The sequence below is a fragment of the Phocoena sinus genome, chromosome 1 (assembly GCF_008692025.1).
Source record: "Phocoena sinus isolate mPhoSin1 chromosome 1, mPhoSin1.pri, whole genome shotgun sequence".
In the NCBI taxonomy this organism is placed as follows: domain Eukaryota; kingdom Metazoa; phylum Chordata; class Mammalia; order Artiodactyla; family Phocoenidae; genus Phocoena; species Phocoena sinus.
In genome coordinates this window covers 14,220,140-14,504,031 of record NC_045763.1, presented here as the reverse complement: position 1 = coordinate 14,504,031, position 283,892 = coordinate 14,220,140, and the positions used below count along the sequence as shown (strand labels likewise).

At 52.3% G+C, this 283,892-nt stretch overlaps 4 protein-coding genes across 6 annotated transcripts in view; 3 read left to right on the top strand and 1 right to left on the bottom strand.

Annotated features, from left to right (window-relative positions):
* IFFO2 (intermediate filament family orphan 2) overlaps positions 1-11,886 on the top strand; it is a 49,243-nt gene extending 37,357 nt beyond the window's left edge. The window contains 5 exon segments of the mRNA XM_032624552.1: positions 595-734; positions 4,818-4,938; positions 5,075-5,167; positions 6,099-6,229; positions 7,478-11,886. Of these exon segments, the coding sequence (XP_032480443.1) occupies positions 595-734; positions 4,818-4,938; positions 5,075-5,167; positions 6,099-6,229; positions 7,478-7,583 (591 nt within the window). The 3' untranslated portion in view covers positions 7,584-11,886.
* A 1,873-nt stretch (positions 11,887-13,759) lies between these two features.
* Positions 13,760-46,588, top strand: ALDH4A1 (aldehyde dehydrogenase 4 family member A1). The gene is made up of 15 exons (XM_032624535.1): positions 13,760-13,918; positions 24,052-24,145; positions 24,874-24,966; positions 31,637-31,684; positions 32,522-32,677; positions 34,244-34,393; positions 34,472-34,546; positions 35,666-35,853; positions 38,294-38,367; positions 40,814-41,010; positions 41,141-41,188; positions 41,977-42,129; positions 42,892-43,013; positions 44,200-44,318; positions 45,087-46,588. Exons 1-15 carry the CDS (start codon positions 13,851-13,853, stop codon positions 45,197-45,199), a joined length of 1,698 nt encoding a protein of 565 aa, XP_032480426.1. The 5' UTR covers positions 13,760-13,850; the 3' UTR covers positions 45,200-46,588.
* Positions 46,589-46,712: 124 nt separating this feature from the next.
* TAS1R2 (taste 1 receptor member 2) lies at positions 46,713-74,401 on the top strand. The gene is given in 8 exon segments (XM_032624546.1): positions 46,713-47,205; positions 47,484-47,647; positions 57,287-57,605; positions 60,111-60,599; positions 60,602-60,877; positions 72,315-72,440; positions 72,886-73,110; positions 73,112-74,401. Coding segments are annotated over 6 exon segments (2,124 nt in total). The 5' UTR covers positions 46,713-47,205; positions 47,484-47,647; positions 57,287-57,302; the 3' UTR covers positions 73,817-74,401.
* Positions 74,402-170,183: 95,782 nt separating this feature from the next.
* Positions 170,184-269,286, bottom strand: PAX7 (paired box 7). Of its 3 annotated transcripts, XM_032646601.1 has the most exons (12): positions 269,202-269,286; positions 266,459-266,694; positions 265,759-265,888; positions 264,613-264,741; positions 215,701-215,900; positions 208,226-208,391; positions 206,871-207,073; positions 206,620-206,624; positions 205,901-205,932; positions 182,002-182,030; positions 177,425-177,671; positions 170,184-170,299 (listed from the first exon to the last, which is right to left on the bottom strand). In XM_032646601.1, exons 1-12 carry the CDS (start codon positions 269,284-269,286, stop codon positions 170,184-170,186), a joined length of 1,578 nt encoding a protein of 525 aa, XP_032502492.1. The 3 variants fall into 3 exon arrangements, with proteins under 3 accessions (XP_032502492.1, XP_032502499.1, XP_032502507.1); XM_032646608.1 differs by lacking the exons at positions 182,002-182,030; positions 205,901-205,932; positions 206,620-206,624 and having other exon boundaries at positions 264,613-264,747; XM_032646616.1 differs by lacking the exons at positions 182,002-182,030; positions 205,901-205,932; positions 206,620-206,624.
* Positions 269,287-283,892: the final 14,606 nt, after the last annotated feature.

The window sequence follows — 283,892 nt, the reverse complement described above, 5'->3', positions numbered from 1 at the left end:
TTGGATGTAGTGGGGTGAGGTCTGGGCTTCCCTGGGGCCCATTGTCCACCTCGTGCCTTCTTGCTGCCCCTTTGCGGGGAAGCAAGGGACCATTTCAGCCTTCGTCTGGTTTGTCGTGTCTTGTCTGCTTGGAGTGGAGGGAGCTTGTTGAACCTGGGGCTGCCTGCCTGTCAACTCTGCATGTGAACAGGAGGGCTCTGGGAAGCGTGGAGCCATCTGCGCCTCTGTAAGGGGTTCTCCGTCTCTCTGGCTGCCTCTGACACATACCAGGCGACTCAGTGCCCCAGTCTGGCCTGCTCTTCACCCCAAATGATGGTGCTGCCTCTCTGGTGAAGGGGTGAGCTGAGCTAGCCCAACCACCAGGCCTCCCAGGGCAGGGAAGGGTCCAGGCCATCTGCCTCTCCATCCTGCATGTCTCCCCACCTCACGCTTCCTGCGAACGCTGCCTGCTTCTTAGAGGACCCGGCATCAAGCAGTGGCTGCACCAGCCATGCTCCATCCATCCTATGGGACGCCGGCTCCCTTCCCAGTCCACCCCGCCCTCCATCCCCGCAGAGCCTCCCAGTGACCTTGGTCTTTTCCTTTCCGGGTCAGGTGGTCCCCAAAAAGAAGGAGCGTAAGGTGGCTTCGGATGATGACATCTCTGAGCAGGACGGGGAGGTGAACCGGTTCTCGGATGACGAGGTCGGCTCCATGAACATCACAGACGAGATGAAACGCATGTTTAACCAGCTGTGAGTATCCCTGCTGCCTGGGGCCTCCTCTCCGTTTCCCCAGGTTGGGCAGGGCAGGGGTGGCAAACCGGTGACCTGGGCCGGAAGTAGCCGGCAGATGTTTTCTTTGGCCAGCACGGTGCTCTGACAGAATTCGGATTCGGAGTCTCACGTTTTCAGAAAGGGTCAAATTGGTAACGGTGGTCACATTTGTGGGCAGTTCTTTTTTTTTTTTTAACTGAGATAATAGGACCGACGTGTAACATTCTGTTAGTTTCATATATGCAACATCATGTTTTGGTACTTCTGTATGTTGTAAAATGCTCACCACAATAAGTCTAGTTAACATCCATCACCATACAGAATTACAATTTTTTTTTCCCTTGGGATGAGCTGCTGCCCGGGTTAGTGGCAGAGTTGGGCTGGGTGTGGTCAGTGGTGGGCTGGAGCTGGCTTGTACCAGCTTGTAAAAGCTGATTGTATGCATGTCTGCCCACTCCAGGTTTAGCGATGGCATGTTAGTAGCTTAACATTTGCCGCGATGGGAAATTGTCAGGGGCTACCAGTCTGGGCAGCCCTCTCCCACCCCTGTGGACAGCTGACTTACTAGAACCTGGCTGCGCACAGTCATCCGGGGCAGGGATGCATCGTAGCCTTGGCGTACGCAGTGCTATACTTGCAATCCTGATCCATCTTTGGCTCTAATCCGTAGAGTATCCCGGTGTGGGCTTGGGGAGGGTAGGGGTGCAGCTGTGGGCATTGGCTGACTCACCTAAGGGCCTTGAGTCAGAGAGCAGGCTGGGACTGGGTCTCTGACGTCCACCTTTCCCCCTGCCCCACTGGCCTGCTCTTGCCTGCTCTCTCCCCTGAGCCCTGGGAACTCAGCTTTTGCCCAGGACTGGAGTCCTCCCTCCCCACCCCTACCTCCCGCACCCCTTGCGTCTGAGTCTCAGGGCCCCAGCACACTTTCTGGCCTGATGTCCGTTCTCTGGAGTCCTGAGCTTCCAGCAGCGGGGCTGGCTGGATTCGAGTGCTTGCCTCTGATGAGCCATCACCGACCTTCCAGGCCCCTCCAGGAGGGCACCTCCTGTCAGCAGGCGCTCCTGCCATCATACTCATTTCCAAAGCCAGGGGCACAGGCCCCTCCTAACGCTTCCTGCAATGCTGGGGGCTGGCCTAGCACGGTAGAGTCCCGAGATCACTCTGCCCAGCCCCTTCATTGTACAGATGAGGCTCAGAGAGGGCTGGGCAAGTCGGGACAGAGCCGGGCCCTGACTCCCGGTCCAGCACTGTCTCCGTGCTCACAAGAGATTTCCTCTTCTGTTTCCTTGCCACACCGTCCCCACCCTGGTGACTTGTCAGGAAGACGGGAACCGGACCTGGGTGGGATGGGTTTGCCCAGCACTTACCTATGCTCGCTGTTCCCTTGAAACAACCTGGAGATGGGGCTGTGTTCGGGGCTTTGCTGTTTCGAGGGTGACAAGGAGAGTCCTAGACTCTCGGTTCATCTTCACCATCTCCCCCCACACCCAGTTCTCACAGTCTCATCTTTCGCTGATGAGAGGGGCTTTGGAAGAGAACCCTTGGTCGGGTGTAGGTTTTCTGAACGTTGCTGTGGGCATTTCTGAGTGTAGGGCAGGGTTGTATGCCCCAGAGACCCAGGCTGGGTTCACTTGGTTGAATTAAAGGGCTGCTTTGAAGAAAGTGTTGTCCCTGGTTTTCATAAAGTCACCAGGAATCCAGAGACTGCCCAGGAAGTGGCGTGAGCTAAAAAGCTGTGCTCCCAGGTGTATGGAAGAGCATTCTTTCCATTGCTGCTAAAATGGGCACCTGAGCGTTGACAGGTCTGAACTGGGTTCAGTATCCAATTAGGTTGATCTGGTTGTAAAGTTGCCTAGTTCAAAAAAAAAGGCCAACCTCTGATCACCCCTCCACCCTTGTAGTTCTAGCGAAGGCCACGCAGAAGGCACCAGGGCAGGGCCCTGGCCCCCTCCCGCTGACATCTCCACGGGCTGAGACCCAAGCTAGAGCCCCCACTGCCCCGGGCCAGCTCCTCTGAACTCCTTGAATAATGCACCCGTGTCAGGGCTGTTTTGTTTTGATCAAAATCAGTTGCTTGGGCTTCAGGCCCAGGAGAAGGGGAGAAATTTGCTACTTTCTCTGCACCAGCGGCCAGCCTTCCTGCTCAGCCCTGCCCTCCAGATCTGGGGGGAGGGGGGGCGCCTCTTCCCAGCCCTTTCTCTTGTGCAGGCAGCTTCCTATCCTTTCTAGTTCCCCATTACTCAGCTGGGGTTTCCTTCTTGTCCCAGCTGCTGGGAAGGAAGTGAGGTCAGCAGTCTAGTATGTGAGGTGGCCATGGGTCGACGACGACGCTTGACCCAGGGGCTCGCCCCGAGCTGTCTTGCTGTGGGGGGCGGGGTGTGGGCAGCGCCTCACCCTGCAGCCCTGCCCCAGCTCTGGTCCTTGGATGCAGGGAGCCACCTGCAGGCTCCCGCAGGAACTGCTTCTTGGTGGGGAACCTGGCTCCCAGGGGTGCTCTTGGGCTCTGCCCGGTGGCTCCAGCCTGGTCCATTGTCAGCAGGTTGGGAGCAGTGCCCTGTAGGATCCAGAAAGTAGTTGAAGGAGTGAGCGTAGGCAGTGGGGAGAGCCCTGGGATGGGAATCAGGACTTGGGACCCACATCTTCCTCTGCAGCTGATTCACCGGGTCAAGCAATTTAACTCCTGCAGGCCTCAGCCTTCCCATCTGGATAATGGGCATATTGGGCTGAATGATTTTTACAGTCCCCTCCAGTTGGGGTAACCAGTACACCTCCAGAACCCCTTCAGTCCCAGGCCCACCTGTATGGTCCATCACCCTACTTCCAGTTCTAGTGAATAGGGAAGGCCAGAAATCGCTCAGGCTTTGCATTCAAGTCTGATTTCCAGCATGTATTATTCTAGAAGTCCACCTAATCCCTCTGAGCCTCAATTTCCTTACCTGTAAAATGGGACTAACAGTCATGCTCACCTCAAAGGACTGTTGTGAGGATGGAACGAATTGCATTTTAATACATGCATGGTGGCCTGTCCCGTGCCCAGCACATAATAGGTGCTTGGTGATGTTTTGATGGGCAGGAAAAAGCCGTAGGAAACAGAAAGATCTGGCTTTCAGCCCTAGGTTCTTTTTTTTTTTTTTTTTTTAATTTTTATCAGAGTATAGTTGATTTACAATGTTGTGTTAGTTTCGGGTACACAGCAAAGTGAATCTGTTATACATATATCCACTCTTTTAGATTCTTTTCCCATGTAGGCCATTACGAAGTATTGAGTAGAGTTCCCTGTGCTATACAGTAGGTTCTTATTAATTATCTATTTTATATATAGTAGTGTGTATATGTCAGTCCCAATCTTCCAATTTATCTCTCCCTCCCTTACCCCCTGGTAACCATAGTTTGTTTTCTACATCTGTGACTCTATTTCTCTTTTGTAGATAAGTCCATTTGTACCCTTTTTTTAGATTCCACATATAAGCGATATCACAGGATATTTCTCTTTCTCTGACTTACTTCACTTGGTATGGCAATCTCTAGGTCCATCCATGTTGCTACAAATGGCATTATTTTGTTCTTTTTTATCAGCCCTAGTTTCTGGTACAGCCTAGCTTAGTGTGGCTTTGGACAAGTGAATTATTCTTTCTGAGCTGCAGTTTCCTCATCTGTAAAATGGGAATAATAATAATACCCACCTTTCCAAGTTGCAGAAAAGGTTATATGAATCACCTCAGGCATAGCAGGGGCTCCAGGAATGAGTTATTAAATGAAAGGAAAACAGTCAACAAAATTGGACTTGGGAGGAAAATATCTTTAGTCTCCATTAATGAAAGCCTGGCATCTTTAGGAATGTACATTTTAAATTGTATAAATAATATGTAAATACACTCTGCATTTGAAAAGAGTTAAACTCCAAGGAGAAGGCATGCGTCCCCTTTGGCCACCGCCCCTGCCTTTTTGGATGGCCACCTGGCAGGAGCCCAATCATCAGGGCAGTGTCCCTTGCTCTCCCCTGTCCAGGCCCCTGGAGCCTGGCTCTGTTCACTCATGCCCTCCTGTGTCCCCCCCCAACAGGCGGGAGACCTTTGATTTCGACGATGACTGTGACAGCCTGACGTGGGAGGAGAACGAAGACACACTTCTGCTCTGGGAGGACTTCACTAACTGCAATCCGAGCATTGACCTGCAGGGCGAGGTGAGCCGGGCATGGCTTCTTAGAGGCTGGGAGGTAGGCATTGGGAGCACTTCCTTTCCACGATCCCTCATCCCCCACTCTTACCCTGCAGCCCTTACCACCCAGCTGAGTTGTCCCCTCTTTTCTGTTTCCCCAGCAAGAGGAAAACCTGGGCAACTTGATCCATGAGACTGAATCCTTCTTCAAGACGAGAGACAAGGAGTACCAGGAGACCATAGGCCAGATCGAGGTGAGGCGTTAGCTTGTTCACATCACCCGGTTGTGACCCCCGAGACTCACGGTGATTAGGTGCCCGTGTGGACAGGGGCTGGGAGAGCGACGCAGATGCAGGATCGGAAGTCAGGACATGTGCTGATTCCCTGCCTAGTGTTGGGCAAGTCACACCCCTCTTAGGGCCTCAGTTTCCTAATCTGTGAAATGGGGGTGGTGATCCATGTTGGCCCCAGAGAGGTTTTTTTTTTAGGTTATTGACTGAGATGATGATCTCAAAATAATGAGAACTGACATTTGAGTGACATCAAGCGACACTGGGCACTCAGCCCTTTAAAAATACACCCTCCCTGGTATCTGCATACCTTATGTATGTACCTAGAGGGACCTGGGTGCCTCCACGCTATGCAGTAGGTACTGTGTGCCCCATTTTACAGAGGAGGAGTTGAGGTTAAAAGAGACCAAGTGACTTGCCCAAGGCCCCCCAGCCAGGAAGCAGCCTGTAAGCCCAGTTCTCCCAGCTCTGGAGCCTGTGTGCTGGGCGACATCTGTCAGTGAGAGTCACTGCTGTTGTCACGCTGGAGAAAGAGAAGGCCAGCTCCTTTCCTGGGGGATGTATCACTTGGTAGAGGAGAAGGGTCAGAAACACGAGAGACTTCAGGACTTTTCTAATCCAGTCCACAGAAAGGACTGCAGGGATGCTGGACAGGGTGGAGTTGCTAGGGCTGCCCCAGTGGTTGCCAAGCAACCATTCACCTTCCACCAGAAGTGGTTCTAGGGGCCCTGCGCCAGTATGTAGAGAGCAGAGAGCAGAGGGAGGGCCCTGAGGGCGTGGTGTCCTGGGGTGGCCCCGATGCTGCCACCACCACTGAGGACGGGAGGTTGCTGAGTGGTCTGCTATGAGGGAGGATGACTTGGCCTCCCCTTTATGCCATGTTGGTTCCTCTCAGCTGGAGCTGGCCACGGCCAAGAGCGACATGAACCGACACTTGCATGAGTACATGGAGATGTGCAGCATGAAGCGGGGCCTGGACGTGCAGATGGAGACCTGCCGCCGGCTCATCAAAGGCTCTGCAGACAGGTACCCGGCCTTGTCCTCCCTGGCAGTGCAGTGGTGGCATCCTTGGGGTGGGTGGCGGGATTTGTGGGGCTGCAACTTACAGCCTGGTGGTTTCACCTGCCCAGGCCGTTGGTCCATCCGTCCATCCACCTGTCCGTGCATCCGATGACTGTTAGCCTCCTACTATGTGTTAATGCCTCACACATCTAATCTCACGTGACCACTCACAACAACCCTGCCCCCATTGATTCAAAAGCTACTGTTGAAGGCTGGCTCTGTGCAAAGCCATGGGGATACAGTGATGAGCAGAACATTCGCAGCCCTGGCCCTCCTGGAGCCCACGCCCCACTTCCTGCTGAGCTGGGGGGTGGAGGTGGTGGCCGGGGCTCACATGTGTCCTTAGGAAGCCATTTTCCTTCCTTTCCCGTCTTCCAACCCGAGGCCATGTGGGTCTGTCCCCGGGAGACTGACATGCATCGGGCCTCTTTTATTTGCTGGGGGACACCAGAACCAAGACAGAGCCCCTGCCCTCAAGGAACACGCAGCCTTTCGGGGAAGACAGACGTGCTAATAATAAAATGAGATAATACACATAAAATGCTTGGCATCAAGCACAGATATATTAATTATAATTGTTCTCTTATCATGACGATATTCTTGCAGGCCGTTGTTTGGGCTGTAAGAGAGGGAGAGGCAGGGGGAGGTTGCGTGTGTGTGTGTGTGTGTGTGTGTGTGTGTGTGTGTGTGTGTGGCCCTGGGCTTATTAGCATGTCACCTTTAGCTCATTGATTCCCAGAAGCCACTGTTGTTATTTCCATTGTTGGGATGGAGGAGCGCCCCGTAGGCAGGGAAAATAGCTTGCGCCAGGCCCCCCAGCTCAGCAGTGATAGAGTGAGGATTCAAAACCAGTGCTATTAACCACTGTCCTGTGTGTTCTCCCTTTGGGCTCTGAGTTAATTGTCCAGACATGTGTTAGGTGATGGGAGTGTAAAAACTGAGCTTGACCCGTGGTTTCTGCTCCCAAGGAGCTCTCAGGACCAAGCAATTACAGAGGCGGGTGCAGGGCGTCCCAATAGGTCTCTATAGCCATGTTCAGCTCCTGGGCTTTGAAGATTCTAAGGCAAGTGGTGCAAGGGCGGGCCTCGGGGCAGGATCCCCCTCTGAGGCTAGGTTTTCTGGGAATGGCTGCTCCATCTTTCCAGCTCTTTGAATCCCTTCAGAGGTCCTCAGGCTGCCCTCTGATGTCCCCCATTCTCTTGTGCCTTCCAGGAATTCACCGTCGCCTAGCTCCGTGGCCAGCAGCGACTCAGGAAGTACAGACGAGATCCAGGATGAGTTTGAGCGGGAGGCGGATGTGGAGCCCATGGTCAGCTGATGACTGAGGTCCCCCAGCCCGTGCCTGGTGGTCTTGGTGATGGGGCCTCTGCCCGCCTCTCCCCACGGGGCCAGGAAGTGGGGCTCCGGCCCTCGCCACGCCAGACTTCCTATGCCCTCCCTTCTCTGGAGGCCCCAAGGGACCGCTGCTTCCTTCCTTCCTTCCGCCCACCACCAACCAGTGCCCCTTCTCCATCCACCCACCCAAGGAATGGTGCTGTCAATTTCTATTGTTCTCCACATTACAGATACAGACTTCTGTCCGGACGATGCAGTGTTAACTGTGCCTTTTCCCTTAAGCTGAGCCACTTTGAGCTCCAAAGAATTATTCCTAGCAGGTGTTTTTATACAAAACTCTAAGGTGAGGGCGGGTGGGGGGGGCCCTGGAGTGGTACAATGCCGTTTTCTACCCTCCCACCTGCTCCTCTGATTGGCCATAAGCTCTGCCCTCCCTCCTCTGCTGGAGTTGGACTTGGGATGGCCCACCTCCCCCCAAGAAGGAGCTGTTGGCCTTTGCGAGCTCTCCAGGCCTGGGAGCTGAAAGAGAGAAAAGATGGAAGGAGGGAGGGAAGACAAATTTTTCTTTTCTTTCTGGATCGAGTGGCAAAGCAGAGGGACAAGGCACTGTGGGGGAAGGCGGAACCTCACTGTGTTTAAACTACTATGCAAAAAACAAAACAAAACAAAAAAAGCAGCTTGCCTTATACCATTGTGGAAGGTAGGCCCTCTCCTAGATCCCTGGTTTTCCCCTGGAGCTGGGAGGGAGGAAGCTAGGGCGATCTCTCTCGCAACCTCTGGGGGTGAGCACTGACTCGGGAGGGAGTTTGGTCAAGGTCGTTAGCGAGGCCTGGGCCACGTAAGGCCCTCGGCCACCTGACTGCTTGCTTTCTTGGGACCTCTGTGGGTTGGGGTTGGGGAGCGGGTCTTTTATTGCCCTGATGACTTGATGTTTTTCCCAGCCAACAGTAAGGGGTTATCGACCTGTAATTTCTCTGTGAGAAAGTCTGGAGGGGGCCAGGCCTGGTATCTACCCCCTCCACCTCGGAGCTGGGTCGGTACCGTCCGCCGCCATCTTGCTTCTCCACGGTGCCGCAGTGGCCCACTCTTTGGCCACTGGCAGGCATTGGGAAGGGAAGGGGAGGGAGCTAGCGGGGCCTGCTGGCGGAGAGGAGGTGGTGAGAGGAGGAGCTCGAGTGAGAGCGGTCCTTGTTCTGCTCATGGACATAAGCTCACCTTTTTCCATAATTCACTGATTGACCAGCTGGGGAGTTCAGCTGAGCCATATCTCCCCAGACTTGAGAGGGCCTGAGTCACAGGGCACTGTGTGGCGGCCACCCCCAGATCTCAGCTTGGAGCCAGCAGAGCCAGCTTTGCTCGTTTTTTAAATTTCTCTTTGGACCCACTACTGTGGGTGTGATTGCTGATTTTTGTTTTTGTTGGCCCGGGAGCTCCCCCTGGAGGTCAGAGGAGCAAAATGTGCCCAAGGACCAGAGCTCCTTGCTACCCACTGCTTGTGTCTGCAGGCAGAGGGGGAAATCTGGCCTTGTGTAGATCAGGCCCCCTGTCTTTTCTCTCCCAGGGTACCAGTGGTCTGTAAGGACCTCCCCTCTCTTCCGTTTTCCCCCACCTGTTTTTCAGTCTTAAAATCATTGTACATAATATTCATATTATATAAATATATATCTATGGCGAGAGAGGAGATTGTTAGTGATTGTGTGCAATTTTATTTATCAGAACTTGGTGGCCTTTATTGTGAGTTTTTTCCTTTTTTGTTGTTGTTGTTGTGGAGGAACCTCCTGCTCTTTGCCTGTGAAAGTCTGGCTGAAAGTCTTCCATTCCCAGAATCTCTTATTAGCCAAATAGCCCCTTGTCGGGTACGTGGAGGGACGAGGTTTCGGAGGAGAGATCACCCCTTCTCCTCCTCCTCACTGACACTTGTTCTCAAGGTTACAGGGTTCAAACATATCACATTATTATTGTCATTATTGTTGTCTTAGTTTTAGTTTAACCAAAGGTTATCAGAGCCAGTTGGGCTTGGACCTCAGCTGCTGAAAAGATTTTCCGTTTCTGGGAGGCTGGGAAACTGGCTGCCTCTCAGGCCTCCTCTGCCCAGGTTGAGGGAGGCATTGAATTCCATGGACAGGTAGGCAGAGTGGAGGCCTGCCCCGGGTTTTTCCTCAAGGTGGTGGGAGGGTGACAGACCTATCTTTAGAGTTAAGACAGTTAGGCAACAATGTAAGCATTGGGGGGTAACTGAGGTTACCATGGTGATTGCTGTCCAATGGTATTATTTTTGCTTTCCCCCTTGGATACATAGATATTTGTCTTTGGGGACTAGCGTACTCTGAATTTATCTGGGGAGTATGGAAATGGCAGGAGCCAGAGTCAGATGCTGGCCAGAAAGGTCCATCTTGCTGGTTTTCAATAGCTGTTCTCGCTGGGGAGCAAGGACTTGGGGCTGGTGGATGGGGGGACAACAAGAGTGTTAGTGACCTGCCTTCAGGGTGCGATCCTGGTTTTGGCCTGGCTGCCTCCCTCCCCACCAAGTTCTTTTTTGAGTTAGTTGCCAGTGGGCCCCGCTTGTACCCTTGTCATGGGCCCACAGCTTGCCGAGAAAGACCCCAACGCTCACTGGGGCAGCACCAGGTCCAGTTGGGATGAACTGGTCCATCCTTTGTAAAGATGTAAATACGTAATTTTGGTTTTCTATTTCTCAGCCCAGTGTCATATTGACATTGGTATTTTAGAATTGGTCTCAGATGGGCTCTCCTGTGCTGCCCTCTCTCACTCTCCTATTTTGGGGGGTTTTATAAAAAGAGAGGATTGGGGAGGGACAGGGAGAGTAGCTTCCTTTGGGCTCCCTGGTTGTGGAGCACACACACACACACACACACACACACACACACTTCTCTGAGACTCTGAACAGGGAAAAAAATGATTGGCAAGTAAACACATTTTGTTTTCTTGTGGCAGTATGTCTAGAGGTGTCTGACGGGCCTGTCCATCATGGATTTAGCTCTGTGGATGTAGCTCATATGACCTGTGGAGAATCAGACCACTTTGGCTTGGGATGGGGGAGAGGGTGTGGGGCAGGGGATCATATAAGGTGTAACTTAAGCTAAATGTAATCTATTTATAAAGGAAGAGACTCATCTATTTTTATGAAAGTTTTTTTTTAAATCTAGGGTAGGCAGTTATGGTAGCCCAGCATTTTTCTGTGGACAAGATGCATGTTGCTGCTGGATTTAATATAATCAGTACCCCTCACCTGTCTCCGCATCATCACCACCTACTCATCCACACCCACGAGCGGCTTCAGCAGAGTGTAGGTCACCCCTCACCTCATTTCCTTGTCCCTTGATCCCCCAGCTCCTTGGTCCTTGCAAGTCCAGGGGGCTGGGCACTTGTGGGAGTGGGTGGGCAGTGGGGAATTCAGAACGGAGGTGGGTGGTGGGAGGGAAGGGGGGCACTAGGTAGGGGACAAGCTCTGCTTCAGAAGGTGGGCTCCGATTAGTTGCTCAAACTCTGGTCTGCCAAGATCCATTGCCAAGTCAGCTGTATTTGGAGAGAGCTGAGAAGCAGTAGGGTGTGGGTGGCAATGGGCTGTTGGTTCACGGAGCCCACAGCTTCCTTGGGGCCCGGGCCTCAGTGAGTCCAAGGTTGTCAGGCAGCCTGAGCAGGAGTGCAAATGCCATGAGATGCCTACAGCCCAGCCCTGGCTGTGCCAACCCCAGGCCAAGGCCTGGGATGTCGTCCTTGCTGTGCTCTTCCAGGGACCTGGATGAGGAACTAGGGTGCTGGGAGCTTCCTGGGTCCTCCACCTTGAGACACTAAGCTCTGGTTCTAGAGGGCACTCTCCTAGAGTGGGGAGTCTGGAAGCAGCCAGGTGGGTGTCGGTAAAGGCAGATTCTCTCTGGAAGGGAATTTTCCACGAGTGGAAGATTTCCAGGCTCAGGGTGGGCTGCTTGTTAGTCTCAGGCTAAATCCCTCACCATTCCCTCTGCCAAGCCTTCAAGGAGATGAGGCAAAGGCAAACCCACCCACAGACCCCTTCGTGGACATTTTAGCATCTACCTGATTTTTAGCCCCATCCAGGGAGACTTTCTATCCTGAGGTCCCATCCTACCCCACTGTTGCTGTTTGTCTGCCAGCTGGGTCTAGCATCAAGGGGAAGGGGGGGTTTATATTCATTGAAAGACTACTGATCCTACCGGAAACCAACCTGTTTACTGTACTGTTGTAAATATCATGCCCTTTATATCCTGTATATTGGCTTCTTTTAAATAAAGTGAAATGTCTTAGAATTGATGGTGCCTTTTTTTTTTTAAATTAAGGATAAAAAAAATTAAGGATAAAGAGGTGATGGGGAGGGGCAAGAGGATGGTGGGCCACATAACCACTAAAGTAATTAGCTGATTAGTGATCAAATAGGGAAGTTTCACATCACCTGTTATATTTGCATCTCACAATACAATCTTCGGAAGTAGTTAAAGCAGAAATTATTATACATATTTTACAGAAGGGGAAGAGAGCCAGAGAGATCACAGACTGAATAACTGGCATAGCCTGGTTTGGAGTTGAGGTCCTGTTAATCATCGACCCCATTTCATAAACCTCCTCACAGTGCCCTTGAAAGGCTACCTCCTAGGCTCTGGATTTGACACTGTCCAATATTCTAGTTTCTTTCTGTTCATGGCTGAATTCAGGGAGACATTGACCTGTGTGAACTGGGCCCATGACTAGGGTTTTCTTCAAGGATGAAGAAAAACAGCCACTGCCGATTCCAATTAACTTTTTACCATCTCTAAGACTTGTGCTTAACGTACAAATGGCTCTCCGAACCTGCAAGTTTCTCATCCTTGGATAGGGAAGGCTGACCGTACTGTGCCATCTTATGTAAGAGACTTGAGCATTGTGGATTTGGTATCTGCGGGGGCTCCTGGAACCAAGGCCCCACCAAGACCGAGAGACGACTGTAGTTTCCTTTCCCACTCCCCGTTCTGTTTAAATTCTCCAAAGTGCCTTGAAGAGTGTGCCCTCCTGGAGAAAGGAGTAGCGTGAAATAATGAGGGCGTTCTAAGGTGGGTATTATTATCCCCACTTTACAGACTTGGAAACTGAAGCCCAGAAAGAATTACGTATTTCGCCCTTGTCATAGGGAGAAACCACGATCAGCAACTGAACTCTGACTCCTAAGCAAGTTCTCGGTACACGCTGCTAGAGGAAATATAAACAGATATATTAGAAGCGAGCGTTAGAAAAGCTGTAACAGGACTTTAGGAATCGAATGGGTCCCTAAGATTCCATCCTCTGGAAGACTTCAGAAACCGAGTTTTAAATAACGTTCACGTGTTCATCAGGCAGAAAACTTCCCCGAAAATTCAAATTTTGGTGCGGGGCGCAAAAATAATGCACAGGAGCAACTGGTTCCGCGTCCATAGGCTTTGAAGGAAAGCCTGAGCATAGACTGGCTCCGGTTTTATCTTTTATCGATCGTAACCTGCAAAGAAGCAGGCTGATTTATCTAAGCGCTAGGCCTCAGGAAGCTGGGTGGCCCCGCGCCAGGCCGGGAGGTGGAGGGCGGCTGAGTCCCAACCAGGAGGCTAGAGCCAGGGGCAGCAGGCTCATTCCAGGGGCTGCAGCCCCCGAGTTGAGGTTGGGGGTTTGGCCGCTATGCAGCCCTGCACGGTCGAATACTCTAGCAGTCACTGGCCGAGGACAGCGACAGTGGTAGGGCTGGGACTCTAGCTGTCCCTGACTGGCAGACCCGCTGTCCTTCCGCGCCGCCTCACACGTGCCCCATTCCCGCTCTCTTATTGGCTGCTTCAGCCCCTCTATCCCGGCCTAAGGAGACTGCTACATGACAGCCCCTCTGATTGGTCCAGGAGCTTCCATGTATCATTCTGATTGGTCGATGGAGCTCACTCCCTTTTGCCCTCGGCCCCCTTTGGAGGGCGACTGGGTCATACCATAAAGAGAGGAGGGGGAAGTGTGTACATTTCAAGGCTTCTCTTTCGGGCAATTTTGCCCTATGTCACATAACGTCCTTTATCATGCCCTAAAAAGGGAATTATTTTATTAGCAGAAGGTAAATACAGAGGCGTTTCGGTTGAGCCTGGCTTGGAGGACGGATGGGGTGACACGTTCCCCCCGCCAGCCGAGGTGGTGCGCTCAGGGCGGGGCAGCGCTGTGGGGCAGCGCTGTGGAGCCGCTCCGGAGCCGCTCCGGGGGCGAACGGTCCAGCCAACAGCAGTGTCGAAAGCTCAAGATGCTGCTCCTGCAGTCGCCGCCCGCGCTCCGCCGCGCCCTGCTGGCTCGCCCGTGGAGGGCTGCCGGGTGAGTGAGTACCAGGCCTGGGGAGGCCCCTCGCGGCGCCTGCTGCCCCGGGGTCCCGGGAGTCGTTGGGCGCTCCCTCGCCCCCGAGCCGGACTCCCTCCCTGCCAGACCCTCGCCGGGTTTCCTAGGGGCTCCCCTCCGCCGGGAGTCACTTCCTCTGATGCCGCCCGACCCCCACGCAGGCCTTCCTCCCATTGCTATACCCTCGTCTCCCAAAGTTCTTCCTTCAGCTAGGGGGACTCCCTTCCCGAATCCTGCTGCGGGGTGGGGGTGCCTCAGTGCCCTGTTGGCTCCCACGCTTAGAAAGTAGCCGCTTAATCACTTCTCCTTCTTCTGGTGCTGGATCTTCGAAATTTGCCCACCGCCGGAGTGCAGTGCCTTCCTCCCAGGGCACCTCTATTTTTAGCACACCCCGCTTCTCACCTCCCCACCCTCGGTCTCACATTCAGGACCCTCCCTGGGTCTTCCCTCTCTTCTGTCTACCGGCATTTCTATTTCTCTCTTTTCTCCTTCCCCTTTTTAAAAGTTGTGTTGGGCAGAGAATAGGACCCCTTTCTTCTGATAGGTGGAATAATAATACTTATGGAGTGCGTAGAACGTGCCAAACCTGTGCTGCGCACTTGGGGTATGTGCCTTATTTGATGATTAATAAATAAGTTGCTACATGTAAAGTGCATTGAACAGCGCCTGGCACATAGGCAGTGCCCAGTTACTATTAATCATGACCATCATTATCACTCTTATTTAAACTTCTCCTGGGGGTAGCTGTTATTCCAAATTACAGATGAAGAAACCAAGGTGCAGTTTCAGAGCGGAGCTGCCCTGCAAACCCAGATTTGCAAACCCCCGCACTGTGGAGTTGGGTTCCTGGACCCTTGCCCACTCAGCGACAAATGTTCTCAGAGCCCCTTTCTGCCTCTGGGCTTGGTGGAGAAGGTAGGTAGCACACAGATCCTGCCCCAGAGGGGCTCACAGTCTGGTGAGGCTGCACCCCTATGGACCCGTGTTTCTGTCCATCTCCCTTTCAGAGCTGGGCAGCCCCTGCCCCCAGTGTTTGCCTGACCTCTAGGACTCACCAGTTACGTCTCGCCTGCTGAGCTATGCCCTTTCTGAGTTAATCAGTGTCCTAAGGGATGGTGCAGGGGTGCCCTGGGCACGGATGAGTCCCAGCGCCGCTGTGTATTCTCTGTGGGGGAGTGGGACAGGGAAGAGGACGTGGACAGGAAGGGCTCTTTTTCCAAACTGAGGACGGGGGCCATGCTCACTACACCCTCAGCGTGGTCCCATTTGCAGGCCTCTCCCTGCACTCTGAGACCATCCCTCTCAGACCCTAGATGGAAGCCACATAGATTCACCTGTTTACTGAGTACCTACCGTGTGCACGTGCTTTGCTAAACGCTACGGCGGGGACAGGGGGGTACCCAGGGGATTTACACGTGGATGGGAGCCTTCCAAGAATTTTCAGTGTAATGGGGAAGAAAGACTTAAACATTAAAAAACAAAAACAAACTCCCTCTAATATCTGGTAGAAAGAAATCCCTATTCTGAAAAAAAAGCTCATAACAGCAATAGTTGTCAGGCAATCAAGTACCGTAGGCCTGATTGTGCAGATAAGCTCTGTATTATTACCATTTTACAGATGGGAAACTTATCTGCCTGTTAAGACAAATGTGAGACTAAAATCGCAGTCAGTCTGACTCCAGACTCATGCTCTTAATTACAAAGCCTCCTGAGTGGAGAAAAAGCATTTTGCAATCAGAGAAAGCGTTTTGCAACCAGATCTGCCAGTTCAGGTTACTTCTTCAGATACAGCAGCTGGCCCGCTGCCCCAGACCGGGTTTCCAACCTCGGCAGTATTAACGTTTGAGTCTGATAATCCTTTGCTGTGGGAGCTGTCCTATGCTTTGCAGGATGTTTAGCAGCATCCCTGGCCTCCACCCACCAGATGCCAGAGCATCCCCCAGTCGTGACAACAAAATAATGTCTCCAGACATTGCCAGATGTCACCTGGGGGGCAAAGTCACTCCTAGTTGAGAGCCATGGTTCTAGAAGAACAGTCGTGGTGTTTGGTCACTTGTTCATTTAGTCGACAGATATTTAGAACACTCCTGTGGCATGCCGTGTCTGCATGTATGGAGAAACAGCTTTAGGACGTTTTTAGTGATATCTCTCAGTGTCCTGTACATGAAGCTGAGAAAAACCATCTCTTGGGGAACTGGGATGGGTGATGTTCTGTAGTGTTTCCCTTTCTGCCTGGAGTGCCAGGAATCTCAACCAATTTTTAAACATACTCTTGATTGTACATTTTCTTTTTATTGAATTAGTAGGTGTCCATTGTACAAAGTACAGATAAAGCAAAAAAGGGTTACAAAAAATCGCCCGGCAGCTCACCACACAGACGTAACCACTGCTGTCACTTTGATTACTAGCCTTTTAATATTCCAGGAATATATTTGCTTTAGAAAAACAACATAAGAATGGGCTCCCCTGCAAATCCATTTTTGTAGCTTGCTTTTTCACTTGGGACTTCTCTACCTTATTATATGTCCCCAGGGCCTAGAACTGTGACTGCCACCTGGTAACCCTCAGCAAACATTTGGTGAATGAAAGAACGATCACGTGATTCCTTACTTGCCAACAGAGATGTATCACAACCAGTCTGGGAGACAGTCATGACAAACACCTGGCCTTTACGGATGGCCCAGGGATGGTCACTACGGGCTACCATTTACCTTTTACGTGGATGATGTTACTTAGCTCCTCAGCAGCCTATGTTGTGGGTGTTACTATCCCCACTTCACGGATTAAACAGCTGAGGCCTGTGGAAGTTAAGGAAAACTTGTCCAAGGCCTTAAGCTGGTAAACACCAGACCTCTCAATTGATTGCCTTTTGTCTCCTTTGGCCCTGACCTGCCTGCCCTTTTCTCTATTTCGTTAACTTTGTCATGGGTGTCCTCTGCAAATTCTCTTTGGAAAGAGCCAAGATGCACATTTATATATAAATTTAAGAAATAAAAGAACTAACCCCGGGGGGCTTCCCTGGTGGCGCAGTGGTTGAGAGTCCGCCTGCCGATGCAGGGGACACGGGTTCGTGCCCCGGTCCGGGAAGATCCCACGTGCCGCGGAGCGGCTGGGCCCGTGAGCCATGGCCGCTGAGCCTGTGCGTCCGGAGCCTGTGCTCCGCAACGGGAGAGGCCACAACAGTGAGAGGCCCGCGTACTACAAAAAAAAAGAACTAACCGGGGCTCATAGGAAGCTTACAATAAATGTTAGTTTTTGTCCCTTACATACTCTTGTATCAGACCTCGCTGGGTGCCGGGGTCCAGAGGTGACTCCAGTTCAGCACCCCCCCAGTGTCAGGGGGCTTGCGGGCTGGAATTCCCCTGCAGAAATCCTGGTAACTTTGGACCCCTCTCAGCCCACCAGCCTGTCTAATTTTCCCCATTTCAAAACCCCCCAGTGCTTGTCCCAGCCTGCCCTCCCCTGGGATGGGCAGAAGCTGTGCAGGGCGGGGGCCTGGTACCTCCCACCATTCCCTGGACATACTCTGCCCTTTCACTCCTCCAAGCGGTGGCCAGGGCAGTGCCTCTTGCCTGGAATGTCCTCCCCTGGTGAACTCATGCTCACCCAGCACTTTGTGGCCTTGCCAAGGCAGCTGTCCTTTGGCCCTTCAGTGCCCTGTCTGTAAAATGGGAATAATGCTATTAACAGGCATGTAGCACAAGGGTTAGAGATGATGTGACAAGTGGCTTGGTGGGGGCCTGGGACTCAGTGTGCACTCTGTGAATAAGTTGAGTAAAAGAATAAGTAGAGGGCTTCCCTGGTGGCGCAGTGGTTGAGAGTCCGCCTGCCGATGCAGGGGACACGGGTTCGTGCCCCGGTCCGGGAAGATCCCACATGCCATGGTGCAGCTGGGCCCGTAAACCATGGCCGCTGAGCCTGCGCGTCCGGAGCCTGTGCTCCGCAACGGGAGAGGCCACAACAGTGAGAGGCCCGCGTACCGCAAAAAAAAAAAAAAAAAAAATTAAAAAAAAAAATAAAGAATAAGTAGAACCTACAATGATCATAATACTTGCTTCTAAAGGTGTCAGAATCCCCACTCAGGCAGCAGTCGGCACCAGCACACGGACCCTGGGGAACTTGGCTTCCGGTGCCCAGCACCTGGTTCGGCACGCAGCAGGTGCTGGACAGTTGCTGTCGGAATGGCCCACAGGACAGCCCGGGGTGGATCCTGGCTCTACCTCTTAGCAGCTGTGTGGCCCTGGGCAGGTTGCTTGACCTCTCTGGGCTGCCTCTTGTTCCCACATGAAAAAGAAAGATAATAGTGGAATTGTCTTAGAGAATAAACGAATTCATATGCGAAAACCACTCTGAAGAGTGGCCAGCACGTAGAAAAGTAATGTGTTGCATCAAGCATTATTTTGATCCCCTCCCCCACTAGCAGGCATTGTTATGCAGTGAAAGCCCTGAGCTTCCCTCCCCACCTCAGCGTGGCCTCTTTGCTCCGTTGGGAAGAGAGGAGGTGCCAGCTGGGCGGTTAGGAGGATGAACCTGTCCCATCAGCTGGCCAAAGGTGTCTGAGATGCTCCCCATGCTTCTGCCAAAGCGTGTCTCCTGAGTGAGGGAACCTGGCTTCAGATCCTGCACCATCACTCCAGCAGCTGTGACCATGAGCCCTTAATCTCTGAACCTCAGCTTCCTCCCTGTACAATAGAGGTAATAAGAGTCTGCAGGGTAATATATTTGTAGGGTGGATTCAATGCGGTCATCGCTTAGCACTATGCCAGAGGCATGCCGTAAATGCTTCAGAAAAGTTCTTTGAAGTTTTCCAGGGCAGCTCATCCTGGGCTTCAGGCCCCTCCCTTCTGGCCCTGCCCTGGGCTCTGTACTTTCTCTCAGCTCACCTCCATCACTGGTCCCTTATCTCAGTGATAAGGAGGATTGGTCTTATCAGGTCCCAGATAACAGCCTGGAAGCTCAATGAAGCAAAGGCAATTTCCTTTCTAGTCCTCTCCTTGGCCTTGGCTGCCCTGACCCCAGCCGCTGGGGACCTGCATCCAGCAAAAGAACATTGCCTGGGAGTCCCGTCCGTCCCGGGGGCCTGGTGTCCACTTGTGTGTTAATTGTTTTAAAGGTATTTCTCATATGCTTACTGTGGTCTGGGCAGTGCGGGAGCACAGACAATCAGAGCTCTGTAATGAGGGTTGTCACCTGTGAGATGATCTGATAGGGGTCCCATCCAGGCAGGGCAGGCTGGTATCCGCTGCAGAGGGAGATGGGGGTGGGGTGGAGTGGGGAGACCAGGGTGGCAGGATTGCAGCAGATGAGGTGGGAGGGGATGGGGGGTGATGGGAAATGAGTCTGGAGGCCTCAGTAAGGATTCTGATTCTTTTCTTTTTTTGGCCGCGCCACGTGGCATGCGGGATCTTAGTTCCCCGACCAGGGATTGAACCTGTGCCCCCTGCAGTGGAAGTGCGGGGTCCTAACCACGGGACCACCAGGGAAGTCCCAGGATTCTGATTCTTTATTGTAGAAGAAAATGGGAAGCCACTAAGTTACGAGCTGAGCACTTACCCTCTGTCTCTCTGTGTTGATCATGTTTTCATGTTAAGACTATGAAAACCAGTAGCTGCTACCTTTTGACCTTCTGCCCTGGGTGGGACGCAGGACTAAGTTTATTCCAGCAGTTTTGAGAGGAGCTTGGAGTCAGTGGAGCCGGAATGACTGTTGTAGTTGTCCAGGCAAAAGCTGATGGTGCCTTGGACCAGGGTGGAGGCCGAGGGGTGGCCTGGGAGCTCAACCCCTGGCAGCTCAGCCCCTCGCAGCAGCCCCCTCAGTTTTCCCCTTTGTAAATTTCAGAGCTTGCAGCCTCTGAATTTCACCGGTTGCAGGCTATGTTTTGGTGTTGCAGCCTTTTTAGCTCAGATCCTGGTACCTGCCGAGGGTGGGGAGGGGCAGCTGGGGTCTCAGGCCCAGGCCGTGAAGTCCCCAGGTGAGCAGAAGGGGCACCCCGGGTTGTTAGGGGAAACTGAGTCAAATTCAGACTCTGCCTCACGCTTCTTTCCTGAAGCGGGAGGGCTGAGAGCTGCCCTAAGAAGGTTGGGTTGGATTCACCTCTGTGTCCCAGAGCCAAGCACCTGCCAGGTGCGATGAACACATGGCTTGGGTGAGCCCTTTGACCTCACCTGAGCTATCTCTGCTCAGATGCCATGAGGGATAGATATGTGCTGACTGACTGAATGGGAATACAGTGCTGCCTAGAAGGGCCTCGCAGATCCTTGTAGAGGCCCCAAGTCCTGCGAGTGGTTCACGCTGCCTTTCCCTGAGCCAGTGGAAGGGTGCTCATGTTATCCCAAAGGGCACATGAGCCAAAAAAAAAAAAAAAAGAAAGTTAGTCAGGCATTCTTGGATTATTTTTGGCTCTAGTTGACCCAGGCTGATCTTTGAACTAGTCTCTTTCCCTAAGCTACGTTCGGACTGATGGACAGTGGGGCCGGGGCCTGGAGACTTTCCAGGCAGAGAGAAAGCCACGGGGGCATGTGATCCTGAGGTCACAGTGGACCTCTGCCCTGGGGAAGGTCGGGGGAGACCTGTAGGATTTCTGCTTCTGACGTTGCTTGGGAGGGAACAGGGAGAGGAGGGCTGGTAGCTGCTACCTTTTGAACTTCTGCCCTGGTGGGCCACGGGGCTACGTTTATTCCAGCAGTGTTTGCTGAGCCCCCAGGCCAGCCCCTGATCCTCGGGGGGTGTCTGGGAACCATTTTGCCTTTGAAAGCCTGGCCTGGTGGAGTAAACATTCTGGAAGACCTTTACAGTTCCTTAGGAAAACCTAAGAGCAGGAAGGGTGAGGAGAGGCAAGGCTCGTCATCCTTACAGTGACCCTGTGCGGAACATGGTGTCACCCATTCTTCAGGTGAGGAAACAGAGGCCTGCGGAGTTTGTAATAATGTGCTGAGGTCTCGAGCAGGTGTGGGGGTCCGTCCGGGCTCTGTCTGCTTCCAGAGCCTTTGCTTTTCACACCCGCCAGGACTTGGGGTCAAGAGAGGGCTTGGGTGGCCCCGCTTCTGGCTCCCAGCCCAGCACGCAGCGGCTCTCTCCTGGCTTGAAGAGGACCAGGTGATATCTGATTCACTGCTTTGTGGTGGTGCGCTGCTACTGAGGCCCTGAGAGAGGCATCTGGAACCTTCCAGGTGGTGGGGGGTGGAGGAGTAGACGCCACCCTCCCCTTTCCTGCCGGGCTGTTGAGACCTGTGGCCGCTGACATTTTCTGGCCTCTGCATTCTTCCCCACCGCACGCAGTAAGTGGAAGGGGGCCGTGTGGATTTTCAGGTTTTGGGCACACGTGTAGCTTTGCATTATTATTTCTTCAGATCTCCAGAATAACCCCAGGAGATGGGTGTCTCCGTGTTACACCGAGGAATCCAGCTGAAGGTCACACAGCTCCACAGAGGGTGAAGGAGCCCACATTTCTTCCTCTGTTTGGGGAAGGGTGGGGCCTGAGGCTTGCTGGCTTCCTTGGGTGTGGTGTGTGGGGCTGGGGTGGAGCTGGAGGGAGGGGCAGGAGAAAGCCCCCAGGCTCACTTTGCCTTCCTGGGCACCCGGCCCTGCCCCGCCCCCCCCACCGTCTGTTCCCTCCCCTTTCGCTGCACAGGCCCCTTTCTGCTCTCCTGACTCATGCTCCCTGCTCTGGGCCTTTCCCCTTGCTTGTCCCTCTGTCTGGAACGCTCCTTCCAGCTCTTTTCAGACCTTCTTCAGGTCTCTGGCGGAGGTGGTCTCCTCCGAGAGGCCCTCCCTGACCACCCCAGCTGAAGCAGCCCTGCCCTTCCCGTTCCTCATTTTCCTGTCCCCTTGGTCACCGCTGTGTTCCTTTCTTACCCGTGTCCCCCACTGGAGGTCAGCTGCAGGCAACCACAGGCCTTGCTGTCTTGGTCACCGCTGTTGTCTCCAGAGACGGAGCAGGTGCCCGTCTTGTAGAATCAATGAAGGACCCGCCCTCGTGGCCCCTGGTTTTGTGTCCTTCCTCCTGGCCTCCCAGGCTGGGTCTTTGAGCCCCCAGACCCAGTCTCAGTGAGAAAGAAAAAAAAGTGCCCAGTACTCGTAGCCATTGTGTTTGGATCTCTTGGGCATAAACAACCTCGCAGAAACCCAGCCTCAGACAAGGTCACCGGAGGCCATGATGAAGTGGACAGAACAGGCCCTCTATAGTTTTGTCTAAGCACAGAGGTCACCATGCCACCCCCGAAGCACCAGGCATCCCCCGCCTCGCCAAGTGAGGAACTGCTACTCTTTCACCCCACCGTAGAATTGCCGAGCTTCCTGATCCAGAGCCAGCCCCAGCTTCCTTAACCCTCCCCAAATTACCCCTCTATAACCCAAATCCTATGACAGGTTCTTTCCAACACCTTCATCTCTGGAGGTCCTATGGTCCCCCAGGTGTGTGTCCTCCCTACCTCAGCGACCAGTTATCTGACTCGTCCACCCACGGGTGCTGCCCGTGGGGTGTTGACACCAGGGGGAGATAGATCTGGGTTTTTCTGGATTCATATCCAGGTTTCTCTTGATCTTGATCTAGTCTTTTTACTTATAGTGTCAAAATTACCTGATTTCTATCACCGTGCCACTGGCGAGGCCCTTGGGATGCCACGATGGTGTTATCAAATCTGATGTGCCCCCTGTGCCCTAGGCGGGCTCTGTCCTCACTGTTGTCCTCATTTACAGATGGGGAAACTGAGGCCTGGAGGGGAAGTCCCACCACTGGGGTTCCTCCAGCTCTGGAATGACTGACTCTTTTGTTTTTGAAAAATTTTAAGGCTGTATTTACAACTCTTTTCATTTAAGTATATGTTATTTTGTTTATATACCATTTTCACCAGTATTAAGACAATAGAACACTGTGTGGCTTATTTGGGACCACTTGGGAACAATAATTCTTCATTACCAAAAAAATTTTTTAATTGAAGTATTGCTGATTTACAGTGTTGTGTTAATTTCTGCTGTACAGCAAAGTGATTCAGTTATACATATATATTCTTTCTTTTCTTAAATATTCTTTTCCATTATGGTTTATCACAGGATATTGAATATAGTTCCCTGTGCTCTACAGTAGGACCTTGCTATTGTTTATCCGTATATCCATACGGTAGCTCACATCTAATCCCAACCTCCCACTACATCCCTCCCTCAACCCCCTCCCCCTTGGCAACCACAAGTTTGTTCTCTACGTCCATGAGTGGAATGACTGACTCTTACCCACCTGTCCTCCCACCCTGGGACCTCCAGACACATTAGGGGTGGAGGCCGCTGGTGGGCACTAATCAGTGAGGTCATACAGGTTAAGATTGGATGGCGTCTGCAGAACAAGGAGCTCTTGGAGCTCAGTACCCAGGAATCAGAGCCCATACCCCAACAGCAGCTCTCCCTGTGTCTGTGAACCGAGCTCAGAGTACTCCTCCAAGTTCACGGCCCACCTCTCGGCCCCTCTTGCCCACCCGGAGCTCAGCTCTTTGTGCCAAGGGAGTCTCAGCTGTTTCACATTCTGATGAGACTGAGCTCTGGAATGCTCTGACTTTCCTGCTGAGAGAAAGAAGTAACTCGGGTCTGTTTGGAAGAAAGTCTGCATTGTGGGGAAATAGAGAGAGAATAAGACTTCTCTATGTGCAAAACACTAAGCCATGGTTTTGCACCTATGAATTTAAACTTCAGGCAACCAGGGACTTCTCTGGTGGTCCAGTGGTTAGGACTCTGCGCTTCCATTGCAGGGGGCACAGGTTCAACCCCTGGTCGCAGAACTAAGATCCCATGTGATGTGCAGTGCAGCTGGGAAACAAAACAAAACAAAAGAAAACAAAAAAACTTCAGGCAACCATGTGAGTTTCTAAGATGATTCTCACTTGACAGGTGGAGAAATAGGCTCAGGGGAGGCAGGTCACATGCCCGAGGACACAAAGTGACAGGGTCTGGACTTGAACTTGGGTTTTGGATCCCAAGGCTGGTTCTCGTCCCCCAGTTCTATAGTTGCCCTGGATTTCAAGATGCTGGGCCAACCTAGGACCCCCTGTTGGAGACAGAAGGGCTGGGGCTGGTGGTGGCCGCTGCTGACCTGTCCACCTCTGTTCCCCACCCTCGCTCCCCAGGCTGTGTTGGAAGCACGTCTCCTCCCTGAAGGTGGCCAATGAGCCCGTCTTGGCATTCACGCAGGGCAGCCCTGAGCGAGATGCACTGCAGAAGGTAATGGGAGGGTGGGGGGCACCCAGTGGTGTAGGGCCTGGGGCAGAGACGGCCTTCAGCAGCCCCCACGATACCTCTCCGTGCCGACAGCCACCCACGCCCTCCTGCCTCTACTCCCAGCCACGGGAGGAAACTGGGAATCTGGGGAGAGCTGTGCATCTGGAGGGGGGTGGGGGACCTGGGAGCAGCAGGGTGGCAACCTGGGTCTCTTTGGGGTGCCAGGTCAGGGGTCATAAGTCCACAGATATTTTATGCTTAAACACATTTTCCCGGGAATTCCCTGGCAGTCCAGTGGTTAGGACTCTGCGCCTTCACTGATGAGGGTGCGTGTTCAGTCCCTGGTCAGGGAACTAAGATCCCACAAGCCGCAAAGCCGCAAGGTGTGGCCGAAAAGAAAAAAAAAAAGAATTCTCCCGTTAATTGCCAGTGTTATAAAATTGTGAGATTTCACATAAATTTCAGACACGGGTTTTAAATCTTTTCTCTAATGGGAAGACCTGGCAACACTGGCCTTACCTTCCTGCAGGACAGGAAGTGACAGTGTGGGAGCCGAGTCTGCCCCCGCCCCTGGGGAGCAATCACAGCGTCTCTGACCACAGACCCCGCCCAGCACCCTCCTCATTTCTATTCCTTCCTGGGCATCCGCCTTGGCAGACTCTGCATCGGTGTTTTAGGCGGGAAGTAGAGGCGAAGGAAGTGCTCATCTGACCTCTCTCCTCCTCTCCCAGGCCTTGAAGGAGCTGAAGGGCCGGACGGAAGCCATCCCATGCGTGGTGGGGGACGAGGAGGTGTGGACTTCGGACGTGCGGTACCAGCTGTCTGTAAGTCCAGTGGGCGGGCAGGGCTCAGCCTCTCCCCTGAATCTGGGGTCTGTCTCTCGGGCAGCACATAAGCATGCAACATGGGGTCTCTGCCTCCAAAAGGACTTAGAGTCCCTGCAAGATTTTGAATTCCGTGCACCGGTATAAAACTTCCAAAGGCAGTCTTAGGGGACTCTCGTAAAAGGTGCCAACATCGCGCCTGCCAAGAAGTTAAAAACAGCAGCTGCCCCCAGCTTTGCCATCGCTTTGGAAAAGTTGACCCGCTCACCAGCCTAGGGAGTAGGAAGCAAGGATAGAAAGTCAGAATCAAAGAGAATCCTTCCGTTAACAGATACACACTACTATATATACAGTAGATAAGCAGCAAGGATTCACTCTCTAACACAGGGAACAATATTCGATACCTTGTAATAGCCTGTAATGGAAAATAACCTGAAAAAAAATATGTATAACTGAATCACTTTGCTGTACACCTGAAACTAACACAATATTGTAAATCAACTATACTTAAAAAAAAAAAAAAAGATAATCCTTCCAAAGAAAGACAGTCACCAAAGTCCTGGTCTGTATTTGGGAACCAGTGGTCTAGCTGACAATGAGCTCAGCAGAGGTAAGCACTCAGGGCGTGGCCAGGTGTCACCTCTTCCTAGAAGCCCTCCTGTTGGAGCCCAGACTCCATCCACAGACACATCTGTTGAGACCCTGTCCCCTCTGCACAAGCTCCTCCCTCAGTCCCTGCCAACCCCCTTGGAGGCTGGAAGAGCAGGAGGTTAGCTGCCCATTTTGCAGATCAGGGGAGAAGCTCAGAGACAATCAGTGACCCTCCTGGGGTGGCACAGTTAGATACGGAACAGGGATGATGGATGCAGTTTCCCCAGAACCACATCCCCTTGATTTTGATTCAGGTGAGTTCATTCACTCCCTGACTATGTCTAAAGGGGATTTCAAAGCAGAGTGTTAATTAGCGCATGGCAGCAAGATAATATTCTTGCTGTGACCTGCTGGTCACAAAATCCTGAGGCCCTAGGCCCTTGCTGGAGATGGCCACAGACTTGCCTTTAGGCCTCCTGGTCTCCAGTGGAGAGGAGAACACCTCACTTGCCCTAGTCAGAGTGTTCCTGAAATAAATCCCCCACTGTGTGGTAGGAGAAGCACAGCCATTTCTGATACTGGGCCCAGAGAGAAATTTCTCCTGAAAGTGTCAGAAGGACACAGTGACGTGACAGATCCCCGCAGGAGTCACACATCTCATGCACGGATGTTTCGTGGGGCTGCTTCTCACACATTGTCGTGTGGGCTGAGGGTGTCATCAAAGCCCAGTGCCTGAGGACGCCCAGAGGTCGCCGTGCAGGCCCCACGTCCACTGCTGGGGTGGGCTTTCCATCCAGAGCTCAGGCTGCAAATCGATAGCTGGTAGCTTTGTTTCCAAAACCTAAACATGGGGCGATTTCATGTACAAATTCAAATGTCTGGCTTCTCTTGAGAGAAGGAAGATGTGGCCGCACAAGTGGCCTTCCTGTGAGCCCGCATGTAGGGTGACCCTCTAGTGGCTCCAGTCCCCAGCCTAGCCCTCTCCACTCAGCCCTCTTGCCTCTCTGGCCCTGGCAGGCCTCTCAGAGCCCCGGCCAGAGCAGTAGCTGGTCTGCGTGTCCCTCCTGCATTCTCCTTAAGTCTTTCTCTCAGCGGGGATTTTGCTGGATGATGGGACAGCGATAAGACAGTGTGCCTTTCCTAGCAAGTCCCTGGGAGGCATCTAGTCTGGCTTGACAGTTAAGAAATGGCACCCATACCCGTGCCAGTCTGTTCAAGAGTGAGAGTGACATTCTTTGGTGACAGTTGGGGATCTTGACCAGGACTCACAGCTGAATGGAAGTCTGCGGTGCTTCCCTACAAGGTGGCCTGAGGGTGAACCCCTGGGTCTGCTCCAACCCCAGGCAGAGGCACCACCCCATCCCTTTTTATCCCTTGTTATGGTCATGACAGTTTTAGCCCAGAAAGGCTTAAAGCAAATATGCACCTTGGCTATGAACAAAAGGGAAGTGTGTGTTTGTCTTTGTGTACACATATATATACGTTTTTTTTTTAAATTTATTTATTTTATTTATTTATTTTTGGCTCTGTTGGGCCTTTGTTGCTGCACACAGGCTTCTTCTAGTTGCAGCGAGTGGGGGCTACTCTTCTTTGCGGTGCAGTCTTCTCACTGCGGTGGCTTCTCTTGTTGCGGAGCATGGGCTCTAGGCACATGGGCTTCAGTAGTTGTGACACGCGGGCTCAGTAGTTGTGTCTCACGGGCTCTAGAGCACAGGCTCAGTAGTTGTGGCTCATGGGCTTAGTTGCTCCGCGGCATGTGGGATCTTCCCAGACCAGGGATCGAACCCGTGTCCCCTGCATTGGCAGGCGGATTCTCAGCCACTGGGCCGCCAGAGAAGCCCTATATATACGTTTTGATGTTATGGATACATAGGGAGTTTCCAGCTTTGTGCAAATGGAACCAGTTGCAAAATAAATGCCACGGTATGTAAACGAAGTGGTTTACTCTATGGCATTATTAGCTAGAAACCTGTTTGAAGTTGGAAAACAGTTTCCAAAAGGCTGACTTTAGCTCTTTCTAGGAGGGGTACTTGTAAATCATGATAATAAAACCCACCCATCCATCCATTCATCCATCCAAGCCTCCTCAGCCCCAGACCTAGGGCTGGGTTCTGGGACACAGCAATGAACATGGCACATGGCTCTGCCCTCACGGTGCTGACCTAGGGGAGAGTGAGATTGGCGTACATGTCAGGAAAGAAACAAACGGAATTCCAGATGGTGAGAGGGGCTGTGGAAGGCACTGGTGATGGGCTGGAGATGCGAGGCCACGTAAGGCGAGGTGGTCCACAGGCCTCTCTGAGGAGGTGACATCTGAGTTGAACCCCAGGGATGAAGACGGGCTGGGGACTCATCGCCAGCAGAGGGATCTGCGGGTGCAGAGTCAGGAGGGGGCTTGGTGAGCTGCAGAACAGAGAGGAAGCCAGTGGGGCCAGGGGATTTGGGTGTGGTTCTTTTATTTATTTATTTATGTGTTTGTTTGTTTATTTTTGGCTGTGTTGGGTCTTCCTTGCTGCACGATGACGCACGCAGGCTTTCTCTGGTTGCAGCGAGCAGGGACTACTCTTTGTTGCAGTGCATGGGCTTCTCACTGTGGTGGCTTCTCTTGTTGCAGAGCACGGGCTCTAGGCTCGTGGGCTTCAGTAGTTGCAGTGCACAGGCTTCAGTAGTTGCAGCACGCAGGCTCAGTAGTTGTGGCTCGCGGGCTCCAGAGCACAGGCTCAGTAGTTGTGGCGCACGGGCTTAGTTGCTCCATGGCATGTGGGATCTTCCCGGACCAGGGCCCGAACCCATGTCCCCTGCATTGGCAGGCGGATTCTTAACCACTGTGCCACCAGGGACGTCCCACGTATGGTTCTTGTTGGCTGTGGTTAAGAGCCTCTTCCAAGAGCCCAGGGAGCCATTGGAGGGGGTTAAGGAGGGTGAGACTTTCCGAAAAAGCCCATTGCTCGCTGGAATGCTTTCTGATTTCAGGACAGAGGAGGGATTAGGAGTGTGGGCTTGGCAGAAGAAGTGAGTCCGGACATAGGTGTTTGGAGGGCCAGGTTCCCGTGGGCAGCCAGGGAGCTGGGATGGGAAGGAGGGTGGAGGGCCACGATGAGGAGCCCACAGCAGGTGGGTGGCCTGGGAGGCCGGGGAAGGCGTCGTGTACGAAGCCGTGGGAACAGCTTGGAACAAAGCACTGAGGGTTCCATGCGAGGTAGAGAGGCGCAGTGGGCGTCTGGGGGGGGGCTGTGTCTGCTGAAATTGATGAGCTCCTCACCTGCCCCCATGCGGTGAGCCAGGGCAGCCTTTGAAATCGTGTGGTGCTGCTACCTGAGGGATGCTGGGTCCAGGGATGGGCATCTGACCCCAGCTGGGCCAGTCGGAATTACCTGCCCTGGAAACTTGGAACCAGCCACAAGCATCTTTCTTTGCGGGGCTGGGAGCTGTGGGGAGGGCATTGAACACCTCCCCACAAAGGATGAGAGAAACTAAGGAAGCGGGTCTGTTGAAACATGCAGGACACCAAGTCTCAGAGGAGCCAGAGGCAAAGGAGAAGGAGCCTCGGGGTTTTCAGGCTGGGCCTCTCGGGTCTTCCTAAGACCCAGCTGCATCCCACCCTAGTCACCGTGAGGAGGCCCCTTTCTGCCCACTTGCTGCTTATGTATCTTTGAGCTGCTTGACCTCTCTGTGCCTCAGCTTTCTCATATGTAAAATGGGGTAACAATCACGCCACGGAGGGATGTCGTCAGGGTTCAACGGATTAGTCCGTGTCAAACACTTGGTGCCTCTGCACGCGGGAAACTGACTAATGTTAGCTTTGACGGTAACTATCAGTTAGTTAACTTAACCAGGGGCCTGCAGCGAGTTCATGTAAAAAAGAGCTAGTTAAGGGCTTCCCTGGTGGCGCAGTGGTTGGGAGTCCGCCTGCCGATACAGGGGACATGGGTTCGTGCCCCGGCCCAGGAAGATCCCACATGCCGCGGAGCAGCTGGGCCCGTGAGCCATGGCCGCTGAGCCTGCGTGTCCGGAGCCTGTGCTCCTCAACGGGAGAGGCCACAGCAGTGAGAGGCCCGCGTACCGCAGAAAAAAACAAAAACAAAAAACAAAGAGCTAGTTAAAAAGAAGTGAGAGGCAGAACTGTTTTTAACCATTGGAAGTTGTTCACTACCTTGTCAAGAGACTTTCTGCTAACCCACCCCAGTTCTCACGCAGGTGCCATGTGGGGTTTTGTGATATCACTGAGTCCTGTCCACAGGCAAGAAAGATCCTGAGGGGTCCACACAGCATCTTCTGTTATTCCTGATGGATTTCTCCACAAGGCGGTTTAGGGGCTAATGGTGGGCTAGGGTGGGAAGCTGGGCTCCAAGCCCCATGATGACATTGGCCTAAGAAACCCACCTGTTTGGAGTTTATGAAGCCAGGAACTGGCATGTGCTTTGGACGGATCAGGAAACTCACAGGTCTCTGATTTAGGGGAGTGAAGGGCTGGCCCTTCTGCAAATGGGCTGAGCACACATCTGTCCAGATGGAGCCCTGAGCAGCGTGTGCAGGGTTAAGGGGGCGGGGCCAGGGCCCCTACTCTGACGGTTCCGAAGATGGCCTGGGGCAGGGGTCACCCACAGAGGCATCTTAGAGCCCCTGCGGCTGGATCCGCAACCAGAGGGCCCACACCTGGAGTGTCAGCACAGCCTGGGGTCTGCAGGCTCTGCAGGTCTGCACGGGTGTGTGCCAGGTGTCAGCCCGGAGCGGCTCCCACGGCTTCGCTCACCTGGTCTCTGTAACCGCCCAGAGCCCGACCTCACCTGCAGCTCCGCCGGCCTCCATGGCCACTGCAGCACCTGAGTATTTTTCCAGACACTGGGATTTTGATAACCCCCTGGTGGGCACTTCTGGTTTTCATTTCCCGTACCACCTCTCTGACCTGGCCATGTGTCATCCTTGGGGCCCTGGCATTTGGGGCCGTGGCGGCGTGAGGGCAGGAGCTCTGTTACCGGGATGTATTGCTGACTTGGGGTGTCCGCAGTCCACTGGGATTGGATGTGCTGAATAGAAGGGCCCGTGTCCCCAGCTTCTCAGCCCCTGAGGCTCACAGGCCAATCTCAGGTATAGACAGGATACAGGTGACCATGCCGGGGAGGCCACTTTGCACTCAGACCAGACCAGTGCTGCCCAGTAGAACGTTCTGAGATGATGGTGGAAATGTTCTGAATCTACTCTGTTCTCTTCGGCAGCCACCAGCCCCACGTGGTTATTGAGCACATGAAACCTGGCTTGTGCCACGTGGGTTGAAGTTCCAGTAGGCATGTGTGACTAGCGGCTGCCTTATTAGACAGGAAGGCCCTAAACAGTCCATTGGAAGACTTATAGGTGGCGAAAGTGCTGATAATTATGGTGTAAAAAATAGGTCGGGAAAGAAGTGGTGTTTCCCCCGCCTTGTTGCCCAGGCTGACATTCAGCACTGCCGGGTTGTTTGTAAACGTCTGTTGGGGTTTCATCCCTTTTAGACGAGTTAATCTGGGTCCCAAGCACGGGGCTCAAGAAGCAGTTGCTCTGTTCCTTTAGGGCCTTGGGGGGCGGCAGAAATCCTGAGTGTTTCACAACGCAGTGCATCGCCTAGGGCCTCCCGTGGTGACAGCCCACCACCGAGCCTCACGCCGGACCCAGGTGTAAGGGCAGGAGCTATGTTGGAGGACTTTTCACCTGTGACCCCATTTGGTCCTCCTCTCCGTGCTTTCCCTGATGGGGAGACTTGGAGAAGGAAAGTCAGTTTACAGAAAGCTGCACAGCTAGTAGCGGGCAGAGCCGGGATTCGAACCTATGTCTGACCCAAACGTCCATGCTTCCCCTCAAAGACTGTTCTGTTCATACCTTTCTCCTGCACTGTGAACCTTCCAGAGCTCATCAAACAGCAGGTGCCCCTGTAACTCTCAAGGTGGAGAGGTCAGCGTGGGCCCGGGCGATTGGAGAAGGCATCATGGGGATTGGAGGGCAGAGAGCAAGTGGCCTGGAATGCCAGCTCTGAGCCTGGCTCCATCCCCACCTGACCTGGCACTTCCCTCCTGGACAGCGACCTCACTCTTCTCTCTTCTTTTAGCCCTTTAACCATGGACACAAGGTGGCCAAGTTCTGCTATGCAGACAAGGTGAGTCCCTGGCGACTTTAGGGTTGGGGTGCTACCCCGTCTTGTCCGGTTAGTTGCTGCCATGGGGGTAGAGGTCAGTCACTGCTTCCCTCTCTGGCCATGGAGGGTGGGGGCGTCCGGGGGGTGGCTGGCACTGAGGGCGTCCCCGGGCACGTGTCTTTGACTGGGCCAGGCGTGCCGGGGTTAACTTGCGCCTAATGAGAGCTGCTTTGGCCAGGGCTGGGACATCCCTGCACGTGCCCCTTGTGAGGCTACCCTGATTTTGGGAGGGGGAGGGGGTGCTGGAAGGCTGAGTCAGGGAAATTAGAGGCATCGTGGATGGAAAGCCGGGCAGAGAATTGGCATCAGGGAGGGCCAGCGAGAGGCCACAGGGTCAAGGCGCTGGTGTCACGTGGTGATGAGGGCGGTTGGCAGCTGGGATGCCAGCGGCAGGTGTCTGTCTCTGGCTGCAGTTCTGGCCTGGCAAGGGCAAGGTCAGGCCCGGACCTCAAGGGCTGGAGGCTCTGGACAGCGGGTTCAGGAGCACCAGGCCCCAGGAGTAAGAGGAGGCCCTGATGAGACCACGAGAGAGAATGGAGCAAGTCCTTGGCATGTTGCCCTACCTGGCAGGCCCCTCGGACTCCTCCAGACTGTAGCAGGGCAGGCTCGGAGCCTGGGGCAGCCCAGCTGGCCATGGGACATGGAGTCTGCCGCTGTAGGGGGGAGGGGGCTGAGGGCCGAGGGAGCCAGGGGTCTTCCCTGGGTGAAGAGTGACCTCCAGATCTCTCCTCCCTCCCTCGCTCCTCTGGGACCCTTCCTGCTGCAGGAGGAAGCCCCCAACCTTTCCCTCTTCATCAGGCCCTGCTTCACAGAGCCATCGAGGCCGCCTTGGCCGCCAGGAAAGAGTGGGACCTGAAACCTGTTGCAGACCGGGCCCAGGTCTTCCTAAAGGCAGCAGATATGCTCAGTGGGCCGCGCAGGGCAGAGGTCCTGGCCAAGACCATGGTGGGACAGGTGAGATGCGCACCGGCACAACCGGGGATGTAGGGGAGGCAGTCGTACCCCATCCAATTCAGCAGGCGTCAGCTGAGTGGCTTCTGGGTGCCCAGACCTGCTCTGCGTGCGGGAGCCCAGGAGGTGTCCTTGAGGGACCAGGCCTCGGAGAGGGGACAGACCTATATACTTTGTAGACAAGGTGGATTGAACTACGCTCGAGTGTCCTACTCTGGAAATGGCCCCTCCCATCCACTTCTGCCCCCGCCCTGGGCCAGGCCCTTGTCGTGCTTTGCCTGGACTGACAGTTGCCCTACGTGGTCCTCCAGGCTCCATCAGACCTCTGCAGCCCTCAGAGCAGTTTCTGTGACATCTCCAGCAGGTCACTCTAGCCTTATGAACCACCGAGATCTGTCTCTCTCTGGCTGAGGGTCACATCCCAAGTCCTGAGCCAGCCCCCAGAGCCCTTCCATTCCCACCTCTGTCCAGCTCACCAGCCGCTCTGCCCTTTCCTGCCAGGCCATCCCGCCCATGATGTCACCAGCCTGGACCTAGCAAGGCTCCTGGACACCTCAAGCATCCCATCTCCTGCCTCTGCCCCGGGTCCCCTACCTGCAATGCTCCCTGTCTTCTCTGCCTCATGAACTCTTAACTGTCAGTCTAGCCCAGATAGCGCCTCCTCTGTGAGGCTTCTAGAACCTTCTTAGTCCATAACGATCTGTCCTACCTCTGTGCCCGCCCCCCTTCCCCAACATGCTGTTCCTCTGTGGGTTATAGCTCAGATTCCATCGGGGTGTAATGACTTCCTTTGTGTTTGTCCTACTTCCTTCCCCTTTACAAGTTTTTTGGGCATTGTAATCACACGCTAGTGTTCTCTTTCTGCGTCTTGCACCGTGTCTTCCTGGAGTCACAGAAGTGCCTGATAGAGGTTTTCTGAGTTGAATGCATGTTGAGCCAGGGAGTGGCATTAGCAGTTGAGAGACGGTTAATTTCGCCTTAGGGGGCTTTGGGTGACCCCAGCGCTCTTCCTGTTCGCCATCACGTAGTGAGAGCGCCCTCTGCTGCACGGAGCTGGTATGACAGCTCCACACCCGGCTAAGTGTCTCCGGATTCAGCAGAGCCCCTGGGGTGGGTGTCGGGCTCCAGAGTGTCCCAGGTGAGCCACACCTGGGCAGGAAGAGGCGCACACACTCCAAGACCAGGTGAAGGTGCCTCTTTATTTGACTTAAGACTCAGGAGCTTGTAGGAAGCATGGTGGCCACGCAGAGCAGGAGGCAGTGTGTCTTAGCTCAGCTTCCCCTGCTGTGCGTCCTGAGCAGGGTTAGCAGCTGCCAGTGACCCCAGGAGGGGCCGCCCGACCCGAGAAAGCCCTGTTCTTGCTGCCCAGAGTCCTTTCCTCACGGCTCACGTTCACCGTCAGGAGGAGCAGACAGTCTAAGGAAATGTTTACAGTCCTCAGGTCTCCTGGTTCTTGGCCCCAATGCACCTGCGACCCAGTGTCACCATGGGCTCAGGGTCCAGTGTCAGAAGAGGGCTACTGGGAGGCACGTCCTCCACTACTGACCCCCCGGCCCTCCCGCTTCACAGGGGAAGACAGTGATCCAAGCAGAGATCGATGCTGCAGCCGAACTCATTGACTTCTTCCGATTCAACGCCAAGTTTGCCGTGGAGCTGGAGGGGGAGCAGCCCATCAGTGTGCCGCCGAGCACCAACAGCGTGGTGTACCGGGGGCTGGAGGTACCCCCAGGTGGTGGAGCTGGGGTTGGGGGCTGCCGGAAGCCCTGGGCTGGGCCTCACCACCTCCTCCCTCCCCAGGGCTTCGTGGCAGCCATCTCCCCCTTTAACTTCACTGCGATCGGCGGCAACCTGGCGGGGGCGCCGGCCTTGATGGTGAGCTGTGGGCAGCAGGTGGGCGTGGCGGGAACGGGTCATCACTCCCCTGTCAACAGACAGGAGGCCACGTCAGAGCCCCTGGGGTCCCAGCCCTCATCGCGGGGAGAAGCACAGAAAGTGGAGGCAGCTGGGGGCTGTGGAAAGTGCTTGGGGGTCAGAGGCTGGTCTGGGTCCCAGCTTTGCCCCACTCTGTCTGGGTGACCCCAGGCAAGTCCCCGCCCTCCTCTGAGGCAGTTTCCTCACCTACAAAGTGGAAGTAAAAGAAAAGCTTACATTACAGGGTCACGAGGAGCAAAGGAGGCCACGCTTGTGGCGCATCTAACGCCAGGCAGGTCTGGCCCGGCGCGGGCTTGGCGTTATGTAGGGGCTGCTACTAATGATGACTTAGAGCCCACCTTTGAGTGCCTGCTCTGTGCCTGGCCACTTACTTGTCAGGGTTGCAAGGCTAGCAAATGACGGGACGGGTACGGGTCTGGGCTTGGTCTGTCTCTGGGCAGGTGGTCTCGAAGTTGGTGGGCTCCACTGTCGTTATCAGGGTGAAGGTGGCCATCGGCTCCCAGTCGATGGGGGAGATGCAGCCCTACCCTCGGAGCTCCTGGGTGGCTCGGGGCACAGCAGGAGGAGGGCTGACAGCTGTCGGGCAGCTGGGTGATCTGGAAGGGTGCTCGTACGCAGGGCCATCCTCGTGCATCTGCACTCAGACAGACGCACACACACCCGGCACCCACGTGCCCTCGTCCAGGACACGTGCAGACAGAGCCCTGTGAGCACTTGCCCAGCCTCGCCCCGTGAGCTTCCAGCGAGTTGGAAACACCCAGAACAGACCTGCCCGAGGGGTGCTGGCAGGACCAGTGGGCACAGGCTTCCGGAGGAAGGGAGGCTTTCATAGCCAGAGTGTGGGAGCAGACAGGGCAGGGTGTGAGCTCACTGACGAGGGCTTCTAGGGCCTGGTGTGCAGCACCTGGGCACCTGTAGGAATGGGGCTGGGTCGGGGATATCCTGGCTTGCATGGGGTCCTGGTGGCTCCAGGTGAGGGATGGCCATGCTTCAGGGTAGGGTGGGAGTCGGGGCTGGCGGCCCCTGACCTCATGAGTCATCACTGTGCCTCCCGGGCAGGGCAACGTGGTCCTGTGGAAGCCCAGTGACACTGCCATGCTGGCCAGCTATGCTGTCTACCGCATCCTCCGGGAGGCCGGTCTGCCCCCCAACATCATCCAGTTTGTGCCAGCTGATGGGCCCACATTTGGGGACACTGTCACCAGCTCGGAGCACCTGTGTGGCATCAACTTCACAGGCAGCGTGCCGTAAGTCCCCGAGGTGGGGTGGGCGGGGTGGCCTGGGGACGCTTACCAGACCTCGTGACCTCTGTCCGGGAGCTGGGGCTGTGAGCCCAGAGGTCAGGTGCTATGTGGCCCTGGGTGAGCCACTTCACCTCCCTGAGCCTGTTTCTTCTCCTTTATGACAGTAGTCATGATTCTTACCTTGCAGAGTAATCGTGAAGGCCAAACTAGTTAATGGACAGGAAGGAGTGTGACAGGCTGGAAGCGGCCTACAGTTGTTTAGTGATATGGATTTCGATGCCACTACCATCCCTGGAAAGGGCACAAGGGAGCTTGGGATAAACTGGAGGAGGAGAGTCAGGAAGGCTTCCTGGAGGAGGTGGCATCTAAGCAAACGAGTAGGCCAGGCAGAGGTGGAGGAGAGCGTTCTAGGAGGGGGAACAGCATATGCAGAGGCATAAGGCTGAAGCTGTTGGGCTCTGGGCTGTGGACGTGGTCCCGTGGGGCTGGAGTGTGGAGCTGGGGGCCGAGGGTCAGAGGGTGGGGGCGGGATATGGTTCGATCACAACTGCTCATTCACTCACTCACTCAGCTGGTGTTGATCGAGCCCCCATGTATACCAGGCTCTGCCGGTGCTAAGACTGGGCAGTGAACACGTGGAGTGGGCAAGGGCCTACCTCTTGGGGGATTTAGTCTTGTGACTGTAAGGCCCCATGAGCCTGCTAAAGTGTCTGGACTTTATCCTGAAGATGATGGCAGCCACGGAAAGTTACATGCAGGGGGCGTGGCTTAATCAGACTTCTTTTGTTTCAAACAGGGATTGCAGATGGTAGCTCTCCAGTTGGCCCTGGCAAGTGGCTCTGTGTTCTTTGACTCCTAATAGGGATGGACCAACCTTGTACCATTGGGACGGTTTCATGTAAAAATCCAAATACTGGGCCTCTCTTAAGAACCTGGTCCCACTGGGCCTGCATTTCCGTGTGGCACCATTGGCTGGAGGCGGGTGGGAGGTCTCTGGTTCCCCCCGTCCTGACAGGCCCTGGGCCTCTGCCTACCTGGACGGCCTCGCTCATTCTCTGTCCGGCCCCTCCGGGCCCCTGCGTGTGCAGCCTCTGATCTAGATGATCGCTCTGGCTACTCTGAGCACAAGTCTCCGGTGGGTGGAAGCAGGAGACAGGTTAGGAGGTGTCCACGTCCGGGGAGGGACGGTGGGCGCCTGAACTCAGGTGGAGTCGTGGGAACGGGGTGAGGTGGGCTGATTCAAGTGAGGAAGTATCAGGGAGACTCGATCACCTGTCTGTGGGGTCAAGGTTGGGGGTGTTCAGTGGGAACATCCAGGCTCGGGGCAGGAGGTGGGCATCGTTCACCAAGGTGGGCAACCCAGTTGGCTGGGCACCTGGGAGACTAGGGAAGAAGGTGAATCACATGGTGGTCACTTTGAGTTTGAGGTCCCCATGGGCCATCTGGGTGGAGATGTTGGGGTCTGCACTCCGGGCCTTCCAGGTATCCTAGGGACACCTGCAGTGGCTTCTCGCCCTCTCTGCCTGGCCTCGGGCTCCCTTGCAACAACAACCCCTGCTAAGGTTTGCCGGGTGGCGGTGGCAGCGTTAGAATTGCTGAGGAGGGCTGTTTTCCAAAAGGCCCGCTCTGCCAGCCACGGGCCCCATGGGTCTCTGCCTATTAGCGGGTGGAGCGGGCCTGGCCCCCATTTGCCATGCTCTGATGAGCAGCGGGCTTAAAGGTAGGAAAGTCATAAATTAGTATTAGCTACTGTGTCGCCAGCTCCCTGGTGATTAGCATTTTTATTGTTTTGTGGTGCTGAGGTTGGTCACACTTGGAGCCCAGGGAGGAGGTAGGGGCCTGAGCTGCCTCTCCCGGGACCCTCTTTGGTTCTCTGGAGCCTGGGCGTGAGCTCGTGGTGCCCCTCGCAGACCACGGTGGTGCCTGTCCCCCATCAGGCACCCACAGCATACCCAGCACTGTCCCAAGCACTTGACTCGCATTGGAGCCGTCACAGAGCAGCCCTGCCACGTGGAATTGTCCTTTCCAGTTCCCAGATGTGGCACAGAATTTGAGGCTCACAGAGGTTAAGCATTGGTCGCAAGATCACACAACCGTGTCTGCCTGAGTCAGGACTCAAACCCGGCATCCCCTGGCCTCAAAGCCTGGCCCTTCTCTGCACTATCTTGCCGCCAGGCCTCCCCTTGCTCCCTCCTTGTAGGCCCAGGATGCAGCCCATTTCCAGCTGCTACCACCCACTGGGTTCCCCATCACCATCACCATCACCACCACCACCACCGCTGTGACCCCTGCCCGTCTCCTGTGGGGCTGCTGCCCCTAGCGCTCCTCCCTGGGCTTTCCAGGCTCTTCCTCTGCTAGGGCCTGCTCCCTAGCCCCCAGGCCCCTCACCCTCTCAGGTGCCTGAGCCCGGCTCCCTAGTCACTGCCCTGTCCTCTGGTTTTAGCACCTTCAAACACCTGTGGAAGCAGGTGGCCCAGAACCTGGACCGGTTCCACACCTTCCCGCGCCTGGCCGGAGGTAAGGGCCCTTCTCCCCGTGCCCTGCCCTACAGCCCTAGGGACCCCTCCCTGCCCTGGCCGCCATGCAAGAGAAGGAGGCGGAGGTGATGCCCCCAGAGGTGGGGCGGCCCTGCAGACGCGGAGAACTCCTTCAGGGTGGAGCCCCTGCTCTGGCACTTACACAGAGCGTTTATGCCTCTGAGTGTGCGTTTTTCCTTCCGTCCATCCATTCATCCATCCATCCTTCAGCAAGTAAATTATTAAGTATGTTCACAGGCACTTTTTGGACACTGGGGATGCAAAAGATGATGAGACCCAGAGACCGAGCCGTTACGAACCTCTATTCCAACAGCGGGAGGCAGACAGTAAACAACTAGATAAATGATGTCAGGGAGTGAGAAGGGCTGTGGATAATTAAAGGAGGGCAAAGAGGTGACAGGCAGGGACCCTCAAGGGCTGGGCGTGGTGGGACTGTGACTTAGGGTGGCTGGTGGGGTGGGAGGCCTCTTCAGGGAGGGAACATTTGAGCTGAAACCTGACCAATGAAAAGAAACCAGCCTCGCAAAGGTCCGGAGGATGGGCCACCATGGGCGCCCGCACTGTCGGCTAGAACTTTCTGCAGTAATGGACGTGGGCTGTACCTGTGCTGTCCCATAGTATAGCCGCTCGCCACGTGTGGCCGCAGGGCACTTGAAACGTGGCTGGCATGGCAGAGGAAGTGAAAGCTTGGTTTCATTTAATTTTAATTAATTTGAACTTAAATAGCCACGTGTGGCTGGTGGCTACCCTGTTGCACAGCCCAGATCTAGGCCAAGGGAATGGCAAATGCAGAGGCCATGAGGTGGGAACGATCTTGTGTTTGAAGAAACAAGGCCAGTGTAGCTGGGGAAGGGAGGGAGGGCGGGTGGCAGGAGATGGGGCTGAGAGGTCAGCAGGGCCAGGTCTTGTCAAAATAATTTTCCCACAAAGAAACAGTTTCATGGTCAAGGATATTTGGCGTGCACTGTGTTTAAAGTAAAACGGATTCCTCACCTGCAGGACTTCTCAGAGCCTTTAATGCACTAATATACGCATTGCTTATATTCAAGAACAAAGGCTGATGTGCAGTGTTTCCCAAACTCTTTGGAATACACAGCCCTGTTTTGACAGAGGACCCCCTGGACCATGTTTTTCATGGAACACACTCTGGGAAGATGCTGAGACCTCTCGAGAGTGAGGGCTGTCCAGGCTCACACAGTGCAGTAATGGCAGAGCTGGAGCAGGTGGTTCAGCATTCTTGCTCCTGGGTGTGAAGTGGGGGCTCACAGGGAGACTGGACCCCACGCCTGAGCGGGTGGGAACTTCGTAAAATTTTATTGAAGTATAGTTGATTTTATAATACTGGGTTAATTTCCACTGTACAGCAAAGTGAGTCAGTTATACATATATATATTCTTTTTCATATTCTTTTCCATTATGATTTATCACAGGATATTGAATCTAGTTCCTTGTGCTATACAGTAGGACCTTATTGTTTATCCACCCTATATATATAATAGTTTGCCTCTTAAGCTGGTGGGAGCTGTGATGGGGGTGTCAGGGCAGGTGACCCTCCTCAGGGCCAGCTGTTGCATCTCCAATTTCCGGTTCCCCAGTGTGCGCCAGTCCAGCCTTCACGAGATGGGGGACAGTGAGTCCCTTGTGTGAGCTGTCCATGGTTTTCTGTTCTGTCTCCTTCCCACCATCTCCCTGAGGGAGAGAGACCACTACTTACTCTACCGCTTCCCCCCTTGAGTATGAGACTTTTATCTCTCTGTGCCTCAGTTTTCTTGTCTTTAAAATGGGATAATAATGGGAGGTTGCTGTGAGGCTTCAGCGAGACGGAGCTCGAAGTGCTTTGACCCGAGTCTGGAAGTTAGTGCTTTGTAACGAGCTGCTAGTAGCTGATGTTTAACGGAGTGAGGAAACCGAGGCTCCCTCATGCCAAGGAGATCGAGGAGGGCTGTCTCCACCGTGGATCAGGAAGAGGGGCCAGCCCTGGCCGTGGACCTGGGGTGGCCCCCTCTCCTCTCGCTGGGTGGGGGTCAGGGGAAGGCTCAAAGGAAGCCACACCCACTGCAGGGAGTGGGCCAGCTTTGGGGAGCGTTGGGTTCTGGTCCTTCCTCTGCCTTTATGTTGGGCAGCAGCCCCAGGGCTCAGTTTTCTCATCTGTGAGCTGGGGGAGCTGGTCCTGATGCCCCCTGGTGCCCTTTGCCCTTGCCTGGGCCTCCGTTTTCTCATCCCTAGGTTGGGAGGACAGGCCTGGCTGATCAGTTTCTGGGAGGTTATTGGGCTCCGACTCTGCCTTCTCGTGCCCTTGTCCTGCCAGTACTGGGGCTGGTCGCAGGGCCCTGCGGACGGGTGTGGGCAGTGCGTCGGGCCCCTCGCTGGCCTGGGGAGCCCACCCCCTCCTCATACTCCTCCACCGCCCCGCCCCACCCCTGAAGAGTGTGGCGGGAAGAACTTCCACTTTGTGCACCGCTCGGCCGACGTGGACAGCGTGGTGAGCGGGACCCTGCGCTCAGCCTTCGAGTACGGCGGCCAGAAGTGCTCGGCCTGCTCCCGCCTCTACGTGCCCCGCTCGCTGTGGTCGCAGATCAAAGGGCGGCTGCTGGAGGAGCGCAGCAGGATCAAAGTGGGCAACGTGAGTGGCGCCGGCCTCCCCGCCACGGCCCAGCGGGGGGCTGATGGGATTGGAGGCTGGTGAGGGGGTGCGGGGAGGGCGCTCCCTTTGTCTCCGACTCTGTCTCCTCCCATGTCTCCCTTGCTTCCAGCCTGCAGAGGATTTTGGGAGCTTCTTCTCCGCCGTGATTGATGCCAAGGTATGAGCAGGCCGTTCCCGGGGGTCCCGTGCCTGGACTGGGTGGGAGGCGTAGGAACAGCTATAGGGGCGACCCAGACCTGCTGCTTCGAGCAGGGCAGCCTGATAGCCACGCATACACCCGCACCACCCCTGCCAGCTCTGAAAAGGGTGGAGGCATCCGTACCCAGAGGGCAACTCGCCTCCCACACACCCTGCCCCAGGCTCGACAAGCCCCCTTTAAGTGCCTGTGTTCATACACACACATACAAACAGGCCTGTACACCGCATGCATCAACCCGAACGCGCACGTCCACGCACAGCCGCGAGCACGTTCATTTAGATCTCTGAGCGGGAGCATGCCTGTAGATTCACCCACGTACACACGCACGCCCGCGTGCACACATATCCTGCAGAGAAACACTGGCGTACAGGTTCACGTGTGTATATAGGCACACTTGTGGGTGTGCACGTACAAACACACATAACAAACACGTCCATACAATGCAGGCATATGTGTGCCTACGTACGTAAACCTACAAATTCATGGCCATACATGTATATGTGTGCTTGTGATGTTTGTAGTTGTAACACACACATACACACACAAGCGTGCACATCTGCCCTTGTCTCTGCCCTGGTTCAGCCAGGCCCCGACTTTTGCTGTCAGGGCCCCCCCCCCCCGCTCCCCCCACTTCAGAATTTGGGCCCTTCAGGGACAGGTGTTTGGGGTGACTTTGTCAGGGGGCTGCTGCTGGGAATGGCCTCCAGCCAGCCCTTGACGCCCCCTACCCCACCCTACTCCCCCAGTCCTTCAGCCGCATCAGGAAGTGGCTGGAGCACGCCCACTCCTCGCCCAGCCTCACCGTCCTGGCTGGGGGCCAGTGTGACGACTCCGTGGGCTACTTTGTGGAGCCCTGCATCATCGAGAGCAAGGACCCCCAGGATCCCATCATGAAGGAGGTGATGGGGTGGGCGGCCCGGGGCCGGGAGGAGGTAGCCTGTCCCCCGAGCATGGCACACGCACAGGGCCCTGGTGCTTCACGGGGCGTCATCCCATCTCACAGATGTGGAAAGCGAGGCCCTACGAGGGGACTGTCTCACACCCGGTGAGAGCAGAGCCAGGCCCTGAGCTCGGGCCTCCTGACCCCAAATCCAGTGCTCTGTCTTCGACACTGCTGACCCGGGCTGGTGTCATGGCACTTGCGCTGTCCGCAGCCACCAAGGTCCCTGCGGCCGTCTCAGTGGCTGACACTTGTAGACTCTTAACTGTGGGCCGCACATTTGACAGAGATGAGGTGGGCATATCGTTCCCATTTTACAGATGAGAAACTGAGTCTCCGAGAGGTCAGGGGGGGTCAGGAGGACAGTGCAGGGGTGGGGGTCTTCCCCCAGCCCCTCGATGGCAGAGGGGACGGTGATACCATTGGGCAATTCCTGGGCCGGCTGTTGCCAGAAGTCTCTCCTTTCCAAGGGCCTGGGCCCTTGGCTCTGGGTGTGGGTCTGGCTGGCAGGGAGGCCAGAGACTCCTTGGATCTTTTGCCAGGTCGGGGTGGGGTGGGCCGGATGGAAGCCAACCCCGAGGGAACCCAGCGGGAGGCAGTGCCTGGCCCTTCCTGCAGGGGCTGAGGAGGGGGATGGGGAGAGGCGGAGGCCAGAGCAGGGAGACGGGAGGCCTCGGGGTGTTGGTCCAGGTGGGGCCTGACCCTGGGGCTTCTCTCCCAGGAGATCTTCGGGCCTGTGCTGACCGTGTACGTCTACCCGGATGACAAGTACAAAGAGACGCTGAGGCTGGTCGACAGCACCACGAGCTATGGCCTCACGGGGGCAGTATTTGCCCAGGATAAGTGAGTGGCTGCAGCCCCTCCACTCTCGTCCTGGTGTCCTGTCCCCACAGGACCCTGCTGTCCCTGGAGACTGCCTCCTGGGCGCTGATCCTAGTAATAATGCTGCCCTTGCTTCTCTCCGTTCTCCTCACCTCTGACCTGACCGGCAGGTAGACACGGGCAGTGGGGGTCTTTTGTTAAAATGCAGATTCTGGGGCTCCACTCTCGGCTGCTGAATGTAGGTGTCTAGGGGTGGGGCTGGGGAATCGGTGCCTTTGACCTGCTCCCCGGGTCTGATGGGGCTGCAGAGTGGAAGACAGAGGCTCAGGCCCAGGTGCACTGCTTGTCTGGCAGAGGCAGGATTCCAACTTGAGCACCAGGACACTAAACTCGAAGCTTTGCCCTTTCCTTTCTCCGTGGTACTGCTTGTCTCCCTGTGTCTGCCTTTAAGAGTGGAGGTGGGGGCTTCCCTGGTGGCGCAGTGGTTAAGAATCCGCCCACCAATGCGAGGGACACAGGTTCAAGCCCTGGTCCGGGAAGATCCCACATACCGCGGAGCAACTAAGCCCATGCGCCACAACTACTGAGCCTGCGCTCTAGAGCCCGCAAGCCACAACTACTAAGCCTGCGTGCCATAACTACCAAAGCCCATGTGCCTAGAGCCTGTGCTCCGCAACGAGAGAAGCCACCGCAATGAGAAGCCCGCGCACTGCAACGAAGAGTAGCCCCTGCTCGACGCAACTAGAGAAAGCCCACGCGCAGCAATGAAGACCCAGTGCAGCCAAAAATAAATAAATAAAATAAATTTTTTAAAAAAAGAGAGAAAAAAGAAAACATTGAATTGTTTAAAAAAAAAAAAGAGTGGAGGCGGGATTGGAACCTGAGGGGCAGGCTAGGGGTCTGGAGGTTCCCCAGCTCCCAAAGGCAGGAAAACTGGACCGAGATGGGCCACTCCCTCGAGTACGTACAGCCTGAGCCTCATCCAGCCCTCACAGATGCCCTGCAAGGCAGGCGTGCTAACCCCCTTTTCAGAGGAGGAGGCCGAGGCTCAGAGACTCCTGGGAGCCTGTCAAGGGCCCATAGCTGGCGGCTGGCCTCATGCTCACCAGGGTGGCCCATGTGGGCTGGGACGGGGGTGTTGGAGGTTGGCCCTGGGTCTGGAATGAGGGTGAGCTGGCCGCCCTCTTACCGCTGCCCTGCCTTGTAGGGATGTCGTCCGGGAGGCCACAGAGATGCTGAGGAACGCTGCCGGCAACTTCTACATCAACGACAAGTCCACTGGCTCGGTGGTGGGCCAGCAGCCCTTCGGGGGGGCCCGAACCTCTGGTGAGTGGGGCCCCCTTTCCAGAGGGGGGCCGAGTTCCCGGCGGGAGACCCTCGGTCCTTCATCTCAAGGGTGTTAAGAGTTGCAGCAGTAGCACCATTTACTGAGCACCGTGGGCCGGGCCCTGTGCTAACTCAGTCCTGCCAACAGCCGCCTAAGCCCAGGTGCTGCCATTCTTCTTCCCATTTTATGGAGGGGGAAGCTGAGGCCCAGGGAAGTGAAGTGACTTGCCTAAGGGCACATGGCTAGAGAGTGGTGGAGCCGGGATTTGGGTCCCAGCGCCCACACCTTTTACTGTCATACTCCAGGCTACCAAAGTCCATCCCCCTCCTGTTTACAAATAGGGAAACTGAGGGTCGGCGAGGGGGCGGTGACTTGCCAGAGTTCCCATGGGCCGGAAGCCAGGTCTCCCGACTCCCAGTCCAGTGCGCTCCACGGTGCCCCACTGCCTCCCAGACACTTCTTGCAGGTGGGGTGCAGGGACCTGGGGAGCATGGGCGTCCTGCCTGCTCACCAGCTCCTGGCTTGCCCGACCTCCGGCTGAGTGCCCTCCACACAGATGCGCTCGGGAAACCCTGGCTGCTGTGGCTGTGTTAGGGTTACTTTGGCAATTTGCTGCCCGTGCTGGTGCCCCATTTATTCCTCCTCCCCACTCCTTTTCCCTCTGCCCATGGTGCCCCATTTATTCCATCAGCTCCTCCCCACTCCTTTTCCCTCTGCCCAGAGCCATTGTATCTTTTTGGAGATAAACAGAGCTGTCTTTTCCACAGGGACTAATGACAAGCCAGGAGGGCCCCACTACATCCTGCGGTGGACGTCACCCCAGGTCATCAAGGAGACCCACAAGCCTCTGGGGGATTGGCGCTACCCGTACATGCAGTGAGCCCCGCCCAGCGCCTCTGCCGTCCACCCGTCTGTCTGTCCAAACGACTGACCTCAGTGCACTGACCCCACCCCAGGCCCTCCACCCGCTCCCCACGGGATGACCCTCTTTCTAGGGCCGAGGCCTGCCCCCTGCCCCCCACTGGCCTGGCCTATCCCACCCTTGGAGTCAGATGCCGGGCTCTGGTTTGAGATTACGCTGTGGGGAGAACAGGGCCGCCACCCTTGACCCCATCGGCTGTCCTAGAAATTCCATCTGGTAGATGTGACCTTGGTGCCCGGCTGGTTCTCCGTATGTCCCCTTCCCTTTCCTCTACACTGTGGCCCAGTGGCTCAGGGACCTGAGGAATGGTGGTAGAGTAGCTCACGGATCCATGGAGGAAAAGGAGGCATCTTGGGGGCCCCTGGCAAACCTCACCACCCACAGAGGCTCCTGGCCTTGGCCCCGGCTTCTCCGGGTGTCCAGGGTCACGTGTGGCCACAGTGGCCTACAGGGCTGGCAAATCGCGGCTGCAGGGCATGGGGGCACCAGCTGGCCTTGCCCTCTGTAGTCCGGGCGGCTCACTAGCTCTTTGCCCAGGTGCGCCTGTACCAGCAGGTACCTGTGCCCAACCAAATGCCTTAGACCCCGTGTGCCTTGCTCCGGAGTGCCTGAGCTCACCTGCGACCCATGGATTCCTGGCTATCTCCGTCTGGGGGTCTGAGGGGACTGCTGCAGGCCACCTGCCAAGACGTGGGATGTGTTGGTCCTTGCTGTTTGGGCTGTGAGATTGGCAGACTTTGGGGGGCCCTTCCTGCTGCTTCCCTTAGCTCTCGGGTCCTGCCTCTAGAGCCTGGGGTTTCCTGCAGGAGCTCAGCACCCACTGGCTGTGGTTGAACAGGCCCGGGTACATGTTGCTGCCACCTTCCCCAGCACCCTGAGACCTCTCCTTGGGTCCCCGTCCAGCCCGGGCTGAGGCTTGCCTCTAAAATTATTCCTCCTTTGCATGTTAGTGGCTCTGTGTGGACTGGCCCCTAAGAGGCCTGTTCCTTGACGCAGCCAATCGGTGGACACTTGCAAATGCATCCCGAGTAGATTCTGGTGGCCAGGGAACGAGAAGTGGTGACTTTGGAGGACAGCTTTTAGGGGGCCCCGAAAGGGCTGGACCCTCCTCAAGCACAGCTGGCATGGGGCCCCCGCGGGGCTGGAGTGGCCGGTCCCCAAGTGCGCGGTCACACACCTTGGCCCCCGGTCAGGGGTGGGTCCTGATGCTGCCCGGGTTGTTTCCCACAAGGGGCCAGGTCAGGCGGCGGGGGGCTGGAGGTGTTCCTGATTCTACTGGTTCTACACTGTGAGGTGGCAATAGGATCTGCCTGATGCCACCTAATAAAATGCCTCTTACTTAACCAAGTCGGTGGTCTTTCTGGTGGAGTTGGTGGGGACTGGTCACCTTCTACATCCGACGGAGTTGCCAGTGTGTCATTAGGTGTCAGGAGGACAGTGCCCTTGGTGTGATGGAAGGAAGGGTGAGAACTGATGCCAGGAATCCCTGCTGTGGGTGGCAGGAACTCTGGTGCCGGAGGGCCTGGGTTCAAATCCTGGCTCCAAAAAGTTGTGCAATCTCCCTGACCCTCTGTCTCTTCATGTCTTAGATGGAAATAACCACACACACACACACGCACACACGCACGTGTGTGCACTCACATGCACACAGGTTGTCTTGAGAATTCAATGAGTTAATTCATATGAATTAACTACGTAAGCATTATTCTGGATGTTTCCATGGAGGTGTTTTTTTGGATGAGAAAAACATTTAAATCAGTGGACTTTGAGGAAAGCAGATTACCCTCCATAATGTGAGTGGGCCATATCCAATCAATTGAAGGCCTTAACAGAACAGAGACTGGTCTCCCCCAAGCAAGAAGGAATTCTGCCCGTGGCTGCCTTTGGACTCAACTGCAACTTCCTGCGTCTCTGGCCTGCTGGCCGGCACTACAAATTCTGAACTTAGCAGCCTCCGTGATCACGTGAGCTACTTCGTTACAATAAATCTCTCTCCCTGTGTCTGTCTCTCTACGCCTCATAGAGGTTCTGCTTCTCTTCAGAACCCTGAGTCATACACGTGCCAAAGACTATGCGTATGTTTTCTCACTCACAAGTCTTAGGAAGAGCTGCTGTGCTCCCATTTCGCAGATGAGGGCACTGGGGTGTAGAAAGGTGAAGGGACTTGCTGAGGGTATGCTATCAGTGGGGTGGAAACCCAGGTCTGTCTGATTCCAAAACCCATTCTCTCTCTTCCACCCAGATGTCCACACATGGCTCGCAAAGGTCGGCTCAGTTGGCCAGGTGACATGGCAGGGAGCAACCGTGGCCAGTTAGCTTGAGCCTGGAATCCGTGGGTCTAAACCCACCTGGGCCAGCTGACTTGGAGGGGAAGACACGTGTGTCCTGACCTGTCTCCAACCACAGGTAATGTAAACAGAGCTGGTCCTGAACCACACAGACGCCACCCTGTCCGAGGGTCCATTGGTTAGGGCTGTTGGCTGGAGGCTCTCAGAGCTGTGGGGAGGGAAGGGGACTCAACTCCGGGCAGAACCCCTGCCCTGGCTCACCCAGGGGACTGATTTGTGCCAAAGGGGGCTTGAGTCAGGGACAAAGGGCAGCCCCCAGAGTGCTCTGGCTGGAGCTCACGGAAGGGAAGGGAGGCAGCTGCCTTTTGTCGTCGGGGGATACATAGGCCTCGTTAATGTTGCTGAGTGGAGTGACTTATTCAAGGTCATGCTGAGACAGCCGCAGAGCTGGCTGATGACTGGTAGTGTTTTACCTACCTAGTCTCAGAGCCTTGACATTGACCTTACCAGGTAACTATTACAACATTCTATGGAAGGGCTATGGAGATCAGAGGTAGAATGACGAGCCCAAGGTCACGTAGCTGGTTAGTAAAGGGCCGGGTTAGAACCCAGGGCTATGGGTGCCACAGCCCATGGTCCTTGCCACCTGTTCCATCAGGTCCCCGCCTCCCAGGGACCTATGCCTCCCAGGAGCTATGCCTCTACCAGTGTCATTTTATCCTGGTGCCTCTGACTCCACTGAACGAGGTCAGGGGGTGGCTCAAAGCTATCGTTCACTCCGTTCTGTCTGCCCTCCCTTGTCCCCTAGACTTGGGGCTGGTGGCTCCCAAAGGCCCAGTGCCCACCCGGGTGCCCGAGGCCTCTTTGCATGGTCACTGCAGTAAGTCCCCATGTCCACGGTGGCCCAAGGAGCCTCTTCATTTCCCTGCTGTGGCCGGGGGCCCAGCCGCAGGCCTGGGCTGGAGCGTGAACCATTTGACTGAGGCTGGATGTCCCTGCCACCGCGGTGCCACCAGTGGGGCGTGCATGCTAAGGAAATGAGGGGCCACCAGTGCCCCGGTCGCCAGGCAGACCTGGAGCTCCTGGGGGGCAAGAGGAAGCAGCAGGGTGCAGACCCACACTCTTCACAGAGTCACGCCTTCATTTTCATTAACTCCCCGACCGACACGTTCATTACCACAGTTCCTGTAGGTCCTGTAGGTCCTCTGTCTAGAGGCGGCGTAGGAAATAGTAAGAGTCACCATTACTTGAACGCAGGCTGTGTGCCGGGCGTTGTGCTAAATGCTTTAGACGTCACACCCTCGGATCCTCATCGCAGCCCCCGAAGGTACATCCGTTAGTCCCATTTTACAGATGAGGAGACTGAGGCACGCATGGGTGGAGTAACCAGTGCACCAGTAGGAGATGACTGCCTGAGTTTCTGTTTCTCATGTCTGCCTGCCTGGGCACTGAGCACAGCCCTGATGTCCTGCCTTAACCCCTCTTACCTGTGCCTTGGCCTCCCCAATCTCAGAGTTGACGTTTCTGTGGGAGCTCAGGATCGAATGACATGTTTTAGAACAAAATGCCAGGTCCCGTGCCCTGCACAGAGTGAGATGCTCAGTGAGTGAGAACTTACCTTTGCCCACCCTCTCAATACCCTCATCCTGGATGCCTGTGCCCAGGAAGGAGATGAAGCTGGGCTTCCCTGAGCACCTATCCATGGGCAGGTGCCCCTGCTAATTAGCTTGGACCACACCAGCCTGGGAGGGAGGGAGTAGTATTTTGGCCCCATTTCACAGATGAGGAAACGGAGGCTTAGGGAGCCTCAGGGAGACTTGTTCAGTAAGCGACAGGTACAGGGGCAAGAGCTGGCTATACCAGCACCCCCTTGTCCTGGTCCCTCGAAGGAATGCAGCAGCTTCTGGGTGGGAGCCATCCAGCAGGTGGATGGGAGTAGGTGTGGCTGACACTGGCTCCAGACATAGCCAGCCTTGTCCCCCTCCCCCGGGTTGTTGACAGCCACCCTGGATGGTGGAGCAGGTACCATATGACCCTAGGTGCTGGGGTACATGAGCATTCTGTTCTGGGGCTCTGCCACGCCCTCCCTCCAGGCCCCAGGTGCGTGACAGGTACTCTTCAGTCTCGTGAGCATTTGGTGCACAGAGGCCAGGGCGAAACGAGGGAGCTGATGTTCTGCCGGGCACCTGCTTGGTGAGGTGCATCCGGGCAGGTGTTGTCGGAAGGAGAGTGAGGCTTGTGGAGAGATCTGAGTCTCAGGAAGGAGAGTCATACAGAATCATAGACCCTAGCCCTTTACTGGGCCTAGAACCGAGGGTCCCATGCCAGTTCCGTACTAGGACAAAAGCCATCAACACTGTAGCGTAATATTCACTATCACGTATGAGGTAGGTGCTTGACGTATTCATCCCATTTAATCACCCTTGTTTGAGGTGGCTGTGCATCTTACAGGCGAGGAAGCTGAGCGGAGTTAGGGCCTGCTGGTTGGCCCCTGTCCGGTGGTGCGGGTGGGGCCGTCCAGAGCCCCACAGAACAGGACCAGCCCCCTTCCCCATCCCAGCCCTTTATGCTCCCTTTAGCGACGATCACCTTTTGGGCTCTTATTGGGCTTGTGGTTGTTTGGAATCTTCAGATCTTTTTCTGAATGGCTTGCGTGGATCTCTGGACTCAAGAAGGTGTCCCAACCACAGCAGAGTCCCTCCTTCAGGCCTTAGCTGATCCCTAGGTCCCCAGCTTCTAGGGGTCACCCTACCCATTACACTTTTGACATCTCAGAGGGGTGACCAATGAGGCTGGGTCCTCTGATAACCAGCTCTGAGGCCTATCCTGTGCCCTCTTCCAAGGTGTCTCTGAACCAAGCCAGCTGGCTCAGGGGCTGTGCAGCTCCCAGACCCTCCTTGGGGAAGCCCTGCCTGCCTACCCCTGTTCTACCCTCAGCTGGATTGGAGCTAGGTTTCCAGCTGCCCAATTTTGTCCTGGAGGAGGCAGTACTGGTAGGAAAGAGACAGGGGAAATGGTGGGCGGGGGGTGGGGCACAGAAGCAAACAGGATGTACAAAGGTGGGGTAGGGGAGAGAAGCCGATGCAGCACCCAGTCCCTGGGGTCATGCCCCTTTTGGGGGCTCCCCCCTGCACTCTAGGCCCCTCCAACCACCATGGCAGGGAGAGGAAGGAAGTTCAGGGTGGCCCCCTCCTGCCCAAAGCAAACATGGCTAGTTCCTTTCTGTAAGCACCCAGGGAAGCAGATGTAAGGCAAATGGGCAGCATCTCCCGGGCCCCTATTTCCATGGCTCGCCCCTGCCCCATGAACTTTGCATAAGTCTGTCATGGTTCTCCATCACCTTGGCAACCAGTAGCCACACAGGTGTGATCATGGGGACCTCGGGCCCTGGACTGGGCCGTGAGGATGGCAGTGTGTTCAGCCTGGGCCACCGTGGGGCATGTGCTCTGGGTGCAGCCCTGAAGGAGAACTGCAGGGCCTTGGTGTTCCCGGACATTTGTTCTCAGGGCAGCCAGTGCCCTAGCCTCACCCACTTGCCCTTCTTAGGTGATGTCAAGGCTAGAGGGGACCACGGAGATCATCCAGCCCAGGGCATCTCAAGGGTCATGGACTGAGCCTTGTGTCTTCCTGGATCTGGGTGCACGGCTGCATTTGTCAGTGTGTGTATTAGTGTCCAGGGTTTTCATCAGAATCTCAAAAGGATCCTTGCCCCTGAAATGTTAAGAAGCACCGAGTCCATTTTACAGGTGGGGAGACTGAGACCCAGAGAATGGAAGCCATTTGTGTGAGGGCAGCCTTCAGGTTGGGGCAGAGCTGAACCAGAAGCCAAGACTTCTGACTTTCTATCCAGAGCTCCTTCTTCAGATTTTAGTCTTCAGAGAAGATCATCCATCTGGACTAATAGCCCCCACTAAGCAGGGGGACCCCATCATTCCTTCCTCATTGGAGTGCCTTGGTCAACACCATTCCCATGAGCCCCCATTAGGGTCTTGGATTCCTCCAATCCACATACTTGCCATGTGGCTTTGAATAAGTTATTGTCCCTCTCTGAACCTCAGTCTCCTCATCTGAAAAATGGAGAGATAATAACAGCACCTCAAAAGGTAGTGAGAATAAAATGGGATGGCAGCCTGGCATAGAATGAGCCCTGCAAACGTGTTAGTGATAGAAATAACTTGTGCTCATTATCCCCATCCTCCTCCCATTCTTCGTGGCACAGACGCTGCCTCCCCCATGGAGCTCTTGGCTGGCCCACGCCTTCCCTCCTCCTTACCCCTTCTTGGCAACCAGCACAGCGTGGGTCATCATAGAGCTGTCCCGACATGCTCTTGACTTGATTGGAGCCCAGGGGAAATCCACCTGCTTTTCCGGCCCTTTGGCGACTGGCCCTCTCTGGGCCTCAGTTTCCCCATCTGTATAATGGGTAGGTTTGTGGAGCTGTGCAGACCCTCTCAGCTCTGATACAATACGCCACACTATGGATGGCCCTGGTGCCCCTGGCATCTTCCAGCATGTGCTGCCTTCACGAGCACATGGCCCTGATTTCTGTCTCCAGACCGCAAGCCGTATCCCTTGTGTGTCCTGGCTGTGTCCCTTGTGCCCCACCCAGCCCTGGCACATAGTGGGCTCTGCTAGTGCCCTCTGGATGCATGGTTTTCTCAGCCACTCTTGTCCTCCACAACGCCACACCCAGCGGGCTCCAGTTAACTTAGATGCTCTTTTTCTCTACCAACCCCTTACCCCCAAGCTTTGCTAAATAATCTGACTTGACTGGGAGTCTCCAGAACATTCCAGGGCCACCCAGCAACTGGCATCTTTATTCTCCCTCTTCAGACTGACGCACACACTCATTGTGCCTGGAACTGGTCCTTCACCAACACCTTGGCCTTGAGGTGGGACCTGCACTGGGAGAGGGCGGCACCAGTCCCCACCCCCGTGGTGGGTGTAGCTCCCGAGGGCAGAACACACCCAAATCAGACAGTACAGGGTTGAGAGCTTGGCAGCTTGGATCTAAATTCTAGTGTCATTGGGAATTCCCTGGCGGTCCAGTGGTTAGGACCCGGTGCTTTCACTGCTGTGGGCCCGCGTTCAGTCCCTCATCCGGGAGCTAAGATCCCGCAAGCTGTGCGGTGCGGCCAAAAAAATTAAAATAAATAAATTCTAGCGTCACTCCCTATTAAATGTGTGCTTTTCGGCAAGTTGCTTAACTGTTCAGCTTCAGTTTCTTCACTTTAAAAATGGGAGTAATAATGGCTGCTTTGCAGGGTAGCTAAACGATACTGTGCCTGGCATACGATACACCCCAGAAAAGTGCTGTTTAGTTATTGTCTTCACGGCTCCCTAAGTATCTGGCCGGGCAGAGGACAGTGGTCTCGGGGGCTCCTAGAACGCCACCAGGGACCGCGTTCCAAGGAGGCCAATGTGGCTGTAGTTTGGGGCACACAGCGCAGGAGAGAGCAGGCGGGGCAGGATGGGTGAGCTGGGGCCAAGCTGGGGAGGCCTTGAAAGCCAAGGCCAGGAGCTCGGCTGTGATCCTACAGCAATGTGGAGTCCCAGGGGGTGTTAGAGCCAAGGTGTGATAGACTCAGAGCTGTCCTTCAGGGATTTAAACTGTCAACCTGAGGCAGACGGGGAGGTCCAGACAGGAAGTCTGGGAGTCAGGGAGGTCTGAGCTTGGGGTGTGGCAAAAGGGGGAGGAGTCTGGAGAGAACCGATAGACACTGTGAATTAGTGCTAGGGCTTTTGACCTGCTGACACGGAGGGTGAATAAGGTCCAAAGAGGACCTCCCCATTGTACAGATGAGGAAACTGAGGTCAGGAGAGGGGAGAGCTAGGGCCAGAACCCACACCTCCAGACACCCCGTGCAGGGCTCTTCCTTTCATGCTATGGGTTGGATCTCCCCACCCCCCCACTGGTTTACATACACCCAGAGAGGGCCAGGGCCAGGCCCCAAATCACGCAGCAAATCCTGCATCTTTCCACAGCACCCAGAGGCCTCTCCCTGTTGTTTTCAATGTCTGTGGGTTGACTCCACCCCAGGGGAGGTCAGGGGTGAGGGAGGGGGTGCTCCCTCTGAAGTTGCTAAAGACACAGCCAGTATCTTTCAGGGTAACTTCGAGAAGATTTGGGCTCTTTCAGCTGGGCTCAGAGCCCGGGGTGCCCCCCGGGGCGGTTCATTTCATTACAAGAAAGGACAGTCTCGCACTCTGGCAAATTTACCTTTCTCCAGGGTCTGCCCTGCACCCCACCGTTCACACATGCCTTTTTATTTAATCCCCACACCGATCTCATGAGGCTAGAATTATTATTCCTATTTCAGTAGCAAACAGAGGCTCAGAGAGCTTAAGTAACCTGCCATTCTCACACAGCACACAGAGCTGATGTCCAGTCCAGGCCGGCTGGACAGGCTGCCTCAATGTTCCTCGAGTGTAGACACACATGTCAGCAGGAGCTGGTCAATGATGTAGGTCTGTTACCAGGGGCGCAGTGCTGATACAGATGGAAGAGTCACTGCAGCGCAGAGCAGGAGTTGTTCCCGTGAACTGGCACCAGGAAAGGGTTCTAGGAGGAGGTGAGGCTCCAACTGGCCCTTGAAGGAGGATCAGGGTTTGGCAGGGGTGGGCAGGGGGACAGTACTGAGTTTCCAATCCCCTTATTGTCCCTTGGAGCCTCCTCCCACCATAAGCCTGGGCTCCAGGAGCAGCATTCAGGCCTGTGACATATCCACCTAGGCTGGGCGTTTTATAGCAGGCCCCCAAGGCTCCTGCTAGGCCATATTGCTGGGTCAGGAAAGGACCAAAACAGCATTCTGTGGACAAGGGTCTTTGATTTAAACAGGTCCCTGATTTGCTGGAGCCGTCTCCCTCCATTCCACTCCTTGGGGGCAGTCACCTTCAACGTTAGGAATTTTCAACTTTCCTTTCTGCCAACACCCCTGCCCCTGGGTCTTGGATCCAAGGGGGGATACCTAGAGAGGGCTCCCTCTGCAGAGGTGATGATGGATTATTGGGCTGACAGATGGCCCCCCTCCCCCACTCCCACTTCCCAATCTCTTTGCCGCTGTTCTGCTACTTTTACCAAAAGCAAGGTGCTCGCGATGTAATATGGCATGGAGGTTAAGAGCCAGGCCCTGAGGTCTGGAGGTTAAGAGCCAGGCCCTGAGGTCTGGAGGTTAAGAGCCAGGCCCTGAGGTCTGGCTGTGTGATTTGAATCGCAGCTCTGCTGGTTGTGCAACCGACACTGAGTTTCTTACCTTCTCTGTGCCTCAGTTTCCTCACCTGTGAAAGGGGGTTAGTAATAGTCCTAGTTACTGTGAGTGTTAAATGAGAGTTTCTTACCTTCTCTGTGCCTCAGTTTCCTCACCTGTGAAAGGGGGTTAGTAATAGTCCTAGTTACTGTGAGTGTTAAATGAGAGTTTCTTACCTTCTCTGTGCCTCAGTTTCCTCACCTGTGAAAGGGGGTTAGTAATAGTCCTAGTTACTGTGAGTGTTAAATGAGAGTTTCTTACCTTCTCTGTGCCTCAGTTTCCTCACCTGTGAAATGGGGTTAGTAATAGTCCTAGTTACTGTGAGTGTTAAATGAGAGTTTCTTACCTTCTCTGTGCCTCAGTTTCCTCACCTGTGAAATGGGGTTAGTAATAGTTCTAGTTACTGTGAGTGTTAAATGAGATGGCCAGTGACAAGCACTCAGCGTGATGCCTGGTCCTTAGAATCAGTGGCTGCTGTTTTGGAACAACTACTATGGGTCAGGGGCGGGACACACGACCACGTGCCAGCCCCAACTTGGTCAGGCTCTGGAGTGTGGGCTCCCTTTGCCCCCCTACTCTGTCTCCTGATGGGAGCATCTATGTCCTTTACTCCCAAATGCTTGAAACATCAGGGAGATGTGACCTGACCTCATCGAAATGGCAGAAGGTGTAGGTGTGGCCAGGTTAGCAGGACACGCTCTGTCTACGGCCAGATGGGGTTCTCCCAGACCACCCAGGCTCTGCTGTGCCCTATGAAGGGATCATCCTCATTCCAGCCTCCTCCCCTTCCTTCAGAGCCCTCAAACCTCTCTACCTGTCCCAGGTGCTTTCCTGCTCCTTGGACAGTGACAGGACCCATATGTAAATGTCTGCGCAAATCCCCTGGGGTTAGGTTGCCAGCTCTCCAGGGAGGCAAAGCCACCTCTGGGACCTCCACTTCACAGCCATGGGAGCCCAGGGCAGGGTGGTCTGCTCCCTGATCTTCCTGCTGCGGGCCCTGGCTGAGCTGGCTGAGAACTCGGAGTCCTACTTGCTTGAGGATTAACTCCTGGGTGGCCTCTTCACCCTCCATGCCAACGTGAAGGGCACTGTCCACCTCAACTACCTGCAGGTGCCCAAGTGCAATGAGTGAGTCTCCAGTGTGAGGCTGGAAGTGATGGTGGGGGCGGGGTGGGAGCCGAGGCTGGTCCTGTGGCCCTGGGGAGGCCAAGCCAAGACCAACGGGTCAGAATGCGTCTCCTCATTCATTGCCAAGCCCCCATCCTGGATGCACCCCACTGGCTCTCAGGGAGGCCCAGCACAGTCCGCATTATTAAAATCTATGGCGACTATGTCCTGAAATTTTGAAACCTGGTGTCTTAATGTCACGTCTCTTACCAAAGAGTTATGGGATGTTTGAGCCTAGAGGGGTCTTAGAGACCATCAAAACCAACCCCCTTCCCTCTGGCAGCAGCGGGACTCCCAGTGAGTCCATGCCAAGACCCGACTGTTATACCTTTGGGAGGCAGGTTCTCAGACTGGAAGGAAGGTTTGTATTTCTCCAGGCCTGTGGTTGGGTGGGCAGGGGTGTTTCCAGGACCAGGGGGGCTTTCCTCTGCACTCCATCCCCTGTGAACCCACTGGGGTGGCAGCATCATTCAGAGATGGAGTGGGCCACCTTCAGGCAGGCATGAAGGCTGGGATACTGGAGCCAGCCTGGGCTTATAAAATAGTGACCTTGTGCAGAGAGGGCGAGGCATTCTGAGAAAGAGAGAAGGGAAGGAAGGAGAGTGCAAAGATTATTAAAGCCTGGCTATAAGAAACGAACCATTTATAAGATGTTGGGGAAGATTATATGCTGGCTTGAGAATGGTGAGGGTGATGGTACTAAGCATGAGGTATATTTTGATGCTTCTGATGATGGTGGAGAGGCTGGAGAAATGATGGTGGTGAGAGAAGTGATGGCGATGGCGATAATGTTGGTAGTAGTAATACTGGTGATAAGGAAAATGGAGTACGGTGATGATGGTGGCGGCAGTGGTGATGGTGGTGGAGGTGGTGGTGATGATGATGGTGGTGATGATGGCAGTGGTATTGATAACGATGGTCACAGACATGGGGTGACTGTGATGGCAGTGGTGATGATACCCATAATAGGAATAGTTGGTGTTGACGGTCACAGTGACGATAGTGATGATGGAGGCTACGGTGGGTAATGGCGGTCACATTGGTGGACATTGATAGAGTGATGACGGAGGTCATAGGGACGGTAGTACGGGTGGCAGTGGTAGTGACTGATAGTGGCCACAGAGATCATAGCGTCAGAGGTGGTCATAGGGACGATGGTGATCTCAGAGCTGTGGGATGGTGAAATGATGTGGTAAAAATGCCAGAACCCTCTGGAGTGGTTCCTTCTTGGGCGATGCCTTGGCCTTCCTACTGCAGGCAGGAGGGACAGGCTGGCTCTCCCCTCCCCTCCCCTCCTCTCCCCTCCTCACTCTGGACCCGTTGCCAACTCCACCCTACTGCAGCCTCTCCAGGTATGAGATGAAGGTGCTGGGCTACAACCTCATGCAGGCCATGTGCGTTGCAGTGGAGGAAATCAACAATGACAGCAATGACAGCAGGCTGCAGCCCAGTGTGCTGCTGGGCTACGAGATGGTGGACACCTGCTACATGTCCAACAACATCCATCCTGTGCTCTACTTCCTGTCACAGGACGTCTATTTCCTGCCCATCCAGGAAGACTACAGCCACTACATGCCCCGTGTGGTGGCCATCACCGGCCCTGACAACTCCGAGTCCCCCATGACTGTGGCCCACGTCCTCTCCCTCTTTCCCCTTCCACAGGTGAGGCCCCTGGGCCCTGGGAGAAGGGGCTGGGAAGGAGGGTAGCCGAGTGCTTTTCCTGAAGGCTCAACACCCCCACCCGTCCCGGGGGTGTTGGATTGGGGAGCAGAAGCAAGGTCAGGACATCCACCCCAGCCCTGGCAAGGTAGCCAGCCTATCGGTTAAGAGCTCAGGCTTTGGAGGCAGAAAGACCTCGGTGTGCATCTTGCCTCTGAGTCTTGGCCAGTGTGAGGCCTTGAGCCAACCTCTTAACTTTCCCAAGCCTCAGTTTCCCCATCTCTAAAGTGGGATGATAAGAGTCCCATCCTTGGACTGTCTGAAGACGAAAGCGTTCAATTTAGGTAAGAATTTCTAGTGCACAATCGGTAGTCAATAATGTTACTGTTGTTACGTGAAGCGTCTTGCGCGAGGATAAAAACTCAGAAAGCGCTCAATATTATCCTATATAATTGCCTAGCACAGAATCTGCGTCACAGCAGGTCCTCAGAAAAGTGCTATAGAATTACTACTGCTATTCTAACTATTTTCACCATCATGATCAAAAAGGCGTAGTCCAGAAGTGGCATAAAATATCTGCTCATTAAAGAGCAGCTAGCACAAGACTTGGCCCACAGTGGGTAGTTACAAATACTGTAATTTTTTTTTTTTTTTTTTTTGCGGTACACGGGCCTCTCACTGCTGTGGCCTCTCCCGTTGAGGAGCACAGGCTCCGGACGTGCAGGCTCAGCGGCCATGGCTCACGGGCCCAGCTGCTCCGCGGCATGTGGGATCTTCCCGGATCGGGGCATGAACCCGTGTCCCCTGCATCGGCAGGCGGACTCTCAACCACTGCGCCACCAGCGAAGCCCCAAATACTGTAATTTTTGCTGTTGTTTTTATTATATCAAGCACCAAGGATCTGACTCAGAGTAGGTGCTCAATCAGTGTTAATATTCTTATGTGAAGAATCTAGTCCGGGACTGCAGTAATTCTTTCATTCATTTAACAAATATTTATGGAGCACCGACTGTGCCAGGTCTTGCTGTAGGTGTTGGGGATGCAGCTGGGGAAATGCACAGAAATTTGCCCTCATAGAGTTTATCTTCCAGTGGGGAGAGACAGACGATTGATATAAATAGTATGTGATGTAGGATGATAGGAAGTGAGACGTGAAATGGATAAAAGGAAAAGTCAGGTCAAGGTTAAGGGAGGTGGGGCACGTCGGCGAGCAGGCAGAGTGGGTACAGGGAGATTGGATGGAGGCTTGAAGGGGCTGGAGGAGGAAGAACAGCCTCCACGACAAGGGGTCAGCAGATGCAGAGGCTGGGAGGTGACTGGTGTGTCCATGGAACTGGGTGAGCAGAGCTGGGACTAGTGGGAGAGAAGGAGATGAAATCAGAGCAGTAAGCGCTGGGGTCAATGATGGAGCCCCTTGGGGACCACTGACGGACTCTGGCTTTTCCTGAGTGGCATTAGGAACTGTTGGAGGGTCTTGAATATGTGACTGGTGTGTGTGTGAGCAGGGTCGCCCTGGAGCCACGCTAAGTGTAGATTGTAGAGGGGAGAGGGGAGAAGATATCGGGGTAACTCATAGCAGGAATGATGGTGGCTGGACTAGGGTGGTGTGGGGAGGTGTAGGCACTGAATGGACATACTTTGAAGGTAGATCCAGTGGGAAGTGCGGATGGCTTGAAGGTGGCATGTTTGAGAGAGACAAGCCAATGAGGCCTCTACAGTTTTGGCCTGGGTAACTGGAAGGATGGATTCGCCATTAGGGGAGATGGGGAGATTGTGGGTGAAGCAGGTTCAGGGGAGACAGGGGTTCAGTTCTGGCTACGTTAAGTTTGAAATGTCAAGGAGGTAGTTGCAGGTATGAGTCTGAAATTTAGCAGAGGGGGGTCCGGGGCAGGGCTATTGGGAGTTGTCAGCGCGGATATGGTATTTAAAGCCAGGAGCCTGGATGAGATCACCAAGAGAAGGGGAGCAGATGGAGAAGACACAAGGACTGAAGGCTGAGCCCTGGGGTCCCCCAAGGCCAAGAGGTCATAGAGAAGAGGAGAAGAAGCAACCAGTGAAAGGGGAAGAAAACCGAGACTGTGCCATCCCAGAGGCTGCGGAAGGAAATGTGACTAATCTGAGGAGGAGGATGGTGAGGAGGAAAGCTTTATGCCCAGGGGCACACAGTAGGCACTCAATAAATGTTACTAGATCATGAGAATGGGAATGATGGAAATCACCTCGCCTAGGGCCTGGCACACAATAGGTGGTCAACAGTGTTGCTAAAGGCTGAGGTGGGGCTGACGTCGATGAGAAGCATCTTGCCCAGGGCCTGGCATGTGGTGGGTGCCCACTAAAGGCTGCCAGGCTGATGACCATCGTGAGATGGTGTACATCATTTAGCCCTGGGCATGGCTGGCGCTCTGTGCTCCTCAAATGCCATAAGGCTGATGGTGGTGGGTGGAACCCCCCTGGGGGGGGACCCTGTGAGGCCCTCGCTAATACCTGCTGGACCCTTGCCTCCGGCAGATCACCTACGGTGCCGTCAATGGCCAGCTGCATTTCCCAGCTGCGCTGCGCGCGGCGCCAGGTGTGCATCACCAAATGGAGACCGTGGTGTAGCTGATGCGGCACTTCCGCTGGAATTGGATCCTTGTGTTGACAAGAAGCGATGACTATGGCCGCGGCAGCAGCCAGCTGCTCAGCGAGTGCCTGGCCCACCGTGACATCTGCATCGCCTTCCGGGAGTCGCTGCCCATGCCGCAGCCCAACCGGACGATGACGCAGCAGGAGCGTGAGCGCCTGGAGGCCATCATGGGCAAGCTGCCGCAGAGCATGGCGCGTGTTGTGGCCGTGTCCTCGCCAGACCTGGCCCTGTTCAACTTCTTCCGCGAGGTTCTGTGCCAGAACTCCAGGGGCGCAGTGTGGGTCGCCTCCGAACCCTGGGCCATCGAGCCGGTCCTGCACCGCCTCACCCAGCTGCAGCGCACAGGCACCTTCCTGGGCATCACCACTCAGAGCAGAGCGTGCCCATCCCGGGCTTCAGCGAGTTCCACGTGCACCGCTCCCAGGTCAGCCGGCCCGCGCGCAACAGGAGCAGCCTGGGGGCCACCTGCAACCAGGAGCGTGACACCTGTATGGACACCTCTGAGTACTTCAACACCATCTTCACGCTCTCTGGCGAACGCGTGGTCTACAGCGTGTACTCCGCCGTCTACGCCGTGGCTCACGCGCTGCAGAGCCTCCTGGGCTGCAACCAGACCGGCTGCCACAAGGAGGTGGTCTACCCTTGGCAGGTGAGTTCTGGCCTGTGGAAAGCCAGGGCCCCACGGAGCAGGTGCAGAGTCCATGGTTGCCATGGAGACCGCAGAGCTGCCCACTGCTCTGCTCTATCCTGCCCTTCCCTTGGTGGGTTCTGGGCAAATGGGTGGGAGAGGCCATGGATCACGCCCTGCCTCCAGACACATAGGAGTCCTTCGTGGTGACAAAACAAAATTCCTTTAAAAAAAACAAATTAACTTAATCATCACCACCCATGATAGTCTGTCCTTGGAGATTTGGGTGAAATTCCCTAGAATGAAGCCCTGCAGGCTGGAGCCCCAGTTCTCCCCGCAGCCTCTCCAGGGTGGAGGCCCTGGGGATGAGCTTGTGTATTCCCGTCAGCTCTCAGGTTCGTGGTCCCAGTTCGGCATCACCTAGATTCAGGCCTGGAATTTAAAGCTGTGTTTTCCTGGTCTAGGCACAGGCAGACACACACCCTACCTCGGGCCTGTGGAAAGTGTAGAAGGTTTTACTGAGGATCCAGAGGAGAAGAGGAGATACACACCAGAGGTGTACGCTTTCTACTCAGCATTAGACATCTCTGCTTAAACAGTTCACTGACTTTCCCATAGTTTGGAACCAGCTGCCTACTCTATCGCTCAGCCTCCCCGCATCCCCGTCTTTATCCTCCCCTGATACCCCTCAGGCATCTCTGATACAGCCCATCTGTTAGGAGGCAGGTGGTGATGATCTGAGCACAGCTTTGGAATCAGGCAGCCTGGGTTCAAGTCCCACTTCTGCCACCACTAGCTGTGCCACTTTGGGCAAGTTATTTCATATCTCTGAGCCTCGGCTTTCTCATTTATTAAACAGAAGGAGTAATGTGTATGCTGCTGAGTTATTATGAGGATTAATAATAATGTATGTACATTACCTGGTGCAGAGTAGAAGCTGAGTGTCTCCTCCTCTGTTTCTGACACCAGTGTCTGGCCTTAGGAGAGAGGCTGGGGCTTGGGGGTAGAGCCACTGCTGGGGTTGGAGGTGGGGCTAGGTGAGGAAGGGGAAGCAAGGCTCAGACCCAAAAGGGGAGCCCAGAGAGACCCAGGCCCCTGCCAATAATAGGCCCTGCCCTGCCTACTCAGGAGAATTACAGGGAAATGCTTTCTGGCCCCATGTGTTGGGCCCCTGGAATCCAGGTTCCTCAGCCCAGCTTGGCCAGCAGTTGGTTTATCCCAGGATATGATCTGGGGGAACAGGGGGCTGGGGAGTATTTAACAGAGAAAGAGTCAGTATAAGGGAATGTTCTCAAGCTGGATGCTGCTGTGAGCCATGGGATCTCAGTCTTACCTGGACCTTCTCAGAAGTCACTTTAGAACGGTCCCCGAGGGTGGGAAGAGGATGGCACTGATCCATTGGCTCCGTATGTCCCAGTGGTCAAGGGTTGTGCCAGGGGGTATGAATTCCCTGGCGTTTCCAGGTCGCGCTCGTGTGATACCCAGCAGCTCCCTGCGGGCGTCTCACCCTGCAGCCCCTGGGCAGAGAGCGGCCAGGTTGGTCTCTGCACAAGGGGAGTCGAGTGAACCCAGCCACGGGCCCTGCTGCTGCCCTGGGCCCCGGGTGGACCTGATTCAACCTCTCTTTCTGCCACCATCCATTCTGGATTCCTTCACCCTCAGCCACTGGCTGCTCTAGGTCATTGGCATGTGGGGTGATCCAGACATTCATCCCCAAGGTGTCAGAGGCTGTTGTCACCTTGTCCTGGCTGGCTTGTGGTCCAGTGGCTGTCTAGTAGCAGTCATCACTGGGCTAGAAACACCAAATGCCACCTTGGGGAATCGCCTGGATCCCAGTCCTACGCCTTCCTACCCTTAGCAGCACTCCTAGCCCCTCCTGCTAATCCAGGTCATTTACCTCTCCTTTCTTGGCTTTCTCGTTCGCTGGCATGAGACCCCCTAAATGACCAGGTGGTAACCATAGAGCCCTATTGTGTCTGCTGGTGGGAGTATTCCCCCTTTGGAGACCATGCTTTATTCTAGCAGAATCTAAGGTTCTGGAGATGAGAAGCCCTGATTCTACAATGGGCCTCTGCAAAGAATGGTGAGTGTGGCCAATCCTTTTTCCACCCTGTGGTTGCTGGACCCACGTCTTCTAGAGTGATCAAGTTCCTTGTGGAGTCTGTCATGACAGACAGTAGCAGAGTACACAACTCTGCAACAAGGTAGCGAATGTGATTTGAGGTCTTTCTTTTTAAATGTGGGCATTGACAGCTAGACACTTCCCTCTTAAGTACTGCTTTCATTGTATTTCATAAGTTTTGTTACTTGAAAAAATTATCTTTAACTATGGTAAAAAAAAAACCCATAAATGTTACCATCTTAAAAGATTTTTCCCAGTGTTTTAATTGTGGTAAAATACACATAACATAAACTTTACCGTCTTAACCATTTTTAAGTTGACCGTTGAGTAACATTAAGTACATTTATACTGTTGTACAACCATCACTGCCATCCATCTCTAGAATACTTTCATCTGGCAAAATTGAAACTCTATGCCCATTAAACAGTAACTCCTCCTTCATTCCTCTCCTCCAGCCCCTAGAAAGCACCATTCTACTTTCTATCTCTGAATTTGACAGCAATAGATACCTCATATAAGTGGAATCATACAATATTTTTTTTTTTTTTTTTTGTGGTACGTGGGCCTCTCACTGTTGCGGCCTCTCCCGTTGTGGAGCACAGGCTCCGGACGTGCAGGCTCAGCGGCCACGGCCCACAGGCCCAGCTGCTCCATGGCATGTGGGATCTTCCCAGACCGGGGCATGAACCCCTGTCCCCTGCATCAGCAGGCGGACTCTCAACCACTGCACCACCGGGGAAGCCCCTATTTTTTTCATTTTTGAATCAGGTTGGTTTTTTTGGTTGTTGTTGAGTTTTAGGAGTTCTCCGTATTCTGCGTGTTAATACCTTGTATATCTTATTTGCAAATATTTTCTCCCACGCTATAGGTTGTCTTTTTACTTGGTTGATAGTATCTTTTGATGCATAAATTTAAAATTTTTCATTAAGTCCAGTTTCACCACTTCTTTTCTTTTGTTGCCTGTGCCTTTGGTGTCATCTCCAAGAAACCATTGCCAAAGTCAGTGTCGTGAAACTTTTGCCCTGTGTTTTCTTCTAAGAGTTTTTATAGTTTTAGATCTTCCATTTAGGTCATGGATCTATTTTCAGTTAATTTTTATATATGGTGTTAAGTACAGGCCACTTCATTCTCTTGCTTGTGGGTATCCAGTTTTCCCAGCATCATTGGCTTGAAAAACTATCTTTTCCCCATTGAACGACCTAGAAACCTTTGTCGAAATCATTTGACCAGGGCTTCCCTGGTGGTGCAGTGGTTGAGAGTCCACCTGCTGATGCAGGGGACAGGGGTTCATGCCCCGGTCCGGGAAGATCCCACATGCCACGGAGCAGCTAGGCCTGTGAGCCATGGCCGCTGAGTCTGCGCGTCCGGAGCCTGTGCTCCGCAACGGGAGAGGCCACAACAGTGAGAGGCCTGCGTACCGCAAAAAAAAAAAAAAAAAAAAAAAAAAAAAAAATTTGACCATATATGTGAGGTTTTATTTTTGGACTTTATTTTATTCCATTTGTCTGTGTCTCTTTAGTCTGGTGCCACACTGTTTGATTACTGCCACTTTGTAGAAAGTTTTGAAATCAGGAAATGTGACTCCTCCAGCTTTGTTCTTTTTCAAGATTGTTTTGGCTATTCAGGGTCCCTTGAGGTTCCATATGAATTTCAGTTTTTGTATTTCTGCAAAAAAACCTCATTAGAATTTTGATAAGAACTACATTAAATCTGTAGATTGCTTTGGGTAGTATTGACATCATAACAATATTAAGTCTGCCAATCCGTAAACATGGGATGTCTTTCCATTTATTTATGTCTTCTTTAATTTCTTTTAGAAATGTTTTGTAGTGTTCATTGTACAAGTCTTTCGCTCCTTGGTTAATTCCTAAGTATTTTATTCTTTTTGATGCTACTGTAAATAGAATTATTTTCTTAATTTTCTTTTTGAATTATTCATTGTTAGTGTGTAGAAAACAACTGCTTTTTGTGTGTTGACTTTGTGTCTTGATACTTTGCAGAGTTCACTTATTGGTCCTAACAATTTTTTTGCAGAATCTTTAGGATATTTTACATATAAGATATCATCTGTAAGCAGGTAATTTTATTGATTACTTTCCAATTTAGATGACTTTTTTTTTCTTGCCTAATTGCTCTGGCTAGGACCTCCAGTACTGTGTTAATAGAAGGGGTGAAACTGCACATCTTTGCCTTGTTCCTGATTTTAGAGGAAAAGCTTTCAGACCTTCTCCATTGAATATGATATTCACTGTTGGCTTTTCACATAGAGCTTTTATTATGTTGAGGTAGTTTTCCTCTACTTCTTGTTTGTTGAGTGTTTTTTTATCATGAGTCAAATACTTCTCCTTCATCAATTGAGATGATCATGTGTTTTATTAAATTTATTTTATTTATTTATTTTTGACTGATGTATACTTGATGTACAATATTATATAAGTTACAGGGACACAATATAGTGATTCACAATTTTTAAAGGTTATACTCCATTTATAGTTATTATAAAATATTGGCTATATTCCCTATGTTGTACAATGTTTCCTTGTAGCTTATTTTATACATAGTAGTTTGTACCTCTTAATCCCCTACCCCTATATTGACCCTCTTCTCTTCCCCTTTCCCCATTGGTAACCACTAGTTTGTTCTCTATATCTGTGAGTCTGTTTCTTTTTTGTTATATTCACTAGCTTGTTGTATTCTTTAGATTTCACATATAAGTGATACTATACAGTATTTGTCTTTGTCTGACTTATTTCACTAGCATAACATCATCCAAGTCCATCAATGTTGTTGCAAATTTCATTCTTTCTTATGACTGAGGAACATGTGTTTTTTTCCCCTTTATTTTGTTAATGTGGTGTATTACATTGATTGATTTTCATATGTTGAACTATCTTTGTATTACAGGAATAAATCCCATGTGATCATGGTGTATAATCCTTTTAGTATGCTGCTGAATTCAGTCTGCTAGTATTTTGTTGAGAATTTTTGCATCACTATTCATAAGGGATATTGGTTTGTAGTTTTCTTTTCTTGAAGTCTTTTTGACTGGCTTTGTTATCAGATTGATGCTGGCCTCATAGAACGAGTTAAGGAGAGTTCCTTCCTCTTTAGTTTTTGGTAGAATTCACCAGTGAAGCCATCAGATCCAGGACTTTTCTTTGTGGGGAGATTTCTTGATTACTGATTCAATCTCCTTATTAGTTATAGGTCTATTCAGATTTTCTATTTCTTCGTGATTTAGTATTAGTAGATTTTGTGTTTCTAGGAATTTGTTTCATCTAGTTTATCCAATTTGTTGGTGTATAATTGCTTATAGTACTCTCTTATAATTGTTTTTATTTCTGTAGAATCAGTGGGAATGTCCTCACTTTCACTTCTGATTTTAGTAATTTGAATCCTCTCTTTTTTTCTTAGCCATTTTAGCTAGAGGTTTGTCAATTTTGCTGATCTTTTCAAAGAACCAACTTTTGGCTTAATCGATTTTCTCTAATATTTTTCTATTTTTTAATTTGTTTCACTCTGCTTTAATCTTTATTATTTCCTTCCTTCTGCTAGTTTCAGGTTTAGTTTGATCTTCTTTTTCTAGTTCCCTAAGCTGTAAAGTTAGGTTGTTGATTTGAGATCTTTCTTGTTTTCCAATGTAAGTGTTTATAGCTTTAAATTCCCCCCTTAGCACTGCTTTGCTGTATCCCATGTTTTGGTTCATTGTGTTTTCATTTTCATTCATCTTTAAGTATTTTCTAATCCCATTTGTGAGTTCTTTGATTTGTTGGTTGTGTAAGAGCATTGTTTAATTTTCACAAATTTTCCAGTTTTCATTCTGTTATTGATTTTTAACTTCATCCTACTGTGGTCAGAGAAGATACTTTGTGTGATATCTATCTTTTTAAATTTATTTTTATTTATTTATTTTAAATTTTATTTATTTATTTATTTATTTTTGCTGTATGTGGGCCTCTCACTGTTGTGGCCCCCCTGCTGCGGAGCACAGGCTCCGGACGTGCAGGCTCAGTGGCCATGGCCCACGGGCCCAGCTGCTCCACGGCATGCGGGACCCCCCCCCGGATCGGGGCACGAACCCGCGTCCCTTGCATTGGCAGGTGGACTCTCAACCACTGCGCCGCCAGGGAAGCCTGATATCTATCTTTTAAAATTTATTCACACTTAATTCATGGTTTAACATAAGGTCTGTCCTTATCTGGAAAATGTCCCAGGTGCACTTGAGAAGATGTATATTCTGTTGTTGTTGGGTAGAATGTCCTATGTATAGCTGTTAAATCCAGTTGGTTTATTGTGTTGATCAAGTCCTCTATTTCCTTACTTATTTTCTGTCTGGTTGTTCTATCCATTATTGAGAGTGAGGTATGGAAGTCTTCAGTTATTACTGGGGAATATTATGTGTTGAATTGTCTTTTCTCCCTTTAATTCTGATGGTCTTTGCTCCATGTATTTTGTGGCTCTCTAGTTAGGTGCATATCTGTTTATAATTATTATATCTTCTTGATCTATTGACCCTTTTATTGTCATAAAGGTCCTTCTTTTTCCCTAGTAAACGTTTTTATTGGTATTCCAAGCCCCCACCGGCTTCCTTTGAGACTTTATCTTTTTTTTTTTACATTTTGAATATTGTATACCTAAGAGTAGTTTTTAAAAAGTATTTATCCCACTTGGTGTTCTCTGAACTTCCTGGATCTGTGATTTGGCATCTGTCATTAATAATTATAAAATTCTCAGCCTATATTCCTTCAAATATTTCTTCTGTTCCTTTCTTTCTTCTCTTTTGGGTATTCTCATTATATGTATGTTACATATTTTACAATTGTTCTATAGCTCTTAGGTATTCTGTTCTCTTTTTTTCACTTTTTTTTCTCTTTGCTTTTCACTTTGGGATGTTTCTATAGATATATCTTCAAGCTCACTGGCTTTTTCCTCAGCTGTGTCCAGTCTACTGATGAGCCCATCAAAGACATTCTTTATTTCTGTTACCATAGGTTTTTTCAAAATGTGTTGCATTTCCTTTTGGTTCTTGCTTTCAGTTTCCAGTTCTCTGCTCACATTACCCATCTTTTCTTGAATGTTGTTCACTTTTTCAGTTACAGCTCTTAGCATATTAATCACAGTTATTTTAAATTTCCTGTCTGATAATTGGAAAATCTCTACCATATATGAGTCTCATTCTGATGCTTGTTTTGTCTCTTCAGACTTTTTTTTTTGTCTTTTAACATGCCTTGTAATTTTTTGTTGAAAGCCAGACATGATGTGTTTGTTAAAGGAACTGAGGTAAATAAATTTTAGCATGAGGTTTTATGTTTTTTTGGGTAGGAGTGAGGCTGTGTTTACTCTTTGCCATAGCTGTGGTGTCAGAGGCTAAAATTTCCTCTAATGTCTCCCTCTTTTGGTCTTCCCTGCTGGCTTTGGGTTTCCCTAGAGACTCCTTCTTAAACAGAATTTGAGCCTTGCAGTTCTTTTGGTTGTAATCCCCTGTTATTATACAGGAGCCTGAATGATGTGGTGGTAAGATGTGGGAGGAGGGGAAGAATTCTGGAATCATCTGTGACCAGGTGTTATTCTTTTGGTAAGCCTGTGCCCTGGGCTGTGCCCTTCACAAGTGCCTCTCAGCTCTCTCCACCTTCGGTGAGACAGGAAGGCCAGAGGGGGGCTGCAGTTGGGTACTTCCTTTCCCCTATGTCAATTCAGCTGTGGCAAAATAGTTTCCCTTGAGGGCAGGCCTTTGTTAAGGAGAACAGAATGCTCTGGGTGTATTTCAGAATGGTTGCTTTTTCCTCTCCCCTTGCTGGAGAGCAGTCTTTACCCTGAGAAGCTGGTGGGGCTCCTGAGGTTAAGGATGCACCCCTAGAGCTCTCTCTCAAGCTAGTCTGAGCTCAGTCCCAGCAACTGGTCATTTGCTCTCTAGCTGCTCCTACCAGTTGCTGCCTCCAGCAGCATTTCCTGCTCCCGCTAAGCTGTGACTCTTTGTGTGCACCTGTCTCCCCGGTTTTGGGATCTGTAGTTTGCCCCATGACCCCAATTCTCTGATGGACCTAAGAAGGGTTGTTGATTTTTAGCTTGTTCAGCCTTTTCCTTGTTGTGAGGATGGAGGTGATGACTTCCAAGATCCTTACATGCCAGACCAGAAACCAGAAGTTCCCCATTCTCTCCTGAATCTACATCAGCAAGGCTTTCCACCACATCACCCTTCTGAAACTGCTTTTGTGAAGGTCACTGATGTCTAGATATTGCCAATCCAACCATCATCATCGTAGTCAACCTGTGAACAGATGTGACACAGCTGATTACTTCCTCTCTTTGGAAACAATATCTTTACTTGAATTCTGGGCCAGTCTCTCTCTTGGTTCCCCTACAGCTATGACTACTCCTTCTAGGTCTCATTTCCTGGTCCCTCCTTATCCCCTTGACCTTTAAACCCTGGAGGGTACAAGAGGTCAGCCAATGGACTTATTCTCTTCTCTGTCTACAGGGCTGGAAATATGATCCATAGGTTTATAACTTCCAATTTTATATCTTCAGACTGGACTTCTCCCCTCAACTTTAAGTCAAATATTCACCTGCTTATGCAAAGTTGCTCCCCCATGGTCTTCCCATTCCAGTAAAAGGCAACACCATCTTTCTGTTGTTTGACCAAAAGCATTGAATCATCCTTGACTCCTTTCTTTCTCATCCAACCCAGCAGTAAATCTTGTCCAGCCTACTTTCAAAACACATCCAGAATCTGACCACTTCTCACCTCTTCCACAGCTCTCTCTTTAGTCAGAACCACCACCATTTCTCAGCTGGGCTATTACAATAACACCCTGCCTGGTCTCCTGTTGTGCCATTACCCCTCGTGATCTATATTCAGACAGGGCAATCCTGTTAAAATGAAGGTCAGATCCTGTCACGCCTCTGCTTGGGATCCTCCAGTAGCTTCTCGTTTCATTCAGAGTAAAAGCCAAAGTATTTTGACTCCAACTCTTTTTTTTTTTTTTTTTTTGCGGTACGTGGGCCTCTCACTGTTGTGGCCTCTCCCATTGCGAAGCACAGGCTCCGGACACGCAGGCTCAGCGGCCATGGCTCACGGGCCCAGCCGCTCTGCGGCATGTGGGATCTTCCCGGACCGGGGCACGAACCCGTGTCCCCTGCATCGGCAGGCGGACTCTCAACCACTGCGCCCCCCAGGGAAGCCCGACTCCAGCTCTTTGAACAGATCCACTGTTCTTCCTCTTGCTCATTCTGCTAGAGCCACGCTGGCCTTGCTGCTCCTCGACTATACCAAGTCTCCCAACCGCAGGACCTTTGCACATGCTGTCCCTGCTGCCTAAACAGATATCTTCATGACCTGCTCCCTCCCAGCCTTTACATCTTTGCTCCAATGTCACCTGCTGGATGAAGCCTTCCTTCCCCTCTCACCCAATGTGAAAGTGAAATCAGCTCCTCCATCATTTTCCATATCCCTTGCATGGTTTTATTTTCCTTCACAATATTTATCACCATCTGTTGTAGCACAGATTTATATGTGTGTTGTCTCTCTTCCCCATGGAAATATTCATTTCATAAGAACAGAGACTTTGTCTCATTTGGTTCACAGCTGTATTTCCAGTGCCTGGCATCGGTATGTACTCAATGCCTTTTTGAATGAATGAATGTGTGAATATCAGGTTGAGACCCCATGGGTAAGAGGTAGGATTAATTTGGTTACTTAGGGGCTCAGAGTTAGTGTAGAGATGAATTTGGAGGAGGGGGAGAATACATGGCAAGGGAGTGGTGGGGTGTAGGTCTGGATAAGGGGTGTGTGTGTGTGTGTGTGTGTGTTGGTGGGCACATGCCTGCACATGTGTGTGGTCCCACAGGAGGCAGAAAAGACCACAGAGGGAAGGCTGGCAGGGGATCAGACTTAACTTGGCTGATGGAGAGGCTCTTCCATTAGGTTTCAGGGAGCGAACAAGACATCCAGAAACACCATCCGATGTATGTGCAAGAGACTAGAGGGGCGGAACAGGAAAGCAGGTGGTCTCTGAGAGGCCGGAAGAGCAGGGCTCTGAGGTCGAGTGGTCCTACCACGGCTCCTCTTGTCTGGGCCCTTGGTCCTTTATCTGTGTGGTTTTGCAACACCCTCCTCATTGGTTGTCAGAACGATTTTTATACAACCCGAACCTACTCAGGCCACTCCCAAGAGCCATGGCTGCTTCCCACCACCCCTACATTTTTAGTGTCATAGTTCAGTCTTCCACTCTCTCCCACCCTCTCCCCATGCAGCCTGACTTCAGCCAGGCTCGGACACACCCTCTTCCCCAAAATGCCATAACCATCCTCTCCTCCACTTCATTGCTCTTACTGTTTCCTCTACTTGTAATTCATTCATTCATTTAATAAACAATCATTGGAGGCCTCCTCTTTGCTGGGCACTCTTCTCGTTTCTAGGAATATAGCAGGGACTTCCCTGGTGACACAATAGTTAAGAATCTGCCTGCTAATGCAAGGGACATGGGTTCGATCCCTGGTCTGGGAAGATCCCACATGCTGTGGAGCTACTACTACTACTACTACTACATGTGCCACAACTACTGAGCCCACGTGCCGCAACTACTGAAGTCCGCACGCTTAGAGCCTGTGCTCTGCAACAAGAGAAGCCACTGCAATGAGAAGCCTGTGCACCGCAACGAAGAGTAGCCCCTGCTCGCCACAACTAGAGAAAGCCCACATGCAGCAACGAAGACCCAACGCAGTCAAAAATAAATAAACAAGTAAATTTATTTTTTAAAAAAGAAAAAAGAAATATAGCAGTAAAAGCAATAGACATGGCCACTGCCTATCTGCCCTTGCTCACCTGAAAACCCCTGCCCCTCCATAAAAGATGTGTTAATTAGGACTCTTGGTGGTAAGCGACAGAAAGCAATATGAACAAAAAGTTAGTTTATTGCCTCACATCATTGAAAATTCCAGGAGTTGACCTGAAGGGGAAGCTTCAGGCAAGGCTGGATCCAGGGTCTCACTCTCCCCATCTCCCAGATCCTTCCTCAGGCATGTTCTCCCCCTGGAAACCAGCAGGCTGCTAGCAGCTCCAGAGTTATATCCTATTCAGTCAGCAACCTCAGAAAGTCTCCGTCTCAACAGCTGGGTGCTGTTACCCGAAGAAGGTGGATTAGGTCTTTGCTGGGCGAAACTAAGAAGGTGTCTACAGAGGTCCAGTTCTAATGGCAATCCCAGCACCCCTCCCCCTCCCAGACAGAAGCCAGTTCCCCTCCCCTGAGCATCGTGCTGGGGATGAGTTAGAGAGGGTGAGGGAGCCCCCAGAGAGTGGGAAAGAGGACTCAGGGGCTTTTGCTCTCCTCCCTCCAGATCGCTGTGTCTATGTGTTCCAAGGACTGCCATCCTGGGCAAAAGAAGAAGCCAGCTGTCATCCACCCCTGCTGCTTCAAGCGTATTGACTGCCTCTGTGGCACCTTCCTCAACACCGAGCTGCAGGTATGATTCATGGGCCCACATGCTTGCCTTGCCACTGCCCTGCCCTGGGAGGGGGGTGGTCTCCAGGGCCCTTCACCTTCGGCAGGGTCTCTGGGGTCTCCCCCATGGTACGTAAGTGTCCAAAGGCCAAGAATTATGTCTTTCCCACCAGAGGGTGAGGTCTTGGGAGGAAGGAATTATAGTTATTAGACTCTGAGTCAAGGAGTCCTCGGTTCAAATCCTGCCTCTATAACTTCCTGGCTTTGTGACTTTACCTGGCTGAGCCTCAGTTTCCTAATCTGTGAAATGGGGTTGCTGTGAGGAGTTGATGAGTCAGGGGGTGTAAGGGACTCAGTGAGCATTGGTCGCCCTTAGCTCTCTCTCTCTCTCTTTCTCCTGCCGTGGCCTGGCCCAATGCAGGCCCAGTGGATGTAGATGCTGAGAAGGCAGGTTCGGCTGATGGGAGTTGCTGTGGGCTCTTGCAGGTGAATTCGACTGCCAGCCCTGCCCAAGTTACGAGTGGTCCCACAGGAAAGACACCTCCTGCTTCAAGCGGCAGCTGGCCTTCCTTGAATGGCATGAGGCACCCACCATCACCGTGGTCGTGCTGGCTGCCCTGGGCTTCCTCAGCACCCTGGCCATCTCGATAATCTTCTGGAGGCAGTTTCAGACGCCCATGGTTCACTCGGCTGGGGGGGCCTGTGTGCTTCCTGATGCTGACGCCTCAGCTGATGGCATACATGGTGGTCCCCGTGTAAGTAGGGCCGCCCGTGGTCTCCACGTGCCTCTGCCTCCAGGCCTTCTTCACACTCTCCTGCATCACCGTGCGCGCTTTCCAGATCATCTGCATCTTCGAGATGGCCAGACGCCTCCCACGGGCCTGCGGCTTCTGGGTCCGCTGCCATGGGCCCTGCGTCTTCGCGGCATTCATCACGGTGCTCAAGACGGTCATCGTGGGGAGCAGCATACTGGCCGTGACCACCAACCCCACTGCCCGCACTGACCCCGATGACCCCAAGGTCACGACCCTGTCCTGCAACTCCAGCTACCAGCGGGGGCTGCTGATCAACACCAGCCTGGACCTGCTCGTCTCCGTGCTGGGCTTCGGCTTCGCCTACATAGGCAAGGAGCTGCCCACCGACTACTACGAGGCCAAGTTCATCACCTTCTGCATGACCTTCTACATCACCTCCGCCGTCTTCCTCTGCACCTTCGCGTCTGTCTACGAGGGGGTGCTGGTCACCATCCTGGACCTCTTGGTCACTGTGCTCTACCTCCTGGGCATCACCCTGGGCTACTTCGGCCCCAAGTGCTACATGATCCTCTTCTACCTGGAGTGCAACACGCCAGCCTACTTCAACAGCATGACTCAGGGCTACACCATGGGGAGGGGATAGCACTCCTGTCATCTGCCCATTGGGATGAGGGCCCCAGCTTTGGGAGATGGAGGCCAGGGGCTTGTTTGTTCAACTCCAGATGGATCCAAGGAAGCCACCCCCAACGATTACCACCATGCCCTGGTATCTGATTTGGCATTCCTCCGAGGTTCTCTGTGTCCTGGCCATTTTTACCCACCTAGCGATGGATGCCTAGAAACATTTGCCCTTCGTTCCTTTCCTTCGAGCTGTTTAGCTTGCCAGGCAATGCCACCCCATTCTAGAAAAACAACCCAAGCTGACCTATTGGTCTCCAAGGACTGAGTCCAGTTTGGCAGCCTACAGCCGCCATCTGGTGGTCACTGTGGGTACCTGCAGGTTCACGGTGAAGGGACGCCTGCTGGAGGGCTGGGCTGGGGTTGGAGGATGTGAGCTCAAATAATGCTGCCCTGCCTCATTCACTAGCTGCCCGTGTGTCCGCGCCTCATCCCCGAGATTCCCCCAGAGCACGAATCCCCGGCTTCTCTGTTGTCTCTGAGTACGGCTGAGCCCATAAATGCTGGGGAATAAACCTCGCTTGGGTGAAACGAATGAGTTTCCTTCTTGTTTTCCGGAGATCCCCTAAGAAGATGTGGAATCGGAGACCTCGGTTTCAATCCCAGCATTGCCACTTTCGAGCTGTGTACCTTGGGCCAATTATTTACTGCCCCTGAGCCTACACTTCCGCGTCCCTAAAATGGGAACATTGAAGGATCAGAGATAAGGGGTGCAAAGTGCGTACTCAGTAAATGCCAACCGTTGCAAATCCACATGTCCCTGGAACTGTCAGGGGCAAAATAAGACTGTGTTTCCTTTTTACACCCTGATGTCGTCCATGGTATATCTTCTAGTCCATGGCACTAGCCTCTGTTGGAAACTGGCCCCCACCCAGTAAATACTGGGTGTTGTTATGGGGTGCTCGAGCCTCTCACGTGCTCCAGAGCCACTGTGTACCATGGCACTGCCAAACCCGGGAGAGGCTGCTCTGCTGGGTGTGGCCGTGTGCATGTCAACCACCCCCGATGGTGGGCTCCAGCTGCAGGAGGGGCCCTGTCTTCCCTGTTCAGGGGTCAGACCTGGCCTCTGACAGCTCACCAGGGAGCCACAACTTCCGTACAACTGCTGCCTGCCCAGAGAGGTTGAGTGACCGGCTCAGGTGCGCCCAGCTCCAGGTTGGGAGAGGGAGTGTCAGAGCCTCAGTGCACTCAGGCAGGGAGAATCCATAACTGCGGTGACATGGTGGCCTTCTCAGAAATCCCCGGGAGTGATTGAGAGCTTGGCCAGCCCCAACGCTGGCAGGAACAACTTCCCTAAGCTTATTTGCCGCTGGGAGGGCAGGACTGAGTCCTTGTCCTGAATTTACCTCTTTCATGCTTCAAGGTGGTGGGTGGCAGGATCTTGGCTTGAACCATCTGGGATTTGGGGCAACGGCCTTCATATTTTGGGCCGCTTCTCCGTGGACGGTCCCTGTTTTCTCTTCCCTAAGCCTCTTTCTGGAGCCTGGCACAGAGCAGGTGCTCCGTGGATACTGACGAACCGCTAAGTCGCTGTCGGCTTCCTCCACTATCTCCTCCACCGCCCACTGCCCCTTCCCCAAACCATCACATCATTCATTCAGTTCATTCTTCATGGCCTGCGGTACTGGAAGGACGCTACAAATATTTGTACTTATAATTGATGAGGACAACAGCTAAGGTTTATTGCCCTCCCTAAGAACTGTGCTGTAATTTTATCCATTTATTCCTCACCAAACCCTATGAGTTGGGTGCTGTTAGGGTCCTTATCTTACAGATGGGGAAAAAAAGAGACTCAAAAGGGTTATGAAACGTCCCCAGCCCCACACAGCTCACCCCAGGAACCACGGCCCTCTGTGGAGTGAGACCCAGACAGCCCTGCCTGGAAAGCTGGTGCAGGGGAATGGCAATCACGGCTGGGTGGAGGGGGTGCAGTGTCCCCGCCAGGGCCCTGTGGTGTGCTGGGGGGGGGCTTCAGATTTTAGAGAGATGGCTGGTGGATGCAGTGACCAGGGAAGACTTTGGGGGAAGCTGGCATTTGAAAAGAGCCTTGAAGGACAGAGAAGTTTGGGAAGGCAGGAAGTATGAGTGTTTGGGGAGGAGCGGGGGTTGGGGAGGGGTGGGGTTGGGGAGGGGCGGGGTGGGTGGGACAGGCAGCAGAGCAAAGGCAAAGTGGAGGGAGGCCCGCAGGAGCAGGCGGCTGAGGGTGGCTGGGTTGTAGAACCGAGCGTGGAAGGATAGCTGGGGCTACATGTGGGGGACCCTGACCTAGGTATCTGGACCTTGTCTTCCCTGGTGGCCACTGTCGGCGTCCCCTGCACAGACTGGCTGGCCCTGCTCCTGGGGTTGCCTGAGGTGCTGTCCCTGGATGTCCCTGACCTCTGTGACCAGCCTCCTCTCTGGCTCCATCCTCTTCCCACAGTCTTGGGTGCTGGCCTGGTGGGCTGGAGACTTGCTGGGACAAGACCCCAAGGATGGACTATTGGTGTGACCATCCCTTTTCTGTCCCCTCCGCTTGCCTCGCAGGGGAGCCCAGAGCCTCGGCTGAGACCCCATCCAGCCCTGAGTTTCCGGGGAGCAGCTCTGTGCAGTCTGTTCCTGGATGTGCCTGTGTTCCGTGCCCCCCGCCCTTGGGACCAGCTTGTCAGAGGCTCAGGGAGTTTTAAGCTCTTAATTCTCTTTTCTTGCAAGCTTCTGATGCCTTGGTTTAAACATCTTTTTTTTAAGAGATAATGACCTCATTTTCCTGGTTCTGCCTCACAGACCACCATTAGAGAGAGAATCCAGGAATCCCACTGACCTCAGAGGCATCTGCTCCGCACCGCCTTCTACAGCCACCCCGAGCTGAGAGCTTAATCCCTTCTTGTTCCCCTCCAGTGACAGGAGGCTCACTGAGGACAATGCCAGTTGCTATGTTGATAAAATTCTTCTTAGATTGAATCAAAACCTAACTCCCCGGGATTCTGAAACATCTGTGGCCACTAGTTTTATTTTTGGGGACCACAAATTAAATCTCATTCCTTTTTCTCATGAAGGTCTTTTATATGTAATAACAAAAAGCATATTGCCTTTGAAGGAGCTTCATATACATTATCTCTAATCCCCATGATGACCCTGCCTGATGGGTACCTGTGACCCTCAGTGGCCACGTGCCGATACCTCCCAGCATCCCCTTCCTCCCTCCCTCCCTGGCAGCCCCTGGTCTCCCGAGGGAGATCTATATGGTTATAGGGAAGCTGCCTCCTGTGTCCTGGCTCCAGGGGATGGAGCAGGTGACCCAGGCCAAGCCAATCCACACACACTCTTCCTTTGGCTGCAGTGATTGGCTCAGGGGTGGGCACATGACCTGGGTTGGTCCAATCAGAGCGACTTTCAGGATGCTTGCTGGGGTAGCTTCTTTCTGAGGAACCAGCAAGGCTGTTGACCCAGGAGCTGGGGGCAGCTCTTGCAGGACCACAATGCAAGTCAGCCTTAGAGGCAAAGTGGGAGGATGGAAAAACTGGGTCCTTGGAAACCTTTGAGATGATGGATCTTGCGAGCAGGCAGCCCCACCTCTGAAATTTCCCATTTCACGAGTCCATTAACGTCCACTATTGCTCAAGACAGTTTGACTTGGATTTTCTGCCCCTTGCAGCCCAATGCGTCCTTACCCTAGGGAAGAGGAAACTGAAGCTCAGAGATGCTGATTAACTTGCCCAGGGTCACCAGCTCATAAGTGAGGGAGCTAGGATTTGGGTTCAAGGGGTAATTGGGCTGGGGTTCAGCTACTGTGCTCTCCTCAGATCATTTGTATTTTTGGTCTAAATGTTCTCAGTTGCTCTTAGGACCTGATTGTGACCACCGACCCGGAGCTCTCTTTTGGTCCTCTCCTTACTCTCTGACCCGTAACCATCTTTCCCAGAGCACCTCTCCAGCCTTCCTCTCCGAGGCCCCTGTCATCCTGCCCAAATCCACAGTCTGGCCAGCTGATTGACGTCCCCTTATTCCCATCACAATCACAGGTCTCCCCTGCTCAGAAACCTTCTGTGGCTCCCCAGGGCCTACACGATCCTGCCCCACCCACTTCGTGTGCCAATCAGATCCTTCAAAATCTGGACCCTGCTCGCCTCTCCAGCTTCATCTCCAGTAGCCCCCCAGCTAGTCCCCAGACACACTGCTTGGTTTCACACTTTTACTCAGGCCCTTCTGTCTTTTCCCCAGTGGACTTACATGTGTCCCCTAAGGCCCAGTTCAAATGCCTCCTCCCCTGGGAAGACTTCCCTGCCTTAGGCAGAGGGCTTCCTTTGTGCTCCCATAGCCACTTGGGCTTAACCTCTGTTGGTCCAGCACTTGTGACATGGCCGCTGCCTTTCTGGTCTGCTACCACCTGCGGGGGAGGGCAGGAACTGTTCTCTGTGCAGCCTTTTTCTCCCCTGTGGTCTCGTCGCTCAAGGCATTGTTGGCTGAGCAGTGAGATGCCCGGGGCCTTACTCAGAGCTGGAGTGGACCTGGTGGGAGCTGGCTGTGACCTGGGGGCCGGGCCAGGAGAGAGGTGCTGCTTTCCCAGGTGGCAGGGGCTGCGGGGGGAATGGAGAGGGTGAGAGAGGGGAGCCAGCAAGCTGGGACTGAGCCTCCCAGGCAAGCACAAGTCTCTAGTGCTTCCTGGTCTCCAACAGTTTACTTACCTCAGGTATACTTTATATAACTCTTAACTTGGAAAGAGAAAATCCCAAAGACTAAATTCCATTGTTTTAAGAAAGAAAAAGCAAATATCTGTTCCAGTTTCACCAGGTAACCGTTTTACTTGGGAAATTTCATAGAAATAGTAGGATATCTTTCTCTAAATCTCACTTTTTGAAGAAAAAAAAATATGGCAGCATCTCCATCACTCAGACCAGAACCCTCTGCATCATCCCGACTTCTCTTTGTCTCTCATCCTACATCCTATCTGTCAGCAAATCTGTTGGCTCTACCTTCAAACTATATCCTGGTTTAAACCTACGTTCCAGCAACAGCCTCCTAATGGCTTCTGCCCTCGTCCCCATAGTGCCCAAAATGGTTCTCTAAAAACCTAAGTCAGTTCATCGCCTTCCTCTGCTCAGTACCCCGTGGCTCCCCAGCACCCTCAGAGGAAGAGCCAAAGTCCTTATGTGGGCGTGTGTCAGACCCACAGGGCTGCCCGCCACCTCCCTCCTGCACTCCTCTGCAGCCACAGCGCCCTCCTCACCATCCCCCAGACATGTCATGTTTCTGCCTCAGGGCCTTTGCACTGGCTGTTCCCTCCTCTTTATTTTTATTTTACTTTAATTTTATATTTTTGGCCGCGCCGTGCAGCATGCAGGATCTTAGTTCCCCGACCAGGGATCGAATCTGGGCCCCCTGCATTGGAAGAGCAGAGTCTTAACCACTGGACCTGCCGGGAAGTCCCTGTTCCCTCTTCTTGAAATGTCCTTCCTGATAGTCCCATGGCTTGTTCTCTCATGCATTTTGTCTTCCTGTTTAAGTTTTTCTCTTTAACACTGGCCACTAACACACTATATATTTTACTTCTTTGTCTTGTTCATTGTGTTTCTTCCCCAATAGACTACACATTGCACAAGGGCAGGGAGTTTTGTCTGTTTTGTTAACGGACGTATCTCAAGCATCTAGGTAAGTGCCTGGTACAGAGTAGGTGTCCAACAAATGCCGGTTGAATGAGTGAGTGAAAGAAACAGAACTATAATGGGTTGTGAGGTCAGAAGCCAGAGAAGGAGGGGCAGGTCGGGAAGCGTGGACGGTGGTGGACAGGCTGAACAGTTCAGGTCTGTGAGTGAGGTGCATTCACTCGTGCACCCCTTCTCTCACTCCCTTGTTCATTTATTCACTCCACAAATGCTTACAAAACACCACTAGGGTCAGGCGCTGTGTGGCCCCGAGGAGACACCACCCCAGACGTCAGTCCCTGCTCCCAGGCACTCATGCTCCAGTGGGGGACCCAGGACTCCATGTGACACTGTGTGAGGGGTAGGCTCCAGGTGCTGCAGGGGCACCCAGAGTAGATGCCTCGCATTGGGAGGGGGAGGAAGGTGCCCCGAGAAGGTGACATCGGGCCAAGACCTGAGGGGTGTGCAGCCATCGGCCCCGTGAGGGGGGCTCGGAGGGCGCACCAGGCAGGGGCCAGCCTGAGCAGAGGAGGACCCGGTAGGTCCAGAAAATAGAGAGAGGGGGCGTGGAGCTGAGCTTGAGAGTGAGGGTGAGTTGTGGAGGGGGGGAGGGAGAGGAGGTAGGAGGGAGATAGAGAACGAGAGAGAGGGAGAGGAAACTGAGGATAGAAGAAAGGAAGGGAGGAAGGGAGAGAGGGAAGGAGAGAGACAGACAGAGACAGACAGAGACAGAGACAGAGAGATAGACAAACAGAGGCAGAAACAGAGACAGACAGAGACAGAGAGGCAGAGAGAGAGAGAGAGAGAGAGAGAGAGAGCGCACACCTATCCAGCTGTGTGGCTCTGGGAGAGTGAACTCACCCCTCTGCGTTGCAGTTCCCTCCTCTGTGAAATGGGGGGTGGTCACAGGACCACTGTGAGGATGACATGAGCTGCCCTTGTGAAGCACTCAGCAGGCTTCCTGGCAGAGTGAGTGCCCGGCAGGGGTAAGCCGTTTGGTCCTAAGAGGGAAGTTTGAAGGCTTTCTGAAGGGAGAAAGCAGGCCGTGTGGTGTGGGACAGGAGGCGGGCAGGCCCCTTGGGCATCAGGTCCAGGTGAGTGAGGACACAAGTGTGGACCTGCGGCGGCCGTGGACGTGGGGCGGCCGTGGACCTGGGGACAGCTTGGCCCTGGAAGGAGGAGGGGGCTCCTGATTTGGGCAGCCGCTGGCTGGGGAAGCTGTCAGGTGGGTGGATCCGGCCCACTTAAGAGTCAGAAGGGACCCCAGAGGGCATTCACACCACCCCCTTGCTTCTGGGCAGGCCTGGGGCCCAGCCTGGTGGCCAGCGCTGACCCGCTTTATAAAGGTCTCCTGGGCAGGCTTAGAGCACTAGATGCAGAGAACTGGCAGAAAGAAGCTTGTGATATCCGGGAACTTGGGACCACTTGGGTGGGTCCCCATCCTGGCTCACTGCATATAACCAGAAGCAATATTTCCTCCATCTCTCTGGGAGCAGGAGGTGAGGCAGATTCTCCTTGGGCCTTAGATCTCCCCCATAAGACCCCCAAAGGAGGCCCTCAGAGCAGCGACCACGGGGAATGTCCAGGGTGGGCCGGGCCTCTCCTGCCCCTTCTGCAGGGAAGATGGGAGTGTGGGGTTTTCCATACAATAACACACAGGCCCATCTGCTTCCAGTTAGCAGCTCCGGGGGAGCCTAATTGGCAGATCAAACCGTTCGATGTTCCACATTAGATAAGTAGTTAGAAGAGCCCCAGCAGAGTCTGATACTTTTTGGACAGAGCCCAAGCCCTGTGTTGACCACCATGGGGCCTGGGGTGCTAATGCAAGCCAGATCCTCGTGCACAGAAGTGGCAGGATATTAACAAGTGTCAAAAGGCTTTGAAGAGCCTGGGCAGATGCGGCTATGCCTCTGCCCCTGTGCTGAGGAGGGGCGCCTGGGCTCCTGAAACTTAAGCTTGAACTTCAAGGAGGAGGGAAGGGCTCTTGAAGAGTGGCGTCCTGACCCTGGCTGTGGCAGGGATGCCCGAGAGCCAGTGGGTCCTGCCCTGGCAAAGACACGTGGTGGCAGGCTACAGGCTCAAAGAGGGGAGACCTTGGTTCTCATTCCCTGCATGACTTGCTGGGGGCCACGTGACATAAATGGACTGGCTCTAGCTGTGTGACTTTGGGCAGGTGGTGTTACCTCTCAGAGCCTCAGCTTCCCCATCTGTAAAATGGGAGAAAACCGTCTAGGCTTATTCAAGGTGGATGGATTCCATTCAGATCCCAGATTTGCTCGTTACTACCTTGGACATGATACTTAAACTCTCAGAGCTTTACTACCCTCATCTGTAAAACAGGGTTTAATAACTGGAACCATCTTATCAGGGTTGCTGTGAGGGTCAAAGTACTCAGACTTCGCCTGGCCCATGGTAACTGCTGTATAAATGTTAGCTGTTGTATCAGTCAGTGTGTGCTAGGTTATGCTAGCATGACAAACATCCCCTGGATCTCAATGGTTTACAGAAGCAAAGATTTCTTCCTCTCTTGTGTGGGCTCACTGCAGCACTTCTCCATGTGTCTTCTTTCCAGGATCCAGGCTGAAGGAGCTGGCCTGCTTTGAAACGCCCTGCTCTCACAGCAGAGGGAACAGAGCGATGGTAAAGGCATATCATGCCTCTGAGGCTTCTTCTTGGGGTGTCATATGTCACTTGTGCTCACATTTCATGGGCCAAAGCAAGTCACATGACCTGGCTCGATGTTGATGGGCAGGGAGATAAATCCTCTCAGGGGGTGGGGCAGTGAAAGTGAGGACAGGCAATGTGATGGATCACGGTCATGACTATGGTTAATTCAGGGGCCATGGGGATGTGGAGGCGGGGATTGTCATTACCCAGATGTTTTATCTCAGTTTGCTTTGAATTGTGGCAAAATGGTCAGTTTTTCAAACTTTGTTGTTAGCGTACCTCCCCTCCCTTCTTGGTACCCACACCCAACCTGTCTGATCCCTCCTGCTGAAGGGAAAACCTCACAGAATAAATTCACAAAAGGTGAAAGTCAGTATTCATCTGAGAAGAACACTGAGGACGATGCTTGGCATGGTGGAATTAGGCATCAGCCAGAAGGAGGATAGTTTTGCCAAGGAGGTCTCTCAGCACATGGGCAGAAGAACAAGCCTGAAGAGGATTGATGGGGCCTGGTTACACCAGGCATCTGGCCTTGGAGCTGAGCCATCAGTAACAGTGAGGCCTGATTGGAAGTGTCACCCCCTTGATTTTGCTTTGAACCATGAGCCAGACTGTCCCAACCAGAGAACTTTAAGACCTGCCTTTAGGGGGACCTCTGAAATGCACCTGTGCGTTCTGTAGCTCCTTTCCCTATGGCTGGAATCTCGGGCTCCAAGGGAGGGGCAGACTTGCCCACCCGTGGGCTCTGGGCTGTGTTAGTCCTGCCTGGTGCCTGATCCCAGCCCTGGGGCTACTGCCCAGCTGTGATGTCGGGGCAGGTTCCTTGAGCATGAGTCATGAGCCCCCACGAGTGGGCGTGTCTTGCACCCCGCCCAGCACATTTCCAGCCCCAGGGAGGATCTGGTTCATGGCTTTCTCGTGTTGGTGAACTGAAGGTGTTTGATGAAGGTACATGGCAACCATGATGGTGACAACAGGTGCCATTTATGGTGTTTCCTGTGACCCAAGAGCTGTGTGGAGCATTTTACACCCATCATCCTATTTCATCCTCATAGTCACTACCCGAGGGTTGTTATTATTCCCATTTTATAGATGGGAGAACTGAGGCTCAAGGGAGTCTTGAGTCATTCATCTGATAAAGGATGGAGTTGGGATTGGGATCCAGGTCTTCTGACTCTAAAGTAAAAGTGGAAGTGACGCTTCTAGTGGGTAGGGTGGGGATAACATTGTAGTGGCCTTTCTAATGATGCTGTGTTAACAGGTAATATAACAGCAGTACAAATCACCACCGAGGAGACAGCTCTGGATTCAGAGCTGGTGGGGAGGTGCGGAGGAGGGCAAACCCTGTATGTTAATACATGGGGTTCCTTCACACATACATCATTTTGTTTCATCCTTATGACACCCTTGCAATATATACAAAATTATATATTATAAACTACATACTTTCTGAAGAGGAAATTGAGGTCCAGAAGGGTATAGTGACATGTCCAAGGTCTTAGAGCAAGTGGGCAGCAGAGTCAGGGTTGAACCTGGAGTTGAACTTGGTGTTGGTGATGGTGGACACAGTGGTTATACTGTTGTCAGAATGGTAATGTAGGTGGTTGTTACTCAATTGGGGTAAAGGAGAGTAGGCTACAACAAAGAGACCCCCCGAATGCTTATACATGGCAGAAGTTCTTTCTCTGCCATGTAACAATCTGGAAGTGTGTGGGTGAGAACTGGTGGGCAACTCTGCCACACTCCACATGTGGATCCAGCTCTGGGCCCAGTGTGGCTGCTCCAGCTCCCGCCATCACATCTGCATCGCAGCCAGTGAGAAGGTAAGTGGGAAGAGGATTACATGCTCATTCCTTTTCAGGCACAACCTGAAAGTGGCAGGCATAATTTTCTCTTCCATGGCATTGGCCAGAATTTAGCCATCTAGCCACACCCTGCTACAAGGGAGGGTGGGGATGTGGTATTTAGTGGCATCTTTGGTGGACACGGAATGCATCACCCAGATGCCCTTTCAGGACTGAAGAACTTCTTCCCCCCACTTCTGGGAGGGCTACTGGCTGGCCCTCAGTCCTCCCTAGAAATGGCTCTTGGCTGGAGAGAGCTGTCTCGCCTAAAGTTACATCCCCGTCCAGTGGGGAGCTTACAGGCAACAACCGTAAGCTGTGGGAGTCTCGAGGAATGTCAAGGCCAGTCTCTCAACTGCAGAAAACCATCCAATCTTCAGAGGTCCTTTGCTGAGCTGCCTCTGCATCCAGCTTCTGCCTCTGCCCAATCCCATTTCTTTTGCTTCCTTTCCACAGGTGTCAACCTCGAGGGCACTCCCCAGTAAACCTGCCCACTAATCTCAGAGTCTGCTTCTGGGAGAACCCAACCTGCATCCATCAAACATCCTTGGGAGTGCTGTTGTAAGGGAAGTAGGGGAGAAGGCCTACTGATGGGCAGCAGAAATCTGCTTCGGGAACGGTGGCGTCATGGCGGGGCTCATTGTGGGGATGTGAGAGTGTCGATAGCTATGATGGTGTCATTCATGAGGCTTGTTGCCATGGTGATGGAGGTCATGGCCATTATAGAGAGTGGGAAGCCATGGTGTTACAATGTTGATATTCATTCACATGGGGGTAGGCTTACCTGCCTGCTGGACCCCAACTCTGAGAAGCTGCTCCCCCTGGCCTTCACCTCACGAGCGGGCTCCTATAGGGACTGCTCTCTTCCTCTCTCTGGCGTTCCATGTAGATGACGGTCAACCTGCTTCCTGGCTCGTCAGACTCCCTAGTCCCTCTTTCTTCTAGCCAGCCTGCCCTGCCCTGGATGGGGCCCTGTCTCCTGCTTCTAATCTCCCGTCCCAACTCTAGGTCCCTCCAGTCCTCCCAGCTCTACTTCCCTGGTGACTCACTGAGCCGTTTGGCCCTCTCTGGGGGCTGAGACTCGGCCTCACTCTCTTCACCTAGATTTCCGAGTTCAGTGTCAGCTGCAGGGGGTCCCCTTTCTTCCCTGGGGTAACCCAACCTAGATCTGGCTCAGTGGTGATGGTAGAAAGGTTGGCGAGGTGTGGCAGGTAGTGATGGTGATGATGGTGGTGGTAATGACAGTGTTGGCAGTGATAATGTTGGCGGTGGCGCTCTTGGTGGTGATGGTGTTGATGGTGGTGGTGGTGGTGGTGATGGTGGTAGTTATTATGGTGGTGGTGATGGTGGTGGTTGTACTGGTGATGCTGGTGATGGTAATGAAGGTGGTGGTGGTGACAGTGATAAGGATGTTAATTCTGGTCTTTTCCTTTCCAGCTGAATGCCTTCATTAAGTCTCTCTTTTTTTTTTTTGCAGTACGCGGGCCTCTCACTGTTGTGGCCTCTCACATTGTGGAGCACAGGCTCCGGACGCACAGGCTCAGCGGCCATGGCTCACGGACCCAGCTGCTCCGCGGCATGTGGGATCTTCCCGGACCGGGGCACGAACCCGTGTCCCCTGCATCGGCAGGCGGACTCTCAACCACTGCGCCACCAGGGAAGCCCAAGTCTCTTTTTTTAGAGGCCAAAAGCCAAGATCACTTGTCCTTTCTTATACCAGCAATACGTAGACCTCTCTCTTTGTCAGATCTGGGTCATTAGGGGATCCATCCAGATTCTGGCTGAAGTGGAGCAGACCATGGGCTAGAATAGAGTGGGGATGGAGTCTGGAAGGAAGAGCTATTTTCCTCTTCAGCCCCTCATCGTCCACCCACTTCTCTAGAAAAGGGTGGGCGGGTCTGACCTGGCCCCTGACCCTCTGTCACCACAGTCCTAAGGGGCAGGCCTTGGGCTTGTGGCACAATATAGAGAGAGCACTGGACAGGGAGTCAGGAGACTGGGTCCGCTTCTGACTCCCTGAGTCACTGCGACCGAGCTTGCTGCTCTGAGCCTCAGTTTCCCCACTTGCATAATGAGGGGGTTGAACAGGAGCTGAGAGTTTCAGCTGTTTCTTACAGTGGCACAAGGACTGCTTCTGGGGCCTCAGTGACGCAGGATGTCCACACCGGGGTCCCTTAGTGACCCGGCCTGGGTGGGTCCAGCTGGCCCTCCACCCTGTGTACAGTTTGATCACCCAGGGGACCAGGTGGGAGAGCATGAATGGTTTGGTGTAGCTGACTCCTTTATAGCTGAGGGTGGGTTCGCTCACAGCTTCACGTGTGTGTGTGTGTGTGTGTGTGTGTGTGTGTGTGTATCTTCAAAACAGATCACAAATATGACCTCTTCCGGCCTGACACACCCTGATCTTACTCTGGGTTCCTGGGTAGCCCCTCCCTGGTCTCCGACCTTCTGCCCACGCCGCCTCTGCGGTTTATTAACTACATATTGTCCAAAGTGCCCTTCAAAACTTAAATCAGATCTTGCCACTTCCCTGCTCAAAACGACTCCCATCCCATCAGAGGGAAAGCCGCAGTCCTGCCAGGGACCCACATGGCCCTGCCCGGGTCTCCTTGTTCCCTCCCTGACCTCCCCCCCCCCCCTCCCCCCTCTGCTCGCTCTGCCCCAGCCACATCGGCCGCCTCACTGTTTCTCCAACACATTAACCTGCATGGCCCCACCTCAGGGCCTTTGCACAGGCTACTGGCTCGGCCTGGAAGACACATCCATGTACCTGGTTCTCTCACCTCCTTCAGGTCTCTGCTCAAACATTCCCTCTCAGTTACACCTCCCGAGCCTCCTTCTGTTCCTAGCCGCACCCTCCATCCCATACACACACGCTCCTTATCCTGCCTCTGTGCTCTCTTTCTCTCCACAGCCTGTATTGAAATCTGGTGAGATGTGTCTTTTGCTAATTCACCTTATTTATCTGTTTCCTCAGTAAAAGGGCGTTTTTTTGTTTTATTCTCTGCTGTATTTTCAGCATTTGGGATGGTGCTTGGCCCATAGTAAGTGCTCAGTAAATACTTGTTAATGAACTCCTGGGTGTTTTCGGATCCGTGTTGCTGTGGGCCGTTAACACTGCTGAATGGATTCAAGATGCAAACACTGCCCTGGCCGGTATCTGGTAGTGGGGGCAGAGGAGAGGGACTTGGGCTGGGGGCCACTGTCCCAGGGGTGAGACCTGGGGCAGTCACGTGGGGGTGATGTGAAGTTGGGCAAATTAGGGCACTAAGTTGAGCCTTGTTTTCCTCATCCGTAGATGGGATAAGAAGGATCCATCCTGCAGGAGGATGGCCCCAAGCTCCTTAATGAACTGTTAATAGGGGCTTCCCTGGTGGTCAAGTGGTTAAGACTCCACGTTTCTACAGCAGGGGGCACGGGTTCAATCCCTGATCGGGGAGCTAAGATCCCACATGCTGTGTGGCGCGGCCAAAAAACCCCAGAGAAAACCATAATTCAAAAAGACACACTAGGGACTTCCCTGGTGGCGCAGTGGTTAAGAATCCACCAGGCAATTCAGGGCACATGGGTTCGAGCCCTGGTCCGGGAAGATCCCACATGCCGCGGAGCAACTAAGCCCATGCACCACAGCTACTGAGCCTGCGCTCTAGAGACCGTGAGCCACAACTACTGAGCCCGTGCCTAGAGCCCGTGCTCCACAAGAGAAGCCACCACAATGAGAAGCCCGCACACCGCAACGAAGAGTAGCCCCTGCTCGCCACAACTAGAGAAAGACTGCACAGCAATGAAGAACCAACGCAGCCAAAAAAATAGTAATAATTAATTAATTTTAAAAAAGACACACGCACCCCAATGTTCATTGCAGCACTATTTACAATAGCCAGGACATGGAAGCAACCTAAATGTCCATCAACAGAGGAATGGATAAAGAAGATATGGTACATATATACAATGGATTATAACTCAGCCATAAAAAGTAAAGAAATTGGGTCATTTGTAGAGACGTGGATGGACCTAGAGAGTGTCATACAGAGTGAAGTAAGTCAGAAAGAGAAAAACAAATATGACATATTAACACATACATGTGGAATCTAGAAACATGCTATAGCTGATCTTATTTGCAAAGCAGAAATAGAGACACAGACACAGAACAAATGTATGGATACCAAGAAGGAAAGCAGGGAAGGTGGGATGAATGGGGAGATTGGGACTGACATATATACACTATTGATACTATGTATAAAATAGATAACTAATGAGAACCTACTGTACAGCACAGGGAACTCTGCTCAGTGCTCTGTGGTGACCTAAATGGGAAGGAAGTCCAAAAAAAAGGGATATGTATATACGTATAGCTGATTCATCTTGCCGTACAGTAGAAACTAACACAACATTGTAAAGCAACTATACTCCAATAAAAATTAATTAAAAACAATAAAATCTATCTCACTGCAAAAAAAAAAAATAAACAGTAGCTACTAGGATCTGACCATTACTATTATGAAGATCTATGACGTCCATGACTTAAAAGGAGGGAGGCAGGGGTAGGGGTTGGCCTAGGGCTTGGCTAAGGAACCTGGTAGAAGCCACCTTGTCCCAGGCCTCCTGCGCCTCCTGCATTGCCCTCTGCTCTGGGAGGAAGGCCTGACGGACCCTTTCAAGGCCTAACTCAGCCACATCCGCCAGGGATGTGAAAAGAGCCCCCCACCTTAGAAAGGGTAATCCAGGGCCCAAGGGGATGAAGGAGCCGGCCACGGGGAAGACAGGAGTGCTGGGCTGGGACACAGAGGACCTGGAGCAATTCCTAGTTGGCCATTGGCTCCTGTGACCTCGGGGATCCCTCCTCCCTCTGGGCCTCAGTCTCCCCATCTGTAAAATCGTGGACAGGTCACCTCCACTCTGAGGCTGCTTCCCTCCTGCATTCAGCAGGTGTCCGCACGGTGGGATAGGAGCATGGTGCCAGAGCCAGCCAGGGCCACCTTCCCAGCCACCTGTGGTCTCCCTCACTGCCCTCATCCCTTTGCGGGTTCTTGCCTGGGCCTCCCCGCCTCTGCAGCCCCCTTTCACAGGGGGTCAGGTGTGGGCATTCGTGTGGGAGAACACGTGATCTGTACAATGGGCCTTCCCATCCTGGGCAGGACTCAATGTGTCTCCCATTGCTTCACCCCAAGAATTTGAGAAAAACACTCCATTTGTGAGATGGCTGTGCCCCTCTTCCTGGGGCGACCAGTGGATCTCATCACTCCCTGACCTGGGGTGCCAACTTGCGTACCAACCTTCCCAGGAGCTTCTGACCAGGAGCCCCATTCTGGACCACAGGACTGGGGTGTCCCTGTAGTCTCAGCTTGTTCTCAGGATCTCAGTTCCTTCGGGAAAGCCAGCTGAGGGCCAGGCACGCTCTCTGCGGGGCAGTTCCAGAAACCGGCGGCAGGTGGTGCTGTTGACCCTGTTACTGGGAAAGGGGAGGGCCAGGAGTCTCCCGAGCTCCCAGCTCCAGGGCCTGGCAGTGCTGCTGGGGCCTGGGGTCCCCTCTCCTAGGAGGCCAGACTCTCAGGCACACCCTCCATGGCCCATCACTTGCCCTGGGGAAGCGCAGACTCACATAGACACATGTGCATACCAGACACACAGAGGCACACACAGGCTGTTCACCTCTGTCTGCCTGGCGCCAAATGCCCAGCCTGGCTGTCTTCACGGATCACACGTGTGCTTCCGTGTAGCCCACGTGGCTGGGGGGCCTGCCTGGCTGGGGGTGTGTGAGGGGAGGAGGGCTCATGGCAGGGGATGCTTGTGTGGGCTCCTGTGGGTCAGCGTGAGTGCACGAGAGCTCGTGTCTGTGGTCTGTGTGTCTGCACGTGCACACGTGAAAGGTGTAGCATGTGGGTGTGGGTGCACACGTGTGTGAGTGGGTGTTGTGTGTGTGGAAGCCCCCCAGCGCCCTGTCCTTCTGGGCACGACTGTTCGGCTGTGTGTGGGGAGACGTGTGTGTCTACAGCTGCCCATACAGGTAATCTGTGCACACGTGTTTGGCTGTGTGTGTGTGCTTGTGTGGGCGAATCTCAAACTCCTGGCAACCTGTGGGCTGGGCTGATGGATGAGAAGGAATAAGAAGTGGTTTGAGGAATAGAGAGGGTATAGACAGACAGGCTGCAAAGACGAATTCACCTCTTTGTTGGTGCCCAGAGACCCTGACCTGGCGGGGAGTGAGCCAGCGGTTCTCAGGCTGAGAGCAGGCAGCGCTGCCACCATGATTAAGTGCACTGAATTATGTGTGATGAAGTGCCAGGCTCTTTCACACACGGTCTCACCTAACACCCTCCTAATGTCCCCCTTTTACAGATGGAGAAACTGAGGATCAGAGAGGTAGAGGAATTTGCCTGTGGTCAGACAGGCCTGGTGGAGCTGGGTCTTGAGCAAAAGTCCAGCCCTGAGACTTGTCACTAAATCTCCTCTACGCCAAGTAGGCCTGGGTGATGGGCCGTGACGCTGATGTGTGTCAGGCCCCAAGCCTGGGATGGGACCGGAGGACATTTTCAGGGTCAAGGGCAAGATGAAGGAAAAGAGCCATGACTCCTGATGTCAAAGGAGGCAACTCAGACAGTGGAAGATTCCCAGCTCTGTGGCAAGAGTGGCCTGGGAGCGTTGGCCTCGGCCTGCAGCGAGGGGTCAGCCCCTGGGAGCCTCAGTTTCCCTGCGTGCTGAGCTCCGACCTGGTGCAAGAAGCCTTGTTGGGTACTGCCCGCCCCCATTCATTCAGCAAAAGTTTATTGAGTACCTGCTATGTGCCATGCATGGTTCTAGATGCTGGAGACACAGCTAGGAACAGGAAAGACGTGGTCCCTGCGCTCGTGCCATGAGAGACAGGAAAAAAAAACCAGCATAAATGAGACCTGTTCAGACTGAGGTAAGTGCCAGGAAGAATGGAACTGGCCACGTGACAAGCAGTGGCCGCCGCTCTGCTCTGCTCAGTGTTGTCAGGGAGGGTCTCCAGGACGGCCCTGGGGCTGAGGCGGGGTGGGGGGGGGCGCGGGGAGGGGCTGAGCAGAGGCAGCAGCAGGTGCTTGACAGGGGCTGTTGGGATGGTGGCCGGAGGATGGAGCAGGCCTCGCAGGCCATGGCGAACACTTGAGATTTTATTCTCAGAGCAACGGGGAAGCCGTGGAGAGGTTTAAGTAGGCGAGATCTGATTTGCCCTTTAAAACTGGTCTGGATGCCATGCAGAGAATGTTCCATGGCGACTGACGGTTCTGCAGAGTGGGACTTGCATAGGTGCGGCAGAGACTCCCTGACCCCTTCCCTGGGCCCTCAGGTTTGGAACACAGGAGGCCTGGGAAGTTGTGGTTTGAAATTTGTATCCTGGAGCAAGCCCTCCTCCTGCTGTCTTCCTTCCCATAGGTCCTATGTGTCCTGTGACTTCCAGCTCTGTCCCTGAGCCGGGAATTTTCTTAGGCCTGGAGATGTTTTCTTCGCCACTGTGGACCCTGGGAGTGAGGTCTCCAGGGGCAGACTCTCTATCCTGCACAGAGGTCAAATGCCGGCTCGTTTCTGATCGGCAGGATGACTTTGACCAAGCTACTTCTATGAAAGCCTCAGTCTCCTTGTCTGTAAAATGGGGATGATGATGCTTCTTAGAGTATCAGACAGTGCTGAGGCTTAGATGTGATGGAGCACGCAAAGGGTTCAGTACCGGGCCAGTCACGTGGCCGTCAGAGCTCCGTTAGTGTCCGCTGTCGCTATGGTGGTGATTACTTAGTTACCTGAATGCCTGGCGCGGGCCCCTTAGCACTCTGAACTGCAGTTTCTCCACCTGTAGAATCAGACCCACTTTGAAGGTATAGCCAGAAATTCAAATGAGATGTGGGAAAGTGCGTGGCAGACTAGGTACTTGGAAATGTGGCTTTGAGGTGCTGCCCAAGCTGGCCCAGCCTTCTTTGGGGGGCAGGCACCTGGCCAGCTCTGCACAGAGGTGGCTTCCGGGGACAGGGGCACGGCCAGGAGGGCTCCACGGGCCCTCCTCTGACTCACCTGGGCTCTTCCTCTATCTGCCCTCCCTCCAGCCCCCTCCTTCATCCTCCAGTGTGTCCCCGGGAGTGAGCCTTCGGCAGTCTCCCTGAGTCCCTTGCCTTCCCCCAATTTGCACGTTTAAAATATATCTGCAGACACATCTTGCAACTAAGGTCCAGCCTCCCTCCCTTCCTCCCTGCCGTGTCTCTGGGAGCTGAGCTACCTGCATGCACAAGAGCCCAGAAAAGCATATCCACTTGCTTCTTCATGTCAGCATCTTCTGAGATGCCCTGCTTTTATTTGGGGGTGTCAAGTTTTCTTTAATCTCCCCATCTTTGCCTGCACCCGTGGGCCGTGCTCACTCATTGGCTGCTGGGTGATGCTTTCAGATCACAGGCTTGACATTTCAGTGTTTGTGTCTTTGTGCTAGGCAGGCACAATCCCGAGCAATCGATTCTCCCTGCATAATCGCCAAGCACTGTCCATAACACTTCATCAGCCCCCATCAGCCCTTTGGGCTGCTTCCTCTGGGCCTCACGCTGGGTTACCCATGCCCTCTCTGCTGTGACTGGGTGCTCTCTTTCCAAATTCCAGAAAGAACCACCCCCCTGCTCCCTACTCCATCCTCCTTCTACTCCCCATGAGGCAAGTAGGGATGCTTTGATTTCTGGTCACCTCCACCTTCCTCTGTGTCATCTTGCACCGGCCACATTGTGTTCCCTTTAATTCCTCTAAGAGGAGGTGCCTTCCCACCTCAGGGCCTTTGCACACGCTGTGTCCTTCGCCAGAACTCCTTCCCAGTAGCCTCAACACAATCTCCTCTCTACCTAGCTCGCTGCCACTTGGCATTCAGGTCTCAGCTTAACTGTTACTTCCTTCAGGAAGCCCTCTTGGATTTCCCAGCCTAGGTTAGGTTATTCCATTCCACTCCTTTTTACACTCAGCCCGTTTCTTTTGTGCTCTGTCCCTCCTGTAATGATTTATTTGACATCTGTCCTCCTCACTCCATTTGAGGGGGCCTTGCCTCTGTTTTGTTTGCTTGTGTATCCCTTTGGCTCACATGGTGGTGCTCAATAAATGCTGATTGAATTGAATGAATGATTGACTGAATGCTTATTGGATGCAGTCTAACAAAGGCCTGAATTTGTGGCCAAGAAAACTTTCCTTCCATAATCATGGGGAAAATGTTCCTCTCCAGGCCATCCTTCATATAACGAGGTGGCAAGGCTGGGGCAGGAAGAAGTGGTCCCGACGATGGATGTGATCATGGCTCCCAGGGCTTACTCCTCTGTCTTAGGCTAATGTTTACTGAGCTGAATCTAAAAATGATGATGTGGCTGGTGGTGATGGTGGAGTCAGTGACGGGGAGGTTAATGGCAATAGCTCTTGGCAGTGATGGTGCTGGCAATGGCAGTAATGATAAGACCCATGCTGCTGTTGGTTACTTTTTTGGTGGTGAAAACAATGACGATTTTGCTGTGGTTTTGGGGTGGTGATACAAAGCATGTTTAAGAAGATGGACTTTGGAGTCCGACAAGCCTGGATTCCTCCCTTGTCTCTATCACTTTAGAGATTCAAGAAACCCTTCAGTGTCTTGGTTTCCTCAACTGTTAAATGGGTACAACAAGAGTACCTACCCCATGGGTGCAGGGCTGGGGCTAGGGTGGTCATGAGGATTAACTGAGGGGATTGCATGGAAAACTCTTAGCACAGAGCTTGGCCCACGTGAGGTTTTGGGCAAACATGTGTGGAAGGAAGTCACGGGGACGATAGCTCTGTGGTGACGGCCTCTGGACTGTTGCTGTTGCTGACGATGACGATGGTAGCATTTGTGACAAAGGCGATGAAGAGGGCAGCGTTGGTCCTTTCCTGCTGCCGGTGTAGTTGATGGTGGTGAGGTGATGGTGGTAATGTGACAGAGGGGATTACAATGTATTCATTCAACCTGTCCGTTAAAGAAACAGCGATGTGTTTAGTGCCAGCACATTTCTGGGAAAAAAATAAATAGAAGCCTTGATTTTCAGGCATCGTCAATAAAGTAGCAACTATACACACACACACACACACGCACGCACGCACGCACGCACACCATGGTATAAAACATGTGGCCAGATGTCAAGTGGATGTTTTGCATCAGAGGAAAGCCAGGGGATGGAAGATCAGGGAAGGCACCGAGGAGGAGGTGGCTTCAGGGCAGGAAAGGTGTGGCGCTCAGAGACTCAGGGGTCAGTGAGAGGCAGGGAGGAGAGGGAGTGGAGATGGAGAAAGAGAGAGGGCTGGAGAGATAAGAGCCATGGCCAAGGGTGAAGGGTGACAGTGCCTTGTGTCCCCACGACGTGCCAAGTGCCACGTGAGAACCCCAGTCTCTAGTCTGGAGCCTTGGTTCCAATCCCAGCTCTGCCACGATCCTCTGTGTGATCCTGGGCCAGCTCTTTCCCTCGAAATAGTCCCTGGGTTCCCTGCGACTCCTAGGGGATTTAGCTCCCATTTTAAAGATGTACACACTAGGTGCATTTGGACTCTTGGTGTAGAAGGCAGGTGGTGACCTTGCAGAAGGCACCCTTGGGGTATCAGGACCACACGTTTCATGGCAGTTGAGCCAATTTGTGAGGAATGTCTGAGCATCTATCCCTTCCTCGCATTTGCCTGTATGAAGTGTATCTGCAGAGGCATCGTGGGCTGCCAGCCCCCCTCCCCGCTCTGCCTGCGCCTCTGGGTGCTGACCTTTCCGCACACACACGCTTCGCTCCTCCGCACCAGCGCCTCCCATTCTGATGTTCGCTTCCAAGGTGTGAGTCACAACCAGAGAGGGCAGTGTCTTGCCCAATGTCACACAGCTAGGGGAGGCAGAACAGTGGCTTAAGGGACACAGGTGAAAGCCATTGTGTGACTCCCACCTTACCCAGGGCTCTCCCCACACTGGATTGACCACAAGGGTGGGGGGCAGGTGAGGAATGGGGAAATAGGGACGAGGGGAGCTAACCGTTATCTACCAGACACTGTAGTGTAATTAAGCCTGTGGACTTTGGAGCCAGAAAGGCCTGGGTTTGAATCCCAGCTTTTAATGCCATGGACTAGCTGTGTGGCCTCAGGCAATCCCCTCAGACTCTCTGTGCCTCAGTTTCCTTGTCTGTAAAATAGAGGTGATGACGATGGGACCTACCTATCTCTGAGGATTCTTGTGAGGATTAAATAAGTTTGTACATAGCCCCTAGGACGGGACTGCCCGGTGGTGAAGGTGGCTGGTGTTATGTGCCCTGTACTTCCTAGATTCACACCTGCCTCTTTGGATGTCCCCCTCTTTGACTACCCTCATCTCTACTTTACAGGTGAGAAAATCGAGGCTCAGAGAAGGGAGGTGGGAGATTCGCCTGGCCAGGATTCATGCCCGGGCCTGACTGGCTCCACGCCCCCTGAGCTGCCTTGGCAGAGGGACATGCAGGGGTGGGTCTGGAGAGCTGGTGGCGGGTGGAGGGGTCTAGAGAGGGGAGTGGGAAGCATTGAGCCTGACATAAGGCCCTCAAGAATGTAATCCACTTCCTCTGGGGTCCCTGGGAGCCTGGTAATCCTGGGGCGGCTGGGATGTGGGGAAACAGCTGTGCTGGGTTCGGTGGAGGGGGGGAAGCTCGAGGACCGTGGGCCTCGCTTCTCCGCTTTTCCTGCAGGGGTGGAGGCTACGGGACAATTTACTCTGGCAGAGCTAGAGCCAGGAGGTGGGAGAGGAAGCAGGGAGAGGAAGGCTCGAGGTGGTGGGGGAATCAGCCAGGTCTGAACTAGGCCAGTGGTGAGCTCACCCCGGGGAAGCCTGGTCCAAGGTGTGGCCAGCTGGCCCTCCCGGGGAGGTGCTGGGAGACCGAACTTCTGAGCTTGACAAAGGAGGAGGGGAACAGGCTTTTAAGAGTGTCTCAGCTGGAAGGGCCATTGGGAGTCCTCTAGCCCAATCCCCTTGCTTTACTGAAGGGGAAATTGAGGCCCAGAGAGGGACAGCAACTGGCTCAAGGTCACACAGGAGTCAGTGACTGAGCTGGGAATAGGCCCAAGGCCTCCTGGCTCCAAAGCTGAGAAATTCTCTGCTGCCCAAGTGGCACCCTATCCCTCCAACCTGCCGCAGGGCAGGAGGTTAACTGGACGGTGGATGCAGAATCCTTGGATTCTTCTGAGCTGCACCAAGGGTGCCTCCTGCAGGGTCACGTGTCCACCACACTGAGCTGAGTCTAGAAGGAGGGAAATGTGTGGTCCAGCGGAAGTGGGCAGGGAGGGGATTTCTGGCAGGAAGCTTGGTGAGCCCGGGCAGGGAGGCAGGGAAGAGTAGTCATGACGGTACTGAAAGTATTTTGTTGCTTTTTGATCTTATACATGGTTTCTAGTTTTTCTAGTTTCTATTTTACTGTATTTTCTAGTTGAGCAAGCCCTTCACATCCTTTGTCTCATACAGCCCTCGCCACACTCCATGTGAGCAGACGTTCTCACTCCCATTTTACAGGTGTGGACACTGAGCTTCAGAACGGAAGTGCTTTACTCAGTCACACGGCGACTGGTAATAGCAGTGAGCCTTCATAGACACTTGCTGAACACAGGCTCCCTCCTGCGAACTCGTCCACAGACCCCGTGGCTCCTGCGGGCCGTGGGCATTTGTCTTCCGTCTTCCCTTCCCTGCGCCCTCACACCCCATCCAGCAGCCAGGGGATGGTGCCTCCTGCACGTTTCCCAAATCATGGCCCCATCTCGTTAGTGCCGCTGCATCCTTTCCCCTGGATGACAGCTATGCCCCCCTTGCTGGTCTCTGCCTCTATTCTTGACCCCTGAGGCCCATCCTCCACAAAGCAGCCAGGGGCAGCTTGCCAGAGCGGGAATTCGATCCTGTCACTCACCCCCAGCTCCTGCTACAGCCCTTCAGGACTTCCCGTCCTCTTAGAAGAAACTCCGTTTCCTGAACACGGTCCCCAATGCGGCCCTGCTTCCCACTGTTCTGATCTCTGATCTCATCTCCCAGGGTTCTCCCCCTCACTTTCATCACCCGCTCCTTGCTTCAGACTCAGTGTCCTCCTTCCTCTTCCTTGAACCCGCCAAGGTTGTTCCCACCACAGGACCTTTGCACATGCTCGACCTCCTGCCTGAACTGCTTTGCCCACATCCAAACATGGTTGTCTCCGTGTCAGTTCAGCCGGCCTTTGCTCACTACCCTGGCTAATGCTGATCTCCAATAGCCTCATAGGCTTGACTTTCTTAATAGCACTTTCCAGCATCTGAAATCATCTGGCTTGTTTCTTCTGTTTTTAGGTTTATGATCTGTTTCCCTGACTTAGAATGCAAATATTCTGAGAGCAGGGACTTCATCTGTTCTGTTCACTGCTGTAACCCCACTCCCTAGAGTAAAGCCAGCACATAGTAGGTGCTTGATAAATCCGTGATCATTGACTGATAGGTGACCAAGGTTGTTTGGACCTGAAATGTAAGACATTTCCTCTCTATCAGCCTATCTGACTTTCTGACCCTGATTCACTGTTGCTGTCAGAGAGCAGCGGACACTTTGGGCCCAAACCCTGGTGCACTGGGACTCATGCTTCTTCATGTAATATTCAAATTATGGACATCTTGTTATGCACCAGGTGGACTGCGAGGCCCAGAGGCAAAAAAGACAAACAAAAAATAAGACCCTGGGGCTTCCCTGGTGGCGCAGTGGTTGAGAGTCCGCCTGCCGATGCAGGGGACGCGGGTTCGTGCCCCGGTCCGGGAAGATACCACATGCCGCGGAGCGGCTGCGCCCGTGAGCCATGGCCGCTGACCCTGCGCGTGCGGAGCCTGTGCTCCGCAGCGGGAGAGGCCACAACAATGAGAGGCCCGCGTACTGCAAAAAAAAAAAAGACCCTCCCTTCAGGGAGCTTAAAACGTAAAGCATAAGATAAGAGAGGTGGACAAAGGATTCTAACAAGCTGGAGGCCTTTAGTGAGCACGTACTATGTGGTAGGTACATTGCAAACCTGGTTACATTGAATCCTCACGGAATGAATAACTGTTCGAGGGAGGATGGGATAAATCCTCACAAAATCCCAGCACAGTGGGGACTCGCCTCCGGTGACAGCTGGGGAAGGGGAGGCATGCTGAGGATGGTGACTCGCCCGAAGCCACTCAGCTGGTAAGCGGCAGAGCTGGATTCAAACTCAGCTCTGCTGAAATCTACTCTGAAACCTGTATCTACCAGAGAGCAGTAGGTCAAGTCTGATAGGAATGGGGAGGATGCAACGGAGCGGAGTCTAGGAGGGGAAGGTGTGGGCCAGGGGAAGTGGGCAGGCAGGGGGCCCAGGAACTGCGGTGGGGAGGCACGGGAGAGCAGGACAGTCATAGCAAAGGGAGTGGCTTTCCTGGGGCATTCAGGGGAGGAAGGAAGGGAGATGAGGGGGGAAGGTGGCCTGGCCAGACCCTTGTCGTTTGTCTTAGCATCATGGCGGCACCGTGGGGTGACAAAGGGAGTGCTACAAAGGGTAGAAGTCAAACCCCAGCAAACTGGTCCTGAGGGTCAGATGCTGGTGTGTTGGGGGGGTGTCTCCTCTAAACTCAGGTCCACTCCAGGGGTTTGGGGGGATGGGGAGGACAGGAGAGGCCAACGAGAAAACGGTGTGATCGGGAGAGAATTTGAGGCTTAGATCTGTAAGGCTGGGAAGCAGTAGCCTTGCTTGGTGCTTTGAACAAGGGGTGGTGGGCGCTCTGGCTTTTGGAGTTGCCAGACCTGAGTTCTGATCCTGCCATTTCTGGACTGTGGTCTTTGTGTGCCAGACGGTCCTGAGTCTGGAATCTTCATCAAGAGAATAACAGGAATTCCCATTGCCATGAGGACTAAAGATCTTAACAAACATAATGTGCCCAGAACAATGGCTGGAGCAGCGTTTACACACTCAATAAAGATTAGTTTCTAAGCCCATCCCCCCTCCCCTCCCCTGCCACACGGGAAGCCCTAAAGGGGTTGCAGACAGACTGACTTGCCTGAGGAGGCCAGGTTGCTCCTGTAAAGGGGCAAAGTGGTTGGGTGGGGCTCTGGGGAACTATGTAGCCTGAACATTCTTTTCAAGAGAGGCTAGAAATATGGATTTTAAACCTCCCACAGCTACGGTGCGAAAACCCCCTCACCTCCCCAAATAAAACACCCATGGTCCCCGAGGCTGCCAGTCTGCAAACCCTCTCTGAGCACCTGGCTGAAGAGACTTGGGGGCACCTTCTGAGATTGGGGTGGGGAGCACGGGGGGTGGGGGCTGGATCAGTCCAGGGTGTTTGAGGCATAGAGGGCTGTTAACTGATGACTTAATGAGGGAGAAAAGCTTCATTGACCTGGTCAAGATCACAGTCAGAACAAGTCACATAGTGAGATTGGGACTGAAAGATGATGAGGTCTGGGAGCAGAAAGCAGGAATCTGGCCTTGGCTCTGGACAAGATTGCTGTGTGACCTTGGGCAAGCCCCTTGCCCTCTCTGAGCTTCTGTGACATGAGCGAAGAGGCTCCATCAACCGTTCTGGCATTCTAGGCTTTGATGGGGTGGGCACCTGGTCTCTACCCCTGAGCGGATGGTAGGGGAGGACTCCGGGGTAAGAGCCCCGCCTCTCTTCTTGGGTCCTGGGAACAGCAGGAGGTCTAATCTGCTGTTGACATTCCGCTGGGTCTAGGGGCTTGGGTTTCTCCTGGCCTGTGTGATCCCCTGGCTCCTTGCAGCAGGCGAATGCTGGGATGGAGCACTTGCTCCGTGTCACTCTGGGGTGGATTAGGGACCCTGGGGCCAGGGGATTGGGGGTGCTGAGAAGAGGGGAGTTGGGGGCAGGGCTGAGGGCCAGCTGCTGGCTGGGGGCTCTTCTTCCTTCTTAGTGTGTTTGTGGGGGATGTGCTCAGGTAACCTGACGGGGCTTTGGAGATAACGATTGCTCATAGAAGTCAACAGATGCTAAATGAGCACCTACTATGTGCCAGGGTTAGTAGGAACTCAACAGTCCGCACTATCTCACCGCTATTATCGCCATTTGACAGAGGGAGAAAATGAGGCTCAGAGAGGGGAGATGACTCACCCAAGGTTGTTAGGTGATGGTGGGGTTTGAATACAGGTAGCCAGGCTCTCAAGCCCACACATTTAACTCACGTGTGCTCATGCGGACCAACACCGAAGGCAGAACACAAGAGCAATGGATGCAGCCAGAGGGGCGTGGCCTGGGCTACAAGGTGGGCATGTGATGGGGTGGTTGGTGTAGCTCTGAGGGGCCCCCTGGGGAAGCGGGCACTGGTGTCCTGGTGAGCTTCAGCGAGGGGTGGGGGGCACTGAGGGGTCTTCAGTGGGGTCTGGTTTAAACAGCTCTCTCCCAGCGTGGTTCCTCAGAGGCACACCTGAGTGGGGCTGTTCTGAAGGCCAAGTCTTGCTTTTTCAGGCGCTGACCCAGGTGTCCCCATGCTGGGTTCTGAGCATCGTGGCTGACATCTACAGGGTGAAAAGAGGGCCTGCATTGTTCTGCAAAGACAGTTTCTCCTTGGGCTGCTGAGCTCCGCGGTGTCCTCCTTTCTCTCTCTTCCTTTCCCTTCATCCCTCCTCTGGTCTTGGAGCTAAATGAGAGACCGGAGGGCCCAGACGCAGGGGGGCACCACCTCTGTCCCCAGGAAACTCATGATTAGCTGGGAGGGCAAAGACGGGGACTTCAGTTACGGGGGTGCTAAGTCTCTAGTTGAGGCGTGCAGGAGGCTGCGGAGGCTGCCGAATAGCCTGGGGCACGTCGCTTCCTGAGACTGAGTTTCTCCGCATCACACCTTCACGGTGGGAGTGAAATGAGACGTCCTGTGGACAGCACCTCGTGCAGCCCGGCACACCACCTTCACGCATGCACTCATTCACTCATTCATTCAGTCCCATAGAGGGCCAGGCACTCTTCCAGGATCTGAGAGCATCACGGGCAACATTACTTATTTAATTGCTCGATGCCAGGCATGATGTTAAGATGTTATATTTGTTACCTCATTTGCTTTACACCGGTCCTCCAAGTGGAAGATACTATTTTCATGCCCATTCTATAGATGGGGCATGGAAAGGTTAGTTCCTAAGTGGCAGAGCTGGGATGTGAGCCTAGGTCAGCCTGGAGGCAGAGCTCAAGCCCCAGTCCACGGTTCAGCCTTGACCTGGCCCTCAATCCCACATGCCCCGTGTGGGAATGAAATCTCAGAGTTGGTCTCCTAGGCCTCTAGATTGAAAGCTCCATGAGGCCCAGGACCATGTCTGCTTCTGCTCACCTCCGGAGCCTCTTGACCAGGCACAGTACGTACTTGAGAAATGAATGGATGGATGGATAAATGATTGCACAGGCCAAGCCTCTCGGGAGTCCTGGAGGGAAGCCTGCGGGCCATGCTCGGGGCAGGCTCTGGGCCCAGGGACCCTCTGCCTTGTGGCTTGGCTGTGGAGGACGATCTGTCTGGCCTCTCCACTCCCCAGCCTCCTCCAGGATTTACGGGGCTTGTGGATATGGGCCCGTGGCGGGATCCAGAGGGCCCCGGATAGAATATCGGTGGCTGAGCCCTTGAAAATCTGATCTCACCCCAGCCCACCTCCTCAAGGTTCCCCCAAGACCATCAATCAGCAGCAAGACACGATCGTATTTTATAGCCAGGCCGGGGTCGGGGGGGCATGAAACCCAAGCCCCCACTCTGCCTGGGGTCCTGCTTGCCTATAAGGATCAAGGCAAACCCGGGCAGAGCCTTAACCCTTTGTGATCCTGTTCCTACCAGTGGTGGGCACAGCTCTCCCACAAACCCTGCCAGACTAGGTCCTTCAGGGTAATGGAGGGACTTAACGGAAAGGTGGGTAGGTGTTCTGGGGTCTTGGCTGCCCCCAGGGACTTGCAGGAAGGCCTCTGGATTAGAGGATGGTTTCTGGCTTAAGGTCTGCCCATTTGAAGCTGTGTGAACTCCGGTGGGTTGCCTCCCCTCTCTGGGCTCACTCGTCAGCTCTAATCTGGGAATCCCAACAGCTTCCTGCTTATCTTATTAGGGGTTATCCTACTGTCTTTTTTTTTTTTGCGGTATGCGGGCCTCTCACTATTGTGGTCTCTCCCATTGCGGAGCACAGGCTCCGGACGTGCAGGCTCAGCGGCCATGGCTCACGGGCCCAGCCGCTCTGCAGCATGTGGGATCTTCCCGGACTGGGGCACGAACCCGTGTCCCCTGCATCGGCAGGCGGACTCTCAACCACTGCGCCACCAGGGAAGCCCCTATCCTACTGTCTTTAACAAGGGTGAATATTGATTCTTGGTCTTGGGCCCCACGGTCTTTACAACAGGGTCCTTCCTGGACCCCTGGTGTAGTTTATCCGTAGTAAGAGACTCTTACCTCTCTCAAGGATTGGTATTTCCGTTTTACAGACAGGGAAGCTGAGGCCCAGATAACAGTTTCCATTACCCCGGATCACAGCCAGTTGCACAGCTGGTGGACTTGGATTGAGGGAGTAGAGAAGCTTGAAGTTGGCCTGAAGGTGTTGCCCCAGCTCAGAACCCTCAGGAGTGACCTGGGATGAAGATCACATGGGCTTCTGTAGAACCAAGGCTGGTGGGAGAAACCCCAGGGTGAAGGGACTTGTTAACATTACGAAGGAGGTCTGGTGACACCCCCCAGCTTTAGGGTGAGCCAGTCCTCAGCTGGGAACCTTGCCTAGGTGACCTTGGAGCCTAATTTTTTCGTCCTTGAATGAGAAGAATAATATCACCTTGCCTAGTTATCTTGAAACTTAAAATAATGACCACTCCCAACTGCTCCCTACTCAATGGACCCTCAGTTATCACGGGGCTACGCCAGTGGGGGCTGAGCGCCCTGTCACTGAGGGGTATTCAAGCAGACTATGGTTACGAGGTAGGGAGGCGTCTTGGGGAAGGGGTTGAACGAGGTCACCCTGAAGACCCCTTTCAGTCCTGATGGGGGCAGCGGTGTGAGTGGCAGGGGAGGTGCTTCCTCTGGTGTCCAGTAAACAGCTCCTGGAATTGCAGAGATCATTTTGGCAGCAGGGGGCGGGGAGGGCTCTAGGAACAGTTTCCTCAGGTGGACGAGGCTCTGGGGACGCAAGTGTCACACCAACAGCTGGACGTGCTGGGTTGATGGATGGCTGTTAGAAAATCAATTTTCTGAAGCCCAGTCAGTGGGGTGGGCGGCTGGCCTTGGGGAGACTTGGGCTGGTGTCGGGAGGGGCTCTGTGCCCTGCAGGTGGAGTTCAGCCCCCTCCCCAGCTCCAGAGGCCCTTCTAGGGGTCACCTCCCCTGCCTCTTCACTGGGCTGGGCCTCAGGCTTAGAGACCCTCTCCTGCCCCCTTTCTGGGCTCATGGGGAGGAAAAGAAACCAAGTCCTCATGGGAGGGTCAAGCCATCTGGCACCGAGTTCCAGCTCCGCCTCTGATGGGCTGTGTGAGCTCTCTGGGCCTCAGTTTCCCCATCTGTAAGTAGAGGGAATAGGGCTAAATTTCCCCCACTTCCCAGGGACCAGTAAGCCAGATCCTTCTTATGCTTCAGTCTCAGTTTAAACATCATCTCTTCATTTTAATTTAATTTAATTTTATTTTTGGCCACACCGTGCGGCATGCAGGATCTTAGCTCCCCCACCAGGGATTGAACCCACGTCCCTGCAGTAGAAGTGCAGAGTCTTAGCCCCTGGACCACCAGGGAAGTCCCATAGACATCATCTCTTTAGAGAGATGGCCCCTCCTCTCCAGCCACCCTAAGGCAACCATCCTTAGCAGCCTGCTCGCTTTCCCTGGCTCTCAGCACAGACCCAGGGGCTTTATCCATGCCTGTCCCTCCCATGAGGAGACGAACTCCATAAGGAAAGGAGCTATGTTGAAGGAGATGCTGTTGTGTCTCCGGGGCCTACACTGTTGTGTCTAGCACATAATGGGTCCTCAGTCAATGATTGTTGAAGGAATGAATCAGTGGCAGGCCCTCTGCTAAGCGCTCTGGAGGCCCAAGAAAACAATGACAAGTTTCTGTCTTCAGGGAGCTAAGATGGGGGTGGGGGGGTGTTCCCAAAGTGCTTTGATTCTGAAGCAGCGAACAGGCCAAGGAGGGAGGTGACCTGGAGCGTGGTGTGGGATGAGGGCCAAGAGCTGACGGGGATGGACCGGGGGGGGGGGGACCGCTGCATCTCGGCCCCTGGGGTTTTACAGGAGCACGGGCATTGCGATGGCCAAGTGGAAGTTCAGCCCTGGATGCAGGGCGGGGAGTCATAGGTCCGTCCTGCTGGACCAGGCGCTCCTCGCTTTCTTCGGCTTTTGCTCAGAGCCTTTGGCATTGTTTGAGTTCCTTCTTTTGGGAGGCCGCGGGATAGGGCATAGCGTCTGGCCTGAAACGCCCAGGTTTCAATCCCACTCACTCTGGGTGACCCTGCGGCAAGTTGTTAATTTCCCTTTTACACCCCTTCTGTGACCCCGCAGGGGGTTGTGAACAGAGATCCAGAGATCCACGTGTAAACCATCAGCAGGCATTGTCTCTGGCACTTAGCACTCAGCGGTCCAGTTCTCAAGGATCAAAAGCACATTCACACCCATAACTCAGCAGGGAAAAGTGAGGCCCAGGAAGAACTCCTACATTTATGCAATATTTACTTGAATGCCTGACTCAGTGGCACATGAGTTGGGGAAAAGCCCTCCTCCCCCGCTGCCTAATTTCTCTGCTTTTGACTCAGTTTTTCAGCAACTCCACTGGAACCCCACATCCGCCCTTGATAAACCTAGGCTTGTAGAAAACAGACCTGGAAGGGGCCTATCTTAGAGGTCTGTGGCCCATCGATCCATTTGGCAGATGAGAAAGTAAAGCCCGGAGAGTTCCGCCCGGCCAGAAGTGGACAGAGCCCAGGGGAGACAGAGCAGGTCACGATGTACCCTGAGCAGGAAGCCACGCCGGGGAGCTGTGGGTGTCTCCTGACCGTGCCTGGGGACAGGCAAATGAAGGGGGGGGATGGGCAAATGGAACGGGGGTGGGGGCTGGACAGCACTGTGGAAGGTCTTTTCTTCTTCTCTCTCTCTTTTGTCCTAAAAAAGAAAAAAAAGAAAGAAAAATCCCGGATCTCCCACGACTTGGAAAAATGGCCTGAATCCTGTGTCTGGCTCCGGAACATTTTATGGCCCTTTCCAGCCAGGGATGTGAAGCCCCTGGTGACATGAGCTCCCTTGTTCCACAGCCCTGGCCGGGGAGGGCCCATCCATCTTCCCCAGCTGGCAGCCGCGTGTGGGAAAGGCCCCACTGGCGGGGATGCCACCTGTTGCTCTCACTCTCCCTAAGCTGGCTGTTTCAGTCCTTCGTGGAGGCCGTGATGGGGGAGGGCCCTGGGGGGACCTCTGTCCCCGTTGCAGACTCTGAGCACCACCAGAATTGCCCGGGTGATGAGGCTGCCATGCGAGTCAAGGTCTGTCCAAGGCCCGGGCTCTTCAGCGGCTGTACCACACTGCATCCCTCCCAGAAAAGGTGGTGGGCCCTGGAGGATCCCCAGAGGGGGAGGGAGCCAGCCCTGGCCGGGTAGGGGAGGCAGACATGTCGGTGGCAGTGACAGTGCAGTGGGAAGCACAGGCAGCGAGGGAAGAGCAACCTAGGCTGAAGGAACAGCCTCTGCGAAGGCCCAGAGACCCAGCAGGGCAGGATGTGTTTGGGGAACTTTGTACAGGGTGTGAGGCAGGGAGGGACGCAGTCTCGGCCGGGGATGCAGGAATGGCCTTGATTGCGGAGCCAGGACCATGCACTTGGACGAGTCCTGAAGACAATGGGAGTTACTGAGGGTTCTAAGAGCCGGAGAGAGACATGCTCAGATCTGCACCAAGAACTGCTCTGCTTCCAGGGTGGAGGAGGGATTGGAGATGGATAACGAGGCAGAGATTGAACGGAGCCAGATGCACACGGGCTCACGCCCAGCCTGGACACCCCTAACCGTCGTCCCCTCGACCAGCCACCTCTCCTGTTTCCCCACCATTGGAGTGAGGGGGTTGGACAGGCAAGATGTGGAAGACCTTGGACCAATGCAAGCTATTCCCCAGAGGTGCCGTCACTCGGCGCTGGGAACAAGTGTCTTGACTCCCTGAGCCTCAGTTTCCCTGTTTATAAAGCATCAAACTCACAAGCAAGTTGGAAGCACCAGCTCACTCATTGGAAGCACCGGGCTTGGCACATACTAGGTGATCAAGGTTGGAGACTTTCTTCTGCTTTAAGCCCCTCCCAGGTTGAAATTGCTCTATTTCCGTGATGACTGTTATTGGGGCTTTCCTAGGGAAACAAGGCAGGGGCGTTGAAGGAAAATGGTGCCCCAGGGAGCCCTGAGTGGGGTGGAGGGAGAGGGTCGGAGCTCTGGAAGGGCCACTCAAGTTTCAGAAATCCGGGGACCTGCAGAGCTCCTAGGAATTTTCCCAGGCCAGGAGGCAGGCAGCTGGAAGCCATCCGTCCCAGGGAAGGAGAGAGGATCAGGGGTTCTGCCAAGGTCTTTCGCTGGGAACAAGTACTGGGGAGGGGAGCTGGATTCTCCCGTCCAGCCTGGAAAGACGAAACCCTTCTGCCGGGGCAGCTGCTCGGGGGGATGCCAAAAACCCAACGGCCGGCCCCTGGGCTCTCCTGGGGCTGTGACCGAGTTAAGGGGGCTGTTTGGAGCCCTGAAAGCCAGGGGAGCAGACCTGGAATCTGGCACCTTCTGAGTCTGAACAGCCTCTGGCATACACCTGGCCTGGGTGGAGGCCCAAGGACATTGCCCCAGGGGTGCTGAGGTTTCTCTTGGGTAGCCAGGGCCCCACAGACCGGGAGATGGGGAAGTGGGAGACAGTGGGGGTAAGAGTCCCACTTTGGAGATGGCCAAAGTGGGGAGCCCAAGTTCAAGGTCGCCACAGGGTCAGTATTCTCTACCCTGCAAGGTTGTTGTGAAGATTAGAGATAATACACTACGTGCACCAGCACGTAGTAGGTGTTCAATAGATGCTAATTATATTACTGGAGGGGATATGGACTAGTGATTAAGAGCACAGGCTGAGACTGACTTTCTGGGTTCAAATCTCGCCCCTGCCACTTCCTCACTCTGTTAATGTTACCATTTCCTGAGCCTCAATTTCCTCATGGGATGCACTTGAGACACAGCCTGGCAAGGCAGTGAGCCCTCCGTAAGCACTAGCTGTTATTATCATGCTTGTGGCTACAAACGCCCTATGAGTACTTTGGGCCCAGACCTACAGAATGAGGACATTCTTTTTTTTTTCTTGCCGACCCTAGTAACAATAACAGCTGCTACCCACACCTTCCCTTCTGGGTGCTGGGGGCCCCGCCTGATGACTTACTTACCTTATCGCAGGAGTCTGCTTACCACGCAGGGATATAATGATTTACTGTCGCATCTGGACAGGGGAGGAAAGAGAGATCTTAGGTCTGGAGAGACCCACCTAAGGTCCCACAGCCGGGAAGTGCCAGGGAGAAGAGATGTCAGGCCAGCCTCACACAGTACAGTAGCAGGGAGGGTTTCCAGGCACAAAGACAGTGGCAAGAGCGCTGGGCTGGGAGTCAGGAGCCAACACTCTTTTTCAAACACACCGTTAACTTTCTTAGTCTCACAGTTAAAGAAGAGGTGATAATAGTAGGTACTGCGTGGAGTCGGGATGAACGTTGGTTGAAATCATGTGTGTAGAGGACCTGGCACAGTGCCTGGCACAAAGTGAGCGCTGCCAGGGGTGGCGTGTCGGTAGGGAGTTTGCATTGTTGATGTCAATGGCACTGTTGGCTTTTCTGTTCGTGTTGACGTTGTTGCTGCTGGGCTGATGGCGTAGGTGTGGCTGTTGTTGGGATAATTGTCACTGTTGTTGATGGTGGAGATGGCGTTGGTGGTATAATTGGTGGTAGTGTTGGTAACGGTGACGCTCCTGTTATTGGTGTTGGAGTTGGCGGTGATGGCGGTGTTGCCGCTGATGGTGTTGGTGTTAATGTTGCTGTTGGTGGCAGTGTCGATAGTGGAATAGTATTGTTGGTGTCGGCAACGTGGTATTGCTTGGTGCCGGTGACGAGGTTGTCATCGTTGGCGGTGGTGGTGTTAATGTTCTGACTGGTGATACTGGGGTTGTAGGGACTCACTGTAACTATAGGTGGCGTTATTGCTCTTGGCAATGTTGAGGTTGTTCCTTTTGCTGTTACTGGGAGCGGTCAGGCTCATGTTGGTGATGTCGGTGCCGATGCTGTTTCTGGTGGTATCGGCGTTGTTGGCGGTGATGCTACCGTGATCCCTGGTGGTGTTAGTGGTGTTGGTGCTGATGACGTTATTAGTGATATTGGTGTTGGAACTGGTGTTGACTATTGCTGGTGGTATCAGTGTGGACGATGTTAGTCTTGGTAGTGTTGATGGTGGTGATACTAACGTGATCACTGGTGTTGGTGTTGGTGGTAGTGGTATTAACATTATTACTGGTGGTGTTGGTGTTGGTCCTGACATTTCTGGTGTTAATGGTGGTGGTACTTATGTGATTACTGGTGGTGTCAGTGTTGTTGGTGGTGGTGGTTCTAGAACGATTCCTGGTGTTTTGTTCGTACTCACATTGTTCCTGGTATTGGTGTTGGTGTTGACAATGGTAGTGCTGACATGATTACTGGTGGTGGTGGTGGTGGGATGGTGGTAGTGCTAACATTGTCACTGGTGGTGCTGGTGGTGGGATGGTGGTAGTGCTAACATTGTCACTGGTGGTGCTGGTGGTGGGATGGTGGTAGTGCTAGCATTGTCACTGGTGGTGGTGGTGGTGGGATGGTGGTAGTGCTAACATTGTCACTGGTGGTGCTGGTGGTGGGATGGTGGTAGTGCTAACATTGTCACTGGTGGTGCTGGTGGTGGGATGGTGGTAGTGCTAACATTGTCACTGGTGGTGCTGGTGGTGGGATGGTGGTAGTGCTAACATTGTCACTGGTGGTGCTGGTGGTGGGATGGTGGTAGTGCTAACATTGTCACTGGTGGTGCTGGTGGTGGGATGGTGGTAGTGCTAACATTGTCACTGGTGGTGCTGGTGGTGGGATGGTGGTAGTGCTAGCATTGTCACTGGTGGTGCTGGTGGTGGGATGGTGGTAGTGCTAACATTGTCACTGGTGGTGCTGGTGGTGGGATGGTGGTAGTGCTAACATTGTCACTGGTGGTGGTGGTGGTGGGATGGTGGTAGTGCTAACATTGTCACTGGTGGTGCTGGTGGTGGGATGGTGGTAGTGCTAACATTGTCACTGGTGGTGCTGGTGGTGGGATGGTGGTAGTGCTAACATTGTCACTGGTGGTGCTGGTGGTGATGCTGTTTGGGGGATGCTGTTGTTTTCTGGGTCCAGCGCTCACCCAGCCAGACTGAGACAATGCCATGGCTCGTGACTCTTCCGCCGCTCCAACCAGACTTGCCTTAAGGAATCCGTGCCCTGCAGACACACCTGTGTGCTTTGTCATCTGGCTTCCACCACCTTTCCTTGTTTTCCTTTTGAAAAACTCCAGCCTGGACTGAAAGAGAATCGCTCACTGTTCAGTTGGGTTAGGGAGGGGATCGGGGTATCTGGCAAGGCCTGAAGGAAAAAGGGGGAACAGCATGGGGTGGGTTAGACTGGGGGAGGTGGGGCCCACAAAGCCTCTCCTACCAGGGCTTTCCTCTTCCCCCCCTCCAGCCCTCAGACACTCCTTCTTTCCTTCCCTCTTTCTATCTACCCTCCTTCATTCTCAAATTCACTTATTCAGCAAAGACTCCCTGGGGTCCCTCCATGCCAGGCCCTGGGTGGGCCCCTGATGCACCCTGATGGACAAAACACATTTTAGACCATGAGTCCTGCGAGAGCAGGGAGGCCCTCTAACTTGTTCATCACGGCGTTCCCAGCTCCTGTGGGATGAGGGAATGAATGAATGCACCGATGAATCCCCATTTCTCAGGGGGCTCACAGACTGGCAGATGATCAGCAAGTATGGTGGGAGTGGCACCCAGGGTTCAGAGCCTGAGGGAAAGAGGGAGGGATTATTTTGCCTGGAAGGGTCTGAGGAAGCTCTACTAAGAGGTGACAATTGATCCGGGTATTAAAGGACCAGTAAGATTACCAAGAGGAGGGAAGTGAGAAGCACTGCACAGTTGAAGGCGCGGCCTTTACTGGGGGCCACCCACCCTCACTTCTCCGGCCCTGCCTCCAGAGACCTGGAGGAGGTCTTGTGCCTGACGGCCGGTGAGCTGCCCCTCTGGGATGGAGAGGGGTGGGATTGGGGATGAGTCAAAGCCTTGCCTGTGGGTGTTAGCATGGGCCAGAGTGCCACTTGGGGATGTCTTAAAATCCTCACGGAGCCTAGAATGTCGGTGAAGGAAGGGCCCTTAGAGGACGGCCAGTCCAGTGGTTCCCAAACTGGGTTTCTTGGAACCCTGGGGTTCCACTGAAGCTTCACTGGGCATGAGACGGGGACAGAGGGGCACTGGCCCAGCAGTACTTCTTTCACTGGGCCTCTCCACTTGGGCTCTGGGTAGAAACTTCACAATGCGGATCGTATTCCGTCTTCACCTTCAATGGCTCCTGTTCTTAAAGATCTTGCCTTGACCTACAGGGTCGGTATGTTCAGCCCCTGGCATCCTTTGATCGTCACCACACACCAGCTGTCCCTGCCTCACTTTGTCCTTGGAGGCGGCGTCCTCTGTCCCACCCCTGCTGCTCCGTCCTCCAGGACACCTGGCCACCTCCCACTCCTCCAGGTCTCTGCTTCCCCAGGGAAGCCTGCCCTGGTCCCCAGGGGCGGTGCTGACTCCTGTCACTCGTGCCTTCTCCTCGGTCCTTTCGCTGCTGATCCCACACTTCTCACTGAACTCCTGCGATGTCCACCTTCTCCGCAGACCGTCGGCTTCCAGAGGGCAGGGAGGGGAGGGGGCCTGTTTCCTGCACTGCTCTGTCTCTGGGGCCCGGCACACAGTAGGTGCTCAGCAAATACTGTGAAGTAAGCCATCTTTCCCAACCTGTTGGGTGGCAGATGGAGACGTGAGGCCCAGAGAGGGCTATGCGGGACCTGGGGTCGCACAGCAGGTCAGCGGTGGAGGCTGCCTGTGTCTTCCTTCCTTGCCTGTTCCATTGTTCCCTGTGGCCTCTCCAGGACTCTCCCCCATCCTTCCTGGCCACATCTCCCCACCCTCCCCCACCCTCCGCCTTAATCCTTGTGCTTCCTCTGAACGCTCCCTTGAACATCTGTAAACCGGGATGGGCATGGGAAACTGGCAGTGGTCTCATCTCCCTTGTGAGGGCAGGAAGTCTCTCTTGCTGCCAGCGCTGGCTGCTTGGCCCGCACCGCGCTCCTCTAAGCCCCACCCAGCCTGGGAAAGGCACTCCTGGCCCCAGTGTGGCATTCCTGGTCCAGCCTTGCCAAGGGCCTCAGCTGGTGAAGGCCAGGATATGGGGTGGGTGGCTGGGGTGCTGGCATCCAGACTCACAGAGGGGTGGGGGCATTTACGGGAACCAGCTTCTGCCCAGCTGCCCTTCTACTTCCAGGCTTCAAATGCAAGAAGCAGTGAGAGGGGAGAGGATTTGGCCAGGAGGTGGCCAGCAGCCAGGGAAAGATGAATAATGACACCAGAGAGGCCAGACTGCTTCTGGGAAACACCCTTGAAAATTGATTCTCAGTGTGGAAAACCAATGGGTGAAGCAGGGTCTTTTGGGGTCTTTTGAGCTTGTGGGCTGTGGCCTGCTCCCCTGAGTCCTCTGGGGCCTGCCATTCCCAGGGAGGCTCCATCCTGCCGGGATCCACCCAATTCCCAAGGCACCGTGCCCATCTGGATACACAGGGCTGCAGCCAGCTAGACTGAGACAACAACAGTAATAACCCCTGATGTTGTCTGCTTAGCTCTCTCTACCCCATCGTGCTGCAGGCCGGATTTGAGGCAGATCATTAAACTCAGGCTCTACTTTTAAAACAACTGAATGCTCTCACACAGTAGGTACACAGTGAGTGGTCATATTCCACTGGGGCTTCATAACAATGCTGAGAAGTGGTAAGTGTTGTTGATTCCCATTTTGCAGATGAGAAAACTGAGGTTCCCAGGTTAAGGTCTTGCCCAGAGGCTCCTATCTGGTGTAGAGCAGACCTAGGGCTCTGTCTGCAGACCCCACTGTCTCTAATTGGGAAGTGTGTGGGACTCAGGCCAGAGCATCCTGGGGGTGGGTCTCATTGTGCCAGCAGCCAGGATAGAGTGTCTTTGAGACAGAAATTGTAGACTTGCGGTGTCACAGGCTCCAGAACAAGCAGGCAACCCACCAAGGAACACTTTCTAGTGTTTGCTTATTTTTTCTTCTGATTATTGCAGTAAGACACGCTTATTAGAGAAAATATAGAGATGTATAAAGAAGAAAATAAACCCCATCTAAGGTGGAGGCAGTGGGGGGACGTTGAAAGTCAGATATTCTGGGTTCCTATCTCCATTCTGCCCCTGGGACAGGCACTCAAATTCTCTGTGACTCAGTTTCCTCTTTGTAAGCTGGGGATAAGAATCCCTGAGAAGATTATGGGAATAAGGTAATGTCTGAGCAGTGGTCAGGGCTCATCAAGTTTACCAGCTTATAGCAGGGTGGCTCCCGCTTCCCCACAGGTATTATTCCATCATGAGGGTCATGCTGTATATACTTTGAATCCTGCATTTTAAAAACTTTTCTATTTTGAAATAATTATAGATCCTCAGAAAGTTGTAAAGAGAGTACAGAGAGGTTCTGTGTACCCTTCACCCAGTCTCCCCCACTGGTTACATCTCCCATAGCTTCAGTGGAATATCAAAACCAGGAAATTGACATTGACATTGAAACTGACATTGAATTGCCTAGTTCTCTGCCATGTTATCATGTGTAGGTGTGCGTAACCCCCACTGTAATCAAGACACAGAACACAAGGGTCTCCCTTGTGCTCCACCCAATTTCTTCTCAGCCACCAGCCCTAACCTGACAACTAGGAATCTGTTCTCCATCTCTATGATTTTGTCATTTCAAGAACGTTATATAAATGGAATCATACAGTATGTGATCTTTTGAGGTCTTTTTTTTTTTTTTTAACTCAGCAAAATTCTCTAGAGGTTCATCCAGCTGTTGAATGTATCACTAGTTTATTCCTTTTTATCTCTAAGTAGTATTCCATGGTATGGATGTACCGCTGTTTGTTTAAATATTCACTTATTGAAGGATATTTTGGTTGTTTTAAACTTCGGACTATTACACATGAACATTCATGTGTAGGTTTTTGCGTGGACATCAATTTTTATATCTCTGGGATAAATGCTGAGGATGGTAATTGCTAGGTTGTATGGTAAGTATATGCCTAGCTTTTCTGAGAGACTGCCAAAGTATTTTCCAGAGTGGCTGTATCACTTTACATTCCCACGTGAGAGCTCGTTTTTCCTCATCTTCACCAGCATTTGGTGTTGTCACTAATTTTTATTTTAGCTGTTTTAATAGGCACGTGGCAATATCTCATCGTGGTCTTAATTTGCATTTCTCTAGTACCTGGTGATGCTGAACTTCCTTTTATGTGCTTCTGTGCCATCCTGAACCCTGATTTTTTTTACCCAGCATTAAACGTTAGCCCTCGCTGCCTGTGTTATTGCAAACCCTTTATAAACATTATTCGTGATGACTGCATAACCCTTTATCATATTTAATTTCACCATTCTCCTATTCTCCCTGTTATAAATAATGCTGTGATGAATATCATTGTGCATATATCATGGTCCACATAATAAACACTCACCTAGAACAGATTCCCAGAAGCAGAATTCCTGGATCAAAGAGTGTGGACCACTCAAGGCTTTGCTGCACATCACCGACTGTCCTAAGGGAGGTTTCTTCCCACTACCCTCCCCAATTTTCCCATAACTTCTTTGGCAACTACTAAATGTTTTAGAACACAGGGAAGCATATAACATTCTCAAAAGGAGATCGTATCTTGTGGCCAGGCTTTTGGAGGTTAAATCCTGGCTCTGCCATCCACTTGTTATGTGACCTTAGGTAAGTTACTTAATTTCTCTGAGCCCCACTTGTCTCCTTTGTACAATGGGGTAATTAAAGAATCTTCCTTTATGGGGTTATTGTGAAGGTCGAACGGAATACTCTCATAAAGAACACAACATAGCGTCTGGCACATAGTAGATGCTCAACAAATCGATGTTTACTACTGTCATCATCATTGTCATCGTCAGGCCCTTTGCCGGGCACTGGGGACACAGAGATGAATGATGTAAAGACTGTGTTGTGCTCATGGTAACAGTCAAGAGAAATGTGATGAAGTTACGTGGTTGGTGAAACAAAGTGCTCTAGCGGCCCAGAGTAGGGAGCGATTCTCTTTGTCTGGATCTGGGGAGCAGAAGGAAAGCTGAGGGGAGCTGGGGAAAGCATCACAGACAAACTAAGAGTGGAGGATGCTGAGGCACCCACAGGGAGGAGGAGGGCGTTCCTGGTGGAGGGAAGAGGGGGCACCGGTGGGTTGGTGGTGAGAGACGAGGCAGCAGAGGAGGCAGATTTTTGACTCTGGCTGCAGGGTGGAGGCTGGGTCAGAGAGACGGGAGAAGAGGCAGGGAGATGGTGGAGGCTCCTGAACATCCAGACAAGGCGTGAATCACGGCCAGAAGCAACCTCAGAATCCCTCGGCTGGGAGATCCCCTAAAATGTCCAGGGACTTCCCTGGTGGCGCAGTGGTTAAGAATCCGCCTGCAAATGCAGGGGACACGGGTTCGATCCCTCGTCCGGGAAGATCTCACATGCCGCAGAGCAACTAAGCCCAACTACTGAGGCCTGTGTGCCCTGGAGTCTGCACACTGCAACTACTGAAGCCCGCGCGATTTAGGGCCCGCCTGCCATAACTACTGAGCCCGCGGGTTGCAACTGCTGAAGGCTGTGTGCCTAGAGCCCGTGCTCCGCAACAAGAGAAGCCACCGCAATGAGAAGCCTGCTCACTGCAACGAAGAGTAGCCCCCGCTCGCCGCAACTAGAGAAAGCCCACGCGCAGCAACGAAGACCCAACGCAGCCAAAAATAAGTAAAATAAGATAAAATAAAATAAAATAATAAAATAAAATAAAATATCTAGTCCTCTCACTTTGCAGTCTTGGAGGGTAGGCCCTGAGAAGGCAAGTGACCAGCCCAAGGTCACACACATGGTGGTGGCAGAGACAGAATTACAGCAGGGAAGGGGGTGGATGAGTGAGCTGCTCACCCTGTGACAGAAGAGTAGGCGACATCCCAGGCTGTGGATCCCACCTAGCCCCTAACCTTTGTACCCCTTCCCCACACTGCGCCCAGCCTTTCCGCTGGAGCTCAGACAATCACATCACTGAGACCTCCCAAGCCTCCTCCCCCACTGGCCTCTCTGGAGACCACTTTCTTGGCCATTAGCCAGACTTTGCAGCTAAAATCTGAGCGACTAATAGAAGTTGATGGCTGAAAGGCCTCTCTGCTAATTGGGGCCTAATCAGAGGTGGCTGCAGCCACAGCTGGGCTGTGGGAAGGGCGCAGCCTGCAGTGCCGGCCCCCTGGTATCCCTCCTGCCACCATCACAGAAGAAGAGGACCAAGTCCCATGCGGCAGGGTCTTCATGGACCCCCATTCATTCATTCATTCCACAAAGATTTATTGGGGCGACTACGTGCCAGGTGCTGGTGATATAGCTGCCACCAAGAAAGACATGCGGCAGGCAGCCACGCCCTGCCTTCACAGAGCTAACTGTTCAAAAGCAGAGTCAGACGAGAAGTAGGGAGATAAGGCAATGTTGGCTGGTGACAAGTGCACTTGGAAAATAAAGCAGGGAAGGGGCTGGAAATTTCTGGGGAGTGGGGTGGGGTTGTGTTGGAGATGTGTGATCAGGGAAGGTGACAGTTGAACTGAAACCGGAAGGATGAGGAGAAAGGAGCCAAACAGATCTGGGGGAACAGCATTCCAGGCAGAGGGAACAGCAGGTGCAAAAGTAGAACTTGGAACCGGGAGTCAGAAATCCATGACTTGCTGGGTGGCCTTGGGTCAGGCTGGGGCTCTCCAGCTAGGGCTGTGCTTGCTTATCCCTGCGAGCCTTAGCTTTTGTATAAGTGGGAGCTGTGAGCGCCGCAGGGGGTGGGGGGAGGGTGGAAGAGAAGCTGGGATTTCATATGGGAGCTGGGCAGCTCTGGCAGAGGTGTGGAAAGTCCAGCCGAAGTCTGCTGGGCTGTGATTGCAGGCAGGCTGGAGGCCCCAGCTTCACTCTCTGGCTAACTGAATTAACTCTTTAGCACTTTAGCAGCCAATGCCCCCAGCTCCAGGCTTCTCACATTTGCCCAGCTCTGGCAGTAATTTAGGAAAGGGTATTTAATTTCTTCAAGGTGGCTGGAGAAGGTCACCCAGCAGCTGGGGCCCCTGAGGAGGTAGACCAGATGTCTCCAGGAATGACGGGCCCTCAGAAACCGGGGCAATTAAGGACAGTCAGGTGCAAAACTGGGGTGAGAACCAGTGCTCTCCTCCTATCCTCACCCCAGAAACTCCCAGAATGATGGGGAGAAATAGTCCCTGTTTTGAGGGACTCCCTGTCTGATGGGAGAGATACAGCTCCTGCCCTGGGAAAATTGTCTAACGGGGGAGGCACAGCCCTGACCCCAGAAGAGTTCTTGGTCTGATTTAAAAAAACAAACAAACCAACAAATGTAAAAACACGTACCAAGAAACTTACGAAAGAAATCAGACCTGGTTGCTGAGGACCTCAAAGGAGCACTGCAGGTGCCTTGTTTTATATGAACTTTGTGGCAGGCGTAGGGGTGCCTGGTCATTTGGGCCAATTGCTTATGGACCTCAGATGTGGCTGGAGGTGAGAGGTGGTGGGGCACGAGGGGTGAAGAGAGCAGGCTCCAGGGCTTTACACTTGGCTCCAGCACCTGCCACCGTGTGACCTTGAACATGCTATCTGACCTCTTGCGTCTCAGCTTCTTTCATGGAGGTGGTGGGACTTCCATCATTTTACACCTGTAAAGTGCTTAGACCAGGCTCATAGTCGCAAATAACTCTTATTTTGATGATTTGTATTCTCCCCATTTTGCAGCTGAGCAGACAGGCTTGGGGAGGGGCAGAGATTTGCCCAAAGTTCGTCAGTTAGCTGTGGCTGCCTGGGGCTTGAACTCAGACCTCCTAACTCCATGCTGGGTCTTCTTTCCACTGCTCCCTCAACGTGGCCACATGAACAATGTCCCAGGATCCTCACAATTGCCCTGTGAAGTGGTCCAGGGAGATATGGGTGTCCCATTCTGCAGATGAGGAAACTGAGGCCCAGAGAACTTTGACCACCTGGAGGTAGGAACCACGTCTTATTCACTGGAGCATCCCCGCCCTTGGCCCACAGTGCATGATGAGACAACATTTGTTGAAATGAAGAAAAGAGGCGGGGATTGGTGGGGGCAGTGGTTGGGAGCTTAACGTTCCCCTGGGCTGGAGCTGAGACTCCAACTCAGATCTTCTGCCTCTCGGGTCAGCGTCTCTCTCTCTCTCCATCTCACGGCCCATTCCAGATGCAGACATTTGAATTAGCATCCTGCCTAAGGCCCCTCTTCTGGCTTAATAAGTCTCACTTGCAGCCCATCTACTTGAGCTGGGGGAGGTCTATGTGAGGACAGCGGTGGTGGCGGGGGTGCCTCTGGGCACAGACGCTGAGACCTCGTGTCCAGGGCCTTGGGAAACCTCACACCTGGCTGGGGAAGATGACAAACATAGCAGAACAGTGTCTGTGACATCCTGTGAATTAATCTGAGCATCCTGGGCCTCGGGCAGTACAAGCAGTTGCAGCGGGGGGATCCCGTCTCCAGCCTTGATTAAATCAGAATGTTCTGCCAACCTGTGCCTATTAGTACACCCAGGAAGGGCAGTGAAAGTGGAGAAGATGTGTCTGACACGTGAGGGGAGAGGGGCACCAGGGCTGTGGGTGCGGGGCTGGGCCCAGGCTCTGAGCAGCCTGGAGCAGAGGCTTTGGGCCTTGGAATCCCCATCTGGTCAGTGGGGTTGCTCACTCCCACACAGCCTAACCTGGTGATGTGAGCTGCCTCTGAGGCTCCCAGGGGAGCACTGGCTGAGCAGGTCCACTTGGTCTCTGTAGATCCCAGAAGTATTCATTATTCTGTGTGTGCAGAGGGCAACTCTTGAACTGGGCATTGTCGGCTGAGTAGGAGTTTTCTTGGCTCCTTTCCACCACCCTCACCTCTAATCTCCCCATCCCCTGTGGTTGGCTGATTCACGCCTCTATGCCTCTGCACATACTCCTCTCTGAGCCACCCAGCAAACTCCTGCACATGGTGGAAATAAGCAAGTCCAACCAAAGGAGAAAAACAAAGGCTACTTATTCTGAGCTTGCTATAGCAAGGAGTCAGCCACTGTCACTTGTGTTTTGGCAGAGACTCAGAGGCAGGCAGAGAAGTGGGGAAGATTTATAGCGGGAAAAAGTGAAGGCTTCAGGTGTGTCCTGCTTGGAGGCCATGGGCACAGGGAATCTGCAGATGAACTAACCAGAAGCAGGGCATCCTATGTCATGGTCAGTGGAGCATATCTGGCTTTCTCTGGTTGCTCCTAAGTTGGAAGTATAGGCAAAAATGAGGGAAGCTGCCAGTTATTAATCATGTCCTGGCCATTTGGGGCCGACTGTTGTAAAGTTCTCGTTTAGTGTCGTGAATTGTCACTCAAGATGGCAGGCTGGCTTCCTGCAAGGCTGACTGATAGCAGGCTGACTTCCTGGGCTGTTTGTTGTAGATAAGGAGTTGGTTTCCTGGGCAGCTTGCGGCAGGTTGTGGGTCAATGTTCTATTTTTATGTGTGGTGTGGCCATTGTGCATTTGTATAATCAGTCTCTCAACATCTTTAAGAACAAGATCAAGGGCCACCTCCTCCAGGAAGCCTTCCCTAGACTCCACCATGATCTGTGCAGATGTCCTTCCTCCATGCTTCCAGACTCCCTGACTCACATGGAGACATCGAGCCTCTTAGTCCAGACAATTAAGGGTTTGAATCACTCTTTAGCCGTGTCTGCCCTGAGCAAAGTGACTTAATCTCTCAGCTTCCTCATTGGTAAAATGGAAGGTAATGATAGTATTATCAGGAAGATGAGTTGAGATAATAAATATACAGCGTTTAGAGCATGGCTGTTGTTATTCGTAGTATTATTATTACCTCCACTCCAGCAAGACTCAGCGTGGGTGGGATCATTTGTTTATGAATCTCTCTCCCCCTTAGATTGTCATTGCCAGGTCCCCCCTCCCCTTCAACCAACCGGCTCCCAGTGCAGCCATGCACTACACAGGCATCTTTACCTGCTGACCCTACCGAACTGTGAGCACCTTGAGGAAAAATCGATTTCTTATTCATCTCTGTTCTTTTTTTTGGTTTTGTTTTAACATCTTTATTGGAGTATAATTGCTTTACAATGGTATGTCAGTTTCTGCTTTATAACAAAGTGAATCAGCTATACATATACATATATCCCCACATCTCCTCCCTCTTGAGTCTCCCTCCCACCCTCCCTAACCCACCCCTCCAGGCGGTCACAAAGCACCAAGCTGATCTCCCTGTGTTATGCGGCTGCTTCCCACTAGCTATCTACCGTACGTTTGGTAGTGTATATATGTCCATGCCTCTCTCTCACTTCGTCCCAGCTTACCCTTCCCCCTCCCCGTATCCTCAAGTCCATTCTCTAGTAGGTCTGTGTCTTTATTCCTGTCTTACCCCTAGGTTCTTCATGACATTTTTTCCCTTAAATTCCATATGTATGTGTTAGCATACGGTATTTGTCTCTCTCTTTCTGACTTACTTCACTCTGTATGACAGACTCTAGGTCCATCCACCTCATTACAAATAGCTCAATTTCGTTTCTTTTTATGGCTGAGTAATATTCCATTGTGTATATGTGCCACATCTTCTTTATCCATTCATCCGATGATGGACACTTAGGTTGCTTCCATGTCCTGGCTATTGTAAATAGAGCTGCAATGAACATTTTGGTACATGACTCTTTTTGAATTTTGGTTTTCTCAGGGTATATGCCCAGTAGTGGGACTGTTGGGTCACCTCTGTTCTTAATGCCTCATTCAGCGTCTAGCCAGGAACGGGAGCCCAGAGGAGGTTTGCTGAATGGGTGCCTACATGAGTGAGTGAATGAACACACAACGTGGTCTCTGAATCACCCTGCCTTCCTTTTCCCACCCACCTGCCTAAGCAAGCCCTCCTCCTCCTTGGTTCTGACAGGTGGTGTGTGGGGGGAGGTGGCTGGGACTCATGCCCCGGGGGAGGTTTACGCTGGAGGGGGGCTGGCGAAATGGGAGGAGGATGGGGAGAAACGTGAGAGCTTCAACCCAGGGCAGCCTTCTGACAACCAGAGCTCTGCAGTAGTCAAACTCCCTCCAGAGGGGATGAGTTCCCACTGGGGGTGTGTAACCAGCATCAGAGGTGCTACGGATGGAGCGTTTGTTTAACTCATTCACTTACTTTTATATGCATGTTTCACTTATTGAGCACCTCTCTATACCAGGTACTGAGGTGGGCTCTCAGGGCAGAAGGGTAAGTAACACTGGATGGAAAACATCAGATTAGTGATTCCCACAGTGCTGGATATGTGGAATAAGAGCCCCGCTTACCCTTCCTTGGCCAGAAGTGTCCACAGCTTCCCACTGACCCCACGTCACAGGACATTCCTGATGCAGCGCTCCATCTCTCTCTCTCTCTCTCTCAAAAACCATAGAAAAAAAAAAGAAAGTCATTCCTGGAAAAATATACCCCTAACTACAAAGAAAGCCAGTTCTCACTAAAAACTCAGCTACCAAGAGTGTTTGGAAAAGTAGATGTCACCTCAGGGTGCCAAGGAGCTGGTGAGCTGAGCCTGGCTGTAAGTGGCCAAATTGTGACTTTAAAGTTAAAAAAAAATTTTTTTATTGACATAGGACATAAACACAGAAAAGAGCAGAATTCATATGCATACAGCTAGAAGGATTTTCTCCAGGTAAACACACCTGTGTAGCCAGCACTCAGATCAAGGAACAGAACACCACCAGCTCCCAGAAGCCCCCCTCATGCCTCTGCCAGGCACCACTCCCCCTCCCCCGAAGGTAACCACTTTCATAGACATGGAATCACACAGTGTACACCCTTTCTGTCTGGTTTCCACAGCTGTACTCTGTTCATTCATTCTCATGGCGCTGCAGTTTTCTACCCCGTTGCGTGAATAGACCTCAATTTATTTATCTCCTCTACTGTTAACGGACATTTGGAGAGTTTCCAGTTTGGGGCTACTATGAACAGTATTGCCATGGGCATGCAGGCTTTTGGTGACCGTAAACACTCGTGTTGGATGGGTATCACGGAGTAGAAAGCCTGGGTCCTAGGGAAGGCATATGGTCAGCTCCACGAACACTGCCTAACAGTTTTCCAAAGTAGTTTTACCAGTTTCCACCCCTGACAGCAGAGTAAGAGCGTCCCAGTTGCTCTACATCCTCAACAAAGCTTGGTGTCTCCTCCTCACCCCCATTCTGCCATATAGTTTTAATTTGCGTTTCCTTAATGATTAATGACATTGAGCACTTTTTATTTCTTTTCTCTTTTTTTTTTTTTACGGTACGCGGGCCTCTCACTGTTGTGGCCTCTCCCGTTGCGGAGCACAGGCTCCGGATGTGCAGGCTCAGCGGCCATGGCTCACGGGCCCAGCCGCTTCGCGGCATGTGGGATCTTCCCGGACCGGGGCACGAACCCGTGTCCCCTGCATCGGCAGGCAGACTCTCAACCACTGCGCCACCAGGGAAGCTCCACTTTTCATATTTTTAATTTAATTTTTATTTTATATTGGAGCATAGTTGATTTACAATGTTGTGTTAGTTTCAGGTGTACAGCAAAGCAATTCGGTTATACATATACATATATCCATTCTTTTTCAGATTCTTTCCCCATATAGGTTATTACAGAATATTGAGTAGAGTTCCCTATGCTATACATTAAGTTCTTGTTGATTACCTATTTTATATATAGTAGTGTGTATACATACATATATATAAAAATATATATATATATATATATATATTGACTTTGCCGCACAGCATGTGGGATCTTGGTTCCCTGACCAGAGATCGAACCCGTGTCCCTTGCATTGGAAGCATGGATTCTTAACCACTGGACCACCACAGAAGTCCCAGTAGTGTGTATATGTTAATCCCAAACTCCTAATTTTATCCCTCCCCCCTCACATTTCCCCTTTGGTAACTGTAAATTTGTTTTCAAAAAAACAATATACACTTCCTGGTGGCCATTGCTGAAGTAGGTGTGTGTGTGTGTGTGTGTGTGTGTGTGTGTGTGTGTGTGTGTGTATGTGTGTCAGAGAGAGACAGAGAGAGAGAGGTATTGATTGGATCACACAGTGATGGGAGAGGTTGGGGGAAGTTTTCCTGGGTATTAGCCTCCCAGCGTATCTCAGGATTGTTTTTCCACTGAGTGGATTGACAGGGACTGGGTTAAGGGCTAAAGCAGGTCAGAGCTTAGCATTCCTCTTCCTGCATCTTAGCATGTGCCTTTGGTAGCAATGATGAAGTTCAGGGTGAGCACAGACCCAAGTGCTAATTTTATGTGTTTTGCTTCAGTGACACTCTCTATCACGGGGTGGGCTGCAATTACAGGAGGGCTTAGACACTTCACTTAGCAAGCTAATGCTAATTGTCTTTGAATCAGAAATGAATGAGAACTTTTAAAAAGTCTTTAGTAGTGAAAAATATAGCATTTTAATTTAGTCTTTCTGGGAAAAAATCAACTACCACTGTCAGGACACATGGATATTTTCTTTGGTGAAGTGTCTGTTCAAGTCTCTTGACCATTTTTCTATGGGTTTCTCTATTTCTTATTTATTTGTAGAAAAAAAATTTACTATTCTGGACATGAGTCTTTTGTCATATATAGGCAAATACCTTCTCCCTCTCCGTGGGTTGCATTTACACCTTTTAATGATGTCATTTGATGAGCAGAAGTTCTTGATTTTAATATAGTCTAGTTTATAATTGTCTTCTTTCATGGTTAGTACTTTCTGGGACCAGTTGAAGAAATTACATCCAGGTCACAGAGATGGTCTTCCCTTTTCCTGTAAAAGTTTTATTATTTTACCTTTCACACTTAGACCTGCTGTCCATCCAGAATGACTGGATATGGTGTGAGGACGGGTTTAAGAATCACGTTTTTTCCATGTGGATTTCCAGTGGTCCCAGTGCTATTTATTGTTGGGGAGGGTGATGTGGGTGGAGGAGATGTTCGCAGAGACAGTGGGGTTGGGGGAGCAGGGTGAGCAGGTGGGGGCATCTTTTCCCCTAATTAGCGGAGCAGTTATCTTGGGGCGTCTGTCCCATGATGTCTATCTCCTAGACCGTGGGACTTAGGATTTGTCCTCACGCTACTCCTTGTCAGAAGCCCACGCAAGAGGCTGTTCTCAAGTAGTAACTGCCCCTGCCCCTCCCACATTGGAGGAGCTTGATTGCCCAAGGCTCTGAAGCACTGGGTGGTTGAATGTCTGCTGTGAATACCCCTTTCTGAACAACACATGGCTTTTATTCACTCATTCACTCATTTCTTCATTAATTTATTCACCCATTTCTCCCTCCCTCCATCCTTCTCTCTGTTCGCCTCCCTTCCTTCCCTTCCCTTCCTTCCTTCATTCCTCCCTTCCTCCTTTATTCCTTCCTTCCTTCCACAGACATCCTATGTAAAATCCCAATCTCCCAACCCTAATTTCTTTCTTTGGTTTCCTCTCAGCATTGAGAACCACCTGATACCATATGTTTTTTCCATACACATATATTTCACTTATTTTTTACTGAGGCTTAATTTATATACAGTAAAATGTGCAGATCTTACATGCATGGTTGGAAAGTTTTTTTTTTAACATCTTTATTGGAGTATAATTGCTTTACAATGGTGTGTTAGTTTCTGCTTTATAACAAAGTTAATCAGTTATACATGTACATATGTTCCCATACCTCTTCCCTTTTGCGTCTCCCTCCCTCCCACCCTCCCTATCCCACCCCTCTAGGTGGTCACAAAGCACCGAGCTGATCTCCCTGTGCTATGCAGCTGCTTCCCACTAGTAAGCTATTTTACGTTTGGTAGTGTATATATGTCCATGCCTCTCTCTCGCTTTGTCACAGCTCACCCTTCCCCCTCCCCATATCCTCAAGTTCATTCTCTAGTAGGTCTGTGTCTTTATTCCCGTCTTACCCCTAGGTTCTTCATGACATTTTTTTCCCCTTAAATTCCATATATATGTGTTAGCATACGGTATTTGTCTTTCTCTTTCTGACTTACTTCACTCTGTATGACAGACTCTAGGTCCATCCACCTCACTACAAATACCTCAATTTCGTTTCTTTTTATGGCTGAGTAATATTCCATTGTATATATGTGCCACATCTTCTTTATCCATTCATCCGATGATGGACACTTAGGTTGCTTCCATCTCTGGGCTATTGTAAATAGAGCTGCAATGAACATTTTGGTACGTGACTCTTTTTGAATTATGGTTTCTCAGGGTATATGCCCAGTAGTGGGATTGCTGGGTCATATGGTAGTTCTATTTGTAGTTTTTTAAGGAACCTCCATACTGTTCTCCATAGTGGCTGTACCAATTCACATTCCCACCAGCAGTGCAAAAGGGTTCCCTTTTCTCCACACCCTCTCCAGCATTTATCATTTCTAGATTTTTTGATGATGGCCATTCTTACCGGTGTGAGATGATATCTCATTGTAGTTTTGATTTGCATTTCTCTAATGATTAATGATGTTGAGCATTCTTTCATGTGTTTGTTGGCAATCTGTATATCTTTTTTGGAGAAATGTCTATTTAGGTCTTCTGCCCATTTTTGGATTGGGTTGTTTGTTTTTTTGTTATTGAGCTGCATGAGCTGCTTGTAAACTTTGGAGATTAATCCTTTGTCAGTTGCTTCATTGGCAGATATTTTCTCCCATTCTGAGGGTTGTCTTTTTGTCTTGTTTATGGTTTACTTTGCTGTGCAAAAGCTTTTAAGTTTCATTAGGTCCCATTTGTTTATTTTTGTTTTTATTTCCATTTCTCTAGGAGGTGAGTCACAAAGGATCTTGCTTTGATTTATATCATAGAGTGCTCTGCCTATGTTTTTGTTTGTTTGGTTGGTTTTGCAGTACGCGGGCCTCTCACTGTTGTGGCCTCTCCCGTTGCAGAGCACAGGCTCCAGACACACAGGCTCAGTGGCCATGGCTCACGTGCCCAGCTGTTCCATGGCATGTGGGATCTTCCCGGACTGGGGCATGAACCCGTGTCCCCTTCATTGGCAGGAGGACTCTCAACCACTGCACCACCAGGGAAGCCCCTGCCTATGTTTTCCTCTAAGAGTTTGATAGTTTCTGGCCTTACATTTAGGTCTTTAATCCATTTTGAGCTTATTATTGTGTATGGTGTTAGGGAGTGTTCTAATTTCATACTTTTACATGTACCTGTCCAGTTTTCCCAGCACCAATTATTGAAGAGGCTGTCCTTTCTCCACTGGACATTCCTGCCTCCTTTATCAAAGATAAGGTGACCATATGTGTGTGGGTTTATCTCTAGGCTTTTTTTTTTTTTTTTTTTTTCTGGTACGCGGGCCTCTCACTGTTGTGGCCTCTCCCGTTGTGGAGCACAGGCTCGGGACGCACAGGCTCAGCGGCCATGGCTCACGGGCCCAGCCGCTCTGCGGCACGTGGGATCTTCCCGGACCGGGGCACAAACCCGCGTCCCCTGCATCGGCAGGCAGACCCCCAACCACTGTGCCACCAGGGAAGCCCCTATCTCTAGGCTTTTTATCCTGTTCCATTGATCTATATTTCTGTTTTTGTGCCAGTACCATACCGTCTTGATTACTGTAGCTTTGTAGTATAGTCTGAAGTCAGGGAACCTTATTCCTCCAGCTCCGTTTTTCGTTCTCAAGATTGCTTTGGCTATTTGGGGTCTTTTGTGTTTCCATACAAATTGTGAAAATTTTTTTCTAGTTCTGTGAAAAATGCCATTGGTAGTTTGATAGGGATTGCATTGAATATGTAGATTGCTTTGGGTAGTAGAGTCGTTTTCACAATGTTGATTCTGCCAATCCAAGAACATGGTATATCTCTCCAACTATTTGTATCATCTTTAGTTTCTTTCATCAGTGTCTTATAATTTTCTGCATACAGGTATTTTGTCTCCTTAGGTAGGTTTATTCCTAGATATTTTATTCTTTTTGTTGCAATGGTAAATGGGAGTGTTTTCTTAATTTCATTTTCAGATTTTTCATCATTAGTGTATAGGAATGCCAGAGATTTCTGTGCATTAATTTTGTATCCTGTTACTTTACCAAATTCATTGATTAGTTCTAGTTGTTTTCTGGTGGCATCCTTCAGATTCTCTATGTATAGTATCATGTCATCTGCAAACAGTGACAGCTTTACTTCTTCTTTTCCAATTTGGATTCCTTTTATTTCCTTTTCTTCTCTGATTGCTGTGGCTAAAACTTCCAAAACTATGTTGAATAAGAGTGGTGAGAGTGGGCAACCTTGTCTTGTTCCTGATCTTAGTGGAAATGGTTTCAGTTTTTCACCATTGAGGACGATGTTGGCTGTGGGTTTGTCATATATGGCTTTTATTATGTTGAGGAAAGTTCCCTCTATGCCTACTTTCTGGAGGGTTTTTATCATAAATCGGTGTTGAATTTTGTCGAAAGCTTTCTCTGCATCTATTGAGATGATCATATGGTTTTTCTCCTTCAATTCGTTAATATGGTGTATCACGTTGATTGATTTGCATATATTGAAGAATCCTTGCATTCCTGGAATAAACCCCACTTGATCATGGTGTATGATCGTTTTAATGTGCTGTTGGATTCTGTTTGCTAGTATTTTGTTGAGGATTTTTGCATCTATGTTCATGAGTGATATTGGCCTGTAGTTTTCTTTCTTTGTGACATCTTTGTCTGGTTTTGGTATCAGGGTGATGGTGGCCTCGTAGAATGAGTTTGGGAGTGTTCCTCCCTCTGCTATATTTTGGAAGAGTTTGAGAGGGAGAGCTGTTAGTTCTTCTCTAAATGTTTGATAGAATTCTCCTGTGAAGCCATCTGGTCCTGGGCTTTTGTTTGTTGGAAGATTTTTAATCACAGTTTCAATTTCAGTGCTTGTTATTGGTCTGTTCATATTTTCTATTTCTTCCTGATTCAGTCTTGGCAGGTTGTGCATTTCTAACAATTTGTCCATTTCTTCCAGGTTGTCCATTTTATTGGCATAGAGTTGCTTGTAGTAATCTCTCATGATCTTTTGTATTTCTGCAGTGTCAGTTGTTACTTCTCCTTTTGCATTTCTAATCCTATTGATTTGAGTCTTCTCCCTTTTTTTCTTGATGAGTCTGGCTAATGGCTTATCAATTTTGTTTATCTTCTCAAAGAACCAGCTTTTAGTTTTATTGCTCTTTGCTATCGTTTCCTTCATTTCTTTTTCATTTATTTCTGATCTGATCTTTATGATTTCTTTCCTTCTGCTAACTTTGGGGTTTTTTTGTTCTTCTTTCTCTAATTGCAAGGTTAGGTTGTTTATTCGAGATGTTTCCTGTTTCTTAAGGTAGGATTGTATTGCTATAAACTTCCCTCTTAGAACTGCTTTTGCTGCATCCCATAGGTTTTGGGTCGTCGTGTCTCCATTGTCATTTGTTTCTAGGTATTTTTTGATTTTCTCTTTGATTTCTTTAGTGATCACTTCATTATTAAGTAGTGTATTGTTTAGCCTCCATGTGTTTGTATTTTTTACAGATCTTTTCTTATAATTGATATCTAGTCTCATAGTGCTGTGGTCAGAAAAGATACTTGATACAATTTCAATTTTCTTAAATTTACCAAGGCTTGATTTGTGACCCAAGATATGATCTATCCTGGAGAGTGTTCCATGAGCACTTGAGAAGAAAGTGTATTCTGTTGTTTTTGGATGGAATGTCCTATAAATATCAATTAAGTCCATCTTGTTTAATGTATCATTTAAAGCTTGTGTTTCCTTATTTATTTTCATTTTGGATGATCTGTCCATTGGTGAAAGTGGGGTGTTAAAGTTCCCTACTATGAATGTGTTACTGTTGATTTCCCCTTTCATGGCTGTTAGTATTTGCCTTATGTATTGAGGTGCTCCTATGTTGGGTGCATAAAGATTTACTATTGTTATATCTTCTGCTTGGATCGATCCCTTGATCATTATGTAGTGTCCTTCTTCGTCTCCTGTAATAGTCTTTATTTTAAAGTCTATTTTGTCTGATATGAGAATTGCTACTCCAGCTTTCTTTTGATTTCCATTTGCATGGAATATCTTTTTCCATCCCCTCACTTTCAGTCTGTATGTGTCCCTAGGTCTGAAGTGGGTCTCTTGTAGACAGCATATATATGGGTCTTGTTTTTGTATCCATTCAGCCAGTCTATGTCTTTTGGTGGGAGCATTTAATCCATTTACATTTAAGGTAATTATCGATATGTATGTTCCTATTCCCATTTTCTTAATTGTTTTGGGTTTGTTATTGTAGGTCTTTTCCTTCTCTTGTGTTTCTTGCCTAGAGAAGTTCCTTTTAGCATTTGTTGTAAAGCTGGTTTGGTGGTGCTGAACTCTCTCAGCTTTTGCTCTTCTGTAAAGGTTTAAATTTCTCCATCAAATCTGAACGAGACCCTTGCTGGGTAGAGTAATCTTGGTTGTAGGTTTTTCTCCTTCATCACTTTAAATATGTCCTGCCACTCTCTTCTGGCTTGCAGAGTTACTGCTGAAAGATCAGCTGTTAACCTTATGGGGATTCCCTTGAGTGTTATTTGTTGTTTTTCCCTTGCTGCTTTTAATTTGTTTTCTTTGTATTTAATTTTTGATAGTTTGATTAATATGTGTCTTGGCATGTTTCTCCTTGGATTTATGCTGTATGGGACTCTCTGTGCTTCCTGGACTTGATTGACTATTTCCTTTCCCATATTAGGGAAGTTTTCAACTATAATCTCTTCAAATATTTTCTCAGTCCCTTTCTTTTTCTCTTCTTTTTCTGGGACCCCTATAATTCGAACGTTGGTGCATTTACTGTTGTCTCAGAGGTCTCTGAGACTGTCCTCAGTTCTTTTCATTCTTTTTTCTTTATTCTGCTCTGCAGTTGTTATTTCCACTATTTTACCTTCCAGGTCACTTATCCGTTCTTCTGCCTCAGTTATTCTGCTATTGATCCCATCTAGAGTATTTTTCATTTCATTTATTGTGTTGTTCATCGTTGCTTGTTTCCTCTTTAGTTCTAGGTCCTTGTTAAATGTTTCTTGCATTTTCCCTGTTCTATTTCCAAGATTTTGGATCATCTTTACTGTCATTATTCTGAACTCTTTTTCAGGTAGACTGCCTAGTTCCTCTGCATTCGTTAGGTCTGGTGGGTTTTTAACTTGCTCCTTCGTCTGCTGTGTATTCCTCTGTCTTCTCATTTTGCTTATCTTACTGTGCTTGGTGTCTCCTTTTTGCAGGCTGCAGGTTCTTAGTTCCCGTTGTTTTAGGTGTTTGCTTCCAGTGGCTAAAGTTGGTTCAGTGGGTTGTGTAGGCTTCCTGGTGGAGGGGTCTAGTGCCTGTGTTCTCGTGGATGAGGCTGGATCTTGTCTTTCTGGTGGGCAGGTCCACGTCTGGTGGTGTGTTTTGGGGTGTCTGTGGACTTATTATGACTTTAGGCAGCCTCTCTGCTGATGGGTGGGGTTGTGTTCCTGTCTTGCTAGTTGTTTGGCATAGGGTGTCCAGCACTGTAGCTTGCTGGTCGTTGAGTGAAGCTGGGTGTTGGTGTTGAGATGGAGATCTCTGGGAGATTTTCGCCATTTGATATTACGTGGAGCTGGGAATCTCTTGTGGACCAATGTCCTGAAGTTGGCTCTCCCTCATCAGAGGCACAGCACTGACTCCTGGCTGCAGCACCAAGAGCCTTTCATCCACACGGTAGACCACTGGTTGATTATAAAAGGATGTAAGTCAGGAGCAGACAGATGGAAGAGATGCAGAGGGCAGGTATGGGGAGAAGGTGTGGAACTTCCATGCCCTCTGCAGGAGCCACTCTCCTAGCACCTCCACGTGTCCACCAACCTGGAACTGAAAAGTTTTGACAAATGTATACAATCATGTTATCACCTCCCCAGTCAAGATATATAACATTTCTATCACCCCAGAAAGCTCCCTCGTGCCCCTTCCAGCCAATCCTCCCTCTAGAGGCAACCATTGCTCTGATTCCTATCGTCGTACATTAGTTTTGCCTGTTCTTGAGCTTCATATAAATGGAATCCTACAGCAACACTATGTGTTTTGCTTATCTTGTTTATTGTCTGTCTCTCTGACTAGACCTGTAGGAGTGGATTTTTGTTTGTCTTGTTCATGGCTGAATTCCCAGCTTCTAGAATAGTGCCTGGCACATACTTGGACATATTTGTTGAATAAATGAATAAGTGTATAAATAAAGCTATAGAGTTGCCCTTTCACTCACCCATTTACTCATTTTTTCTCTAATAAGAGTGAGAATGAAGTTAGGCAACAGGGCCCCAGAGACAGCCTGCACCCTGGCTCCAGCACCTATCTGCTCTCTGAACTGGGAGAAGTTGCCTCAGCTCGTTCATTTGTGAAATGGGGATACGAATGTTCCTACCTCATAGGATAGGAATCTTACCCATAGGATAGGGTCGTAGGAGTTGATATATATAAAATGATTTAGTAAGCTTTCATTAAATGTTAATGATTATAATTAATTGATTAATCAACTGTTTGTTAACATACACTTGGAGGTTATCCAGGTCATTCATTCATTATTTGTTCAAGAAATATTTATCGATGACTTGACTGGTGACACACACTGGTATTATAACAGTGAATAAGTCTAAGTCCCTTCTTCATGGGAGCTGACATTTTGGTGAGAGAGTATTTTAGTATTACATATTAGTATAAGCTACTAGAAGAAATAAACCCAACAATACAGTTTCTTAAACAACTTAGAAGTTTTTTGTTTATTTAATTTCTTTTCACCTTGAGTAATACTCCAGAAATAAGTGGTTCAGCCCTGCTAGGGCAACTCTGCCACCCTTAGCATATGGCTTCTACCTCTGGGTCCATAATGGCTGCTGCAGCTCCTGCTGTCTCATCTGCAACCCAGCAAACAGGAAATGGGAAAGGGCAAGAGAAGTGTCTATTGTTTCCTTTTAAGGCATGACCCAGAAGCGTTCTATGTCACTTTTATTCACATCGCACTGACCAGAACTTACTCATGTGACCACATCTCATCACAAGGAGGTCTGGGAAATAGACTCTCTAGCTGAAACTTCTAAGAGCTTGGGAATTAGTGGTTTGGAGCACTGACTTCATATCCCCAGGTGAGCCAGACCCCTTGTGGGGTAGTTTGGGATATCTCAAAGCTAGGACTGCCAGATTTAGCAAATAAAAATACAGGATACCCAGTCAACTTGAATTTCAGATAAACTATATTTGGGACATATTTATACTAAAAAGTTGTTCATTGTTTATTTGAAATACTGTATTTTATCCATCAATCCTGTTCAAAGCTCTTCCTTGGGCAGGGCCTAAACGAGTCTTCTCTGGCTCTCCCAGTCCATCCTAGCTCTGCCTCCGAAGCCTATGGGACAATTAAGCCAAGACTTAACTGTGCACCTAAGGGGTGCTAAACGCTGCAGAAGGATGCAGAAAACACAGCTGATGGGGCACCTTCTCCTTGGGGCATAGCCGTCAGGACAGGCAGCTGCATCTTTCCCATGAAGGTGCATTAAACAGAAGTCCATGGTTTGTGCCATGGGACAGCTGATCCAAGCCAGCCTAGAGGTGCCCATCCCAGGAGTCTCATCACAGTGGGCTGAGGTCTGCCTGAGAAGGCTTCTTGGAGGAGCTGAGCTTTGAACTTGGGGTTTTCACTTGGTGCCAAGCAAGGCCCAACTCCTAGAAGCACCCTAGCCCCGGTTCATATCCCAGGTCTGCTCCTTCCTAGCTGTGTGACCTTGGACAGGTCCCCTCACCTCTCCAAACCTGGGTTTTCTTTTTCTTTTTTTTTGCGGTACGTGGGCCTCCCATCGCAGGCTCCAGATGCGCAGGCCCAGCGGCCATGGCTCATGGGCCCAGCCACTCCGCGGCATGTGGGATCTTCCCGGACCGGGGCATGAACCCGTGTCCACTGCATCGGCAGGTGGACTCTCAACCACTGCGCCACCAGGGGAGCCCTAAACCTGGGTTTTCTCATCTGTAAAGTGGGGATGAAAAGAGAACCCACCTCAGAGCATGGTGGTGAAGATCAGGTGAGACAGTGTCCATGCAGTGCTCCCAGTACACCTTTATCTTGCAAAATAAGATCTGGACTAATGTTCCTTGTCTGGTTGTTGTAACTACTTTCGTTGAGGCTTTGAGGGAACAAAGGATTGGGATGGTTATGCAGGGGGCAGCAGGACTCTCTCAGCAGGATGGGGGTGGGAGGGAGTGCAAAGGTATATATGTAAAAGGGGTGGGGTCGTCTTCCTGGCCGCCCAAGGGGATTTGGTACCCCAGGGCTGGGCTTGGTGTTGTGGGTGACCTGGTTGGGGACGGATCAGGGCCAGCAGGACCCCGAAGGCTGGCAGCACTGTCCATCCTCTTGTCCCCAAGCCCCTGCCTCTCAGTACCCCCTCACTCAGTTCAGTGTGCCTCTGGTTCCCACGGCCCGCTGCGTCCTAGCCCACTATAGCCACAGCCACAGCCACGCTGTGGAATTTCCAATTTTCAGCTAATGTGCAGGTCGTGACAGAGGCTCAGAGGCCCTGGTCGGACATAATGGCAGAAGAATTGTAAATGTCGCCCCAGTGAATGGCAATGAGGAAGGGCGGGAAGGAGACATTTTCCATCGGCCACGCGCAGAGCCCGGGAATACATTTGCTCTCCGAGTGTGTCGCATTAGATTTCCAGAGGTGCTGGGGATCCAGGTACATGTCATTAGTAACAGTTTGGTTGATAATGAATCCTTTTATTTCTTTTCCTCACAGCTCATGAATACATAACGAGGCCCCGCTCAGGCGCATCTGGCCTGGGCCCTGAGCCTCTGCCACCTAATCTCGTCCTGCTCCAATATCCAAGAAGCCCAGCTGGGGCCTGCCTTAAAGGAGCCATGTGCCCTTTCCTGCCTGGGGAGGACCAGCCAGGCCGGCCGAGGGCCTGAGCCCTAGCTGAGAGTTTAGCACCACTGAATCCCAGGACGTGGAGGAGAGCCGAGCAAGGAAGGGGCCCCCAGATCCTGACTCAGCTGTGAGTGCCATACAGTGCATCTAGCAGGCACTCAGCAATGCTGCTTAGTGCAGTGCCTGCCTGGCTAGGGGCGACCTGCATGAAAGATTTCTGGAGATGCCCTTGTTGAGCCTGGCCAGCTGTTCTATCGGGTGGGGTTGTGTGGTGGTGACCCCATTTTATAGGTAAAGAAACTGAGGCTTAGAAGGGTGGGGGGCTTCATCTTGGGCTTAGCCAGGCAGGCCAAAGCAGAGCCCAGCTCCTCCCCAGCTGGCCATAATTTAGGGCGGTTCCCAGGGAAGGACATTTTATCAAGTGATTCTTGGTTTTATAAAATGTTCCCTACCAAGAATTTGGTTTCTGTATTCATTGTAAATCTGTGTAGTTTTATCACTTAACTGAGCAAATGCTTCAAGGAAGAACAAAGGGTTAGTTTTTGTTTGTTTGTTTTGCTGTACGCGGGCCTCTCACTGTTGTGGCCTCTCCCGTTGCGGAGCACAGGCTCCGGATACGCAGGCTCAGTGGCCATGGCTCATGGGCCCAGCCGCTCCGTGGCATGTGGGATCTTCCCAGACCGGGGCACGATCCCGTGTCCCCTGCATCGACAGGCAGACTCTCAACCACTGTGCCACCACAGAAGCCAAGGGTTAGTTTTTTAAAATTGTTTTCCGAGATGTCTACAACCTTCTTTTCCAAAAAACTCCATCCTCCCTCCTCCCCTCTTTGGCCCACCCTATTTCCTTCACTGCACCCCATCAGGTCCTCACATGCTCTCTTACATCTCACATTATATTTGTTTACTCTCCCATGGGGATGTGAGCCCTGTAAGAGCAGGGACTTTGTTCTCAACTGGATCTTCAGGACCAAGGACAGTGCCCACCACACAGTAGGTGATCAGCCTACAGACACAGAACAACTAACCAAGTTGCACCCCAGTCATGGTCACCCCAAGGCTGGGCTCTGGACTCCACTGGCTCCAGGAGGAAAGGCCTCCATGGTGGCAGGCCTCCAGGTGAGTGTGTGGCCTCGCACCTGAGGCTCTCTGGGACTTTCAGGTGTGGTCAGACCTGGGTGGCCTGGACACTGTGGAGGGTGGAGAGGCCGCAGGCCGCATGTCTCCTGGGTGCGAGGGTGTGGAGGGAAGGTTCAGACGCTGAGATGACAATGCTTTGTGATGGCCTGGGTCTCAGCTCTCTGGTGGTCCCTCCTCAGGCAAGAGGCACCCGCCCCCAGAGCCACAGGGATCTGATAATGTGAAGGTCACCCTGATGCTGGGACCCAGGCCAGGACATCCATCTACTGAGGGCTTGTTTTCTGCCAGGCAAAATTACAAACACATTAAAAACATTAAAAAACACTTCACAACTTAACTCTTCTGAGAGGCAAGTAGGTATTATCACACATCCCATTTCCTCGTGTAAGGAAACAGAGGAAATGGGGTGCGTGAGAAACCTAGGCAACTTGCCCAAGGACACACAGCAGTAAACGGCAGAGGTAGGATCTGAACCCAAACTGTTTGGATTCTGCACGCAGGTTCTTAACGACAAGACCATTCTGCTCTTCTGATATGATGCTATCAAAAGGCAGATAGCATTATGAGGACCCTCTCTGCAAAGCCAGCCAACCCGTCTTTCTGGATCCACTGAACGCTGAGAAACTCTCTACTATTCCACTCCTAAATCTGAGCTGTGTTGGTATGAAGTCCCTAGTGGACCAGGGCCTGGGAGGCAGTGTTACAGTGTTAGGTGTGTGGGCCCTGCAGTCAGACAGACCTGGGTTGGAACCTTGGATCTTCTACTTAGTGCTCTGTGACCTTGAGCAAGCCACTTTGCCTCTCTGTGCCTCAGCTTCCTCATCTGTAAAATGGGGGCAATACAGCACCACCTCGTAGGGATTCTGGGGGGATCAATGTGCCAATACATGTAACACTTTTAGAACAGTGCCCGTGACGCTCAAGGAGTGTTAGGTTTTTCTAGAAAAAGCTTGAGGGGGTGCAGGGGAGGTACTCTGGTTAGGGCTCCACCATGGCCTCCTCGTGGCGATCACCTGTCATGACCTCTCACCTCACCTTTCTTCCATCTTCCCATCTCTGCCTCCTGCCCCTGAACTTCTGCCCCGGCTAAGAAGCCTTCCCAGATTAAAGGACAGAGGGAGAATAAATGCCACCCCCTTGCCATCATCTGTACGCACTTGCCCATGGTCTTGCTCAGACTTTGTGCCATAGCTTTCAGGGGCATGCCTTAGGGCTGAGTGTCTGCTGGGCAGGCTTGGCCCAGGGAGGCTCAGGAAGGCAGGAAGCCAAGTGTCAGAGCCTTGGTATCCAGCCCTGCTTCTTATGGTGCCAGAGCCCTTGACCTAAACCTCACCACCCCGGCTTTGCCATTTCCACCATGCACTTGTGGGGAGGCAGTGTGATCTGGGGAAACTATACCCTGGGCGGAGGGAGAAGGCCTCGATCCCAGCCCCAGCTCAGCCACTTACTAGCTTTGTGACCTTCTGGCCAATGGCCCCTCTGATACTCCATTTCCTCATTTATAAAATAGGCGCAATAATGCTACTTCCTGTGTAGATATTGTCTGTGCTCGAAACAGTGGCCGGCACTTGGAAGTGCTCGGTAAACGTCAAGTTATAATTATAAGGATTATTTTATTTCCTTCTCTTGGGATGTCTCTGTCCTGGGGCCCATTCATTCAGGGCCCTGCCTACACAGCCCTTGCTTGTCTCCCTTGCTGTGTTCACTCTTTAACCCGTTTTGTGAGAGTTGCCCCGATGAGTCTTCTGAGAACCCCTCTCTGATCATGGCAATGCCACGCCCAGGAATCTTCAGTGGCTCCCTATTGCCTCCAAGACAAAGACCAAAGCACTTACTCTGGCATTCACAGCCCTTCACACGCAGTCCTCAGCCTCGCTCACAGGGCCCCAGGCAAAGCCTCCACTCCCCACAGGCACCCACCCCACATGTGGCCGGTGCTGCCTCATTCATTGCTGTATCCTCCTCCTGGAACGCATTCCCCCTTCCAGCTTGAGTTTCACCTCCTGCAGTAAGTGGTCCCTTCACCTGACCTCATTGAGCCTCTGTTTTCTCATCCGTCAAGTGGATGTCCACCGTGCCCATTTTGGTGGAGTTTCCATGACAACCGAATGTTCTAAAAGCACAGTAAGGACTTTGAAAATTGTCACTATGGGACATCTTCTCGTAATCCCCCCCGGCCCCTTCTCCCGATTCCCCGGTACCCAGCAGGGCGTGCCAAAGCCTGAACAGCAGTGCTGCCCCTCGGATGCTGTCTGGTGAGGACTGCCACCCATGCCCTGTGCAACCTCTCCCGGCCTTGCTGTTGACTTTGGCACACAGCCCTCACCTGAGCTGCCGTGACCAGCCTGGAATTTCAAGCTGAGTTTGATTTGACCTGTTCCGCGGGTCTGGCCCCTAAACCAAACCATATTCCTGCTGAGGCCCCAGTGCCCAGTGTTCCCTAGGGAGCTGGGGATGGAGCCTGGCTGGGCTACCGCCTGGGGCCGCCTTCACCAACCCCTGCCCAGCGCTGCCTCCTGAACTAATTCCATAATCCTACCTCCTGCCTGGCCCCGGCGGCTCAGGAAGGCTTCTCTGGCAGGCTCTGATCCCACCTTCCTGCTCAGCCTGGGCTTGCAGCCCCTCGGCCCCTCACCAGCCCACACGAGGGCCCTGCTGGGGCTCTGAAACTCATTTAGGCCCTGTGCTCTGCTGCCTTAGCACCCCGCCCTGGACCCCCAGCCAGGCCTTGTAACAGGATCCAGATGTTCCTTCCCCTGTCCCCAGGGTCCCTGGGATAATCCGTGGCAGTCGGGGGGCCAGTGGGGGCAGGCACAGCTGCTGGGATAGAGGACAGAAAGCGGGTATGAGGCCCAGGGCCCAGGGTCAGTGGAGGGATAAACATACACCCCAACCCAGGCACCCTCGGTCTACACAGCTCCACCCTCCTCCAGAAAGCATCCTCATCTCCCCAGCTGAGGGTGGAAGTGCTGTGTGACCTTGGGTGGCTGGTGGACCTCTCTGTGCCTCATCTGCCTCACCTGTTTGACCAGCTCTGACCTCACAGCATTACTCTGCATAGGTGAAGGGCTGATTTGGTGCAGGAGCCTGGTACATAGTAGGTACTCACCAAACGGTCTTGGGGAAGTCACCTCATCACTTGGAACTTCTTTCCTTGCATTTCAGTGTTTCAGGGAGAACTGGCACAGAGCAGGGGTTCAGCAAATGGCAGGTGTTCCCCTCTCGCCTTCCAGGGTCCCCGGCCAGCACACATGTGGCAGAAGGAGGGGCCAGACATCTCCTGGAGTCTGCCTCAGAGGCTTAGACTAGCTCGGGGAGCCCCTCATCCAATGGGGAATCCAGGTCAGGAAGACACGGGTTCCAGTCCGAGGTCCACCCCCAGGTGAGTCCCTTCCCCTGAAGGCCTCAGTTTTCCCATCTGAAACATAAGTCCTTTTCCAAACATCTTCGAAACACAGTTGATGCTCCATGAATATCTGTTGAATGATACACAGGATGCCCTCCATCCTTTTCTCTCTTCCACAATTTCTGTGCCCACTGCTGCCCCCACCCCCCCTAATGGCTGAGGCACCCCTGGGCCTGACCACATTTCCCAGACTCTTACAGCCACCCCCGCTCAGCAGAGGAAGGATTGAGGGCCAGGTGATGGGCCAGGAGGACAGGCCCTGGAGGGACCTCCTGGCCTTCCCAGGCTCCCTATGGAAGACGCCGAGGGGACAGAGTGGGAGACCAAGCTTTGGGTTGAGGTTGGGGTCTCAACAAGTCATTCAGCCCTTTTGTGCCACAAATTCTTCCTTGGAAATATAATAAGAGTAGTTACCATGACCTGAGGCATCACAGGGGTCAGGCACCGAATCAGGGCCTTTATGAGTCTGTCCTCCTCCACCCTTATCTGGATCAGGGATGCTCAAAGTTGTTGGCAGCAGCTGGGAGCTGGTTAGAAATGCAAATTTTCTGGCTCCATTCTAGATCCGCTGAATCTCCAACTCCGGAGGTAGGGCCCAGCAGTCTGTGTTTAACAAGCTCTCCCGGTGATGCTTGTTGGGGACTCAGGCAGGAGAGCCACAGATCCACATCCTCCTCTTCCTCGCCCCAGGCCCTTCTTGTCCACAGTTCCTCTGAGACATCCTTTAACAAGCCCACCCCTTCCCCAGCAGGCCACAGGGAACTTCCCCTACTTCTCAGGGGCTCCAGTGTTACGAGCTGTGCTCTTCTCTGTCTGGAATCAGCGGCTTTTTGCCACACACCTGTGAGGTCCCTGCAGGCAGATGCCCTGCTCCTCCCTCAGTGCATCCCCAGCTGCACAGGTACTCCGGTCTTTGAGGTGGGTCCGCTGCCAGCCTACTTCTTTACAATCTTTTTTTTTTGTGTGTGTGGTACGTGGGCCTCTCACTGTTGTGGCCTCTCCCGTTGCGGAGCACAGGCTCCGGACGCGCAGGCTCAGCGGCCATGGCTCACGGGCCCAGCCGCTCCGCGGCATGTGGGATCTTCCCGGACCGGGGCACGAACCTGTGTCCCCTGCATCGGCAGGCGGACTCAACCACTGTGCCACCAGGGAAGCCCTTGGCCTACCTCTTTATACATGGACAAATGCCTGGCAACCATCAACAGACCACTCACCCTGTCTCCCTGCCCCATCACTGTGACCTAGTGAAATGAAGTTATTTAAAGCACTGACAGCCTGGGTTTGAACCCTGACTCCTTCACTTACTAGCAGTGTGTCCTCAAATTAGTTTCTTAACCTCTCTATGTCTCATTTTCTCATATTTAAGCAGAGATAAGAATACCTATTTCTAGGATGGTTGCAAGAATTAAAGATGATAATATGGGTAACGCTTAGGACAACACCTATCATGTAGCATGTACAGCATACGTGCTAGAAATTATGGTTCCCTGGGTCCTGTCCACACCCCCCCAGGCTTACCTGCTTCTCCTTCCCTCCATGTACCAGGTCCAGCAGCCAGACTGAGCTACTGTGACTCCCTGAACCTGCCGTTCTTTTCCATGCCTCCCTTTGTATACACTGTGATCTCTGTCTGGAGTGTTTCTTCCTCTTCACCTGGAATACTCCTGCTTGCCCACCCTTCCTGGTCCTGTGACTGATGCTTCTCCTTTCACAGCCTGATTGGCTTAGCTGCCTGCCCCACACCACCCCGCACCTCGGCCCCATCAACGTACACTCTGATCCTTCCCTCCAAGCCCTCAGTTCCCAGGTGCTTAAATGCCTAATTTGATGTTGGGCTTTTCTCCTACCATGTAAGTTCCTTGAAAGCAGAGTCTGGGTCTTATTTATCTCCATACTCTGGCTGGCTTTTAGTGGGTATTTAATAAATGTTTATGGAGTAAAAATTAGGAGTGAATTTACAAAGATGAATTAGAGTTATAGGGACTGACAAAGAAAGATCTTCAAGATACAGCAAGTGAAACTGGCGGAAAAATAACGAACGATATGATCCCATGTAATCGCCCACCCCAAACTGCATATCTGTGTATATATTGAATGCCTAGAAAGGAATCTGGAAGAGTGAACACCAAAGTGACAACAGACATGGACTTGGACAGGGAGACTAATTTCAATGGTGGGTGAAGGGGTCTCTGTCACCTTGTCTTATCTGAACTATTACAGAGAGAATAAATTGAAGTGTTATCTGTGTCTTAAAAACAAATTAAATAGTTCTCCTCCTCCTGTAAAATGTTGACACGGAACCCTTGCCTCACTCTGCTCTAGAGTCAAACTGGACATGCCAAGCCTTTTCTGCCACAGGGCATTTGCACTTGCTGTTCCTTCTGCCCGGAATGCCCTTCCCTAGCTTCTGGGTGGTTGCCTTTTCTGGATCATTCAGGTACCTGTAAATATAGCATCCTCAGAGGCATCTAATTCAGCCTGTCATCCTCTGCTCTGCTTAGTACATCTGCAATTATTATTTTTAATCTTTATTTGTTCGGTTGCTTACTATCTGTCTCCACTTACTAGAACATAAGCCCTCTGAGGTCAGGAACTGTGACCATGTTGTCCCTGCCACACCCCAGTGCCCAACAGCTCTGGGATATAGTAAGGGCTCATGTAATATTTGTTGAATGGATAAAATCCTCTTTAATTGTCTTTTTTTTTTTTTTTTTGGTCCAGTGTTCTTGAGCTTTTGGGGGGCGTGTGCGTGTCTCTCTCTCTCTCTTTTTGTGTGTGTGATATGTGTCTCTTTTTTCTTAGCTTCTCTAGTTCAAACCTTGACCATCTAATACATTCCCTGCCCTTGGAATTCTGGGGCTCTCACCAACTTAGGCTCCCTTAAAGAACTGCCCAATGGTCCAAATAAGCTTTTCAAGCAACGACAGCGAGGAAATGCAAGCCTAATGCTGTGAAACCCCAAAGCTTCTCAGAAGAGATGGTTCAGAGACTGTTCTGATGAACACATGGTTGGTGATGACAGCATATCTGTGCTTTCAAGACCAATGCGTCCTTTGTTTTCCTTAAGTGTCAAAATTTTTAGCTATTGACTCATACATCCACATGATTCAAAAGGACAAAGGCATCTCTCCCTGTCCCCCTTTCCACACGACGACCCATGTAACCAGCTTCTCATGGAGCTGCCAGAGTTTTTATATATGTTCAAGCAAGCACATGTATACATGTTCTGTGTTTCCTCTTTCATACACATACAAATGGTGATATACTATACACGCAGTTCTGCATTTTTTTAACCTGACTGGATCTCTTGGAGACCCTTTCGTGATTAATAACTAAAGGGCATCCACATATTTCCTCTGTATCGTTCCAATTTTAGTATATTTGCTGCCGAAGCGAGCACCACACATTTCCTTATGGCAGCAGAGAGACAAATGCTTTCTTACATGCAGTGGTCCAGCTGATGTTCACCAGGCTCTTGCCTAGTGAGCCAAGCCTGGTGGTAAATGTCAAGAAACCAGGGTTTGGGGCTTCCCTGGTGGCGCAGTGGTTGAGAGTCCGCCTGCCGATGCAGGGGACACGGGTTCGTGCCCCGGTCTGGGAAGACCCCACATGCCGCGGAGCGGCTGAGCCCGTGAGCCATGGCTGCTGAGTCTGCGCGTCCAGAGCCTGTGCTCCGCAACGGGAGAGGCCACAGCAGTGAGAGGTCTGCGTACCGTGAAAACAAGAAACCAGGGTTTGAGTCCCAGCTCTGCCATTGGCCCTTGAGTGAGCAGCTTAAGTGGAACCTCCGTGCAGATCTGCAAAGGGGACAATCCCAGCACCTGCCTCATGAGTAGTGGCCAGGATTAAGTAAGGTCATGTGTGTCGGGGTTTTAGTTCTTACACATAAGGTGCTCAATAAATGGGGGCTGCTTTGACAAGTATTATTAATTATAAAATAAGTATTATTGTTCAGTCCCAATTGCTCAGCCAGGGGGTGAGGACTGTGCATACTGTGACATGAGTGTCCTGTTGAAACTGGAACCCTCTGTTTATTACTATTTTTTAAAAATTATTTATTTATTTATTTATGGCTGTGTTGGGTCTTCGTTTCTGTGTGAGGGCTTTCTCTAGTTGTGGCAAGTGGGGGCCACTCTTCATCGTGGTGCGCGGGCCTCTCACTGTCGCCTCTCTTGTTGCGGAGCACAGCCTCCAGACGTGCAGGCTCAGTAATTGTGGCTCACGGGGCTAGTTGCTCCGCGGCATGTGGGATCTTCCCAGACCAGGGCTCGAACCTGTGTCCCCTGCATTAGCAGGCAGATTCTCAACCACTGCGCCACGAGGGAAGCCCTATTACTAGTTTTTTAATTGAAGTGTAGTTGATTTACAATGTTCTGTTAGTTTCTGGTGTACAGCAAAGTGATTCAGTTATACACACACACACACACACACATATATTCTTTTTTCATATTCTTTTCCATTGTGGTTTATTACAAGATATCGAATATAGCTCTCTGTGCTATACAGTAGGACATTGTTGTTTATCTATTTAATATTTTATATATACTTGTGTGTATCTGCTAATCCCAAACTTCTAATTTATCCCTCCTCCACCCCCTTGCCCCTTTGGTAACCATAAATTTGTTTTCTATGTCTGTGAGTCTGTTTCTGTTTTGTAAATAAGTTCATTTGCGTCATATTTTAGATTCCAAGTATAAGTGATATCATACGGTATTTGTCTCTCTCTGTCTGACTTACTTCACTTAGTATGATCATCTCTAGGTCCATCCATGTTGCTGCAAATGGCATTATTTCGTTCTTTTTTGCAGCTGAGTACCATGGACTCCTCTGTTTGGAAGAAGCCATGCTGATGGCTCATGGGAGGTGGCCTTGGTGCATCTGGGCAAGAAGGGCCCTGGGAGGCCATCCACACTCCACCCCTTTCATGTGAGAATGGGACGAGGAGCAGAGGCCACCAGCCCAGGAGTCCTCCTTGTGCGTCGGGAGACAAAGGGCTGAGAGCTTTCCTTTGCAGCCTCACAGCCTTTTTTGTTTCTAAGTCACTGGACACATTTAGGCTTGAAGCTTTTTGGATTTTGTTAAATTCCTTTACTCCATTTTCCTTTCCCATGTAGAGGCAACTTCTGCTTTCCTTGGAGAGTAGTCATTAACAAGAGGTGATAACCAGGAAGAGGGCATTTTTTCCCCTCTTTCTCCCACTTACTCGTTGTCTGTCTTTTGTTTTATGAATTTCTAGTTATCAGAGTAATAGAGCGTCTTTTGGAGAGTAAAAATCCCCACAATCCTGTCCTCAATGGCAATTTCTATGAACACTTTCGTACTGTCCCCTCCAGTCTACCTTCTACGCACTTCAACATACTCGAGATCATATCAGAAAGCCAGTTTTCTATTCTAAATGATTTGGATCATTGTTGGAGCATCACCTTTCCCCTTGTGGTTAAAAATGTCATAAATGTCCATTGTAATGGCTACAGAATAGCTTATTGAGTGGAAATACCATATTTCCCATAATTATCTTCCTATTGTTGGACCTTTGGGTTGTTCTCGTTTTATTTCAGTTTCCTGAGCATTCACTTAAAAGAGCTTTGCCCCCATCACAGGTTTTTTTCTCTGAGGCTTGGATTCCCAGGGGTGGAATCCCTTGGCCAATGATTATGAAGGAGTTTAAGGATCTTGATTCTCCCTGCCCCCATTATCCCCAATCAGTTTTATTTTAATATGTGGCTTAGCAATTCCTGCTTCCATAACAGACAGGGCTCTGATCTGCGTGACATAAATTTCACATTTGTTTCCCTGAAAGCATCTCCGAAGTCCCTGACTCCAAAACCATTAGAACCTGGTGGAAACGACTTTCCAAGGCATCCATGATGGCCCTGCCCAACTGTCAAAGCAGCTGAGTTAAGGACAGAAAATTCTGCCATGTGCAGCAGACCTGTGTTCCAACCATTCCCACCTACCACCCCATCCCTGTCACTTTGTAGCTGTGTGATCTTGCAAAAAAGCTTAGCCACTCTGAGCACCTGTCATCTTTTAAACAGAGTTAATCCTCCACTCATCTGAGTCTTGGTTGGTGATTTCCTAAGGTCGCTACAGTTCTAAGAGGACTGAACATTCACTCATTCGTTTACTCGGTACGTATTTAATTAATGTTGTGTCAGGCTCTGGATTTGATCCCTCATTCTCCACAGTTTCATCTATACTCATTGGGTCAACAGAGGCATGAGCTGAGGTCAGACAGTCAGCGGTGTGGTACTTGGGCAAGTCATTGAACTTCTCTGAGTATCCATTTTCTTACCTGTGAACTGGGAACAATAATGGTACCTGTAAGGTGGTTGTGAGGATTAAATGATGTACTGCATGGACTTAGAAAGCATCCAGCGAATGTTAGCTATAACAACAATTGTTAACCTGCTATTACATTGCATAAGAGGGTTTCAAACAACTTATAAGATAGTCACTTTGCTCCATATTCAGGACGACCAATTGTTTTGTTTTGTTTTGTTTTTTGCTGTACGCGGGGCTCTCACTGTTGTGACCTCTCCCGTTGCGGAGCACAGGCTCCGGACGCGCAGGCTCAGCGGCCATGGCTCACGGGCCCAGCCGCTCTGCGGCATGTGGGATCTTCCCGGACCGGGGCACGAACCCGTGTCCCCTGCATCGGCAGGCGGACTCTCAACCACTGCGCCACCAGGGAAGCCCCAGGATGGCCAATTGCCTTAACTCTGTTCCCCTTGTGTGGCGGAAGAGGGAGGGGAGAGGCTGATATTGCCTGGGTACCTACCAGAAGGTTCTCCAGGGCTTGTTCATGGGGCTTGTTTGCACCGTCCCACCAAGGGTCTGGCCACCATCCTGTCCATGACAGAATCAGATACAGGTGAATTGAGGATTAGAGGGCTTCAGTGGAGACCAGACAGATTGAATGTTTGAACGAGGCAGCGCCTGCATGTTAGAATAATGTTATAATCAAGGGTGACAGTGTCATAACGTTAGGATGTTAAAATGACTTCAATGTGTGGATATTGTAATAACCGATAGAACGTTATACTAGAAGAACTTTGTCTTTGGAAGGGCTTATTGAAGAGGATCTTGTCTTTTGCTGAATCTGTAGATAGGCAAAGCCATAGCAAAAAGGCAGTATAACTTTTCGGGGGCTTGGTAGTAGTAATTATAGACAGAATTGTGAGGGGGAAATTTCAGAAGTGAACTGGCACCATCTTTATGTTACAGCATGCACGTGGGAACAGAATGCAAAATTAGAATGCATTTTTAAAATCAGTTCTTTATTTGGTTTCACTGTGTCTTGGTTGCGGCTCACTGGCTCCTTAGTTGCGGCACTCGGGCTCCTTAGTAGTGGCATGCGAAATCTTAGCTGCGGCATGCATGTGGGATCTAGTTCCCTGACAAGGGATTGAACCCAGGTCACCTGCATTGGGAGTGTGGAGTCTTATCCACTGCGCCACCAGAGAGGTCCCTAGAATGCATTTTTAAGATTAAAAAATGTGACCATTTAAACGAATGTTGGTTTGGGGTGGGCTGTTTGGGGTTATTCGCCTTCTCCAAATGCCCTGGGCACAGCACCCATGGTCCCTCTTCTGTACCTTGGGAGGCTTGTGGAAATATGGGCAGACCATTGATTTCAGGTGAGACCTTCATTCTACAGATGAAGATGAAGAGGCCTAAAGATACCCAGTGATCTGGTCAAGCCACATGGGAGGCTGTGCAGAGCCACAAGTGGAATCTGACCTCCTCCTAACTATGCATCCCCTATCCCCCCACACCTACTGCCTCAGCTGCTCCCTAGGTCATGGTCTGACCAGAGTGCCGCAGGGGTGCTTGGTAACACTGCCTCCTATACTTGGCATCAGTGAATTCTGTCTTGGAATAAAGCTAATTGTTTACATGTCATTCTCAACCCACTAGCTGTTGACATGCCTTTGTTTCCTGGGACAACCACAATGTTCATTGCAGCTCTATTTACAATAGCCAGGACATGGAAGCACCCTAAGTGTCCATCGACAGATGAATGGATAAAGAAGATGTGGCACATATATACAATGGAATATTACTCAGCCATAAAAAGAAATGAAACTGAGTTGTTTGTGGTGAGGTGAATGGACCTAGAGTCTGTCATACAGAGTGAAGTAAGTCAGAAAGAGAAAAACAAATACTGTATGCTAACACATATATATGGAATCTAAAAAAAAAAAAAAGGATATCTGCTCATATCTTTTTACTGACAAAAATAAATAGTTGGGAAAATACAGTCATCTGGTCTACCTAGAACACTTGACTATGGCAGTTTTCAAGAGCCAGGTCTCCAGTTCTGCCACTTCCTAGCTGTGTGAACTTAGGCAAGTAACATAACCTCTCAGTTTTTCCATTTTGTTAAATGGGGCTAAAAGTAGCCTCATAATATTTTTGTGTAGATTAAATGAGAAAATGACCCTTGCGCAGTGCCTGTAACAGAGAGCAGATACTTAATAAACATTATTCTATTTATAACAATAATTTGTAATAATTTAAAATAATAATCTTTCCTTTCTGCTTCCCCTCAGCTCCTACCACCCCTCCCTGGACCTTCACACATTCATCTTTCAATACCCTGGTGTCTGCTTCACGCATAGTAACTTGACCCACTCCCAAACTCCAACATGTTTCTAAGTGATAGACATTATGGGGCTTGGGGTTTCTTGATGAACTGGAAAGATTTTTTTTTAATATCTCAAAACCCCTTAGCAAGCTGGGAGCCACTGCATGAGGGGAGGAAGTTCACACCTGCTGAAAGCCTGCCACGTGCTCTCAAAGTTAGTTCTCACGGCCTCCATGCAGAAGTATCATTACCTCCATCTTCTAGGTGAGAAAACAGAGGCACAGAAACCAATTTCTTTGGCCAAGGTCAGAGAGCAAGAAACAGACGGAGGTTAGATTCTGAAACTCTGAATGCTTGACCCTAAAACCCATTCTGTTTCCACTAGGACAGCCCATTTTGCTTTCTGAGCTGGAGTATGACCCAGTTTTCATCTGGCCCTGGGGTCAGAAGGTAGGTGAGTGGGTGGAGCATAAGGTAGGAGGGAGTCAGAGGAAGAGGATATGGTCCAAGTTCACAAAGCTCCGTGAAGTGTCTTCCAGACAAACAGCTGGGAGCCGTGGCAAGGGGTATGGAATTGCTTTGGCAATTTCCTGCATGGGTCTAGAATACCTGGTTACTTCCTCGGTAACACGCTCTGTGTGTTCCTTGTGGGTGAGGTCCTCTCCACGCAGGGCAGTTGCAAGATGGGATGGAGCTGAAGCAAGCGAAAGTGCTTGGAAAACAAAAGCAAACATGCTAAGAAAAAGCCAGGGCCTCTAAGCCCGGCATCTTATCATCTGGGTTTCTCCTCAGGCTCCTTTTACATCTCAAAGAGAAGGTAGAAGGCTGACCATGCTGAATGAAGGACACTCGGGCCAGGCTCTTGACTAGCCCAGGATGGACTGCTGCTGAGCCAGAAGTACCATCAAGGAGGGAAAGGCAGGACGCAGCTGACAGAGAGACTGAAGTGAGAACACACAACCGATAGGAACCAAGTCTTGAGGGCAGCGGTGGGGGGTTTGGGGGTGCTGAGGCCCCCACAGCAGACGATGGGTCAGGGCAGGAGGCTCAGAACCAAGACCGAGAACCAGGTGAAAGGTTGGAGGTCTGCTCTTAGGTGATTTGGATGCAGACCTAATGGTCCAAGAGGTCCATCCACCCAAAGCTCAGACCAAAGGGATGGGTTGTTCAAGATGGCGGGCTTACAGACACAGGGAAAAGACGGATTCGCGTAGGAATGACCTTCATCAGAGTTACCCAGCTTGGGCATTGAACAGAGAGCCCCACCCAGGAACTAAGACCCACTGGCCGCCTGCTTCCTCCACCCCTGCTGAACCCCACAGTTCTTTATCTAACCCATGGGGGCTGGAGCAAGCCACAGGCAGCGGCTTCTCATCCTTCCGTCTTCAGCCATAAAGAGACAACAGGATGGAAAAATAATTAAAACAGAAGACTGGAGGTTGCAGAGGGGGGTGCATTGGTAGGGGAGAGCGGGGGGCTGGGGAAGCGATTTCCAGAGAAGAGAGAGATGGAGGGTCGGAGTGGCTGGCGTTGAGATAACCAACAGATGCGATTCTTCAGATAAGCGTAGCAATTTAGATAAATCTCAGGCTTTGGAGCGGGTCGCCTGCGTCCCCTCTCCTCCGTCTGCCTTTTTTCAATTTTATCTCTGAGCCAAGGTAGGGGGAGGGGGAGGGCAGGGAACTCTGAGGGGTGAGGAGATGGGAGATGGGGGGGCAGCGAGGGGGGCCAACTTCATCTTCGGGGACTTTGGCTTTTCTTTTTAATGTGTTTTTCCCAGAAGGTGGGAAATGCCAACACACACTCGGAGACCTAGAAGGCGGCCTATGTTTTTTAAAAAGCGGCGGACAAAAATCAAAATATTTGAAAATGTATTTCATGGTAATTATGTCATATTTCATGGGCTGGTGCCACTACTGAAAGAGAGGCTGAATGCCTTAATTTGTATAGAAATTGTAATCATTTGTTCATTTCAAGGTGAAAATTGCATTTTTTAATTTAAATTGTATCCTGCATGATAGTCTATTATCTAGTAAAATTGTCTCCATGTCTGAATGCCTTATATGCAGCTGCAATTCTTGTTACAAATCCACTTATATTCATAAAAGCAGGTGGACATCTCAGGAAATGGAAGCCGTTGTGTGTGCGTGCGTGTGGATGTGTGTGCGTGCGTGTGTGGATGTGTGTGGATGCCGTAGCGCCTCTTGTCCATCTCACTTCTGCCCCCTCCCGCCGTCCCCTCCCCACACCTACGACTCTCATGTCAGCATTTCCAGATCTGCTTAACAAATGATAATTGGAATAAATGAGGAAGCTACACAATGTGGAGGAACAAGCCTGGGACTGAGTCGGGGGGCCGGGCAGGGCTCTCTCTCCACCTAACTTCGCACCCCTGAGCAGGTTGCAGCCTTGATCCCCACTCTGGGCCTCAGTTTCCCCATCTGTAATATCGGAAGTTTGACTTCCCCCGAGTGAAGTTTCTGTGCTCACATGGCAGCAGGGTGGTTAAGAGTCTGGCTGTCTTTGCCTGATTGTCTTTGTCACTAGCAAGCTGTGTGATCTGACACAAATTCTTTAACCTCTCTGAAACTCAGTTTCCTTATCTTTAAAATGGATAAAAACCAAATCTACTTCATCTGGTTGTTATCAACAAACGATGCCCGGTGGACCAAATCCGTCCATCACTTGTCTACACAGCCTACCGGCTTAGAATGGTTTTTGCATTTTTTAATGGTTGAAAAATAAATCAAAAACAGAATAATATATTGTGACATAAGATTATATAGATTCAAATTTTTGTCTATAAATAAAGTTTTACTGGAACACAGACACGCTCCTGGGTTTATGTATGGCTGCTGTCACCCTTCGTCAGATTGAGTAGTTGCGACAAAGCCCACAGGGCCTGCAAAGGCTAAAATATTTACTGTTGGCCCTTTATAGGAAAAGTTTGCCAACACTTGAAACAGCATAGGTAAAGTGCTCAGCCCAGTGTCTGGGATGTCAGAAGCATCAATTCTTGGTAGCAGTTACTACAGGGTGGGAGATCTAAGGAAGTTTGGGTGTCAGGAAGAAAATCAATCAACCAGTATTTATACAATAGTTACCAACAGTTTACCATCTGCCTTATAGACACAGAATTTCTCATTGGGGCCAAACCATAACTGGGGCCTTGTTTTTTCAGAGGAATTTTACCCAGAGTTACCAAAAAAAAAAATTATATAGCATTTAAAATAAAAAACAGAAGTGTCAGAAGGGGCTCTGGATCAGAAGTTAGATGCTCTTTTCCATTCACCTACTCTGGGCCTTAATTTTCCACGTAAAATGGATCCCTTCTAGCAAAGGTACAACTTCAAGTGCCCCATGTCACGTGTAAAGGGTTAGCATGTTCCTGGGCATATAGTAGTTGCCCAGGTGGTTAATTCCTTGCTCTCCTTTCACTGGGACATATTCCTTGGTCATTGGAGGACCCTGTTTAGAAGCACCTACTCCCATCTTTTAGCCCAGCTCCTTCCCTCCCTCCCTCCTCCCCTCCCACCTTCCCTATTTTCCTCCCTCCTTCCCTTCCTTCCTTCTTTCCTTCCTTCCTTCCTTCCATCCTTCATCCGACAATTTCCAAGCATCTCTATGTTCCAGGCACTGTCTTGAAGGAGACTATATGTGGTTCCTCTTAATTCCAGGCTCCCTTTGGCAAAGGAGAAAGACACCTGCAGTCAAACCCAAGCTGAGTGTCCTTTGGTGAGTGACTTTGTCTCTGAACCTTGTTTCCCCAACCAGAAAATGGAACTAATAATTTCCCTCTCTCTCACAGGATTATGGGGGAGAATTCAAGGAGATTGTGTGTGTCAAAATGCCTTGTCAACTGTAAAGAGTCATGCAATTGCTATTTAAGGATTTACCTTTTCTAGGACTCAGGTTGGGGATGACTTGCCCAAGGCCACACAGCTAAAAATTAACCTAGTTGGGTTTTTCATCAATGCTTCAGTTACGGACTGAATGTTTTTGTGTCCCCCCAAATTCATATGCTGAAGTCCTAACTCCCAATGTGATGGTATTTGGAGATGGGGTCTTTGGATAATTAGGATTAGATGCGGTCATGAGGGTGGGGCCCCATGATGGGATTAGTGCCCTTATAAGTAGAGGAAGAGACCAGAGCTCCAAGTGCACAGGGGACAGGCCATGTGAGCACACAGTCAGGAGGCAGCCATCTGCAAGCCAGGAAGAAAGTCCTCACCAGAACCTGACCATGCTGGCACCCTGACCTCAGACTCCCAACTTTCGGAACTGTGTGCAAGTAAATGTCTATTGTTAAAGCCCCAGTCTACAGTAATTTGTTATAGCAGCCTGAGCAAATGAAGTCTCTTGGGCTCTCACCACCCAACACACTTCTTCCCTGGACATTAATTTATGAAGGGAAGAGAATGCCATCCTTCTGTTTGTAGCCTGGGGGAATTTCAGGTAGGAGAGATTTAGGGCTAGAGTTCCAGGGTCTCAGTTTCCCCATTGATTGTCAATATTGGCTGTGTGACAGAATCAACTGGGGAGCTAAAAAAAAAAAATCATAATAATAGCAGCAGTAGTAGTAGTAATAATGATGCCTGAGCTTCATTCCCAGAGGTCTTGATTTAATGGGTCTGGGGGGGCCTAGACATTGGTATGTTTTGTCACCCCGCCCCACTCACCCATCCCTCTGTGATCCACACAGAATAGTTGTTGGGTGGAGGCCCTTCCCCAAGCAGCAGCCGTCTGAACATGTGATGATCCTCATACTCTCTCATCGGCCCAGGGGAAGTGAACAGGTGCTGGGGTGGTGGGACCTGTTCGCATGGCAAGTCCATCCATGCCTCATACACACCCAGAATTCCTGTAGGGCTCCCAACGCTCTGTGCCAACTCCTGGGAGTCCGAGAATGTTGAAATGATTCAACCAGAGTGGATCCTGGGGCTGGAGGGCTGGGGCCTCAAGCCTGCCTGCCTGGCTGGGGAGGATCTGCATCGTTGAAGAGGGGCTAATAGTGGACTGATGGGCAGTGGCGAGGAGTTTGCAGATGGGGTGCTTTCTTGGCAATCTTCCAAGCATGTTTAAGCATTAATGATGGTATTTACCAATTACTGCTGGCCTAGAATCTTCTAGATGCTTTGCTTACATCATCTCACTGAGGACCTACTATGTGCCAGTGTGTTGCCTCATCCCCTGCCTCTCCTCTTGGCTTCCGGCACCGTCCTCCCCTGCTTGTCCTCTTGTCCCCAGCTGCTCCTTCACTGATTCTTTCCCTGAATTCTTCTTCTTCTTCTTCTTTTTTTTTTTTTTAACTCTAAAGGATAGAGTAACTGCAGCCCAGTCCTTGGCTCTCTTTTATTTTCTTTTCTACCTCACTCACTCCCTAAGTGGTCTCAGCCAAACTTTAATACCAACCAAACTTCCATAGTCACCCGTGGAGCATCACCCTCTCCTCCAGATACAGGATTGTCAAGCGGTGTTTTCTCCACCTGGGAATTCTCAGTTCTAGCGTGGCTGAACAGGCCTGTTGAATCTCTACTCCATAATTTATTAAAGTAAAATCCAAACTCTTTGCCAGAGTCTACAAGGCCTCCCATTATCTGGCCCCAGACCATTTCACCCGATTGGCGGACTGAACAAATGAATGAATGCATTTTTTGGGAAGGACCTGGACTGAGATTTAAGACATGGGCTCAAGCTCTGGTTACTCTGGAACTTTGGACAACCACCCTTGTCCTCTCTGGGCCTTTGCTTTTGATATTTGTTGGAATAAATTCTCCTATGAAGTAGGTATTTTTACACCTATTTTATAGATGGAAACAAATCATCTTGGAGGGGTTAAGTCCCACGTCAAGGTCACCCAGTGGTAACTGAGAGGGCTAGGATTTGAACACAGGTCCATCTGGTTCCAAAGCCCACGCACAATTTTCACCGCGCTTCTGCTCTGATTGCGGCTTCCATTCCAGACCCCTCCCCTGGTCTCCAGGTTGGGACCAGAGACACATACAGCTGCTAATGGAACTTCTCCTCCCCCTTCCTTCCGGCTGGGAGCTGGGGCCCCTCATTTTGCAGCATCCTTCATCCTCCAGGACCTGGCCACTCCCAGACCAGCTGCACAAGCGTGGAGAAGATACTTTATAAGCCACAGCATACCCGACTGAAAACGGACACGTAGCCCCATCCATCTGCCTTCCGGAAAGGACCAGATCAGCTGCTACTCTCTCTGATAAAGACGGAAAAATTCCGTTAATTTAGTGAGTCTGGACACAGTGTGGGATGACGGAAGCCTCAGTCTCCCAGCCTCCGTGTGATGGAGCTAACCCCCTCTTGATCCTCCTCTAATCCTGCATTTCTCAACTTTGGCACTATTGACATTTGGGTCAGATAATTCCTTGCTGCAGGGACTGTTCTGTGCATTGTAGGAGGTTTAACAGCCTCCCTGGTCTCCACTCACTAGATGCCAGGAGCAGGCCACTCACCCAATTGTGGCAACCAAAATGATCTCCAGGCTGCTAAACGCCTCCTGGGCGGACCCAGATTGCCCCTGGTTGAGAATCACTAACCCTCAGCATAGCCTGTTCCTTATCTGTTCTATCTTACAGCATGGAAACCATTATCCTAAATGGTTATTGTCCATGCATCAGGCTTCTAATGCTTAATAGCTCATGTTGAGCACCTACTAAGTGCTAGGCACAGACAAACTCAATCCTCACAGCAGCCCTTTGGAATGGGTATTATTATTATCCCATTTCACAGATGACGAGACAGGCACAGAGAAATTAGGTGAGTCACTTGACCTCTGTTCCTGTAGACCACCCGCTTCAGCTAGGCAGTCTGCTGGGCATGTGCCCATATTCATGTTCTCGTTCACGCCTTGCAACGTTGCAAGTCACGGTGTCATGAAGCTCAGATTCTGAGGAGGAAACTGAAGTTCACATGGTGTCCATGAACTCACCCAGTGTCCCATAGCCATTGCAATGGACAGAGCCGGGTCTGAACCCAAACTTTATGGTAAAGCCCATTATCTTCCCACCTCTCCCGGCTGCCTTTTAGAGACTTGTAGATATATTTTCAGCTTGATAGGCCCTTAGATATCATTCACTTACTCAACAAATATTTATTGATGCCCATTCCGTGCCAGGCCCTGTGGTTAAGAATGCGGGCTCTTCCTCATCTATTAGAGACACTTCCTGAAATATCTAAGGATAAGATGAGGTGGGATCTGGGATTTGCTCCAAAGCATGGATGTGGAGGGGAAGTGGGCGAGGGTACAGATGAAATGAGCTTGGTGGTGAGTTGATAATTATTGAAGCCAGGTGATGGCTACATTTTTACTCTTGTAGAATTTCCCATCATACAATACGTTTAGAAGTGTGGATACTGATTCCTTGTCTGGGTTCAAATCCCAGCTTCACTGCCTTTGGTATGATCTTGGGTAATTTTCTTTGCCTCTCTAGACCTCAGTTTCCTCATCTGCAAAGTGAGGGGGTAATAATTTGTAGCTTGCAGGGTTGTTGTGAGGATTGAATGAGATAATACCGAGTATATGTGATAGTTTGTGAACAGAGTAAGGACCTGGCTGAGAGCAGGGCTCCTCTGGGGTCATAGCAGCTTGTCTTTCTTCACTGCAAGGACCTCAGTGTCTGCAAGGGGATGGGGGACCCAGCTTCACCACAGAACTCCTCCTAGCAGTATCCTTGGTCCGCCTCCAGCCCTGGTCACCAGCGAAGCTCTACGCCCTATGGTGGCCCTGGAGGGACTCTAACACCAAGTTGCCCACAGAGCTAGGTGAGGACAAAACTCCTAATCCCCATGAAGGACTCTGAGTCCATGCAAGTCCCCTCTTGGCCTCAGCTGTGACAAATCCTCATCTGGAATTCCTAATGGCCAAACCGCTAGCAAGATCCTTGCAGAAGCCACAGTTGAAAGGCCGCCCCTGCCCATTCAGCCCTCTCCCTCACTCCCTCTGTTCTCCTGGGGGGACAACCCCATTCCTTCATCATCAGCTGTCTGCGCTGGTTGAATCATTTCGATGTTCTCAGCCTCTCAGGAGTTGGCACAGGGTGTTGGGAGCTCTCCAGGAATTCTGGCCGGTTACAGGGCATGGATGGACTGACTCCATGAGAACTGTTTCCCAATCAGTGCCCATCTACTTCCCCTGGGTTGATGGGAAAGGATGGGGATCACCTCATGCTCAGAAGGCTGCTGCTTGGGGAAGGGCCTCCACCCAACAAATATCCCACGGGTTGCCCTACATCTCCCAGACTGCCTTACAGCAGTGAGTTGGAGCCTTGCGGCCAATTCCAGGAGAGGAGATGATGGGTAGCTTCTGGGCTGAGGCGATTAAGAGCCAGTGTGCCTCAGCCCCACTTCCCTTCTCAGCTACAGTGACCTGGGGGCCCAAGCATTCCAAATGGTGTAGGAACACGAAGGAGAAAACAAACCTTTACTGCGTAGGGCCACCAACCTTTGGGGATTGTCTGCCTCTGCACAGAGCCATGTCTCTCCTGGCAGATATAACAGGGGCTGTCTAAAGGATCAGCCCCACCTCCAGTGTCTGGAGACTGCAGGTAAGCCACGTGGGCAGTCAGCCTCGGCTTCCCCAAAAAAACTCTGCACAGCAAGGCTCAGGTGAGCTTTCCTGGTTGGCAATAGCCTGTGTGCACAGGTATCGCCATACCTATTTTCCGGAAGGAGGTAACATGATCTGTGACTCCACAGGGCAAGAAGCTCTGTGTTTGGAGCCTTCCTGGATTCTGTCCAAGCATCTCTTTTCTAGGCTGTTTTTTTTTAATTTTTTTTTATTTTATTTTATTTTTTTTTGCGGTATGCGGGCCTCTCACTGTTGTGGCCTCTCCCGTTGCAGAGCACAGACTCGGGACGTGCAGGCTCAGTGGCCATGGCTCACGGGCCCAGCCGCTCCGCGGCACGTGGGATCCTCCCAGACCGGGGCACGAACCTGTGTCCCCTGCATCGGCAGGTGGACGCTCAACCACTGCGCTACCAGGGAAGCCCCTCTAGGCTGTTTTTAATCTACATCCTTGAGCTGTCCTAAACCATAATCGTGGGTGGAACCACTTTCAATGTGTTCTGTGAGTCCTTCCAGCAAATTATTGAACCTAAGCATGGTCTTGACCCCCAAAGTCTGAAAGGAGTGAGAGTCAAAAGCAAGGGTGATCTTGTGGACTATACCCCTAACTTCACAGTGTTTGTTCTTCTGTCATGGAGGAATTATAGTTGAATGTGACGCTGTGTGAATGGACTTTGTGTGCTCTGGAGATGGGATTCACGGGCCAATCTGTCCTCCTGGGACAAAACCACCAATGTGGAAAATGGCAATGAGATCCCCCTAGGACAGCCCTGGGCTATCCAGCCGTGCTTGATGGCCTCACAGTTCCACTGCTGGGTGCTAGGCCAGGTCTACAAGGGGGCTGGTGCTGCGATGTTCATTTAGCACTGTCTGTGGAGTTGTGGGGTGTGTGGAGCTGGAGGCCACCCAGGCATGCACCGCTCAGGGGTTGGAGAGGTAACATCTGATGGAAGGCTACATAGCACACAGAGCTGATGTTCCAGCACATCATGTGGATGAAGTTCAGTGTCACCTGAGGACGGAAGAAACAGAAGACAATCCACAGCACAAAGATATTTATGTAAATTCATAAAGCACACAGAGCCATTTTTCAAAAATCTGTTGAAGGATGTACATTCAACATGGAGGATGCTAATGGATGAAGAAAGTGATAAAATAAGACAATGAGAATTAACATCTGATTGGAGATTATAGAACTATAAACCATAGTTTATAAAATTACTCTTGCAACTTGGTGGCTTATTTGTCTTGGCCTCATTGGGGGTCTTTGCATTGCACTGCCCCCCTTTCTTGACTTTCATTTCAAGCACGTATGGCAGCCAGCATGGATTTCAATGAAGTTCCTATGTCTTATGTTTCCCTGGTTTCCCACCTTCCTTCAGCACCCCATGAGCCTAGATACACTGTTGGGTAGACCTCAAGCCTCCTCCCAGAGAGTCAGGGGGGTCTTAGTCCTGATTGCAACTCAGAATCGCTTGGGACACTTCGAAAATTACCCACCCCACCCCACCACAATGTTGATGTAATTGGCTGGGGTGGGGTCTGGTATTGGCCCTTTAAATGGCCTCCAGGTTGCATCCAGGCATGGGAACCACTCATCCCCGGGCTTCCCTCGGTCAGAGCCCCACTCATTGCCAGTGAAGTTTTCTATGTGTCTCTTCCCAACTTCCCGTTTCGGAACCACCTTGAACAGGACCTGCCATAGACCAGCCTCTCAGGAAAATGTTTCTTTGAGATGAACTGTTGTTAAGTTGCTCAGAGAGATGGGACACATATGTCCTTCTTCAGTTCAGCCTGGCACTGCACTCATAATTTTTTTCAGCCACCCCAGATTCAGCTTCTAATTCCCACTGGGATCCTGGTCCTCTTTCTGACAGAGGAAGAAATGTCTTCTCTTTTGTTTTAAAAGTTTTAAACAGCTGGGATCCACTGCCTTGTCAGTCCACTGCTTCATGGGGAGGCTATGGCTTTGAAGTGGTAAACCCAGTGGTTCAGGGCAGGCTCTGGGATCATTTGGGCCTGGGCTTAACTCTGTTCCACTACTCCCTAGGGATGAGACTCAGCGCAGCACCCCAATCTCTCATCATAAAACGGGCTGCCTCGAGAATGAAGAGCGATAGTATATGCAGAATGCTTAGTGCAGTATCTAACACATATACATTTGTCATTAGCACAATCCATTAAAATATTGAGTCACTATGTTGTACACCTGAACCTAATACAATATTTTAAATCAACTATATTTCAATTTTAAAAAAGCTATATGAGCCCCCAACCCCCCAAAAAGCATCATTAAAACCCACTGTTTTTAGCAGCTTCCTTTGGTGATGTTAGGCACTTCCGAGCATTAAAACTGCCTGTAGAGCTTGAGGTCCAAGAAGGCACAGAAGCCTGGGGTCCATGGGCAGAAAGGTTATGGACCAGTGGCCACAGGGATCCCATTCACCTGCAGGTGGAAAGCTCTAAAACCTTGTCTTTCTGGCCATAGGACCAGGAAAAAATGTCCCTGTGAGCCAGAGGGTATGAGAGAAATCTCTATTTTCTTCTTATTGTTTTAAAAAGCTATGCCCTGAGGCCAACCCTTGCAGAGTTGCTGCACCACCACGAGGGCAGTGGTGGCAAGTGGATGCCTAAGAGTAGGGAAAACCTACACCTCTGGACAGAGAAACCAGGCAAAGGGGCCTCATGTTGCGAAGAGTGTGGAAAAATCCCAGGGTTTTATTATTTTAAAATCTTTTGTGCTGTCTCCCTGAAGGTGGGTGAAGTCACATGCAACTATGTGACATCATGGGAGGCTAAAACACTGAGAGAACCCTGTTTTTCTGGTCGGAAGGACCAGAAAAGGGGGCCCCTGGGAGTCAGAAGATATGGCGGAAATCTCCAAGAGGAGAGAAATGGGGACGGGGAAAACCTAATTCTGCGTGTGAACTGACACAAGCACCTGTTCAGGCTGCGTGTGCATGGAACACAGATGAAAACACAAAACAACATGAAAACACACAAAACAACAAGGACCTACTGTAGAGCACAAAGAACTATATTCAATATCTTGTAATAACTTATAATGGAAAAGAATCTGAAAAAGAATATATCTATATCTAGATAGATAGATCCTTATAGATATATCTGAATCACTTTTCTGTACATCTGAAACTAACACAACTTGTAAATTAACAACACTTCAATTTAAAAAATGGTTAAAAAAAACCTACAAAAAGGTATGCTTTTCAATTTGTTCAAATCTTATTCTGTCTTCCAGTAAGACTTCAGTTTTCTTCACATAACTTCTGTGGCTTTCTTTTAAAATGTATTCCTAAATAATTTAATAATTTTTTCATTACTGTGAATGGAATATGTGCTCCTACTTCTGCTTTTAGGCAATCACTGCTTAGAATAAAGAAAATCTACTGTCTATTGTATAGTTATCTTATATGTAGCCATCTTAACAAATTTTTTTTAAGTCTAGTTGATTTTTTATTAGAGTCTTTAACTTTTTAGATTTTTCTATCAGCAACCAAAATACAGTTTTATGTTCAATTTTCTCATCTTTATAGTAAGTCTTTTCTCAGTGCTTTCATCAGCATTTGCTTAATAATAAAAAGCATAGTTCTGACTTTTAAAAAAAAACAAAATATAGCAAAGACTTTGAAGACTGATATAAACCACTATTCAAGACCCAGACCAACCCCTGAATGGCACGTGAACAGGGCAGACCCAAACAACATAGCAAAGGCTTTGAACACTGGAGTGAGGTTGAAACCACCATTCACAGAAGACAAGACAGACATTGAGATCTGAATTTAAATGGGTTGATTGTCTGCTAAATTAAAACAGCAAAACAAACAAACAAACTATTCTTCAGAGGATTTTTAACAGATCCAGAGACTCAGAATGTAATATTCAGAAAGTTCAAAATTATTTGACATATCAAGAACCAGAAAACTCTAAACCAGTTCTCAAGGGAAAAGACATCAGATGCTAACTTCTAGATGACCCAGATATTGGAATTATTGAAGACTTTATATTTATTATCATACCTCATGAGGTAAAGTAAACATTCTTGAAATAAAGGGAAAGGTACAATAGAAATTCTAAGCAGAGAAATAGAAACTACAAAAAACAACCAAATGGAAATTTTACAAAATACAATATCAGAAAAAATTTAAAAAGTCACTGGGTGAGTTTAATTGCAGAATAAAGATAACAGAGAAAACAGTCATTGAAGTTGAGAGCAGATCAATAGAAATTATCTAATCCACAGAACAGAGAAAAACATTTTTTTAAATTAACAGAGCCTCAAAGACCTGTGGGACTATAAGAAAGGATCTAATATCTATCATTGGAATCCTTGAATGTGAGGAGTAAGAGACAATAGGAAAAATATGAAATAAAATATAATGGCTGAAAATTTCCCAAACTTAAGTGAAAAACATACATTTACAGGTTCAAGAGGTTAGTGAGTCCCAGAGAGGATAAGCCCAAAGAAAACCATGCCCAAATACAACCTAATCAAACTTCTGCAAGTAAAAGAAAGAAAAGTCATTAAAGCAGTCATAGAAAAACTACATGTTACGTAAAAGAGAACAACAGTTCAAGGAACTGTGAATGTTCCATCAGAAATCATAGAGACCAGAAGACAGTGAGACAGCATCTTTACAGAAAGAAAATAACCATCAACCCAGAATTCTATATCTAGCAAAAATATCCTTCAGATATGAAGATGAATTAAAGATATTAGATGAAGGAAAACTAAGAGAACTCTTAACCAGCAGACATGCGCTAAAAGAAAGACTAAAGGAAGTCCTGGCTGAAGGAAACTGATATAAGAGGGAAACCTGGAACTTCAGGAATAAAGGAAGAGCAGCAGACATGGTAGATATCTGGGTAAATATAACAGACCATTTTTTTCCTCTTAAGTTCTTTAAAATATATGCTTGTTTTATAAAAGTATTACATTATTTGGGAAGGTTCGATGTATGTACATGTAACACATACAACTATAATATCAAGGGTTGTAGGTGTCTATGTTTTATAAGAAGTTGTGAAATATTAATGCTAAGTAGACTGTGAAGAAGTTAGGTATGTATATTATAGTCCCTAGACCATTCACTCAGAAGTAATATAAAGAGATAGATGAACTTCCCTGGTGGTCCAGTGGTTGAGACTCTGTGCTTCCAATGCCGGGGCGAGGGTTCGATCCTTGGTCAGGGAACTAGGATCCCACATGCTGCACAGTACAGCCAAGATATTTCTAAAAAATGATGAAATAAAATGAACCTTTTGAACAAACACTTTGATGTGTGGGGAAAGGCCATTTAAAAAAGAGAGAGCCAAAAAGCCAAGAGATAAACAAAAGTGAAATAGTAAAATATATTTTAAAAATCCAAAATAAGGCAGGAAGAAAGGAACAGAGAAATTAAAAATGAGGTTACAGGGCTTCCCTGATGGAGCAGTGCTTGAGAGTCCGCCTGCCGATGCAGGGGACGTGGGTTCATGCCCCGGTCCAGGAAGATCCCACATGCCGCAGAGCGGCTGGGCCCGTGAGCCATGGCCGCTGAGCCTGCGTGTCCCGAGCCTGTGCTCCTCAACGGGAGAGGCCACAACAGTGAGAGGCCCGCGTACCGCAAAAAAAAAAAAAAAAAAAAAGAGATTACAAGCAGAAAAATAATGAAATAGCAGACCTAAATCCAACTACATCAATCATTACATTAAATGCATTTCAGGAGTTTATTCTTGAGTTGTTATTTATTATATCACCCTGTCCTATTTAGGAAGATACCAGGGAGAACCTTCCTTTAGCAAGTTTCTTAGGTCTCATTGACATTGGTACTTGGGTAACTTACCAGGTTTCCCATGTTCCATTGGCTGTTAGGAAGCTACAGGAACCTCCCCATAATGTTAATAAGCACTCCTACAATAAAAGATTCTGTGGTGACATAAGCCTGTGAAACACAGGGCTAAAGAAATGAAATACATTTCTTTATTCTGTCTCATTTAATCTTGGTAACTACCTTGGGAGTTGATATCATCATTATGCCAGTTTTATAAATGACAAGAAAACTGAGTCTTCAGAGATGTTTAGACTACTTGCCCAAGATTAGCTGGCTGTGACATTAGGATGGGAACATAGAATGTCTGACTTCAGACTCTGCCCTCTTAAAAATGTAGAAAAATTATGTATATAAAGTCCCTGGCACGTAGGAAATGCTTATCCTTATGGCATGGGTAGCTCAAGGGCTGGCCTCAAGCCTGACTTCACAAGAGGAGGAAGTTCTATAGGGTCAGACAGGTGTGACCCAGCCCAAAGAATCAAGGAATCCAGCCATCCCTACCCCACCACTTACCTAGGTCCTTCTGCTTGGGGATGCTCGCGCCAACACCAGTCTTATCCAAAGCTGCTCCTGATGACACACAAACCTCATACTGACCCCCTCATCCTCACCCTAACTTCTCCTAGATTCCACTTTCCTCTCTTTGAGCCTTTCTTCAAGAGGTAGATTTGCAGGGCTGGGGAAGGGGGCTTCACGGACTTCAAATACATGGAGGTAACTGCTTATTGGTCACCTGTGTAACCATGGAAGTAGAGGAGGTAGAACCAAGCAGACAATTTTTTTTTTTTTTGCTAAATTTGTTGTACAATGGGTACCAGTTCTTAACTCCCCTGTGATAGAATTCGACATCCATACCCTTTCTGTGCTTCAAGATGTGTGGAATGGACCTCCCCAGCCCTTGACTTTGGGCTTGCCCATGAAACTTGCCGTGGCCAGTGGGTTGTTAGTAGATCTGATAAGAAAGAAGCTTGAAGTGGGGCTTGAAACGGGACCACCTCACACCCACAATGCCCTTAGAACTCTGGCGATCTGTAATCATGGCCCAGTATCTTCCTTCTTCATGGTCCTCTCAGAAAAGTTATTGTCAGACTTAGAGCCTGAAGCCCAGCTGCCCATCTGTATTATTTTTCTACTGTTGCATAAAAAATTACTACAAACTTAATGGCTTAAGGCAAGTCATTTATTATCTCATAGTTTCTGTAGGTGAGAAATTTGAGCACAGCATAGCTGGGTCCTCTGCTTAAGATCTCACCAGGCTGAAGTCGAGGTGTTGGCAGGGGCTGTGATCTCATCTGAAGGCTCGATGGGAAAGAATCTGTTTTCAAGCCCCTTCAGGGTGTTGGCAGAATTCAGTTCCTTGTGTAGGACTGAAGTCCCCACTTTCTTGTTGGCCGTCAGTCAAGGGTCACTCTCAGCTCCTAGAGGGTGACCTCATATCCTAGCAATGGCCCTCTCATAACATAGCATCTCATTTCTTTAAAGGCAGTAGGAAAACCTCACTCCACTCTGCTGTGATGGAGTCTTATGTAATGTAGTGTAACCACATGAGTGACTATCCCATCACCTTTGCCAGATAACATAACCATGTCATGATAGTGACCATCTCATCATCTTCACACATCCCAGCCACACTCAAGGGCAGGGGACTATATAGGGCATGTACAACAACGGGCAGGAGTCTTGGTGGAGAACAGAGAGTTATGCCTACCACACCATCCAAGCCAAAATTAGCCAGACCATGGTCAACCTCCCCACAGGTGAAGGTGAGAATGGATGCTTGTTGCAAGCCACTGGATTTTGAGACAGCTCATTATGCAGCATTATTGTGGCAATGGCTAGCTGATACACTTCTTTTCAAGAAGCGTTGCCCTCCTAGGTCATATTTCCATTCTGGGGAGGCAGCTGGCTCTGACGGGCAGGGCACTGGACAGGAGAGGTCTGGGCTTGAATCTCTGCTCCTCCCCCTCCTGGTTGGGGGGCTTTGAGACAGTCGCTTCACTTCTGTGGATTCACTTCCTTACCTGAATAGTGGGACCCACAGTGCCTACCTCATCAGGATGTTGGGAGGGTTAACTAGAACAATAGATGAAGATCACCTGGCACATAGTAGGCGCCATAAATGTTAGTGTCTTATCTCTCTAAAGCTCACAGCCAACATGCCCCTATTTTCAGAGGATGAATATGATATGGATTCTGGGAGGGGCCACTGCATTGCTGATACCCGTGCGTTGCCTGGGTGCTGTCTCATCACCAGATGAGGGGCTGACCTGCCGGACTCTTTGACCTTGAAAGGACTCTCCGTTTGAGCCAGATTGTAGAAGGCAGCTCTCCCTGGTTTCTGTGGGGTAGAGACCCTGGGCATCCACCCTCAGATGAGACCCCAGCTTTTTCTCTCCTGCACTTTAATTTTAAATTATTTTGAAATGTGACATGGAAGCCTTCTTTTGGAGAGCTCGGTTTCTTCCACTAACAGACAGTGTGAGCTTGGGCAAGTGATCTTAACTTTCTGACACTTCTTTTCTTCCCCAAACATTAAGGGTGAGATCCCCACCTCACAAGGTTTTTATGCTGATGATATGACAAAAATTGTGTGCCTGGGCGCATCACAGAAGCTTCATAGACTGTGTACCCATTCCCACAGAGTAGAGACTGTTTACGTCTGTCCTTTTAGTGTTACTCCCTGGCCCTCCCTACCTGCAGGAGAAGAGCACAGACCAGGTGCTTAAGGAGATGTTTGCTTTCATTTTCTCATCTTTAGCCTCATGTGATCCTAGTGTAAACCCTCTGTGGCAGGTGGAGGTGGTGGTCCTGAGGGTTGCTTCCAATAGTTCCGCTTCCCACCTCCCAGGCACAGGGTGGACTAGGTTTCCCTGCTCCCTTTCAAGTCCATGTGGCCATAGGACTTGCTTCATCAATGGAGGGTGAGCAGAAGTGTCCTGTGTCACTTGGGCGGAAGCTTTAGGAGGCAGAGCATGATTCAATACCTCTCTCTTTCCTTCTGGTACCAGCGACAAGTAACACTCAGGACAATGCCCATTCTCTATCAGGCTGGCTCATCAGAGTCTTGAACGTGAACACGAACAAGAAAAACAGTAAACCTTTGGTATTTTAAGCCACCGAGACTTGGGGTCGTTGGTTACTGCCTTCCAACCTGATAGAGTGGGACAGACTTTATCTCTGTTCAAAGGATGTTGGGAAGTGGCTTGCCTACAGTCACACAGAGGGCATCTGGGACCAAGGGCAGGGCTTTACCTGAGAAAGCACATTTGACTCATTCCAGGGGAGAGAGTGGAGGTGACTGGAGGCTTGAACACTCTCTCCCTGGTGCCTCTGGGAAGTGACTCTCTGCTCCCTGCCATAGCTGTTTACATGATCAGAAGCAAGAGTGATTCTCTGCTCAGAGTGAGTCAATGACAGCCTGGGGAGTGGACAGGACAGAGTTCTGGAAGCTGTATTCTTGGGAGGACTAGACATTCTAGACTTAACTCTGTAACAGACAGGATTATACTCAGAAGGCCCAGTCTCTGTTCTGTTTCCCTCCCATCTCAATGGCTCCATTTATCTCCTGTCTCAGGAGACTCTTTCCTTCACTAGTAAATTTTCTCAAGGAAAGGCAGTGAAACTCACCCACCATAAGGTGTGCCTGACAAGAGGCCAGGAACAGAGATGGCTATGTTATGTAGCATTGCTGTGGCAGTAGCTGACTGATACACTTATCTGATCAATATCCATTCTTCTCTTGTCTCTTAGGTACAGAAACCTGACTTTATTCTGGATAGTAGCGTGCCTGGGCAGGGGACTATGTTTCTCAGTTTTCCTTGGAGTTATAAACAAAGGTTGTTGAGTGGGATCCATAGGAAAGCTGCCTAAGAGGGGGTCAGAGAACTCTCTGGGGGTCCCCAAGGGCAGGTCTGTGTCTGGAGCAACTTGGCATCCTACATTCAGCACTCAGCACATTGTTTTGCTCCCTTAGCACTGGTGATGGACAAGCTCCAAGCCACTCTCTGGACACTCTCTGGGCTGCTTCAAGACCAGCCTTTGGCTCAGTTTATTGTCTTGGTAACCTGGAAGATCCTTAGATATCATCTAGCCTGCTTATTTTTTTATTTATTTATTTTTTTTTTTGCGGTACGCGGGCTTCTCACTGTTGTGGCCTCTCCCGTTGCGGAGCACAGGCTCTGGACGTGCAGGCTCAGCGGCCATGGCTCACGGGCCCAGCCGCTCCGTGGCATGTGGGATCTTCCCGGACCGGGGCACGAACCCGTGTCCCCTGCATCGGCAGGCGGACTCTCAACCACTGCGCCACCAGGGAAGCCCCCTAGCCTGCTTTTTAAAAAGTATACTGAAATAAGGCCTGAGAAGGGAAGAAAATTGTCTCAGGACCCACAGAGAATCACATGCAGAGGTCAGGATGGAACCTGACTAGTTCTTGACTCTCCCTCATCTCTTCCTGATTTACTGAATGACAATTGCTTGGTTGGGGTGGTAGGTAGGGAGACAGACCTGGGGTGAAACGTAGTCGGGAGCCCTGGTTCTGACATAAACTGCCTGGATTCCACAGGGGGCTGGTATACAGCTCATCACACTGCAGGGATTCTATGTGGAGAAGGATGCTTGGCAGCCTTCCGATCGGTCTGAACTTGGGAAGAGAACTTGGCTGGATTGGATGGACTCAGGTCCTTCCTTCCCATCCCCCTTACCAATGTTTCATGTACACTTTCTCCCCAAAACTCTTCCACCTCGCTGCTGCCCAGTTCAGATTACCCACTGGAATGACACAGGTGCCCTGGTGTAGAGCCAGGGGAACACATGTGGAGTAGATGGTGCTGGCCCTGCCCAGAGGCCCTTTTACTGGGCCAGCGCACCTGTCCCCTAACTGATATGAATGTTGTTGCTAAGGGCTCACTTCCACACCTTTCTCTGGAGAACTGCCCTCAGCCCATAGGAGCCACTTTAACCAGAGGTGCTGTGAGCCCTTTACCCACCACCCACATCCCCAGGGACAGCCAGCAGCCAATGACTGACTGACTTGCGCAACAAGAGTCCCCTGGGTCTTAAGGTGAGACTAACTCCATGCTACGATTCACACTCCAGCGCTCCCTGCAGTATCAGGTGGGGCTAGACGCCAAGTAAGACCTCCTCTTTGCCAGCTCCTTCCCCAGCCCTATCTTGCCTCCTTTACTCCCTTATGGATTCCTCTTGAGGGCTTTCCCTCAATAATTCACCTGCCCAGAATCACCACATCAGGCCCTGTTTCTACGGCAACAGGTAAGCTTCTGAGCTCTCTCCCACCTTCCAAATTTTATATACTGGGACATGACCACAGAGGGTTCTAAGTTTAGTGGCAGGAAAATTTTTCCTGGTGAAGAGAACTGAGGTTTTCCCAGAGAGATACTTGAGAATGGCCTCCATGAACGAAATACTGCTGAGGCTTTCGCTACGTGTCGAGCATCTGCCTAGCACTGGGGGGCCAGGTGGGGTGCAAGAGAAATGCAGTTCTAACTCCTCCACACCCAATAAACTAGGTCAGAGCTCTTGACGGCCCCCAGCCTCTTTTAAGGGCAGCCGCACCATGACGATCAACTGAGTACACGGAATCTTGGAGATGCTTTTAATTTCTCTTTAATGTATATGTAACAGTTACGCCTGAGTTACAGAGGAAGCGCTTACAAGCAGGTAGTTAAAGCGAATGCCAGTTTCTCTTTCTAGTCTACTACTTCATATAGCTGAATAAATTATGGTGCGATTATATTTAAACACACACCTTCGCGCCCACACACGCCCACGCGGACACACCACTCACACTCTCATGCACACACACTCACTCCCACATGGAGGAAAATGGCTGTGAGTCAAACATGGAAGCAACCAGTTACTAGGAAGAAGGAATGATCTAGAGTGCTATGCGGATAGTTCCCAGGTAGGGGATTGGCCTTGTTAGAGCTGGCAGAGAAAGCATTCGATATACAGATGTCTGAGCATTTCAAGACGGCAGCTGAAGGACCCCCATTTGGCCTTGGTTCGGTGCCTCTGCAGGAGGGGAGAAGATCTGTCAAACTCAAAAAGCATTCAACAGTGAAGGGCGCATTCGGGAGCTTGAGGAGAACATAAGCCTGAGAGAGGCCCCAGAGCGTGTCTTTTTGGGGCCATCACGGAGTTTCCCAAGTCCCAGGATCCAAATCTCAGAATTCTTCACCCGTTCCATCTCAACCAGCATAGAATTTCGGTGGAGTGATCGATGTCTGGGACCCACGGTGTTCTCAAGCCATTGTCAGATTGGAAATCTGACCTTCTCGTTTTTCTTCTGGGCAAACCTCTCTCGATTCTTCTCCCATTCCTCTAGCTCTCTTCTCCTTCATGTTCCTCTGGCAAAAGAACGGCAAATGTAAATCAAGGAAAACGTAAGAGTATAAAAGCATAGCTTGGTTCTTACATGTCACTTCTTTTTTTTTTTTTTCCAATAGCAAGAGAGAAATACCAAATGAAAAACAAAGCAATAAAAATGAAAGAACCCAAGAGAGCCCGGAATGTATAATTTGAAACACACGATATGCAGATATATCCCTACAGATGGTCCCTGGCACTAGCATGACACGCACTGTGGGGGGTTTCGTTCCATTTTTAGTGTGTGTGTGTGTGTGTGTATATATATATATATATATATATATATATATATATATATATATATATAAAGTCAACTTCCTATAAACGAACAGCACATCACCACATTTCCAACTAATGTACAATGAGTTCAGAAGAGGGGGCCCCAAAAGTAGGACCAACAGCTACTTGTGATAAGTTGGGGGAAATATCTTTTATTTTGCTATGGAATCTATTTACAGGGATGGATGGGGATTGTTCTGGGCTGGCCTAGCCACTGGGATCCAGGCCTTCTTCCTCAGCCTGTGGTCAACCCTCAAGAGTTTGAGGCCTTGTAACTCTCACCCAATATCATCTTTCTGGTGAAGTTGCAAGCTGCCAACACAAGACTGAATTTTATAGACTGAGTTGGCTAGACACATTAATACACTGGGTTTTAGGAAAACCTGTCAGGGTCAGGGTCTATTTCTGAGGAGCGTGGAGCCCCTGGGGGAATAAGACCCATTTTCTACCAAGATGGTGGCTTGGGAGAACTCCAGAGACAGTGGACGTAATGAGAAATCATTTGGTTTATTCCCATTTCGCCATGGGGGGCAGATACTTGTCATTGGTCCTAGCATTGGAATGTCACTTCCTGGGGGAAGGGCTGGGTGGTTTTGATGTCACCTGCCTGAGATCCCTGCTCCTGGGTAACCTAAGGCGGCTCAAAGGATTTCTGAGACAGGCCTCCAGGGGGAAAGATTGACCACTTAAGGAATGTGGATGAAGACTGTGGTTGATCTTAAGGAAGAACTGCTTCCTGGCTGTGACAGCTACAAAAGCATGGACCGGGTCACCAACACACAATACGCCCTTCCTTTTTGTCCAGAGCGTGAAGAACCCAAAGTCTCCTGCCGTGTATGCTCCCACTGAAACCTTGGCTGAACTTGATGGGCCACACGTGTCTGGGTGTCTGCGGCTACCAGAGTCTGTTCGTCCCCAATTAATAATAGGTTCCTCAAAACCAGAGATACAAGCCACCTTGGTCATGGTCCAGGACAGGCCTGATATTACTGAGTCTGAAGATGAGAAGCAGGTGAGCATTTGTCACAGAGGTGATGTCCATGCAGGAAAGTGTCCTAGTATCTTGCCAACCCAGCTCCCCAGTAGGGAGGAACTCAGGTTGATTCTCAAAGCAGCAGCCCTTCCCTCTGCGAGTGTCTTGTTGGCTGAGGGCAAGAGGCATGGGTTGAACAAAGAGGTGGCCTCAGGTGCCCAGGTAGGGCCAGGCAATTTGGTCCGGTCTTCATGGATTCAGTGCTGTGTCTCCCATCTCAAGTGCCTTTGACCCGGCAACACTTGATACAGGTGATCTAAGTGTAGATTATAATGATGGCGATGGAGAAGACGAATACAATTTTGCTCAATAGGTGAAGGTGGTGAAAAGTTCAAGGGAGGCCACAGTCAGGGGCTGGAACCATTCCCCAAAGGTCTCAACTTGTAAAGAGAGGGGAGCTTGGGAGAGCAACTGGAGTGGCCAAGGAAGGCAACTTTGCCCTCTTCTCCGGAACCTTTGGTGTCCCCCTCTGCCCGGGGGTGGTGGCTCAAAGATTGGCCACATCTCTTCACCCAGCTGTGCTGGATCAGAAGACAGAGGCATCTTGGCGGAGAATGTGTCCACACTGAAAGATGCACCTCTGGGTGGGACAGGGACATGCCTCCCCCGCAAATGCCAAGGAGAATCTGTGGTCATGTCTGTGGGGCAGCCAGTCCCTGATGATCCAAGAACCCTCCTCCAGAGCCCCAAGGGAAGCTCTCTGCACCCCCAGCAGCTTAAAGGGATTCCCAGACCAATGGAGGCCCCATTCCTAGAGGGTAGGGCATGCAGGGGATAGGCCTGGGTCTCTGAGGGAGGCTCTGTGAGAAATCGAAGCTCCATGGGCCGTGGACTTGGAGGCATAGAGCTGAAGCCTTTGGCAACAAAGGTTTGCTGCCCACAAGCAGAGGGACCCCAGTTACAGAAACCCCTTCTGAGCCTGCCTCTTCACTTATGTGTCCTCAAGACTTGATCCCCTCCCCCTGCCATCTGATTCAGTGAATGAGAAAACTGGAGGTTCTGTGGGCTCCCCAGGCTCTAAGTGGGGTGGGCAAAGTTGGAACTGGGGCTTCAGTCTAAGAGCCCAAAGCTGCTTCCGGATGCCTGGCTTGGGTCCTGGTACCCTGGGCTGGCCCACTGCCGACAAGCCCCACCCACATGGCCCCGCCCCCGGCTAAGCCTGTTCCTGGTGGTCCCAGTCCCCCTGCCTGGGCTGGATTCCCCCCTCCATCCAGCAGAGGTGTGTGGAGAGGCTCCTGAAGTCCTCAGAATTCCTAGGTGATTCCCTGGGAATGCCTCAGGGCTAGGGTCCCCCCTTCTGCTAAAGTCCCAGTGTTCAGAGGAGGAATGGCCGCGGTTCTGGCCCTGAGCCGGACACCCACCCGGGAGGGCCGGCTCCCAACACTCCCAGCCAAGAGCGGCCCTGTGAGCTCCACCTCCTCCTCTGGCCAGGGGACCAACTGGAGTTGGGTCCAAAGGGCTCCAGGACGTCATCCCAGACACCATCCTCCTTTGGGCGCTCAAGGTACTCTCTATTCAGGGTGAGCTGTGATCTCTGTGTCTGAAATGGCACAGAGGCCACGACAGGATTTGGCTGGGGGAAGACTGCAGGCTGACCAGAGACCCTCCTGGGGGGACAGTGAGGGGGCAGACTCCAAGGGGGTTACTCCAGGTCCCTCATCACAGGCAAATGGTGGATGGGCTGTTCGTCTCCAGAGCGCTGGCCATGAGAAGGGAATGGGCTCCTTTCCTGGCCTCCTGGGACCCCAGGGCGATGAAGGGACTGAGGCTGGGAGGCTCAGGGATCAGTAAGGGTTAGGCTGGGACTTGGGCTGGGGCAAGTCGCCCCAGGGGCCCTAGTAGGCCTGGCCAGTTTCCACAGGCAGGAGTCCCAGCACAGCCGAATGTTCCCCGAGCTTCATGCGACGCTGTGTGGAGAGGCTCACGTTTTTGGCCAGGTAATCAACAGCAGCTGGAAAAAAAAAAGATAAACTCCTAGAAATTGAGGTTCTTTTTGCCTATTACTCAGTCTGCCCCACATCCGTTCACCCATCCATCCATCCATCCATCCATCCATCCTCCATCCATCCATATATCCATCTATCCATCCATTTATTCCTTCATTAATTTATCCATCCATCCTTCTGTCCATCTATCCATCTCTTCTTCCATCCATCCATCCATCCATCCAATCATATATTTATCCATCTATGCATTGTCCATCCATTTATCCATTCATCAGTTTGTCCATCCACTCCTTGCCTCTCCATCTGTTCATCCATACATCCACCCATCCATCCATCCATTTCTTCATGAAGCTCTTTCTCTCACTTCCTCTCCAATCATTCAGTATATATTTGCTTAACACATTATTTACCCAGCTCTTTCGTGGATTCTGTAGGGAAGTACGGAGGGTATCACATTGTTTAGTGAAGAATTAGCTCCTCTTTCCACCTATCCCTGCTCTGGGGGACATCCAGTGAGTCCCATGGCATCCAGGTAGTAATGAGGACAAGGTCCTTCTGCCTTTTTTGGACTCTAAGCCCAGCTCATGGATGAGGCAAAGCAAGACCTCATACTCAAAAATCAAAGGAGATTTTTCCGGGGAGCTGAGGGGTCCACGCAGAAGGAGGAGCTAGGAGCCTGTAATGCAGGGAGTTGAGACGTTCAGCCTTGTCCTTTCTGGTCACCCGGAGGAGAAGAATGAGAGTTTGAGGGTGTGTACTTGCGTGTGGTGAACCGTGGAAACGAGAATCTCCGGGATGTAGTAATGGGCACGAACAATACTTGTACATGTACGTGTGCACCGAGGTGGGTGAGTGGTGTGCACCTACATGTGTAGAAAAACAGTGGGAACACCTGTGCATGTACAGGTAACTGCACAGGTGAGCTCTACCTAAGCTAGGTCCATGTGTCCGGGTGAGTGTGTTTGTGTGTGCAGGTATGTCTACGTGTGTTCTGTCCTCACTGTCCTAATTGTGCCTGCCTGGGGCTGCAGCAGAAATCATCCCTGACCAAATGACGACTGGCATGTGACCAAGGCCTCTTGAAAGGCACAGAGATGCCACCTCCCAAACCAGAATCTGTGGCTGTGATCAATCCAACCCCCTGGACCCCTCGGATCCAGAGGTGAGGGGAAGATGGAGAGGGGACTATGGTAGGAATCACGAGGCCTGGCCCAACGCCCTCTCTGTCACTTGCCCACTGAGGGGCCCTGTAACACTCTACATGTCTCCTCAAGGTTGGGGGCTCCTGCCTTGGATGGGTGGGTAGAGCCAGGAGGTGATGGGCATGGCTAGAGTGCAACTGGGGAGGTGAGATGGGCTGTATCGATAATTGAGCTCCAGTGGGACTTCCCTGGCGGTCCAGTGGTTAAGACTCCACGCTTCCACTGCAGGGGGCTCAGGTTCAATCCCTGGCTGGGGAACTAAGACCCCGCATGCCACCCGGCATGGCCAAAAAAAAAAAAAAAAAAAAAAATTCTAAAAAATAATTGAGATCCAGGAGGCTGTATTGCCTAGGGGCTCAAATGACCTAGATGCAAACTGCTCCTGTCAACTCTCCGTGTGTGATTTGGGGCATACCAACTCACCTTTCCAAGCCTCAGTTTCCTTGGGAGATAATAGTAGCACCTAGGCTGAAGGGTAATTGGGATTAAATGAGAAAATGTATATAAAGTGGTTAGCTAGCACTGTGCCTGGTACATAGTGAGTTGGATAGATGTGGGCTCCCGGGATTGGGGCTTAGTAAGCAGACATGCCCTTTGATGGTGGCAAGAAGGAAAGGAACAGTGAATGGGGCAATTCAGAGGCCCAGTTACCTCCTGCTCACGTGGCTTTGGGCAAATCACTTTGCCTCTCCAGCGCTGTTTCCTTGTCTGTAAAATGGGGAGAACAAATTCCAGACTCCTCAAGGGCTGTTACGAGAATCAAATGAGATAATGGGCTTTAAGATGCCGGGCACGGAGTGCTCAGGGCATGGCCTCCTAGATTCCTAAAGGATGTGCAAGAGCCCTGGGGTCTTTCTGGAGTGTGTGGACCCTGTGCCCCTCAGCTTCCCAGGCTCTAGGGACTGAATTGGGCCCCTTGGGTGCTGCCTCTGAGGTCATTCAGCCTCCAGGCTCCCAGCAGGTAGGACAGAGTGGTGGTGGCCTGCCTTGGACCTAGCCCTTACTCTGGGTGAGGGTGGGAAAATCTCCCATCTCTGGCCTCAGGGGGACCCGGCAGCTGTGGCCACACCATCTCAGCTACTCGGAGCCAGTTTCATCTGGGCTCCAGGTCCTGCCCACGAGAAGGCCTCACTGTCAGGGTGGTAATAGGAAGGGGAAGAGGGGAAGCTAACGTTTCCCCAGAGCTGGCTCTCTGCCAGTCCTGTTTTAAGCACTTCATGTGCCTCGTCTCATTTAAAATTCTCGCAACAACTCTGTGGGGTTGGTATTATTATTATCATCCCCATTTTGCATATGACAAAACTGAGGCCCTGCCCTGACAGACTGCATAACTTGAAAGATCCCAGGGCTCCTAAATCATGGAATCATAATTCAAATGCAGGCAGTCTGATGCCAGCTGCTACTCACCCCCGACCAACCCCACCCAGCAGCCTCCTATAGCATCACCCTTGTTCGTGTACAGCACTTCAGAGTGTATGGAACACTCTATACCCCAAAGCCTGCAATGGCCCCATTTTCTACTTCAGGAAATGTAAGTGACTCGTCTAAGGGCACAGCTCTTCCTGCAGGTGGGGCAGAAAGGCCTGGCTTTGAATGACAATGATGGATGGGAAGCACTAGGTACTAGGCGGACAAAATCTCATCTGATTCTTTCAACAGTCCCATGCTTTAGATACGGTTGTTCCCATTTTACAAACATGGAAACCAAGGCTCAGAAAGATGGCCGGCCCAGAGGCACACGCATGGCACGTGAGCTGGAGGAGCCTGAATTTGTCCTGCTTGTGCCTCTGGGCACTCTGTCTCTTCCTCTTTAGCCTCTCCCTGTCACCAGCCACAGCCCTGCGCACAGTAGGTGCTTGTTGTCAAGATGAGCGAGGAAACACCAAGCCAAAATCTACCTACGACCCAGCCTACTTCAAGGGCACCCGTCATCCCGCAGAGTCTGCCTCTCCCTGGGGTCAGGCCGGGGTCCGGCGAGGGGCAGGGCTGTGACATTTCTCATTATGGCGTCTGTCAATGGCCCTTCCTGTCCTTCTGTCTCTCTGCGTCCCCCTCTTTTGCCTCGCGCCTGAGCCTGGGCTCTAAATGTCTCAAATTAGATTAATCGGGAGTTGGCAGGAGAGGTGGCAGCGATGCCAACCAGTAAACAAATCTCAGCCGTCAGCGTCTCGTCAGCCCGCGGCCCCAGAGGAGGACCCTTCTAGACACAAATTCTTATTAGACTTGTCAGATCTATTAAAATTCTTTTCACACTTCTGCGTTCTATCAGCCCCATCATTAGTACGGCCCTGGCCTCTGGGAACACCGGGGCCGTATTAATCGGCCATGTGCCCCGTCCCTGCCCCCCTGCCCCCACCCCCTTTAGGGACGGGGAGAGACGGATGGATGGACGATGGCAGGGAGCAGGAAAGGAAGGTGTGAAGGTGTCCCTGGGAAGATGAGAGGCCCGGGAAGAGGAGGTGGACCCTGCTGCTTAAGAGTTTGGCTCACGTCACTCCAGGCACACCTGAAAGTGATGCTTTCCGTGGCTAAAGGTGTGGCCGTGTGCACGTCGATACATACCACCGGGTGATCTCAGGCAGCCAATCTCTCTGGGATCCCATTTCCTCATCTGCCCAATGGGAATAATCCTGCACCCTGCACGGGGTGGCCGTCAGGATGGAATGCCAGACCCACAGTAGATGCTCAAGAAACCATCATTTCTCCTTCCTTTATACACATACATCTTGAATAGTTCTACCTTGAAGCTATGTATAGACACACACTAGTGAATACCCACAGAGAAATAAATCTGTCCATGCACAGGTGCATGTGAAGTTGTACACATAAATCCACACCCAGGTGGGTCACGGTGTGCATCATTACTCAGGATCTTATACAGGTTTGTGGTTTGACCCAAAGAGAACTAGGTTTGAAGTTAGGTGACCTGGAGTCCATCATTCACTTTCTGTGTGGCCTTGGGGAAAGTTCCTAGTCTCTCTGAGCCATAGCTTTTGCATCTGTAACCTGAGAGCAAATAACCTGGGATTTTTGAGGATTACACGAAATGAGGAACATGCATTTAGCCCAGTGCCCAGTGGGCTAACCTCATGCATGGGACGGATGTGAGAAGATGACAGGTGGTCCTGGGCATACACAGCACGGCTTGGAACATGAGGCTCTCACACATGGGCTGTGGGAGCCCAGTCATAGGTGGGTTCGGTCACCCACGAACATGGGGCAGTGGTCAGTGGGAACACCGTGTGTCCCTGGGTTGTCCCAGGATGTCAAAGGTGAGGGGGATGGTACCAGGGGAAAACATCAAGACGATGGAGTCTAATCCCTGGGCCCCCATTTCACAGATGGCAAAACTGAGGCTCAGAGAGGCAGGTGACTTGCCCACACCGTGGTGGTGGAGGGGCAGACTCTCCCTCAGGCCCCTCCCAGCCTGCCCTTGGAGCCTCTGTGGGGTGGGTGGAGGGGTATGGGGTCTGAGTTGGGAGTGCAGGAGAAGGTGGCCCAGGAGGTCCTCTGAGCGACCCTGGAGGAGCCAGGGGAGCAAGGGTGGAGCTAGAGGGGGAGTGAGTGGGAGGAGGGAGAGCCAGAGGGAGGAGGGAGGAGGGAGGATGGGGGGGTGAGTGGGAGGGTGAGTGGGGACAGAGGAGGAAATCGCTGGCCAGCTTTTCCCCAGCAAAGGGGAACAAAACTCCTTTCTCGCCTCCTGGGCCCTTTTCCTTTTGATCCCCCCTCCTTCACGGCCCCCGTGCTGACTTTGGGGTTAATTTTATTTCCGAGTTGGGCAGGCGCCCCTGGAGTGGGGCACAGGGCTCCGGGTGTGACTAACGCCTGCCCCAGGCCAGGGCTGCCGCCGCCGCCACTGGAAGCTGCTCTAAACTCTTTATCAAGAGCATGTGTGTCCCGCTCCGTGCCCGGGAACACGGGCTGGGGCAGGGGGTCACCCTGGCCCCTCTGGAAACACTCCCGTGCACATGTAGGCACCCTGCTCTCAGACATACACGCACACGTGTGTTCTATGACCCCATGCACACACATTCACGCAGACACAGTTATACGCACAGACAGCATCGTGTGTTCACACCCAGACGCACAACTGGACACCAGTACACACAGCCACACCTATGCACACACTCAAGCAGACCCACAGCCGCATGTACGCTCTGCACACACACATACTCCCCAATACACTTACACACTCCAGCGTATGTACACGCTGAACACACATGTACACACTGCAACACATATTCGTACACTTACACACACCCCTACACACATGCACACATATTTGTTATACATTCCACATAGCGACGTAGGTCAAACACAGGCACCTACATAGACACTGAGCCACACGTACACACGTCAACACACGTGCATATGTGCTGTAGCCACATATACTCACGTGACCAAATGTGTGCAGAAGTGTTAACATACAAACCCACATGCGACCACGTGCACACGATATGCTCATTTATACCCACACACGTGTGTCATACACACATATACCCATATGCGCCACTCACACATTCACATATATACATATAAACATACTCACCTATATGCAAGATGTGTGCACTTACACGTGCATGCCGAAACACCCACCCACACGCACACACACAAACTGTAAGGTATCCATGACGCATGTATTCGTACTCGCCCAGATACACGTATGTGAACACGCACATATACAGGGAAGGGGCTGCGAACACGGCTGGGAGGCGGAGGCCGGCACAGCTGGCCCTCATTTAGCCGTGGGGGCCAAGGCTGCGTGAGGAGGGGTGGGTGGGTGTGGGCTTAGGAAGCAGAGGTCAGTGGGGCTGGGTCAGGGCTACACTGAGGGCAGAGAAGCACAGAAAAGCCCTGGGGCTGGAAGGTCACACCCTCTTGTCACATGCCCTTCTGATCGGTTTGACACCAGCAGGTGACGCCTTTGCCGGGGGCGAGGCAGGAGGGGCAGCCTGTGACCTTGGCTCCCCGGGCTGTCTTGACTGGCCCTGTTGCTGCCCCATCCGTCAGTCCGTCCATCCCCGTCCAGCTGGAGGCTGTGGCCCAGCCCGCCTTTTGCAGCCTTCGGTCTGAGGGTCTGCCGTCTCTAACCCCAGGCCAGGTGCCAAGGGTGTGGCAGCTGGGATGGGGGCCTGAGACCAGCTCACGGTTTGGGGAAACCAAGGCTGAGGATGGGGGCAGGGGAGATAACTCAAGATACTGCCTTGCCCTATAGCGGAGGTAGGGCGGGGAGAAAGGGGCAGGATCTCTCACGCGGCGTTGTCTGACACCAGCACACATGGCTCTCCGGAGCACTTGAAATGTGCCTGGGGCAACCGGGGAACTGAATGTTACCTTTTGATTTCATTTTATCCAACTTAAATTTAAAAACTGAAATTCGCTTTAATTTAGTGGTTGGGAAACTTTTCAGTATATTTGGAACAACTTGGGTGTGTAAATCTACTTCCTCAGTTGTAAATCTGATGCAACTTAAATGCAGATCGAGTATTTCCAATGAAAACAACATCTGAATGAAAATAGGCTGGATTTCAAAGACAGTGTACGAAAAAAAGAATGTAAAAAAAAAAACCTTCTTACTAATTTTGTACGGATTACACATCGAAATGATCACCTCTTGGATATACTGGGTTACATAAAAAATGTTAGTAAAAATCATTCCACTTGTAAAATGTGGCTACTAGGGAATTTTAATGACACTGGTGGTTCGTATTATGTTCCTATGGGGCAGCGCGGCTCTAAGACAGTAGTAGTGTCTCAGCATCCTCCTTGGACAGCCGTTCCGCCTTCTTGGAGCTCAATTTCCTCACCTATGAAATGGGCACCAGCACCCCAGCACCACCTTGCTGTTCTCTACACATAAGTGGGAGGTCCTTGGAGGCGGGCGGGGCAGGGAGAGGGAGGGGGACGCCCAGGGCGCCAGGCACTCACTCTGGCCATACTGGCCGTACTGGTAGCCAGCCACGGGGTCCACGCTGTAGCCGGGGGTGCTGTAGGTGGGCGGGCAGTAGGACTGGGAGGTGGGCAGGCTGTCTCCCGGCTTGATGGAGTCAGCCCGCTGGCTGCAGCTGGCCGAGATGGAGGTGGCGGAGTCCAGGCCGCCGTGCAGCGGAGAGATGGAGAAGTCGGCCTGGGGCTGCGGCGGCACTGCACCGGGGTTACTCAGAATGCTCATCACCTGCGGGGGAGAGACCGTCAGTGCTGGCGCCACGGCGGGCGCGCGGGGCTCGGAGGAAGGACCTGCAGACGCGAGGGTGAGCAGGGGAGATGCCGGGCTGGCCTTGGACAGGCCTCTGCTGGAGCTGCTCCCTTGAGGTCCCTGCAGCCTTGAGATACTCCATTTACCTGGCTTGCTTGCCTCTGTGGGTAAGATGGTTAGCAGTTTCTCTGGTCGAGTCCTGGCCCATGGAGCCTCCCTCCACTGAGAGCTTTTGCGGGCAGGGCAGGCGTAGTTCCCCTCTCTATCCCTAGGCCTGGCTCTGAGGGGCACCTTGTTTCTGTCTGCCCAATGAATGAATGCATACATGCATAAACAAATGACTGACTGAACCAGCTAGTTACGTCTCTCCCATCAGACTGGGATGCCCCCATCTTCCAACACAAAGGTTAAACTCTGGATCTGTCCAGCTTTACTCCCCCGTCCTATGCTACTATGCTCTTGCCTTTGGGCTTCTGCCCCTACATGGCCAATGCTTTCAAATAGCATTGATTCTGGCAGCTCCCGGATGTCTGTGACCATCACCCCCTTCCTGCTTGGCCTGGTTTAGCAAACAGGAACTCACCATCAGTGCTGGCAACCCCAGCTGACAGGGTGAGGCTTGTCTCTAGAAACTCAGCTTAAAAACCTGGTGTTGGTTCATCTGTGTGTTCACTTATTCATTCAACAAACATGCATTGATGATGACTATGGCTCTAGGCCTCAGGCCGGGCCCTGGGACTTCAGAGGACGAAGAGCCGTGGTCCCTGACCTTGACCGGAGGAGTCTCTGGGTCTGGTGGGGGTGGCAACTAGCAACAGCTCATCAGAATATGGAGTGATGAGGGGCATGGTAGAGGCAGCAGAGGGGGCTGTGGGAGCCCAGAGGAGGGCACCCAGGCATCCCGGTGGCCCAGCTACTGGAGACAGAGTGGGAAAGGTGGTGCAGGCAGCAGGTGCGGGCGGGGGGGAGGTGCGGGTGGGGTGTCCTGGTCAATCCAGGAGAGATGACGGGGAGGGGGATAAAGAGGCAGCCCTTGTGGACCTGACCTGCAGGGCCCGGGATCCTGATGGCCTCTTGGTAATGCCACCCTTTATGGGGAGGGAGGCCCCAGGGCCGGGGTGGTCAGCCTTGCTGATAATCTGCTCAGCACGGAGCTGAAGGGCCATGCTGCAATCCATGCTGGGCATACGGTGTGCTCTCTGATGTCCCCACGCACCCCCCTGGGGAGAAAGCAGGCCTCGGGCATTGGAGCAATGATCTTTTTGCCAACTAGACACCTTGTGAAAATTTTCACCTTCCCGTTTTTGACCCATCCCTGCCGCAGGCATGAGGCCTGGGCGGGGTGGAGGGCATGGACATGGAATCCTCAGGCCAGGGGCAGACGCTGAGCTCCTCCAGTTACTGGCTGTGCAGCCGCCAGGGGTCCCTTAACCCCTGTGACTGCCCCCATCCTTAGAGTGTGGCTGGGAGGTTGAGACAGGCTCTGTGTGTGGAAAGTGCTCAGGTATCAGCAGCCCCAGATCCTCTAATGCTCCTCTTCCCCTTCTCCTTACCTTTCCCTCCTCTTAGCCACAGACTCGTGTGACTCTCCCGGTGCAGAGCCCTGCAGAGAGGTGTGAGGTGGAGCCATAAGGCCCATTTCTAGGATGGAGAAACTGAGGCCTGCGAAGGGCTGTGGCTTCCCCAGATCTCACAGCAGGTCTGCCAGGGAGCAGTCCAGGCCTGACCCCACTCCCCTGATGATGGCAAGTCTGACTCTCCAAGATGGGTCTTAACCACGGTAGGGGTTCTCACCCCAGATGTTTGTTCCCTAGCAGCTGTTGGTGGGGGTGTGCAGTGCGGTCCCTCACCCCTGGGGGGCCTGGTTCCTCTGGAATGCCATGAGCACAGCCTCCCCCTGACTCTTCCCACAATGTACCCAGAACATTCCCCTCAGCCCTGGGGGTCACCCCTCCTCCTTTCTTTCTCCACCCTCTCCCAGAGCCAAAGTCAAGGGCACCAGGCCCGCTGGGGCTGGACTTTGTCTCCACCGCAGCTGGGGGGGTTTAGGTGGGACTTCACGGGGTGTCAACCCAGTGAGATGGCAAAGACACACGGGGATGGGTCTGGGAGAAGGAGACACCTGGACTAGTTTGGGTGTTTTTAGGGAGCTGAGTTCTCCCAAACTCACTCTTTGTTGAACATACTTCTGAGGCCTCTCTCATGGCAGGGTCCACCCAGGGGTGCTGGTGAGAGGGACCCGGTGAAGGGGGTGGTGTGTGAGGACGTCTGATACCGCTGAGCTGGGTTTGTTGCTCTCTGAGTGTTGAGATGGGGTCCTGGGTCCGAGGAATTTGCTGGTGTGTGTGTTTGGTGGGCCTGGCGGGGGGTGGGCGCGGTACTCAGGAATCTCACACTGCCCCGATTCTCTTCCAGGTTGCCTGTCAGGTTCCCACCTTCCATCTGAATTAAGAAAACCACCATCATCTCATTCCCTACCCCATATCAACAGTAACCCTGCTCTTCCCTTCAAGGAGGCCTGGGCTCCAGGAATAAACTTAGAGGCTTGGGGAAAACACACAGGGCCCCATTTCTTTTCCTTCAAAACGACAAGTGTGGGGCTGGGAGACTCTTGTGAGGGTTTGTCAGCTCTGGTGAGACCCCAGTTTCATCCTTACCTCCTGCGCAGCACCCAGATGCCACCCCCAGAAAGGATGGGATGGAGGGTACAAATCGGTTGTGGTTAGGTTGTGGTTAGGGAGAGGAGATGGGTGCTTTGGGGGATGGGCTGGGAGCTGTGCATAGACCCAGTACTCATCCTGCAAGGCAGAGCCCTATAGACAACCACCACCAAATCTGACGACATGGAAGGCTTGAATTATCTGTGGCTCCTCGTACCTCCCAGATAAACAGGGCAAAGTCTTCTTGTGACTGGACCTCTACCTGCCTGTCCCAACTCCTCCCACCCATTCCTGCCTTGCACTTTATGGCCCAGCTATCCCAAACCATATAGTGTTTCCTGAAGACATCCTTCATTCATTCACTTATTCATTGATCAAAACGTTTCCCAGGCTAGAGCTAGGGCTGGACTGTGAGCTCTTTGAGGGCAGGATGGAACTGTGTTTCATCCATCATTGCAGCCTCAGTGCCTACATTGTGCCTGCTACATACTATAAGCTCAGAAAATCCTATTGAATTCATGCGTATTCACTTAGCAAATATTTATTGAGCACCTAATATGTGCCAGACACTAAGCCAGGCGCTGAGATGCAGTAATGAACAGCAGCAGCTCCACGACCTCCTGGAGCTGTCAGTCGAGTGAAGGAGGCTGACAACAAATAAATGGACAAATAATATAATTTATGAAACTGATAAACGCTATGGAAGAAAAATAGAGTATGTGGAGTAGTCAGGCAAGACCTCCCCAGAGAGGTGAGATTCAGCAAGACCAAAAAGAACCAGCCAAGGGAAGACAGAGCAGAGAGTTTTCCAGGCAGAAGAGTCAGCAAGTGCAAAGGCCCTGAGGTTGGAACCCCTCAGGTCTGAGACATAGCAAGAAGGTCAACGATAAGACTGAAGATCCTCGGAGCTGCAAGACTTCCTGGAATGCTTTGTCAGAAGGAGCTCATGTGGTGCGCAGTGGCTTGGGGGGCTGGGACCCTGGGTCATTAAGAGACAGCTCAGAATCAGCTCAGGCCCAGGGAGCTCTCCTTGTAATGGGATTTGTTCAATGGGATTTGCCTGGGACATCAAATCAAATCCACACCTAGGGTAGGTGTGAATGGGGGCTGTGCAGCATGTGTCCGCTCTCTTCCAGAGCGCCTGGAGGCCTGGGGATCAAAGGGTTTCCCTTGCATCCAACCCCTGTCTCAAGGCATGACCACTTCCAAGCTGATGGGATTGGACCCATCTAAAGAGTGGTGGGAGCTTCCCTGGTGGCGCAGTGGTTGAGAGTCCGCCTGCCGTTGCAGGGGACACGGGTTCGTGCCCTGGTCCGGGAGGACCCCACATGCCGCGGAGCAGCTGGGCCCGTGAGCCATGGCCGCTGAGCCTGCGCGTCCAGAGCCTGTGCTCCGCAACGGGAGAGGCCACAGCAGTGAGAGGCCCGCGTACCGCAAAAAGTAAATAAATAAATAAAGAGAGGTGAGAGAGGGGAGCACTGAATGACTTCTCCAGCAAATGGGCTATTACCCCCATTCTGCAGATGGGGAAATCGAAGCACAGGAACGTGAAAAGGAGTGCCTGAGGTCACACGACCAGTAACTGGCAGAGCTGGGATCTGAACCCGTGTCTCCCTGACCCCTAGCTGTGTTCCTTCCCCACAGCAAGCTGTGTTGGAGAGCACGAGAGAGAGAGGCCCTCGGCAACCGCACTGCACAGAGCCCCGCAGGCCTACGTGGCCCTCGCCGGCCTGTGGCTGGCCCATGGGCCCCCGGGAGTCCCTCTTTGCCCGCGGAAGCAGGAAGCGTTTGCCCAGAGTTAGGGGCCCAGCCGAGGTCTGGGGCCTGCAAACTTTTGAACTAGAGGAAGTCCTGGTCTGATGCGGTAATCCACCCCCCCTCAAGTATGCTAAGGCCTCTCCCCCGGTGGGTTTTACTTTTTTCCCCGGTGACCTTGCTTTCACTAATGTATTACTTCTTGGTACGTTACCGTTACTAACTCAAAATCAATACCGACCTCCACATCTGTAAGGTTTTATCTGAAGGCAAATCTCTGGGCTGTCTGTCAGGCTGAGTGACAGCCATCCCTTCCTCTCCCCCTCTACCCGCCATGCCCCCCCCCAAGCCCCTTCCTCTCCCTCTGCTCTAAATCAGTCCCAGCCTCCACCAGACTAAATCAATAAGGGGCCGGTCTCGCCCCGCCACCTTCTGCCGCCCGGGAGAGGCTTCTAGGTTTTGGGGGGTGGGAGCTGCGGGAGCCCAGCATCAGCCCCCCTCCCACATCCTCTGCTCACCGCCCCCTCCTCCGGGACGTGCCGGCGCTCCCCTACTTTAAAAGAAGGGGATGGGAAAAATGTAATTAATTCCCTCCGCTCCTGAGCTGGCCCCGAGGGCCTGGGACAGAGGAGGCTGAGCTGTGAGATCTGCACCCTCTGTGATAACCGAACGTGGCTTTGGGAGCGAGGCTGCAATTAGAAGGGGTGATCACCGTCATCGGGGCTCCATGGCCAGGTTCAGGGTGGGTGAGTGGGCCCATGGCAGGATGCAGGGGGGGAGGGAGGGGCAGGGGCCGAGACTGGTGAGGTCGGGACAGTGGACCTGGAGATGAGACTGGGGTTAGAATGAGGCCAAGGACCACGGGACCAGTGACCAGGCAGCAGGTGGGGAGCCCCGCCTCTGCAATGCCAGAAGGGGACCCTGAGGCCTCAGAGGGACAGCGGTTTCACCAAAGACACTCGGCCAGTGAGTGCTCTGAGGGGCTTCCCTGCAGCACTGGGGGCCAGGATATCTGCGTGAGCGTCCATGCTCTGCCACTGACTAGCTGTGACCATGGGCAATTTCTTTAACTTTTTGGACCTCAGTTTTCTCGTCTGTATAATGGGAATGATAGTAATTGTAGCTACCTATAGGGTTATTGGAAAGAATAAATGAGTAAATGCACATAGGATGCTTACGCAGTGCCTGGCATGTTATTTGTTCTCGGTAAATGTAAGCTCTCTCCCTCCTCTTCCTCTCCCCCTATATTCCACCTGGATTAGATGGGACACGGCTTGAGACAAGGCAGACACAGGGACCTCCTCCCTGTCAGGGACCCTGTCTTTTCTATCTCTTCTCCCCCATGGGGCCTGGCACACAGTGGGTGCTTTCTGAACGGAGCACCACTCTGCCTGCACTCTGGAAAGGGAGCAAGGCATGTGTCACGTGGACACATCATACCCCTCCGGGGGATGGTCTGGGGAGGCCCAGTTCATGGCTTGCCTTGGTCCCCAAGGGTCCCTGAATGTGCTCATTTGTAGAGAGTGGCGAATCTATGAAGTCTCGAGCTGAGAACTAGCGAGGCCCAGGATTCACACACCCACACAACACACACACTGCACAGAGCAGCCCACACTGCACCTCCACAGGGACACACACCTGCATCCCAGAAGGTGAGACAACTCAAAACACCTCTTATCCAGATCACCACATGGCTTTTCATCAAAACTCCGATAAACTGTCATGATAAACTTCACGTACACTCACCTACCCTTCTTAAACTCATCAATGCACTTTTGTCCACACACCTGCACGTAAGCACATCTAAATACACACGTGAAAGCTGGGAGGCACCTCGGAGATCGGCACATCTTCAGAGATGCGGAGACGGAGGCTCAAAGAGGGGCAACGGTTTGCACTCGGGCAGCGTTGTCCCCGCAAACTAGCGGCAGTGTAGCCGGTCCTGGGGCTCACGATGGCCACCCCTCCTGCCGGTAGGCTCCGGTTTGGCCCCAGAATGACCGGCTGGCTTGGCACACAAGCGCTTTGATCTCCAAGCCTTAGGTCTGATTGCAGCCCCGCCTGGTCCACCCGCTTACTAACTCATCCTCCTGACTTCCACAAGAGCTGAGAGGGGCACGTTTGGGGAGCAGCCTGTCCCCATTGTCAGGGAGAGAAGGTAAGGGCACAGCTTGCCAGGAATGGAACACGATTTCCGTCTGCATTACATGAAATACGTCTCTTTGGACCACAGACTGTCCCAGGCTGAGGATGAGCCGGGGAAGCCCAGCTCATGACTTGCCCTGGTCTCTCAGGGTCTGGGGTCCGAAGTCCACCTCTGTGTCCAGATAAACCCCATAAGGGCAGGCTAAGGGCTGGGGAGAAGCCACAGGGCGGCTCCCCTGGGGTTTCTCCGCTCGGAGACCGCTTCTCCATGTTGGCTGCCCAGTGCAATCACCTGGAGGGTCTTTTAAGATGTTGACGCCAGGACCCCACCCCTTAGAGCTGCTGATTAATTGGTCTGAGGGTCTGGGAATGGAGATTTTTAAAAGCTCACTCCTCCAATGATTCTAGTATGCTGCCAACTACGAGAACCACTGCTCTCAGGTCATCACTATTCTTGCTACACACACAGTATGACTACACCTCCACACCCAGTGGGTGAAATCACGGGCACGCACACAGAGTACACACAGACACTCATACCGGGATAAGCACGGCATTATACAGACAAGCCAACACGACACACAAAGAATGTGACACATGAACAACTGCCCACCCCTACGCCATCCACACACTTCGCAGACGCACACGGGCAAACAGACCTACACACACCACACAGCGCAGACACACGTCACACAAACGCACACCTGCCCATCCCGCCGCCTGTTCCCAGCTCCATGCTGGGATTAGTGCAAGCGAGAAATCACCCACCCGGATAGCCGCCCACCACCGCTGCTCCCCCTCTCTCGCGCTCAATTCTCCGCTAAGAGGATCTGGGCGCCCGCCCCTCTCCCTGCCTCCTGTGGACAGCGGTAATGGGCTTTGGGTGCTGACTTGAGCATCCGAAACAAGATTTCCCGCAGGCCCCCCTGTCGCCGCCCCCCACTTCGCCTTCCATCTTTCTGCTTGTGGCCCTCGCCTGCCACACCCTCCACCAGCCACATCTCACACAGCAGCCCCCCGCCAACCAGGAGAGCTGGTGCCCAGGCAAGCATCCCTCCCCTGCCCGACCCCAGCCCCAGCCCCCTGACTCCTGTTCCCCTCACGCTTGTCCCCACCCAGTCTCCCATGAAGGCCATTCTCTTGCACGAGCATGGAACCTTACAGTTTCCAAAGCCATCTCCCTTTAAGCCTCAGAACCATTCTATGAAGTGCTGTTACCTCATTTCTCAGATAAAGAAACTGAGGCTTAGGAGGGGCTCACCCAGAATCACCTAGGGGATGAGCACCGGGGCAAGAACCCTTGACCCCTGACCTTTAGTCCGGTACTCTTGCCCTGCAATGGCTGTGGTCTCCACTTACCATATGTGGCTCTGGGTCATTCTTAACACTGTGTATGTGTGTGTTGTGTGTGTGTGTGTATCATACGGGAGCACACGGGGGATACTGCATGTGTGAGGCTAGTGTGGGTGTGTACGCACGCAGGTGCACATGAAAGTATTGTGTGTGTGTATATTTGAATTTTGTATGTGTGTCTGTGAGTCTGTGTGTGCGTGTGTGTCTCATACGTGCACACATGTACACACGAGAGTACGTCTGCAAATGGGAGTTCTGTATGTGTGCTCCTGAGTTCGTGTGATAGTATTGTGTGTGCATGTGTGTGAGTATCGTTTGTGATGCTCATGTGTGAGTGTTGCTAACGGTACAGCACGTATGTCTGGGCACATGTCCGGTCTTGCCCCTCTAGTTGATCTCACCAAGGGCACACGCTGGGGCTTGGGGACCTCAGAAGCTCAGAGGGCACTCGGGAAACAGGTTGTCACTGACTGTCATCTCTGGCCAGGAGGGCCCTCCCCACCGCCAGAGTCCACCAGCTTCTCTCCTCCCTCCACGTGGGAGTTCCACAGACCGCACCCAAAAAGACTCAGGAGTCAGGCTCTGTTTGATGGGAGAGGAAAGCAGGGAGGATAATTTCTGCAGAGGAAGGATTCAGCCAAGACTGTGGTAAGAACCTCCTGGTGTGTGAAGGGAGATACTCTGAGAGACGAAGCCAAAAAAGGGCATCACTGAGAGAAAACTTTCAGCCCTGCCATGGTCCCCCTTTCTCCCCTGGGCACAGACTGACCTTGACCTTGGATTTGACCAAGAGCTGCTAGAGGCACATTTGCCGTCCTATTGATTCCCTGTGCCCATCACACAGTAGATGTCTAACAAATATTTATTGAGTGAGTGAACCCGTGAATGAATGAATTTACTTATCTTTTATCCCCAGCACAGGGCCTGGCACAGAGTTGGGTGGGTGAAAATAAACGGAAGGTCCCTCCTCTCCCCAGGGGTCCTTGCCGGCTTAGCTAAAGGCTGTTTCGAAAATGGCGGGATGCACAGAACGACTTCCCACTCATTGTCCAAGAAGCTAAGACTCTCTCTCTCTCTCTCTCTCTCACACACACATACAAATTTCCAGTGTTTGGTCTACAAGATGTCAACCTCCAAATATGTGGAAACTTCTAGAAGCATCTAGAAACACTGGTGGGGTGGGGGCAGACTTTGGCTTCCCCCTCCCTAGGTGGATCCTGGGTTGGCCCCAGTCTGAAGGGGTCTGTGCCAGGATGGGTCCAAGGGCTCCTGGTCCCTGGTGGGTGCTGGAGCTGATGGGGTGCGGTGGGATTCAGAGACCATTTCTGATGGCGTGATAATGGTGGATGGGATTAGCGCAACTCCGCTCTCAGAGCCGTGGTGGGTTGGAGAAGGAAGGGGCCGATCGCCGGGAAAGATATGACTATTTAAAGATAATGATTGCATAAATTTAATTAGCACACTTTCACGCGGCAAATGGCCGTTTTGTAATTAATGTATCTGGCCTTACTAAGCATGAAAGATCCCATCTCCTCCCCCCTCCCCTCCAGCTCCCCCTCCTCTGCGGCCCTAATGAAAGACAGAGAGCAAGTGACAGAAACAGTTTGTCAGTGGCTCCAGGTGTCAGGGGCCTAATTGGCTGAGCTGAAGGGAGGAGGGGGAGCCGGGAGGGCTGAGGGGGGAGGGGGGCCTCCTTGACTTTGGCCGGGCCCAGGTTGGGAGAGGAGGAGGGGGACAGGGTGGCCTGGGCTCTCGGGCCCCCCTGGCGTGGTGGGAGTTCTCCCCCTCAGTAATTACCAGAGGACGAGGACGCAGATTTGGCCATGGCAGGGAGTGAGTGGTGGCAGGGAGGCCTCGTTAGTACCTGGGCAGACAAGCTGGCACGTATCACAACGTGTTAGGGACTCACGGCCATGATGGCTCAGGCCCTGCTGGTCCTCTCAAGGAGCAAAGTCCCTTAAGTGGAAAGAACGAGTGAAAAAAGGAACAAACCTCAGTGTCCTCTTGTATGAAACAGCCCCTGGTTATCAAGAGGCTCACAAGGAAACCTGATCGTAGCCTTCCGTAATTAAGCACCTACTACGTGCCAAGCACCTACTATGGGCGGGCAGCACTGCCATCCACTCCTTACCACAGCTGTCAGAACAACGTGGATGTTCATCTTTCTAGAATTGGAATGCATTTCACCATCCATAGCACCTTGATACGGCTGTGGTAGCAATGACACCAGCTGCGTGCAAAGGTTCTGTTGAGGTCTTCTGAGAAGATCAAGAAAGGACCAGCATCAAATCATCTTAGGTTCAATGAAATATGGGTATAGGCTGTTCCATGTTACAGATCAGGAAACTGAGGCTCAGGGGAGCTAAAAAAACTCACCCAAGTCTGTACAATCAGGAAGTGGTGGACTGGGGCTTGAACTCAGAAGATGTAACTCCAAAGTCGATTCCCTTTCCAGCATCTATCTCCGGGACCCCCCGCAGGGCCAGCTCGGCACCTCTCCTACACGCGTGGTACCACGCCCTGCAGGCTGCCTAAGGTGCTTGCCGGGCCCCAGAGGGAAGTCTCTTTGTTAGGTGGGTATAGCAGTCAATTGCAATAACGTCCCCCAAAGTTAGAGCTGCCTGGTTTTCTTGTAGGGTGAGCCGGTAATGGGGTCGAGAGGGTTCCAGCCGCCATGCCTGACCCTTATGCCTTGGCCGCCTTGGTGGCTGTGTCCTCTCCCACCTCTCTGACAATGACCCTCCACCGTCTTCACCAGCTGCCCTCTGCCAGCCTCAGCCACCAGCCCCTGCCCCAGCCAGCCCAGCCCCTGCCCAGTTTTCTTGGAGGAAGGCAGGGCAGGGAGGCCTTGAGCCAGCCTCGGCCGGGTGGAGCAGGGCCCAGCCGGCCCTTTCCCAGACCAAATTCAATTTCGAAGTTTAATGGGTTTGCGGAGGAGCTGGGTGAGCTCACTGACGCCACTCCTTGCCGGCTGGGTGGTTCCGGCCCGGCCACCGAGCGAGCAGCGGCCCGGGCTGAGAGAACCCTGGGGTCCGTCGAGAGTGGCGGGGGCCCTGAGTGAGTGAAAAATGTCAGAGCAAATTGCTCTTGACAGCGTTAATATCTGCACCTCATAGCAATAATTACATGTAAATAAATAGCAAAATCACACTCAGCTGGAGGCAGCTTGGCGAGGACAGACGCTGCTAAGGACCAGCTGGGGACCCGGGATGCTCTGCTCCGTCCTTTTCTTTCCTTCTTGGAGTCTCTGCTCCCTCCTCATCCTCAACCAGATTCTTGCTGCAGCACAGAGCAGGGACCTCAACGTCCCGGCCACCCATAGTAGAAATGGAGGGGGAAAAGAAAACATGTGGGCCCCCCCATGTTCTCATCCAGCCTAGAAGAACAGCTGGACCAAGCATCCTCCCAGCCGCTTTCAGCACAGTATTCCGTCTCTGTGTCTCTATAGAGAGAGGCCTCTGAAATCCACATCTCTGCCCTGAGCTCTCTCCTGGGCAGCCCCCTGGCCTCGACCTCCATACATCTACCCCGATCCAATCCTCCTCCTGCACTCCCTGTATCTGTCTACGATTACATCAGCCTCTTGGTCACCCAAACTCCACACATCCAGTCATCTTTGCCTCTCCCTCGGTCCCGACACCCGTGATGTTGCATGGCGTCACGTGCCATACCAAGCCACGAGAGAACATGGCACAACTTCCTGGAGTGTCGACTAGCCCTGACGCTAATTAATTTTATTGTGATGGTCAACAAATACAGCTCCACAGTGGCAAAGCATGCAAAATGAGCCTGCATTTTAAAGCTAATGCATACAAATCTGTTACAGCCCACCTCCAGGGCCTTGGGGGAACACACTTCGGACTTTGGAGAGAACTTTGAGAAGCCCAGTGTGCAACCAGTGTGCCTCTTGCTGCCACGTTTGGAGGCTTCTGGGTTTGGTTTTGTTCTTTTGTCTGTAAAAGCAAGGACCACGTCTCATCCGTGTCTGGGTTCACAGTACTTAGCAAAAAGCCTTCGGAGGTATTTGAGGGAGGAAAGAAAAGAAACAAAAGGGAAGCAAAAGGCTAGGAGGAAGGGGAGGAGGGAAGACAAGGGCATCAGAAGGTAGGAGACAGGGAGGAAGCTGCCGCCCAGGGAGTTGACACTCCAAATGAGCCCAGGGATGACAGGTAGCTGGACTGAACCCGGGGTTCCACTCTCTCCTCCCCAGAGGGACCCTGTTCTCCGGGGACCCAGCCTCCCTCCCACTTCCTGCTTCCCACTTCCCAAGAGTTAGGGCTCCCCTGCCCGGGGAGAAGGAGCTCAGAGGGCCGGCCCTCCAGCTACTTCACCGCCCTGCCTGCCTCGCCTGCACAGGGAAGGCAACGCGGGCTCCATTCTTTGCGAAACAAATATCTTCTCCGGAGCAGCCCCTGCATCCCACACCATCTTGTTTAGCTCACCGACTAATCCACTTATCGAGGATAAAGCGCCTGTGAATCCCCGTTTGATAAAGGCAGCCACAAAATTAGCAGAAACGTGCCCACGGCTCCGACGTACCAAACAACAAGAGTCTGGGGACGGTCACGGAGAGATGCCGTCTCTTTGCAGGCCCCAGGCTGGGAGAGATGCGGGAGGAGACAGCAGCTTTCTGCTGGTGCTGTGGGCTGGGAAGGCGGTGCCCTGGGTTATCTGAGAAGGGGGTTGGGCAAGGTGGGGTAGGAACCAGAATGGAGTGCCCACCCCATCCTCTACCGCATGCACCCCAATGCAGCTGGTTTCCCAACTCCCAGCACAATCCAACTCCATGACCCTGCGCTGACTGCACTTCCAAAGGTAACCACCTGTAATCCCAGCTAACAGGCTTCGGTGCTTACTCCATGCCAAGCAGGGTCCTAAGCATTTCCCGTGTTAACCTATTTTCTCCTCACAACAACCCTGTGAAACAGGTACTGCTGTCATCCACATTTTATAGATGAAGACACCAAGGCCCAGAGAGGTCAAGTCATTTGCTCAAGATCACACAGCTCGTAACCACCCATCCCAGCTGGAGAGTTATTATCTAAAGCTCTCCCATTCGACCACGACCAATTTGAACTCAACCTGCATCTCCAACTGTCGTCCCCAACTCCGACAGAAGTCCCCAACACCACCTGGCAGTACCCCCAACGATCCATGGTCCCCTCCCCTGCCACTATGTATAAGAGCCTTCAAATGGCTGAAGGCTGTATGCTCCCTACATGGTTTGATGACTGTCTAATTCACCTCCCGGGGTCACTGTCAGAGCCAAAGTTGTTCTTCTATGCCCTATGTCCACCTTTAGTGCTTCTGTTATCAGGGCTGTAGGGTCCTCCCAGCAGGTTCCCAGAGGTCTCTCTGCTTTGCCCCAAGGGATTCCGGGCCCTTTGCTGACACAGCCTCCTAACCGTGGCTGCAGGATTATGAATATCACATCACACAGATGAGAAAACGGGGACTTGGATGAAAACTCAGCTCATCTGAGTTTAACTGGCTCCTCTGAGGTTGGCTTTGAGGAAGGGTCAAGGAAGAGGGAAAACCAGGCGGGGATTCTGGAAGGTTCGGTCCCTAAGCTGCCCACACACCCACCAGCTCTGGCTTGGGGAAGAGGGGCAGGTCCCAGGCCTTGGGGATGGGGACATTAATCACAGGGGAGCCCCTGTCAGGGTGGCATCTGGAACTAAAGGGAAACACTCATCAAAAGGCCAAGACTTTTCACCCTGGGCTCTGGGGGCTTGGAGACCAACCACTGCCACACCAGGAGGCCAGGGCTGGGAGGAGGGCATCTGGGGTTCAGGCCTGGGCTTGAGAAAAGGTCCCTGCCATGGACACCTGGGCCATAGGGGAGAGAAAGAGCATGGAGAGGAGCGGGGCTCTGGCAGGTTCCCATGTCCCACTGGTGCTTGGCAGGAACCCCAGGTAAAGTTCCTTCCCTCCCCAAGGCCACACAGCTAGGAGGAGGTGGGGCTGGCATTCACACTTGAGTCTGACTGCAGAGCTGGGTATGTGTCTCTCTCAAGTCCTCTGCCCCTTCCCTCCTCCAGCTTCGGGGTCCTCCCTCCTGTCTGGGCTCCCTTCCCCATCCCACTTCTGTAAGTTCATCTCCCTCCAACTGTGCCGTCACCCTGGCGTCTCCCTGTTTCTGCCTTTTGCTCCCCATCCCAGTCCCTGTCTGCACACTCTCTCTCCTTTTCTTTCTCCCTGTCTTTCTTCCCATTTCTGTCTCTTGGTCTCTGGGTGTCTCTCTCTGTCTCTTCTCTCGTCCTGCCTCTCTCCCTCTGCCTCCGCCGCTTCTCCATCCCTCCCTTTTCCTGACCATTCTGCATATCTGTCTGGACTGACCTCCCTTCTCTCCACCAGCATCTCACACCCTGATTCTCTCTATGGGTCTGTGGGTCTGTCTGTCCACGTTCATGCCCCTCTGCCCTCCACTCCTACACACCTCCAACAGGGGGCGCCTCCCAAATCAGCCCTGGAGCCTAGTGTGCCAGAACTGAGGCCACTAGGCCAGGAGGCCAGGCCGGCACCCTGGTCGAGCTGGTTGTCAGCCCAGCACTGGACTACAGGCTGGAGGAACCCTCAGCCGACCTCCTCTGCTCCCCTGCTTCTTCCTCTGAGGGATTTCGGCGGCTTCCCTCCAAGGCCCCTTCCTTTCCCCTTCCTCTGCTGCCCAGGGTGGTCCATTCTGAGTCACTCAAGGAGCTTATGGGGCATCTGAGAGCTGGGACGGCATAACGAGGTCATTTTAGCCAGTACTTCTCAAGCTTTCCTCAACATGGGAATCCCCTGGGCGCCTGTTCAAGTGCAGACCAGACCCGGAGAGGCAAGGGTTCTGTTCTGGCAGCCCGGCACAGAGGACAGAATTGAATCTCTGGCATTGGGCGGACCTGGCTTTTGGATTCCAACATTGTCCCTTGCTGCTGACCTTGAGCTTTGCCCCTCTGACAATTCCAGGCCCTCAGGGCTCAGTGAGGACCGAATAGCTAATGGGGGCAAAAGCACATCGTTGACTCCTCTGGTTCTGAACAAATCGGGGATTTGTTGTAATTATTATGAACAGTAAAGGTGCTAGAGAAGTAACTCCATTTCTTTGGGAGCCAAAGCAGGGTGGGACCCCAGTTGGGACAGCCGCTTCCTCCAGAGGCCTAGAGAGGGAGATTGGAGTTGGCTGGGGTGGGAGTCAGCATCCAGGGGGCTCAGGGAAGGATGCCTGGGCAGTTAGGAGTGGTGGGGGGCATTATCTGTGATAGGGAAGGGAAGGCAGCCCCTAGGGGAGGCTCAGGAACATCTGCCCCCAGGCTTCATGTCTCAATTTCAGCCTGGACCGTCCCCTTTGTGCAAGACACTTGCCAGGGCTCTCGTGGGACCTTAACCCTCCGATGCCGCAGGTCACACCCCGGTCTGGCAAGAGGGTCGCCCGCATGCTGAGTCTCCGTGCTCTCTGCTGGCCCCCAACAAACGAGCAGGATGGAGGGACAGGAGCCAGGCAGGGATGGGTCTCCCTCTCCTTGCCCGGTGCTCGATCCTTGGAAAGGTTGCCCAGGGCTTTGTGTCAAAGCAGGGATTGCCCGTGCCACTTGGAGCAGAGGCAGAGAGGACTGTAAATGCTGTCCACCGACCCCCTGGAAGGATCCGGCCATTGCCACACCCACCGTGCCCGCGGAAAAGCCCGGCTAATCCCTGAGTCTTTCTAGGCGGTGAGAAGGGTGGAGGGCTACCGCAGGTGTCTCTATTATAAAAGGAGGCAGTGGGTTAACTACTTCAAGGGAGCCTTCCAGCCCAGAGACTGCTGGAGAGGGGTCTCAGTTCAACTCAAACAGCCCTGCCCCTGAGTCACTTCCTAAAGAAAGGGCGCTGAGGGTCAAGGTGCTGATGCGATGCTGACAAGGTGAAGGCTCGCTAATCCGGTGCTTTCCACGTGACAGACCTCACACCAGCTGCCTCAGATGGTGCCTTCCTTAAAACATAGAAGAGCTATATTTTACACAGCAGAGCTACTGTCCTGACCTATCAGGGTGGAGCCTGGGAATTTCGGTTTTTAACAGGCGTTCCGGATCATTCTGATGCACAGCGTTGGGAAGCACTGACTCTAACTGAATCCCCTACCATTCTAAGAACCCACTCTCCAATAGTCTTGACAAAATCAGATCCTGCCTGCACCCCAGAGATGGGGATTCTGCCTCCCCATGATCTCTGGCCCCTGCCATCACCCCAATCGTGCTGGCTCTCTCTGTCCCAAACAGACGGCACCCTGAGGCTTTAGGCTGGGATTGTGAAGGTTCCCTTTTGCTCTCCCTTGACATAATCTGACCTCTTGTCACCTCCTGAACCTCCAAGGTAGACCCCAGTTTGCCAACGAAGGTGGTGGGAAAGCCAAGGTGGACCTCCAGCTGGTCAGTCCAGTCCAGCCTAGCCTAGCATCCCCGAGAAACATATTTCTCTTGTCAGGTGGGTGCGGGGGCCACAGATACTTCCCTACCTCCCCACACCCTCTTGTCTGGGGCATCCCCTCCTCTGTGGAGGCTTCTGGCGCCTGGTTTCCTTTGCTTTCTTTTTCTTTTTTTTTTTGCGGTACGCGGGCCTCTCACTGTTGCGGAGCACAGGCTCCGGACGCGCAAGCTCAGCCGCTCCGCGGCATGTGGGATCCTCCCAGACCGGGGCACGAACCCGTGTCCCCTGCATCGGCAGGCAGACTCTCAACCACTGCGCCACCGCCCTCCTTTGCTTTCTTTAGCCAAAATAACTGGAAGGTTTTTGAAGGCAGGGACCGTGGGGCTGGGCATACGATGGATGCTGTGTCCAATGCGGACCCACCGCTGTTTATCAGACCCCTGCTATGAGCCAGGCTTTGTGCTGGGGCCACGCGCCCCCAGAAAAGCCTGGTTCTTGCTTTAGGGGGAGAGAGCAGTATCCAGAAAGTTAGAATTCAGAGGCAAATCTGTTACCCTGGGAAGGAGTGCGGCCACCCAGACTGGAGGACGGGAAGCTTCTCAGAGGAAGTGAAGAGGGCTTAGCTAAGGGATGAGAAGGGAGGGTGAGAACATCCCAGCAAGTGCATCCTTGGCTAAGAGGAGCGACTGAATGGAGGATGGGAATGAGGGAGGAAGCCCTCACTGGAGGTGCTACCAAGCAAGGAAGTGCCTGTCTGCGGAGCGCACTCACTCCCCTGGCCCTCGGCCACCAGCCACCGTGCGCACGTCGGCTGGGCCGACGGAGGCAGAACCCGCTACCGCAAGCCCCGCGCCGGGCCCGGCGTTCCGGGCGGCGGCCAGGCTCGCTGCTGCTCCCCGATCTCAGGCCCGGGCCGCAGGAATTAAGCAGGCCGCCGAGCCCGAGCGCGTCCTTATCTCGGGGAGACAGTTGTTGGGAATCACTCTGACTGAGTGGTTTTGTCTCCCCGCATTTTCCACTGTCAGGCGGCCTCGGGCCATGGATCAAAGGCGCGCGGCGGCGGCGGTGGAGGCGGCGGAGCGCGGGGAGGGGCGGCCGCGCGGATCCGGCCCGATCCCCCCACCTCGATGCCCCCGCCCCGACCCGGGTCTGCCGGGCCGGAACTGCGCCCGGTCCCTGCCTGGAGCTCACCATCAGCGGGCTGGAGAGGAGAGAAGGGGAGAAGGAGGAAGACAGAACGGGAGGGGGTAGAGGGTGAGGGGGTGGGGAGGGGCTGGACGGGGAGAAAGAAGAGGTGTTTGCGGGAGAAGCCGGGAGAATGAGAGAGATTAGGGGGAAGAGAGTGGGGGAGGGGACTGGATTCGCGAGAAGGAAGGATGGAGCAAAAGAGGGTCGGATGCAGATGGGGCTAAAAGGGGAAAAGGAGCAGGAGAGCTGGGGATTGGGGGGAGGAAACGGGAAAAGGAGAGAACAAGGAAGCGGAAGAAAACCAGTGCAGAAAAGAAAGCAGCGGTTAATTTCCCATCAGCTGGGCCCAAGAGAAAGTTCTGGGCTGAGGGAGGGCACATGGAGAGGAGACTGGCTGGAGGAGGACGGGGGAGGGCAGTCTGGCTGCGCAGGGCTTGGGGTGGAGACTGTTCTCCCTCCAAAGAAAGTGCTGGCTCTCATCACTGAGAAGGACAGGGAAGCAGAGAGTGGTGGTGACTGGCCGAATTACCCCGCAGGAGCTGGGGTGGCACTCAGGCCTGACCTTCCAAAGGTCGTTTGCGATGCCTGGGGGACAGTAGCCCAGGTCTCGGATACTCCCAGAAGCCCCAGGAGAGGAGCCTCTTCTGCCTGTTTCCTCCCCATCAGCCTCAACCCCACACAGCAAAACTCCCAGGGGCAGCTCGAAATACCTGTCCCAAGCCCTTGAAGGTGTTGGAGAAATGTTCCCAGCTGGGGCGAGGGCCAGCAGAGAGAAGGGACTGGTGGGAGGGTCTGGAGAGAGGGGGGAACCCTGGGGCTGAGGCTGGGGCAGGGCAGGAGGGTAGACAGGGAGGCAGGAAGGAGCAGGGGAACTCAAAGGTGCTGAGAAGAATTAGCTGGGGGCCGGGGCCTGGCCCTGCACCAGCTCACTGTGTGGCCTTGGGAGCCCCCATCTGCAAACAGCTACCCGGCATTGTGCCAGATGCCAACCTGCTCTGCATCTATCAGCACGCTTAATCCTCAGACTGGTTCTATGAGATGGGAAGTATTTATTAACCCCACTTTACAGAGGGGGAAACCAAGGCAGAGAAGAACCTGTTTGGAAGCACCCAGCTAGGAAGTGATGGTCCTGGGGATTGGGCACAGGCCCAGGGATTCCAGAGCTGGTATCCTGACGCCTCTCCTCTCCTGCCTCTTAGGGAACTGGGAATAGCCGAGATCAAAGAGTTTGGGGCCCTCAGAGATCCCACCAGCGAGTGGGAAACAGACCATTTTTGTGACATGTACTGGCTAAGAGCATGGTCACTGGGGCCAGGCAATCTGAGTTCAAGTCCAGGCCCTGACACTTGTTAGTTCCTGACCTTGGACAAACTGTTTAAACTGCATGGTGCCACTGTCCACCACCTCATCTGTAAGACAGAAATAATTCCAGGCCCTCCCCTTCCAAAGGAGATGTTATGAGGATTAAATGGAATAATCCACATAACGGGCTTAGCATAGCACCTGGCCTGCGGTCTAAGGGCTCAAAAACTTGAACCATTATTATTATTACTTAATATTTGTCTACCAACACAGGTACTTTTAATATACTGATAAAATGTGATAAATGCACAGGGAAAGCACAACTAACCCAGCATAAGGGGGTGCAGGAAGGCTTCCTGGAAGGGACCAAGTCTTTAAAAGTAACTAAGGGTGAGTCTGAGATGGTGACAGGATGGTGGGGGATACCCAGGCCGAGGGAGGAGTAGGTACCAAGGCCTGGAGGCAGGGGACAGTATGGCCCTCTGGGGACCCTCAAAGTCACCCCTGCCTCTCCTATCTGGGTACGTGCCTGGCCTCCCAGGTCCGGCTGTCCTGCCATCCCAGAGGCCTCCCTCCTGCTGGGGACCCCAGGGACGGGCCTCAGCAGTTCTGAGTCTGCCTGCTGTATTAAATGCTAATCTCTCTCATTTTCTTCCCCTCTATCTGCCGGGACTGTCTGGTTCAGAGGCCCCAGCCCCGTGCTAATCAGAAAGAAGGACAAATCCGTTATTTGCATTCTTTCCCACCAAGCCCGGCAGGTCTGGTTGGCTGAAGCCCCAGCCGGTTGGGAAGCTCCCCAGGCCCAGGCTGGGGCCCCAGGAGGGTGAAGAGGAAGGCTGGCCCCCACCCCGAGACCTAGCGGCTGTGACTCACGTGCTCATACAAAGAACCCACGGGAATCACGGGCTCTGATCAGGAAGGTTCCTGACTAGAAGTTGGCCTCTCACTTTCATTGGGAAACTCAGGCCCAGAGCGGAGAGGCATCTACCAAGGTCGCACAGTGCGTTAGAAGCAAAGTCTGGAGGGAACTCAGATCACCTGGTTTTCCAGCCAGTGACCAGGCCTGGCCTGGGCTGAGCTGGACCTCCAGTCCCAGAAAAGAAGGGCTAATTCAATTTTTCCCTTTTCCAGTATGGTTTATTACAGGATACAACGTAGTTCCCTGTGCTCTACAGTAGGACCGTGTTGTTTATCCATTCTATATATAATAGTTTGTATCTGCTAATCCCAAACTCCCAATCCATCTCTCCTCCCTCCCTTCGCCCCCGATTTCTAATTAGGGCAGGGAGAAGCAAAGAGGGGAAAACTCTCACTTATTAAGCTCTTCCTCTATTGCCAAGCATAGTTTTAGGTATTTCACATAAACAGTCTCATTTATTTCTCAAAATACTACAAGGTGACCAGTATTGGCCCCATCTTCCAGATGAGGAAACTGAGGCTCCGAGAGCTCATGTAACTTGCCCGTGGTCACATAGCAAGTAAGTATAGAAGACCCGGGATCCAAAACCTGGTCTGTATGATCATTTCACTCAGCCCGTGATGTATCTGAATTAGACACTGTTTTAGCATTTGCCATATTATTTGCTGCTGTCCAGTCTGTACCAACCTCTTACCCCTTCCCTTATTTTCCCCTGAGCAAATGCTACCTTGCCCTTTGAGACTCCTCCTCCAGGAAGCCTTCTTCGACAATGCCCTCCCTTTTCCAAACTCCTCTGCTCTTCCTATCCTGTCTGACCAGAAATCCCTCTAAACTGTCAATAACTGATTCTCTCATTGCTCTTTGGTGGTGAGCGGGGCTAGTACTGTCTCCCCTAAAACATACTTGGTAAGAGCAGAGACAGCCATGTGTTATTTCTTTTTTGCGCCTCCCTATACATTGTGTTAGTAACAGGAGTCAAGACAAATGAATGTGAAGGCGACTGAACATACTAACATTCAAACTAACTGATCAGCTGCCGTAAAAATCTCTTGGGTACGGACCACAGCTGTGTGTAGTCAAGCCTGCAATACTCCTGGGGGTTCACCAACACTTGCTGGAGGCCTACTACGGGCCAGACACTGAGTTCTGTGTGTCACTAGAATGAATCACCATGCACAGAGTACCACTGCCTCGCCTGTGGTCCTACTGAAGACCGTGGTCCCTGACATCAAATGGTGCGTGGAAACATCTAGGTCTCCTCTTTCCCACTTGTTTATACCAGGCCTTACTGTGCTCATGGGGAGGGGCAGAGGTCAGCTCCTGCCCACACCTTCTCAAGGTATAGGTCTTGATTGCTATAGATGTATCAGTAGTGGACAAAAAAGAGGCCCAGAGCATCCCTCGAGGGCAGCCCTCAATCCACAGCCCTTGTCCAGACTCAGGGAGATGAGCTCAAAATGCCGTCTTCCCAGAATCCCACTCAGTCCTCTAAGGAGAAAAACCCAGGGTTGCCCTCAATGGTAGAAAGACCCCAAAGTTGGGGACTTCTCTGGCGGTCCAGTAGTTAAGACTTCTCCTTCCAATGCAGGGGGTGCAGGTTCAATCCCCGGTTGGGGAGCTAAGACCCCACACGCCTTGGGGCCAAAGTACCAAAACATAAAAAGCAGAAGCAATACTGAAATAAATTCAAGAAAGACTTTATAAATGGTCCACATCAAAAAATCTTTAGAAAAAAAAAAAGACCCCGAAGTCACCCAGAAGCCAGGCCATAAGCTAGACCCCCCAGTTCCTAGCAGGGCCTGTACATAGGCATGACCCGCCTCCATCACCAGTATTCTGGAAAGTTCCTGATCCCGGTCTCGTCTTTCTGTCCACCACCCCCTCAGTCCCCTCCACCCAGGAAAAGGGGTGAGAAAGGCAGAGACATAAACACGAGTCTGTTTTCACAGGAGACGAGGCTCTGCCCAGGCCTCTCCCTGTGGGCTGGAGCTGGGCCTCTGACTGATGTGAACAGGTGGCTTTGTTTGGCCAGCCACCGGGGGGAATAACTCGGCTTTTCCCACTGAGGTAGGTTAACCATGGCCAAAGGCAGAGCTGGATATGAGAGCAGGGTCTTGGTAGGTCTGCCTGCTCAGGGGCTGGAAGGACTGGGGATGCCTGGGACCCCCATGGCTGATTCTCTGAGCCTGTAGCTCATCCTCGTCCCGGGGTGGGCCTGGCCGGGAGTTATGGGGAAGGGGCGCTGGGGGTGTGCGGAGGCCTGATGAGGTAAGTGGACGCTCCTCACGACCTCCAGTTGGTACCCTGATCAGGGCTGTGACTCAGGCTGGCAGATGTGGCTGGCTGATGTGGGGGAGGTCTGGGAGCTGGGCTGTTACTGGTGCAGTGAAAGCCAGTCAGGGAGGGCAGATACTGCAAAAGGGCATTTGGCTTCAAGTCCAAGAAAATCTGGCCACAGGGTCTTGGTCCTGTCCACAAGCTGACCCCTGACCCCACACCATCACCAGTGGTCACCGTGAGCAATGGGTAGGTGGGTGAGGTGATTCAGTTAGCTTTCCCCTAATCCTGGGAAAAACCAGCGTCACAGCCTGTCCTTCCAACTGGAGCCGGTCACTCCTTCCATCCCAGCTCATCTTTCCCTGGGACCTGAGGGCGGAGGGAGGGAGATGGCCTTTCCTGTGCTTTCTGCAGAGAGGGGTGCTACCTGCACCCTGTCACCCTCTCTTCCCAAGACTGGAAACCAACTCAGGCATTTTCCAGGTGGGAAGGAAAGGGGGAAAGAGATAGAAGAAATGAGGTGGCAGTAAAACAGAGTTGGGAGGCCAGGGCACAGACGGGGGAGGTGGGTGGAGAATTTATTAAGCACCTACTATGTGCCGGGTACTGTACTCAAATCTCCCTTAGTCCTCACAGCACCCCCTGAGAGGTAGGGATTATCACTCCCTTTTACAGATGAGGAAAAGGAAGCCCAGAGAGGTTAGGCAAGCTGCCCCAGGGCCACACAGCAACTTAGATAGTGGCAGAACCAGAACTCCAACTCAGGGCTGCTTGTTGGCAGAGGCCAGCCCGTTTCTCTTGCCCCAGGCTTCCCAGGAGAGACTTCCCGGGAAAGGATGAGCCTGGAGGAGACCCTGAGAAGGCGAAGGGAAGGAAGCTGGAGGCAAAGGGGCCGCCGGGAAGGGAGGAAAAGGAAGGGCTGGGCGGGGCCCAGAGGCGCGCTCACTCGGCTGGGGTTAAAGCCTCATGTTCCTACAACCCGCTAAGCCGGAGAAATGAATTCTGATCCTTCCAAAACCCAACCTTGGAAAATGTGCGAGAGAAGGGTCTCCTTTCAGGGGAGCAGGAAATCCTCCACACCTCCTCCCGACGCCCCAGTAATGCCAGGATGTCCCCAATCTGCTTTGAGGAATGGAGAGATTAAGAATAATAAAAAAATTGCAATAAAATATGTGTGAAGGAGGGGGTAATTGTGGACAAACGCAGCATTCAAATTCATTTTTCAGCTCTTTTACACACCATTTCAATCTTATTTTCTGCTTGTTAATGAGATCTTGTTGCCTGGGCTAGGCAAAACCTTCCAATATCAGGACGTAATTGCACATAATTTTCTCTCCTACCAGTGATTTGCATCAGTTTTTTAAAAATTCTGGGCTATTTAACACCCCACGATCCCCCTCCCCGTCTTCTTGCCGACAAATCTCTTATGCCCTCCTCCTTCCCTGTCCCTGGTCCAGCAAGACTCATTTTAAATGCTTATTATAAACGCAGTGTCGCCAATAAAGGGAAAAAAAACACACAGAGGAAGTGAGGGGAGAAAAAGGCAGAGGGAGTTTCCAGTGGCCACCGCGCGAAGGGCCCTGGCTCAGTTCCGCAGCGTGAGAGGTTTCTCCATCTTATCCCGCTGAGGGTGATGAGAAGGTGAGGTGCGTGGGTCAGGCACGTCTGCCTTAGAATTGCATCGCCACCACTCACCTGCTCTGTGGCCTTCAGCAAGTTACTTAAGTTCTCTGAGTCTATCTTCCCAAGTTCTGTGGGGCCAGAGTAACTTCACAGAAGCAAAGTGCTGACAGGGGATGTGGCATCCCATAGGTGATCAGCTGATGGGGTGTCTTTCCTTGCTGGATTGGCTCCCCTGGAGGCCTCAAAGGATGCCAGGAGGGCAGTGGTGGGACTCTACCACGGAGAGGCATTCTGGAGACCCCGTTCATAAAGAATTGAAAAGCCCTGAGCTTTATTCCTACTGGTCTAGGGAGGAAGGGGAAGCTTGAAGGTGTAGACCATGAACCTGACCATGCCGTTAACTGCCACTGTGGCCTCAGACCTCAGTTTCCCCATATGGACCACAGGACCAATCTTACGGGGCAGATACAAGAGAACAGCATAGTGGGCTCTGGAGCCAGACCATCTGAATCCTAGCTTTGCCACTTTCCAGAACCTACCACGGGGCCTGGCATGTGGTAGGGCTTAATTAATATTTGTTAGATGGGCGGATGGATGGATGACCCTGGACAAATCCATTTCCTCATCTGTAAACCAAGGTCACAAGGTAGCCGCCAAGACTGGCTGCATGAAAGCTGGTATGACATTTAGCCCATTCACGGCTGGCCCACGGTAAGCGTTCATTCCATGTGAGCCATCACTGTAAGTACTATGGGAGGGAAAGGACGACGAGGCTTGGTGTCCTGCGATTGCGGCCGTGTGATTAACGTCACACTTAGAGAATATCTTTCACTAATTCCACATGGGGGAGATTGTAAATATGTAAATCCCTTTACAGGTTCCTCCACGTTAAGCTCCAGAGAGGAACAAAGGGGACGATGCACAAGGGACGTCATGAAGAGGCAAGAGGAGGGGTGGTGGCAGGAGAGAAACGCCCCCTTCCCATGAAGCAGTGGCGGGAGCTGTGGGTGAGGTGTCCGGAGCCCTTGGGTGCGGGTCCCAGCTCAGCTGCGAACCTGACAGTGTGATCTGGGCAATTTTCTCCCCCTCTCTGGGCCTCAGTTTCCACTGCCAACTCTGATAGTCTGCCTCTAAGAAAGCCTGGGGGACAAGGCAGCTCCAGCTTCGGGCTGCCCCTGGTAACACATCTGCACAGGCCCCGGAGAAGACCCCAGCACGGGGCAGCCTGCCTGTGGCCTTCAGCTCACATGACCCTGCAAACAGCAGAACCTTGATCCTGATGCTTTGCTTGGGAGCTCTGACTGGTCAGTGCTGCGGCTATGAATGGCCCCCGTGGCCTGTCTCCCCCATCACATTGGGAACTCTCCAAGACAGGGCTGTGCTTCCACCATCAGACTGGGGCGTCTAAGGACAAGGGGTTTCCTGAGGACAGAGTCGTGTCCCTCCTCTCAGACTGAGAGCTCCTCAGGTTGGGGGCTGTGTCTCCCCCATCAGACCGGGGAATCTCTAAGGCCCTGAGTGTCCCCTTTCTATCTCTGCCCACCGCCCTTAAACTTGTGCCCTGCTCGTGATTCCCACACGTGGGCTGGTACGAACTGATCCACCTGCAGGAATCAGATCACTCGAAGTGATGTCACAAAAGGGTCCTTTTGTCCTAAGCTGTCCTGAGCTGGTTTCTAAGAGTTGTTTCCAAGCAAAGCCAGGGCCGTCCACGTGCTGAGTCCCTAATCCTACCAGGCTGGGTTCTGGGGGTGGGTGAGGGCCTAGGCCCCGAGGGAACCAAGCCTCAAGGTCATCTAAGCCTCTCATACGACTCAGCTCTGCCTGTTGGCCCCTAACCTGAGTTAGGCCTCAGTGTTCTCATCCATGACATGGGCTGAAGGAGCTTTCCCTTCCACCGAGAAGGAGGGACTGGCTTCCGAGATGATTTCTCCTCGCCGCCAGCCAGTCTCTCAAAAAGAGAGCATGTGTGCGCGTTTCTGAGAGGCAGGAGGGCAGTGTGAGTGGGTAAAATCTCAGGTTCTGGAAACGAAGGGTGAACCCAGGGTTTGACGCTCAAGTAGATTAACACATAGGAAACACTGAGAACAGGGTCAGAACATCACAGAGGCTCAGAAAGGTTAGCTGTCCTCATCCACGTTGTTATTAAACATGTTGCACGCCTTGCTGTTTTATTATGCTTATTGTCTGTCTGTCCCGTTACACTGCCAGCTCCACTAGAGCAGGGACCTTCATCCCTGTGTTCACTGATTTATCCCAAGTGCCGAGAACAGAGCTTGGCCCATAGCCGGCACTCCATAACTGTGTGTTATATTAGAGCCAGAGGACAGGCCCAGAGCTTAGATGAGTAAATGGCTTTTCTGTGAGATTCTGCTGGGCAGACTCTCCGTGGAGGCTCTGAGGCTTGGAAGCACCCACTTCCCAGGCTGGGTCTGAGGCCAGGACCCGGGTCAACAAGCGGGGAGGAGGCAGGTCCTCTCCAGGCAGCGGCAAGCCGGTCGGTGAGACAAGCAGGTGCCCAGCAGAGCCCCAGCTGGGTCCCCGACTGCATCCCCTTGGGCTTCTCTAAGAACATGGGCAACCGTGGACCTGAGATCCTGGATGAGGGAGGGTATGCTGGCCCCGCAGCCCAAGTGGGGCCCATCCTCCCCCTGCTGCCCAGGTGAGCTATGGAGAAACCCCTCCTGCTGGGGAGACAGACATGGTAATGAACCTCTCTTGGTGGAGAACCCGCACGACCCCCAAGACCACAGAGATTGCTGACCATGTGTAACTGGCCTGTCAGATGGGGGAGGGAGTACAGGGAAACGCCAGGGACTTCCGTACAAGACCCTAAACACCCCCTCGCTGCCCCCTTCCTTCAGGAAGTGTTTGTAGCCTAACGCGGAGGTTCACACACGCAGAAGCACACACAGCCTGACCCTGCCCTCACGTCCGCCCCGCACGCAGCCCTCTCCCTGCCCTCTAGCAGCTGTTCCCCTCCTGGTCCCCTCGGCCCCCGTCAGATCCTCCATCTGTCTTCACACCTTTGGTGGGAACCTCCCGATGGGTCTCTGAAGTTCACGCAATCCGTCACGCCCCGCACAGCCCCTCTGCCCTGAGGAATGGGGCGGAAGCCTTGAGGGTCTCTCAGAGGAGGGGTGAGGGTCCAGCTCAAGTGGGGAAAAGGTCGGGTTTGGTCTGGCTGCTCACCTTAGTGGGTCAGGCTCTCTCCCTTCTTCTGCTTCCCTCCCTGAGGTTCAATTCTGGGCTCAGACAGTGCGCGGAACATCTTCTCTTTAATACCATTGCTGAACCACATGCTCCAGAAGCCAGGGGCCCCTTCATTTGCTAGTTTCTCCTCTGTCTTGTGACAGAAGTGCTGTTCTGGGGATAAACCTCCGCCCACATGGAGATGGGTGTGCATGGAAGAGCCGTGGTCAGGGAGCCAGATGCCCCAGACTCTCGGGCCTGGCCCAGCCGACGTGTCCTAGCCCTCCACCTGTAAAGTGGGCTGGAGGGCCCACTTGATCTCAACACCCCTCTTCAGATTTTCTCCAATATGTTTTGTACCATAAGGCCAGGCCTGGACCACATTCTCGAATGTGGACACTGTGGGTCTCTGCAGCCATCCTTACCCAGCCAGCTCTGGATCCTGTCATGTCTAAACCTGGCTCTGGAAGGTTAGCTTGGCCAGTTAGTCCTCGGCACTAATGAGATGGAGCTGGTGGCCTTGAACCCCAAAGAGGCCAATTAGGTTCTACTGGAAAAACATTCTGGTCTACAGGCTGCATCACCCTCCCAATGTGGGGCCCATGAGGACCTGCTGCTTCACCCCTGGGAGCTCTCCCTTCAGCTGCTTGGGTTCACCGGGCATTCAGCTCTGCACTGGACCTGGCCTAAGTGCTTTACCTAGGTCATCTCATTCAATCCTCAGCAACCCTATGAGGTAGGGGCTAACATCACCCCATTTCACGGATGAGAAAACTGGGGTGTAGAGAGGGGAAGGGATCTTACCCATAAGCAAATGATGGAACTGAAATACAATTAGTCCTCAACGACACACATTAATTGAGGCAAATAGGAATGACCCCCAAACATGCAGAAATTGAACATTTGGGGGAATATTTAGACCAACGGTAGCCAGTTTTTTCTATAAGGGCCAGTCATGTTTTAGGCTTTACAGGCCACGTGACCTCTTTTGAAACTATTCAACTCTGCTGTTGTAGCACAAAGGCAGCCATAAATAAATACGTAATGAACGGACATGGCTGTGTTCCACTAAAACTTTACTTAGGAAAACAGGTAGCTGGGTGGAAGTGGCCTGGGGGCATGTTGCTGACCTTCTCTTTGGTCTTTTTCTTTAGGTAACACATTTCTCATACTAACTATATTGTCCTGGCAATGGCGGGGGTGGTGGGGGTGGGTGCGGGGCGGGGGTGAGAGAGCTAATGTTTATTTGGCCCCTATTCTGTGCCAGGCTCTGTGCTAAGTGCTTTCACCTGTTAGCACATTGAATGCAGAGAACACCCCTCTTAGGAGGTTAGCAGCTCTCTGTTTAATTACTCTTTTGTTTAATGGGGGATAAACTAAGGCTCGAAGATGCTTACTAGCCTAACACCCTGAGCAGTGGAGCTGGGATTTAAACCCCCTCCACGCCTCACCTTTTCTACCACGTTACAGCTGTTCAGATAAGTTTGCACCCCATGTGTTCTCACCACAGACATGACAGAGGTGTCTCAGAAAATGGGAGGCAAGGTAAAATGAGACTTGGACTCAATTCTTTCCCCCACAGATATTTGAGAGCCTGTTAGAGCGACAAAAATGAGCTCAGCAGTTCTTCCAATTTACTAAGATTTCGAGCATCACTGAGTCCTGTTCCCCAAACCCACCAATAACCACATCAGCCTCAGCCTTGTCTTTCTGGCTTCAGCTAAAGATGGTCCCACCACTTCTAATAGCACCATCAGGCAATGAGTGACTTAACCAGCAACCAACCACATGTGAGTAAACAGAGTTCCAAGACCCAATGAGAGTAGAATTCCCGGGCTAGAACCATCCCTCCCCTCCCCACCCATTGCCACAGTTCTCTCCACCAGGAGTACTTGGTCCCACCTAGTGACCAAGGTGGGAGATGGAGCCCAGGATGGAATCCAGGAAAGACTCCTGATTCTAGAACAAAGCCCCAACCAGTCAGCATCCCATAGGAAATGGTGCAAGGCTTCCATCAACGCGCTGAAAATGCCTGACTTTTACGGACTGAACAGCCATGAGGGGGGTGATGGGCCAGTTTAATAAGCTCTGGGTGGTGAGAAATATGGAAACCTGTGATGGAAACCTTTTCTCTGCATCTGCCCGCTGGGTCACCCAGGTCTGTGGCTTGAAGAAGATAAACCCAGGGTGAAAGGTCACAGAATAGTGACAAGTGAAGGTGGAAGGCACATCCCCGCCTCCCACTTAAACTCTCTCAAGGTGTCCAACAGCCATTCTTCCCCGAGGGAGAGTCAGCCTGTGTCCCCCAGAGCCCTCGCTGGCTGGACTGGCGATTATCTGGTGATGGGACCTTGGGCGGGGGGCCGGGACACCTACCTGAGGAGACAGGCCATTGCTGACAGGGTTCATGTGGTTGGAGGGCGCTGCCGGGTTCATGAAGCTCTCGGAGTAGCTGGTGAAGCTGTGGCGAGCTCCGTAAGCAGAGCTGGTGTCCGCGGCTGCAGCGGCCGCAGCCAGGCCCCCCTGGTGCATGGTGGACGGCGGGAGGGGCTGGGGCCGGTGCACGGTGCTGCCCCCATCTGTGGAGAGACCCAGGAGAGGGCCTGAGCAAGTGGCCTCACCCCAGAGGGCGAGGGAGGGCAAGTACTTCCTGTTTGGAAGGAAAGACCTGAGCCACCTCCTTCTCCCAGCCTCTGTCCGTCGGATGGAGCAGGGAGGGGACCACCTTCTCTTGCTACTTGGGATGGGACGACTGGCTTCTGGGCAGGACACTACGGACTGGCAAGTCTTGACTGACCGCCAATCAACATTCCAGACAACCTCTAGGCACCTACTATGTGCTGGCCTTGTTCTCAGTGGTTGGCACGTAGTAGGTGCTCAATAAACATTATCTGGACTGAAAGTCAGATCTCCTTGAGGACTGTGTCAATCTGCCCAGGCCTGTCCCGATAGCACTTTATGAGTGCCGACCACTCACCAGGTGCTTTTACAAACAGTGTCTAAGGGTATGAAGCAATAGTGATTCCCACTTTACAGATGAAGAAACTAAGGCTCAGCGGGCTCAGGGCCCTTGTGCAAGGTGACAAGGCTAGGGAGTGGGGGGTCAGAGTTTGATCTGCCGTTCTGTTCCTAGCTGCTGGGCTGCTCTTCCTCTCTGTCCCAGCCCCTCCACGTAGCCTTCCGGCAGTTGGGACCATCACCATTGGCCACAGTTCAACTTCTCATCAAAAATCACAGGGAGGCCTCTCCTCAGCTTCTAGAACTCTAGCCTGCCAGTCCTTTACGAGGAGGCCACGGGGCTCCATGAGGCAGAAGTCAAGTAGCAGGATTCTTAATGTGCGCTGGGGGCAGAGGGTGGGAAGGGGAGGGCAGACTGGGGGCCAGGAGCCAGGGAGGGAGGGGAGTTACTCTTCTCTGCCCACCATCATCTCTTCTGCATTTTAATAAGACCCAGGAGATGCATGTGACTTTACAGTTTGAGAAGCTCTGTTCTAAACAGGTGCATGGAGGCGACCCTGTTTATCTCCACCCGGATGCACAGCCTAGTAGTTCAAGGGCAGGACCCCATCTCTTTTGTCTTAATAGTCTGTCCCCATGAAAGCAGCCAGACAGCCATTAAAGAGAAACCAAACACCCTCTTATTCTTTCTTTGTTAAGGAAGGAAGGAGTGGGTGGGGGTGGAGGGGAATGAAAAGGTGTGGCTGAGATGCCAGGATGGGCTGAGCACTCACCTTGGGAGATGGTGGTGGTGGGGTAGGTGGAGTCTGGCAGCTGGTAGGGGGGCAGCGTGGGCATGCCGGTGGGCGGGAAGCCGCCTGGCAGAAGGTGGTTGAATGCTGCCAGCTGGTTGGCTCCTGCCTGTTTACGCCAGCGGGCGCGGCGGTTACTGAACCAGACCTGGGGGATGGAGAGCGGAGCATGGAGAGCCCTCAGCTTGGCTCCTGGCAGGGAGCTGAGGCACGGCTATACCCTCCATCCAGCCAGCATCCTCTTCTGTGGGAGGAGATCCTCACCTCCCTGCAACTCGGAACAGTTTGCAGAGTGATTTCATAGGTACAATCCCATTCTGTCCTCCCGAACGCCCAATGAGGAGGTCATTATCATGATCCCCACTTTACAGATGAGCAAACTGAGACCCAGAGAGAGTGGGGGACTTGTCCACGTGACAGGGTGGGTCGGAGAGGCACAGCCGGGTCTGAGTGACTCTCAGTCCAGTGCTCTTTCCCTGCAGCTGCTCCCGCCCTCAAAGATGTGTGACCACCCTTGTTCATACACATGCTCACTCCACACCTCCTCCAGGAAGCCCCCGAGGAGGAGGCCGCATATCCAGAACCCACCTGAATTGAGACCCACCTGCTACACTCAGATGCGAAAGCCAGTTCTTTGTCTGGAGCCTGAGGCCCTGCTTGGCTTTCGCTGCATGGACCCCCTTGATTAGGAAAGCCCACCTTCCACAGACACAGGGATTGATTAAGCACCAGTGGGAAGATAACCTAACATCTTTTTTTTCTTTTTTTTTTTTTTTTGCAGTCCGCGGGCCTCTCACTGTCGTGGCCTCTCCTGTTGCGGAGCACAGGCTCCGGACGCGCAGGCTCACTGGCCATGGCTCACGGGCCCAGCCACTCCGCAGCATGTGGGATCTTCCCGGACCGGGGCACGAACCCGTGTCCCCCGCATCGGCAGGCGGACTGTCAACCACTGCGCCACCAGGGAAGCCCAATCTAACATCTTCGGTCCTCCCTTTCCTCTAAGACCTGTGCTAGCTCTTCGTACGTCTGTTCATACATAGACCCATGAGGCCTGCCCTTCTAGTCCCATTTACAGAAGGGGAAACTGAGGCTCAAAGAGGTCAAATCACTTGCCCAAGGCCACACCGCTAGTCTGTAATAGATGTGAGGTTCAAACTTCAATCAGTCTGACTTCCTAGAACCTTCGTGTCTGGATTTGCAGCAAATTCCCTGGGAAAAACCAGAGAAATATTAATACAAGAATGAGTGTGCAAAACGGGGCTGCTGTGAGAGAATCCTTCTCCACCTCTGGACTTTGCACACGATGTTCCTTCCAACCTAAACGCTCTTCCAGGGCTGGCTCCTTGGCCTGCAGGGCTCAGCAGAAATGCCTGCCCCCTGCTCCAATGAGGAACCCCTGCCTCAAAAGTAAGTCCAGGCAGGTCCCCATCCCCTTCTATCAGGAGGCCTCCAGCTGTGAGCTGTCTCATACAAACAATTATTGTCTTTATCTGTTTCTTTGTTTCCCCTTCAGGCCCTAAGCCTCACAGGCAGAAGCCAAGAATTCCTGGCCCATGGCTCACAGCTCTATAGGAATACTTGTTGAATGAATGAATGAACGAACAAACAAATGAACAGTGGAAGGCAGAGATGGCTCCGGTGTGCCTTTGCTGGTGTTTGGCCATAAGGCTCAGTGGGGAGTCCCCCCACTGGTGGGTGAAGACACGGATCCCCTGGCATGGATCACTTAAGACACCCAAACCTCTGGACGATGTCTGCTGACCTGAGGGCGGTCTCAGCAGGGACGGAGGGGTGTTTATGGCCCCTGGTATCGGCTGTCCTTTCTCCGAGGGGAGAAACGGTGTTCAGCTTACCAAGCTGGATGAACAGGGCAGCTGGCTCTTACCCGTTAAGGAGTCACAGAAAAAGGAGATGTGGCAGCGAAATCAAGATCAACTGGCTCCCAAATAAAATGAAGGTCCTGGCTTTTCCCCACCTCCCCAAGGCAGCGAGGGCTTCCCCACGGGCGTCCTGGGCGGGATGGATGCCTGCCAGTCCGACTGAGGCAGTGCTACCTGCTCCCTGCTTCAGACGGAGGGTGTGGGAAACGGCTTTGTTTTAAATCAGCATTTCCCAAAGGGTGGGGCTCCTACACTCCGAGGTGGAGAGACATCCCCAAAGGCGAGCGACACAGATGATAAATAACCCTGAACCACTCCCTTCTCTTCTGGGCCTGGGGCGTGTGGAAGAGACAGTCTCAGCTTGGTGCTCAGCATCCTTCGGGGCTTCCTAACACTTGCCAGTCTCCCTGTTTAAAGCACAGGGAGGATACCCTGGCAGGTGATGTATTCCGGCAGGACTTTCCCATGCTGTCTTGTTTTCCCTTGTGTGAGTGTTTCCAGTTGCCTTCCTTTTTATGAGAGTGATATGCATGTTTATTTTAAAATACACTGATTTGGGGCTTCCCTGGTGGCGCCGTGGTTGACAGTCCGCCTGCCGATGCGGGGGACACGGGTTCGTGCCCCGGTCCGGGAAGATCCCACATGCCACGGAGCGGCTGGGCCCGTGAGCCGTGACCGCTGAGCCTGTGCGTCCGGAGCCTGTGCTCCGCAACGGGAGAGGCCACAGCAGTGAGAGGCCCGCGGACCGCAAAAAAAAAAAAAAAAAATACACTGATTTTATTTTAAAAAGTAAATGACAATACAGATAATATGCAAACGTGGCCAAAGTCCTGAAGATGGTCAGAGAAAGACTTAAGTTTGGGACACTGTGTTCTAGTTTCGCTGCGTGCAGCTGTTTCTTCGGCATGGGTCATCCGTTCCTCAAACAAAGAGGACTCAACCAAGTTGGAAGCGTTCTCCCCCTTTCCCTTCCTTTCCCTTCCTTTCCCTCCTCCTTCCCGCCCTCCTTACTTCCCTCCTTCCCATCTCAAACTGTTCCTGGGACTCCACTCTGTGTCAAGCAGGACAGTAAGGATAGAAGGTGAGCAGGACACAGTCCCAGCCCTCAAGCTGCCCTTGGCCTGGGCACACGACAGCTGCTCTCTGGTGCAGTCAACTCAGATGAGGTGGCATGCAAGGTGCTATAAGGGTCTGAGGAGGGGTTTCCAACTCCTCTCAGCATCCAGGAGGACTTCCTGGAGGAGAGGACACGTCTTTTGCTTTTTTTTCCTCTCCTCGCTTCTTCCTCACTGTCCTGTCTCCCCAGGGCTGCCTCCACCACAGCAGGCGCCTCCATCCTCACAAAGTGTGCCATGATGGTTAAGAGCAGGGACTCTGGAGCCCAACTGCCTGGCTTTGAATCCTGCCTCTGACTCCTAGCTAAGATGGGCAAACTCCGTTATTCCTCTGGGCCTCACTTCCTTTGTTGCTAATAACCACCTACCTTCTTGGTGGTTCTGGACCTCAAAGGAGTTAACACAGGCAAAGCGTTTACTTAGAACAGCATCTACAACTCTTATTCTGCTGGAAAGCCTCCGATGGCTGAGCTGGAAAGGCTCTTAGCCAGTATGTACTTCAAGCTTCCTATTTACATATGGGGAAATGGAGGCTCCAGGAGGGACAGTGGTGGCCCCAGTGTCCCACCCAGAATCCCTGCTCAGGGTTGAGTTCTTTAAAAGTAGAGGCTGGATTTTATTACTTACTTTTGGTCCTTCCCTCAACACCTAGCCCTGGTAGCAGGACACTGTAGGAAGCATCGGTTTGCCGAGTTGAACGTTTCACCTGGCCCTTCTTTCAATGTAGCACCGAGGAAAAGAACACGACGGACAGACCTGGGCTCGGGTCCCAGGACAGTCACTTACTATGGGTGTCTTTAGGAAGTTGCTTCTCTTAGTGAAATCTCAGGTTTCTCACCTACGAAATGGAGAGACTAATCGTCCCTACCTCCTAGGATTACAGTGGGAATGATGAAGATTATGTATGTAGGGTGCTGGGCATCACGCCTGGCGCATAGAAAGGCATCATAAATGTCATCTACTGTAATGAAGAGGTTTGGCGTAAGTTATTACTTAGCCAGTCCCTCTAGGGCCTCCAAAATGCAATTCTGTTCAGAATGTGCCCAGCCCACCCCCAGGCAAATAGCAGGGTTCTGATTTGGGGCCATATGTAAAGAGGTGCACACAGCCCTGGTCTCTTGGTGCTGGTCATCTGAAGGGTGAGATGTTTTCATAGGCAGTTGTGGGAGACACCTGGGGTGGCCTCGGGACCTATCAGACCTGCAGTCTCTGTTTCTAGAAGAAACACGCAGGCTCAGGGATCTTGGAGCTCAGGACGAAACAGATTTGTTTACCTGCAAGGAAGATGTATGCAAAGGTTGGCTTCGGGACCCCAGTTGTTTAGAAATGAAGATTCTTCCAGGGAAAGGAGTCATTGGTCCCTAGGCATGCGTCCTCCTGCCTCACACCCCCTTCCTACCCTTCATGGTGGTTGGGCTTTCTGCGGGCTGAGATGGGGCGTCTCCACCAGCCATCGGGGGTACCATATAACACCATATAATGCCCTGCGGGCTTCACAAGGAGGCTCCCGACCCTCTGCTGGGGAGCAGGGCTGGAAGGGAGGCAGAGGGGGTGACACACTTGACTGATAGAACCCTGCCTGACATATATTTACCTGCTTCCTTGCTTACTTGGACATCAGCCCCATGACAGCAGGGATTTCTTGTCTGCTGAATCCCCTGTGCTTAGAACAGTGTCTGGCACATAGTAGGTACCCAATATGACTGCCAGATGAATGAACCTGGAGTTTCAAGGGTGGCCAGAATTGGAACCACTAAGAACAGGTGGAGTTTAGTAATAATGGCCCCTACTCAGGGCACTTCTGTGTGCCAAGCACTTCCTGACTCTGTGTCTGTGCGTTTACGTGCAATCATTTAATCCTCAGAACAAAGTGGACCCTATTTTTGTCATCTCCATTTTGCAGATGAGGGAACTGAGGACCGGGGGAGTAAGTGATGGAGCTGGAATTCACACGTGGGCGTCTGGCTCCGAGACCACTCTGAACCATTCCACTATCCCGCCTCCCGGCACCATTGAAATGTGATGGCATAGGACTGCAAAATCCCCGGATCATAGACTCTTAGAATCAAACGCCAAGACCTTAAAAGTATACAGCCCTAAAATCAAAGCAGTGCTCAGAGGGTTTCAAGGTCCCTGCTCCCTTGTCCACAGCAGGAACCCTCTCACCAGGGTCTCCGATCCACTGGACATTGCACTTTTCCTTGAACACTTCCGGTTACAGGGATCTCATCACTTCACAAGACAGCTCTGATAGTCAATAAGGATCCTAGAACTTTAAGGAGCCTTAGTGTTCATTTAGCTTGATCCCTTTATTTACAGATGGGAGACTAAGTCTCAGGAAAGGAAGCTGACCTGTTGAAGGTGACACGGCTGATCAGAGGCAGACACCGATGGGAACCCGGCCTGTGGCCCCCAATCTTGTGTCTTTGTCCCTGCAGACCTTTATATGGGATTTAGGACATTGTCCTATCGGCCCTGGTCTCCCCACCACTCCGAGGGGCCTCTCAGAGCAGCCGTGTCCTCCAAGCCTTCTCTTCTCTGGGACAAATATTCTGTTATTCCTGTCTTGATTTTGGGGTCCGCCTTTATTCATTTTTTAAAAACTAACATGTATTGATCCCTCCTCGGCTGGGATCAGGCCAAGTTCTCAGGCTAAGGGTTGTGGGGAGGCCCCACCCCGCCCTGGGGAGCTCAGAGCCGGAGGGAGGAGACCCCGCCCCGCCCCGGGGGAGCTCAGAGTCTGAGGGGGGAGGTGGAGGACGGCGGTCTTGGTCCCCTCACTGTGAGTTTGCCTGAGCTCTGGCTGCCCACCCTGTTCCCAGGCCCCCCTCCATCCTTGGACCTTGAGTGACACCTGTTTCTGAGTCCCCTGGGCCAATAAAAGCACTGCCCTGACAGCCAAGAAATTTTACAAGGAGCAGTCAGGCTTCCAGGTGGTGGGAAGCAGCCGTGGCCACCAGACGTGGGAATGAGGAAGCACCCAGGAATGTGCCCAGAACAGCTGCAGGGGGATCAGAGGCGGGGGAGGGAGGCTGGGGGCTGGGGGGCCGGCTCGGGTATCACCCCGGAGAGGAGGGGAAGGAATGAGAGGAGCTGGCTGCTGCTGCCTGCCCCCTTCCCCTCAGGATCTCCCTCAGGGGCAGCCAAGGGTCCCCCACTCCAGGATGGGGGTGGGGAGGGCAGAGGGAGGTACGTGGGTCCCTGCATTGCTTAAATGCCAGTTTGCTTCTAGAACTTTATTGCTTTTCAAATCCCAGGCTCTGAGTCCATTTCTTCCTTCTGAATGGCTAGAACCTGGGCTTGGCATCCATCAGGCTTGAGTTCCAGGCCCAGCTCAGACTCTGCTGAGCTCTGTATCCCCCTCATGTTGCTTCTCTGAGCCTCAGCTTCTGTGCCTGCGGCTTGGGGAGTGGCCACCCCGACCTGAGAAGGCGGTCTGCGCTTCCACCAGGTCACGTGGGAGTAGCCCCCAGCACTGCGGCTGGCATAAGGTAGGCGCCCAACCAAGCCTGGTCCCCCTTGGGTAAGATAGAAGCGCCCCCAGTGAACAGTTGGGGGCGGGACCTCTGTAGACCCGCCTCCCCCATTCACAGAGAAGCCAGGCCAAGAATGGGCCCCCGCAGGAGCTGTTCCTCAGACCCCTCTCTTCCTCCTCTGCACCCTCCCCGACCCACCCAGCCTGAGCCCGTCCCAGCCGGGCCCCTAGAGGCTCTGACTTAGAGAACTGTAGACCTCGTGGAATCCGAGAGCTCAGCTTGGGGAGCGGAGGCAAGTTCCCCCATCCCACTGCAGGCCTTGAACCCCAGACAGACTCTGCTCTTTCCATGCCCTCCCTTCCCCCAGGCCCACTGATTAGGAACCACGCACTTTGAGGGTGTAGAGGGCGTGTTCTAGGCCTGCCCACCCTCCCCCGCATGCTTCTAACTCACCAGGAACATGCTCCCAGTCGGCTTGCATGCTTCCCATAACAGGAAACTCATTACCCATCTTAGGAAGCTACGTCTCTTCTGGAACGTGTGTCCTGATCACTTCCTCCCCTCCTCAGAGATTTGGAGACTTTTCTACTCCCTGAGCTCCCTCTCTTGTGGCTGAACCAATGTCCTTCCTTCCTCCCTCCGTCACCCTTTTCTCCTCTCCCTTTCTGTCTCTCCCTCCATCCTTCCTTCCCCCCTTCCCCGCCCCCCCCACGAAGTTCTTGTCGGCAATCCAAGTCCTCACTGCCGCTCCTGGCTTCCCTGGGACTGCCTAGGGATTAATCAGTCAACATTCGCTGCCCATTTACTCTGTACCAAGTGCCAGGGCAATACTTGCCTACACGGTTCCTGGATCACTTGCTGCAGAACCTCCATCCCCACCTGGGGGGTGCCCACTAAGCCCTCTGACCCCGGCCACTCCCACCTTCCCAATCCTGGTCTCCGGATGATGCCCACAGCACAGCACAAAGCCCCAGGCGCCCCCTCACCTGCACTCGTGCCTCCGTCAGCTTGGTCCTCTGTGCCAGCTCCTCCCGGGTGTAGATGTCCGGGTAGTGAGTCCTCTCGAAGGCCTTCTCCAGCTCTTCCAGCTGCTCGGCTGTGAACGTGGTCCGACTGCGGCGCTGCTTACGTTTCAGAGGGAGGTCAGGTTCTGACTCCACGTCTGAGCCCTCATCCAGACGGTTGCCTACAGCCAGGTGAGAGGGAGGAAGAGGGTGGGGGCCCGGTGAGATGGAGGGGTGCTTTGTGCACACCTGCAGGCCACCATGGCACTGAGCCTCAGATCCCTCCTGAGCACAGGAAGGATGTTCCCCCCCGGCACTATATATCAGCGTGAAGGCTGGGAAGCAACCTCTCTGCCCAGCCTTAGGGGATTAGCTAAGTACCTTATGGCCCAGCCATTCCTTTAAAAAAATAACCCCTGTAGTTGGGCATTTAGGTTATTTCTACTGACACGGAAGGATGTCCATGACATAGCACTCAGGGGATGGTTTCATGATGAAACACACTTGTCAAAATTCCTAGAACTAAAAAAAAAAAAAAAAAAATTCCTAGAACTATATTCTCCAAAAGGGGGAGAATTTTACTGAATATTCACTGCACCTCAATAAACCTGACTTTAAGAAGAAGGCAAGGGGGTTTCCCTGGTGGCGCAGTGGTTGAGAGTCCACCTGCCGATGCAGGGGACACGGGTTCGTGCCCCGGTCCGGGAAGATCCCACATGCCACGGAGCGGCTGGGCCCGTGAGCCATGGCCACTGAGCCTGCGCGTCCGGAGCCTGTGCTCCACAACGGGAGAGGCCACAACAGTGAGAGGCCCGCGTACCGCAAAAAAAAAGAAGGCGGAAAGGTACAACCAGTATGTGGAGATCAATCCCACTTTTGGAAAAAGCGTGCGTAATACATTATAGAACACTACACTCAAAAAGACCAACAAATGTTAACCTTCATGGTGACAGAATTTTTGTTTTCTTTTTAAAACTTATTTATAGTTTAGTATTTCTTAAATGATGATCATTTAAACAATGACACTATTGCATTTTTGGAAAATATTGCAAAAACTAACGAAAGGAAAAAGCAGGAAGAAAGGAAAGGTTGGAGGAAGGGAACAAATGCTTGTGCCCAGGGCTGGCAGTCAGGAAGCCTAGATTCCAGGCTTGGTTCTCCCCCAGATGCCCTGAACTGTGACCCTAGGAAGGCTACCTTCCCTCCTTGGGTCTCAGTTTCCCCATTCACAGTATGAAGTGTTTGGACTACGTGACTTCCACACCCAGGCCCTTCCTGGGATGTTCCAGGATCACTGAGTGATCTTACAGGCTGGAGGAGACTTCATATGATGACCTTGGCCATAGCCATGACTCCCACCACATCATCCCCATTAATTTCCACCCTGGAGCCTAGGGTTAGATGAAGGCCTTTGCTTCCTGTGCAGAGAGAGCCCAGGACTCTGGCCCTGGATGGGCTGTCAGGACAGGAATTTACTTCTGTCCCAGGTCCAGGTGATGGAGGCTGCAAGAAGGGCCTGATCAAGCTCCTCGGCAGTCAGGGCTGAAGACACCCTGGGGGCTGAACTGACTCTCCACCCCCATCAAGCTTGGGCCTCGTGCCCATCCCTGATCCAGCAGAAGGAATGCTAGCAAGGAGCCCCCTAGCCAGGGTTGAGGCTGCACCCTCAGGAGCATGGAGGAGGGGGCTGGTGAGAAGAGGAAACCAAGGAAGGGAGAAGAGAAAGCGGCAGAGATGGTCTTCCTCCTCCCCACTCCTGCTTTCTCCCTTTTCTTGTTTCATTTCTCTCTCCCCTCCCTTTCCATCTCCATCTTTGGTATTTCTGGAAGTACATCTGGGTTTTGTCATTCATTCATTCCCCAGAGCATTGACAGAGCACCTGCCATGTGTCATGCGCAGACTACGTAAGCTGTGTTCTGGAAGCTCACCTGAGTCAGGCTGGAAGAGCCTCAGACATCATGTGCTCACACTACAGATGGGAGAAGCTGAGTCACAGAGAAGTAACAGCACACACCCGAAGTCCCTCGGCAAGTGTCCACACCCACACTCAGACCCTGCTCTCCTGTCCCCCATCCTGTTCTTACCCAGTGGCTTCAAATGTTGGTTATACAGATAGGTCTAGGCTCCTCCCACAAGGGAAAACTGTCCCCCATCCCTGAAAAAAACACAACACCTAATGCAACCTCTTAGATGTCAAGCGGAGGTGAAGGGAAAGGCATTCCAAGCGGGGGGAAGAGCACGTGCAAATGCCTGGTGTGTCAAAGGGCAAGATGCGTGATGCCATCATGGGGCTGCATCCCGATGACGCTGCATCCCCCAGAGGCGATGCTCCCCTGCCCCAGACCCCCTTTCCCCCATCCTGCTAACACGGCCATCGGGAGGTCATCCCTGCTTTTCACTGGCTGCTGATTGTGACGTCACACAACAAGGGAACCAATGGCAAGGAGACCTGCCTTCATGGCTGCCTGCCTCACCCCTAAAGGCAGAGACCTGGGGTCGGATGCAGCCACCCCCCTGCCCTTTCCCAGCTGCCCAGCTCCCTGTCACTAAGAGGAGGCCGGAACGGTCACAGCTGGCATGCTGGGGTGCTTTCCCCAGCACGGCTGGGGCTCAGAGCCAAATACAAGTAATCCCAAGGATTCACTTCCTGAAACTCACTGCAGAACTTCCATTTTCTGACGTTGACAAGGAGAGAGCCCTTGGGGCCTCAGAAGGAGAGAGCTGAGACTGGCAGGCAGCAAGGGAGGCCAGCCTGTAGATGAGGAATGGGACACCGGGCTCTGTCCTCCAGTGGGGACCCTTGGGCTCGGACAGGAGCTGAGATGGGGGACAGGGCTGTTGGGGGCAAAACCTATGGGCAGAGATCGTACTCAGAGCTGTGAGGTCAGATCGGGGAGGAGATGGAGAGCCCCAGCCTGATGGAGAAGGCACAGCCCTGTCCTGGGAGAACCCCCAGCCTGATTAAGTCTCAGTTCAGTTTAGAGCAGGGCCGTCCAATAGAACTTTCTGTGATGATGGAAATGTTCTAGGTCTGTGCAGTTCAATACGGTAGTATCAGCCACGTGTAGTACCGAGCACTTGAAATGTGTCTAGCGCAACTGAAGATCCGAGTTTTTCATTTTATTTCATTTTCCTTCAAATTTACTTAGCTGCACGGGGCTGGTGGCTACCCCACAGGACAGCGTGTCTTTAGCACCGCTGGTCTCTCTTTTTAGCAAGGAGAGGACAGGCCTCAAGATCTTTCTGCATGCACTAGTCTCCAGGTAGAATCTGATGACACTGTTTGTTTTTAGGATATTTGTTTTTATGGTTCCCACCTGTTTATAGGACGTGACAGGCATATTTCATTTACAAGAGAATTCGTTTCCTTGAATTCAGTTTTGTTTTTTTTTTGCGGTACGCGGGCCTCTCACTGTTGTGGCCTCTCCCATTGCAGAGCACAGGCTCCGGACGCTCAGGCTCAGCGGCCATGGCTCACGGGCCCAGCCGCTCCACGGCATGTGGGATCCTCCTGGACCGGGGCACGAACCCGCGTCCCCTGCATCAGCAGGTGGACTCTCAACCACTGCGCCACCAGGGAAGCCCCTGAATTCAGTTTTTAAAGATACTTTTGCACCAAGTAAAATATTAAGGAAATAGTAGAATAGGCTGTAGGACTGTAACCAAAATCATGAGTGCAGTTAGCAAATGACTGACTGGAGATAAGTTCAAGGTGCTTCTGTTACTAGAACTTGCCCAGCCTCAGTGCCCACTCAGGCCCCATGTGCATTGGATGCTCTTGCCATCCAAAGTACTTCTGGCTTTCTAGGTGCCTCATGGAATTCTGTGTTTATTTCTTCCGCATCTCCCTGTCCCTCCTGCCCCTTATTGAGCACAGATCTGGGACCTCCTCGAGCCCAGAGAGACACCCAGATGGCAACCCAGACTAGAAAAGGTAGAGCAGGGCCCACAAGTCTCTGTTGATTGAAAAGATCTGGAATGATCCACTAGGATGATGGTGGTTGCCATAACAACCTTCTGGATGCTGAGTGGGGAGAGCAGGGCCGTGTCCCAGTAGCTGGGAGATCCAGAGAGATCTCAAGAGAGCTGGACTACTACAGTCTGTGACTGCAGTCCCTGGAGAAGATCTCCCGCCTCCATCCTGGCCCATCCCAGGGGAAGAGAACCCCCATGCTAGGTTGGAGCCACTCTGGTGTGCCATCCTCATGGCAGGTCTATGAAGCTGGCACTATTGGTTCTTTTACAAATAGGGAAACAAAGTTCAGAAAGGTTCAGTAACTTGAGAGCGGCCACATAGCCAGTAAGCCCATGCTCATTCCTGGAGATGGATGGGGCGGAAGGACAGGTTGAGAGGGAGTTTCGGGGGCCCTCTGGGGCAGCTCTGGTCTAGTCAAGAGTCCTTTTCTGGGAGGCCTGACACCTGGATTCTGAGCTCCGTCTCCTCCCTTGCTGTGTGGCCTTGGACAAGTTGCATCCTCTCCCTGGACCTCCACTGTCTCGGAGGTAAAAATGAGGATAATGATACATCCCTGCATGCCTCACCAGACTGCTCTGAGAACAGAATGAAATGAAGACTATGGGAGTAATTTGGAACATGTAAAGGGCACATGAAGGATTATTATTATTATTGATGAGGATAATGATGATAATAACAGGAAAAAGGAGCATCAACGCACTCCTACTCATCCAGCAGAACCCAGATGGTGGGTGTCCTCCCCCAGGAAGCCTTCCTGGCCCATCCAGGCCAGGCTGGTTTCACTGCTCATCCTTGGAGCTCTCAAAGCTCATCAGGAGACATCAAACTCGCCTGTTTATGGGTCTCTTGGTCCCACTGGACTGGGAGAAGGGACACAAAGAGCCCTGATGCCACCACATCACCTTCACTTTGGTTTCCCCTGTGCTGCCTCTCCCCCTCCCCACCCCTGGGAACCCTTTAGCCTCTGAGTTAAATTAATAGGATTAGGTGGACTTGGCCACAGAGGGGCCCTGCTGGCTGGGGCTGAGTCCTCCATGCATTGGAAGCTGGTTGCCTCTTGGTGAAGCCTGGGCAGCTGGCACATAGGGAGGGGGACATGGGCTCACATCCATTAAACAGAGGCTGGATTTGGGGTGACCAGTGGGGGAGCAGCCTCCTGGCCATCTGCAACCCCTGCCTTCCTGCTCTGAAGCAGCTCTGGATAGAAAGGTCCCAGTGGGGGTGGGACAGAGCCTGGAGCTGGTCTGGATAGCCCCAGGGGAGGAATACGATGAGGGACCCTCTCTCTGGGTTCCCAGATCCTGTCTTGCTTAGGGATGTGAGGAGTCCACTACAGAGCAAGGAAGAAACAGCCCCTCCCTTGGGGCCCTCCGGATCTTATGGGGGAAAAACAGTCTCTGGCTTAGGAAGCTTCCAATCTGATGGAGGAGGCCTCACCCCTGTGATAGGAATTTCCCAGTCTGATGGAGGAAACACTACTTCCAGATGAACTGGGGCCAGGACAGGCATAAACGAGGAAGACAGCTCCGTGATTTGAGAGCAGCCTGAGGAAAGAATAAGGGATGAGCGGGTGACAAGAGCTGTCTGGCTTGTCAAAGCTTTAGGGTGGACGGGAGCAGGTCTGCTCAGGTCAGAGTCCAGCTCAGGCCAGGTTGATGGAAGTGGAGAGAAAATCGCTGGGGGGTAACTCTCCTGTTCTCTACCCCAGCCTCTGCCCCCTCCTTTGAAGCGTGCTGAATTTCACAGCCACTGACGTGGGGGGCCTCAGTTACACCAGCGAGGCCCCACCATCATTGGCCCTGCCCACATGTCCAGACTCACCCCACCACTCCCTGTCCAGCTCTCAGAGTCCTAAATGACCCAGCTGGGCTGTCTCACACCTCCCTGCCTTTGAACTCCAGCCTCCTCTGCTCGGAATGCCTCACCCTCTCATCGGTGCACTCCTGTTCACCCTGCAGAACCCAGCTAGTGGGAGTCCTGGGTCCATCCAGGCCAGGCTGGTTTCACTTCTCATCCTCGGAGCTCTCAGAGCTCATCGGGAGACATCAAACTGGCCTGTTTCTGGTCTCTTGGTCCCACTGGACAGGGAGATCCCTGAGTCCAGCAGAGACTGTGCCTGGCACACAGCAGGGGCCTAATAAAGCCTCCTTAAATGAACAGAGCTTGGCAGAATGCTCAGAAAGTTCCTTTCAAACTCTGACACACTGCAGTAGTCACGAGCCTATACTTGTGCATGCACTCTACAGTTTACAGGCCCTTTCATAGTTCCGACACTAATCTCTCCCAATGGAGTGTCAAGCAGGCAGGATTAGCCCCATTTTACAGATGGTCGGTGAAGTCTCAGGTCAGTGAGGCCGGGAAGAAAACGCAGGACTTGGGACTCCCAGCCCAGTGAAAGCCAACTTTGCTATAATTCCCAGGTGATGGAGAATTCCATTTCTGATCATGAAAACCCAGGTGGCTTCTTCTCCATCCCACCCTCCCAAACTTTCTCTGTTCTCCCTTTTGCCAAAGAAAAGCATGGAAATGAGATGGTGACAATTTCTGGACCTACCCACCTCTCCCTCAGAAGGCGGGAGGGAGCTGAGCCATCTCCAAACCAAGTCCTTGTCATCGAAGATCCGTGGAAGCCAGCAGTTGGCCCTGAGGTTTGGGGTCCTTATCTCAGCCCCCCCAACTCAGAGACGCCCTCCCACCCCGCTCCTGAGCTCCCCCGTCCCCGCAGCCTCCCAGCCCAGCCTTTATTACAGTTTAACATAGGCCGGCTCACAGCCGCAGCAGAGAAATGAATCACATAATAGTTGATATGCGTTTTAATCAAGTAATTCGGGCAGAGCCGAGAGCCAGCGAGTGTGGGCTGGGTGTCCCTGAATACCAAACAGGCCTGGGCGCAGGTCTTGGAAAATGGAAAAGTCATTTACAGCTCAGCTGGGGGCCCCGGGCCGTGGCGGGCGCCCTCCCAGCCCCTCCACAGGAACTGCTCAGCTGTAACCAGCGTGGGGTTCGTGCAGCTCAGTAGGGCCGGCGGGAGCTGGACCAGACAGCACACAAGGCCTGGTGAAGTGGGTGGATGGAGAGGAGGGAATCAGACCCCTAGTTACACGTCCCTGGAAGCGACCCCTCCCACTCACCTTCTCTGCCCAAACTTCTCTTGGGTACCCTTCTCAGCACCAGCACCCAGGCATCCAGGTCACAGACCTTAGGAGTCCTTAATAACCCCTTTGCTCTCCCATCAAGCCTCACAGGCAGTCAGCCCAGCACCAGAAGTGGGTGATTCAGCATCCCGCTTAGCTGCGAACCCACCCCGCCACTCCACCCTGGCCCTGCCCCAGAACCTGTCCATCTCTCCCTGGACTCCAGCAGTTGTCTCCGGCCCCAGCAATAGTGGGCCTTTGCACAGGCTGTGCCCTCCGCCTGGAACACCCTTCCCATTCCCCTCTTGGCCTGCAGTTTGCTGCTGGCTGGAGCAGGACATTGAAAGGCACTGCTGGGACTTCCCTGGCGGTCCAGTGGTTAAGACTCTGTGCTTCCACTGCGGCGGGCGCGGTTTGATCCTGGTCCTGGAACTAAGATCCTGCAAGCCCAGCGGCGCGACCAAAAAAGAAAAAAAAAAAAAAAAAAAAGCATAGGCTCCCAACACAGTTTGCTTGGATTCTGTAGACTCCACACGTTTAAAATATGGATAATGATGGGAACCCCCTCCCCCCAAGAACCACTTTCCTTGCTTTGCAGTTTTTCCGCAGCACATAGCACAGTCAGATATGCTAAATATTCCATTTTATTGCCCGTCCCCACCCCCCTCCCCGCATCATCCTGGCCCTCACTAGAGTGCAAGCTCCAGCAGCTGGGCGTTTTTGTCTCTTTTGTTCGCTGCTGAATCTCCAGTGCTTGGCATAAAGTGGACACCCAAATATTTGTTGAATAACGGAAGGAATGAGTAAATGAGTGAGTATATTAAGGCCAGGAAAGAGTGCCAGGGACAAGCGCGTGCTCAGCAAGTGTGAGCTTCCATCAAGCCTCGTCATTTTCCCACTCAGTTTGGGACCACTCCTCCAGGAAGCCTTCTGGAGGATGGCACCCTCTCCATCTGGGTCTGGGGTGCCCACCTCTGTGCCCTCACGGCTGGAGCTCAGCCAAACTGTCCCCGTGGATTCATTTCAGTCCTGCTCTCCAAGAGGCCTCCCGAGGAGTCGGGAGGCATTGGTGAGGTAGGGGTCCAAATAGGTTCTGTCTGACTCCAAATCCTATGCTATTTCTCAGCGACTGACGGAGACCCAACTTCACTCTGCCAACTCCAGGAGGAGAAGGAAGGGAGGAGAGTGTCTTCAGGACGACTGGGTGGAACTCTCACTTTGTTCATAACCTAAACGTGAGAAAACTTTTCCTTCTCCCGGAAGTCCCCATCAAACGCCAGCAGGCTGCCTTTTTTAAAAACTCTGAACCTTTGGTAGCTGATTTGCATTACAAAATACGAGGCCCACGTGGGGTATTCTCTGATTGTGGCTTCTATGCTCACAGTATGGTCCTGTCCTCAGGCACTAGAGGGCACTCTTTATACATTCCTGCCAGGAAGGGGACTATCTAGGAAGAAGGAAGTAGTACTGTTTGAAATGGTACTGTGTAGTTGTATCTCCAGAATTCAGAGCCATGTTTTCTCATGATGGATCCAGAGCTCTGTCTGCACCAAACTGTGAACCAAGCCCAAGTCACGTGTGGGGGAGAAGAGTGGGTTGGTAGAGGGCTGGAACTGTCTGAGCCAGCAGTCAGTCAGGGGAGACTTCCTGGGGACAGAGTTCAAAACGAATGTTCCCCTGCTTAGGGCAAGAGGTTGAAGCTGAAGAGTGGTGATTAGTGCTGGGTAGACAGCAGAGTCAGTTCCCGAAAGGGGGTTTGCCAACGGGGCTCCGCCTCACAGAGCATGGCCGAGCCTGTCACCGGCAGACACTGGGAAGAGGTGGGCAGAACAGAAGCTGTGGGGTCAGAAGCACCTGAGTGTGAATTCTGGCTCTGCCCCCTACTGCTATAGATGCCGAATGTGTGACTGAATTCCAAGCCTCGTTCTCATCCTTTCTAAAATGGGGGTAGTGATGGGAGTCAAGGAGGAAAGGAAGAGAGAAAACTATGTCTGGAGGCTGAGCTCCAAGAGTGGGGGTGATGCCCCCCGCAGCCCTGGCTGAGCAGACCCCGTCTTTCTTCTCATTCAGGCAGAAGCCTGGCAGGCGGGGAGCCGGCACTCTGGGCTCAGTCCCCGACCTGTTGTGTAACACTGAACGTGTCACTCGTCCTCGTGGCATCTCCATTTCCCCATCCACCCACGGGAAGTAAGAACTGCCATCCGCCTGCTCCTCAGGCTGTTGGTGTAGCTGCACAGATGGAAACCTCGAGAAATCACCAAGGGGCGCCTCTGATGCAATGATCACAGCCTGCTGCCCTACTCACTCAGGAAAGTTACTTCGCTCCTCTGGGCCACAATTTCCTCATCTGTAAAAGGAGGAAAGTCACATAGCGCTGACCTCACAGAGTCGTCATACATGAAAATTAAATGAACTACTGCAAGACAAGGCTTACAACACTTCCATGTATACAGTAAGTGCTCAACATATGTCAGTTATTATTATTGCTATTACGACTGATGCCCGAGTACAATGAGAACTTCCTCTACCTCTGGAGCAAGATATCTGCCTGGCACAAAACTCAAAGGCAAGGAATGCAGGCATGCAGGCATGCATGAACAAATGAATGAATACCCCTTGGTCATTCCTTCCTTACTCTCCTACGGTGGAGGCTTTGCACACCCCCAGCTACATCCACGGACCCCGCATCCCATCCCCAGGGGGAGCCATCCCCGGAGCAAGTGGTGCCCCTGGGGAGGAGAGGTGCAAGGGTCTCAGGTAAGCCATCCAGCTGGGGCACTAATGCTGGCAGGCACGAAGGGACCAAGGCAGGCACTCAGAAAGCTGGGCTGGGAGAGGCCTCCAAATCCGTGAAGGAGAAATGGCAGCACCTGGGGCCCCAGGGGCCAGACGAAGCCGCCCTGCGTGGCGGCAAGGAAGAGGCAGCCTGGCCACCCGTCAGAGCCCCACAAAGCCACTGTGAAAGGACCCCACGCCTGGGAAGTCAAGCCTGCCCAGACCCTCCTTCCTCCACCTCCCGACCTCCACTCACCCTCCTCAAAGCTGGAGCCTGGAAGGCTGCGGCCACTGGAAAGTCGTCACAGAAGGTGGGATGGAAAATGGTTTCAGGACCCCGGCTCCATCCATCAACCCTCCTGCCTCCAGGCTCAGCTCTGAGGAAGGGCTTAAACCTGGTGCTCACTGAACCCTGAAGACTGGGCTCTGTGACCACACAAAGTCTCCTACAGCACAACCGGGCAGGAAGGCCACAGGAGAATAAACATTAAAAGAGCTGCTGATGTGTATGTGCCTTTCTCGTGGTAAGTCACGTGGTCGGTCCCATGATAACTCTAAGAGGTGAGTGTTACTATGAGCCCCATGTTACAGATGAGGAAACTGAGGCTCAGAGGGACTTAGTGGCAGACTGACAATTAAACCCGGGCAGCTTGCCCCTGAGTCCCTGTCTTCACCATCAAGGTGCCCCCTGTGAGCCTGGCATTCAGGGTCCTCCCTGCCCTGCCCCAAATGTTCCTCCCCTGAAGGTCAGTGCCAGACCTTTGTACCCTGCAGTGGCCTGGGATGGTGCCCTCACACTAGTTCCTACTGTCTCACTTCCCCCATCCTTCAAGTCTGGACTTGAAGTCCACCTAGTCCAGGAAGCCCTCCATGACTGCCACACCCTGAGCGCTCTCCTGGAATCCCTGTGGCATTTGCCCCCCATGTCACCCTCTCAGCACATGACCTCGACTCCTGCTGGGGGCTGCCAATTAAGTTTGTGGGGTTTTTTTTGTTTGTTTGTTTTTAGTTTTTCGCCACACCTCACAGCATGCGGGATCTTAGTTCCCCGACCAGGGATCGAACCCGTGCCCCCTGAATTGGAAACGTGTAGTCTTAACCACTGGACCACCAGGGAAGTCCCAATGTTTTAAGGCCTGTGTTCTGTTTATCTTATCATCCAGTTCGCAAAAGGTTTATCTGAACTTCTCGAGGATGGGAACGAGGTCTCCCCCATCAAGTTGGGGACGCTCCAGAGTAAAGGCTTCACCTTCACAATAAGACTGGCAGCTTCGTAAAGTTGGAAACTATATTTCTTCTGTTATAACTGGGCATTACCCCAGGGTGGGGTGACTGGGCATAGCTCTGAGCTCCTATCATTCTAGAATGTTCTTAATAACAGTCTCCCATGGAAACTGTAGCTGTCAGTTAAACGAAGAAACCATGGACCTTGCCCTCCCAAACACAACAAGGAGAAATGACTCAAGCTTCCTCAAAGTCACAGGTTCTCTCTCGGGACTCTGGGCTGATTCCTTTTCCCTCGGGAGCCATTTATAGCCATCCAACTTCCATCCAGCCCCACCTCCATCTTTCTTTAAATGGGCCTCCCAGAAAACTCTGAAACCTAACATCACATTGCATAACAAGGTGCACCTTACTGGGTGCCCCACAGACCCACACGGACAAAAGCCACAGCAGTTACCGTCCACCGCCACGGAAACAAGCGCATTTCTCAGAACCCTACCGCCTTCGAAGAGAACCACTCATACAGGTGGGCAGTGCTGTGAGCATGGGTTTGAAAGTGAAGCAGGATTACTGGAAAAACAAGTCAGACCCTTCATGTCGCTTAATGGAGTCCAGCCTTCCTCCTTTGGAGCAGAAAGCTTTACCTGGGAAGCCCACCTAACAGAACAGACTTCCCCGCTCTTGTAGAACAACACCGAAGCCTTCAACGTGAGTTACTTCTCCACCTATTGCTGCCTCCGGGAACTCCAGATTAAAATACAGATAGTCACTGCAGACGTGACACCCCCAGGCCTTCTACAGGCAGCTGGCACCCCGGCCAGAGGAGGGTCTCCAGGGAGCCTGCGGGCTGCTTGGAAAGACTAGGGGATTCCAGACTGGAACCCTGAAGTTTGTTCCTGACTTTGTCTCCAACTTGCTGTGTGACTTTGGCAAGTCTAAACCCCTCTCTGGGCCCCCTTTTCCCCCATCCCTGAAAACCAGACGTCCTCCTGGGTCTCTAAGAATGACCCTGAGAAGGGGGCCTGGGCTGTATCTGATTTATTCGTTACTTCACACTCAAGAACCCAGTATAGTCACTGGCATACGTAGGGCTTTGGATAAATGTCTGTTGCTGGATGAAAGAATGATGATGGATGGGGCTAGTGAGGAGCTCCGGAAGGGATTGGGATTCTAAGCTGGGAGTGCAGTGTGGGCTACAAGACACCCCAAGATCATCTGATTCCTGTGGGGGTGAAGAAGGATGGATTTCGTGACCCTCGTATTCTGCCCAGGGCCAACCCTGCTTGCCAGTAGTCCCCAACCCTTCTTTCTCTCTTAGGGGAAGGTGGTGGGGGAAGGCTTTTCCTCTCCCTGCCCCTCCCCTCTCCCCTCCCCGCCCCTCCCCCTCCCCTCCCTGCCCCTCCCCCTCCCCTCCCTGCCCCTCCCCAGTCAGTCGTGGGCCCCTTGTGTCTATGGCTGGTCGCTGGGCAGCCCGGCCTTTCATGGTGCATTCTCCTGCTTGCCCGCTCCCCACCCTCGCTCCCCAGCAAGCCCATCCTGTCGTGCCCCCATCAGTCTACGGCAACCCAGCCTCTCCAGCTGGCCTGGCTGGGCTGTTCCCAGGCAGAGCCGGTCCACAGTGGAAGGTGGTGGAAAAATGTGGACAAATTTCTGATTTGCAACACTCTGGGAAAGAGTTTATTGCCATTGTTTGAGGACGAATGTATAAATAAAGCAAGGCGAAGATTGCAGGGGGAGGCTGATGAAAGGCAGAAAACGAGAAATTTTATGGCCATAAGGAGCGTACTCTAATGGTGATTTTTGAGGCACTGGACCATGGTAGTTACTTAGCCAAATGATCGCTGTGAAGCTGGGCAAGGCGGCTTATTTCTTAATTACTGTTACGTATTATATCAGGCGGACGCCCCAGCCCTGGAAAACTTGGTCTTGAAGCAGACACCGGCTCGGAGCCAGGTCCCAGTGCTGGGATGCTGGTGGGTCCACGGCAGGCCATCGACCGCACCCATCAAGGGCAGGGGGTTCCCAGGGCCCGATGACCTCTCCTCCTGCCCCCGGATATTAATTCATTTACTCAACACATAGGTGTAGGTTCTGAGCCAGCTATGGGTGACAGAGCAGAGGACGAAATGGACAAGACGTCCAGTTTGAAAAGATATTCGTAGAAGGCAGCTAGGGGCTCACTTGGGGCTCCTCCTGCAAAATAAGTGAGCAGGCCCAGGACAGAAGGGGGAAGGAGGCAGGCTGTGTGACCGGAAGGGGGTGGAGAGAGAAGAGGGATGCTCTGGTGTGCTGTGTCACATGGGCCAGGTACACAGCCTCTGTGAACCTCTGTTTCTTCACCTGTGAAAAGAGGGGCAGGACTAAATTCTCCCCTTTTGGCTCTAACATAGCATGGTTCTGAAATTCTAAGATGCTGTGATTCTGTTGCTGTTGGGGTTGGTGGGGTTGATTTTTCAAAGGTGATCAGCACTTGTCCTGTTAAATACTTTCATCTTTTGTTTGTTTCTGGCACGTGATGCAGTAATAGAAGGGGGAGAGGTCACAGTTTATTTAGGGTCTGTAGGTGCCAGGAACTCAACACGCATTGTGCCCTTTCATGAAATCCTCACAAGTATCTCTTAGGGCCAGTGCTCTTTGGTAAATGCTCAGAAAGGTGTGGAGACCTGTCAGGGGCTAAGTGGCAAAGCCTTCCTTCAGCCGAGGTGGGTTCCAGGCCAAAGCCAGCGAGTGCGTTTTAAGTCAATCAAGCTGTCCCCCCAGCATCTCCTACAGGAGTGGTTCTTAGGGCATCAGAATCCCTGGGAGGGCTTGTGGAAACACAGATTGCTGGGCCCCTCCCCCGGGGGGGAGTTTCTGATTCAGTAGGTGGAGCCTAAGAAGTTGCATTTCCAACAAGCACCCCAGTGATACCGCCTCTGCTGCTGGGGGCCACACTTTGAGAACCACTGTTCCATAGAAATTCAAAGAAAAGTAGCAACAGCTAACAAACAAAAACCACGCTGCTCCAGGGAAAGGGAAAAGCATACTTTTCTTGCTATTATCAGAATGGAGGTAGAGCGGCTGAAAGTGCCAAGCCCACAGCCCTTCACCGCACCAAAACCCTAGATCTTTTTCACAGTGATGGGGGAGAAGACACTCACCCAGGGGGACCCAGCGGGGGGCCAGTTTGGCAGGTGAACTTTCTTCTCTGCGGTCCTTGCTCCTGCAGCTTGCCACGGTGGCTGGGTCATCAGACTCAGGACAGACCACCTGGGTGTCTGGAACCCTGACCAGGGCCCAGCCTGTCCCTGCCCTGCCCCAGTCTCTGGACCCACCTCTTTCCACTCCTATCTACCCTGGCTTCTGTCCTAAGCCCTCTTCCTTCTCCCACCATCTTTCCCTCCACCATCAGCAATCAGATGGGTTATTAACAGGGGAAAGAGCTGCCACAGCATCAAAACAGTGACTTCAAAAGGCTGAAGTCAGGGACCACGCCTGACACATGCCTCCTCCCTGACCCATCTTCCAGCCTCCCAGCTTGAGTTATTTGAATAGGTGATGTTTCCGCTCCAGAAGAACGAGGACCTTTATCTGTTCTGTTTACTGCTTTATTCCCACTGCCCAGAAGAGGGCCTGGCCCATGGGAAGAGCTCAACACAGATTTGCTGAATGAATGAGTGAATAAATGCACATTTATGGAATGAATGCACTGCCCCCCGCCCCCATATGTTGAGAGCTCGGCAATAACTTGCAACGTTCCGACAGATGCTGACGAAGGTTTGCTCTTCAGGCCAAACGTGCTTATTGGCAAGTAGACTCATCCTACACAATGATCTCATTAGAAATGTATTTATGCATCGCCAGACACCTGGCACCAGGCTGAAAGCCCCAGCTAGCCAGCTGAACGGTTCCAAGAGGTCTGGAGGATTGACGCTCTGTAAAGCAACACACAGGTACTCCACTGAATCCCCTCATCCACATCCAGATGTTTGGTCCACTCAGAGGCGGCCCAAATGCTAATGCGGTGTCTGAAGGATGGTGGCAAAACAGCCTCCGCGGCCGCGGAACCCCTCAGGCACCCCGGACGGCAAGCACCTCCCTGCAAAGCATCAGACATCTTTGCAAGTGGGCTGTTGGAGGAGCCCGTTTTTAAAGGAGTTAAAATCCAATTTGATCCTGCTGCTTACGCCTTTTCTAGTTTGATGTGTTTTTGATAAAAAAAATTTTTTTGATCAATAAAAATAAAATCTTTCACTCGCACCCTGGGGCAATTATTGCTCTGGGCCCAGTTTGCTGAATCTTGATAGAATAAATAATGTTATTCTCCCCAAATGTGGCCAGCTATAGGTTAGTTACGTTAAACCAGCAGGGAGGGGGTGGAATCTGAAAACATAGCGGTTCTCAAAGGGCAAAATCATGCTTCGAGATGGTGAGGGACTGGACTTCCCAGTTCTGGGGAACAAGTGGGGATAAAACTCCACGGGGATAAAACAGTGATAATAGGCATTTGCGATGCTCTTACTGGTGCCAGGTGCTACGTCTGGCACGCATAACCGGCCTCATCCCACAACACTCAGAGCTGGCAGGCACTGATATTGAACTGGTTGTAAGAATGAGACTCAGAGGAGGGGCAATGACTTATCCAAGGTCACACAGCTCTATGTGGCTGTATCAGGACTTGAACCCAGGTCCATCAGAAGTCTGAACCTATGGTCAGACCCCGTTGCCCCTCCATCTGCCTTTCACTAAGTGAGGGCAGTGACAAGGCCTTGGAAACTAGAGGACGTTCACAATCCAATGCCCCTTTCTCTACAGTCCTTTGCTTCCTTCCCCTCTCCTTGCAGTGCCATACTGTGCTTGCCCCAAATCACCCTGATAGGGTTGCTGAAAAGACCAGTGCTCTCTGGCATGGGGTGGCATTGGTGGTGAAGGGATGCAGCCCTCGATAAGTGGATGAACATCATGGGAAGGTCTGGATCCTGTGCGTTGTGAAATACACGTGGAAGGACCCACATCTACTGTTAGCCGTGGTCCCGCTGGGTGTGTGCACGCGTGCTTACAGTCCACGGGACTTTTACTTTCTGTTATATATTTCTGAACAAAAAAGTTGACCTTACACTAAAAGAATCTGAAGTATCCTGCAAGAGGTCGAGGGAGGAGGTGAAGGAGCGGGGCGGGGATGGCTTGGCGACCTCAGAGGCTGAGCTAGACGTGTGATACCGGGAGTCTAGGGGACCTGGAGGCTAGATTCAGAGGGTCAGCGGTGAAAGAGAGGGAGATGGTGGAGTGAGATTCTGAAAGTCAAGGGGATGATCCAGGTACCTGGAGATTCGGAAGGTGTCAGTGACGGAGGCGTGGAGACGGGTAAGGTAGTGGATGAGGAAGGACAGAAATATACAAACCCAGAGGACCCAGTGTGGGTCCAGCTCAGATCATACATTCCCTCATTTCATCCTGACAACTACAGCAATAATGAATTTTATCATTCCCTTTTTTTTTTTAACCGTACCATGCAGCATGCGGGATCCCTGTTCACTGACCAGGGATCGAACCCGTGACCTCTGCAGTGGAAACGCAGAGTTTTAACCACTGGACCACCAGGGAAGCCCTTTCATTCCCATTTTTAAGTGAAGAAACAGATGATCATATCAAGCCTCTAACTCAAAGACGTACGTCAGAGCCAAGATGCAAGATTCGAATCCAAGCAAGCCGAGCCTCCCGTGATGCTGGGAAGGGAAACGCATCCCCCAAACCCCACTTTTACCCTCGCAGCCCTCCTCCCACACAGCCCATGGGGCCTCCCAGACCCAGCCTCCAGCTTTCATTCCCCCCACAGGCTGGGCCGCCTGCCCTCTAATTAGATTCCCCTGGAAATAAGAGTGCATTGTACCGTTCTGCTGAAGGCAAACTGATTTTACAATTTCTTTTCTTTCCTCCTCTTTAATAACTCACAATGTCTCAAGGAGGTTTTACTTAGGGCCTGCACACTGGAAAATTATTCTGTCTCTCGTGCACTCGTTTTTCCTCTTGAGGAAAATTGAAAACTGGATTCTCCTCCATCACCGGCCCCCTCTCTTGGCCTATCTTGTGCCCAGAATATGCTATAGTCCATTCCCAAACCCCTCCTGGGCCCTCCTCTACCTCGAAAGCAAGGCCCCCTGCCATCCTGCCCCACAGCTTGGAAAGGCTGGCAGCCCCAGTGATCTTGGGAACAGTGAAGAGTCTTTCAAAAGTTGAGAGACCAGGCAGGCGGGCAGGCAGGGGGAGGGGCGGGGCGGGGGGAGCAAAGCCGTTCACTCCACTTTGAGATACTTTTGCCTCCAGAGAACTGGACCGGCTCCAGCACTTTTGAGGTGGGAGTTGGGTGAGGGCAGGGCCTTTATTGGTCCCATCGGGTTCCCGTTAAGTGTCAGAGAGTAAATTATAAACAAATGGGTCCCATTTCCATTTCTGAAAGCATCCCCGGCTCTGCCTTCGCCCTCCACATTTAAGGGTACATCCCTTTAAGTGGAGCCTGATGGGACCAGGAGCCAGGTGGATGGTGTCACACAGGCGTGGGCGGTCATCTGTACAGTCTGCAGCCCACACGGGCTGCTGGGCACCCACTCTTCAGTCGCTGGAGCCAGACCAGCAATGACGTGTGACGAACGGACAGATTGACGGACGCCCGCGGGGGACTGCAGATCTGGGCTCTGAGTGGACAGGTTTCATAAATTAGAATTTGAGAGCTCTGCCCAAGGGAAGCAAGAGGGCGGAGTCGGGGAGCTGGCTGCAGAAAGAGGCCCGGGCTGGGGCTGCGCTGAGGGCGCGGCGGGCGTGACCACGGCCCCACGTGGACTAAGAGGATGGTGGAGCACAGCGGGTCCCCGGGGCCTGGGCACTCAGGACATGTGGGACGGAGTGTCTTTGGCACCCTGAGCAGGGCTACATCCCCTCCGTCCCCCCACTTCCCAGCTCCTACCGCCCCTGCTCCCATTATGGGGCTTGGAGATGGGAGAAAGACTCAGCTGCGCCCGTACACATAATTCAGTTTACAGTAACTGGGACCAGGGGCCAGGCACCGAGGTCCAGGCACTTATTATCTCATTTAATCCTGGCAATATCCCCACCAGGTAGGCACTGTTATCCGCCACTTTACAGAGGAGGGCTCTGGAATGCAGAGAAAACCATTCCAGTGGTCATTACCGCTCCCAGGAAGCGCTTTCCATGTTCCAGGTGCTGTTCAAAGGCTTTTTGCGGATTAGTGAACTCACCTAACTATGGCAACATGTTGCAATGATTATTATTCCATTTACAGGTGAAGAAACCAAGGCTCAGAGAGGCAGAATGTGAGTTGATCTCAGGTCTGGTGCAGGCACCGACCTCCCTGTTTGGGAAGGGGAGGCTTCCCCAGATGAACTTGGTCTCTAAATGTTTGAAATCTCCTTTTTGTTTCAAGAGAGTCCGTTGGTTCAAGCTAGGAGCAACCTGAGAGATCACTGGGTCCCATCTCATTGGGACTCAACTTACAGTTGAAAAAACTGAGACCAGAGACGGGGTGTGACTTGCCTGAGGTCACACAGCAAGTCAGTAGGAGAGCCGGGACTGGTGTCAGGCCCCCCTCTAGTCCTAGAGACCCGCAGACACTCTCAGGGTGTGTCAGCAACAGGGGGAGGGGTGGTCGACAGCAGGCCTCCTGGACAGGGCTCTGGAGAGGGTGCTGCCAGTATGGCCATTGTTTTAGCTAAGTCCTGGGGCCACTGACTCGGGATGCAGGCTCTGCATTCAAACGATGCCCTGAATTCCTCCTGGCCCTCCCCTGCAAACCCGGAAGCAATGCCATCAGCTGCCACCCCCAGTCTGAGGGTGCTCCAGGACTGAGAGGAGGGAAGGAGAAAAAGGAGAGTGAGGCCAAGTGCCAGGAACTGAATGGTGTCAGCCAGGCTGGGGATCAGAGCATCATTCTTTTGTTCCCCAGGTGGAACTAGAGGCTGCCAGCAAGATATGGCTTTGGAGACCAAGAACTGGGAGTCTGAATCCTGGGTGAGCTCGGGCTGGTACTTAGCCTCTCTGAGCTACAGCATACAGGAGGCAGGTGGGTGCTCAGGTAAAGTAAGTGTCTGAGGATGGGAAGGCAAAGGAGAGACCCGCTGTCCTTCACCCCCATCCCTCCCAAGGGCCCCCAAGGAAAACAGACAGAGGCGCTTGCTACATCCTCATGGGCCCTGACAAGTTGCAGGAAGAAACTTGAGGAAGACAGGCCTGGCTGGGGAAGGGACTCGGCTACAGCTGAGTCACTGTTTGCCGAAGGTTACCTGAGATGTGTCCAAACGAGAACCAGCCAGGGTCCTCCTCCTCCAGGGCCTCCAGACATACCCGCCTGTCCAAAACCAGGACAAAGGCAACCCTCCCCCTGGGAAAAGACGTGCCAACCCAGGAATCATCCAGGTCCCGAAAAAAGCTTATGTAAATGCATGCAAAATACCTGGCACTGAGCGTGTGCTCCATGATTGGGAGCCATTATTATTTTGACAAGCATTTAATGAGCACCTACTAGGTACCACGTGCTTTCTCACATGCTCTCCCTTCTAAGCTGCCTTCCGGCCTAAGAGGGTTCTGATGGTGTCTGGTTTTTGCAGGTGAGGAGGCTGAACCTGGGAGGGTGTGGCTCAGGCGTCCATGTGGTTGGAATGCCCACAGCTCTGATTCTGGGCCGCTCATAAGAATCCCCTGGGGAGCTTTTTAAACATACTGCCCCCCTTCTGATGTAATGGTCTGGGGTGCAACTTTGGCACTGAGATTTTTTAAAGCTCCCCCGCTGACTCTCCTGTGCGGCTAAGGCTCCTGGGCTTTGCTCCAGAATTTCCCGTCTCCTATTTAGCTCTCGAGGTGGCATGGTTAAGAGATGGACGGTTAAGAGATTTCAGAGGAAAGGGGAGAATCAGGATCATGTGTCCCATTGAACTTGGCTGGGGGAAGAGAAGAGCAAAGATTGGACCCTTCCCAAGCCCTGGTGCTGGCTGGGCTGGCTCAGGGGTCCCAGCTGAAGGTGACAGGTAGGCAGGAGCTCCTGGGCTGGGCTGGGGAGGTCATTCAGACCATCCCCCTGCCTCTGCCACATTCTCAGAGTAAATCCCACCCCCGTCCCCCAGCTAATCTTCCTCCTCACCCCCAGGACCTCACGACTGGTAGAGACTAATGAGCGTGCATTTCCCTAAACCTAACCTCAATCCCCGCAGTCGCATACCCCTGGAATCTATCTCCTGGAATTTGTCCTCCTTGTGCTGCGTTACTGTGTGAGGATCTAGGCTTCTTGGGAGAAGGACTTCCCTTTATTGGGCTGCTGCAAGGTCAGGGGTGTGTGTAGTCCCAAGCATCCTTCCTTCCCCTGCAAGTCTCTGAAGGATGTAGATGAAGCCCAGCCACAGAACAAACTTCTCCCTAGCCCTTCCCTTTCTGTAGGACTTCACACTTGACCAAGAACCTCAGAGTGGGTATTATTATTCTCCTCCATTTTACAGATGGGAAACAGGCACAGGGAGGTAAAGCAGCTTGCACACGCATCTAGCTCTGACCTGCAGCAGGAGGGACTAAAGTCAGACCAAAGGAAGAACTGCCCAACCTTAGCAGTCCCAAGCCCTAGAACCAGTTGTTAGGGGGAAGCTGTAGGGTGTCTCGGGGGCTTTTCTGGATGACCCCAAAGCACCCCTGGCCCCTAAGCCTACCACTGGAGCCAGGCTCCCAGGTACTCCCACCACCAAGCAGTCTGAATTTTCCCCCAGTGTGAGTCGGAAGGGAAATTCAATCCTGTTTCCTTTTCTCTGAACTTGCCAAAAGCTTGTTTTCTCTCTGAGAGGCCCGTGAGGCCCTGGCTTCCTCGGTTTCAAATAATTGAACTTTCAAAGCCTGTCTTCAGGTGGAACGCTGCCATGCACCACCTTGGGCAAAGGGTTGAACTCCGAGGACTTTGCCAGGGAATGAATGGGGAGGTATCCAAGCTCCGAGATTGGCTGGATGCCTCCCAGAGTCGTCTCAGGGCCCCACCAACCCCTTCCTCCACCCCAAAGCCTTGCCCACAGTCACCGGCTGCCATGGAGTCGACTCTGATTGGAAGCCAAGATGGGCAGGCAGGCTGCAAGCCCCGGCGCACCCTGGAGCATCTTACTGGGCAGCTATTAGAGGGAATGCGGCACTTGCAGGGGTGTTCACCTGTGCCCTTAGCCCTTCTGGGGCTGGACACCCAACAACATCTTCTCTGGAGGGCGCCTGAGGTCCCCACAGGCTAGCGTGCTCAGGGTCCCCCTGGACTGAAACCAGACCACTGGGTGGAGAACAGCTGGGGATAGGCCTGAGGTTTGGAGCGGCAGATTAAATGATTATTTTGAAACAGAATGAGTCGAATTAGCAGTCTCTGGATAAAGGAGGTGCAGGAAACTTCACCAGCTCTGCGGCGTTCCCCTCCCCAACCCCAAGCCTGCGCATGCCCACATCTGTCTAGCTGCAGGCACAAGACACCTGGTCCCTCGGCCTTCTGTGTTGGCTGGAGACCTGGGAAGGGCACGTACCACAGGTGTGCTGTCAAGGCCACTGGGGCCGAGAGCTGGGCCAATCTCAACCCCTCTCAGTCTGTCCTGGAAGTAAAAATAATCAGCGGCCACGTTTATCAAGAGGTGTGTCGCGGCTCTGTGCTGAGCTGTGTGCGGGCGTCACATCATGTAAACCACTCAGCCGTGATCTGTAATGAAACTCCACAGTGAGGGAAGTAAGGTTCAGAGAGATGAGGTCGTTTCCCCAAGGACACACAGCACAGGACAGTCAGCATTGGAACTCGGGGTCTAGCTGACTCTGGAGCCTGGGAGCTTAGCCACCACCTTGCACCGCCATGTTTAGAATCACTGGAAGTAAAGGATGGTATCTCAGGCTGGGCCTCATCAGGAAGCTGGCATGGTTCCTGGGGAAGGGAATGCATTGTCCTGCTTCCCCACAGGATTTGGGGTTCACCTGTCATATGTCTCGGGGAACAGTATGTGTCTAGGGGAGGAGGTCCTCGAATAGTGAGCTCCTGGCCTCCCCTCCTCTGGGCCTTACCTTTCTCATCTGTAAAATGGGGGCAGAGAGCTAGATGATCCCAAAGCTCCATGCCCCCACCCCAGCCCTGGACTGACACTCCATCACTTACTGTGTGGTTCTGAGCTACTGATGTCATCCTTTGGGCCTCAATTTCCCCATAGGTAAAACAGGGTGACAAGGCTACTCCATAGAGGGTTGTAAAGATCACAGCCTTGGAAGAGCTTTGTAAACTGTAAAGTAATGGCCAGAGGAGAGGGCTGTGATAACTTCGTAAATGGACGCCCACCATGGCTGCCTCACCCTCAGCCCCGGGAGCAGCTCTTCTCCCCCACCCTCCCCCAAACAGGCTTTGTCTTCCCTTTTCCAGGTCACTAGCTCCCCATTTGTTATGCCTCTTGCTCTCCTCTGGGTCTGGAATACTCGCAACAGTTGGGAAGGAAAAACCCAGATGTGGCTATAGGCCGTGTGGGGGCCGGGAGAGAGGTCACCACTGCCTCAGAGGGATGAGATCATCTTTCCAGGAAGATGGAATAGGTCCCGGTGCTGCCACTAATTAGCCGTATGACCTTGGGCAAGTCACTTAAAGTTTCTGGGGCCTTTGCCCCTCCATCTGTGAAAGTGAGAGGGTCAGACTAGATGCTTCCAGAGCTGATATATGAGATGAATCTGATGCAGGAGAAGCTTCTTTCAGCTCCAAATCGCAATCTTAGTGCAAGGATCTGGGGGAGCTGTGAGTTTCACCATCCTAGATGGGAAAGGGAATTGTGGCCCCAGGACCCCATGTTCTTAATGCCAATGGATGAGATGTGGGTTGACATCTTTTTTTCTCTCTGCTCTCTCTTAATAAGAGGGAGAAGGGAAGGCTGCGGTATTAGTGAGCCATCTTGGATGGGCTGGTACCAGCAGGCCTTAACTTCAAGGCCATGTTAAGGTCTCGTAACAGTTCCTGGCCTGTCAGGTGAATGTCAGCACTCCTTATCTTTCGCCATGGGGCCAGGCCATTCTTATCTGGAGTCTGTCCTCGGAACTCGGCAGTCGTGTTTTAGGATGGGACCAACTCCTCCGCACACCCCAGAATATTCCAGAGGACTTAGAATCAGAAAACCCAAATTCAAATTCCAGCTCAGCCACATTCTAGCAAGGGGCTTGAAGGAACATTCTACTTCTCTGGTCCTCAGTCTTAACCATCTGTGAAATAGGGGCAGCAATGGCTCCTGGAGTTAACAGGTGAGAATGACAGGCACAGGGCCAAAAGCACACCAGTTCTCACTTGTCAGATCAACAGTGACAGAACAACTGACAAAGCCCATGGCTCGTGAGGAATCACAGAGGAAGCAGCTTCTTGTACCAGTCTCCAGGAAATGATGTTTGACATTTTCTTGACACCGAACTGTTTAAGCCTGGAACCGTGCATATTGCCCACTTCATCAAAATAAATATATGTATGGGTGTGCACATTCCCCTGCAGAGAAATATCTAGAAGATCTGACTCCCAAATTATTCACAGTATTTAACTCTGTAGGATAGAAAGAAAGAAAAGGAAGACAACTTTCTTTACTTTCTACATTCTTTTCGGGTGTTTGACTTTTGTACTCACATGAAACACGTTAATTCTTTTATAATAAAGAACTAATAGGATGTTAGAAACAGCTTTCTTTTGTCTAATTCTAAGCAGAAGTCTGACCTGCAGCTGTAGCCTCTCTTACAGGGCGAGAGAATAAGTGAATGAATGAATGAACTAAAGAAAGAACAAAGACGCCACTACAAACTCCACGACTTCATAAAGATTACCGAATTTTTTCACGTCACTGAGCATCACTTAGCGCATCCGGCAAGGGTGCTGGGGCAGGGTCATCATCTTTAGGTCTGTTTTGAGGACAAGATCACTGAAGCTCAGAGAGAATGAATGACTTGGCCAGGGCCCCGGTCACACGATTCAGAAGTGCTTACTTCAGGCTCTGGGAAGCCAAGGCTCCTCCCCGCCACGCCCGACTCAGTGTTCTCCCCAGCCTGCCAGCAGCTCATGGAAGAGAGGCTGCCCCCCTCGCCCTTGAGTGCCCACCCTTTCCCTGGCAAAGCACCCACCCCTGCTGTCCAGCCCCAGAGCAGCCTCTGAGGACACCGGTGCAGGCCGAGACCAGGCTGTGCTCAACCAGGGACCAAAAAATAAATAACACCACTCTCTGGGCTCCGGCAGGCTGGCTTCTACCCCCTCCCTGGAAACGTCCTTTGATTTCAAAACAGGCTGGAGTGTAAAACCAATAAAGCTTCCTGTGCCCATAAACAAACAGGCAGCCGCTTAACACCCCCCCTCAGGGAGCCGTCCGCCTACCCCCTGCCACTGGAAGTCGCGGGCGGAGGGCAGGGCTGAGCGCCATTGTCCTGGGTAATTAATTGCAGTAATAAGGAGCTGCACTGAGCTTCAAAGGCTGGCCCGGCCACAGGAGCAGAGCCCTGGCTCCTGTGTGCAGCTGGAAGGCAGCTTGGGCTCCAGGCCCACCTCTGCACCTGCACCCTGAGGACCCACTGTGTGCAGGCCTGGCACCAGGCACTTGGCTTTTTCCAACACTGTACTTTGGGTGTCATTCACCCTATTTTACAGATGAGAAGACTGAGGCTCGGAAAGTTTTGGAAAGATGCACAGGAAATGTGAAAAACTAAAAACAAATTCATTTCCACCTCTTTTTTTCTTATTCTACCATTTTTTTAAATTAATTTTTATTGGAGTGTAGTTGCTTTACAACGTTGCATTAGTTTTTGCTGTACAGCAAAGTGAATCAGTTATATGTATACATATATCCCCTCTTCTTAAGATTTCCTTCCCATTTAGGTCACCATAGATCATTGAGTAGGGTTCCCTGTGCTAAACAGTAGGTTCTCATTAGTTATCTATTTTATCATAGTACTGTATATATGTCAATCCCAATCTCCCAATTTGTCCCTCCCCCCCTCCCCCCTTGGTAACCATAAGTTTGTTCTCTACATCTGTGACTCTATTCCTGCTTTGCCCATAAGTTCATTTCCACCTCATGAAACTCAAAGCCTGAATCTCTCATGGCCCCTGTGCCCCACCCCAAGCACCTCCCACACTGAATGTGGGGGGGGGGGCATATCTGTATGTCTGTCTGTCCCCTACGCCAAACAAGGGGCCCCTGAGGGCACGGATGTTCCCATGTTGTTCCCTGCTTCAGCCCAGCGCCTGGCATTTAGTTAGAGCTCAACAAAGGCTAATTGATGGACTGACAACCGAGCGTCAACTACTTCAATCCTCAATCATCCCCCACCCCCATTCTGTGCCCCTGCTTTATCACATTTTTCTTTTCATCTTTCCCTTCTAGCACCCTTGAGCCCCTATTGTGCTCCAGGCTCATGCAAGCTCCTTCCACCCACATTATTTCACCGAATCTTTACAAAAACCCTATGAGGACAATATTTTTAGCTCCATTTTACAGTTGAGAAAACTGAGGGTCAGAGAGAAGAAATACCTTCTCATCTGGGGAGTCGGCTGCCCACTGCTCCTCCCCTAACTCTCTCCACCTCCCGGGTATCCTCCCACCCCCCCACCCTCACCTCTCCATCCCCACACCCCCCCTCCTCGGCCACGTGATCACAGCCTGGGTCCTGCCCCACCTCTGAGCTCCCTTCTGTTTTTTCACTCAGGATTCCTGAGCCCAAGGAGCCGTGCTTGTTTATAGCCCTGCCTGCCCTGTTGCCTGGGTCCCAGCCCAGGTCAGCTCTCTGGGGCTAGTAGGGACTTTTGAACGTGCTAAATACAGGTTACAGGGGTCAGGGGGTCACGGCCCTTCCTTGGTGGAAGTTTGACTTGAACCATCCATGAAATAGTGACTCTTATCTTGGGGGGGCGGGGAAGGGAGGAGAGGCAGGTTTCTTAGATATGATGACACTTCAACCGCTTCCCCACCCCACCCCCACTATGCCTCACTCAACCCCACCCGCTTTGGTCTCTGGATAGATTCGGCATCTGGATTTCCCGTTTTCTTCCCTCTAATTCTGTCCTTAAGCCAGAAAAAAATAAGGGGTCTGGGGGGACGAGCAGAGCAGAAGTGAAGGGAGGAGTTGACATTCGTTGGAGGCCTGCTTTGTTCTGAGCAGACTGGGACTTGAGGGGTTCTCACCTCCCTTTCAACAGGCCGGGTGATCCCAGGTGGCAAGTGGCAGAGCCCGGACTGGAACGCAGTCTAAAGCTAAGGGCCATCTCACCAAATGGGAGTCAGGCCCACCCTGGGGGCCCCTCCCCGGGAAGAGGCTCCCCCGCAGGCTCTAGCCCCAAGCTCCACTTCCACCCATCTGGGGACCCCCCTCAGCCACCCAGCACAAGGGCTCGTGCCCAAGAAGCACGCTCGAGATACAGCCTCACGAGCACACAGCTCTCCATGCTTTTCCAAGTCCCTCTGCGGTCCCTCTTCTCAAAGCTGGGATGAGGCTGAGATAACCCTACTTGATGGTGACACATCTGGGCCTCAAGGCCAAGGAGACTTGTCCCCTGCACCCCAGGATGTAGGGTGAGCAACCATCCCAATTTGCCTAGGACTGAGGGTTTCCTGGGAATATGGGACTCTCAGTGCTAAAACCAGGACAGTCTGTTGCCCCACCAGGGAGGGAAGGCCCGATGCAGAGGCCAGGCTCCTAGCTCCCAGGCAACAGTGTCTCCCTTCCACCTGCTACTTGCCTAAGCCCCCTTCCCTTCCCTCGTCTATCCCTTTTTCCAGGGAAAAACCATCAGGGAGGATGACTGCAAACACCCTCACTGGCACTGCTACAAGGGAAGCTGTTCAGAAGGTAAAGGCAAGTAATCCAGGTCCAATTCTCTAGCCTATGGTCATAAGGGATGCTCCCTTTTCAGGCCCCTCAGTACCCAAATTAAGACAGGTGTGGGATGGGGAGAGAGGGAGGAGGAGAGGGGAGGGGGAGGAGAGGGAGGGGCGGGCCTCACGCTCAGCAGAGGCCTGGTTGCCCCCTTCCCCTCCGACTGCTCACGTGTCTCAGGAAAGTTCCAGATTTAGGAAGCATGTATTGAGCACTTACTCTGTCTACAGCATCGTACCGACCAGAGGGGATCAAAACAGAACACCACACAGTTAACCAGTGCTTGTCGTCCAAGAAAGTTCTAATCTGGCACAGGAGACAGAAGCATGGAACGAAACCCACTAGGACAGTGACTCTGCGGGACACACACACGTACACACGCACACACACATACGCACAAAGGCACACACACTACTGCACGCATGTAGCCGCATATATACACACATGCACACACAGCCAGACCCATACACAAACACATAACACACATACGCACTCCCCATCCTAGTTAGAGGGAATCTGGAATTTTTCCCTTACAGTGGCTTATCTGAGTGATAAGCAGGAAAGGATTCTCCCGAGGCCACTTCCAACCCAGCACCCCTGCCAGGTCTTCTCCCACAGCCCTGTGTCCTGGGGCTCGGGCCTCTTCCAGACAACTGCCCTCTCAAAACACACTGATTCTCTCTGAGCTGAGCTACAGCCTCCTGTTCACAAGCCCGCTGCCGTCTCACTGGGACTAAGATTTGCTTTGGGCTTCAACCCCTGTCCTGAGCGCAGCCCCTGAAAAACAGGGCAAGGCCTCAAGCATCAGTCAGGCCTGGAGTGCATCCCAGCTGGATTCTTCCTTCTCTCTTGCCTCACTTTCCCGTCCACAACTTGGGGGAAATAATACCATCATCGACGTTAAAGCTCACCTGAGTGATGACACACATCCGTCCCCCCTCCAGCCACCGGGACATAGTAAGTGCTCAATAAAAGTGGTTAGGATGATGGGGACAGACGGGAAGAGACCCCGGTCTCTCGCTCTTCTCCAGAAACACCCACCCTGGGGTCCCTCGAAGACTCCAGCAGGCTGTGCTGGGCAACATATGGCTGGGGGGAGGGGCTGGAAGTTGGGGGAGGAGGGGCAGCTGGGGGCAGGGAAGAGGAGGCAGGGTGTACTTAGGAAAAAAGAAAAACCCACACAAAACCGACAGAATTCCAGCCGATTATTTCTCCTGCTACAGATGTACATTAATGCAGGAGAAGCGGGGACGGAGCTCTGGGCCGGGGGAAAGAGAAACAGTTCCTTTTAACAAGCCGTTGTCTGGCTTGATCTTGTCACTCTAAAGAGGGCCATTGAGGGGTATTCATGCGTCGGCCCTGGGGGGACAAAAGGGCCCAGTATATATACTGACTGCTCAGTTGCCCGCGGGCCTTGGGGCCTTTGTTTAACCTTCTCTTAATAAACTTTTGGGAAGAGTTCATCAGTCCGCTTCAATAGCTGATGTTCTCATTTTCAGAGAGAGAAGAAAACTAGCAGAAGGCTGGCGTGGCTTTTTTTTTTTTTTTGAGGAGGCATTCTCAATAAGAAGGGGAATGGGAAAGAGCGAGAAAAGGAGAAAGCCCGCAGACACCCCACTTTAAAGGGAAAAAGAACACATCACAACTACAGCCACAAATCCTAGATGGGAGCCCAGACAAAACTGCTATTCATGGGGCCCCAAGTCTGCCTCCATCTGAGCGTCTCCGGGCCGCTGGCCCTGGGTCCCCTTGGTGGAGGCAAGAAAGGCTGAGTTCGTCGCCGGTAGGGCGTCGGGGTGAGAGAAGAAATTTCTAATAAGGAAAGTGTGGCTTAGAAGGGACAGCAGGCAGGAGCCTTCTGTCCAGTTTCTGTATTGGATCTGGGGTCACTTGGTTTCCTTCCCATCAGGCAGTTTTTAAAAACTGGAGGAGGTGTTTTTTCAGTCAAGGGGGTGGCGGGGCGAGGTGGGTGGGCAGCTTTTTCTCCTCTGAGCAGTTTTTCCTCCTGCGATTTCAATCCCCAGCCCCAGTCCCCTGAAAAGCTCTGCGTTAGGTTGTAGGAAGTACCCCCCATGCTCCTCCCCAAAGGAGTAAGACCTAGAAATCCCCCCCACCATTCCACGCTGCATGGTGAGGTGGGGGGAGTGGGTTGAATTGGGGGTGGGCAAGAAAGAAAGGATATTCCTAGGATTCCTACCGTGCCAGACACTATACTAGTTTTGACTCTATATGTGTTAACTCACTTCTCACCACTATCCTATTTTCTAACACACATTTTTTCCCTCACTTTTTCTCATTTTACTTGGGGAAACCAAGGCTCAGAGAAATGATCCCTGATCCCGAGTCCCATAACAGGAAGCTGAGGTCCAAACTCAAGTCTTATCAAATCCATGTTTTCAAGTTCTAAACTAAGCTGCCTCTCACATTTTAAGGTATTATTAATAGTTGTAATAGCCACAGAAGTTGTGCTTTTAAAATGTGCCGGACATCGTCATAAGACTTTATGGACACTGTTTTCCCAGGAGCCCAGTGATATGGGTCCTATTATGATATCACCCATAATACAGATGGGGTGACTGAGGCACAGAGGAGAAGGAACTGTCAGACAGCCAGATGGGCAAAGGCAGATTCGAACTCAAGTCTGTTCTGACTCTGGGCCTCCGCCTCGGTCCCTATGCTGCTCTGCTTTCGATGAAAGGCAAACGCAGGAGGAGGGAAGCAGATGAACAAACGAATGTGACTTCCACCCCAACAAGCCTGGGAGTGGGTCTCCCAGGTCCTGGTTCAGCTTTGCAGTGGAGGCTCCCAGACACACACACACACACACACACACACACACGTACACACAAACCCTCCAAGTCTCCCCAGTGGCTCTAGTTCAACGTTTTACAGGCCTAATGAGTGTTGACAAGTTTAATGAGTTTGTTTTAAAGAGGGGAGGGGGGACCTGGTCAAACTGAGATTTCCGAGTCAAATGAATTAGTGGAGGCCGCCAGACTTCAGCTGACAGGCCTGGAAACCCTCCCGCCGACTGCAGCCTTGAGCCATGGACCCCGGCCCCCTCAATGGGAGCAGGGCCCCATGCCAGACACTGGGGGCTCCGGGGGCCTCGGAGCGGTCCACGGGTGCCTGGGTCCCAGTCAAAGCCCACGTCTTCATCCCGCAGCCCCCCTCCCTGCCAGCCCACCCTGGTGGGCCCCCCTTCTGCTGGACTCTCCTCCCGCACTGCGTCCCCAACGTGAAATGTGATTCAAACCCAGTTTGGCACTTGTTTGCATATTGATTGCGTGGTAATTAAGTGGCTTCATCTGACGAGGGGACGCGCCACCTGCATTTCTAAGCTTCGCGGTCATGGGCTGGGACAGGGCGCAGCCCTTGTGTCTGACCGCGCAAACCGGAATCCAGGGAGACCGGCTTCTGGCTGCTAGAAGGGACTTTCATCGTCCTTTAAAATAGTATTGTTTCATTTTTTGTGGTGTGGAGATGAATTGGGAAGGAGCTTGCACAAACCTGACCAGCTGCAGACGAAAGAGCAGAGTTAAAATTAAATCATAATTATGCCAAAAGGAAAGGAATACATATGTGCTTCTGATGTCACTGTGTCATGGTAGTCACGTGCAAAGCGAGATTAGTTCTCCCTTTGATTCGCCCCTCCTGAGCCACGGGGGGCGCTGACCTGAGTCCTGGACCCAAAGCCAGAGAGGCCGGGATCCAAATTCCTTCTGCCTCTTTTTCTAGATCTGATCTTGGGCAAGTGACTTTACCTCTCTGACCCTCAGTTCCCTCATCTGTAAAATGGGCTTAATAAAGCCTGTGATGTTCTCAGCGTCGTGGGCCTAAAGGGGACTATTGCCCCCAGCACACAGTAAGTCCTCCACCATCCCAAGTTTGTTTTCCAGAGCTGCATCCCAGCTAGAAATGACCATGATCTGTTCATCTCGAATTATCACAGCCTTGCAAATTAGCACAGGCTAACCTCCAGCCTGTCCAATGTTTTTTTTTTTCCCCTCCACTAGCCTCAGTAGCTCCTAAAATTCTCAGGGGTCATCTGTCACCCTCATTGCTCGCCAAGAAGAAGTGGGTGAGTGGAGATTCAGGAAGGAGAAAGGCTTTGCATCCCTGTGCGTTGGTTTTGCTTTATTATACTGTGTTTTGTCGTCCGTTAAGGAGAACAGAGTTGGAGCTGACACATCCCAGGCTGGGTCACAGCGTCCAGCTGGGATTCCAGACCCACCCCGCCCCGCCCTCATCCAGCTCTCTCTCTCTCTTCCTCTCTCCCACATGTGATTATTTATTGGATATTTCCCTCTGGGAGGGGATGCCCCTCCCCTTCTTTAACTGTCCCCTAATCTCTGGTCTAAGGCGGTGAACTTGTGAGAAGTGTTCTTTCCAGTGAGAATTTCTTTACAGACTGTTTTCCCTTTCCAGCTGGGAGCATGGCGCTGGGCAGGGTGGGGGGTGGGGTGGGGGGAGGGGAGCGGGGAGAGGAGGGAAGGGAGGGGGGATGGGTCACTCCACGTCAAGTGGGCAGACGCTGTGAACCGACTCTCTGGACAGCGGCTGTGGTGCCTCTCTGGTGATTTCTTCACTTCCTAGGTCTTGCCATTGTTCAGTGCTACAGCCAGCTGCGGGCGTTAATCTTTGGCGTATTTGCAGTCCCAGGAAAGAAAAGCCCTGCGTGCAACAGGGCTGGGCTGGGGGCCCAGGGAATGGGCAGAGGCCGAGACGCCAGAGTGAGGAGGGGGACACGCATGTGACCGCACACACGTCCATCCACCAGGCCCCGGGACAGAAGGCAGCATCCACGCTCGCTGGCATGTGAACCTTTATGTTGTCACTTAAACCCTTCCTGGGGAGCAGAGGAAAGAGGCTGGAACTCAAGGAGGCCCTGGTTTTCCTTCCTGGCTCAGCCACTTACTAGCTCAGCCACTTACTAGCTAGGTGATTTCAGGCAGATGACTTGGGCTCCCTAAGCCTTGGTTGCTGTCTGTAAAATGGGGGCAAGTGCATTTAGACCACAGAGAAACGCACTGACCTGCGCCCGCGCACGTTGGAAATGGTGTAGCCCCACGAGTACATAAACACCCAGGGCCATCCACCTCACAGTGCCAACGGACGCACACCCATATCTACACAACCACACAGCCCTGAACACGTTCGCACTCTGTCCTTACACTTCATACCACAAGGACATACTCACACATACCAATAACCCAAGACAAAGCCCCCCACCCAGTCTAACCAGGACCCACCCTACCACTGCCCTGACTCCCAAAATACGATCCATCAGCAACCATGTAAACACAGTACACAGTACACATTGTACACAGTACAAAATACACACAAGAAAAAACACTCCCTTAACAGCAATCCCAACATTTACCTTCCAACACACTCCCAAGGCCACTGGGGATTTCTCAGTTCATAATCCCAAATGCAAATCAGAAATGTGGGCACGGTACCCCATTAAAAAAAAATCATCAAGCCCTCTTCTTGCTGAATCTTCTGTTAATGGCAAGCCCTTTGCTCTAGAGACAGGGGAAGCCACTCCCCAGGGACACAGGACCCTGTATGTCAGTGGAGGGCATTCCAAAGTCAGATGCCTGAGAAAAGTTGGTGCATCATGGCAGGAAGAGTTTGTGGTGCCCGGATTCTATTTCCGTCTCTGCCATTTGCTGGCTGTGTGACTCTAGGGAATTGAGCAAACCTCTCTGAGCTCTGCTTTCAACTGCAAAATTGGGATAACAAATACCCACGGCGCAGAGCCAGGGGTTAGGTGAGATGAGACACCTGACACAGTGTCAAGAGGTGGACGGGCTGAGAGCACAGGCATCCAATCTTCCAATGAGACATCCCTGCCTGTTTGTGCCCAAAGAGCTGAGCACCTCCTCGTGCCTCAATTTCTGTATCTATAAATGAGCATCTTAATAATCCCTCCTTCAAGGTGCTCTTGGGAGGATTTCATGCATTCATTCCTGTAAAGGGCTTAACCCAATACCTGACCCACAGTCAGCTCCCGGTGGGCTATTCTCCTAAGTAGATACTCAATAAATGGCTGCCTCTTTCCTGCCATCCAGGTCTCAGGTCAAATATCACCTCCTCCAGGCAGGCCTCCCTGATAACCCACCTACCATCACTTCCCTGTTCAGCCACTTTCTATTAGCACTCTGCTTTATCTTCTTCAAACCCTTGTCCACCTTCTGAAAGTATTTCCTTACTTGAGGACACGCTCATTGCCTCCCTTCCCCCAGGTGCCAGCCCCGGGAAACCAGGGCCTTGTGCGTTCCAGGCTGTTCTCCCAGCCCATGGAACAATGCCTGGCACATAGTGGGTGCTCAGTACATCACTGTAGGAATAAAGTGGTAGTTCCAGCTCCACTCTCCTGGGGCACTGGTGGTGGGGGAGGGGAAGGAGGATGGTGGAGGTTGCAGGTGGAGGGGCCCTCCTTCTCCTCCCCGCCCCCACCCCCACCCCCGGGGGAATGTGATTCCAGGCTGCTGGCCCAGCCTTTCTGCTGCTTGCTGCCAAGGGCCCGGTGAGCCTTGATGGGTTTACCTGGGTGTTAATCCCCCAACAATCCCCCCTGGCCTGACCCGAGAGCCAGCCTCCATTCTTGTCCTGGGTCTAATTAAGTGCCTGAAATGCCACTTCCCCCTTTCAAGCCAGGCTGCTTTTCTCCGAGGTGAGTCAGGTAAAGCCCAGCCTGCTGCTTTGAAGCAGAGAAGGCCGGAAGCCCAGGCAGGTGCATGAAGGGGAGGGGGAGGCACTGAGGGGCCTGGGGGGAGGGGGGACTTCTGCCTGCCCCATCTCAGAGAGGACAGACACCTGCAAATCTCCTAACTCGGGATGCTTAACCTTTTGAGGACCCTGAGCCCTAAGAGACCCAGGAAAACTGAGGATTCCTCCCTAGGGAAATGCATACACACGTACACATACCCACGACTGAGAATTCAATTCTGGGGCTTCATGGTCACCCCTGAGGCCTCTATAGTGCCAGGGTTAAGTTGACACGATGCCACTTTCCTTTAAATATGTATCTGTATCTAGATGGATGGAGAGATGGATACTGATATAATCTAGATATATATATATATGAGACAGCTATACCCCCAATCTCAACAAGATTATCTCTGGAGAAGGAGAGGATTCTCAGTTTTTATTTTATATACTTTTTTTCTGATTTGAAATTTTGTAAGTATATATTACGTTTATAATATATCTTTCAAATTCATATGAAAAAATATATGCATATATATTTTAGAGCCCCTGATAAAACAACGTGTGTTTGGCTTGGGAAACCCTCAGCAAACTTTTTGGATCCCCTATCGCACACAAATTACTTTCAGGTCTTTTATCTCATTTTAATCACATTCTCCCTATGTGCCAGCCATCTTTTCTGTGTTTTAACTCCTTCACTCCTTCTGTAATTTTTAACGTCCATTGGATGGATGGGAAAACTAAGGCTCAAAGATGTGAAGTAACTTGCTCAGGGGACACCGCAGGGAGGCAGTGCCTGGGTCTCACTGATTCCATGTCCAGTGTTCCTTTTGTGGCCCAGCAGCGGCTCCCTTTGGATGTAAGGGCTGAGGGCCCAGAGCTGAGATGAAAGTGCGTGTCTGAAGGCCATCCCTATGGTGTGGGCAGGAGTTGGGGACACCAGGACAGGTAGGGGGCTTTCCCTGTCAGCCCCATGGTTCCTAGCATGGTGCCCTGGCAGATTACACCCTCAATAGGGGCAGGTGACACTAATAAAAGGTGAGGGACCCAGAGACTTTGGAAGATGTTCCATTCATGGTGCCTGGTCTAACAGTGTGGAGATTGGGTCCCTGTTCTGACTCTGTTCTCGATTTGCTGTGCAACAAGGAATAATTCTCTTCCCTTCTCTGGGCCTCAATTTCTCCATCTACAAACAGGGCGTTGCACTAGACCAGTGGCTCTCAGGTGGGGTAGCTGGGCAGCTTACCCAAAAGCCACTTCCCTCAGATGTCCCAAATCAAGAAAGTGCCCAGGTGCGTAGCCTTGGCAAAAACACCTGGGTGACTCTGGGGCACACCCTTCTGCCCTCCTGGCTCACGGGTCTTTCCATCCCCCCCACCCTGCATTGAATCCTCCTTCCAGGACCAAGCCAAGATGATGCTGCAACCCAGCCACACCACCAGTACCCCAATCAAGCACAGAGAGGGTAACTGCCTCCCCCTGGCCCAGCAGCAAGTTGGTCAGGGCCTTAAGAGGTAAACCCTACTGTCTGGAGACCAGCCCAGCTCTGCCTGTTTTCCCAGAGAGACCTCCCAGCCAGGAGAGAAAGTTCTCTAATCAGGGCAATGGAAGAGGAGGGGAACCATTTGTCACCAGATAAGCAATATCAGCTTATCTCTGAAGACCAATAACCACAGCCCCGGGGCTCTGATTCCAGGCATAAACAGAGCTTGTCCCTCCTCCCCTCCGGAGTAGCTGAGGATAGTAGTCTCAGCTCCTCCCTAGGACAAAGCCCTGTCTCACCAGAGTTTCCTCTATCAATGGGAAACAACGCTGGTTTTGACTTCTTTCCCTCCAACGCAGTCATGCCCAGAGCACCAGAGCCTGAAGGATCCTCATGGGCCGCATCACCCCTGAAGCTCTTGTTTGGAACCCCAAGGCTCCATGGAACACAGTTTGAAGACCACTAGGCTGATTGCATCTTGCCTTTGTTCAGACAACAGAGCAAAGACCAGAGAAATTGTGTCCAGAGTTACACAGCAGTTAAGTGTTGAAGCCAGGGCCTCTTCATGGGAGCATCTGAATTCTAACCCTAGTCAAGATACTGTGGTTACTTTTCCTTGGGGCTGCTAAAAGGACTCTTCTCAGGAAGATGCATAGACCCTCAGAGGACCAAATCTTCAGCATCTGTCAAGTCTCAAGATCCCAGTGGGGGGTACTGACTTAAGCTATAGTCTCCCTGGGGCCTGAGGATCTAGGGTTCCTGAAGGATGGGGAGGGTGCTGGGGGCTGCATTGTTCAGATGGGGCAAGAAGCACAGCTGGATCTGTGCCCTTCGGGCTTCTTAGGGTAAAGGCATCAGGGTCCTGCAGACCCTATTAGGGAAGAACGTCCCCCTCCCTTCTTCCTTGGGCTAATTTCTCTGTGCCTCAGTTTTCCCCTCTGAAATGGAACTTGAAAGCGTGTATCATATTACACACAAAGAAGGACGTACTGTAGAGATGGGAAAGGGTTGTATTCGCCCTCACCCCAAGCCTTCGAATTCCTAGAGACAAGACTTCCACCAGCTTATTTTTCTCCTTTACCAGGGCAACTGCCGGCAGGCAGACCGGGGTTACTTCTCCTCCTTTGGGCTCACTCAGGCCACGCCCTCCGGACCTCAGCTTTTCAATCTGTAAAATGACCTCTAAGGTCTATACAACTCTGTCTTACCCTTTGGGATCTCAGCGTAGAGAGGAATCCCAAGGTCCCTTTAATTGACCTAGCCAGCCATAGGCTCAGTACACCTGGGCATCAGGTGGAAAAATCTGGAAACAGCTGCTTCTCTCCCTTCCTCTCCATCCCAGGCTGGGGCTGCCCGCCCTCTTCTAAAATCTCTCCACTCATCCTTTGCTCTCCATCCCCTCTGTATCTCTCTCTCTCATTAACCTTCTAGCTGGTCTCTCCACACCTTCCGGTACATTCTCTGCTCAGTCCATCGCTTCCCTGCCTTGGCTTCCCACTGCCCTTGGAATAAGTCCTAACTCCTTCACTCAGCCTTGAGGAGTCCACAGCTGAGGCTCTGGTGGTATCATCCCCGGAATGGCTCACAGAAAGAAGGGTTTCATAAATACTTCTGAGATGAACGAATGAACAGCCTTCGAAGCGCTTCCGAGTCATTTGGGTCAGGGCCTGGACCTAGCCTATTTGGGAAAGGGGCAGCTATGACTGGGGACAGGAGGTGTTTGGGGGCCTGTGTCACATACCCGCACCTGCCTCCCTTACGCCCGGAGGATGCTTCCACCGTGTCCTCAATCGGCACATGGTGCCCACCTTCCCAACCTGCCAAAGCTGCCCAGCCTTTATCTGGGAGTGAGGGTGGGGCAGAACTCAGGTGAGGAAAGTCCCTCCACACACCTAACAAGTCTGTTGGGCTCTGTTTCTGCCTTCTTCCCTTGGCCTCTGTTGAATGAGGAGCTGCCCACAGGGCCCGCTGATTTCTTTTCGTTAAGGAAGAATGCTATTCATTGGCGCCGGCTGAGCACCTGCCCTCACCCCCCGCTGCCCCACCCCAGTCCAGATATGGTGATCACTTATAGATTTCCATCCCCTATTATTTCTGAAGCCATAGAGGGGTGGGTTCTAGATTGAAAGAGGCCTTGGAGAAGAGGAGGTGGAAGGGATTGCAGAGCAATATTTATTGTCTCCCAATCGGTCCTGTGTTTTATGTAGGTATATTGTTGACCCTTCCCAATGCCCTGTGAAGTTGTCATCCATGGGACAGTTTTGCAGATGGGAGCACTGAGGCTCTCAGGAGACCTCACTCAAAGTTACCCCGATCTTTCAGGCTCCAGGACTTCCCCTCCTCCTTCATTCTTCCCCCTCCCCACCTCCCACTCAGGTACCTCCTCTAGAGCATGTCACAGGGGTGGCCTCTGCCCACCAGACCTCACTGATCACAGGCCCGCAGGTGCACGCAGCTGGGGGTGACTTCTGGAGGCCTCTGGACCCGACTCCGCGGGTTCAGGAGGAGGAAAGCAAGGCCTGAGAGCTAGAGGCGCGCGCCCTAGCCACGCAGCACTTTCCCACAGACACCTTTCTCGCTTCCTCCACCACCCCCTCCCAAGAAAGCCAGCGACTCCAGGCTCTTTTGCGACACTCCCATCTCCGGGGGCCGCCGCGGGCAGCTGACCCAGCAGAGGCTCAGCAGCCCACCGGGGCCTGGCTTCTCCTGGCCCGGGGCTCGGTTTTGTTGTGGGGTTTTGTGCATCCTGTTTTGTTCCGTCTCCCCGCCCCTTCCCGCGCGGGGCCAGCCCCCACCCCACCCCCTCCTGTCCCTGTCCCCTCCCCCTCCTCCTCCCCGCCCCGGGCTCCCAGCGTGCCCGCTCTTGACTTCATCCACTAAGTCAATAGCCCGGGCGCGGGCGGGCCGCTCCCCCCGCTCCCCCGCCCCGCGCCGCCCCCCGGTTTTCTTCTCGGGATAATGGGGGCTCTTTGTGGCCTAATCAGCCTCCTGAGGGGCCGGGAGGCCGGGAGCGCTTCCCCCGCGGCCGTCGGTGAAAATGAAAGCGGGATTAGGCCGGGGCCTCGGCCCACACCATAGTAAAGCGCCACCAGGCATTCGCCCCTTCAAAGCCCCTTTCGGGGGTTTGGTTACTTTATTTCTAAAGTTGTTTGTATTTCTAAAGTGGCCATTGAGGCGCGAGCGGGGACAGTGCCGGGAGGGCGTTGAGAGGAGGGGGCGGCCCCGGCGGAGGAGAAACTCTCGGAGCCTCCCTCTCCCCCTCCTCGGACCCGCTGACCAGTTTCCAAAGAGCCTCTCCAGGTCCTGATTTCCTCCCGCCCTGGGAGGTGCGGAGAGGCTCTTATCCCCACTAATCAGATCGGGAAACTGAGGCTCCGGCACTGATGCAAGACTCCACACTACAAGATGGGCTCCCGGGATTCAAACCCACCACGCAGCCAGAAGGGGAAAGGGGGTTTTGTTTTTGTTTTGGGGGTTTTTTTAGGGGGAGACGCCAAGGGGCATTGATCGCGTTAATCGCCCACAGCGCACAGCTCTGAGCGCACCAGCTAAACCTCTTGTTGTCGCCTGCCTGTACAGGCCATCGAAAGGAACGTCCAACCCGAACACGATTCGACCCCCTGAGGGACGGAAGTTTAGCCCCACTTATTAAAGAAAGTCCCACAGCCTATTTTCTTAGGGTTCACTCTCAACACCTCCAGTAAATCCCAGAAATGCTGGCGCAATAATTCAGAATCTTCTCCCACCGCCAAAGATGGGAGGGAGAGAGAAGAGATTTTGAATTTTGGCATTTGCAGGCAGCTGGAGAGGAAGGGGTACGGACGGGGTGGGTGGGGGACAACGCAGCAGCAGAAGAGGGTTTCTCCTAGCTGCGCCCCTTTCTCCCACACGCGTACATTGGAATTTCTTTTTTTCTGTCGTACTTTTTAACCCTCCAAAGGGTGGATCCGAGCTCAAAAAGTCCAGACGTGGAGGTAAACTGTAAAGATGAGGATCGCAAGGGCGGGGCGGGGCGGCGCAGGGGTGGGACTTAGTGCAAATTCGGGGGTCAGGTTCTGGTCCTGCGGCTGGACCAGCGTTGTCAGTTGTATCCGTGGTTACAACTCCGTGTTATAACTCCGGGGGATAGAGGCGCTTCTGCAGCCTTTCACTGGGAACGAGACAGTTCCAGAAGGTTCCTTAAGACGCCCCCTGACCCCTCCCAACCCCAAAGTTGTCGCTTTACAGAGAAACTCGAGCTTCAATCTGATGTTCTTGTCTACACAGATAAATTCGGTGCGGACTTCCTGGACAAGTTTCCAGGGAACAGGAAGGTTTGATCCCATCTCCACGCAAAAGTATGAACAACACACCGGGCAAACACATGTCCACCCCACAAAACCTCGGCGGAATGTCGCCCTCTCTTCACCTTCCTCAGTCACCTAGAGACCCGCGGTCTGAATTCGAACCCGAAGCCATAACATCCTCTTCACCTGTCACCCCGCGCGACCGTGGAGAGGGACCCGCGGAAAGGTGGCCGCCCACTCGTCTGGGGCTCTGTCGGGTCTGGGTCCCACGGAAAGGACCCCAGAAAAGTTCAGGGGGCGGTTTTCCAAGCTACTTCTCGTGCGGACGCCCCACCCCCTTTTCTGTCCGATCCCGGGGCCTCTTTGATCTTTGGTCAGACAAAGAGCGCAGCGAAGGCCAGAGGCTCCGGAGCCCCGCGGCCGGGCTGCTCCTCCCTCCTCCCCCCGCTGGAACCCGCGGCGCTTCGAGGCCCTGGTTGACGCCTGAGATTCCCGGGATCAGGTTGGAGGCTGCCTGCCAAACTCAGCAAGGGCCCCCAAACATCCTGCTGTTGTGCTCACCCGGAGAGTTACCCGAACACGCACACTCAGACACTTCATCTTCCCCTTCCCCAGCATTCACAAACACCCAGACACACACAGGTAGTCTGGCGAGGAGGCAGGCGCACAGGGAGACATAATGGGTCGACACTCACACAAACACATGCACTGAAGCACAGTCTGTTTATTTTCTGTCTCCACCACCTGGCTCAGAACTCCACGAGGTCAGGGACCTTCTTGATGTCTCAGGTATTCCTGGGCACTTAACACAATGCCCGGTACATAGTAGGTGTGTTCAACAGTATTTTTACAGAATGAATGAAGAAATTGACCCCCGGAGAAAATGTCTTTCTTTTTTTCTTCTTTTTTCCCTTTTCTTTTCTCTCTCCATCTCTTTCTTTCAGACATACAAAAGGGGAGCACAGCATTTGTGCTTATCTCTGCATATAACAACCTCATAAAGAACCCCTCCAACAACCAAATGGGGATGGGAGGGGGGGATTCACTGCCTCTGTTTTGGAAAGAGAAGGAAGCAGCAAGGGCCAGACAGAGGTCAGGCTCTCAGCCTCACCTCTTCCCCCAGCCCACCCCAGCCCACCCCATCCCACCCACCATCCATCTCCCCCTCCTGGGCTCGGGTTCCTGCTCCTGGACTCAGATGCTCCCTCAAGGATACCGGAGTAACCAGAAAACATGTGTATGTGAAGTTCTTAATGGGGTGTGGCCTCTAGAAGCCCACACACCCCTTTGTACGGTCTGTAAAATTCCTCCTGTATGAACCTCTGTGAATAGCCAATTTCTTAAGTTTTACCCCATTCTCAAAGGGGTCCAGGTTCCCCCAAAAGGATAAGAATCTTTGTCTTAGTGCAATTCTCTGGTTTTTCATGGAAGGAAACTGAGACCCAGAGGGGCTAAGAGAGTTGTTCAAGATTGCATTGTTAGTGAGTTGGGGGCAGGACGGACGGTATACTTCCTGGGCCCAGCGCGGTGCACTTTGCCCCTCCCAGATTCGTCCTGTTGGGCTCAGCTGGAAATTGGGAGAGCAGGCTATCAGAGGCAGGGATCGAACACTCAGCCAGGAACTGGATCCAGAGCAGCACGAAGCCGTCAGCTCCTGCAGTGCTGTAACCTTACTCTTACCCTCCAGTCTGCAGCGTCCCGAAGCTGGGGAGTGGGGATGGTGGCCTGCGCGCCACCCCTTCCCCAACCTGGGAACTTAGAGTAAGGCGGTGAGCCTCACTCTCCCCGCAGTGAAACCCGGACTGGGATATTGATTTAGCGGCGCTCTGAATAAGGGTTCTCCGCCCCTCTCGCCGCTAGTTCCGACGGCGCCAGGCTCACAGGCCGGCCCCTTTCCAGCACCCCGGTCGGAGCGCGGAGCGCGGACCCCGGGCCCCCGCCTCGGGGTCGGCCTCCCGCCCGTCCCGCCGGCCCGACTGGCTCTCCTCTAATTAAGCGGCGGGATCGCAGCGAGCCGTCCGGCCGCGCTGTAATATGATGAACTGCCTTTGTGACGGTGTCACCGAAAGCGCTTCTGATAAGGAGAAGCAGCGGAGGATCAAAAGGACGACAGCGGCTCGCCCGCCTCCCGCCGCCACCTGGCTCTGCGCGCTCGCCCTCTCCGCCCGCGCTCTCCCGCCGGCCGTCTCTAGGTCCCGAGGTCTCTCCTGATCTCCCAGTCCCAGGCCAGCCTTTCGGTGCCTCTGCGTCTCTTTGTCTTTCTTCCGGCTGCTCTGCGCCTCCCTCGGCCCCGGCGCGTTTCTAAGCGTCCTCAAACGCTCTAGGCAAGGTTCTCCCGTCCCGCACTGGGTCTTTCTCTGAATTTTCTCGTGCGCGCGCGCTCTCTCTCTCCTGAAGCTCTCCTCCTTTCTGACTCTCTCTCGTCCCTCCGCTGTGGCTCTGGGTCTCCCAAGCCTATGCCCATCCCTGCCTTGCCCTCGACCCGGGCTCGGGCCCAGCACAACTCCAGAGCCCGGGCAACCGAATCTTGGAAACGTTCACGAGCCGACCCGCAGTCTCAGAAAGTCGAACCAATTCATCCTCAGCAGGCCCGCAGGGCTCTCCGGCCCTGGCAACCCGCGCTCACTCAGCTGCCGAATAGAGGGCTGGGCACGAGGGCCCAAGGCGCCCTGGCCTGCCCTCGGGGCCTCTTTGGAGCGAGACTTGGGGTGCACACAACTTCCCCTCATCCCTCTAGAGGCTGCTGCGGCTCGCGAAGCTTTTCCTCTCCCCCGGGGCTGAAGTTCCAAGTGCAGCCCACCCCTCTTTGGCATCCCCTTCCCTATACCCCTTCCTTTGGCCCTCACCTCCCCTTTGCCCTCGACCCCTTCTCTTCCTTCTTCAGGCCCCTCCCCTTTGCTTGCTCCTAGCTCCCCCTGCGCTCTCTCCAGACTCCCTCCCTGCTTCGCCTCTCCCTTCCCCCCACTTTGTTTGAAGTTCTGGAGAGATCTATCTACTAATGGGGAAGTTTCCCCCTTAGGTCACCGTTCTGCCTTGATTCGATTTGGGAAGGCAAGTTCCCTCCCTCCCCCGCCCGACCCCAGCCGGGGCCAATCGCTCCAGAGCAGGTCAGAAAGCGCTGACCCCATTTCCACCTTTCCTCTTCCAGCCAGAGTTGGGGGAAGGGGGAAAGGAGAAGAAAGGCCAACGACAGCAAAAATTGGGGGGGGGGTGTCCCAACCTTCCAGTCCCTCTCATTCCCATCCCCAACTGGGTTTCCTAATTACCTCATTAGTCTGGAGTGGGAGAGGGAGACGAGCTATTTTTCTGGAATTCCTGGAATGTGCCCCCCCTTAGTCGTGGCCTTCAAGGCCCCAAAGCCCCTGGAGAACCTCCCCTTTGGGGTGTCTCTTCTGTGTTCTTCTTGGTAGCAGGAAGGCTCCCCCTCACCTGGCACTGTCTATTATGTGGTGTGAGTTCTTTCTGGCTTTAGACTATGCGCTTCCAGGACAGAGCCAGGGAGGGGTCTTGGACATTTCATTCTTATATCCTTAGGTGCCCATTAGGAAGGAAGCCTCATCAACTTTGCTGATGATGGTAAACAGAAACTCCAAAGAAGCAGCCTGGAAGGAAATCTCATTTGCTCAGTCCTCTTTTCCTATATTAAAAAATATGTGTATAGATTATTTATATAAAATGTAGTATGTGACAACTATCATTTTCAGAAAGACATTCTTTAAAAAAAAAAAAAAAGCCCAAATAATCACCATACTGCTTTAAGGCTACTGTTATATGTGCTTTTAAATCCTTCCATGTAAATTCCACTGAAAAATTTGGAAAGCTGTGACAGGGGAGGGGGCCGCGGGGGTAGGAGGGGGGAGGTTAATCCGGGTTTAACGTGCGATGCCGTCTTAGGACCAGGGTTAGCCTGATTGCGTTATCTCTTCCCAACATTTGAGACGCCCATATTTCACCCAGCCAAATAGCTCCGAGAGCAGCGCAGATGGCTGCCGTGGTCGCGCCTCAGGAAAATGTGTTATTAATATCTAAATAACTTCCCAATACTGTCTGGTAAATCTCCCCTCCACCATTCCAAATGATGAATTCGTTTGAAGTCTTCCCCCAGCCTCATCTTTTCAATGTCCCCTCTCTCTTCTCTCTTCTTAGCCAGGCTTATTTCAAACTGGTAAATATCTAATTCCTTTAACGGCTGTGCCGTGCACACGAGTCTTTTAGACGCCTGGAAACAGCCGGTGTGTGGCAGTGCGTGCCCGGAGGTGAACAGAAAACCCGCATGCCCTCGCAGCGGGGGACCCCACCCTGTTTAGAAACGCATTTGGGAGACTGGGGCTGCGCGGGAACCTCAATCTGGGAGCTGAGCCCTTCCTTTGCGCGTCCCAGACACCCTTCTCCTGGTCCCCCGCGGAGTCCCAAAGGCATCCCCTCTCCCTAACGCGCAGCTCCTCCGCGGCTCCGGTCTCCGAGACCCCACCCGCAGCCCTCCGAAGGCGTCCCTCTCTCTCTGGGGCGGATAATTACCCTCCGCTCGCCTGTTCTCCCTTGTTTAAAGTTTGTTTTCTAAATGTCTTCTATTAGATTATGTTCGTTCATTCCCCCTCCAACCTTATCTCCTTCTGTCTCTTCTCTCCTTGCCCGTCACACTCGATTTAGGCACGAGTTTATCTGGCAAACAGTTTGCCGACTTTGTTTATTTACCGCGGGTTCTGGGGCTGCGAGCGCGCGCGCGCCAGTGTTCGCCTTTGTAATAGTTATCTCATTGTTGTTCTTCGTTAGTCCCAGCTCCCTCCACCCTCTCTCTCTTCTTCGGTTGGGGGGATGGAGGAAAGAAAGGGGGAGTCTTGTCAGCCCAGTGTGGGTTCGCCCCCTCGCCCGGAGCCCCCTCCCCCGAGATATCTGCCTCAGACCCCCGCACCCCTCCTCTCCGCTCACCCCATCCCCCCACCACCCCGGCGCGGCGGAGCCCTCACCCCCCTCCCTCTCCCCCTCTGGTCTCACTGAATATCCACCGCCGAGCTCTGCCTAAAGCCGGGGAATTGCCTGACACCCTCCCATCTTCCTCCGAGCCCCCATTATGCGAAGCTGATCCCACTCTGAACAGCCTCAAATCCCGCCTGGACTCTGTTTGATTAGATTGCCAACCCGGGGTAATCCTTTGATTTGGTGGAGTGTCAATTACCTTTCTGTAAACACACATTTACAGAGGAGGGAACTTGTTGGTATAAATCAATGCAGATTGTTTCTTGATAAATGGACTATCTTCGACCCCTCCCTCGTTCCCTCTTCCAAGGCCCCTCTCCCTGGAGGCCCCTCCCCTCCCCTCTCCCGTTCTCGCCCAGCCAGTAAACAATGCCCCTTCCAGGTGTGAAGCCGAAAAAACGGTGTGGGCTGAGGGGAGCCGTGCCCCCCTTCCCCTATTCATTCGCTCCCCCGGAGCCTAATTAAATTTGGCAGGTCCTTGTACACACAATCAAAACAGCTTCCTCCAGTGTAGCAAACGACCGAAAACCGCATTAGCAGCTATCGCAGCTCTGCCAAATTAAATTGTTTCCCACCTCCTTTTACAAGTGTCTAAAACCGACACTTCGGGCTCTCCCCTCCTTTCCGATCCTTCTCCGTCATTTCTCACTCCACACCTGTAAGTTTGCTGCTTTAAAAACAAATTAAGGAAAAATGCAAAGAAATACAAATCTGCCTTTCACGCACGCACACCCTTGGTCTCCACCTCAGATGGTCTTTCAGAGCGGGAAGTCAGCATATTCCCGGGTGGACTTTGACGTCGCCACTCCACCCCTCCCGAAAATGCACACTCTTCTTTTTAATCTTGTGAATTTCCACCTTATTTCATATTAACTGTGACCTGGCTGGGCTTCTACCCTAGAGACCAACGTCCAACGTGGTCTGATCTGGTCAGTTTCAGCCTAAACTTGAGCCTTGTCAGATGCAAGAGGCATTGGTGCTCTACTCTTTATTACTGTTGTTACTGCTTTTCTAAATTATTCCTTGTTTCTTCACACTCACTCCCTCGGCTCCCACGGAGGAATGGTTTGACTCTTTGCAAACCCCTATCAGATTTCCCACAAGAGTCTCCCTGGACTCAGGCTGGGAAGATCTTTTTCTTTCCCCATCCCTCCTCAAATCCTTTACCAGTCGAGTCCCTGCCTGTCTCTCCCCTGATCCTCGGAGAAGGGGTGAGGAGGAGAGAGTCCAAGTGGATGAGGGCAAGGAACCTTTCCAGGTGTGCAGAGCATGGCCGGAGCCCCTATCCAAAGCGGTCTGAGAATTCTCACAACCAACAATCCTAATAACTCAGTCTTAACAAGGATAAGAGCAAAAAAAAAAAAAAAAAATATGAACAGCCTCATGAATATCAGCCCAAGGGGAGCAGGAGTGAGCTGTTCAGAGATGAAAGTGCACAGAAATAAAAGCTCAATTTAATCGCTTTAAAACCCTTCAACTTAACGTTTGTGCTTCAAACTCTGAGAGTGAGGACTGATTGCGGATAAATAGTTTCTTACCATGCCTGGAAGCTATTACACCCCTCTCCAACACAGTTTCCTATTCAGCAGTCCCAGTTTTCATTACCAGCTCTAATAAGTCTTAACATTATTAAATGCCAAGCGGACGATAGGAAAAAACGGACTCAGGGAGGGATCTCTCTTTAGCGCTTAAAGAGGAGAGCTCTTAAACCCCTTCTTCGGCGGCTCCCCGCCTTGAGAGAGGCAACCCCCGGAGAAGGCATCTGTCAAGAGCAAGAAGCCAAAACAAAGTTTGTGGGTATGCACCCTCCCCCTGCTCTGCCCAAGGGTATCTCTGCCTCTTCCCATCTGGCCCACTCGGGTGGAGGTTGGGAGGTCTTTTCACCTTTAACTTGGCCATGAAACTGACATGCAGGGCCTGGGAGAGAGATGAGAGTTTCCAACTGGGTGGTTAACCGGGATGCCAGCCACTGGCCAAGGTACTCAAATGCGGAGCTGATACCATTTGTCCACAGATGGAAAGACAACCCTCTCTCATCCTCCCTGTCATACTGCCCATCACATCCATCTACAATCCTACTGCATATCCACACAGAATCCACGGCTCCGATCCAAAGGCCCGTGGGCAAACCGCCACACCGAGAGACATGCGCTTACATCGCCATCCAGCTCCCAATCACAGGGCCCAACATGCCCACTGTCACTCAAAAACCACGGGGATTTCTGGACATCAGGCCCACCGCTTTCATTTCATTTCTGCAACTCCTCTCCAGACTCAGCGCCAGTACTTTCAGCCTTCCCATCTGGAACCTCCAGCCTCCTCCTTAAACCCTTGGAGACTTGGAAGTTCCTGCTTCTACTGCAGGGAAAACCTCTATCCAGCGAAGTTGCCTTTCTGCTGGTTTTATAAGCTCAGATCAGCACGGGAAACTCCTGGACTCCTTTGAGCCAAAGGGATTTCCAAAGCGAACTTGCTACCCTTTCCCTTCCCTTCGCATCCCTTCGCATCCCTTCCCTTCCCTTCCCTTCCCTTCTTCCTCAGAAGAAATTTATCTATTGTGTTTCCTTACAGACTGAATTGGAAGCACATTGGGGTATCCCTGCCACACACACACACACACACAAACACACACAGTGTCTCCAAATAAAACCAAACTTCCTTCAGTTCTCCTGGGGTACCTCTCAGAAGCTGTGTCTGCTGCGCTGTATTTTGCAGGGAAAGATTATTCAAGTTCTCTCCCCACCCTAAGGAAAAGAAGTTCAACTAAGTCCCTTTCCAATGTGAACTGAAATAAGGAGTGGGTCTCCTCCCCACCCCCAACCCCGCCAGGGATCCCCGGGCTCTAGGCTGCCTCCGCCGAGCCAGGGGCTTACTTGGAAGCCCCAGGCCGCCTCCCGCTGCAGCCCCGAGGCCCTCGGCAGGCCCGCACAGCGGGGCGCCAGGCACAGCTCGCTCACTTTCTTCCCTGCCCTTTTGTCCCCAGTGGGACTGGGCTCCACTTGGGGCCCTGAATGTCAATAGCCCGCTTCTTCCCCAGCTCCAGACTGCTCCCACACTGGGCTGCCCGTACCCCACCCCCCACCATCCTTCCCCCTCGGACCAGGCCTGTGAGGGCTGGGCCTCGCTGGGAGTTGTCTTTGGAAGCGGGCTTTGTCTGTGAAGTTCATCTTCAAGGTTGGGAGAGACTACTGAAAGCTGGAGGGAGACCTAGGCTAGGAGTTCCAGGGAGGCGAGGAGAGGAGAAACCCCTGGAAGGAAACTCAAATGAAACTGTGCTCTTTTACAAGTTTCAGGGTTCAGAACACTCCCCCACTTTTTCCAAATCCACCATTTTTTTTTGCAGGTTATAGTGGCCACTGCCTTTCCTGTCTGCCTGCTGCCTCCCTGCGTGTGTGTTTGGAGGCTTAGCTTCTTTTCCCGTCGCTTCTTTTCCCGTCAGTCTACGTGACTTTGGGTCTTCCGTTTTTCTTTCTTTACCCGCGTCCTCCCTTGAAGCACACTTACCAAGTCTCAGAGACTTGCGAGGGGAGTGGTAATCAGGAAGGACTCTCCCTTCTCTTGAAACTTACCCCGTCAATAAACAAAAGCACAGTCCCCTTTCCTGGGCGCGCGGGCGCTTGAAAGATAAACGCCTTCCCTAGTTCATCTCCAGAAAAAGCGGAGCTCCACTCCAGACCCGTTCGGCAACCACGCTAGCAGCGGGGAGAGGGCGTGTGGAGCCTGAATCTCTCTTCCGCACTGGGATCCTCCGACCCTGGGCATCTGAGAACTCGGTCTCAACTCCTGGCCCCGCCTGCGCGTGCCCAAGAGGAAAGCACCTCAAAAGTGCACCCTTCTGCGCCCTCCCCCGCTACCTCCGCGCTGTCTCGGTTCAGCCCCGGCGTCACAGGACGGAGAATTAGGCGGCGGCCCACGCGGCCCTCGCTAATTTTTATTGATTGCAGCGGTCAGTCAACTGTCAGGCGGGGTTTCAAGGGACCGTTTAGAGAGCGTGTGCGGGTCTGCTTAACAAATTCATTTAGGGAGCCGCGGGGCCGGTTCCTCTTTCCTCGCCCCCCGCCCCCTTGCCCAAGTTCCCTATAAATAATAGATCGACACCGACACCCAGACTGGCAGCCAAAACGCCAGCCCCGGAGGACACACGGCCCGGAGTCTTCGACGGGGTGCGCAGTCCGCGGCGCCCGGAGCCCTAACCCGCCGCCGGGTTCCCCGGGGGCGCAGAGGCCGTCAAGACCCCGCTCCGTCGCGCAACTGAGTCGCGGGCTCCGCACCCAACCCGGCCTGGGGGCGCACCGAGGGGGCGCTCTCCGCACACACCGAGAGGCTCCCGGCTGCTCCGGGGGCTGCGAGTCCTCCCGCTAAAGATCTGTCCGCCAGTCCGGGTGGCGGCGGCGCCACCACTGGCCCGCACCCTGGTGAGCGGGAGACGCGGGCTCGGGCGTCGCCGGCCCCGGGACGGCTCCCTACCTTTGTCGCCCAAGATGCCGTCGATGCTGTGCTTGGCTTTCTTCTCGCCGTCGTCCTCCTTCTTATCCGCTTCGTCTTCCTCCTCCTTCTTCCCGAACTTGATTCTGAGCACGCGGCTAATCGAACTCACTAAACCTCAGAAATTCAAAGGCAAAAGAGCGAGTATAAGTCGTTGGGGCCGCGGAGCGGGGCCGCCTTAGGACCCTGGGAGAAGTAGCGGGGCCCATTTCCCCCCTAAATACACTCAGGAGGATTCACACCCATCCCCCCCACCCCCCGCCGTTGAACATTTACACCTACTGGGAGGCACAAGTACAGTCACTCACATAGAGACTCACACCTGGGGCACTCACACGGTCGCAAGGCGGTGGCAGAGCAACCTACCTAGTGCATTCCTATCACGTCCTCGCACACACTTGTGCTTTCCGCTGTCACGTACCCTAGATGCACTCACACCCACACCCACCTCCCCAGGACCTCCCTGGCGCCCCTCCAGCCCCTGATGCTGTAGTCCCCACACTCAGGTGTGCATCCCAGCCCTGCACACTTGAATGCCCAGGTACACACACAGCCACCTGGGGCCACTTTCTCCCACACAGGCAGCAAGATTCAGGGCCTCCACATTTGGGACCCACTGGTGGCTGGTGGCAGCAACAGAATAGAAATGGTGACTTGGAGAAAAATATCCAGGCAGATCACAATCTATCCTCCTAGGACGGACTCATCTCTCTAGGCCACTTCTCTTTACCACACAACTTTATAGGACAACTTTTTCCGCATTTCCCTCCCCCTTCTCTCCCTCCGTCCCTCCCTTCCTTCCTTCCATCCTTCCTTCCTCCTCTCTCTCTCCCTCCCTCCCTCCCTTCCTTCCTCTCTCCCGTCGTCCTTCTCCCTTTCTTTCTTCCTTCTCCTCCTCTCTCCTTCTTTCCTAACTTCTTTTCTTTCCTTCTTCCCTCTTCCCATCTTCCTTTCAGTTCTGATTCCCTCCTGTGCCCTCACCCTCTTGTGCTCTGGTTCTTTTCCTTCTCACTTTTCTCTGAGTTCCCTGTCATCCGTCATCTCCCCTCCTCTCCCACCTCCAGCCCCACATGACCTGAGCCCTGGCCAGACTCCGGGCAAGTTCTGCTGGCTCAGCTGCCTTCTCACCTGAGGGCACGGTGCTGCGGTCACAGTGCCCGTCCTTCAGCAGCCGGTCTCGGATCTCCCAGCTGAACATGCCTGGGTTTTCCCTCTTGTACTCCTCTATCTTTTTCTCCACATCCGGAGTCGCCACCTGCTTCAGAGGTGGAGGTGGGAGAGTAGGAGTGGAAAGATGGGGTAGGGGGAGGGAGATACTTTTAATATCAACCTCCCAAGAGCCCCAGGCCAGGCTGGTGGCTCTGGTCACCATGCTTCCATTCTGAGATTGGCTTTATCCTTTCAAGAAACCTGTTACTGGCTCCCAGGAAGGCGGCCGGGATTGGGGGATGTGGAATAGGGTAGTGATAGGTAATAAAATAGAAACCTAATTAGGACTGTGGTCCCCCCTCACTATTCCAGGCAAGACTGGGGAAAGATTTCCCCTGGTCTGGGATGGTGATAGGGGGTCTGGGAAGATGTAGGGACAGCACAGGAATGACTCATTGGCCTCTCAGGCAATCGGGACATCAGTTATCCCCATCCCTGAGAAATTCAAATAATGGAGGATGTCTGGGAGTAGGGACCCGCTTCCACTGTCCTTCCCATAGGAAGCATATAGACCCCCTCCCCGGTGCTGCTGGATGACACAGGGTAGAGAGAGGGGCCACAGCCAGGATACCCCAACCACGGGAAGGCTGGCTGCCAGCTCTGCAGCAAAGACACTCACTCTGGGTTTGCTGCCGCCAATGGCCCCGGGCCGGATGGACCCGGTCTCCTGGTAGCGGCAGAGAATCTTGGAGACGCAGCCATGGGAGACACGCAGCTGACGGGAGATGACACAGGGCCGGATGCCATGGTGGGCCATCTCTACTATCTTGTGACGGATGTGGTTCGGAAGGGGTCGCCCGTTGATGAAGACCCCACCAAGCTGATTGACCCGGCCTTGGCCAAGTGGGGTGGACACTGGAGAAGGAAGGGGGAGATGAGGGAAAAGAGAGGCACAGGGTGAGGATGGGAAGGAGACACTGAGTACACAGGCCTTTTGACTCCAGTTTTGCTTGAGCCCCAAGACCCCTGAGAGCAGATCTCAGTTCCCCACGTTTGAAGCTGTGGTAGTTCGGAGGTCAGGAAGAAACCTGTCATGAAGTCAAGGGAAGGTCTGGCAGAGATGGAGAGAGGGGTCAGGGTTGGCTGCAAGAGTCCCCACAGATGCTGTGTGTCCCCAGTCCTGCCACACTATGGGGAATGTGGACACACCTGGGGGATCTGAATGCCTCTGAGAAGGAGAGGGAGAGAGACAGAGATGAGAGGGCAGAGCCTAGAGACTGGCGGAGCCTGGGGACTCTGGGACCAATGGTCCTCTGGACCCACAGCTTGGGCGGCAGGTCCACTTGCCTTTTATAGAGGCCGATAATGGGTGAGATGTGGCCCATCTGGTCAGTTCCATGCTCTAAGTGGTCAAGTCTGATCCATTTTATTGGGGCCCAGAAGAGGCTGGTTGATTACTAGTAGTTACAGCCCTGGCTTGGGCAGCAGAATTGTCCTACCCATAACTGAACAGCCAAGGCACAGCAGAGGGACCAGCAACAGAATGCCGTTGGCTGCTGCTTCTGGGGGCACCTGGCTGTCCCTTGAGGGACTCTCCTTCCTTCCAACCCCTCTGAGAGTTTGAATTTCGTTTTGGGATGATTTGGGGACATGCCCCATTGTCGGCAAGCTTCTAATCAAATACTCATTTGGCCTCAAAAACCCATGAACTGTCCCTGCAGGTTCAGAGAGGCTGGTGCACAGATGGGCCAGAGTCCCTGGGTGTGGGTGACTTTGGGAACCAGGAAGACAGGCTCGCCTGATGTGTGCTAGGGAGGGGAGAACGCCTGGGAAGCTTTAATGTAAAGTCCACACAATTTCCTCCCAGAAGGTTGGAGGACACCCGGTGCACTAATCCGGCCTCGATCCCCCCAATTTGGGGACTCGGCGGCTGCGGAGATCTGGCAGATTAGAACGATTTCACAGCCGCCCGAGTGGAGGGAGCTGACAGTATAATTGGAAGGGAGGAGGCGGGAAGAGGCTCCGTTGCTGAGCTGTTCCTACCGCCTCCTCCCTGGCTCTGCCGGTCCCCACACCCCTCTTCGTAAAAGTAGGTGTCTGAAGCCACCCTCGGATTTAATCAGAAATCGTGCGTCGCCAAGTCCGAGTCACTCGGTCTCCGTGGCGGGATATGCCATTAGCGCTGGAGAGCTCTCCAGCGCACAACTTTATATTCAAGAGCCTCTTTAGCGACCGGCACTCGGCTCTCCTCAGTATTCTCCGTCATGTGGGCAAATATTGTCCTAATCCGCTGCGCGTCCTCGGCCGCCTGTTTTACTTGCATTCGCTACAGGAGAGTGCTACGGCAAATCCCCGGGCTTGTGCGCTCTCCCGCCTGCGTGGTTGCTCGCGCGCACTTGATCACGGAGCCACTCTCCCCGCCTCTGTCTAATTCAGGGACCCGCGCCGTCTAGCTGCTGGAGGGACCCCCCCGCCTCCCCAGATCTCAGGCTGCCTGTCCATCCGTCCCCTCCTTGCCTTCTCTCTCCTTCACGCACAAGGGGCTCATATAATTATAAGAAGAGTAATTAAAAAATAAAAGTCGCACCTCTCTCTAACCACTTCTGACATCCTGGGCTACCTACCCCAGAAGCCAAGTGATCCCTCAGTTGACAGGTTGAAGGCCTTCTATTAGTTTAAAAAGAAAACAGAACAAAAACGCAGGAAAGGTGCGCTCCCAGCCCTTGCTGGAGCCCGGAGCCGGTTCACCCCGGATGCCGGATATTTAGGGAGGACACATTACAAAACTAACACTTTTCCCTTGTCTGTACATTTCCCTGCCCTCTAGCCGTCTTGAGGTCTCCCCCGAGAGATTTCCGGAGTTCAGAAGCCCGAGTGGAAACTTTTGGGGGGAAATCGTTACTATTTATTGTTTCAAGTTAGTTTCCAGACCCCAAAGCAGAGTCCTAGTTTAGACATAAAATATCACACATTGTTGGTATTTCGAAATAGAAGGGGCTGGAAGACCATCCCAGAGGTGAAAAGAACAATTCAAAACAAGAGTAGAAGCACGTAGCTGGCGAACGCAGAGAGCCGAGAAAGTATTAGGTGGAAAGTATCTAAAAATAGCGTACAGAGTTGAAAACTCACTAGGACTTGAAATTGACTAGGAGCCGAAATCTACTCGGAGTTCAGCCCCGCGGGTAGAGGCCAGAGTCCTGGACCTGTGAAGCCGAGGCCGCCGGTGGGGGAAACCCACGCGTAAACGGACAAGTGTCGGTCCCAGAAACTTCCTGGGTCCGGCGCCCGGACTTGGATCCAGAAGGGAAGGGGACTCCCCTGCTGCCGCTGGCGCCGCCACCACCCCGTGAAGATCTCCACCTCTCCAAGGACCTCGAGGTCCTGGCGGAGGAGGGAAGCGAGGCAAGTCCAGACGCTCTTACCTTCCAGAGGAAATCCCGTGCGGGGATAGTTCTGCCCGGGAGCCGGCCGCATCATCCTCGGTACGGTGCCGGGAAGGGCCGCCATTCTTGCGCACGCCGGGGACGAATCCAGAGTCGGCGAAAATCGCTTCCCGTCCGCTCCCTTTACCCCTGCTGCGATCTCTTTCTTTCCTTCTTTTTTTTTTTTAAACCTCTTCCCCCTCCCCTCCGCAAACACTCCCTACCCCCATCCCCCCACCCCCGGCTGCGGTCGCTCGCGTCCAGAAGCTGGGGAGGGGGTGAGGTAGGGGCGGAGGTTGGGGGGGGGAGGGAAGGTGGCGACAACGAAGTTCAAACAAACAAACACACCAACCCCAAGGCCTCCTCTGCCCGCTCCGCTGGGCCAGAAGTTGTTGCGGACGGATGCGCCGGGCAGGAGCCGGAGACGAGGCTGCGCCGCGCAGCGGGGCTCGGGGGACGCGGCCGGAGTCAGGGCCCCCAGCCTCGGACTGGCGAGCGACGCGCTTTCGCGCTCCGGGCCAAAGTTTCTGAGCCGAGAGGCTGCGGAGTGGTTTTCTTTTTCGTATTTATTTATATATTTATTCCCTCGCTTTCGCTCCCCTCCCTCCCTGTCCTCTCCCACTCCTCTCCACGCCTTCTTTCTCAGACCACACTCGCTACTCCCTTAAACACCAGCTTTCACACCCCCACCCCCCAGAAGACTTGGGGAGGGAAGAAGGTGCCTCTCGGGTTTCTGGGCTTGAGGGAGGCGATAAGGGGTGACGAGGTTGGGAGGAGAAGAGGGAAGCGAGGGGGCGAGCGATCCGCCGGGTAAGTTGTGCAAAAGTGCTCAACTGGAGTACGAGGAGGAGGAGGAGGGGAGGCAGCGAATGAGATCTGATAGGTTCGGACTTTTCTTTTATTCATGAGGAGGGAAGGGGGCCAGGGCGGAAGGCAGCCGAGGACCAATAACGAAAAGAAGCCTTAAACGAATATTTTTTTCCTCTTTTCTGATCCCCGGCTCACCTCGCTTTTGGGGGAGAATTTGGACTGCCGGTTAAACAGAGGGAGCAACGGCGGGGAGTGGGGGCTGGGGGGAGGGGGGAGTGGGGAGGGAGGGAGGGAGGGGCCAACTCAGTCCCAGTGTCTTCCTTTGACGAATGGGCCGGGTCCGCGGAGTCCCCTGTCCCCGGTCGCCCACGGCCCCGCTCTGCAGTCCGGCTGCATGGGAATGCCCGCCTCCCGCTGGTGGCTCCCTTGGATTCTCGCGTCTTCTCGAGCCTCCCAGAATCGGAGTCCGCTGTGTTTCACGTCTTCACCCTCATCTCACTCACAACACTCTGAAAATTTCCGCCGGTGGGCCCACCGGGAATTGGCCTAGGTGGCTTCATGGGAGGGGTTTATGACTTTCTCTGGGAAATAGTCTCTGAGCCCCGGTGTCCCATTCTTGCCTGGCCCCCTGCAGTCTGAGAAGCCCAGAATGATGGCCGGGCCTAGTGCTTAGAAAGAGGTCCGCGGAGTGTTTAGGGACCCGTTTCTTTCTTTCCTCCCCTCCCCTCACCCATCCCCAGCCGGGATTAAACCCGTGCCCCTCTTCGGGCCCCCAGCCCACATCCAGAGCCCCTCTCCAGCAGGTAGTCCGGTGCCCTGAGGCGGAACAGCAAGTGGGTGCCCGGGATCTGGGGGTCCAGAGGGGTGGGAAGTTGGGGGGACGGGGCGGTCAGGATTTGGTACCACCCTGAGCTCCCCAATTCGGAGCTCCTCCACTGTCGGGTTGAGGGGGAGGGTGCCCGAGTTAATCAGTGGGGAGTGGTGAGTGGGGTGATGGGTAGGTCCTGCAGTTCTCTGCTCTCCCCCTGCCAGAGTGACCAGACGTCCCTGCCCGGGGATACCGAGTCCTGGGGGCGAAACGCCCTCCCAGCGGGGCAGGACGCCATGACTGCAGGTCTTTTGTCTCCCCCGGGAAAGAGTGTCTCCGGCCCAGCGCTGGAGGCAAAATACAATAAAATAAACCCAGCCCTCAAACTCGCCCCCCAACCCCGCAGCCTGCCCCCTGCCCGCCCTCTTCCCGGTGCTGGGGTCAGCCTCTTCTTGGCCTGGGAGCGCTCCTCAGGCTGGCCCCCGCGTGCCCCTCTCCCCTCCCATTTTCCTCACCTGTGACCCTTTGCCCCTCTCAGCATGTGACAAACTCCCTCCTCTCCCCTCTATCCCAGTACCAGGGGCTTCTCCGGCTGGGGGTGGGATGGAGGGGGTGGGGGAGGCCTTCTGGAAATGGGGGCCTGCTGAAGAGCTGTTAAACACGCCCCCAGTGGCCCCAGGATTGAGGTGGGGGGAGGCCAAGTTGCTTTAGAATTGGAAAGGAGGACATCTGAGTGCCTTTCCCAAACCAGGGTGCCAGGCTACCTGAGTTACAGGGACCCTACAAGGTTTTCTGGGACACTTTCCTTTTTGGAGGTGCTACCCCACTGTGATTGGAAGATGATTTTTAAGCTCTGATGTGTATGTCTGGGGAAGACGAGTCAGCCTTGAGTCCCTTTTTACATCTCATCTTCCTGGAGGGTCTGGCCTGTCTTGACCTCCAGAGGTGGCTATATATATACACAGAAACACACACACAAGCCTAAGTATGTAATATACACACACATATATATTGTTCATTAATTCATCCACCAGTAATTTCTGTTTGGTGAGTAAGAATTTAAAGGCACCTCTTCTCTGTGTCTGTGGGTGGAATGGGCCAGTGTGTTTGTGTGTGAATATAGGTTTACGCCACGTCTGTCTGTAACCAGGTGAAGGTGGGTTGTGTGTGTAGGTCTGCTGTCGGCTTGTATGCCAGTCTGAGTAAGTGTGTGCTTCTAAGTGACGGTCTGTGTCTGCATTTAGATTTTGGAGTCTCTTCCTTATTGCCTTAGCAAGCTCTATGCGCCCATCAAGAAGGTGTGAGCTGTGATTTGGTCCGTTCCCCGTGGTGAGAGAAGTCCTCTGGGGCGTGCCGGAAGCGGCCGCTGAAGACTCAGTCCCCTCCTGGAGGACTTGGCTGCTGGCGCGGGCTCGGCAATGGGGGCTAGCGCAAAGCCGGACCCCTCGGTTCAGGGCCACCACCGATCGGCTGCAGCCGGGGACACTGGAACCCCAGGCAACCCGCGCGGGGGCCACCTAACCGTTGGCCTGGTTCCCGCCCTTCGCTGCTGCAGAAGACTCAAAGCGGCGGGTCCAGTCGCGAGGGAGACACCCCCCGAGCAGACTCCCCTAAACCCCGCGCCGGCAGCACCAGCCCTGCGTTTTCCGCTGCTGCTGGGGGATTCCGTGGCCTCCCGCTGGGCAGGCGGAGGGGGAGGGAAAGGGGGGTGTCTGTCGGAATGAGCTTGGCCGTTCTCGCCTGTTGGAGACCAATTTCACAAATGATTTTTGCAACAATTAGGAAGTGTGGCGGAGTGAAATGGCGATTTCACATCCAGCAGGGGAAAGGGGGTTCACTTGGGAGCTGGGGCGGCTGCAGCTGGAGGGGGATCTTTCCCCTCCTCTCAGTTCCCTTCGCTAACCCCTTGCCCCATTTCACTCCCCATAGGACGTTAATCAACTCCTAAGACCTCCAGTCGTTGCTGTAAGCGTGATGGTGTGTGTTGGGATGGACGTGGCTGGGAAAGTTTTCCTTCAGCCCCTCACCCCAATCTCTCTTTCTCCCTGTCTCTTTCCTCCTCCCTCTCCTTCTCTCTCCCTTTCTCCGTCTGTCTGTCTGTCTGTCACGCACACTCTTCTGTCCCTCTCTGTCCCCCTACAGTCAGTTTCATGGGCTCCTCCATCATTTTGTCCCCCACTGTCTCATTTTCCTCCTTGCCTTTCTGACGTATCCCCGGAGGTTTCCTCTCCTCCGCTGCCCATTTTGTCCACCGCTTCCCCCAACTCCATGGTTTCCTGAAGTATGTATGGGCCTCCCTTGCTCTCCTTGCTGTAACTCAGACCTGAATCCCTGGGGAGCCCTTTGGTCAGATGGGACTGGACACAGACCATTGGGAAGGGACCCTCCTGTGTTTGGCATCTACCTCAAACTCTTGAAAGGAGATTGTCCAGGCCCAGCCCAGACTGATTCCAGCACACAATCATCCCACACCCCACCACCCACCCACTCCTTGCAGAAATCAGTCCGTCCTAGTGCTTCTAAAGGCTTGAACCACAGCCCTTACCTCCACCTGTCCCTGTCTGGTCTGAGATCTCCTCCCGCCTCTTTTTTAAGGGCCACAACAATGCTAAAAATAGGAATTCTTTCCCCAAGTTTCCAAATGGAACCCTCCAACCCCAATTAAAATGGGAGAGAAAGACCCCAGGTTGACTTCAGCTGGGGGAAGTTGGCCTTTCTCTGGCTGTGAAGTGATGGGAAGTATGAGACCAGTAAGGGCCACCACTGGGGCTCCTTTTCCAGGCTCCCAGGTGGCCAGTGGTCCCTTCCCCTGCCCAAGGGAGAGAACACTCCTTCCTTCAGATCCCTGTGCTATGAGCACTTTTTGAAAGCGATTACCCAATAAATCTTCCTTTAAAGAGTGATAAATCCACCTTGAAAACCAGCGGTTTTGATTTCGGCGGGGCCTTTTGCATTTTCAGAGGCTGCGGCCAAAGACATCGACAAATGGAATTATTCAGTCTTCAAATGTTTGATAATGAGAGAGGTGGGGTGGGGAGAGAAATGGGATATCCGTGAACAAAGGCCCCTCTGGAGGCTCCCTCCAGGCGCTCCAGGTTCCGGAAGCCAGAATTCCTCAGGGCTGCATTGGAAGAGGCACCCTTGGGAAAGAACACTTCCCCTCCCCACTCCCCAGCATCTTTTATTATTTTTTCCTCTTAAGAAGTAGCGCTAATTCTCAGAGTGACCTTGAAATATATGCCCAAACCCAAATAGGAAGAAATGGAAAACTGGGGTGTGTCCCTGCTTGACATTTTAATTTTCCCCAGAAAAATAGAATCGTATGCATTGGATTCCAGTTCCCAAAGTAAATAAAAACAATAAGCATAATCAGGTTTCTCCCAGGCCCACTGTTCATCGGGATCTCAGGCAGCCTCGTCCCCCGCTTCTTCTTCCTGGCCCTCCATCGTCCTTTTCCCCCTCCCTTTCCCTCTCCTCCCTCCCCACCTATTCCTTTTCCTCCCTCTGTTCCTCCTTCCCCCTCCCCCACCCCCCCCTTCTTCTTTCTCCTCCTTCTCGGGCTGGTCCTGGGAACCTCTTACCTCCTGAAATTCTGGGAGGTAAGACAGGCTGAAGTCTAGAGGTGCCAAGATGCCTCTGTCACTCACCTGGATGTGGCCGACTGCTAGGGCGCCCCCCCTCATCCCCAGCCTTCCCCACCCTTCTCCTCTGCTCCTCTGGACTTCCCTCTCTTGCTAACTGCTTTTCCACTGGCTTTCAGAAATGCAGTCAAGGCCATCTTTACAGTGTGTTCCCCCATATCTGTGAAAACCTTTCCCTCTGCCATTAACCCCTCTTTCCTTTCCATTTCTGGCTCGGGCAAAGGGCCTCCCCAGGAAGAGGAGAATGCCCCTCCAATCTGGCCCCAGTGGCCTAAGCGGAATGGAGTGGGATGGAGGTGACTGTGTATCGGAGTGTGTATGTGGGAACATGTGAGGCTGAGAGCATGTGGGCACCCATATAAGAGTGTATGAGAGCAAATGACTGTGTACGTGGGCATGTGTGCGTGTTATGTGTGTGAGGCACACACGCAGGTCTGAGGAGATGGATGTGTGTGTGTAACAGAAATCTGTTTGCTGGATCCATTGAGGAGCCTGGGGAGGGAAATCTCCTAAGCTCCCAGCTGCCTGAACAAAAGACCAAGTGTCAGATCGCACTGGGCTGCCTTCTCCGGCCCCTTTAGATCATTTCTCCAAGTTCAATTGCACTGAGTCCAGTATTAATGGGTTGTAGACTGCGCCCTCAGACGATTACCTTATCACAGCTGAGCATCTATGGAACCGGCAAAGCATTTTCATTAAACAAATCAAAAAGGGGTGGCGGCTCCCAGCTCCGGCTGGCCCGGAGCTCGTGGCTGTGCACACATTCCAGGGAAGCCCACAAGCCCAGGCGAACTTTCCCTCCAGGCCCCTAGGCTTTTGGGGGTAGAGTGGGACTGGAATGAGGATGAAAAGATCAAACACTGCCGGGTTCCCACCTCAGATGGGCTTGCTGCTAAGGGGAAGTTGATGGAATTGGGTTCCTTTGGTCCCTAGGGCTCCTCTGTCCTCCTCTCCTTGGGAAGCCCCCTCCTCCATCATGGCCTACTCAGTGAGGAGGGTCTTTCTTCTCCTGGATGCAGGATCACTTGTTCTGTGCATTCACTGCTGTCAGCTAATTTCCCTAGTAGATGTTCAGTAAATATTCATTGGATGAATGGATGAATGAATGATTCTAGCTCAAGCAGGATACCCGGACTTGGGAAAAGGCTGGGAGACCTAGGCCTGAATCTACGAGGCCAGTGATCTGTAGGGATGTGGACACTTGGTGTGCCTCTCTGTGGGCTAAGACTTTCTCAATCTCTCGGAGCATGAGGAGGGTGAATAGCCGTATATGCATAAAGATGCTCAATGGAACTCAAAACGTGCCCATCTGTACCATCTTGAGTAGCAGTGGCAAGCTGGGTGCAAACACCTAGGCTAATGTTGGTCTGCTGTCGGCACTCAGTGTGTGATGGCTCCCTTGTTTCCTGCTTCCTCTAAATAGTTGGCCACTGGGTTCGTTTCGTATTTATCTCTGTCGTTCTGGGGCTGAGCTAGAACACACAGCGGTGCTCGAGAAGGGCTAAGATCGAGAAAGGGCTAAGACGAATAATCACATTACTCCTCGACTTGGGCACCAATGTTAATAACTAGTGTCTCTGAATGGCAACCCTGCACCAGGCATTCAGGCAAGCCCGTGTAATCTCAAAGCCACTCGGGGTGGTGGATTTCAGCATCTCTGTTTTACAGAGTGGGAAACTGAGATTCAGGGACTTCCAAGGGCAAATATGAGACTGGTCCCAAGGTCAAAGAGCTATCAGGCGGTAGGGAAGGGATTTTAACTTAGGCCTCCTTGACTCTAAAGCCTGCCCTATTTCCTGCTCCCGTTTCATCTCTTGCTGCCTCTGTTCCCCGTTTTGTAAACTGGGTAATCACCAGCACTGAACACAGACTGGTACAGGGCAGGTGCTCAGCAGGTGCTGTTGAATGAATGAATGAGCTGAAATGTCCTAACGACCATAGGATATTATATCTTGTATGGGAGTCCGTGCGGGTGGGGTGGGCTGGGGGACGGGGACGGCAGGACCAGAGCATGCTAGAGCTGGGAGGGAGCCTTTGAGACGACCTTGTCCAGGGATGCAGGTTCAGGAGCCGAGCCCCCTCCTGGGGGCTCTGGGGAAGTCAGAAGGTGCCTAGCCTGAGGGAGGAGGTGGCCAGTCTGGGGGGTGCTCTGGAGCCCCCGGCAGGTGCCAGATCTTCATTGGCATGTATAGATGGAAAGGAGAGAGCACTTCAAATTTGTCTAGGTGAATTAAAAGCACAATCCCCATTTCCCAGAGGGAGCGGTTGGTTCATATTTATACATTTAGTCTTACAGGTGTAAAATAGGTTCCTTTATGCTTATATAATAATTTTTCATTTGAATTTCAAGGCTTTATTCCCTTCTTTGGATTCAAGTCTTCCACCTGAACCCGATTCTCTCCATAACCATTAATTCCTTCATCATAAAATGAATTCCATCTAATTCTCTACAGCGGCAGTTAGAGCAGATCAAAAAGTGCCTTTGCAAAGGGGCTCCCCCCACCCCGCTTCCACCATTGTAGTTTCAGCTCGCCTGTTCACCCCACCTCCCTACCAATGCTGAGTTTCGGAAACCAGAGCTTGGAGCAGAAAAACTTATTTCTCTCACTCAGGAAGTATGTGTGTGTGTGCGTGTGTGCGCGCGTGCATAGGTGTGCTGTAGAAAATGCTCCTCAATTTCAGAAAGGCAACAACAACAATAATAATGATGATGACTTATGGTGAGCCAGACACCTGCCAGGCACTTATAAACATTTATACTATTGAGTGCTCCTACACACTCATGAAGTAAGTTTCAGTATCCTCATATTACAGAGGAGGAGATGAAAGTCCAGAAATGTGAATAATAGTGCCCAGGGTCACACTGCTAGGAGGTGGCAGGGTTTAAAACTCTTTTTTTTTAATTATTAAGTATTTCACACAGACATTAAATACAATTGACACCTGCAGACACGGTTGGTATCCTCATGCTCTCCTCCGCTCCATCATTCTCTTTCTTTTCCCCTAGAAGAAACTACAGTCACGAATTTGATGTGTATCATTTCTATACATGCTGAAGGAGGCTGAATAACAGCCCCCAGAGGTATCAGGTCCTAATCCCTGGAACCTGTCAACGTTACCTTAAAGTCAAAAAGGATTTTTGCAGATGGGACTAAGTTAAGAATCTTGAGATGGGGAAGTTATCCTGGAATATCTGGAAGGGTCCTAAATATTATCCCAAGTACCCTTATAAGAGAGAGAGAAAAAAGAGATTTGACACACACAGAGGACACAGCGCTATGACTGTGGAGGCAGGAGATAGGAGGTGAAGTGGCTGTAAGCCAAGGAATGCTGGCAGCCACCAGAAACTGAAGGAAGTAAGGGATAGATTTGGCTTTGTGACTCCTTGGTTTTAGCCCAGTGATAGTGTGACCCCCAGAACTGTGAGAGAATAAGTTCCTATTGTTTTAAGCCATCAGTTGTAGTAATTTTTTACTGCAGTCACAGGAAAGTAATATACATGCTTTTATAATTTTACTATCTTCTTACATTGAAATACGTGGGTTTTACAGTTTATGTAATGGTATACTGTAGGTTTCACCCTGAAAATTGCTTTCTTGCCCCACATAATGTTTCTGAGATTCATCCTTATTGACACAAGTAGTGTCGGTTTAAAGGCAGGAAGAATCTAATCTGCAGGGCAGGCACAGTGGATCTCGAAGGGCCTTATTTTTGCCTCTGTGGGATGCTCTGCTGGGTAGAAGCTGAGGTGCCTCTGGCTGCCACGTCTGGAAGGGCAGGGCCACACTTGGTCCCCCTGTACCCCCAGGTATGGGGACTCAGATGAACACGGGTTTGCCATGTGTCGGGAAGGCTGGGCTCATTGGAGGAGGGGGAAGGTGTGGGGACCTGGTTTCAAGTGAACTCAGTGATTCCATGTCTCTGAGACCTCAGAAGAGTCAAGGTTCCCAGCCATGAAGAAAAAGACGCTCAAAAGGAAAACTCAAAGGGAGATGAGAATGTGTGTGCGTGTGTGCATGGTGTATGCATGAGTACGTGTGCACGTGTGTGCGTTAGTTCTGTTCCCTAAAGTTACAGACCCAGTTTGCCTCTCCCCCAGGACCTGGAAAACAGTGATTATTTGTTGACTGAATGATTGAGTGTGATTATGAGGGTGAGAAGGGGGTTGGTGATCTGTCCTGTAAATATAAGTATCCATCTATATATAATGGAGTCAAGTTGATACAAGTTGATCTAAATTGTAAGGTTGTGAATGAATGAGTGATTCTGTGGAATTCATCTAGCATTTACACCTTTGTTGAACACTTTCACAGTTTATGGGGTTTTCATGTCCATGTTTTAAAAACTTGATTCTCACCTCAATATGTTGTGGTATAGAGGCAGGCTATCATGCTCCCCAGATAAAGGAAAGCTGAAGATGAGGGGGTGAATCAACTTTCCTGGTGTCATAGGGCAATCAGGTGGCAAACTGGGGGTTAAATCCAGGTAGGTCCAGTGAGTGGGGCTCTGCAAGAGGACACAGGCTTTAAATCCTGATGAGCTCTATTTTAATCTCGGTCTCAGTCCTCAGGAGCTGGGTTTCCTGGGGCAAGTGACTTAACCTCTCTGAACTTCCATTTCCTCATTTTAAAAATAGGCACAGAAACACTTAGCTTGTAGGGACTGCTGGAGACAGATGGCACGTAACAGTGAATGGCACTCAGTAGGGCTCAGTAAGGGCAGCTCTCATTGCTTTCCTCAACTGGATAGTATTTTTCCTCTTGCAGTCCTGGCCTATAACCTACATTCCACCAAAAGTTATCAGGGAAATTTAGAAATGCAAGCTGCCAAACCAGTTGGCTGGCATCAACTGCTATCACCAGGGGGCCTGAGTTATCCTTTTTGGGGTTCATTGGAGCGTGATGACCTGTGACCTGTGCAGCCAGCAGGGGTAGGAGCCCAGCAGATTTGGGGTCATCTCGGACTTCTGGAGAGATCTGAGAGACCACTTTCCAATCTGGGGTTTTTCATTATGTAGGGGGCAGTAAGTCCAAGGGACAGCCCCAGGCTACAAACTTAAATGGGCCCTAGGCTGATGGAATGGGGCAGGAAAGATGCTGATGGGGGAGGAAGCTATGGCTACCCTGCTTGGTTACCAAATGGACCTGAGGAGAATGAAGTAACACACAAGGTGGAAAAACCCACCAAAAATAGAATTGAGAAGCAAAGGAAAAACTGGAGAAAATACTTTCAACATCTCTGCTGCAAAGGGTTAATGTCTTTGCTATATAAAGAGCTCTTGCAAATCAATAAGGATGATGAACAACACCTGGTCAATGAACATGGACAGGCAATTTATTGAAGACATGTGTGAGGGCTAGAAGCATATAAAAAATTGTCAGTCTTACCAGATACCTAAGAAAAGAAATTAATGAGTTACCGTGCTCATCCATCGCAGTGGCAGTTGTGAGGGGGAAAATGATACTATCCAGGGTTGCTGAGGGTTCTGGAAGCTGGGACTCTCATATACTGTTTGTGGCAGAGTACATTGGTATCAGCTTTCTGAAGGGCACTTGGAAAGTATGTTTCAGGAGCTCTGGAAATGTTTAGAACCATCATCGGGCCATCACTTTGTACTTCTAGGAATTTATCATGCATACGGGCAAAGATATAATAAGCATGTTCATCACATTTTTTTTTTTTACTGTAGGGAAAACAGGAAAAAAATCTTTAATAAGAGGATATTGCCAATATGTTATGAAACTTCCACATAGTGGAGTACTCTGGAACCATGACAAAGACATGTAGTAAAAGAAGTAACATTTGGGTAATGTTTCTTTCACTCCATGCTAGCGACCATTCCAAATGCTTAGCTCATTTCATTCTTAAAGCTGTTTGAGATAAATACTAACATTATCATCCCAATTGGGGAAGAATAGAAGGCACTGAGAGGTTAACTTTTCCTTGGTCTCTTACCTAGTCAATGACAGACCTCAGTGTGAACTCAGGTAGTCTAGATCCAAGGTCTGTCTTTTATTTTTTTTTTCAGCCGCGCTGCGTGGCTTGCTGGGATCTTGGTTCCCTGCCCGACCAGAGATCAAACCCAGGCTCCAACAGTGAAAATGCTGAGTCCTAACCACTGGACTGCCAGGGAATTCCCCCAAGGTCTGTCTTCTTAACTGAACTATACTACCTCTCAGAATTTTTAATGACTTGGCAAAATGTTCATGAAACATTGAGTGAAAAAAAGCAGCGTCCAAAACAGCATGATCCTACTTTAAAAAACAAACAAACAAAAAACAACAAAAAACCCAAAAAACTTATGTGTAGAAAAATAACCCCAGGACTTCCCTGGTGGCGCAGTGGTTGAGAATCCGCCTGCCAGTGCAGGGGACATGGGTCTGAGCCCTGGTCTGGGAAGATCCCACATGCTGCAGAGCAATTAAGCCTGTGCGCCACAACTACTGAGCCTGCGCTCTAGAGCCCTCGAGCCACAACTCCTGAGCCCGGATGCCACAACTACTGAAGCCCACGCACCTAGAGCCCTTGCTTCTCAACAAGAGAAGCCACCGCACTGAGAAGCCTGCACGCTGCAACGAAGAGTATCCCCCACCCGCCCCAGCTAGGGAAAGCCCGCGCATAGCAACGAAGACCCAGCACAGCCAAAAATAAATTAAATGAAATAAATAAATTTTAATAAAGAAAAATAATCCCAGAATAATGTTAATAATGTTGACCAAAATGATGAGTATGCACAACTAAGGGGTGAGATTACGGGTGATAGTTTTCTTTTTTTTGGCCTCCAGGGATTTTCTAAACGTTCTATAATGAGGAGAATAACTTTGAAGAATAAGGACATCCACGTGAAAGTTATTACAAATGAGAAGAAACAGACTTGGGGCCCATGTTGGTGCCTCAGCACCTAATTACCCCCCAAGCCAGTATCAAGGCAAAGGAATGAGATTCATGGGTCATTCTTGAGGTTCTCCTAGACCCTGTCCCTTCCTTTCCACTTAGGGAGTGGGGAAGCACTGCTATAGTTTACGCATGATTTACCTCCACCCAACAACCAAGACAGCATCCAGAAACACACCTTTACCTTACACCCACGATATGCCAGCCCCAGGGCTGGCACTCCTGCAGCTTATGTCAGAGCTCGGGTACCAATACCTCTGCTTGACTTGGAGTCTTATGCCTGACCACTGTGTTATTCACCTCCCAGATGAATAACAGATGGAAAAGTAGTTTTTTTCACTCTTTTGTCTGGACCGTTTCAATGCCTTCAATGGCAGAGAACACTGATCCTCAAAGTGTGGTTCCCTGGAGAAGTGGCATCAGATCATCGGGGACCTTGTTAAAAATGCAACTTCTCAGGACCCACGCTAGACCTTCTCGGTCAGAAACTCTGGGTGGGTGGGTGGGGGGCAGTGATCTGTGTTTTAACAAGCCTTCCAGATGATGCTGATTTATGTAAAGGGTGAGGGTCACTAAATCAGAGGGATTATGGTGCTGGGTTAGAGTATTTGACGGCGTGAGAGGCATTTCTCATTTTTTTCAGATGCCCCCAAAGTGACTGGCTCTGCTAAACTCGTTTTTGAAATCCGGAAGACAGGCTCTGGGAAATGCGTTAGTCTCCCCTCCCCTCCCCTCCCTTAGAACGCTGCTGACAGCTGATTAATGGGGAATGCTCTCCAAAGATTTCTTTACATATATTAGGTTAGGAAAATCTTTGAAAACTTTCTGTGGCAACTGTGCCTGCGAAGATTCCCTCCATTGGCTTTCCTCAGGGATGGAGAAGTGTATTCGTCTCCTTGCAATTTAGACAATGACCTTGATTCTTGTACCTCTCTGGGCAGCGCTGGACTGGGAGCCAGGGGACCTGGGACCCACTTGGGATCCAGCACAGATTCACTAGGTGACCTTGGGCAAGTCACTTCCCCTCTGGGACTCAGTGTGCTCCTCTGTTTAATTACAGGGTCTGAGGGTCCCTAAGCCTGCATCTGTGACTTGGAACCTGAACATTTCCTTCTGTTCTGAATTTCCAGAGCTGGGTTTGATTGAGAAGGTCCCCAGAACTATGTTTCATATATTAATTTTAAGGAAGAAACTCACGGAATTGTAAAGAGAGAATGTGTGTGGGTACACACTTGTGCATGTCCGTGCCCTAAAGACTGACGTGGGCTGAAATCCATAGAAGATGCAGACGGATACAGATAAAAGAAGTGGACTTCAGTTGTCTTTATTCCCTGAAAGATATGTTAACCAGAAAGTGTTGACTGATCCTGGGTTGCTTGCTGTGAGTTATGAAATATGGACCATTCAGCCTCCACGTATTTGTGTTTTTTAGTTTTTTTCTTGTAGTTGATTTCTATAACTCATAGCATTGTGGTTGGAAAAGAGGCTTGATATGAATTATGGGCAATTCAGATGTGTTCACTGGAAAGTCGAACATTTCTTCAAGTGCTCACGGACACCGAAGCTTTTACACTAAAGCTAGGAATCTGCATGAAAGCAGAGCGTCCTTGGAATGAACTGGGAGTCCTTTCAAAACCCTCCAGAGGCAAATTCTTTATTTTTCCTTCAACTGAAAAGTAAGTCCTAGAGGGTAGGGGTGGGAGAGGGCAGTGGGGGGATGCTCCGGAACCAAGCCTCCCACTTCGTGTGCCAAGATCTGATGCCCCAAACTTGGGGTGCGAGTGGGGGGCTGAGCCAGTTGCCTCCAGCTGCACGTCTGATTTATCCCAAGTATTCTCAGTTTCTGTGCGTGCCATGATGTGTGAAAAGTTGGGAAGCGAACACCTACACTTTGTCGGTGGGCCATGTGCTCGGGCTGCAAGGTCTCAAAGAGCATCGTACCTTGTCTTCTTCAGCGAGGTGATGTCCGCTGACCTACAGCGGGGTCACAGTGTCCACCAGTCCATGCCTGGCTAGTGTTCCCTGCCCCTCCAACCTCTGCTGAGTGATGGGAGACCCAGGGCACCAACGGCTTTAGGCCCAGGGCACTGCTGCCCACCTGTAAGCCAGAGCCTTGGATCAAGATTTCCGGTGGCCTTATTGGCTGAACCAACCCAGGGCAGCCAGTTTAGAACCCATGACCCCCAGTCCTATATAGATCCCAGCTGTAAATCCCAGGCCATAGAGCTAATAATCTTAATCTTCTACACATCTGACCCTCTTGGGTTCAGACCCCCTGACTCTCCAGCTGTGTGACGCTGGGTGACTGTGCCTTCATATCTTCACCTGTAAAATGGGGATGCTAATGCCCACTGATGAAAGGTTAAATGAGGTGATATGTGAAAAGCACTTAGCGCAGTGGCTGACACTTAGTAGTTGCCCAATCAATGTTTATTATTACTAAAGATTTGTCACAAATGTTTACTGAAACAGATGTGACATTTATCGCCAAACCGCAGCATAGCCAGAGGGACAATGTAGACACAAAACTGAGAAACA

What these genes read in the sequence shown, in the direction of transcription:
- ALDH4A1 (XM_032624535.1), top strand. Translation starts at nt 13,851, where the DNA reads ATGCTGCTCCTGCAGTCGCCGCCCGCGCTCCGCCGCGCCCTGCTGGCT. An exon ending in AGGATCCCATCATGAAGGAG is followed by an intron (nt 42,130 to 42,891) that starts GTGATGGGGTGG and finishes CTTCTCTCCCAG; the next exon opens with GAGATCTTCGGGCCTGTGCT. An exon ending in GCAGTATTTGCCCAGGATAA is followed by an intron (nt 43,014 to 44,199) that starts GTGAGTGGCTGC and finishes CCTGCCTTGTAG; the next exon opens with GGATGTCGTCCGGGAGGCCA.
- PAX7 (XM_032646601.1), bottom strand. Translation starts at nt 269,286, where the DNA reads ATGGCGGCCCTTCCCGGCACCGTACCGAGGATGATGCGGCCGGCTCCC. An exon ending in TGACGGAGGCACGAGTGCAG is followed by an intron (nt 208,392 to 215,700) that starts GTGAGGGGGCGC and finishes TCCATCCCCCAG; the next exon opens with GTCTGGTTCAGTAACCGCCG. An exon ending in CACCACCACCATCTCCCAAG is followed by an intron (nt 207,074 to 208,225) that starts GTGAGTGCTCAG and finishes GTCTCTCCACAG; the next exon opens with ATGGGGGCAGCACCGTGCAC.